The sequence below is a fragment of the Lithobates pipiens genome, unplaced genomic scaffold (assembly GCF_037356315.1).
Source record: "Lithobates pipiens isolate NorthernLeopardFrog02 unplaced genomic scaffold, aLitPip1_a1.2 Scaffold_18, whole genome shotgun sequence".
In the NCBI taxonomy this organism is placed as follows: domain Eukaryota; kingdom Metazoa; phylum Chordata; class Amphibia; order Anura; family Ranidae; genus Lithobates; species Lithobates pipiens.
Genome location: NW_027507758.1, coordinates 329,980,755 through 330,269,112, shown reverse-complemented (window position 1 = coordinate 330,269,112; position 288,358 = coordinate 329,980,755). Strand labels below are relative to the sequence as shown.

Genomic DNA, 288,358 nt, shown 5'->3' with positions numbered 1-288,358 from the left:
AAACACATTTTTACATGCTTTGATGTTTTGCCTTGTAGGTAGCAGTTGGTTTTGTTATTATATCTAATATGCACTAAAGTGCTGATTGGTTACAGGTTGACTGAAGCCCCTGCCTAACATAATCCTAATGGCCCCATAAAATAAGAAATATTTGCAATTACCTTTCTTATTATTTTCTGCTTCCCATTCACATTTTCCTGGCTGACTCACCCTGATGTACTTAATATTGAATGCATTTTATGTAGCTGTTCTGTGGATCATATCTAAGAGGAAAAATCACATTTTCTTTTAGGCCAATGTTATCACTATTTCACAATATAACTTGCTAAAACCTTATGAATTATTCTGATGACTTTTCAAGGCCTTTTTGAGCCTCCAAAGATCAAATTTTGCAGGTTCTGGATAGCAGTATAACTATTTTTGCATGTGTTTCTTCGTGCTAGTTTTTTTTCGTTGTTTAAATAGTTATTGTCACCTTTTCGGAGTGGTAATATTGGGTGTAAAATAACTAGATATTTCATTCCAAACTTAGAATTCTCAACAGAAAAAAAAAACTTTACAAAAAGTATGAATCATATTTTAAGGGCTAGCAAACCTAAAATTTGTTATCTTACAGAAATTTTTTCTCATAGTCATGAGACAAGGTCAGAACCTATTCTCAGACAATTTAATTACAGGACTGGCAGAGATGAAGAAGCTCCCTCAATTAAGCCCTCTATACTTTAGTAAACAAAACAAAAAAACAAAAAAAAGGGATAATTTTGGGTTTATCACATGCCAATTACTTGCAGCTTTCCAAGACTATGGCAGCAAAATGTCATGGTTTTTAGGTTTAGACTGCAAGACTGGTTTATCCAATGGATTTTCCATTGCAGGTATAAGGACTTGTTATAGTCAGTAGGTCAGCATAGCCAGGCATTTTCAGCAGAAGGTCCGCAATAGTAGCCTCAATTTTTATCTCAGAAAGGCATGCTTGTATACTTTAGGGTCCATTTACATCTTTGTGGTGCAATGTAATGTATTGCACAGTAATGTGTGTTGCGTTACGGCAGCCCAATCATTTTAATGGGCCTTCTAACACATCAAAAAAGTGGTACACACTATGTTCACCAACTCAGAATGAATGGCACACAGTGCATCAACATGCATAATGTGTGTTGGCGCACATTACCACAATACGACCATGTTCATTTTGGCCTTTGCACCCTTTTGTAATGACTGAGCAAACCTCGACTTCTCATAAGTTCACATTTTCTGACCATCTAATTATGTAACTAATAATGCTATATTTTTTCCTTCTTGAGGTGCAAAAAACATTAACAATTTGTTTAAAAAAATTAATTTAATTAAACCAGAACAAACACATTTAAAAATTACTATGAGGTAACACTTTTTGACAGGAGAAATTTGTCTCTTCTGCCCAAAACCTCAGAGCTACAGGTTTCTTCATCTGAAGCCTCTGACTCATTGGAGTTCAAAATGTGGGATACAAATATATCTGCTTGTAAATGCATCTATATCTTATGGCATTGTGCTTGCTGTAAAGGTGAGCTTTACTACATTGTTTTGTGAGGAAAGTTGTTGAAATTGAATATTTGATTCATCCCTGTGCCCCCATTCCTGTCATACTCCAATGTAAATGCCTAATACTCTACATGTTAAAGAACAGTTGTCAAGGAGGCGTAGAGATTTCAGAAAGGCTCAGGGCCCAGGTTTCACTTGGTGCATCATTGGAAGCAGTTGAAGTGGCGCTTAGAAGGCAGAGCTCCTTAACAATACTTGTCAACCTAGAAAGTTTGTACAATATTGTATTTCTCATAAAAATTGGTGGTCTACATAAAGCTATAAGGTTGGGCATTTAATTCATGGTGAATCCATTTTATATACTTCACTAGAATAAAACTGCAAAGCTGTTTCCTGCAGTATACTATATTTATGCAGTAGGCTTAGCAACAAAACTGGTTTGGCTACATTTTATAGTTTAAAAATGTCTGTCTTGCCATAGAGGTTTGCTCTTTAAATAAAATTTCTTAGCTTTGATTCATATTGTTTAAAGAGTAATTCTAGGCAACAAGGAAAATTAGTCAGTGAGTTATTAGAGCTGTTATATGTTATCCACTGCAGCCAAATCAAACAAAACTCTTTACATGTTGGATTTGATGAGTCTGCATTCTAAAGCCTATGGATTTTTTTCTCGATAAAATTAAAATACACATTTATCAGTTCTATAAAATGCCCACAGCCCCCCTTAACCACTTCACGCTGGTGGTATGCATATATGTGGCCTCTCATCAGGTGCGCATTAATGGCGAGAAGCCACATATGCTTTCCAGAATGTAAACAGATCTGTGCACACCCTGTGCTCTCCCTGCACAGTTACTGGTGGCTACAGGAAAGCTCCCGATCTCTACTTGTGACCAGGAGCTTTCCAATTGTGTGATCTCTGTGACAGCCAATCACAGCAGTCAGAAACCTCTTATAGGACTGGGAGGCGCCAGCGTTAAGGGGTTAAAGTGGTGGTAAACTCTAGGAATGAAAAAAAACTTCCCCCCTGCAAGGCAATATCATATTTGCAAATATGCACTGCATACTAGCACATTATGAAAGACTTACCTTAAAACTAAGCCCTGCAGAGACTACCATCTTCACCCGGTCTTCCTTACGTGTTTGCAGGCCCCGGCTGTCTGACGTCACTCCTGCACATGAACAAGTAAGTCTCGACCATGGCACACATCTCTGATGGAACGGCACGGATATGCCATTCTTTCAGAGAGCTAATGCGTCGATGACATCACTGGCGCAGGTTGAGGAGATAACCAAAAAAGCAAAGGGTTTACTACCACTTTAACTAGCCTAAACTAACCACTCCTGCAAAAGTTCTTCTAATGGCAGCAACCTCCTGCGTCTTCTACATACCGGTTGGTTAAAATCTAGTGCTAGGCTGACTGCACCTGCACTAACATCCAGTAGACTTGAATGAGACTTTATGAGACATCACATTCAAGTCTATAGAATTTTAGAGTGCAGATATAAAGTAGGATTTTACAAGACGGGATGTAGACAATACAGGAGGAAGCTGAAGAAGGTAAATAAGTACCTGGAGGAGGCTAGTCAGCTTAGGATAATTAAGAAGGCTAGGAAGAGGGGCTGTGGGAGTTTTAAAAGATTAGTCCTATCATCAATGTCCTATCGTCATTTGGAGTCAAACTTCCAAGGCAGGTTTAAATATTTTACCCTTTTAACCTTTTAACCCCTTTATGTGGCATCGGGGTCAATTCACTAATGTTTACAGCATAGATAACATGGTCACATGACTAATTTGCATACATTACTGCATGCAGTAAATAAAGTTCAAATAACAAAGAAAACAATTATGTGGTATTTACCGCAAATGAAAAATGTGCCCGTATATATTGTCAAAAAAACATGCGGTAAGTCCAATTCGCAAACAGAACAGAGAGTAAGAAATATGCAATATTTATCACCAGGGTTTTGCTGATGGTAACACATGCGGTATTCATCGGAAACAGCCAGGGCCCCCCCCCCCATTAGCAGGTTGCTAAGGAACAGGACAGGAAGCCAGTCGCTGAGCCCTGAACAATAGATGATTCATCACAGCGAGTTCCCCGCTGACAGCTGAATGTAAAAAAAATGCCGTCAATTAAAAATTATGAAAAAAAAAACAACAACGTGGGATCCCCCAATGCATACCAGGCCCTTTGGATCTGGTATGGATTTTAAGGGGGACCCCACAAAAAAAAACACGCCATGAGGTCCCCCCAAAATCCATACCAGACTCTTATCTGAGCATGCAGCCCGGCAGGTCAGGAAATGGGGGGAAGAGCGAGCACCCCCCGAACCATACCAGGCCACATGCCCTCAACATGCGGGGGGGTGCAAAGGGCCTTTTCCCCACAACCCTGGGCTATGGTTGTGGGGGTTTGCAGGCAGGGGGCTTATCAGAATTTTTAATAAGGGGGCCCCTAGATCCCGCTCCCCCATGTGAATGACTATGGGGTACATGGTACCCTTACCCATGTACCAAAAAAAGTGTAAAAGTGAATGAAGACAGAACAAAAGTTTTTGACAATTCCTTTATTAAAAAATAAAAAAACTGTCCCCCATGTAGATACATCATCAATCATGATGATGTCACGCTAGAACCGAAAAAAGAAAAAAAAACTCAGCTCACCACAAATGCTCCCATAGTCTTCCAGCCCCACCGTGTGACATTTCTTAACCGGTTCCGGACCAGCCGCCGCAGTTATACTGTGGCATTTTGGCTCTCCTGGGTGAGGCTTCGTAGCTGTACGTCGGGTTCGCGCACTCACCTGCGGTGATCAGATTCACTTCAGAACTGGTCAGTCTCCAGGCCCAGGTTAATGATTTCTGGCCTGGACCTGGTGATTGGTTCTGGCAAATGGGAGACTGTCCCTTGCCTGTAAGTGTAAACACAGGCAAGGAAAGTGATGTCATCTCTCTCTCTCTGGAATTCTTTTCAGTTCCAGAGAGAGGAGAGAGGACATCCAAACGTGAGTTGCACCAACACTACACTGACACAGTACACATAGGCACACTTTTCACCATCCCCCGATCACCCCCCCAGTTAACCCCTTCACTCCCTGTCGCAGTGTCACCAAGTGCAGTTTTCACACCCACGCACGCACCATACACCTCCCTTAGTAGTATAGTGGCTGAACGGATCAATATATTTAATCTGATCAGATCTATACTAGCGTCCTCAGTAGTTTAGGGTCCCAAAAACACAGCGTTAGCAGGATCAGCCCAGACACCTGCTAGCACTTGCGGTTAGCCCCTCCGCCCAGCCCAGCCCACCCAAGTGCAGTATCAATCGATCACTGTCACTTACAAAACACATAACTGCAGCATTCAGTCAGTCAGTCGGGCCTGATCCCTGCAAACGCTTACAGTTTTTTTGGTAGCGGTTGAAGCAGTCGCTGACAATCAGGTGCTCTTCTTTCCTGTGAGTTTCACAAGTTGTACCAGTAAATTTAGAAGCCACAATGTCCAATCAAAAGTTACAGTAGTGATGAGGCCTATGCATTTCTGATCATGACAGATGAGAGTGAAAAGGAAGTCACCCATCTATCAGATTCAGGCTCAGAATACAAACTGGTAGACAGCAGAGGCACCCTGACAGATAGCTCTAACGATGGAGTAGTGGTCCCTGCCAAGGTCAGGCATACCCAAACCCGTTCTTCTTCTGTTGTTGAGGTGCAAGAACTGCAGGGCTCTCGCATGGAGCAGAGAGCCAGTGCTAAGGCCACTCATCCTTCTGGTAAACTGGCAAGCATCAGCGGCCTAGTATATCCTAGTTGTACATCCAGCTCTGCAGTAACACTTGATGAGGTGGCAAGTCCCATAAGTGCAGTTCAAGCTGGTGCGGTGGCTAGCACAAGTAGTGTCCCACATTTTTCGTCACTTGATTTTTATTCGCTGTTTTGCGCGGAAGAGCTCTATAGATCTATTGTGTACCAAAGTAATTTGTATGCTGGTCAATTCATCGCCGCTAATCCCCAGTTGGCCTTTGCCAGAGATTGGGAATCTATTACGGTTTCCGAATTTAAGACCTTCCTGGACCTATCTCTGCTCATGGGCATAACTAAAAAAAGTGAGTTGCGGTCATATTGGTCCACTGACCCAATTCATCATATGCCCGTGTTCTCTGCTTGCATCACCAGTACTCGATACAAGCAGATCTTCTGGTTTATTCACTCCAACGACAATGAACTCTGTCAGCCTCGGGGTGACCCTGGATTTCATCGGCTCTACAAATTTCGGCCCATCATAAACCACTTCAACTAATAGTTTTCAGCCTTATTTATTCCTGATCAAGTTGTCTGCATTGATGATTCCCTGATTACATTTTTTGGCCACTTGTCTATCAAATACTGTAGTAAAGTGCCTTGCAAAAGTATTCACAGACTTGGCATTTATTCGTGTTTTGTTGCCTCACAACCTGGAATTAACATGGATTGTTTGAGGATTTGCATTATTTAATTTGTGAAGCAAACAACAAATAGGACAAAATAACAGAAAAAGCTCCAAGTCTCTTTGGATAAGCCTCTATGAGCTTGTCTCATCTTACCACTGGGATTTTTGCCTATTCCTCCTTGCTAAACTGCTCCAGCTCCTTCAAGTTGTATGGTTTGCGCTTGTGAACAGCAATCTTTATGTCTGACCACAGATTTTCTATTGGATTGAGGTCTGGGCTTTGACTAGGCTATTCCAACACATTTACATATTTCCCCTTAAACCAATCAAGTGTGGCTTTAGCAGTGTGTTTGGGGTCATTGTCCTGCTGGAAGGTGAACCTCCATCCTAGCCTTAAAGGGGTGTTCCAGTGGGAATTTTTATTTTTTTTAAAGTCAGCAGCTAAAAAAAAAGTAGCTGCTGACTTTTAATAAGGACACTTAGCTTTCCAGGGCGCTCGTGATGTCAGCCGCCCGAGGCCAACCCGTCCCTCTGCTCTCGGGTCCTGGTGCCAACATCCTCACTAAGGGAAACAGGCAGTGGTGCCTTGTGGCTTTTCACTGCCCGTTTTCTACTGCGCATGCGTGAGTCGCGTGGCGCTTTGTGAATGGGATGCGCTGTGTTAGGAAACACACAGTTCCCAGAACACAGCGTGCCCCATTACCTAGAAGACAATGCGAGGAGGAGAGAAGACCAAAGATCACCACGGAGTAGGAAGAGGCAGATTATGAAGACTGCCTAGCAACAGGGGTTTCTGGTAAGGTAAAAAAAAAAATTTTTTCAAATGCTTTATTTTTATTTTTTTAAGAATATTAATGCTGTTTTTTTTTTGGTTTGTTTTTTTAGGGTGGCCCTCCAGTTTAAATCACACACAGAGTGGTACAGGTTTTGTTCAAGAATATCCCTGTATTTAGCACCATCAATCTTTCACTCAACTCTGACCAGTTTCCCAGTCCTGACTGCTAAAAACATCCCCACAAGGAAACATGGTGGTGGCAGGATCATGCTGTGGGGATGTTTTTGGGTGTTGGGTGTTCATTGGGTGATGTGATGTGTTGGGTTTGCGCCAGACATAGCCTTTTCTTTGATGGACAAAAAATTCTAATTTAGTCTCATCAGACCACCAGAGCACCTTCCTCTATACATTTTGGGAGTGTTTTTTGCTGAAAGTAATGGCTTTCTGCTGGTCACTCTGCCATAAAGCCCAACTCTATGGAGCGTACGGCTTATTGTCGTCCTATGTACAGATACTCCAGTCTCTGCTGTGGAACTCTGCAGCTCCTCCAGGGTTACCTTAGGTCTCTGTGCTGCCTCTCTGATTAATGCCCTCCTTGCCCGGTCCATGAGTTTTGGTGTGCAGCCATCTCTTGGCAGGTTTGCTGTTGTGTCATGTTCTTTCCATTTGGTTATGATAGATTTGATGGTGCTCCTAGGAATCATCAAAGATTTGGATATTTTTTTTATAACCTAACCCTGACTTGTACTTCTCAACAACATTGTCCCTTACTTGTTTGGAGAGTTCCTTGGTCTTCATGGCAGTGTTTGGTTAGTGGTCCCTCTTGCTTTTGTGTTGCAGCCTCTTGGGCCTTTCAGAAAGGTGTTTATATGTAATGACAGATCATGTGACACTTAGATTGCACACAGGTGGACATCATTTCACTAATTATGTGACTTCTGAAGGTAATTGGTTGCACCAGAGCTTTTTATAGGCTTCATAACAAAGGGGGTGAATACATACGCACATGCCAAGTATCAGTTTTTTATTTCTGAAAAATTGTTTTATGTATATATTTTTAAAATTTTACTTCACCAACTTAGACTATTGTGTTCTGATCTATCACATATAATTCAGATTCAGATTAAAAAAAACATTGACCTAAAGGTTGTAATGTTATAAAATAGGTAAAGAGCCAAAGAGGGTGAATATTTTTGCAAAGTACTGTAACTTACCAGCAAGCATGCCAAATATGGGGTCAAGATATTTAAGCTCTGTGACAAGGCAACAGGCTATACATAATTTTATGGTTTACGAGGGAAGAGATAGTCACGTGGAAAGGGAGAACTGCCCAGACTACATAGGGAGCGCTAATAAGATTCTGTACACACGGTCTGACTTTTCAGAAAATGTGTGATTGGATCTTGTTGTCGGAAAATCCGATCGTGTGTGGGCTCCATCGGGTTTTTTTCCGTCCGATACACAAAGTTTGAGAGCAGAATCTAAAATTTTCCGACAACAAAATCCGATCATTTAAATTCCGATCGTGTGTAGACAATTCCGACGGACAAGGTGCAACGCATGCTCAGAATAAATTACGAGACAAAAGCTATTGACTACTGCCCTCTTTATAGTCCCGTCATACGTGTTGTACGTCACCACATTCTGAACGATCGGATTTTCCAACAACTTTGTGCGACTGTGTGTATGCAAGACAAGTTTGGGCCAAAATCCATCTGAAAAAATCCAATGGATTTTGTTGTCGGAAATTCCAACCGTGTGTATGGGGCATAACAGTTTATAGTTTATATAAAAGTGCAAAAAAAAACACAAAACAGAAGCCAAAAAGAGTTATCGTTTTATTTCTCTTATGTTCTCTCTCTCATGTTCGCTCTCTATTGTCTGCTCTATTGTTCACTCGCTATTATTCTATATCTATTGTTCTCTCTCTCTATTGTTACTGTATTTTAGAACTGTAATGTTTTATTTTTACTGTGTTTTATTTTATTTGCTTTGCAGGTATGGTATGTCTTACTGTTATACTTTAATGTTACTTTGTTTTATTGTTAATCATTATTTTCTTAGCAGGTACGCCATTCAGCTGCAGCACAGATTTGTTTATTCTGACAGCAACAGCGTTTGCTCCCAAGTTACATAAAGCCGTGACTCCAGCACTGTAGGAGGTGATTTCTTCACCACAGTTAAAAAAAAAGAGCATGTATGCCAAAGCACGGGGGCAGGGGTGGAGGGGCGATTTGCTCCTAACATTAGGGGAGAATTGCCCCATGCTTTGAATCAATACATTTCATTTTATTATCACACATAGTGGTACTGTGGATACAAATTAATTGGAAAAGAGCAACTTTTGGACTTTTTAGGCACAATTAGACGTGTGCGTTCTGGGTATCAAAAATATTTATTATAAGGCTGGGTTCACACCGCTGCGGGGGGAGAACCGGATGTGATTCGCACAGCAAATCACATCCGATCTCCGTAGCGCTGCGAGTTCAGCCATACAGATAGTATGGCTGAACTCGCAGCGGTCCCGCAGCAAATTCGCACGGGACCCTTTTTTGGGTCCGCAACGGAATCGGATCGCATGGGGGTTCACACCATGCGATCCGATTCCTGTGCGAGTCGGCAGATCGCACTGCGATATGCCGACGGATCTGGGGGTGTCATTAACATAACATTGACACCCCCAGCCGTCCGCATAGGGCAGTGTGAACTGCCGGCGGGAGTAATGCGATGCGGGAAAACGCCGCGGATTCGCGGCGTTCCCGCATCGCAGCAATGTGAACCTAGCCTAAAGAACATAAACAAAATTCATTACAAATACTTTAAAATTTACAACAATTAATGATAAAGATACAATGAAACAATACCGCTACCATAATCAATCAATAAGAATCAATGGAATTATAGAGATGCGTGATCCATCATTCCGTCGTCTGAGAGAAATCCAAAGCTATTGTTGAAAGGCAGTGACACAATCACATATCAAAATTGATGGCTAAACATGTTGCATGTATATTATCGCTTCTTCAGGAGATTTTTTTATAAAATAAAATTGTGGCTAGCAAAGAAAGTAGAAAAACATTACAAAATTGAACATATACGGTTTAGTTTAGAAAATAAAAAAACATAAAACATTTGTTATGCCCCCATGCTTTGGCATATGTTTTTTAGGCTCAGATTGCGATAAAAAAAGAAGTTGTTTGATTAAGTTGTTTTATTGTTACCATTGTTTGCTTTTCAGTTACGCCATTCAGCTGCAGCGCTGGTTTATTTATCTTGACAGCAACAGTGTCTGCTCTCATGATATGTAAATCAGCGACTCCAGCACCGTAGAAGGTGATTTCACCACCACATTAAAAAAAAAAAATGGTGCATGTATGCACATCATTAGAAGTGGGTGGATGAAGGGCGGTATTCTAATGGTGGGCATAAAAAGAACCTTACAATATATGCCCAACAAGGACCAGCAATGTACTTGTATGTTGCTAGACTTTGAGTGGCTATACCAGAATGATGCCTGTAGGTTTAGGTATCATCTTGTTATCATTATTTTCAGCCAGCTTTCATGTAAAAGCAATCCTAGCAGTTAATTAGCCTCTATACTGCTTTTACAAGCAGTGGGAGAGAACGCCCCCCCCCCTGTCTTCCATGGTTTTCTCAGCCCCCGTACACATGGTTGGAAATTTCCGATGGGAAAAGTCAGATCGGACCATGTTGTCAGAAAATCCAACCGTGTGTGGGCTCCATGAGACTTTTTCCATCGGAATGTCCGACCAACAAAATTTGAGAGCTGGATCTAAAATTTTCCAACAACATGATCCGATCCGTGTCAATTCCGATTGTCTGTAGCCTAGTCCGACAAAGTGCCATGCATGCTCAGAATAAATTCTTAGACGGAAGCGCACGGTCAGGTAAAATTAGTGTTCGTAATGGATATAGTACATTCGTCACACTGCAATGGTAAAAATAGTTTAATGCAGCGCATTCTCTTTTTCTTTATAATGATAGAAGAATGAAGTTGTTTTGCTGCTCATATTCACAGACTTCTCCAGAACGTAATTCTTTATTCTTTTTCCTGATTTCATGAATATAATATTTTTATTCGTCAGATCTCCCAATAATATTTTTTTGTTTAAATTTTGTGGTTGGTTTTTTAATCAAAATCTCCTTTTTTTGACATTTTGCTCATCTTCGTAATTTTTTTGGTGTGTTTTGTTTGTCAATTTACCACAACACCATTATTATCTTTTTATTTTATTGTTTTATTTTTTAATCTCTGAGGCCGCGTACACACGCGCGGACTGTTCGCCCAACTTTGTCCATCCAACAGTTTCAGCAAACAGTCCGCTCAAAATTAGCATGGACGGACATGCCCACACACGACGAACGAACAGTTTGCTGAAACCGTGCGCGATGACGTGAACAGCACGTACGACGGGACGGAAAATACGACGTCCTATACACTGCATTATAGCTTTCGGCGTGAAAATCCTTTCTGAGCATGCGCGCAACTTTGTTTGACGAACAAGCCTACACACGAGCGGGCTGTTCGCTGAAACAAGGTTTCAGCGGACAGTTTTTCGGAATTTCCGAAAAACCTTGTCCGTCCAACTGTCCGCTGAAACTGTCCGCTGAAAGCCCACACACGAGCGGACTGTCCGCCCAAACACTGTTCAGCGGACAAAGTTGGGTGAACAGTCCGCCCGTGTGTACGCGGCCTAAGAGGTTGTTTGGTGTTGGTGCCCCTTGTTAATTTGACTTTGTATTTTTGAAATGTACCTGCCTACTCACAAATAAACTGTCCTTTTTGAAGTAAAACACATAGGCAAGTATTTCTTGAACCAAAAAAAACTTTATTAGGTGTCATAAACAAATAAAGAGGGAGGCAACGCTGGAGAAACTGATCGATTTGGCGAAGCCTTTGGCCCCCAGGGCACACATCAATTATTTAAATGCAAAATTGATGATCTGAGGAGTCCTTATATAAAGAGAGAACAGACTGGTCCAGAAGTCCAAGAGATCAGGAAGAGAAGATGACATTATGTCCCCAGGCTGTGGTCATATAAGAGCCTGCATCTTCTGTCAGACCAGACTGAACCCAGGCCATCACTCTCTGGTCTTCCTTTGGCACTTCCCTCCAGGCTTTCTCCTGTGGCTCTGCTCTTGTAGTTGTGGCAGGAGGTGGAGGAGGAGGAGGGCGATGATCAACCCCCCTGCTGCCACTTGACACAGCCTCCTCCCGGCTGCCACTTGCCACAGCCCCCTCCCAGGTCTTCTTGTGTATGAAAATGGGACATAGTTTTAGTTTTTTGGTCATCAATCACATAATTTTCAGCTCATGAATGTTAATAAATAGAACAGACTATCTGAGCCCCAACATTTTTCATTCTTGTCCCAATCATTTTTGGTCACTACTGTCTATTGATATGTAAACCACTTTGTTAAATCACAACTTACTGATCAATAATAACATCTAGTTAACATCATTAAATGTACGACAATAAATATGTTGAACAATCCCATACCTGTCTCAAGCTGGGCCCCTCCACATGTTGCTGCCTGGAAGGCCCAGGCTGGACATTGGAAGCCTCAGCTGGGGATGAAGGAAGCCTTGAAGAAAGACGGTAGAGTGGTGGCCTGGGATCCCTCGGGTCTGCCAGAAAATAAAGCCTGTCATAGTACAACATCCTAGGAACATAAATGTCATCTGGATCTCCTGATCTCATGGACTCCCGGACCTTCTTGTGCTCCCTCAGATATGTACTCCTCAGGGCACCAATTTTGGCCATCACATAGGTCATGTCTGCCGTGGGGACCATGATCTTCACCAAAGCAAGCAGTTTCTCCAGCGCTGCCTTATGCTCTCTTAGGTCCTTATAAAGGGGGTTGTTAATCTGCCACAGGCAGGGCAGCTCCCTGAGCATATCAATGACTAGTCCAAGAAAATGTGGTTCCTTGAAGGGATCCATATTCTCTGCTAGACACAACACAAGACAAACCCTAATGTCAGGCTAAACTCTCCTAATCTTGTCCCAATATAAGCCTCAATCTAGAAGCAGTATAGGCTAGTTAAAATTGTACCTTCGTCCTTCGTTCTAACAATCAGTGCTTCAGCTCCTTCCTCCGCTCACAGATCCTACGTATGACGCACGCGTGTTGTGTTTTATATACAGTGTGCATGCGTGAAACTCTGCCCACCTCTGGTGTTCTTTCTAGTCTATTCCCCACCCCTTCTCTTTTGGCACAGTGGGGAGAGCACATGGCGGAGACACAGCAGGTGCACAATAAGTATACCAGTAACGAGGAGCAGGAGGACGAGGAAAGCCCGGAGCCAGGACCGTCCCAGTCCCAGAGGAGAAGATTAAAGGCCTCAAAGTCAAGTTGCACTTGACTACATTTGTTCAGGTCTATCTATTTCTAGTCAAAGGACGTGTGTTGCCTAGAGGGCTTTGTAATAGAATGAAATACAAACTTGATTCAGTGTAAAGAAGAGGACACTCAGCAGCTGTTTTACATCTGGACTCAGGAGCACTAGTGTGGGACACCAGAACACCCTTTTTATTAGGGTGTCCCACACATGTGGATACTATAGGGGTGTCTCCATCTGTCAAACTTTCGCAAAACAGCTAAGTATTCCAGCTTTAGAAAGTGTCAAAAATAATGTTTTCAGCTTTGAACTCTGCCAAAAAAACACAATTGTACGACACTTCCAAGCAATGTTTCATATCCCTATTTCTGCCCTCAAAAATCTGTGTGCTAAGTATTCCTTTTTTACATTCTCATAGGGGAGAGAAGACTCTGGACGTCTGAGGACACCAGGGACCCCACACCTCCCAAAGAAGGGGAAATACCAACACTAGAAGCAGAGGAGGAGGAGGAAGGAGAGATTGTAGAAATTGGCACCACAACAGTAGTGTCTGAGACCACAGCTTCATGTAAGGTAATCAATGTATGCCTGCATATTTATAATACACTGTGGGGTTTTTTTTGGTTTATTTTTAGGTGATGTGCATGTTGTGGAAGAAGAATCACATTTTACCAGTGAAAGTACCCAGATCATCATTGGTGAGATAATGGGGTACAATCGCGATTTAGATAATCTCAAGAAAAACATCAATGATGTTCAACAAAAAATGAAGAACATCATTGATGTTTTAGGGAGAATCCGAAACACCCAAAACTAGCAAGCATCCATTTTCAATTTTAAAAAACAGTTTTATATTTTTAGAAAAGCCAAATTTTGAAGATGCACACAGTGTGTCAACATGTGCTATCTCCCATCATGGGGGATGAATGTACGCATTTTGTGGGTGCAACCCCCTTGCCTTGCTACTAAAGTGGCTGAGATGAAGGGGTTGCACCCCCAAAACATGTACATTGATCCCCCATGGTGGGAGATAGCACATGTTGACATTAGGCATGGGATCAGGAGAAAAATGGCCAGTTTGATTCACAATTTGTGTGCATCTTCCAAATTTGGCTTTTACAGGGGTGACACCCCATGTGATGAAGGAAATATCAACACAGTTTGTATATACTCATGTCTGATATTGTTTACACAAAAACGACAAGTTATATTAATGTTACCAAAAATAATTTTATATACACCAAATATGTTGGTTTGTTGTAAAACCCCTTTATAAACGCACATGTGAATGTGCTTTGAGTAAAAAGTTTAATTATGAAAATGTGGGGCTTCCTTTTTCAATGTGCAAAAGCAGTATTTGTAGTAAAGTTGTTGTTTTCTGTGGCAATGGGTGTTATTTACTAAAGGCAACTCCACTTTACACTCCAAGTGCAGTTTCAGGTGCACTTTTGCAGTGCACTTGTAGTGCATAGTGGATTTGCCTTTAGTAAATAACAACCACATTGCTTTTCAATTTTCCCCAATCACGCCATTCTCATAACTCCACACATTTCTGTCATGGTGCTGAAAATGAGCAATGTTTTTGTCAGTAATGCACTACATACATTAACAACAAAAACCAAGGTGTGTGTGTAGCAGACCCACAACATAATAATATTATCTGAACAAGAGACTGTCACCTCATCTCGCACAGAAATTGGGTTTGCACTGTTGAAGAAAAAGGCCCAAAAAAAAAAAAAAAAGCTAGGAGACACCTAAAACAAACCCAAGCAGTAAATGAAAACAAATATTATTGCAGTTTTAAAGAGAAATGTATTAACCCCCTCTAGCGATAATCCCGAGTCTGGCTCGGGTTGGGAATTTATTAGCAGGAGCGGTAACCCCGAGCCAGACTCGGGATCGCTTCGCTGGATGCAGGGGAGGACACAGGGAGACTTACTTACCTTGTCCCCTGGATCCAGTGATGTCCGCCGCGCTGTGTGATCGAGCTGTCCTCCGCTCGATTCACAGTGCCGAGTGCCGCCGAGCTCCGTTCCCTGCGGCGTTACAGCGCACGGGAGAGGAAAACGGCAGCAAATTCAAAAAAGTAAAAAGACACAAAACACACACAGATTACTGTACTGTACTACAAATTTACACACTCCCTTTGTCCCTAGTGGTCTGTGCAGTGCCCTGCATGCACTTTTATATTATAAATACTGTTTTTTCTGCCTGGAATTTGGAGATTGTCCATAGCAACCAAAACGTGTCCCTTTTTCAGTGTTTTAGGATTTAATTACATTATTGAATAATTTTTATTATTCTTTATTATATTATAAACTTTATCATACCAGGGATGTCTGCTAGACTCTGGTTTGAAGAGATTTAAGAGCGTCATTCCTAAGAACTACAGGACTACAAAATAAAACGCCAGATTTCCATGCAAAATAATTGTACCGCTTTCAGCACCTAATTGCAGACTGAATCATACCGCCAGGGAGGTTAAAAAAGTGCCTCTCAGACATCGTCTGGCATATCAATGGCCCCCCTACCCACAAAGTACTCCATATATCTTGTTCTGACCTCGCGGGCACTTTGGGGGGGGGGCAAGCCAGGACGGCCAGCTTCAAGGGCCGTCAAGATGGCATGTTCAGGTAAGTCTGCGTTAGGCGCAACTGAGGCCACATAGTTCGGTGAGTATTTCTTCAAAAAATTGTGCAGAATGCAGCACGAAAGCACAATATGATTGAGTTTATATTCCGCCATGTGGATTGGAGTCAAAAATAGGCAGAACCGGCTGCCCATTATCCCGAAAGTGTTCTCCACTACTCTTATGGCTCTGACCAGCCAGAAATTAAAGACCCCCTGGTCTGGGGTGAGGGTCCTCATCGGGAAAGGCCACATCAGATGGTTTGCCAGCGCAAACACTTCACCCGCAACGAAGACAAAAGGGAGTCCATCCACATTCTCCTCTGGAGGTGGCAAGCCCAGACTGCCACTCTGGAGACGCCAGTAGAACTCCGTCTGCGCGATCACTCCACCATCCAACATCCGGCCATTTTTCCCCACGTCTACATACAGGAAGTCATATGTCGCTGACACCACAGCCAATATCACGATACTATTATACCCCTTGTAATTATAATAGTAGGACCCCAAGTTGGGCGGTGGAATGATGTGGACATGTTTCCCATCAATTGCACCTCCACCATTAGGAAAGACCCAATGGGTGGCAAAGTGGGAGGCCACAGTCTGCCATTCCTGTGGCGTTGAAGGAAACTGTGAAGTCAAACAAGAAAAAAAATTGTCATTTTGCACATCAACATTGCAAGCAGATTAGACACAAACATTTTTGGCCAAGATCAGTATAACATTTTAGGAAATGAGTATTTAAAGACAAAAGTATAAGGTCCCTTTATCAGATTCCTCACCCCATTGATGGCCCATTGCAAGAAATTAGGGGGGGGGGGCGATGTTTTGGACAGGTAACCCTCTCCACTTCATTGAGAACTGAATGCATAAATAATGTGTGATACTTTGGCCAGCCCCTCCTTACTTACACTATTGGCAGCCCACTGGACAGGTAAGAAGTGTCATAATACAGAAAAAATAATAATGAACAAATGGAAGCACATTTTACATTCTGCTATTACCTGTCAAGACAATAATAGGAGAAAAAAACTTAAAACAGTAGCATTTGAAAGTATTGAGGCAGGCCCTTGCACTACATGCTTTGGTGAATTCATCCATAAATCTGACCACAAAAGAGGTATGTATAGTGTGTATTGGGTTTGGAAAAGTCAGCAAATAGAGGATTGCTATCAGCTGACCTAGTAGTTGGGGGAGGGGGTTCCTAATGAGTTTGGCCCACCAAAAAAAAAAAACCTTTGGCACTCTGCATGAATTCAAGGACACACATAACATTTCTACACATTTTAGGGGTGTTTAGGGGAAAGCAATACTATGGAGCTGACAAAATACATTGCTAAGTCACTAGGCTAGAGGTGTATGGGCCCAGAAGAGCATGATGGGGAGGTTAGTGAAGGCAAATATGCATGAAGGACAAAAAAAGGAACTTTAAAATCTTCCAACATGCATGAGGACAAAGGGGCACAGCATATTAATTACAGCATATTCCAATCATGGTAGTTAGGGAATGAGGAAAGAAATACAATACATTAGCAAACATTAAATACATAGAATGTGATGTTAAAGGAGAAATATTACCTTAATATAGTCCTGTCTGCAGGACCTGTATGATGGCAGAACAGGTCTCTTGAATAATGATCCCCAGAGCCTGGAGAGAGATGCCTGTGGAGAACTTGAGGTCCTGCAGGCTTCTCCCTGTCACCAGGTACCGCAACGTGGCAACTAGCCTCTGCTCCAGAGTGATGGCTTGCCGCATTCAGGTATCCTGCCTGCTGATATAAGGGGACAGCAAAGCCAGCAGACGGTGAAAAACAGGGTCCGTCATCCGGAGATAATTTCTGAAATCATCAGGATTATTATCCCGGATCTCACAAACCAAAGGCATGTGCAAGAATTGGTCACGCTGGAGCAACCAATTTTTGCTCCATGAACTCCTCCTCGCCTTGTTCATGGACCGGGCTTGTGTCAAAGCTAAAAGCCCAACACCAAGCCCCTTCACAGCACAAACTCAACGACGAGTATGTACATGAAACATGGCTTTAAATCAGTCGGCTGGTCAGAACGGACTAACAGAAAGCACCGATAAACAGCAAGGCCAGAAAGAACGAACTGAAAACCAGAAACGAGCGGACAATAAGCACTGGATATCAAAGTGTACTATAGAAATATAGGCCACAATGACAAACAAATGCGAACTGACTACACGCACTGATAAGCACAAACCCACAAGCACAAACTGTAGAGCAGTAACGATCTGAAGCACAAATCTGAAAAGCTCAAATCGTCTCTAACCAAACTTCTACTAACACGTAATAAACAAGACATCAGCAGGAGGAGCCCAAAGGGTGCCGCACGTGGTGCTGAGCTTTCCTTTTATAGTCCCGTCGTACACAGCTTACGTCACCGCGTTCTTGATGACCGGAAATTCCAACAACTTTGTCCGACCGTGTGTAGGCAACACCAGTTTCTGACAAAATCCATTGGAAATTATCCGACGGATTTGGTGATCGAAATGTCCAACCGTGTGTACGGGGGCTCAGGCTCTCTTGTCCCACCAGGAAACCCAAGAATGCCAGTGGTTCCGCCAGCTGACCATAGAGCTGATCAGAGACCAGAATGGCTCCAATCATCTCTATGGCCTAAAAAACTGAGACTATGAGTATTTCATGACTTAGTTTTAAACAGCGCCATTGGGAAATATTTAATCACACCAATCTTGGTGTGGTCAGATGCTCTGAGGGCAGAGGAGAGATCAAGGGTCTAATAGACCCCATTTTATTTTTAAAAGAGTACCTGTCACTACCTATTGCTATCATAGGAAATATTTACATTCCCTGATATAACAATAGCAATGATTTAAAAAAATGAACAATTTAAAAATGAAAAAGCAAAATAAATAATAAAAAAAACAAAAAAAAACAAAGCACCCCTGTCCCCCTGTGCTCACGTGCAACTGTCGTTCTCGTGTCATATGTAAACAGCAATTGCACCATACATGTGAGGTATCACTGCGAATGTCAGATAAAGGCCAGTCACTTTAGTAGTAGACCTCTGTAAATATAAAGTGGTAACCTGTAAAGGCTTTTAAAGGCTTTTAAAAATGTATGTAGTCTGTCGCTGCTGTACATATGTGCACAATTTTAAAGCATGTCGTATTTGGCATCCATGAATTCGCCATAAGATCATCTTTTTTACTGCATTACATTTTTTTTTTTTTTTTTTTTTAAATGCAAATACTGTGTGAAAAAAAAAAATGCAACACCCACCATTTTAATCTGTAGGGCCTTTGCTTTAAAAAAATATATGTTTGAAGGTTCAAAGTAATTTTCTATAAAAAAAAGTGTCAAAAAGGGCTTTGTCTTCAAGTGGTTAGAAGAATGGGTGATGTGCAACATAGGCTTGTAATGTGGGGCATAAAATGCCAGGACAGTTCAACCCCCCCAAATTACCCCCTTTTGGAAAGTAGACACCCCAAGCTATTTGCTGGACCATGGAACATTTTATATTTTGCCACAAGAAATTTACAAACATTTTTTTTTTTTGCACAAAGTTGTCACTCAATTATATATTACTCAAACATGCCATGGGCATATGTGAAATTACACCCCAAAATACATTCTGCTGCTTCTCCGGAGTACGGGGATACCACATGTGTGAGACTTTTTGAGAGCCTAGTCTTCAGGCTTTCTAAGGGCCTAAAATGGGGCACTTCCTCACTACCTATCACAGTTTCGGAGGCCATGAAATTTCAAAATAGTACAAAACTCCCCCAAATGAGCCCATTTTGGAAAGTAGTCACTTCAAGCTATTTTCTGAGAGGCATGTTGTGTCCATGGAATATTTTATATTTTGCCACAAGTTTTTGGAAATTTGCAATTTTTTTTTCTTTACACAAAGTTGTACTAAATTATATATTGTTCAAACATGGCATGGTTATTTGTAGAATTACACCCCAAAATACATTCTGCTGTTCTCCTGAGTATGGGGATACCAGATGTGTGAGACTTTTTGGGAGCCTAGCTGTGTACAGGACCCCAAAATCCAATCACCTTCTTCAGGCTTTCTAATGGCGTAAAATGGTGATTTTACTCCTCACTACCTATCACAGTTACGGAGGGCCTGAAATGTCAAGATAGCACAAACCCCCCACAATAGTGTAGCCGTAGTACAGTTGCTAATACAGTGCAGGTGGTGTACACAGTATCTAATACAGTATGTACAGTTTCTACTACACTTCTGGTGGTGTACACAGTACACAATACAGTGCAGCCATAGTACAGTTGCTAATGCAGTGCAGGCAGTGTACACAGTATCTAATACAGTGTGTACAGTTTCTACTACACTTCTGGTTGTGTACACAGTATCTAATACAGTGTACTGTGGTGTTGCAAAACAAAATATACATCATGTCCGGAAGGCCACCAAGGAGAGGCAGACGCTCACAAGCCACTAAAAGAGGGCAAGCAGCCTCCGTGTCTACAGTCAACAGTGTTGGTCGTGGACATGGTGCACCTCTGCAGGTGGCCGGGGGGCTCACTTGTCATTTTTTTTGCTGCTGGCCATGTTATTGTGCCTGAACATGCAGAAGAGTTGGTGGAGTGGATAACAAAGCTGTCCTCGTCCTCTTCATCCTCTGTCACCCAGGCTCAGTGTAGTTTGCCTTCCAACGCAGCTGCCAAAGCAGCCTATTCCACCGGCTCCTTGTCCACAGTCTCTCCTTCCGTAGCTCCGCAATTATGCATGGAGAAGTCCCCAGAATTATTTGACCACAGTGTCAGGTGCATGCTGATGGAGGATGGGCAGGTATTTGAAGGCTAGGATGTTGGTTCCCATGTTGAGGAAGGGAGTAACGTGAGCCAAGGGAAGGGAGTAATATGAGCCATTATCTACATGTTTTTTCTACACTGTAATAAAATTTATACTTTTTATATAATATACGGTGTCATTGCGCTTTAAAAGTCCCTTTTAGAAACCTTATATTTTTTGAGCTGCAGAATGGTGGCCAAGACCATACAGCGGTTTAACAGGACAAGTTCCACTCATAACAGGCCTTACCATGGTCAACCAATGAAGTTGAGTGCATGTGCTCAGCATCATATCCGGAGGTTGTCTTTGTGAAAGATATATGGGTGCTGCCAGCATTGCTGCAGAGGTTGAAGGGGTGGGGGAGTAAGCCTGACAGTGCTTAGACCATAAGCTGCACACTGCATCAAATTGGTCTGCATGGCTGTTGTCCCAGAACGAATCCTCTTCTACAGATGATGCACAAGAAAGCCCTCAAACAATTTGCTGAAGACAAGCAGACTAAGGATTTTGATTACTGGAACCATCTCCTGCGGTCTGATGAGACCAAGATAAACATATTTAGTTCAGATGGTGTCAAGCGTGTGCAGAGGGAACCAGGGGAGGAGTACAAAGACAAATGTGTCTTGCCTACTGTCAAGCAGGGTGGTGGGAGTGTCATGGTCTGGAGCTGCATGAGTGCTGCCGGCACTGGGGAGCTACAGTTCATTGAGGGAACCATGAATGACAACATGTACTGTGACATACTGAAGCAGAGCATAATTCCCTCCCTTAAGAGACTGGGCCGCAGGGCAGTCTTCCAACATGATAACGATCCAAAACACACCTCCAAGACGATCACTGCCTTGCTAAAGAAGCTGAGGGTAAAGGTGATGAACTGGCCAAGCATGTCTCCAGACCTAAACCCTATTGAGCATCTGTGGGCATCTCAAATGGAAGGTGGAGGAGGACAAGGTCTCTAAAATCCACCAGCTCCGTGATGTAGTCACGGAGGAGTGGAAGATGACTCCAGTGGCAACCTGTGAAGCTTTAGTGAACTCCTAGCCCAAGAGGACATTTTCACTTAGAGCTGTACTCACTTTTGTTTCCAGGGGTTTAGACATTAATGACTGTGTGTTAAGTTATTTTGAGGGGACAACAAATTTACACTGTTATACAAGCTGTACACTCATTACATTGTAGCAAAGTGTAATTTCTTCAGAGTTGTCACATGAAAGGATATAAATAAATATTTACAAAAATGTGAGGGGTGTACTCACCTTTGTGAGATACTGTAATATCCAAAGGTTTCTTCCTTAAAACTGTTGCTTTTACTTTCATATTACGTTATTTACCTTATAAGTGGTATAAATATTAATTAAAAAAATTCTCAGCTACCCTTATTTTGCTTCAAAGTTAGTTATTTAAAATGTACGCTTTTTCCCTAAAACGTCCCTCTTAAAATTAAGGTGCATGTTATACGCCTGTGCATGTTATACATCGATAAATATGGTAAATAGCACCCAAAGAAAGCTCTGTCTCAAAACATGATGAACAAAATGTTGTTTGGGTACAGTATTGCATGACTGAGTAATTCTCATTCAAAGTGTTGCAGCGCTGAAATCTCAAAATTGGTCTGGGCAAGAAGTTGGTGAAAGTGTCTGGTATTGAGGTGGTTAAAGGGATCACAACCCAAATAATAGGGATACATATCCTTCATCCAGGACCCATCCCTGTACAAGGGGTCATAAACCTCTCTTACTCTATCCAAAATTGAAAAAAAATAGTCTTTAGTTCTACTATATTTCTACTAACTTATGAGTCTTCTTTGATTCCTGACTAGTAGCTTAAAAGGGAATTACAAGAGGCCACCGTTATACCCCACAGTATTTCCTAATGAAGATCCTTGGCTGTATTTGTACACCATCACCCATTAGTGTGCATGGCATCAATCCTACTTTTATAGAGCGAGATAAAATGGTAGCAGCAGGGCCGTCATTAATATTGATTGGACATTGGGCCAAACTTTTCTTGGGCCCCCCTCATACAGTTTTGCTCTCCACCTGCTCTGAGACATACAATAAATAGCAGCTAGACTCAAAATCAGTTTACTGAATCAGATCAGGCAGCTATCGTGATTGGTTGCCAGAGGTTACAGTATATCATTACCGCTCACTGACTGGTTGCTAGAGGTTACAGCACACATTACGGCTCAATGATTAGTCGCTAGTGGTTACAGCACATGATTTCTGCTTGTTGCTTGGTTGCTAGAGATTACTGTGGATATGACCTCAGGGGGGCATGATATACATATCAATGCCGCCGGCCGCCACTATTTACATATGAATGCTGTTGCTATTTACATATGAATGCTGGTAATTGGCATGTAAACACATGGTCTGCAGGTGAGCTGTACACAACAATAGGGCAGAGCTGGGCAGCATTAGTAGCAGCACTTCACACTGAGATATCAGGACACAGCACAGGACTAAAACCTCAAGGGATGAGGGAATTTAAACCAGGATAGTTGGCAAGTATGAGGCAGCTGCTTTGGGCCCCATAACAATGACAGGGCCCATGGCAGCTGCCCCTTTTGCCCTGCCTTAAAAACGGCCCTGGGTAGCAGGGCCAGTACCACAGCCACTTAACTGAAAAGCTTTTATACTAGCACCCTTAACTTAATATTTTCTTGCAACTGTGAAGACAAGGAAGCCATGTACCTTAGTTGACCATCCAAATGGATTATTGTTGATGAATGGGCCTCTTGGAAATATTAAAAAAATCATGGAACAACTGCTATGTTCTACTAATGCTGCCTGATAAATATTTAAAAAGGCATGTCTGAGAAGCTGCTGGCAACCACATCAAAGGAAGCTAAGATCCACAAGTGACTCCTGACCCATGGGTTAAGAACCACTGTTATACTATTCTACATCTACACTGTTTTATGTAGTTACACATTGCTGTGAAACTGTTTGTTCCATTTACATTGTTATAACCAAAATAATCAGGTATAAAACTATAACGTTCTGTTATTTGTTGGGGCTATCTTGTCATGAACTAATATGCTTTACATATAAGGTGCCTAAAGATGTTTGCCCAGTCTGGCTGTTTATGTTCAAATGGTTTCTCAGCGTTAGACAGGTTGTGCGGCCAGTAGAGGGGAGGATTTTAACATGAAGAGGCCAAGCTCCAGGTTGAGGTGTTGCTTTACATGTTTACACAACCTTGTAAAACTGTGGAAATATCTTTCATCTAATTTTTGCTTGCAGCTTTACCACTGAGGTGTGGTATAAATATGGTAAGTAGCTGTAGACAGGGCAGTATGTAGTGGTGGCAGGTTGCAGCTGGGCAGTATATAGTGGGGGCAGCAGGGAAGTATGTAGTGGTGGCAGTATGCAGCTGGCCAGTATGTAGTAGGGGCAGCAAGGCAGTATGTAGTGGGGGCAATATACAGCTGGGCATTATGCAGTGGGGGCAACAGAGTAGTATTTCATGGGGCAGTATTTAGTGGTGGCAGTATTCAGAAAGGCAGTATACAGTGTGGGCAGCAGGGCAATATGCAGTGGTAGCAGTATGTAGCGGTGGCAGTATGCAGTGATGACAGTATGGCGTGGGGGCAGCAGGGCAGTATGTAGTGGAGGAAGTATGCTGTGGTAGCAGTATACAGTGGTAGCAGCATGAAGTGGGGGAACGGGGCAGTCTGTAGTGGTGACAGTATGCAGCTGGGCAGTATGCAGTGGGGGCAGCAGGGCAGTATGTAGTGGTGGCAGAATGTAGTGGTGGTAGTATGGAGTGGGACAGTATGCAGATGGGGCAGCAGGGCAGTATGCTGCAGCGGGGCAGTATTTAGTAGTGGCAGTATCCAGCAGGCCATTATGCAGTGGTGGCATTATGCAGTGGTGGCAGTATGCAGTGGGGACAGTAGGGCAGTATGCAGTGGTAGCAGTATGTAGTGGGTGCAGTATGTCATGGAGGCAGCAGAGCGGTATGCAGTGGTAGCAGTATGCAGCTCAGCAGTATGCAGTGGGGTAGCAGGGCAGTATGCAGTGGTGGCAGCATGTATTGGGGGCAGTATGCATTTGTGGCAGTATGCAGCTGGGCAGTATGTAGTGGGGGCAATGTGTAGTGGTGTCAGCATGCAGCAGGGCAGTATGCAGTGGTGGCAGTATGTAGTAGGGCAGTATGCAGTGGGGGAAATATGTAGTGATGTTGGTATATAGTGGGGGCAGTATATAATGGTAGCAGTATGTAGTAGGGCAGTATGCAGTGGGTGCAGTATGTAGAGGTGGCAGTATGTAGTGGTGGCAGTATGTAGTGGTGGCAATATGTAATGGTGGCAGTATGCAGTGGGGGCAGTATGTAGTAGTGTAAGTATGTAGTGGTGCAGTATATAGTGGTAGCAGTATGTACTGGTGGCAGTATGTAGTAGGGGCAGTATGCAGTGGGTGAAGTATGTAGTGGTGGCAGTATGCAGAGGTGGCAGTATGTAGTGGTGGCAGTATGCAGTGGGGGCAGTATGTAGAGGTGGCAGTTTGTAGTGGGACAGTATGTAGTGGGACAGTATGTAGTAGTGGCAGTATGCAGTGGGGGCAGTATGCAGTGGGGGCAGTATGTACTGGTGGCTGTATGTAGTGGGGCAGTATATAGTGGTGGCAGCATGCAGTAGGGGCAGTATGCAGTATGTAGTGGGACAGTATGTAGTATTGGCAGTATGTAGTAGGGGCAGTATACAGTGGGGGCAGTATGAAGTGGGGGCCATATGTAGTGGGGGAAGTATGCAGTGGGGGCAGAAGGGCAGTATGTAGTGGCACCACTGGAAGCAGTTCCCTTTCAAGCTGTTTGTGTGCAGTGTACTAAGCAAGGTAGGATACTGAAGCATTACAGATGGAATGGAATTTGTTACAGAGAAAAGTCTGAGTACACTACACACAAACAGCTTGGATGGGAACTGCTTCCAGTGGTGCCACTACGTACTGCCACCACTACATACCGCCACCACTACATCAGTCACTATCCACATGACTGGAGACTTCTAAGCTGCCATCTGTGCTCCTCCAAGTCCTGAGTCCTATCCCATTTTCAGTAGAGCAGCCAGCTGGCTATGTGAGGGGAAGTTGGCCACAACCCCCGCCCACCATCTCAGTTAGCCCATAGAGAAGCTGTGGCCTGAGATAAAGTCTCTATGGACTGCTAACCATAGGAGGCTGATCACCAGGCAAAGCCGTCAGAGGTAGCTCTTGCCAGTCCTCCCAGTGGCCCGATGGAGCCCGATCTGGAAGCAGAAGACTGCCTATAGTCTATACTGGTCACAAAGATGAGGGTGCTAGCAACATTTGAGGGTGCTATAGCACCCATCTGGTGCTGCCCCATAACTGGGTAGAGAGTTTGCATACAAACCCCATACCAACATATAAATATAGCATAACATTTATCACCGGGATTAGCAAAAAAAAAAGATTCAGGTCTGTTGACAATCATCTTTGTCTTTAGATGCCTTCACATATAATGTGTGAAGCCTTATATTTGTTCTTACTGTGTTCTACATTTTAAAAATATATAATTGACTTTAGTAGCCTTTCATAACTGTCTGCAGTGCTTTAACCAAAAATGCACCAATCTTTTACAATGCCCCGAATGCAGATGTTGTTACTTATCTGTTTATGCGTTACATCTGTCCCTTGCAGACTCTTTTTACCTCTGTGGCATTTTTATGAAGAGGAAACTCGATCTAGTTTCCAGTTCTACGTCATGACTGTAAAACAATATTGTTTAAGCTGTTGACACAGAGATCTGATGGGAGTACACATAACAAATGACAGGAAAATGACAATGAGTAGGCAAATGAAAATGATATGGCTGGAAACCTCTAATGAAAGGAAAAGGATCTAAGCTGCTATTTGCTGGTTAAAGCTGGTGTTCTTTGTAGGGCAACTTCTATAAATAGTCATGGATTGTCTCTCCAGATATATCACACTAGTCTGTTTCCTCAAATTCATATGAGGACAGAGGAAAGGTTTCTTATTATCCAAATATGATTCAAATACCTTCTAAAAAAGTAAATCTAAACCCAATAACAAACCTCATATAAACTTTAGGTTGTAAATGCATTTTCAAAATGTGTTTTTTAGAAGAGAATAAAAAAAAATAAGCAATCATACTTACCTAGACAGCTGTAGCACTGATCACAGCTGCAGCTGTCCCCCGCCGGGTCTACAGCAAGAATTGAGCGACCAAAAACCGCTGATCACTCAGTTCTTGGTATTAAAAGAGAAGTTGGGCTTTTTTTTCAAAAATTATACTTACTTAGGTGTATACAGCATCAGTCCGACGCTGCATCTGTCCCCCAGTGGCTCGAAGACTGAGAACCAAGCAATCAAAAACTGCTGAACACTCAGTTCTCAGAGCTCAGTTCTCATAGAGCCCCCATCTCCCACGCTCACTGGAATGCTGGGCTGTGGAGGGGACAGGAACGTCTGGCTCAGGCTCTCAGGGGCTCACTCGACTTTATTGTCACAATCTTGCCCGAGCCTGGACTGGCTCTGTAACGTCAATTGACAGCAGGCTTCAGCCAAGAAGTACAGCCAAAGAAGCTTTAGCTGTACTTCTCATTTAAGTCTGTAGAGAGCTGGAGACTGTCAGTCAGCGTCTCTCTCTGGTCTGCCCCTCTAGTGCTCACTGAATCATCAGGCCATGCAAGGGATGGAAGCGGTTGGCTCAGGTTCCCAATGGCTCCGTAAGATGCTGGACCAGCTGCCAATCCAGAAATCAGGCTACTCTGTTAGATTCTGAGAGCTGCCAGTGATGTTTAGAATGAAGAGTACATAGGAGAAGAACTGCAATTCCTGACCAGTTGTCCTCTATCCTGAACCCGGAAGTATTCATCTCTGAACAGTTCAGGGTCTGGGTTGTCATATTCCTGGCTTGGTTGCTGGATTATCTATCTCTGCATATCCCACCACGCCAAAGTTTTATCCTCATTGATCCTGCAAACTAGTTGGGTGCCAGAGCCCAGGAGTCCCCTATCACTCCACACTGCACTCAAAAGAAAAAGCGGTACACTATCATAGCTTCTAGTGAGCTTTATTGAACAAGCAAGCAGCATACAGCACACATTGAGAAATGAAATTTGAATACAGCACACATTACCAACTTTCTGCCTCCCTTCTAACTTGTTTCACCCATGGCAGGGCTTAATCATCTCTATGATTAAGCCCTGCCATGGATAAAACAAGTTAGATGGGTGGCCTCAGGCAGAGGGTCGGCTGTGTTTGCTGTATGTGGAAGGTCGGCAGTGTGTGCTGTATGCTGCCCGTTTCCTTTGAGTTTGGGGGTTGGATTAGCTGCAGAATATGGCAATGCAGACAGAGGTGGCATCAAAGGTCTAAACGTTCCCTGAAGTCAAAATAAAAAGCACACGTTCTTATTTTTATGTTGTCACACAGACATCATTTCATCCTCCTATCACAGTAATAAAAACAATCAAATATAAAAAATAAATAAATAGAATAATTAAGGAACAAATATATCCCCCATACCCCCACATACAAAAAAATAGGTTATGTTCTTGTCTTTTGTGCTAGCCTGTTGCTGACAAAAACTTGTTGAGAGTAGAGGGGCCAATTCCGTTATCAGCAGATCATCACTGTTTCCAGTGCAGCCTGTCAGAATAAAGGGCATGTGGGGCTGGGAGCTGTCCTGTGACTCATGTACCAAAAATAAAATAAAACATTTCTAGAGCATTTCCACTTCTTCCTGCTGCATTGCCCTTAATATAGAATCCCATGTACCCATAAACACAAAAAGTCAAAAATCAGCTTCCAGGTTTTTTTGTCAAAGCTTTAGGCCTCATGCACACAGTGCATTTTTACAGCTGCTTTTACCAGCATCAGACTTTTTTTTTTTGCAGCTTAAAAACACCTCTCCATGTTATTTTATGGCCTCATGCACACTCATGCTTGTAGGAGCTGTAAGTAGCATATGCATTTTAAAGATGCAAAAAACCCAGGGCCAGTGCGTTCTGAAGGCCAACCATACAGCTGTAAAAATGTGACGCTGCTAAACGCGGCTTAACACTAGATACAGCATTAAGCCGTGTCAAGCAGTTTTTTTTGACATGTCAAAATCAATGGTTCCCTATAAGGCTGAATTCACACCTATGCATTTTTTGTGCTTTTTGCATTTTGAAGATTTGCACTACAGTCCATTTAACATGGTTTCCTATGGAACACGTTCTGTAGTGCAAATCTGCAAAATGCAAAAAGCACTAAAAATGCATAGGTGTGAATCCAGCCTAAGAGCCATCATAAAGTGATTGTAAAGTTTCATTTTTTTTTCTATAAAAACAACAAACATGTTATACTTACCTGCTCTGTTGCAGTAGATTTGCACAGAGCAGTCCGGATACTCCTCTTCTCTGGTCCCTCTTCTGTGCTCCTGGCCCCTCCCTCCTGTTGAGTGCCACCACAGCAAACAGCTTGCTATGCGGGCACCCGACCTGTGTGTCCATTGAGACATGAAGCTGTGGTTCCACCCCATGCGTGGGAGCTGCCGGTAACGACACACTAACTGAAGCAATGGCACAAACGTGCCATTGCTTCAGTGCGCATGTGCCGATGACATTTTGTTTTTAATTTTTCTTTTAATGTACACTTAGCATTAATTAAAAAAAAATAATAATAATTGCTAAATCTAAAGGAGATTGTACAGAGTTTGTGCAATGGAATTGTATGGCTAGTTTTCAAAATGCAGACTGCTGCAGCTAGAAGCCTCTTTTTATTTGAAGTTATAATAAATGTAGCCTTTATGTTTTATGGACTATAGGTTTATCAATATATTGTACAGTACACCAAAAAGTGTCAACATTTTTAGAATAAAGCTTAGGCTATTTTTACTATCAAATACAAAGATTTAATGGATGCACATAATAATGGAGTGTCTTCTTTGCTGTTCTCAGGCATTTAAATGTTCAGCTGCCCTTAGCGTGGGAAGACAAGGCTTTCCTTGATGCTATCTGATGAGACCTTAGGGCCATGTTCTGAATTACATCATTTTCTGGTCAAAGAGGTTAGAGAACATTTTATAATTCCCCGCTGGTTGATGATCTGGAGTCAGGAGATTAGGTGTGTTAAATGAGACAGACTGCATTATCTGTTCAATGAACAATTTGTTCATATATATGGGCCATCCTGTTAAGCTTTTGTGAAAGTGTTAAAATTTGTGTTTCTGCTACAATTCCTGTTCTGTGTTTTTGTTCAGCTTTTTCTCCTCACCCTAATTCATTAGAAACAAAGTGTATCTTTAGGCAAAACTATTTTTAAAAGAGTTAGCTAAGGATTTTAGAGTTACCTTCAAAACAAGAGGTAAGGGGAAACCTTTTAATGAAGACATCTGTTCCAATTTCCAGCGGCGTTATATGTATGACTGTCTGCACAACAGTTTTTATGTGGTTTTCATTTTAAATATTTTGAACAAATTTGGCATACTTCACGATGGGAGTTTTTATGCATTTTCTCCCAATCTATGGCATTGATGGTCTATTATTAACCAATTCCACACAGAGGGTTCCACAAACAAGTCCATCCAGTGTCTATGCAGTTACAGAACTTTTGACTACACAGCATTTGGATCCAGCCGTGGTCATAGCAATCTTCCTGGCACTTTTGAATAAGCGTTTTTGACTCCTGTCATGGGAGTCACTACATTCTGGTGAATAGACTGTGTGACTGATGATGGTGGTGGAAGATTAACCCCTATGATGATCGTTGAATCTTAGGAAGACTTTACCCAGAAGTTATCTAGATCTGTTTATTTGGAACACTTTTTATAATAATTTGATTATTTGTTTATCACTAAACACCTATGTGGTGTTTTCACGATTGGACTTTAATATTTTTTCAGCATTTACAGATTTTTTGCTTTAGCATTTTTCACTACTTCTGTGTTAAGAGATCAATTTTTTTTGCCTTTGCAATTTATAGAGAGCGTAATTTTAATGAATTCATTCATTATTTTTCATTTATTTCTTATACAACATGCTGCTCCTATGTAAATTTCACATATATTATTTTAAGGATTCCATCTGTGCGGGTTGGTGGCATTTACCATCTTTTTCTTCTTTTCACCTGTTCCAGGAACCACTGTCTTAGAAGTGAATTCTTACTTTGGAAGATGTCCTCATGGCTACAGAGTATGGATTTACCCTGCTCTATCCAAAATTTAAAACAAAAGTGGTCTGGTGGATGTGGGGAGTCTGCAGGTGGAAAGCTTTTGTTTATTGAGTCCAGGGTGGCCCTAAGCAGGAACAGAGAAATGATAAACAGCAAATAGTAAGGAGGTTGAAGGACAAGAAAAAAAAATGGGTTGTAGGCCTGGGGTTGTGCATGTAATGTATTGGTTAGAACATGTGTCCTCCATGAGCAAAAAATCCCTCTAAGATGGTGTTTCTTAAATGATCGAGGTGGATAAATATGACATGTAGTTCCGTGAGTTTTGGAAAATGTGCAAAAAATACCACAATTTTTACAACTGTTCATCTTTTTGTTTCAGCGCTGCCGTCAGATGCTCTAACTATGTCAATGATCTCAGGACAGGTCATGAAGAAAAGCAGGTTGCCAGCATAGGCTGTGACTTTATGGTGGGCACTTGCACAATAAAGGCCCTAGTACAAACACATAAATAAGAGGAGATAGGGGCACCCCTGCCTAGAGGTCGACCGATATGGGTTTTTCTCTGGCCGATGCCGATGCCGATATTTAGAAATCATGGCGGCCGATAGCCGATATATGATGCCGATTTTTTTGGGCCGATATGTTAGGCCGATTTTTTTTTTCTTTTTTAATCCCCCTTGATCTCATAAAATCTAACACACCTTTCCCACTGGGACATTTTTCAGGCGCTTTTGGGCTAAAAATAGCGCCTTTAAAGTGCCTGCAAAATGGCTCCCCTGCAGTCTGTGTGAAAGACAGAGTGCTTTCACACTGAGTGCCCGTTCACACAGGGGCGACACGACTTGCAGCGCGACTCACAGACGCGACCTGCACACGACTTCAGCAGCGACTTGCAAAACGACGACTGTATAGAAGTCAATGCAAGTCACCTGAAGTCGTCCCAAAAATAGTACAGGAACCTTTTTCTAAGTCGGAGCGACTTGAGTCGCTCCTATTAGAACGGTTCCATAGTACAGAACGGAGTGCGACTTGTCAGGCGACTAAGTCGCCTGACAAGTCGCGGTAGTGTGAACGGGCACCATGGCAATGCGCTGGCAGGATCTTAAAAAAAGTCCTGCAAGCAGCACGTTTGGAGTGGTGTATACCGCTCCTCCACCACTCCTGCCCATTGATATGAATGGGCACCACTGCCGAAGCGCATGCAATGCGATTTGGCAGCGGTGCTTCACGGGCGCATTTAAGCTCTTGCTCGGCCGCTAGCCGGGTTTTATGTGCCCCACTAGCAGCCAAATAGCGCCGCTAAAATGATGGTAAAGAGCCGCTAAAACTTGCAGCATTTTACCATCAACGCCTGCCCGCTCGGCCTTCATAAGTGATACAGAAAATGTCTTACATTTAAACATTTATTAAACAAAACAAACCTCCAATCAGTTTACTTGTATGTATGATTTAGATTTTAAAAAAAACGGTAGTCAAAACTTTTGGACGAAAAAAAAAATGGGCTAACTTTAATGTTTAAAATTTTTTTTTTTTTTAATAGTGTATCTTTTTCCCAAAAAAATGCATTTGAAAGACCTCTGTGCAAATGCCGTGTGACATAAAATATTGCAACAACCGCTATTTTATTCCCTAGGATCTCTGCTAAAAAAATATATATATAATTTTTGGGGGGTCTAAGTGATTTTCTGGCAGAAAATACAGGACTTTTACTTGTAAGCAACAAGTGTCAGAAAAGATTTAGTCTTTAAATGGTTAAACTGAGAACTTCTACACACAGAGATGATTTCATTCATTCAAGTGTAAACATTGTATCGTTTTGTTCTTTTCTTGGCAGGCTGCCCAGAGAGGAGGAAAGATGTTTCTATGACGACTCAGGCAACTTACACTAACTTCTATTACAGAAGTCTTTCCAAGTCCCGCTGTTCTAAATCTGACTTTTTATCAGCACAATCGGCCGATGCCGATTAATTAAAAAACGGCAAATATCGGCCGATATATCGGTCGACCTCTACCCCTGCCTAGTTCCGTTGCTTAGGGAAAATTCTGTCAAGATTTCTTCATTAGCTCTAACCATGGCTGAGGGGTGGGAGTAAATGTCTTCTAGCCAAGCACAAATATTAGCCCCTATGCTTAAATGCTGGATTATACATTTCTAAAAAGACCAAAATCACTGAAATCAGAAGAGTTGGGATGTCCTTTTATCAATCCAAGTGGATCAGGTTTTACGCCCTGCATATATCTTCCATAGCCTCCCTATTAGGGCTAAAGTCCACCTGATCATTATGAACCAGAGAAGATATGAGCTGCATGAGGCAATTAGCCAAGATCTTTCTAAAATTCCAAAGATCAATATTTAATAAGGAGATGGGAAAGTAATTTGCACAATCCAATCTGTCCTTTCCTCTTTTTGGAATTAATTTAAGCAAACTTTTTTTTTTTTTTTTTTACACTGCACCTGTAAATATTTTATAGCACCTGAATTAACCTCACAAACTTTTTAAAATTTGTGAAGTCATAATGCAATTGTTCATGCTGTAGGTGTTGACCAAAATCTATATATTGAGATTTAATATTTCTCTGATATGATTTGGTAACTGAGAGTTCTTGATCATGAGTGACACTTCAACACAACAGCAGAAATGTATTGGTAAATAGTACAAAGGTCTAAAACTAACAAACAGCCATCTGTCTAGTTTCAGAAAAAGGAACCAATATTAAGAGAGCTATAATATACTATTAAATACAGAGAGTAAGAAAGAAAAGACATAAGACCGTTGAACTGTGCTTGAGGGGCCCCATTCTGGTAACTGGTGTTCCAAAGACTTTGTCTAGCTTCTTTATCTAACCTCTTCCTCTAGTGTGTGTACTGAAATAGGCCTCTCCTCCATTAGTTTCCTTGGAGTGGCTGTGATTAGTGGGTATATCTATTCTCAAACATAAGCTGATAGGGAAGGAAATACCATTTAGCCACAGTAGTTGCTGTAGTACATCATAGTCACTTCACATGCAGGTTTTAAACAATAATAAACCCAAGAACAAAAATGTAACATATTGTAACTTACCAATTATTAAATGTTGTGGCTGCATTTGTTTAATTATTAAGGCTATTTTGCCCTTTTTACCTATTGATTTAGCCAGTAAAGCCAGCCATAGACGGTTCGAATCTTGGCCAGTTCAACAGGAACCAGGCCAAGATTTAAAGCATCTCTCAAAATAAAAGATAAGTACCAGGAAGGCCAAGGTGCTGGGTCAAGCTAGGTGCCAGCACTATAGGTGATACTGTCTCACCTGATATTGGGTGGTGCCTATCCCTTCAACTCCTGAACACAAGAGAACTGTAAAGCAAAATTTGTGAAGGAGCCCATAGGAGTTCAACAAACGAGGATGGGAGTAAGGCACATCGCAGTTACAGCCTATATACAATGGACTTTATTTGTAGCAAATGCTTTTTAAGAGCAAAAATAGAATGAGCAGACAACACAGGATCATAAAAAATAGGGCAACGTTGCCGTTAAAATTACACACACCCGGGTTCTCTCAGGCGTCACATGCAGTCAAGTAGTCATATAGACATAATGATATAGTGACATTGGAATTCAGGTAGTGGTGAAAAGCAGGGAACCTTTGTGGTGTCAGCCATCACCCGGCTATACAGACTCACTTTGGACATCTGCTCACACAATTTACCTGTAATCAAGTAATAGCTGACTATGTATTAGTCACTAAATCATAAAGACATAAGTAAACAGAGCCACTTCCCAACAGATTCCCTGGTTGGAGGGATACTGGGTCCAATGTCCTTATCAATGTGGCGGTCAAAGGCTGAGATGAAGATGAAAAAATCCCTGCAGTGAATGACAAAGGCTGCCTCAAACAGGCAGGGTATAACCAGGAAATCAACACGCAGCCAACGGAGGTAGTAAACATTACTCCAACAGATGAAACTATATCCACAAGTGACACGGAATGTGCAAATAACCCCATCATTAACCTCTCCAACTTCCCTCTCCAGGATAGACACATCAAATTACACAAGAGGGGGCTATCCTTTTCTCCCAATAATGTAATGAACAACTTTGAAGTATATAAAGACATGGTCCACTTAAGACACGACACAGAAGATACTGAAACTACCACCAATGACACCCAGGCTCAAGTCATATTAGACTAGGGTGACCAGACATTCCCGGTTTCCAGGGACAGTCCCCGGATTGAGGACACTGTCCCTGGACCAAGTCTGCCCCCGGTTTTGTCCCTGGATTGGATTTGAACAGGGGCTGGGGCAATTTCAAAGACAGTCAGTGCAGAATAAAAAAAAAAATCAGGATTACACCCCCCCCCCCCCCTCCGCCGCTCCTACTAGCTTAGAGGAGTGTATTTTTTTCCATTATCTGTGCCCCTATCTGATGATCATGTGCTGGTCGGAGCGGAGGGAATAGTTCTTCAGTTTCACCCAGCTCTGCTCGCATGTTCTTCTGCCTTGGCTCAAGTCCCGGCCAGCCGCCTACCTGCTTATCTCCTTGCCTTCCCTGGCAGAGTGATTTTCCTCCGCTCCCCACCCAGTAGTAGCTGGGGCCCCGGAGAGTAAGACTTGACAGGCTGTGAGGCAGGCGGCAGCAGCAATGGGCAGAGAACGCTGATTGCCGCCATTACTAGTAAAAAAAAAATATGTCCCCAGATTTCATTTTAAAAATCTGGTCACCTTATACTAGACACCACTCTGGCTTCACTATGGTGCAGAGAGGATGAAGAACACAACAGTCCATCAACAGCAGCCTCTCAAGATCCCAGAGGAAGAACAGCGGATCAAATTAAATCTACCAAGATGACGGAAAAACAAGTGGCTAGGGGTCTTTCTAGACTTAGTACAAGAGGATCTGCACCATATTAACTGGACTGGCCTGAAAGGTGATACTCTAACTGTCCATCTCCTAATTGTGTCTAATAGTTGGACGGGACACAATGGAGTAAAGGGTATCACCTTTACTGAAGGATCTGTAATGATCTTACTCCTGACATTTATTTGGCATGGCTCATATTGTCAGTCAAACGACAGTCAGTCCTGGCGATTTAAACTTTTCTCTGCTCACTGCAGCATACCCTGGTCTGTATACCTTGGTCCGGTCTTTTTGGTCCCCGGGCACAAGGCACCTGAATTACAGCGGCAGGTTTTTTTTTAAATTTGAGCCACAGGCTCTAATAGGTGTCAAAAAAGGTGGCCTGCGAGTGCTATGCTGGGAGCTCGCAGGTCACTCAGCTGTGTTAGAAAAGAGAATGAATATTCGCTTTCCTAACACTAAACAGCCTCTCCGCCAATCAGGTGCCCGGAACTGTTACCCGTGTTACACTGTGACTGTATGCCTATCAGGCGTCCAATCATAGCAGAGGACGGGAAGAGAGCATTTTATGGTACAGTAGCTGCATTTGATGGGCACAGTGGCTGCGTTTGATGGTACAGAGGCGGCAATTGATGGGTACAGTGGCTGTGTTTGATGGCGCAGTGGCTGTGATTGGTGGTACAGTGAGGTTGCAGTCGATGGGGGTTTTTTCAATTTGTTTGCGCCCCCCCCCCAAAAAATGTGAGCACCAACAGCCACTGTGTTACGCCTATTGACGTAACGCATATAGGGGAGTGGAGCTCTATCTGTTGACGTCATTTCACGGCCATCTAATTTTTACAGGTATTGTCCAAATTAAAATTTTTAAGACAGAGCACTAGATTTTGTATATTTTGTTCCTTTCTATACCCGATACCCCTGAGTGAGATCTGAGGTTCAAGGAGCCAACAGGGAGGAGTTGTAGACAGAGGAGCAGCACGCCAGCAGCACACCAGATAGATCCTTTGATTATCTCCAGTGGGGACCTGCTGATTTTGACCCATTGGTGAGACAGGGGTCAAAATATGAGGTGAGCGGCCAAAGCACACCGGTGCTGGCGAGTGCTTGCACATTTAATTGACCTTTTGACTCATCTTGGTGGAGCAACACGTTTGGATGTCTACATTTTTTTTGATGCATAGGACATTTTTTTTATATATGTACTTTTTTTTGATCACTTTATCGCAAGATTATACATTTAGAAATACATTTTTTCTCTGTTTGTGTTTTGCATGTTTGTGAATATTATCATTATATCATTATGGTGATTTAAGTATTTACTGATAGTGTAGCACTGTTTTTTTTTTTGTTTTTTTTTTCGTTTTAAAAATGAGTCCTATTTATCATAGAATAGAATTCTTGAAATCACTTTAGGTTGATAAGACTGCTTGGAGACTAAATTATTTCCTGCCAACCCATCAATTGTATATTAGCAATACATATTTAGACTTAAGGAATATTTATTTTTTTGGGCATAGCTGAGAATTTGTTATACATAAAGTTATCTATAGGATGTCTTTTATCATCCATTTTGGTTTAATAAAGAGAACAAAATTGCTGCAATAATACCAGAGCAAATAAGTTAATTTGGTACTATTAAGAGCTAAAATGCCATGCTCACTAGTAGAAGTAAAAAAGCAATACAATGTGTGCAGATTGAATTACTTTAATATGGAATCAAACTCAATAGATTACCTCTTAACCAAAGGAGAAAGCAAATATTAACTATGCATATCATCTTCCTACCCAAAAAAATATCTAAAAAGATTAAACTTCACTCCAAATAATTAGTCTTACAGCAGCCAGATGTCAACAACCAAAGCTGATAAAATCAACCAGCTCAAAATGAAACTGCAAAATTTCCCAAGGTATTTTAAAAAAGGGTTTGTCACTTTATAATGGCATTATAGCTGGAAAGTCAGCTCCACAAAAATCATGAGAAGCTATTTTTACATATCCGTGCCAAGTTTTGAACAAAGATTTTATAACAAGTTAAAATTTATAGAGGACTCTGAAAAGGAAATGCAAAATACTCTATGGAGGATAAGAAAGCACAATACTTTTAAGCTACTGGTAATAGTAGTTCTTTGGAGATTTCAGTAAGATGGGTTCATAGAGCATATTAGGTACTTAGCACATTAAAAAAAAATGGTGCCTGCATTTTTCAGCCTTTGTATTGATGGCTACAAAGAAATTAATAAAAATTTATGCTCTGTATGTTTTGGGATAAAATTATTAAACTGTTAACTAAAAAGTCTGGACAAAACAATTTGTACTTCTACATCCATAGATCTTTTAAGAGACAAAATAGAAAGCACTATATCTGCCAAATTGTCAAGTTGATACAATTCACTTGTATAACAGAAAACCAGAGGTTGAGAGAGAATATGTTATTAAATATGTTTTTTAGAGGAATCTGGTAACCTTGGAAAATATTATGGCTTGATCCGTTCACCCATTCATTTTAAATACTACTGAATACATTTACTGTACATGTGCCTAATGCTACCCTTGGCACTATAGGGGATATATTATGACTTGGCCCATTCATAATTTTTAGTGACTGTTTGATAGACCTATTTTTTTTACCCTCAACACCATCTGTTACTAGTGACAATATATTTCCATCAATACACTATTGTTAAACTCTATTTACAGATCTTACTGTTCTATTTCCTTTTAGGTCATTGAGTATTAATTATCTATGTTGACCCCAGCACTTGTCAGCTTCTACATAGATGAAAACGCCCCCATTGATACTTTGTGTGAGAACTTAATCACCATATGAAGTGTAACATCAAAAAGATGTTATCTCTAACCCCTCACATGGAAAATTGTAAGAAAGAAATATTGAAATTGAAAACATTAACAAAAAGAAAGTAAATAAGCAACCAGTACAATACGTTCTTTCCAGTCTATTTCCTCATTAATGATTATTTTGACAGATATCCCATAACTATCGGATATTTATTTCCTTAGGCTACATTTTATATATTTTGTTTGGTCAGTGTGACTATCCTTTGTTAACATTTTAAAGGTTTAGTGGTTTGTTTCTCTTTTTGTATGGGTAAAATGAACAAAAATCAATTTCATACGTTTGCATTTTTTTTCTCCAGTAGCTAAAAAGAGAAACATGTACATATAGCACATACTGTATAGACCAATAAATTAGCTACAGTACGTGAATTAAACAATGAAAGGACAGTTCTTCCTCAAACTACCAGGTTGTAAAAATCTGCAAATTAGCTAAGTAAGAAATGGAGTAAACATGCTGTTATCAATGAAGTTATAAATATGTATATAATATAGGTTTAAAGTGGTTGTAAACCCTTACAAACCACTTTGACCTACAGGTAAGCCTAGATTAAGGCTTACCTGTAGGTCCAAGAAATATCTCCTAAACCTACACGGTTTAGGAGATATTTGCCATAGACAGTGGCGTGCAGGTGCACTGAGCACGCGGCTGTTAACGGCGATATGCCGCGAGTGGCGGCTCCTGTGCGCATGCACGGGAGTGATGTCATCGCAGCTTCGTCGAATGATAGCGGCAGAGCAGCGAGACCCACTGAGAAGATGGATGCTCCAGACTACAGGGGACAGCGGTGACTTCGCTGGCTCCTGTGTCAGGTAAGTGACACATAATGGACTACTATGCTTTACCTTTGCAGGGAATCAAAGAGGAAGTAAACCCATCAGGGTTTACTTCCTCTTTAACTGATGTACAAAATTTCTCATCTCCTAATAGTTCTGATGCTCAGATTTTGACATTTTTAGGCTCGTCCACACTATCTCCATTGAGCTGCATTTACCTGCAAAAGGGCACATATACAACAATTGTTTCTATGTGCCCAGTTCCCACTACAACACTGTGTTGACAAGGGTTGCAGTGTGTTGCTGCAGACATGCTGCATTTTTACACAGTGCAACTCACTGCTTTGCATGCCATCACAACTGCAGTGCTTCACAACATGCTGTGCTGCAATAAAGATTGATGATTTCATAAAAAAAAAAAAAAATTAGCACTGCCTTTACCCAAAGGAGACAATAGCATTCATAAAATGTGCAGTTTTGTTAGAAAAGAATAAAATGAAAAACATTTCCATGTCTTCCTGATACAGTTTCTTTCATGTTGACTACTGAATGAATGTACTTATCTCCCGTTCTATAACATTACTATATTGTAAGGAATTTTGATTACACGTAACATTGCAACTGACCATAACTACTAGCAGATCAGATTAAAAATAGCTGTGGGAAACCAACAACTGAAGACTTACGTTAAAACTTAAAAAGTACATGTAGCTAAAATGACAGTTGTGGTTTTACAAAGGTTATATTATCTTATGTTGCAATGCAAGGTTACATTTAAGTTAAATATGTAAAATGAGTCTTGCTCTCCAAGTTGGTTTCTTATTTGCCTTAAGCATAAATCATATATGATTGAGTTAGAGTCACCATCAGACTTTACGTTTTGCAGGAAATGAACATTCAGAGAATGAAAGTTGAAATTTGATGGTCACATTGGGGTAATATAAAAAAGTTATTACTTTACAGACATGAGGCAAGATATATATCTATTAATTTAGAGGACTACTTATATTTTTAGAATTTTTCTGTTTCAAATTAAAATATTTTGAGCAGCTCAGTCTGTATACATAGTTTAGGACTACAGTATTTAAAGGTAAAAAAAAAAAAAAGTATAATGCACATATGTCTTTTGCTTTTAGATGCACCATTTGGATCTAGTAACAATACCCCTTTAAGTTTGAGGCCAGGAAATTAAGACTTGTGTCAGACTCATCACCCCCTCTAGTCATTAAAATTGGTCTATGGCTTACAAAAAAAAATCTAGCCCCCCCCCCCCTTTAACTAAAGTTTTTAATCTACCTAAAAGCTCAGTTCACTTTCCTAAATCAAAGTCAGGTGATGCAACAATTCTAAAGTCTTCTTGTGAACTTCAGAGTGGGAGATTCTTTTTTGATACCTATGATGCTCCAAGGTGAAGTGGACAATTTTAATAATTTTATGGAAATTTGACTGATAAAGTCTGTGCCGACTGTTCCCTCAAGAAGTCATCCACATATCCACAAATCCCACAAGCAAAGCAGAGCAAGCATGAGATCAAGCACCTTGAAGAGTACGAAAAGACAGGGCAACTTACTGGTAGTGTTGTGCGCCCATAGCAAAACACATACATATACTATTGGGGTCCTGGAAAAATGAAGAAATGCAATAAGGCATACCAGTTTTCTACAGAGGCCAGGAAATCCCCTAGAGGGAGGAAAACACTGCCTGACCTGGAAGATTTCAAATAGAATTGTTACATGTATTTATGGATTAGATCCAAAATGGGGCATATGTCCTTTTTGGCTTTGGGAATCATGAGCTGGATGAAGCTGAAACTATAAAATCTTTCCCTTTTCTGGATTGTGGTAACTATTCTCTGAGAGAGGAGTTGTGCCAGAGTAGCGTTTGCCGCCCCCCCCCCCCCCCCCCGGAAAAAAAAATGGAGCACCAGCCACCACTGGTGACCAGCCTTCAAAACAGGATCAATTCTTCTTAATACACTTGCACACGGTTTTTGAGTTTTTTCAGAAGGTAGGTTGTTCCAAACATCTTGGAGAACTAATCACACATGTTCTGTGGACATAAGCTGCCTCAAATCATTCTGTTTCTTTATGTAATCCCAGACAGACTTAATGATGTTGAGATCAGGGCTCTGTGGGAGTGTCAAGAAGGACGTTCTGACCGCCCGGCTGTTTCCAGAAAATCTACCTGCAGAGTCCTCAGCAGAAGAGCCAACTGGTGCACACAGGTGCGCATTAACGCAAGTGGCCGCACGCTGGTGCATGAGGGCATATACGGACACACACGGGTGCGTGCTAACACCGTCGGGCGCACATGGGCATCTTGATCTTCTTCTGCTTCTTGGAAGTCCGGACCAGCCCTTCATCTGTGACCTGTCAGGCACTCGTGCCCCTTTGCACTCCTGAACCCCTGTCTGCTCTATCGGGGGTTCTTGAGCCAGAGAAATACAAGAAGCCACTCCCTGCATCAGTGGGCTCAACCATCAGGTATGTGACAGGGAGCCATGTAAAACAACAAAAGATTGCCGCACTAGTATCTAATGAATAAAACTGGATAATAAATCCACTTAAGTGTCCTTATTAGTGTCCAAACACTCCTCGTGATTATAGGAATGAAGGATAACAGAGACACCCAAAGTGAACCTAGCAGCTTGAAGTATAAAAGATGTGCCCTTAGATAGATAGACTCCATGTTATAGGAGCCTAACAAAGAATGGATTCACACAGCCCATCAAGGATCCATCCATGGAAGGCAGACGAAGATGGCATTGAAATCAGCCTTGCTGTTTTTTCATTTTCCTTGTTCTCCAATGGCAAAGGAACTGGATCCTCCTCATTCACTCCTGCAAGTCTGCTGTGTTTTTGTCAGTCTCCCTCCTAGACTCGGCTTGCTCCTCTGACCACTGTTCCAGCAGGTGGTCCACCTCATCATACACACTTCCAGGACTCCTTGATCTTCTTTACACTAAAGATAGTTCTTAATGACATTGGCTGCATGTTTGTCCTGCTACAGAATAAACGTGGGACCAATCACACTCCTCCCTGATGGCTTGGCATGATGGATAAGAATCCACCTATAATTCTTAGCATTGAGGACGCCATTGATCCTGACAAAATCTCCAAGTCCATTTGCAGAAATGCAGCCACAAACTTGCAAGGAATCTTAACCATGCTTCACTGTTGGCTGCAGACACTCAGTATTGTGCACCAGACATTCACGAACGAACTGCCTTCTGCTACAGCCAAATATTTAAGATTTTAACTCATCAGTCCAGAGCACCTGCTGCCATTTTTCTGCACCACAGTTCCTAGGTTTTCATGTATAGTGGAATCGCCTAGCCTTCCTCGTATTATTATTTGTGGGGAAAAGAAAAATGTGTCCAAACTGTTTGTTTACTTTTGTGTGCACAAATGCCTGACTAGACATACATATTAGTGATAAAAATGAGAGAAAGTTTATGGAGCTTGATTTTTGACCTTTGATTGACACAGTTATCATGCAACTCTGAATTCAGACAAATGAACATAGTAACCAGACAAGCCATGAAAGGGGATCCTAAAGCAGACACAGAGATGTAAATTCTGGCCATCATATGCTAGACCCACTAGATTCAGTCACTTCTCCAAATATTCCCTAAACACTTGAATCAAATTTCCTCTTTCAGGGTTCCACCAGCCCCACCTAGTTGTCCGTGTGTATGGATCCCTCTGGGGCTTGTCGCTAGTCCTTTTTTGATAAAAGATCCCCTGTGAGGGAAATACCATCCATCTCACAGTAATGATGTGAAGGGTACATCTGATTATTTTACCTACCAGCATGTAGTGGGAAATATTGCTTTTATTTAGCATGTATTGCCACATAATGAATGCCTAGTGAACCAGGGAAAACTTACTAAGGGTCCAGCTTTCATATAGTTTACTACTCTGCAGCTCTCACACACACACACACACACACACACACACAAGGTCTGATAACTTCACTGTACTAATCATACTAGTCAGGGGGCGCTAGATGCCATTGAGTGATCATGTGTGCTGTGTGGCTATCACATTCATAATGACTGAGCAAGTAGAACAACAAATCTGCATCAAATGAGCTTGAACATTTTCTGCAGAAACTATTCGGATGATTCAGAAGGCTTTCAAGGACGATGCAATGAGTGCAGAGCAAAAATAAATAAAAAAATGTGGCACAAACGCTTCAAATATAGTCGAGAATCTGTTGAAAATGATCCATGTTCTGGAAGGCCTACAACAAGAAGAACACTTGAGAATGTTTAACTTGTATGGCCTGCAATCAACAAAGATAAGCAACTGACAGTGCGAGATCTAGAAGCTGATGAAGATTCCAACAAATGATTTTGCAGAGTGTTTTGAACAGTGGAAGAGATGCTGGAGAACTGTATGGGGTCCCAAGGTGCCTACTTTGAAGGGTACTGAGGTGTCATTGACCTTATGTACAATGTACACAATATATATATATATATATATATATATATATATATATATATATATATATATATATACACACACACATATTTATTATGAGTGTTTTTTTTTGCACCATCCTGAGGTGGGCATTACAGTGCTAAAAAATGTGTGCTTTTATAATATTCTGAATAATCCTTTACATATGGGGCCTCTACTAACACCACATCCCTATCTTTTGGGGCTCAAATATTTCCTGCTGTGAACCTAATCATGTATTTATAATAACCGTTGCACTATTATAAAGATGTACAATAATGACATTTGAAGACTGACCCCTCATCGCTGCTTCACATGGCCATATCCTTTAGCTGGAGCCCTACCGGTAAACAGAGCTAACCAGGGCATATTCTATACTATGTAACCACCCAAGGCCACCCAAGCCCACAAAGATCTGCTTGTCTGCCAACATATGCATGGATGTTGGTTTGAGACCAGCTCACCCCATCCCCTGATCCAAGTCCACAACATCCCCCTTATGCCTGGAGCACCTCTCATGTAGTGCCTGAGATTTGCTGTGGTTCAGGTTAGGGCTCTGGAAGTCCAGCCGATCACCCTGGGCCCATGGCATATGGGAGCTTGGGTCACCTGGCGCATGCTCTATGAAGGTGACTCCTTTCCCTACCCACCACCAGCTCCAAGTCTTATCAAGTTTTGCACTATTACTCACAGCTACTCTATTCTTCAGGTTTTTTTTATTAGAAATAAATGTAAAAAAAAGTCCACCACAGTAGGATTAATGTAGTTCCAGAAATATGGTATTAGTACCTTAACAGTCCAGGAATGAATGCTTCGGTAAATTACAGCAAGGTGAAGGAGGTAAAATTGCTGCACGCACAATTCTGTAACATGTCCACACTTAATCCTAAAGTCCCATTGAAAGGTCACAGTCCTCAAATCCTAGCCAGGCTTATCCCCAAATGGGAGAGTACACAGCTCCTTTGCTATATTCTTAACTCTCTGCAGCTTTTATTAGGTATTCCCCTATTACAATAAATTTGCTGTTCCTTCAGAAGGAAGTCATTTACTTGAAGGCATCATTCCTCAAATGAGGGTACACTTGAATTGCCATATCCACTTCAGGGCAATTAACTTTTGTGCTATAAACAATAATCTGCTAACTGATATCAATATCTCAGTGGGCAAAAACTCTTCATCAAAATAGCCCAGTAAGCAAGTCTTAGCCCTTGTACACACGTCAGATAATCCGACTGTGTGTGGCATGCATCGGACTGATTCCGTCCGAATCTCCATCCGACCCAATTTTCCAACATGTTGGAAATATTTCCCGACCAACTGGGCCGGACGGACCTAATCCGATCATGTGTAGAGCATTTTCATCGGACCAAGTGCCACGCATGCTCATATCAAATTCCTACATCAAAGCTATTGGCTACTAGCCTGAATGTAGTCCCATCGTAACGAAATTACGTCATCACGTTCTGAAAGATCGGATTTTTCGCCAACTTAGCCCGACCGTGTGTATGCAACAGTTTCGGACAAGATCCGATGGACAAAATTCGACGGATTTGGTTGTGGAAATCTCCGACCGTGTGTACAGGGGCTAAGGATCCAAATTGGTATGTGGGTAAAAGTCTCATTAATTGTAATTACCACCTCTTGCCAGTAACTAGCCAATTTAGGACATTTCTACATCATATGTATTAAATCACCGTTGGATTTTTGGCATCTTGGACAATTCGGGGAATCACACCCTCCCCACTTATATAATTTTACCGGTGTTCTATATACCTTGTAAATTATGAATAGTTGCGTCAAACATTGTGCCAGTGATAATGAGACTAAAGGTACCCTTCCCAAAATTGTTTGCAATGTATTATCTAAAATATCGCCTAGGTCTACCTCCCACCCTCTTCTACCCGGGCTGACACCATTATCTCAATATGGCCTCATGAGTTGGCAATATAGAGATGAAATGATGCCTTTTTTCTCAGTCGCCACTGCTAATGAGGTTAAAGTGGTTGTAAACCCTCCCCCACAACTTTGACCTATGTAAATCTGCATAAAAAACCATAATGAACACTGCTTGTAGATATCTCCTTAAATGCTTGGTATTGCTGTAATCCTTTTTGTTCTTTAGAATGATGTCACTGAGCATGCTCAGATCTCCCCTGATTTACGGCACACTCTCTATGTGCTTGTCCATCTGTTATCAGGACTTCCTACGGTACAACACTGATATCCCGGGAGACTTCATAATCACCCAGAGCTTCCTCCTACACACCATGTGACCTCACATGCAGTGTAAATCAAGGCATGGGACAGCATTACTGCAGACTTATCAGCTGAAGCTGATAGGACTCACGCAGGCAAACACTAGATAATCAGCACAAGTAAATACTATGAAATAAAACAAGTCAGCTATGAACAGGGAAGCAGGGTTGCCATAGAAATGTTGGATTGAGAACGATGCTTGGTTAACATTACAGGAAGTGCTCAATGTAAGGGTGAAAATACACTCCACTGTGGACTTAGAAAACAATACTTAAGATGGCGCTGCCTAACCCCTGGAAACAAGTTTTCTAAAGTTTCTTTAAACAGTAAGTAATATGCGATTTTGACTGCATAACAGTGGCTATAGTTTGATAATTACTTATTATAATGGACTAAATGAAAAGAAGCATCGGAGTGGGAGAGTTTACTTCCTTTTTTAAGAATGGCATTGGTTTTACCACTATCTTTTTCCCCTCAAATTGACATTGTACCGCATGTCGTAATTGTAAGTATTTAAAAAAATTATGATCATGCAGTTGAAAAGATTTTTTCAAATACTGAAAAGGAACGTAGAACATTCTGTGAATAGAGTTGAGCTATATATTGAAGCCCTTTGGCGCGCCAGTGTTCAAACCCCCCAATATACCTAGTTCTTTATAATGCCTATTCCCCCAAAGTGGTGAATACTCCGAGGCCCTTCATATTTCATTATACTCCTCATTTCCTTCCAAACTCTATTCATAAGTAACAGTGTTGGACCTTTACAGGTATCGGCCAGGGCTACAGATTCCAGCTGAGCCAGAAGACTAGACTAGAACTATTATCTAGCAATAGAGGCTGTATGGGATCCTTCCAATTCACAGCACCCCAACTGGAAAAATGCTGAAGTTGGGAGTGTAAGGGCTTACCTAGGTTGTAGTCCATGATGCAGAGATGTATGCTCACCCTTGAAAATACACACAGTTCACGCTAACAAGGTAAGAAGCTACCTTGGCTGTGAATCTGTGCATGGGGGCTTGACAGGAATTTGCCAAAGGATAGTCGAGGTAAAGCCGTAGTCAGGGATTCCAGAAGTCAGAATAAACAATGAACAGAGCCAGGGTCAGAAGCCGGGTCAGTTTTGGAACACTGGAACACTGGAACACTAGAACACTAGAACACTAGAACACTAGAACACTAGAACACTGGAACCTTTGGCAAAACAAGAGACAATGAACTGACAAAGTCCTCAGAGTGAGGCAGTGTTTTATACCCAGCTGATTGATTGGATAAACTGCCTCAGCTGAACCAGGAGTGACAAGTACAATCAGTGTATTGCCCTCAGTACTTCATGCAGAACTAGGCATAGTTGGAAAGCATGCTGAATAGAGAACTGATGTGTGGCTCAGAGGTAAAGCAACAGGAGCAGCAAACTGAAGGTTTTGGGTTCAATACCACCTTGAGCCACTTGGGGTGCGACCACACCTGGTCATCTGCTAGGCATGGTAGGGACAGGGAGGCTAAGTAAATTCTTGGCTGAGGCACTGCCAGTCCACCTCCATCCTTAGCTCACTGGAGGATTGATAACTTTATCCTGGGATATTTTCCTTTCCATAGTAACCTTCAAAATATTGATTCTATTTTTTTAACCATTTAAGAGGTATTCATATCGGTGAATTGTGAAGAACGTATAATAATTGAGGGGCCCAGATTATTTTTATAAGGTTTGCTCGACCCACCACCGATAACAGCAATTTGGTCCACGCCATGCTCTTAAGGTGGAACCTACACATTGCTTTATTTTATACAAGTAATATATCAGACGAGAAGAAAAGTCAATATCTAGCATTATGTATATATACGGAAAAAAAACGTTTTCCTTTTTTTAATGAGTAATCATATACCCGCTGTTCTCATCTGCATAAGGGACTTAGAGAGGTTGGGGTGGAGACTCCTTGTGTTGAAATGTAGCAGGAAAGGGAGCAAGGTCTTGTGTAGAATGCAGAGACAGAAGTACATTGGGATGGGCAGGACAGAGGGTGTGTCAGTGGTAGGCAGAGAGACAGCAGTACACTGATCTTCCCAGTAAAGAGCTGTGTGGAAGGGCTGACCATGCTAAGATGGATACGTTTCCATGCCTGGAGTGGTCAGTTTGGAATAGGACTGGCGGGATCACCAAGTATGTCACAAGAAGAAAGCAATGCACAGGGAACAGGATACTTTTTCATAACTTGGTAACGCAGACACATATTAGAAATATGAAATGTTGGGGTAACATACGCTTTAGGTTTATTATGTATTAAATACCTTCATTTATTAAATATCAAATGGAGACACAGTGGGTCAGTAACGTAACAAGTCATATATAAAGGGAATATTATTGTATATACAAGTACCAAAAATTTACAAGTGTGGGTAATGGGGTGCTGATCAGGCAAATCCAGCGTAATTAGGCTTTACTCAAACAGGATTGTTAGCACCAGATGCACTGATTACATAATTGACATAAAAATAATATCTACACAACCCTGTCCAGCAACAACTTTAAGATGTTGTCTAAAACTATTATTACAGTATGTGCATGCCAGATTAATCAATAATGGTGATGCTGGATAACAGTCCTTTAACTTAAAATGTTATTCATTTTGAACCTGAACAAACTTAGTTTGTCTTCTGCCCCCTTCCTTATATCACTAATAGACCCTGCTACAGGCAGAGCACTAGCAAAAGCTTTTTTTGTTGTTGTTATAAAGACGGTACAGAAAGTTTAGAACCTCGGGTAGATGTTATGTTTGTATCACTGTGCAGGGTGGACAGATTTACTTCTTGTCCTATCAACAGTAAGTAGGGTCAATTGTTTTCAGCAATACCACAGCGAGCAATAAGTCAGGAAAAATCTCTCAAACACAAACAGCAATGAAGAACAGAGGTTCCATTCATTTTAGATTTTAATCTCAATTTTAGACTTCAAAGCAAACTCACATCCGTAATTTACAAAACTGACACTTACAATGAATAGCATCCATCTCCATGTTTTCTTCCGTTGGGTAGTTAGCCTTCCTATGACAGTGATGTGATCTTTAGGAAGCGGGGGATTCACAAGAGTCAGTAAGCATAGGAGTTAGTCTCTCTCTGAAAGAATAGTCAAGTTTATAGAGGTTAAAAAACAGTACTGCACTGTTTTCTAAGCCAGAGGTTCTCAACCTCAGTCCTCAAGTAATCCCAACAGGCCATTTTTTGGGAGTTTCTCTTAGATAAAATAGCTGTCCAAAATACCAAACCATTGACTCTGATTAAAAACACCTGTGCAAGATAATGGAAACCCTACAAACATGGCCTGTTGAGGACAGAGGTTAAGAACCACTGTTCTAAGCTACCCCAATTGGGGTGGGTGAAAAACTATATGGTGGTACCTTAAAAGGTACTATGATAACAAAAAAACAGCACGTCAATTGTATATTCAGATGGAAAATTTATTAAAGCCCCATATCAGCAAAAGAATGACACCAAGTATGTTGCTGATATGGGACCTCAGTAAATTGTTCATCTGGACTTACAGTTGGCATGCTGGCTTTTTCTTATCATTGGATTCATAGAGGTGCCAGACGTACCTTGAAAGTTTACAGTGCCTTGAAAAAGTATTCATACCTCTTGAAATTTTTTCACATTTTGTCATGTTAAAAGCAAAAACTTAAATATATTTTATTGGGATTTTATGTGATAGACCAATACAAAGTAGCACATAATTGTGAAGTGGAAGGAAAATGATAAATGGTTTTCAAAATGTTTTACAAATAAACATGTGAAAAGTGTGCTGTACATTTGTATGCAGCCCCCCTGAGTCAATACTTTGTAGAACCACCTTTCGCTGAAATTACAGCTGCAAGTCTTTTTTAGTTATATCTCTATCAGATTTGCACATCTATAGAGTGACATTTTTGCCCATTCTTCTTGGCAAATTAGCTCAAGCTCTATCAGATTAGATGGAGAGTGTCTGCGAACAGCAATTTTCAAGTCTTACCACAGATCCTCAATTGAATTTAGGTCTGGACTTTGACTGGGCCATTCTAACACATGAATATGCTTTGATCTAAATCATTCCATTTTAGCTCTGGCTGTATGTTTAGGGTTGTTGTCCTGCTTAAAAGTAAACCTCCACACCAGTCTCAAGTCTTTTGCAGACTCTAACAGGTTTTCTTCTAAGATTGCCCTGTATTTGGCTCCATCCATCTTCCCATCAACTCTGACCAGCCTCCCTGTCCGTGCTGAAGAAAAGCATCCCCACAGCATGATGCTGCCACCACCATGTTTCACTGTGGGGATGGTGTGTTCAGGATGGTGTGTTCAGGATGATGCGCAGTGTTAGTTTTCCGCCACGCATAGAGTTTTGCTTTTAGGCCAAAAAGTTAAATTTTGGTCTCATCTGACCAGAGCACCTTCTTTAACATGTTTGCCATGTCCCCCACATGGCTTCCCGCAAACTGCAAATAAGACTTCTTATGGTTTTCTTTCAACAATGGCTTTCTTCTTGCCACTCTTCCACATTATGAGAGACTTATCTCAAAACGAAGCCCTCCAGTGTTGTGCTGTCACCACTGAGAGGGCTTCCATCTTCAACTGGGTTCGCAGCCTCCGGCTACATTAGTGGCCAGTGGCACGATGATACTTACCACATGGGGCTAAGAAGGTCTGGCATGGTATACTGGACCCTGGAACATCAGAGCGCATGCACCGGTGACGTCACTTGCTGCATGCACTCTGAATATCTCCTAAACAGTGCAAGTTTAGGAGATATTCACAGTACCTATAAGTAAGCCTTATTACAGGCTTACCTATAGGTAAAAGATGAAAACGTGGGTTTACTACCACTTGAAAATAGTTCTAAAGGCTGAAAGTTTTTTTACCTTTATGCATCCCACTCAATACTTAGCCCAATTGTGATCCAGTGATGTGCACGATGTACAGCTGCTCTCCTGGGTCTCTGCCTTCTTTTTGGCGGAAGCCATTGGCTCCTGCTGCTGTCAATCACAACCAGTGAGGAGAGAGCAGGGGGTGGGGCTGGGGCCCATTCTGTATGTCTTATGGATGTACAGGTCGGGTCCCAGGAGCCAGCATGCACGAGTGCCACCATAGCAAGCCTCTTGCTATGGGGGCACTTGGAGAAAAGGAAGAGCCAGGAGTGCCGGCGGAGGACCCGAGAGGAGGATGGGGCTGCTCAGTGCAAAATCACTACACAGAGCAGGTAAATATAAAATTTTTGATATTTCTTTAAAAAAAATATTTGTACCTTTAATATCATTTTAAAGGGTATATATATTACTAGCTGTATTTGGGTATATATTGTGTGTGCATACATTTGTACACACACGCAATTCTGTACAATACAGCTGAATCCCCCAGATTTGTAACACTGAAATTAATTCCTAGGTGTACAGACATATGTCATGATATATATGTCTGTATGGGATTTGTTTTATAAAACAGACAAGTAGAAAAACTGCACTTTGCTCTTAATCAAAGTAAATATTTAATGGATTCAAGGAAAGAAGCCAAGCTCAGCTTATGCATGAGTTGCCAATATATTAAATAACTATATTGATTTACAAGGTTTGGTAGCCTGGAAGTGATATTCCAAGTCTCCCTGACTGAAATTTACTTAACAAGATTATTTTAAGGTTTGACATCAAACACTTAGAGCGATATGAAACCAAATGTCATACATTGCAGCTTACCAATCATTAGATGTGGTGGCACACCTCCTATATTAGAGTGCCCACGCTCTGGATGAAGGAGCAACAGAGAAACTTTTGGACAGCAGCATTCATACTCTGGGGGGGAGGGGAGTGTTGGATGCACTAGCAGATTTACATAGATTAACAAATTAAAACCAAACTCACACATTTTAAGCAGTTACAGCAACAGTTTTCTTTTCTTTTAGGATAAAGGTTTTGCACACATAAAAGTTCATCAATGTAAGCACCCCTATCAGTACTAAGTGGTTTGTCTCAACCCTATATGATACCTGCAGGGCAGATTGTTCTGTTAAAATGTTGAAAAACAACAAAGTTACTGGCTGGATCAATGGGTGAAAATAACATAAAGGAAGCCTAAAAAAGAAAATGAATGCAGCAAATCACATAAGTAAGCTGCACTATAATAAATGTTTGTTTTGGGTTGAATACCACTTTAATTTTTTTCTTGAACAAGTACCAAAAACAAATCAAGAAAGCTTGACTATCTTTAAGATTGTCTTATTATATAATTTAGTACAATCACGGATTCATATTATAGAATGCGTTTTTTTTGTTTTGTTTTTTCAAATTATTTGTTTGCTATTCAAAAACATATGGCAAAAGCAGTGTTTGACCATAAAAGACTGTCTTTGACCTGCTTTGCCTGCAGTTCAAATGCACTTCAATAGGACATGCTACACCTCTTAGGTGTGCGCTGCGCACACCTAAGAGGTGTAGCATGTCCTATTGAAGTGCATTTGAACTTGCATTAGAGTGTGCACCCAAAAACTCAAACACACGTATACATATAAGAGAGAGAGGAGGGTTAGAGTGGGGGGAGGTTAGAGAGGGGTGTGAAAGGGGGATGGGAGAGAGGGGGTGAGAGAGAGAGGGGTGAGAGAGGTGGTGATAGAGAGAGAGAGAGGTGAGAGAAGGGGTGAGAGAGGGGGGTAAGAGAGAGAAAGGGGCGTTAGAGAGGTGGGGTAAGACAGAGAGGGGGGTCAAAGAGAGGGGGTAAGAGAGAGAGGGGGTAAGAGAGAGAGAGGGGTCAGAGAAGGGGTGAGAGAGGGGGGGTAAGAGAGAGAAAGGGGCATGAGAGAGGTGGGGTAAGACAGAGAGGGGGGTCAAAGAGAGGGGGTAAGAGAGAGAGGGAGGCAGTGCAAAGTGGATTTGCCTTTCGTAAATAACCCCCTTTAGCTATTAATGCAGACCATGTAGCAGATCATTAGTAACTTTTCCCAGTTGTCACACAATACCCCAGTCATAATAATCTCATCTATAATAGCAACTCACCCCCCCCCCCCCCCCCCCCAACTACATAGTTACCTCCATTGCACAGTGGTAGCTTTTCTTCAGAACGTAATTTGAGTCCTGGCAATACATAAACCATTCCTCCCAATCCAATTGCCATGGATCCCATGTGACTGTCTCGAAAATTAGGCCAAAATCATAAGCTCCTGGGAATCCATGACATGTCAGCTACCATGTGCTGGAGCAGGTCCAACACCGCACTGTAGATGTTTGATAACAATGTTAGCCTAATGATTGGGGACAAGGGCAGTCATTGCAGGGGGCTGCTCATCTGCGCAAACTCTCATTCCTCCTGCATGAGAGCTTCCACATAACTGACTATGTACAGTGCCTTGAAAATGTATTCACACCCCTTGAAATTTTCCACATTTTGTCATGTTACAACCAAAAACTTAAATGTATTTTATTGGGATTTTATGAGATAGATCAACACAAAATGGCACATAATTGTGAAGTGGAAGGAAAATGATGTCCCTAACAGCTTTGCACATCTAAAGATATTGATATTTTTGCTGATTTTACTTTGCAAAATAGCTCAAGCTCTGTCAGATTGGATAGAGAGTGTCTTTGAACAGCAATTTTTAAGTCTTGCCACAGATTCTCAATTGGATTTAGGTCTGGACCTGGCCCTTTTAACACATGAATATGCTTTGATCTAAATTGTTGCTCTGGCTGTATATTTAGGGTCATTGTCCTGCTGTAAGGTGAATCTACACCCCAGTCTCAAGTCTTTTGCAGACTCTAACAGGTTTTCTTCTAAGATTGCCCTGTATTTGGCTCCATCCATTTTCCCATCAACTTTGACCAGCTTCCCTGTCCCTGCTGAAGAAAAGCACCCCCACAACATGATGCTGCCACCACCATGTTTCACGGTGGGCATGGTGTAGCATTTTGCTTTTAGACCAAAAAGTTCTATTTTGGTCTCATCTGACCAGAGCACCTTTTTTCACATGTTTGCTGTGTCCCCCACATGGCTTGTCGCAAACTGCAAACAGAACTTCTTATGGCTTGCTTTCAACAATAGCTTTCTTGCCACTCTTCCATAAAGGCCAGATTTGTGGGGTGCACAACTAATAGTTGTCCTGTGGACAGATTCCTCCACCTGAGCTGTGGATCTCTGCAGCTCCTCCAGAGTTATCATGGGCCTCTTAGCTGCTATCTCTTTCCATTTGCGAATGATGGATTGAACAGTGCTCTGTGAGATGTTCAAAGCTTTGAATATGTTTCTATAACCTAACCCTGCTTTAAATTTTCCACAACTTTATCCCTGACATGTCTGGTGTGTTCATTGGCTTCCATGATGCTGTTTTTTCACTAAGGTTCTCTAACAAACCTAAAGACTTCACAGAGTTTCAATACTAGAATTCACACAAATAAACAATATTTAGTGTACTATGAATATTGAGGATCTTCAGGCTCTATGAAAAAAAAATAAAAGTTAGCACCTACAAATATTGTAGCTGCTGACTTTGGTAATAGAACACTTACCTGTCCAAGGATTCAGTGCCATCCTCACCTGGGCCAGTTCTTCACCAGTCTTTGGGTCCCCAGCGCCGGCATATTTACAGCTTCCCACTGTGCATTACATACAGAACAAACTGATTTCCTACATCTGTATGGCCACTAGAGGGACTATAAGTCATGCCTGGAAGTCCCTAGATTTTAAAAAATCATCTACAAGGCACACCCATAAAAGAAAGATTAACAGCACTTCTTAAAGCAGAGTTCCAATCACATCATTTTTTTTTTTTAAAGCTATATCTTACTATCACATTATGTAGATTTAGCACTGGTCAGTCTCATTAATACCACCGCATTTCTTGATATTTTATTTAAAACGTTACCTTATATTGAAGTTTCTTGGCCAATCCCATCTTACTTGTGGGCAGGTGAAGCCCACAAGCATAAACTTCCAGGATGCTGCTGTATAACCAGCATGCACGCCCATTCTCGCTCATACGCAGTAAGGACATCTATAGGCACAGGAAACTTCTCAGGTTGCCATCACAACGGGAGGTGGTGGAAGTGCCCACCCCTTTGTGATGGCAACCAAGATGGGGCGTTGTTCCCTTTTTAAAAATGGCACTGTGATTCGCCTTAAATCAGTTCATTTCCTGTCAGGAAATAATGCAATTTTTGCACACAGCCCTGCCCATTGACTCCTGGGAAATGATGACTCACATTTCCCAGCAGCACAGGCTAGGAAGGAAGTGACGCAGAGTGCCGCGGAGCCAGAAGTGGCAGATTAGGAGCCACCACCTAGCAACAGGGCACTTCTGGTAAGTAAAAAACATCTTTTCACTCCAAATGTTTATTATTATTAATCAAGGACTGGGAAAATGTTAAAAAAAAAATTCAGGGTGGAACTCCGCTTTAATGACTCTCATGATAAAGGTTTGTCAGGCTTGGCTATCTGTCACTGTTTATAGGTTTTGGACATTATTAGAGAAGTTGCGCTGATCACTTTATGCTTACATTCATCTAATGCCCCGTACACACGAGCGGACTTTTCGACATCCAAACTCCGACGGACCGAGTCCGTCAGACTATCCGATCGTGTGTGGGCTGCAACGGACTTTTGATTCGCCAAAGTCTGACGGACTTTAGGAATGAAGCATGCTTTAAATTTTCCCGTCGGAACTCCGCCGGACCCGGTCCCCTTCGAAAAATTCGCTCGTGTGTGTGCTACTCCGACGGACTAATACCGACGCTAGGGCAGCTATTGGCTACTGTCTATGAACTTCCTACGTCTAATCCAGTCGTACGTCATCACGTTCGACTCCGTCGGAGTTTGGTGTGATGGTGTGTGGTCAAGTCCGTTCGGTCGAAAAATCCGCCAGAACTCCGTCGGAACTCTGGCGGAACTCCTTTGGAGGTCTGTCAGACTTAATCCCTCTCGTGTGTACGGGGCATAAGTGCACTGTGTAGACTACAGGTCACTTATTTTATATATTTTTTTTCATTTTATTCACTTGGTAGCACGAGGGACCACACTTTTCACATCCTATTACCAACCTTCACAAAGAATGAACACCCCCTTGAGGCTTTAGCTTATCGTTAGAAATGGGTGTCTTTCTCTTCTGTCCCAGGCAACTCCCATTGATCTCACTCTGCAAACTCCTCTCAAGTATAATTTATCTTTAGACCACTCTTAACTGCTTGCCCCCCCCCCCCCCCCCCACACACACATACACCTTATTCTGCTTACTGCATTCCCACCCTACTTATGCCATCCATCAATGATTCAGATCAATGTTCCATTATGATTATAACACCTGTATGCTGAATACTTGTTTCATTTGATTTGACTCCTTTGTATACATGGAACTGTGACATGCTATGGCTTGTTTTATATTTTATGTGAAACTATTTAATTCTGTGTGACAGTCCCTATGTAATACCATATTGTCCTACTGGTTTATTTGTATTCTCAATTAAAAATCTTGTAAAAGAAAAATAACGAACCTGCCATTTAAACTAAACATGCTGAGTCTGATTTACTAAATGGATAGAAAATGTTTTCTTCACCAATAATTCGAAGTGTATATTGTGAAGCTGTGATTACTTTAAATGCCCAATGGGATATGAAAAGACAGTATTTTTGTATTTACTTACATTTTAAAAAAAGTATTGGAAGATAAAAGGTATACCTTATTCATTAAGTTATATGAACATTCGCTTTACAAATTAAAAATGTTCTACTTTTGTTTAGTAAATTTACACCATGTGTTAGGAGTGCTTTATTATTGTTCACTAGCTGAGAAAATGGTATATTGTAGCCTGGCAGAAGGTATGCTTTCTATTTCACTAGCTGCAAATGAGAAAAAAAAAAAAAAAAGTTGTTCCTAAACACACAAATGTGTTATGAACTTTAGAAATCCTGGACAAACACTTATCCACCTAACAACGTCAGATAAGTCTTAAGTCTGCATAAAAAACCTTCTGTTCAGTAATGAAGGCAAACAGATTTTTCGTGACATGAGTCTTGCTATTACTTACAGACATGCCATGCTAGTTTTACTGCAAACATACTGGGCGTTTTCAGCTTAAACACCTAATCTTTGTGCATGGAAACACACAGATGAAACGCTCTGTACAGTCATAGAGAACTAAATGCTAGACTAGTAACTGTAAATTATGAATTAGCAACATTTGTGAAAACATTATATACATATATATATATACATATATATACAGATATATCTGTATATATATATATATATATATATATATATAAAATCTGCAGCCCCATTTATTCAATATCCAATACTCACAGTTTCAGATCCCAGCGGAGCGTACCTAAAGGGTCCTCTTTAAACCAAAACTGTTGAACAGATGAATATTAGATATTGAATAAATGGACGTGTTGCTGCTTTTTCTATATATTTAGAGTTTGGGTTTACTCCAATTCCTGCTGTGTACCGATCAATGTTGATAGTCTATTGAGTGAGTGCTGCTTTAAAACTACAATTGTGATATATATATATATATTTATAGCGGAACCCCTATGTAGCCGCAAGTAAACTTGGATCCCCCAACTTGCACAGCCAGGCACACCAAATTTTCACAGGCACTCTTGAGTCAAAGAACAGTGACTTTATTTGTGTTATTTATTGAGGGTAGTAACTTGGATAGGGATGGAAAGTTATGGGATGCCCACTTGACTTGCAGAACACAGCTGGAACACTGTGAAGATCTGGCAATCACTCAGTCAGAATAAAGCAATGGCCCATTACAGGCAGGAACCTGAGGCCCCTTAGTTGTGTAGCAAAATGTCAGTGTCCAGCTTGCAGCACTCCTGTGGCTACTGATCCCAGCACTACCTATTCAGGCACTGCCAACCCACCTGGCTGCAGCTGCCCCTTTCACTAGCCCTCCAGGCTAAATTCTCCCCACAGTCCTCCAGACAGACACTCACCAGCCCAATCGGCTGAGTCACAGGAGATCTCCCAAATGTCCTGACCTGCTCCCGCTGTCCTTTCTCCTTGTTCCCGAGCCTAAAGGATCAGCTTCCTCCTTTTGGTAGGATCCTTCTCCAAGCTCGAGGTCACCTTTCCCCCCAGACACCTTTCCCCCCCTCTTACCCAACTCCAAGCACCTACCCTTGGTTTCATCCTGTTGACTATTATTTATGATTATGTGCATACACCTCAATCATTGTAGTAGTATGGACATATACATATGTAGAGCTGAGAGATCTTGTACAAAAGAGGTAGTTCAATCAGCAATACACATTTATTTATAGGGTTACATAATATATACAAATTACACACCAGACAGTATTTACATCACAATATACAGTGTAGGTCCCCTGGCTTACATGATATTTACAAATTACTCACAGAACCATATTTACAATACAATATAAGGTGCAAGTTCAGAGTTAGATTACCTGTTAACTTCAGGTCAGCCCATGGTGACTGCTGTGTGCTCCCACACCAGAGTGAGTTGGCTTGCTCACAGAGCATTATATCCCCCCCCTAATTTCTGTAGTGTGGCTAATATAATTCTCCCTAATTGGTCACTGTACCTAGTAAATGTATATTGGGAACAGACTGATTGGATGAGTCAAAGAAAGCTGTTGTTTACTTCCCAGGTGAGATGTTGTCTGGGAAAACAAAAGGCCAAGCTTTGAAGTTGAACTAATTACAGTAACATCAACACAACACTCAATACTTTAAATATATATTTCCCTCTAAGGGAAATATATTTCTAATTACAATATTGTACAGGTATTAATGGAGATTTAACATAAACTCATAAGGCTACAGATGGCCCCTTGTGGCCAGTTGAGAATATGAGACTCGGCCACACATAGAATAATGGTTTATGTGCAATCTTCTTTAATATTTGGAACATTTGGCTCTGCCCTCTGAAATGAAATAAAACTCTTTGAGATGGAAGTAAAACTTTTAAACTCTCCATCTCTACAGTTCACATTTCTGGATCCCAGTATCGGTAGTCCTCACTTGTTCTGAATGTAATAAGTCCATAATAAAAATCATAGGATACAAAACACAATAAAAAAAACAAGAGGGATAAAAAAAAAACATGAGGATCCTTGTTCTCAACCATCCAATAATGATAGTGCGAAAGTCAATAATGTCAATCTGGTCATGTTGCCCTTGCTTCTGGGACAGCCTTCCATGGTATTTCCCGTTGGATACCGCATACAGTAATGGCCTTTGGACCAGCTTTCCCGGCTAAGATTATACTTTGTTAATGTGGACAGAGGTAGAGAAAGAAAACCACAAGTACATTTGAGACACATGCATTCAAATTAATGCTTGTCTGGTAAGTCTGAGCAGTTAGGACCTTTTATTAGAATTACCATAGATATACTGCGACATACTGAGACCCCTTTCTCAGTGACATGTGTAACAATTTGGTTACGCCCTTCAGCCAGGTGTCTGATTTCCATCCCCCATCTTTCTTCCTCCATGGTCATATGCCTGCAAGTAACTCTGCTCTGCCTTCTGCTGAATACCACTGTGTGTCTGTGTATGACCCTTCAAGTGTCCAGGGGGCTCTTGTTGCCATCGCAACTCACCACTAACTCCTTTTACTGAAGCTATGTTCAGTGCTGGTCCCAAACATTGGGCATACAGCTCCATCCTTGGCTACCATGTGTAGCTACTGCACGAGCCCTGCCTTTAGCAGGCTACGGAAGAGGTCATCACTTTAAGAGTTCTCATTGCAGATTAGGCAGTGTCGCCTATGCAGACAAAAATAACTTGATTTCAGAATACAGATAGGTGTGATGTCACCAGTCACCAGTGGCTTCAGGAAAAATCTAACTAAAATACTCTTAAGTACAAATGTACTATACTGCCTGCTATTTGCCAATCACTATGAGTCTCACCAGTCCCAGTATATCTATATGATATTCACGCAATGCTCTTTGAACTTATTATGGCACAAAAAGAAAGAAATGAACATTAAAAAAATAAATAAATGATCAATGACCACATCTGATGACTGCCCAACATTAGAACTGTAGAGAGGATTGTATGTCACATATACACAGAAAATAGTCACATGGTTGTAGCTAAACCCTAATGTTACTATTGGCATGATACTAGCTACAATGACCTAAATTCATATAAAACAATTATCCAATGTCATAAGATAAAAACACAAACTGTTGGAACTCTCCCCATCCCCAAAATGCTAAAGGGAAGCTTTTAATATTCTATATCAACATTTGTAATTGCTTTAAATGTTCTCCATATAATGTTCCCCATACTCCCCTCTTTTTTTTTTTTTTTTTTTTCACCATAGGCAAGCCAAACTGAAGAATCACCAAAAAATAAATACGGTGATATAGGAAAGAAAGAAAAATAGTTTTCCTTAAGAGAAAAAGGAGAAGAAAAAAAAAACTAAACAATAAAAAAAAAAAAAAACTATTCAGATTGATTGCTGCCCCAACCATTAACTTGTTAAAGAGCCTTGAATCTGTAATTTTGTTAAACAAAATGATTGAATCTGCCTTCAAACATTACGCAACACCCTCTCTCGGTGGTGATTAACATATTAATTGACTCTCAGTGCAAAACAATTTGCAAGTCAAGCAGGCCACAAAAATTTGTATTAGAGAGAGCAGGACCTCTGTTTATTGACACAGACCACCCTAAAAACAGTTTTTAGAATTTAGTTAGGCCTGACTGTAATTAATTCCATGCAAGGCTTCTCCTTAAAACCAACATAAAATTATGTTTTAAGGTCCTTATCTGTGTTTCACAATACTTTGCCCCGTCTGGGTCCAATCATCCATCCTTGTTTGGGCAGTTACCCTAAAATACAAAACTTAAAAATCATTAATAACACCTCACTGTACCTCTCTGAGAGGTTCCTAATGGTCTACAATAGTAGTGGATGCTTGGAACAGACTTCCAGCCAAGGTAATGAGTCCATCAACCGTAAGTACAGTCAATAATGTCCAGGACCCACCCTCATATCTGTACTCTGACAGACCAAAAATTATGGAAAAACTTGGAGGGTTTGTAAATACTTAAATTCTAAAATGACAACATGTAGATCTATAACCTTCACACATATTAGCATAACATGAGTTAATTTGGAAGGAAAAACAAAACACAAGACCTACTGAATCCATACGATGCCACAAGGTGCAAAGTAATATATCATGTAGTTTCCGAGTGTCAGAGTGAATGAACCTTCACTCTAAGCCACAGGAAAGGAGAAAAAAAATCAACACAACATCCCTACATTTCCTCATAGTTATAGGGATTGAGATCTCATATTTGTGCACAGGTTATTTATTCGCCAATATATTTAAACTTTTAAAAAAAATTATAAATTTGAACTGGTACCAGTATTGAGCTTGTTTACAATGAAAAAAAGGACATTATAAAAAAATCATAAACAGTACAACGCATGTGCATTATTGTGATCACACTTATTTATGGCCATAAAGCAATGTTGAGTACACCCCAGAAAAAAAAAAATCTTTGTTTACACATGGGCAGTTCATACCCATGCATTCCCTCACTCAAACATACACATTCAGTTCGATTGCATCCCATACATCCTGGATAGCACTTTGGTAATTGCAAATTAATTGTTATGTGTTTCTGCAAACGGGAGAGAGAGAAAAAAAACAACAACCAAGAACACCAACCCAAAACAAAAAATAAAAATAAACTGAAGCAAGAGTAAGTTTCTGTACTAAGCAACACTTGTACCCTATACCTTTGAATATTTATGGCAGTCTTCTGATCCTTTGGGGAAGATAAACACCTATATTACTAATAACCATGTTTGAATACCTAGCCTAATATACATTACCTTAGGTGTATGTATTTATGTATATACATCTATATTGATACACCTGCTTAACAGGTGTAAATACTTTTAAATACTTTTTCTCGTTCAAAATTTTTATTTTATGTTAAAATAAATTACATGTACAGAATATAAGACAAATTATGTGATACCAGAAATAAAAAGTAGACATATTGAAGTACGGATGATACAAAGTAAAGAAGAATTTAAAGATATTCTCGTGGGAATGACAATAAATGGCCTTATATATTTTAGAATTTGAAAACATTCTTGTAGCTGAGTTTTAAACATTTTAATCCCAAGAAAATATAAATATGTCTAAAAGAAAATATATGATTTTAAAGTTTTGACCATAACTTCTAAAGTATGTTTATAGTAAGTATTATATAGTAAGGGAAGAACATAAAAAGGTATATAGGAGGGGAAGGGGAGGGAATAATTCTCCGGAGGAGGTTTTATATATCATCTAATGTTGTAATTCTATAAAAAATCTTAATCACCATAACAATAAAACTCGGTTGTCAATATTATCTGACGTATAATATTTAATCCAGGGTTTCCATATGATATCAAACTTTGTCATCTGGTTTTTATCTATAGCGTCCATTTTAGCATGGATGAAAGATTGATTCATTCTACGTTTGGTTTCTGCAATATTCACCACATCTGTTTTCCATGCATTGGCTATAGTCTGCTTTGCGGCTATCAGGAGTGTAAGAACTAATTTGAATTGTTTCTGATTCAGAAAGGCTGGTTTTAAATTAAGGAGAGCTATAATTGGGTCTGGAAAAATTGGACGATCAAAAAATTTTGTAATTATCAGAAAGATCTTTTTCCAAAATGATTGTACAATTGAGCAATGCCACCAGGTATGTATTTAGGTACCTTTTTCTGGACAGCCACGAAAGCAGAGGCCAGTGTTGTCTGTTGAGAATTTGGCGATTCTCGCAGGAACCAAATACCAGCGTGTGAGAACTTTATATGATGATTCAGACGCCAATATATTTATAGAGGAAGATTTTGTGCAAGACCATATGTTGGACCAAGACCTAGAATCAATCGTACAATCCAAATCTTTTTCCCACTTGGCCACATATTTAGGTATAACAGAATTAGAATTAGATATCAATTGTGTATACAATGCTGTAATACGACCTTTAGCAAGTGGTTCCTTGAGACAAAATCTTTCAAATTGAGAAATATTATGTAAGTTTACATTTAAATTGAGAAGAGGAGTATAAAAATCTTTGATTTGGAGATATCTGAATATTTCTGATTGTGGAAGCTTATATAATTCACATAGATCTGTAAAAGATTTTATTGATGTAGTTGAAGTTAAATTATATAGACAAGTGATACCAGCCTTAGACCAAGCTTTAAAGGTTTTGGGATATTTCCAGGCTGGGTAAAAAGTCGGATTCTTGTGGAAAGATAATATTTTGTGGAGATTGCAGACCATGTGAATTTCTATACCTATCCCATATAGATAGAGAGTGCTTAGAAATGGGGTTATTTATAGACTTACGATCCGCAGGTTGTAACCATAATATATTGTTTATAGGAAGAGGATCACAGTCTACAGCTTCAATGAGGACCCATAAAGGAATCTCTGTAGAAAAGTGATATTTTGTTAATTGAGATAATTGAGCTGCCTTATAATATATGTTAAAGTCTGGGAATCCCAAACCACCCAAAACTTTGGGGAGAACAAGTGTTTTTTTGTGAAGTCTGGGTTTTATTTTCCCCCAAGTAAATTTTGTTACTTTTTGTTGAATCAGCCTAAGAAAATATGCAGGAATATGAATCGGGAGAGTTCTGAATAAATATAAAAATTTCGGAAGAACAGACATTTTTATGATATTGATTTTCCCAAACCATGATATCGGCATTGATGACCAATTAGATAACGACCTTGTAATATTTTTTAATAGAGCTGGGTAATTAGCTGCAAATAAATCGGAGGGGTTAGGAGTAAACTGCACACCCAGATATGGGAGGCTATGATCTACCCACTTAAAGGGTAGTGAATTTTGTAAAGATTGTTTATCTTTTTCGACAAGTGAAATGTTTAATGCTGAAGATTTTTGAATATTGACCTTAAGGCCGGAAATAAATGAGAATTCTTGTAGTACAACCATAAGATTTGGGGCCGAAACATGTGGAGAAGATAGAAAAAGGAGAATATCGTCTGCGAATAAACAGAGCTTATGATGAAAGCCACCCATTTCAATACCTGTTATAGTGGGTTCCATCCTAATTCTTTGTGCTAAAGGTTCAATAAATAAAGCAAATAATAATGGCGAAAGTGGACATCCTTGACGAGTCCCCCTCAGTATATTAAACTCGTCCGATTTGTACCCTGCATATCTGATATAAGCTTTGGGATCTTGATACAAATTAGAGATCCATCGTAAAAAATGAGGGCCGAATCCCCATTTGGAAATGGTATTGTTCATATATGACCAAGATTGTCAAGAAGGTCAGCCCAGCCACCTGTCCGCTACTGAAGGTTCGGGCCGCAAAGCCCCTGTCATGAATGTCTGTCGGCGCACGCGGGTGCGCGTTAACGCAGGTGGGCGCACGCGGGTGCGCGCCAACGCAGGTGGGCGCACGCGGGTGCGCGCCAACATAGGTGGGCGCACGCGGGTGCGCAGATGTCCTGGTGGGCGCACGCGGGTGCGCAGATGTCCTGATGGGCGCACGCGGGTGCGCGTTAATGCTATTGGGCGCACGCGGGTGCGCGCTGGTGTTGCTGGGCGCTCGCGGGTCCGCGGATCCGCGGGAGCGCGCGTGCACGTGCGGGCGTGCGCGTGCACGCGGGAGCGCGCCGTGACGGCCCTTGGCGCCAAAGGGGTTACTTAAGGGGACCTGTTGCCTTGCCTCCTTGCTGTCCGGTCTACAGCGTTCCTGTCGTGACCCCTCTGCTCCTGCTTACTTCTTGCTCGTTCCTGTGACCCGGCTTGTCCTGACAACCCCTTGTTTGCTGCCTGCCTCTGACCCCGGCTTGTCTGACGATTCTTCTGCCTGCTGATTCGGTACCTACCTGCCTGCCTGTTCCTGACCCGGCTTGTTCACCACGTTATCCAGTCTGCTGTCCCTCCACGGTGCCAGTCTTCCGGTATCCTGCCTTACCTGCTTACGGGTCTGTCGTGAGGAGCCGTACTACAGAACACCTTCCCCGCTGCTCCAGCGTGTGCGTCTTCTGCTGATCTCATCGCTTGCTGGTCGCTGTTCCTGCTGCATCTGCTCCTCTCCTGCACCCGGAGCTTTACACCTGTGTCCTGCTTGGCACTTGTGCCCCTTCCGTGCTCTAGAACCTCTGTATCCTCTACCAGGAGTTCCTGAGCCGGAGGAATACGAGTAGCCGCTCCCAGCATCCGTGGGCTCAACCACCAGGTACGTGACAGTCGGGAGCCTCCCCGATGGATGAACTTTGCCGCCACCTTGCCGGTCTCACTCAGGCTGTGAAGAACTTACAAGAAGGGTACAACCGTCTGGAGGGTCAAGTTCAGGCTTTGTCGGCATCTTCACCACCTTCATCAGGTCCAGCTCCCCCTCCGTCCGTGGTAATGATGCCACCCGAACCAAGGGTCCCCACGCCTGAGAGGTTCTCAGGGGATCGAAGCAAATTCAGGGCATTCCGTAATGCCTGCGGTTTATTCTTCGCCTTGCAACCCCGGACTTTCTCTCTTGAAGCCACCAAGGTGGGGTTCGTCATTTCCTTGTTACTAGGGGAACCTCAGTCCTGGGCCCACCGTCTTCTCGAGCAGAAGCATGCCTCTCTTGATAACTTGGACTCCTTCTTTCTGGCAATGTCCCAACTTTATGAGGACCCTCAGTTGACAGCTACCGCAGAAGCGGCCTTGCACTCCTTACAGCAGGGCCGAAGACCTGTAGAGGACTATGTAACTGAGTTCAGGCGGTGGAGTGCCGACACCAACTGGAATGACGCCGCCCTGCGCTTCCAATTTCGTGCAGGTCTCTCTGAAAGCTTAAAGGACGAGCTGGCCCGTGTGGGCATCCCAGAGACTTTAGAAGCTCTCATTAACCTCTCCATACAGATCGACAGGAGATTAAGAGAACGGAGATCAGAACGCTCTGCCGGTCCTTCCCGTCCAGTTTGGATGCTTCCACGAGTCCCCAGTTACCCTCAGCCAGCTTCCTCTGCTCCGGTGTCTTCTTCCTCCGATTCCTCCGAACCTATGCAACTTGGTCTCCTACGGCCCTCTCTCACGCCGGAAGAACGTCTGCGTAGGAGGACTAATAATCTATGCCTGTACTGCGGGGAACCAGGACACTATGTAAGGACCTGCCCAGCCAAGCTCCGTAAGTGCCAAGCCACTACCCCTGTACCTGTACCCACCTTACCTGATTATGCTTCTCATCTGGCTGTTTCCGCTCTCTTACAGCTTCCAGGAAGGAGTATTCGGGCCACCGCAATTATTGATTCTGGAGCCTGCAGTGGCTTCATGGACTTGACCTTTGCCATCAAGAACCACGTTCCCCTGCGTCCACGGGCGAAAGGACTTTCAGTACACTTGGCCGACGGATCTGTTCTTAAGTCCGGGCCAGTTACACAGGAAACAAGACCCCTGTTGACTACCATCTTGGAGAACCATCAAGAACTTTTATGCCTGGACATTATTGATTCTCCCTTATTCCCAATCATCCTTGGCATGCCCTGGCTGAAGGCCCATAACCCTCAAGTGGACTGGTGCACCGGGAAGATTAACTTCTCCTCTCCCTATTGCAACCAGCATTGCTTGATTAAGCCTACCGATACTCCCCCTTCTTTGTTGTGCCTGGAAGCTGACAAGGAGATTCTCCAATCTGTTCCTGAGACCTACCACGAGTTTTTGGACGTTTTCAACAAGAAAGGTGCCGAAACTCTCCCGCCACATAGACCTTACGATTGTCCGATTGAGCTCCTTCCGGGGGCCGAAATCCCTTTCGGAAGGATTTTTCCTCTAACTGAGCTGGAGTTGGGCACCTTGAAGACGTATATTGACGAGAACTTGGAAAGGGGATTCATCCGACCTTCTACCTCCCCCGCGGGAGCCGGAATCTTCTTTGTAGAGAAGAAAGACCACTCTCTGCGCCCCTGTGTTGATTATCGGGAACTGAATAAAATAACTATCAAGAATCGGTATCCTCTACCTCTGGTACCTGAACTATTCCAGAGACTAGGGACGGCGGCGGTATTTACTAAGCTGGATCTCCGCGGGGCCTATAACTTGATTCGTATCCGAAGCGGCGATGAGTGGAAGACTGCCTTTCGCACCCGGTTCGGGCACTTTGAGTACCTGGTCATGCCCTTTGGGCTATGCAATGCACCTGCTACATTCCAGCACTTCGTGAATGACATTTTCAGGGACTATCTTGACTTGTTTGTTATAATTTACCTTGACGACATCTTGATCTTCTCCTCTTCTCTGTCCGAGCACCGTGAGCACGTCAAGAAGGTGTTAATCAGATTACGTTGTCATAGCCTGTACGCAAAACCAGAAAAATGTGTGTTTGAACAGCAGAGTATTCAGTTTCTGGGCTTGATTATCTCTGTGGAAGGCATTCAAATGGACCCACAAAAGGTTTCCGCCATTCTGGATTGGCCTGCTCCCTCTGATAAGAAGGGCGTTCAACGTTTCGTGGGCTTCGCCAACTTTTACCGGAAATTCATCAGGGGGTTCTCTACCATCATCTCCCCCATCACGAAGCTCACGAAGCAGGGCTATCGGTTCCACTGGACACCCGAAGCTCAGGAGGCTTTTGTGGCCCTCAAGAAACTGTTCACCTCGGCATCAATCCTGAAGCACCCTGATCCAGCTCTACCCTACATCTTAGAGGTCGACGCTTCTGAAATTGCGGTTGGGGCTGTTCTTTCACAGAGGCAAGGTTCCAAGGCCCTCCTGCATCCGGTGGCATTTTTCTCCCGCAAGCTTTCGGAAGCTGAAAGGAATTATGATGTGGGAGATCGGGAGCTGTTGGCTATCAAATCGGCACTCGAGGAATGGAGGTACCTTCTGGAAGGAGCAGCACACCCCATCCTCATTTTTACAGATCACAAGAATCTCGAGTACCTGAAGGTCGCGAAGAGGCTAAAACCACGTCAGGCCAGGTGGGCACTCTTTTTTACTCGATTTTCTTTTCATATAACCTACAGACCTGGGTCGAAAAATACCAAGCCAGATGCCCTCTCGAGGATGTTTTGCGGACCTGAAGCCTCTTCTCCCCCGGATACTATCCTATCTTCCGGGAATTTCCTTTTACTTCAGGAAGACCTGTTGGACCAGATTAAACGGGCCTCTCTCCATGCCTCTCCTCCTTCTGGTGTCACTCTGCAGGCAAGAGACAATCTTTTGTGGCATCTGGACAAGATCTTTGTACCCCAGGGGGTACGGGTAGCTGTTCTCAGCGCCTGCCATGACCATAAGTTGGCCGGTCATTTCGGGGTAATCAAATCACTTGAACTCCTGCAGCGGACCTTTTGGTGGCCACAACTGGCAAAGGACTGCAAGAATTATGTGGAATCCTGCACGGTCTGCTCAAGAAACAAGGGCAGCAGATCCAAGGTCTGGGGTCTGCTGAAACCTCTGCCTGTCCCTGAAAGACCATGGAGGATGATCTCCATGGATTTTATTGTTGAACTGCCTCTTTCTGAAGACCATTCTACCATCTTCGTAGTTGTGGACAGGCTCTCAAAGATGGCGCACTTCCTTCCCATGAAAGGTACCCCCTCCGCTGCTGAGACTGCTAAGATATTTGTTAGAGAAATTGTGAGGCTTCATGGGATCCCTGTGGACATTGTCTCTGATCGGGGGGTACAATTTACTTCAAGATTCTGGAGGGCGTTATGTGGTTCCCTGGAGATCAACCTTTCCTTTTCCTCTGCTTATCATCCGCAGACTAATGGCCAGACGGAAAGAACAAATCAAACTTTGGAACAGTACTTACGTTGCTTCTCATCTTTTTCTCAAGACGATTGGGTCTCCCTCTTACCTCTCGCTGAGTTTGCCTACAATAATTCTGTCCACTCCACCACCAAGCAAACCCCTTTCTTTGCAAATTACGGATTTCACCCCCTGTTTCTAACAAATAATCTCCCGGAATGTTCGGTACCTGCCGTTCAGGAAACTTTGACCTTCTTCAGTAACAACAACAAGCTTCTTCGGGAAACAATGTCCAGAACTCAGGAATATTACAAACGGATCTTTGATAAAAAGAGGAGAGGGGAACTTAGCCTGGAGCCTGGGGATCAAGTTTGGCTGTCAACCCTGAACCTAAAGCTGGCATGCCCCTCCAGGAAACTGGGTCCAAAGTTCATTGGTCCTTTTCCGGTTAAAAGGAAGATCAACAGTGTAGCATACGAGTTGCAACTACCAGAGTCTTTCCGGGTCCATCCGGTTTTCCATGTGGCTCTTCTTAAACCCGCTGTCCCGGATCCCTTCGTTGGCAGAGACGTTGGTCCACCTGAACCTGTCCTGGTCGACGGAGAAGTCGAATTCGAATTCGAAGTAGAGTCGATTCTGGACTGCAGGAAGAGACGGGGACAGGCCCAGTAGCTCGTGAAATGGAAAGGATACGGTCCTGAAGATAATTCTTGGGAGCCGGAAAGTAATATTCATGCTGAAAAGCTCATCCGGGCCTTCAAGAGAGCGCACCCAGCTAAGCTGGCCCAGTTGGGCATCCGGGGGCTGCCCCTTGGGGGGGGGCAATGTCAAGAAGGTCAGCCCAGCCACCTGTCCGCTACTGAAGGTTCGGGCCGCAAAGCCCCTGTCATGAATGTCTGTCGGCGCACGCGGGTGCGCGTTAACGCAGGTGGGCGCACGCGGGTGCGCGCCAACGCAGGTGGGCGCACGCGGGTGCGCGCCAACATAGGTGGGCGCACGCGGGTGCGCAGATGTCCTGGTGGGCGCACGCGGGTGCGCAGATGTCCTGATGGGCGCACGCGGGTGCGCGTTAATGCTATTGGGCGCACGCGGGTGCGCGCTGGTGTTGCTGGGCGCTCGCGGGTCCGCGGATCCGCGGGAGCGCGCGTGCACGCGCGGGCGTGCGCGTGCACGCGGGAGCGCGCGCGGGAGCGCGCCGTGACGGCCCTTGGCGCCAAAGGGGTTACTTAAGGGGACCTGTTGCCTTGCCTCCTTGCTGTCCGGTCTACAGCATTCCTGTCGTGACCCCTCTGCTCCTGCTTACTTCTTGCTCGTTCCTGTGACCCGGCTTGTCCTGACGACCCCTTGTTTGCTGCCTGCCTCTGACCCCGGCTTGTCTGACGATTCTTCTGCCTGCTGATTCGGTACCTACCTGCCTGCCTGTTCCTGACCCGGCTTGTTCACCACGTTATCCAGTCTGCTGTCCCTCCACGGTGCCAGTCTTCCGGTATCCTGCCTTACCTGCTTACGGGTCTGTCGTGAGGAGCCGTACTACAGAACACCTTCCCCGCTGCTCCAGCGTGTGCGTCTTCTGCTGATCTCATCGCTTGCTGGTCGCTGTTCCTGCTGCATCTGCTCCTCTCCTGCACCCGGAGCTTTACACCTGTGTCCTGCTTGGCACTTGTGCCCCTTCCGTGCTCTAGAACCTCTGTATCCTCTACCAGGAGTTCCTGAGCCGGAGGAATACGAGTAGCCGCTCCCAGCATCCGTGGGCTCAACCACCAGGTACGTGACAAAGATACTGTGTCAAAAGCTTTCATAATATCTAAAGAAAGAAAACAAGTGGGAATACGTCTTTTTTTAGCGGCATGTTACAGGAGTGTTGCACGTCTAATATTATCTCCTGCTTGACGTAATGGAATGAAGCCCACTTGATCACGATGTATTAGATTGCCTATAATAGTATTTAATCTGTTAGCTAGAATTTTGGCTAAAATTTTTATGTCCAAATTTAATAACGAAATAGGGCGATAATTAGACCATATTGAATCGTCTGTGTGAGCTTTAGGGAGCATACAGATAATTGCAGTTAGGGTTTCTCTTCTAAAAGAATGACCTTCCAAAAGGGAATTAAAAGTGTTTGTCAAGACTGGAGATAGGGTGTCTACAAACGTTTTGTAATACAGCGCAGAAAAACCATCAGGACCTGGCCTTTTATTTCGTTTCAGATTTTTGATAACTTCAGATACCTCTATAATTGACACTGGTTCCTCCATCATTTCCATTTGTGTTTTAGATAGTGTCGGTAGAGATATATGAGAGAAAAAATCATTTGCTCTAGAAGGGTCCAACTCATTATTAGAAGAGTATAAATGTTTTAATTGTGTTTTGAATTTTTGTAATATTTTTAAAGGATTATTTGTGTATACCCCCCTAGAGATTTTCAGACGTATCGGTTTTGTTGGGTTCTGGCAGGATTTTAATGCCCTGGCTAATAGTGTGTGAGGTTTATTCGCATTGATATAGAAATTGTGTTGTGATCTCTTGATGGTTTTATCCGCTGCTTCAGTAAGGAATAGCTCAAATTCCAATTTAGCTTTGTCAAGATTTATTTTAGATAAAGAAGAAGGGTTATTTTGGAATGCTGTGTGACATTTATTGAAATTTGTTTCTAAAGTCTGACAAAGGATTTTCCGCTCTCTGTTGAATATGTTTGCTTGCTGTAGACATATGCCACGGAGAACAGGTTTGTGTGCTTCCCATAATGTAGTCGGAGAGACGTCAGGTGTGGGGTTATATTTTATATAATCTTTGAGCGCAATTTCAATATTATTTTTATGAGCTGGATTTTTGAGTAGGAAATCTCTTAATATCCATGTTGGATCTTTTTTTTTTGGAATTATAGAGGCAACAGTAATGTAGCCTGCACTATGATCGGACCATGGGATGGGAATAATTTTTGTAGATATTATTTCTGGAATTAGCCCTATGGACATAAATATATGGTCTATCCTAGAGAATGAGCGAAGAGGGAACGAGTAATGTGTGTATTGTCTCTTGGTTGGATTCAATTCTCTCCAAGTATCTACTAGGTTATGTTTTGTAATTAGTTTTGATAAGAGTTGTTTGTCTGCTGTATGTGACTGTGGGATTGGTGATTTATCCAAAAATGGGAATATGGTCTGATTAGAATCTCCACATAGAATTGTAGTACCTATTTTGTGGTGTTCTATAGTTTGAAATAAATGAGAAAGAAAAGAAATAGGATTTTTGTTAGGAGCGTAGTATGATGTAATAGTGATAGCGGTATCAAGTAGGTGTCCTTTAAGAATCAAGTAACGACCTTCTGGATCCTTGATTTCCTTCATTAGTGAAAATGGTGTATTGCGATGGAAAGCTATAAGCACGCCTCGTTTTTTAGAGGAGGCCGAAGCTGTGTATACTTGGGGGTAGTCTTTACTGAAAAATTTGGGAGTGGATTGTGACGCAAAATGAGTCTCTTGGAGGCAAACTATATGTGCTTTCTTGGATGAAAATGTGCGGAAGGCTTTAGTGCGTTTGTGTGGAACGTTTAGTCCCTGAGTATTTAATGATATGATGTTTAATGGGGCCATGGAGTTGGGAAAAGTAAATATGTGTTGGTGTTTATGTTAGAACGTATGTCATATAAGAAATTATTTGTCTCCAGAGTATAGGGGTGGAGGGAAAGGAGATAATGACTGAAAAAGAAAATACAATTAATATACAATATTGAAATATATCTTAACATATCTATGTTCTTAATGTGTCCGTTGGGAGGAGAAAATCTCTCCCTCCAAGGGTACATGAGCCACTGTCAACTGCCCGGTGTACACCGAGCTGCTGAGGGTAGCAAGAGAGGGTGCAAGGAACTTCCCTGCAGGACACCAAGAGCCAATCATATAATTTCATTTTTCAAGCAAAAAATAAAAATGTAAGTTTAAGGCAACCTCAGAGACAAAGAAGAGAAGAGAGAGAAAAAAAAGTTATAATAAGGTGCCTAAATTATTAAGAACATTTCTTAAATAAGATTATGATAAAAATATTGATTGGAAGTCAGAGAAAAAACTCGGCAGTAGCCATTCTGTTGAAAAGGCAAGATAGTAGCCTCAGTACAAGTGTTTATCAGTCCATAGTGTCAGCCAGACAGGTGGAGATTGTATGCGACTTCTTTTCTGTGGATTGTAGTCTTCTTCTCTTCTGGAAGCAGAGGAGGGAGTATCAGCATATGAGGATGATTTTTGGCGAGTGTCCGCAGCATCTCTTGATGTGTTTATCATCCCTAGTTTCTGTAAAGTAGTTTGCAGGTCCTTAGCTGTTCGGCACATATATTTGCGACTTTGGAAAGTAAAACGCACTGAGAAAGGAAAGCCCCATTGGTAGATTATGTCATTTCGCTGTAATATTTGCAGTAGTGGTTTCAGGGTTCTTCTTTTGTTGACTGTAATCTGTGAGAGGTCTGTGAATAATTGATATTAATGGCCCTGGAAAATTAGGGGATCTTTATTTCTAGCTGTATTTAGCAGTAGTTCCTTAGTGCGGTAGAAATGCAATTTTGCGATAATGTCACGGGGAGGACCATCTATTTTCTTTGATGCTAGGGCTCTATGAACCCGGTCCATTTCAAGACGCTCTAGTGGGATAGCTGGTTGTAATTCTTGAAAAAGTGCAGTAATAGCACCGTTTAAATCAGTCACAGATTCGGGTATTCCTCTAATACGTATATTGGAGCGTCTTGCACGATTTTCGAAATCCTCCAATTTGGATTGTAATATGTCATTTTCCTCTTTAAGAAAATCAATTTCTGAGGCAATGTTAGATGTATAATTTTCCAGATCGTCTGCTCTAATTTCCAGTGCTGATGTACGCTGACCAAGTATTCTAATTTCTTTGGTAAGGCTTGTGGTGATGATATCTGCAGTGGTTTTTAGTGATTTTTGAAGCAGATTTTCTATTTGTTTCAGCGTTACAGGAGGGGATAAGTCTTTTTGTGTGGAAAGTTCTAAATTCTCCAGAACTGACATATTTTTCTCAGGTATTTGGTTAGAGAGACTATGTGCTTTTAATGAGAGAACACCTTTATGTAAAGCAGCAGAAGGGGCTGTCTGTTTGTTCTCCTCACTGTGTCTCCCCTCAGAGGGGGAGGGTTTCAGTGCCATACTGCTGTGTGTGTGAGGCGGCACTTTCTTGTTAATTTTCTGCCTCATGAGTCTCCTCTGACCCCCCCGAATGTCACCAATGTAAGGTAGGGATATTTATCTACCGTTTGGTATGATATATATGCGGAGGGTCAAGTTACCTCCGCCGTTATATGGCTCCGTTGTCCTGCTGAGAATGGAGCTCTAAGCCAGCATTACCTCTCGGCTAGGCTCCGCCTTCTCCCTCCCGTAAATACTTTTTCATGAGCTCCCTGCACCTGGAAAATATAACTTATACAAAAGTTATTACCCTTTTCCCTTTCTTTGGCACAAAGAAAGCAAACACTACCACATTGTTACATTTACATATTCATATTGGTATATGTTCACTGACATCCACACTTGGATCTGGTGAAAATAAATTACTCAGATCATAGACATCTGAATGACACATTAGATCTGGTATTTCTTTCACTGTTTCTACATTGCTTATGTTTAAGTTTTGTTCCCCGTAAGGGGAAGTCCTAGCAGATAATATAGATAGGTTGGGCCTCCCTCCTGTATTTTCTGTTTGAATGGAATAGACGGTTTTCTGTGGAGTCTTAACAATTTGATCAAAAGATTGTTTTATTTCTTTCAGTTCTTTATTACACTGTACCACATCTGCATGGCATGCTTCATATTTTTCCTTAAGAACATGTTGTGTTGTTTCCATTATTTTATTGGTATTTTCCCAATTATGAATATGTGACTTCAGTAGCTCAATCTCTTTCAAGAGAGGTAATTTTGGTTATTAACGTAAGTTCTTTCAGAACTGATCTCCTGTGCTGTAATCTGAGATCGCTTTCCATGGTATTTACATTCAAAGGCTATTTGCCTTTGACTAGTAACTGTGGAGCCATGCCTATAGATCTTATCTTTGGAGGCATTGTAATTGTAATGATGTCTCTTTCTGTTTGAAAAGGTGGCCAATTCTCCTGTAGTGTGACTTGCTAAACAGGTATTGTTTGTACTCTGGTGATAAATCTTTGATTTCACAGAATTAGACCTTCTGGCTACATGAAAATAATTGTGCATACAATCCATCATACATTGATATGAATCTTTAAGAGGATTTATAAAAAATCCACATTCAATTTTAAATTTTGGATGGGCATTAGATATTAGGAGGGTTTTGTACTCTGGGTCCTCTCTGTGTACATTTCTCCGTTTGCCTACATAGTAAGCTGACCATAGCCTGTTTGCATATAGAAGTGGATTCTCATTATTTTCCTGTTTTGTTCTAAACACTGCTATTAAGCCTAGGTCAAAGGGATATAATATTTTTAGCAGTTCATCTACAGTTTCATTGTAATCTGCTCTTCCTTCTTTAACATGGTCTGGTAAGGAAGACCATGTGTCTAAGTTAACTGTTAATAGTAAAACTTTAACCTGATCTCTGGAGTTGGCAACTCCCTGCAATTTACATCGTTGCAAGACATTATCTGCATGAAATGTTATGTGCACTCCTGGCAATAGTTTGCCAATATTGTTAGCTACAAGTAGCACATTTTCTAAAGACTGTCTGTCCTCCCTATCCATCTTTTGTGCTGTACTCTCAATTCCTGTTACATGCACTTCATCCACTGCAGGAACCATCTTTCAAACCTTTTTTTTTTTTTAATCGACTGAATCTTCATGCATAGAAACATTGGGCAACAGCTCTTTTCATCTCCTTCTAATGTATCTGGACTCTTCATGTACAAATTCTATATTATATTTAGCTTTTAACATAAGTGATGTGTTCCTTAGTATACTAACAGTAGGCTTCCTAATGATTACACACTGTACAACACAGCTATTTTTTATAGCCCATTTCTATATTGAGCACATAGAGCACCCAATGTTACTTTTTAGCCTTCAGATGGAAAACCCTTTCATAGTATGCCTTTTGTAGATATTGCAACCCCTTGAGATATTGCTGAAAGAGACCACCAATTTTTCCTGTCCCTTCGTGGTCGCTATTTGTTGACTATTATTTATGATTATGTGCATACACCTCAATCATTGTAGTAGTATGGGCATATACATATCTAGATCTGAGAGATCTTGTACAAAAGAGGTAGTTCAATCAGCAATACACATTTATTTATAGGGTTACATAACATATACAAATTACACACCAGACAGTATTTACATCACAATATACAGTGTAGGTCCCCTGGCTTACATGATATTTACAAATTACTCACAGAACCATATTTACAATACAATATAAGGTGCAAGTTCAGAGTTAGATTACCTGTTAACTTCAGGTCAGCCCATAGTGACTGCCGTGTGCTCCCACACCAGAGTGAGTTGGCTTGCTCACAAAGCATTATATCCCCCCCTACTTTCTGTAGTGTGGCTAATATAATTCTCCCTAATTGGTCACTGTACCTAGTAAATGTATATTGGGAACAGCCTGATTGGATGAGTCAAAGAAAGCTGTTGTTTACTTCCCAGGTGAGATGTTATCTGGGAAAACAAAAGGCCAAGCTTTGAAGTTGAACTAATTACAGTAACACCAACACCACACTCAATACTTTAAATATATATTTCCCACTAAGGGAAATATATTTCTAATTACAATATTGTACAGGTATTAATGGAGATTTAACATAAACTCATAAGGCTACAACCCCTACCCAACTCCCAGTACAGCCCAGTACAGCCCTGTGACAGACCCTTGGCACGCCACTTGGATGCATCCGCCAAAAAGTGCCTTCTGCCCTCAAAACCCTTCCATACCAGTCCTTTTAACCCAAGAATCATACATGGACAAGATGTTGGGATAAGAACCAAGGAAGGAATGACTGTTTATTGAACAGAAATACAGGTTTTTATACACTTCACAAGTAGGTCAGTCGCCACATGAACAATAAAACCAAATGCTACCCAAAACATCACGGATGGATAATGAGGTAGAGTTGACACAAGATTAACCCTATCATGTAGGAACCTCCAACAGTTAGTCAAATTAGCCAGCAGACAGAAACAATAGGTGACACTATTAACTAAATTAACAATGGGAATGCACACCTAGGAGCCACACAATGGCAGAGACACACTTAATAAACACATAACACTGTAATAAACAGACTATAGCAGTAGTCCTCAGTAACAGGTTGCTTGTGCTGATTATATTAACATTTTTTCTCCTCCACTGTAAACGTGAGGAGAAAAAAAAACGATCACTGAGCTTTTGTTTTGATCATGCTAAAGCTGGACATAAAGGCTCCAAATATGTATCTGGGTCCTCCAGTTCCCAGAGTATGTGTGTTTTGAGGAGACATGGATTTGAATCCAAAGCATGACCCCTCCAAGGATCCCCCAGGCACATACCTGCCAACGAGTAGTGTTTCCTTAAAAGCCAGAGTCCATAGTCAGTATATATATATATGGATCTCACTGAGAAAGCTTTGATACAGCTGATGTTCTGAGCATGTGTTGCCATCAATTTATCAAAGCTTGTACAACAAAGACAAAAACTTTAATAATTTTCTGAATAAACAGAATTTCTAACATTTCATTATAGCCTAATCTATCTAATCTACTCCATTGATGTCACACCTGTAAGCGTATAGATAAATCTGAAAAGTAGGTCTATTATGTCATGCGACTTGTATCTGAAAGGTTCTGTGATTACATTCAGTACAGGAGAGCTTACTGCATGACACAAAGAGCGAGATTTACTAAAACTGGTGCACACAAAATCTGCTGTATAAAGTAATCAGCTGCATCAGCTACTAACTAAAGCTTGTTCAATTAAGCTTTGACAACAAAACCTAAAAGCTGATTATTGTGCACAGCTGCACTAGATTCTGTGTGCATCAGTTTTAGCAAAATTCCTCCAACAGAATTTGACCACCGTCACCCAACAATTTGACCATATTCAGGATAGCAAAGACTGAATCAGAATACTATGGTATTCTTAAAAGTAAAGTAAATTGCCTGGGGGGCATCCCCACAGTGCTTCAGGGGATGTAACATAGGTGGCACCATGCTCCACACATGGTGGACATGACCAAAAGTGCAAAGGTTCTGGATACGGACATATAATTTCATATATTCACTGACTCAAGTAAATCATCTCACTAAGTCACCCCTACAGGCACTGTTGGGACACCCAGTGGAGGGGACATCAAACCATATGAAGAGACTCATTGCCTTCATATCTGTAGCAGCAAGAATATCGATTGCTAAATCTTGAAAATCACCAACGATCCCTTTTCACTTGCTTAAATCTAAACAATCATGGATAATGGTGAATGAACCCCTCTCTGCAATTTGAAACAATCAGATAGCTTTGTTTGAAAAAATATGGGACCTCTGGATTAACTACCTCTCGGCTACATAATGAAATGGGAGTGGCTCGGGAGTACTATTCTCCAGTGCCAGGGTGCACCCCCCTCCACTATCCTCTACTCTTCTTTCTCTCATTCCTTTCCTTTCTCTCTTTTATTTCAACTTTAATTTATCCACTAAGGGCCTATGGACCGATTATGGCCCCTGGGTTCACTTGGAAGTTAACCTAGTAGATTACGCCCAGTAGTAGTGGCACAGGATGAGGTTCCCCATGCTACATGTTGGAGCACGCCTGTGCACCACCTAGAGGAGGTTTTCTTTTGCATTGTTTTGCTTTTATTTTATTTTTTCGGTTTAGGTCTGACCATACTATATGTACCTAAAATAGGGACAATGATACACAAGATCTCACATAAATATAAGATCATTTGCAATGTAACCTACTCAAAACTGATTTGTAAACTGTACCATTGCTTCGTATTACGATAGTAAATAGTGATCTTTTTCTGAATAAAAATATTGGAAAAAAAAAGTAAAGTAAAAAAAGTCAAATTTTGTACACACTAGCCCATAAAGCGAAATTGAACCCTAAAATTTAATGTATTGTAATTGACAATTTACCAATTTTTAACTATAATAGCTGCATTCTTTTTTTTAAATATATATATATATATATATATATATATATATATATATATATATATATATATACCTTTTCCTTTATTTTTTAGCTGGTGATCTGTTTATTTTCAACTTCTTTTATCAGACTAAGCTGTCCAGCAACAGTGTCAGTTAGAGGGTTGAGACAAACCATTTATTACTGTCAGGGTGCTTACAATGGTTCGTTTTTATTCATTTATGTAAAACCTTAAACTTTTGCTGTAACTGCTTAAAAAGTGTTAGCTGGAGTTTGGCTTTAATTTGTTAGTCCAGTCCATCTAAATCAGCTAGTGCATCTAGCACTACCCTCTCCCCAGTGCTACTGTCCAAAAGTTTCCCCGCTTCTCCTCTATCCAGTATGGAGACAGGAAATGTGTTACTGGCCAGATCACCAGATGAAAATAAAGTTAGAAGCTGATTGGCTACCATGCACCAGATTCTGTGTGTTCCAGTTTTAGTAAATCCCCCCCAAGTTTCACTTTTGTCTGCTGCTTTGTTCATCTACTATCGGCATGAATCACTTCTGGTGAGTTTTTCTGACACCAAAAGAAAAAAGATGACAGGGGAGGGAATCTCCAGATGATTGACAGCCCCAGCTCTGTGCCTGTGTGAAGGGGACATGTCCCTTCTTTCCAATCAGCTGTTAGAGCTCTCTTCCCTGAGCTCTGCAATGTTCAATTTCTCTTTTTTCCAACAGCTCAGGCAAGCTGTATAAACTCTGCACTTTGAACAGATATAGAGAAGAGAAGACCGCAGATAAACAGGCACAACGTATTTAGAAGGATTTATTTAATCTCTGTGTATCAGCTAAGGCCAGTCACCAGGTATGTAAAATACCAGGTTTGATTGAAACCAACACTTCTGCTAGTGTCAATGTAATGGATCCCCTCCAGTGCTCATTGAATTTCTTCCTCCGACCTCCATTTAACTACAAGACAGAGCAGTGATGTGGAGAGCAGCAGGTGAAAATAATGTGTTCTGCGGGGGACCAGGAAATTGACACTCCCAGAAGTGTCGGTTTCAGAAGAAGATATTAAGAACGATCCCTCTTGAAAGTGAGTGTTTATTTTGTTCTTTTACCTGTAATAGGGCTTTTACTATATCATTTTTATGACAGTCAGGTTGATCAGAGATAGGCAGTCACATCCCTCTGTGTAATGTCAGCCTATAAACAATGAATAGTACGGAGCAATAAACTGAAATAAATTCAGAACAAGAGTTAACAAGCGAACAGGCTATTATATTCATTTGTGTGTCTCATTTCACAATAGGCTTATGGGAAAGCAGACAACCTACATCACATAGCCATTGATGAACTCAGAGCTTACGTATGTAGCCGACCTGTAATAACCTCCACCAAGCAAACACATCTAGCAAATATCAAGATACCATGCTTGGCCTACTGCTCTGATCCTCGGGACTAGTCTTCAAGTTTAAAGCAGTATTCAACCCAAAAGCAAATATTTATTATATTTCTTAGATATGATGGCTGTACTTGTTTCCGTTTAGACTTTCTTTTATTTTCACCCAGTGATCCTGCCAGTAAGTCTGTTAATTTTCAACAGAACAAACTGTCCTGCAGATGAAATAGTTTGAGGGTTGAGGCAAACCATGTAACACTGACAGGTCGGCTTTTATTTTTATATAAAACCTTCATCCCGAAAGGAAAAAACTGTAACTGCTTAAAAAGTGTTAGCTGGTAGTTTATCTAACACTCCCCCCCCCAACTGTCAATGCTACTGCCCAAAGGTGTTTGTGTTGCTTCTTCGTCCAGAGTGTGGGCACCCTAATACAGGTAGCGTGTTATGCCGGGTACACGCGATCAGACTATCCGGCGGACCAGAGTCCGCCGGACAATCCGCCCATGTGTGGGCTCCGGCTGACTTTTTCTTTCCAAAAGTCCGGTGGACTTAGAAAGAAGTTTTGACTCAAAATTGTCCGCCGGACTCGGCAGTCCGGCGGACAATCTGGCCGTCTGTGTGCTAGTCCGCCGGACTTTTGAAATGAAAGGACCACACACGGAGAAAAGTCAGTTCATTTTGAACGTGGCTCCAGGTAGACGGGACTAGCGAAGGAGGTCAATGTCGCCGCCTCCATTGGCGAGATTGACACCTCGCTGGCCCCGGGGTGCTTTGGGGAAGGGGGGCCCTGTGGCCTTCCCACCCCAAAGCACCTTGTCCCCATGTTGATGAGGACAAGGGCCTCTTCCCAACACCCCTGGCCGTTGGTTGTCGGGGTCTGTGGGCGGGGGGGCTTATCGGAATCCGGGAGCCTCCTTTAATAAGGGGGTCCCCAGATACCGGACCCCCACCCTATGTAAATGAGTATTGGAGTACCGTGTTATTGGATAGTCCGATCGTGTGTACGCGGCATTACTGGCAGGATCACCAGGTAAAAATAAAAGTAAAAAAGCCTAAAAAAAAAAAATACAGCCACCACATCTAGGGATTGATAAACTGCAATATATTCCAATTGTGGTTTTAGGTTTGATACCGCTTTAATTAAGCAATTAACCCTTTAACTACCACCACCGCCTTTTACCGAAAAGTCGAAAGCTCCACAAGATTAGCAATAACAGCTATGATTTTAGAATAAACAACTGTAACACACAGGTATGTTCAGAGGATTTGTGCAATACAGTAGCGCTCTTTAAGAGACGGATTCTTTTTAGTTTGCATTAAAAGCATTAGAGACAATATTAACACTTTTTAAAATAGAGTTTGATAATGAAAAGGTCAAAATACTGGAAATAAAATATTTACAGAAAAAGGGTGTTACAAAGAAATAAAGAGACAATAAAACAACAAAGAAATAAAAGAGTTGAAAAGGAAGAATACTTGCAAATCTTGGTTTCAGCAAAGTCCAGCGAATAAGCAAAAACAGAACAGTGGCTCTCAGAAGTCCTGTTAAGCCCCATACACACACTCAGATGTTCTGCTGATTTTTTCCTTCGGATTTACCAAAACCGTATAATGAGGTCAAACCTTAGAATTTTCAATTTGTATGCAATCAGGCAGGCCCTTACACTACATGGTTTTGTTAAATCTGAAGGCAAAACTCAGCAGAAAATCTGATAGTATGTATGGGGCTTTAGATGTTGCTTGGTTTGATGTTAACGACAGCTGCCAAACTTTCCTGGCATTCCCTTTTTCTCAGGGATCTAAGGGGGTTGACAGAGGTCATCTGACCAATTAAGCATTTTAGGATTGGTTTCTGAGATGTCACTATGGTTATGACTATACCAACTGGGTACAGCCTGCTAACATGCAAATTGTTGTCCAACTTGAATGTAGCTTTGAAATGAATATAGATATGATAGGTTTCAGATGCCCAGTTTTGCCTAGGAGATGAATCGGGCTGGTTCTACCCCCAGTACTCCTAGGGTTGCCATGTTTGGGTTCAAAACACTGATCTGAGAAAGGGGCCAGTCCTGGCCCCTTACCATGTTATCAGCTGTCAGCCAATGACAGCTGATCACATGATCAAAACAAAAGCTCAGTGATCGTTTTTTTTTCTCCTCACGTTTACAGTGGAGGAGAAAAAAAAAAGCCGATCACCGTCTCACCTTAAAGGGACATCGGTCCCGAAACGGAAGAAGCAATTATGCCTCATAATTGCCATCTGAAAGTGCCCACAAGTGCCACCTATCAATGCCCACAAGTCCCACCTATCAATGCCCACCAGTGGTGCCATTCAGTGCCACCTAGAAGTGGTGCCTATCAGTGTAACCGATCAGTGCCCACCACTGCCACCCATCAGTGCCCATCACTGCCACCTATCGGTGGCCATCACTGCCGCTTCATCAGTGTACATCAATGATGGACAAAAATTACCCATTTTAAAATGGGGGGGGGGGGGTTTAAGTGTCCAGTAAGCAAGTGGTTAAAGTGGTAGTAAACTTAACTTTTTTTATTTTTATCTACAGGCAAGCTTATAATAAAACATACCTGTAGGCAAAATGAATATCTTTTAAACGTGCACTGTTATATTCTAGTGAGCAGTGATGTCACCGATGCTTGCACGCTGAAGAAACAGCATACCCGTGCCATTCCTTCAGAACTGGTCATCGTGCCTTGGCCAACTCTAAAACCTGGAAGAAAGACAGGGTGAAGATAACTGCCTCTGCAGCGGTGACACAGCACCGCTGGAGGGCTTTGTTTCCAGGTAAGTCTTTCATAATGTGCTAGTATGCAATGCATACTAGAACATTATGGCTTTACTGTGCAGGAGGAAAATGTTTTTGTTTGTCTAGGTTTACTACGGCTTTAACAAATCTTCAATAATCTTGCCAATATACAATATATATTTTTTTTTAACTGGCTTTCTTATGTTCACTTATTTGTGGTTCCATGTTTTTACTATTTTATTAAATGTGAAGGATATGTCACTAAAGCATTGAATTTACAGTCACTTTGATTTCCTTTTTAACTGATGAAATAGTTAAAAAGGTGTATTGTTTGCAACATGCTGGCTGACAAATAGGCTAGTTTCGTGACAACGAGCAGTAATGTTCAACCATCGCTTAACATTGAAAAGCAGGAAGCAGAGCTTGCATATGTATGCATGAGCAGGTATGGCCACACCATACTATACTGTATATTAGAAAGAAGGATTTTAAGAAATACTGTAACACGTGTTGTTAGATTTACATTTATCTGATCTCTAGCATGTGATTTAAATTAAAAATTATTAAAAAAAGATTAGATATTCCTCTGAACTAAATATGTCTGCAATACATCCAAAGTGAGAACAGAGCAAGAGTTCCATATTAACTGCAATGAGAAAAAAAAAATAAGGAATGTGGCTGGTTGTTTTGGCCAGCAGTCGGTGTTTATTTGTAGGTCCTAAATGTACTCTATAAATGTTAAGAGCATCTTTGTAGTCAATGTGATTCTTCAAGGAAACACATTTGCTCCCCTATGACTGTCCTTAAAAAGGGGGAGCTACGCTTATTTCCCCCCCCCCCCCTCTGCTGCCACATTTGACACCTTTCGGGTGGGGGGAGTGGATACCTGGTCTTGCCAGGTACCTGCTCCCACTTCCGGGTGACTTCACCCCCTACCTCCCCTTCCGACGGATCATTTACAAAGCATAGCGTGCTTTGTGCATACACAGTAGGGGACCGGCTGTGAAGCCACAAGATTTCCTTTACCTGAAATGGCGGCAGCAGCACCCAAGAGCCGACTGAAAAATCGGCTCGGTTTAAGACAGGTAAGTGCTCTAATATTAATTTATTTTTTTCTGACAGAGCCTTGAGCTCCTGTTTAAACTACAACCCCACCACCACCACAATTTAAGGTTTTAAAGGCAGTTTTTTTTAAAATAACAAAAATGTTATACTTTCCTGCTGCTCTGTGTAATGATTTTGCAAAGAGCAGCCCCAATCCTCCTCTTCTGGGGTCCCCTCCCAAACAGCTTGCTACTGGGGCTCCTGAGCTGCTGCTGTGTGTGTTAATTCACACACGACCACCCCCCCCGCCCTCTCCTCATTGGTTTACTGGCCGTGATTGACAGTAGTGGAAGCCAGTGGCTCTTGCTGCTGTCTCAGCTAATGAGGAGGAAGAGACCCAAGAGAGCTGCTACCCCCTGTGCACTTTGCTGGAGATGAGGCTTAGGTAAGTATTGGGGGGCCTGCTGCACACCGAAAGTTTTTTTACCTTCATGCATAGAATTTATGAAGGTAAAAAACCTTCTGACTTTACAACTACTTTAATCTAGGTGTATATGTTACAGTATCATTCTGTACCTACAAAGAATTATCTTTATTGTTAGCGACAAATCTGATGGGGGTCATTAACTTTTCTACCAAACAATGCTTCTATATAGCAACAGACACAGCTAAGCAACAATTACCGTAGGTGTTATAGAATTATGTATCTACTTGTAGTTGGCCTTTAATATCATCACTACTCCATGTTACAATATAAAAATCCTCAGAAAGGAGGAAGGTTGAGTTAGATGTGATGTTCAAAATTGTTCTAAGTACATTCTCTTCCAGCACTCAAAACTGTAATGAACTTTCAAATTTGGATAGTTTGCCTCAGGATTTAATATCCTCATTCTCTTATAATTAAAATACAAATCTATCCTAAGGCTAATTTTTTCAATAGGATGAACATAAATACTGTCATCACCTTATAAGAGCAGTACTCAGACGCCTGTCTAGTGTCTAATATCAGCAAAGTGTGTTTAAATAGAAAAACAGAAGAATTTATAGCTTGAATCATCAGAAATGCAAAACTTAAAAAAAAATCCTCATGCACACCAGGGGTCTTTAAATGCTTTTTTCCTGGCAGGAGAAACGCAGCTGTAAAAACACTCCTAATGCGCAAATTGCATAGAGCAGTGATGGCGAACCTTGGCACCCCCCAGATGTTTTGGAACTACATTTCCCATGATGCTCATGCACTCTGCAGTGTAGTTGAACATCACGGGAAATGTAGTTTCAAAACATCTGGGGTGCCAAAGTTCGCCATCACTGGCCTAGAGGTTGAGTGGTGTTGCCAACATCACTTCCGGGTCTGTGGAATGCACGCATGCCGGTTCTGTGGCTTGCTGGCAGTGGCGTGGTTCCTATTCCCTTTGAACATTGAGCTGTTTATGTTGATGCCTTTCCAGTGGTACTGTATATATTTTTAACTATTGAGGTTGAATAAAACATACTACACTATGTACTTTCCATCTTTTGATTTCTTCTGAATATCTGGTTATGTGAATCATTGGGGATTCTCATAAGAAGATTGTCTGAAAACGTCTGTGAGTTTGGACCCAAATCTGAGTATCTATGGGCTGCAATATTGACCATATTGGTCTGGGGAGTTCAGCCCACAGATACTCAGATTTGGGTCCAAACTCACAGATGTTTTCAGACAATTTTCTTATGAGAATCCCCACAGTGGAGCACAGAGAAAAATTTTTAAATTTTTTATGGACATGGTGATTGGCCATATAAATAGAGTTTATTTTGCACATTACATGTATAATATGTATGTAATATGAATGATTATATGTTTGTGATTTCACCTTCTGTTTCACAAGGCTAGCGCTTACTTCTGTTTTTTTTTATATTAAAAATGATCTTAAGCCACATTTTTTTTAAAGCTTGTTTAGGCACGTTAACACTTGGGCATTTATTAGTTTCATTGGCCAGAACAATAATTTATTCTGCCCATTGAAACTAAAAAATTATTACGTGCTAAAAGCACCTAGTATTAACCCAAGTTTAGGCACGGCAGACGTTTTTTAAGCTCAAAAGCTCCTCTCCTGTACACACAAGTGATTTTTTTTTCTGCATCTAAACTGTACATTTACTAAACCCAAGAAAATATTTGTGCGCTTGCAAAAAAAAAAAACTCCATATCCCCAGATGACGCTGGTTACAGAGAACTACATGTGTTGGGGGGGCCTTACATGTGATGTTATTCTGTAATTTGGCCTGACCGCTTGGACCTACTGGTTGTTTGTAACACATGCTGTGTAATTCCTTCAAAACTGTAAGTATGATTTTATTAAAATTTTGGTGAAAAACGTCACTATGTGGATTTCCTCTGTACTGTAACTTCCTCCATGGCCGTCTATCTTGGCTTAGGAGATCATGCAAACATCATGAAACCTTTGCATAAAAGATCATGGTGTATATGGCTGCTATGCAGCAAGGCAGTGGCCATCAACCCTGTCCTCAGGGCTCACTAACAGGCCAGGTTTGGAAGATAACTGAAAGACATCACAGGTGATATCATTTGGTCCTCAGTGATTGCAGTATTCTAGTCTACATCTCCCCAAGGTAATATATAAAACCTGGCCTGTTAGTGGGCCTTGAGGACAGGAGTTGATGACCACTGCAGCAAGGCATCTGATGGTCTCCTTGTGGGATCAAAACAGCTGGTAAGGAGCTCATTTATTGGCTTGTGTCGATTCCTTTTGGGTGCACTCTTTCTTCAGTGGTGCATGTTGTCATCATTCATTCACAGCAGAGAAATAGGGACTATTGAAGTTTAGAAAATCTGAGCACTTTTTTTGCATTATATATATATATATATATATATTTTAATAATATATTTTTTTGCACATTCCATATGGAGTTTATTTGCACAGCTATGTCAATTTAGGATGAGTTCATCATATGTTTAATGCACTTTTACTGTGTCTCTTATGTGATTTATCAACTTATAGCGCAAGGACAGTACACTTTTTATTGTTTGGTTGAAACTCCTGTAAATGCCTATAGATACATAAGTTAGTTTAGAGGCAGAGGGAAAAAAAAAAAGAAAAAAAACTCAAATGCCTGTAAAAGCAGGGTTTTTGAGCTTAAATGTGTATGAGGCCTAAAAGTTTTAGGAGATTATCGGAACCGAGGATATTTGAGATAAAGGTCTTATGTTGAGCTGAGTTATCTTTCTAAACACAGTTAGCTTCCTGTTAGTAATCCTACTAAAAGACACTACAGGCAGACTGTTTTTATAGTTTCTTGGCCTCGAATAGAATACAGCAGGGAACAATGTGTGCTACTCAGGAATAACATTTAAATGCAATTACACACATCTCTTTAAATAACATAATTCATATTGTAAAGCAAATGGGCATTATTAGTGATATAAACTGCTAAATAAGCAATGAGAACCAAGCAAACAAACTGCATTCAGTTTCCTCAATTTATATTTCAGAAATTGAGGGACATAGAAATGGCCGATGTGTTTCAGGCTTGATTTATAGCAGTAAACAAAAAAAATTACACTAAATGGCAACTCAAGACATATATATATATATATATAAAATGTAATATACTCCGAACAACCATAACTTTATGACCATCAATCTAATGTTGATTAGGTCCCCTTTCTGCCACCAAAACAGTCCTGCCCCACTGAGGCATGGATGCAACTAGACCTCCGAAGGTATGCTGTGGTATCTGGAACAAGCCATTAGTAGCAGATATTTTAAGTCTTGTTAAGTTGTGAAGTGGTGTCACCATGGATCTGATTTGTATTTCCAGCACATCTCACAGATGTTTGATTGGATAGAGATCTGGAGAAGTAATTTGTGTTCCTCAAACCATTCTTGAACTATTTTTGCATTGTGGCAGGGCACATTATCTGGCTGTAAGGTCACTGGCATCAGGGAATACAGTTTCTATGAAGGGGTGTACTTTGTCAGCAACAATGCTTAGGTAGGTGGTACATGTCAGGTAACATTCACATAAATGGGAGGACTTAAGCTTTCCCAGCAGAACATTGCCTAAAGTATCACACTTCCCATACTGTATCCTGGTGCCATCTCTTTAAGCAACGCACACACACACCCATCCACAATGTAAAATAAAATGCGATTCATCAGACTTGGACATCTTCCTTTATTGCTCTGTGGTCCAAATATGATGCTCACATGTTCATGGTAGGTACTTTTGGCTGTGGATGTGGATCAGCAAGGGCACCCTGATTGGTCTGTAGCGATACAGCCCCATACACAACAAACTGCAAAGCCAATTTATCTGCTTTCAACACATAAACTTTAGGGACACATTTACTTGCTGCCAAATATATCCCACGGACTTTCAGATGTCTTCGTAATGAGAAATCAATGTTATTCGCTTAACCTGTCATTGGTCATATAGTTATGGCTGATCAGTGTATATTATAGGTTTTCAAGTTTCAAAACAACTTTTTATATTTAACAGCAGCCTACTGAATTGCGGTAACATATATATTAATAGCTTGTCTTGTACATATTAGTTATGACTACATTGTAACAAGTTACATATGATTATGTAGGTAGGCTTGCTACATTTTATATGACTTCTGTAGATAGATATGCTATATTTGTATTAAACTCCTATGATGCATATATATACAGTATGTCATATGATTCAGAAACAGGTAAACACAGCTAGGAATTACTATTTATCACTGTCTACTATAATATGCCAAATCTGGCTGCAATGCGTGTAGCTATGCGATTGCTTTCACACTGGATTTCTAAGATATATACAACAAAGACTGGATGCAGTTTCTATGTATAAAAATATGTGAAAAAAAATATCTTGCGCTAATTATAAGTGTAGACTGCTGCACTTTTAACACTCCTTGGATCAAAGAGAATGTGAAAAAAAGTGAAAAATATTAAAGATTGTGCTATCTCAAATACAGAAAAAAATATCTGATCAGAAAAGTTATAACAAACACAGTGGGGGTTATTTACAAAAGACAAATTCACTTTTCACAAGTGCAAAGTGCACTTGAAATTGCACTGAAAGTGCACTTCGAAGTTCAGTCGCTGTAAATCTAAGGGGTAGATCTTAAATGAGGGGAAGCTCTGACGATTTTGTCATCCAGTCATGTGCAAGCTAAAATGCTGTTTTTTTTATTTTCCTTGCATGTCCCCTTCGGATCTACAGCGACTGCACTTCCAAGTGCACTTTCAAACCCCCAATGTATCAACTAGCGATTAATGGAAAGTTCAACTACCAGGTGTCCATGTGTATAAGAAATGATTCCATTGGTATTCCACCAAGTGTGCTATCCACGTTCCCGGTGATAATTTGGGTGGCACAGTGGTGTAGTGGTTAGCACTCTCACCTAGCAGTAAGAAGGGTCACTGGTTCAAATCCCAACCACGACACTACCTGCCTGGAGTTTGCATGTTCTCCCTGTGCCTGCGTGGGTTTCCTCCGGGTACTCCGGTTTCCTCCCACAATCCAAAGACATGCAGGTAGGTTAATTGGCTTCTGTCCAAAATTGGCCCTAGTATATGAATGGGGACCTTGGATTGTGGGCGCCTTGAGGGTAAGGACCAATGTGAGTGTGTGATGTACAGGGATGGGGTCTATTGTAGACACTCACTCAGGTTGAACTGGATGGACTGGTGTTTTTATTCAACCTTACTAACTATGAAACTATGAATAAAGATATAAATATATCAATCCAATTGAAAATAAAATTGGCTTCTTACCAGATCCGGATGATCTCTAGATTATAAGAGATCATCTAACGCATGAGGTAAGAAAATGGCTAATGCCTGACCTCATTTTCCAGACGTAGCCCATTAAGGGGAAACACGTTGGAAGGAGACGGGAGCTGTGATATGATGAGCGTCCAGATTTGTTGGTGATCTCCATGCTGGATCATCCTTTCTCTACCTCCCAATACTTTCATTTTTGTTGTAAGTGCATATTTTAGCATTAATAAAATCCCCTATTACATATTATGCGATGCGCTTTCTTTCTGTAATCCCATATCCTGCACACAACATCTGAGTGAACATAGTGATCACCCTGAGTGAGGCAAGCTATGGTGGAGTACACTTTCAGTGTGGAGACGCTGAGCCTGGGGCTGTTTGATTCATCCATCTCAGAGGTCAGGAGACACAGAGGATGTGGCCAGGCATCAGGCATTTTCTTAGCTCATGCGGTTAGATGATCTCTTATAATCTAGAGATCACCGGGATCTGGTAAGAAGCCAATTTTACTTTCAATTGGATTGATATACTTTATTATCACTGGGAACGGTGGATAGCACACTCACTGGAATACCAAAGGAATGATTTCTGATACACATGGACACTTGTTTATTGAACTCTCCATTAATCACTTGTTGATACACTGTGTTTGTTATAACTTTTCTGACAAGAGTTTTTTCTGTATTTATGAGACAGCGCAATCTTTTATATTTTGAAGTTTCTATGTATAGTCAATGATACAGCTGAAATACAGAATTATGGCTAGTCCCAGCATTATGTGCTAATCAGTACGTTTTTATTATAGTGTTTGGTAGGAGATGGTATCTTGTACTCGACAAGTGACGGGAGGTGAAATTGAGGACACTTAATTCCTTTTGCATTTAGGAATCAAGGTTTGCATTTTTATACCTTGTTGCACTAATTTTTTTGGTAACTATTTTTAGCGCCGCTTTATCGTCGTTTTTGGGTTAAAACCACTTACACTAGCGTCCGAAAAGGGTTAAAACCGCTGGCAAAGCACCACTACAGTGGCGCCGCTGCTCCATTGATTTCAATAGGCAGGGGTGCTTTAGGAGCGGCGCTCCTCCAGCGCTGCAAAGATGCTGCTTGCGGGATCTTTTTTTACCGTCCTGCAAGAGCACAGCTCCAGTGTGAAACCACTCAGGCTTTCACACTGGAGAGACAGGAGAGGCTCTTTACAGGCGGTATGTTTAGCACTGTAGCGCCTGTAAAGCGCCTCAGTATGAAAGTAGCCTAATTATCAGCTGATTTCTAATCACGCTTAGCCAAAAGTCCCAAGTGCTCATTCTTAAATGTAGTAACTTATAGCAACTAATCAGACTTGATCTGGTATTGGTCTAACTTCAGAACAGGAAATTCTAATTAGTACTGTATGCAAGTATTTAAGTGACACTGTTGTCCAAAAAATAGGTGTTATACCTGTCTCTCCAGAAGCCAATTTCTCCTACCTTTGCGCTGTTGAAGTGCTACAGCTTTCCATCTAAAATTATCAGCATTCAACACGTCAGGAATGTCAGATGACTGCGTCCCCTCCTACTCCTACATCACCTAAAGATACCTTTTTTTGCAGCGATTTGTTGGTAGATTTTTTTTTTTTTAGGTGAACACATTGTCATTTTAATGTTAATTAGAAGAAATCTTTATTAAAGTTGCTGTACACTTTTGATATGAAAAATGAACAAAGCATATACTTCAATAGTGTTTATTTGCCTCAATCCAAAGCATGGAGTGTTATTTCTGTCTGCTGCCTGCTCTGCTATCTGCATAAGTCCATTCTTATAGCTAATGCCAATGCTAAGGGATGGAGGAGGACAGAGGAGGGGAGCTACAGCACAAAACCTGTGATTGACAACCTCAGCTGTGTATGTCTTCCTAAGAGTTGTGTGGAGAGAAGCGTGCCCCTTCCCTCCACTCAGGTCTCATATTACAGTCAGCTCCCTGCCTGCCTAGGTGCTCTGCAGTGTCTGTCAGATCCTTGCCCCTTGCAGGTCTGAGATGCTGTGTAAAACTGTGTGCTTTTGGAGGCTGTAGAGAAGAGAGTGCTTTGGATAAATAGGTACAATTCACGTAGAAGGATTTGTTTCATCTCTATTTTACCTGAAGTTTCTCACTTCAATGGGTATATATAAAGGTTTACAACCACTTTAAATAAAGCAAAATGAGCAATATAATATTCTTCTCTCACTGAAATCAGGGAATTATTGGCCATTATGCGTTCTTAGACTTTAAACATCATCACTAGGCTTAGAACTGAATTGTAACATTAGACATGAAATTATGTCACCCGCAGAGAATAATAGACTGTCTCTACAGACAGCAGAGGAGCAAAGAGAAAAGCATGTAAACATAGCCATAGATTTAGGCAGGTTGTGGCAGTCAGCTAACATTAAGTTTGTATCGGTGGTCTATAAGAATGAGCAAGAGGCGTAGGGGTGGGCTACGGTGGGGTTAGTGAAAGTACACTTAGTCTAAGGTACAGTGCATCTGGAAAGTATTCTCAGCACTTGAGTTTTTCCACATTTTATTCTGTTAAAGCCTTATTCCAAAATGGATTCAATTCATTATTTCCCTCAAAATTCTACAAATAATACCCCATAATGACAACATGAAAGAAGTTTGTTTGAAATCTTTGCAAATTTATTAAAAACAAAAAAAAGTCATAAGTATTCACAGATGTTGGAGTCCACCTGTGGTAAATTCAGTTGATTGGACATGATTTGGAAAGGCACACCTGTCTATATACAGTCCCACAGTTAACAGTGCAAGTCAGAGCACAAACCAAGCCATGCAATCCAAGGAATTGTCTGTTGACCACCGAGACAGGATTGTATTGAGGCACAGATCTGGGGAAGGGTACAGAAACATTTCTGCAGCATTGAAGGTTCCAATGGGCACAGTGGCCTCCATCATCTGTAAATGGAAGAAGTTTGGAACCCTCAGGACTCTTTCTAGAGAAGGCCGTCTGGCCAAACTGAGCGATCGGAAAGAAGGGTCTTAGTCAGAAAGGTGACCAAGAACTTGATGGTCACTCTGACAGCGCTCTGGCCTTTCTCTGTGGAGAGAGGAGATCCTTCCAGAAGAACAACCATCTCTTCAGAACTCCACCAATCAGGCCTGTATGGTAGAGTGGCCAGACAGAAGCCACTTAAAAGGCTCATGGCAGCCCACCTGAAGTTTGCCAAAAAGCACCTGAAGGACCAGACCATGAGAAAAAAAATTCTCTGGTCTGATAGAACAAAGATTTAACTCTTTGGCCTGAATGGCAAATGACCAATACCATCCCTACAGTGAAGAATGATGGTGGCAGCATCATGCTGTGGGGATGTTTTTCACAATGGCAGGAACTGGGAGACTAGTCAGGATTAAGGGAAATATGAATGCAGCAATGACATCCTTAATGAAAACTTTCTCCAGAGCACTCTGCACCTCAGACTGGGGCGAAGGTTTATCTTTCAACAGGACAACAGCCCTAAGCACACAGCCAAAATAACAAAGGAGTGGCTACGGGACAACTCTGTGAATGTTCTTGAGTGGCCCAAGCCAGAGCCCAGACTTGAACCTGATTAAACATCTCTGGAGATATCTGAAAATGGCTGTGCACTGATGCTCTCTATCCAACCTGATGGAGCTTGAGAGGTCCTGCAAAGAAGAATGTGAGAACTGCCCAAAAATAGGTGTGCCAAGCTTCTAGCATCATACTCAAAAAGACTTGAGAATGAAATTGGTGCCAAAGGTGCTTCAACAAAGTATTGAGCAAAGGCTGTGAATACTTATGTACGATTTATTTTGTTTTTTATTTTTAATAAATTTGCAAAGATTTCAACAAACTTCTTTCACATTGTCATTATGGGGTATTGTTTGTAGAATTTTCAATAAATTCATTCATTTAATTCATTTTGGAATAAGACTGTAACATAACAAAATGTGGAAAAAAAAAAAAAGCGCTGTAAATACTTTACAGAAAGCACTGTATATGCATATGTTTTTATAAAATAACTACACAAAAAAATGAAAATGCTTCCAAACCAGTTTATTTTAAATTCATTATGTTCAAAACAGAAATGTATCAGTTTTCTACACCAAATAGTCTGTTCTGTATTAAACCAAGAATGATATTTAATAAACACATAGGACATTTAAACATCATCTGAAATGTCAGAAAAGCATGTATTCCAGCATATGGTTAACATTATATAGTTGTAACCCTTTGCCTTTTCGGTTTTCACCAATGTTTTTTAAGAATTAAAATGGATAATATGCTTTTGCTGTTGAGGAGACTTTAGTACAAAACTAAGGCTCCTGGGATATCGTTAAAGCACCAAGATGTTCACATTATAATTAATGCTTGTTCCACATTGGAGCTGCTATTGGCCCTTGTTGTGCACGCTCAATAGTTATATATTCCTCTGGGTTATCCATAGCCTGGTAATGTATCAAAAGATCCTGAATTGCACGTTCTTCAATCTAAAGTAAAAAAAAACAAAAAAAAACCTATGAGTTAAAATCTTAAAACATGTAACATTACATGCAATTCATCAAAAAAGAAAAAAAAAAAATTACTAGCACTGTATTATTGCTCAATAAAATTAATTTCTATATGTCCTGATTACCCACTGTCATCAGTACAGATATTGATGGAGTATACAAAACCTTATGGCTGTTACTGAAATTGACAGTTGTCTAAAAAGGGGATTTCGCCACACTTTGGGAAGATTCCACTTTCTTCCCATCATATCTCCAGAACAGGAAGTCAAGTAAGATTTTCCCAAAGAGATACAGACCAATGCTGAAAAATTGAAAAATACAAATGATGTGCTCTAATTAACTTCTCCACCAGTGCATCAGTAGTATAAATAGGTCAGCATGGTAATTAATAAAAATAACCTGTGCAATTACCAAACAAAGTGCTAACATGCTGATACTGTAAGGTGCTTCAAATAACACCACTTTCTAAAAAATAGCTAATAAAATAATAAAGTGCTGGGTGCTTAATTATTAAACCATTAGGTATTAAAGTGCTAATGTGCTGCTGAGTGAACTGTAAAACTGAAACCTAGCAGCAGGGGGAAACTTAAAGAGCATCCACTAGTGCAATTAACAAATAGAGAAAAAGAAAGATGAGCATAAAGCTCGAAAGCTAGGAAAAGGCTCTGGAGGGGATTTTCCTAAACTAATTTTTGTGGGAATAATAGGGACTATTGCGGTATCATATAATAAACCAATGATTAATTAGGACTAAAAATTCAATAACATTTTATTAAAGTTACCTACACAAGGAGAATGAAAAATACATAAGTACATATAGCAAAAACAATTAATATAGTCAATCCAAGAAAATTGGAAACCATAATATACAGAAAAGTTGAAAAACCCCCACAAAAAGAGGGGATTTTTTACATAGATATGGGGTTGACGTATAAATCGACCAGTTTCGCGGCACTGAAAACGCCGCTTCTTCAGGAAACGTCACCTATAAATTTGGTATAGACAAGAAAAAAGGCATGTATACTAGTATAGCAATTCAATAGATACAAAAGTCAACAGATAAGTAAGTACAACCAGAGTTAATATTTATAGTGAAACGTCATGACTCACCTGGAGCCCTTCAGACCCCTTAACCCTGGAGCGACCAAAAACGAGACACCCAACGTTTAGGGTGCCCCCCCTGGGGGCGGACACGGGGGGTGTGTATAAAATATGGGGAGGCGCACTATGCGGTGATCAACTAGAAAGATATGATAACACAGTCCTTGTAAAGATATGTACCAAACAATTTAATAGACCATGAATGGAGGACTTGGAAAGAGATTTAAAAAGATTTAAAATGTAAACATTTAGTAAAGTCAGTCAAGCCAAAGCAAGCACCCGGTGGTTCATGGTCTAAAATATTAAGTGGTCAGGACTAGAAAAAAAGAAGGAATCAAATATATAAACAGAGCCTACCACTGTTTCTATAAAGATGGCAAGGGGATTAAGTCAAGGATAACACACTGCCTTGTAATTTGGAGATCCAAGCAAATCTTCAAAAATTACTCCAAAAGATAACATGGAAGTTTGTTCTAGATAAGGAGTCTGAAAAGTGACAGTGTATAAGTAACAGGACTATATTGATCTAAGGAGTGAAGATGGCAGTGCAGTGGTTAAGTTTACCTTAAAGACAGAATCCAAATGTCTATGTGCGTCTCTCTCCCAAACCGGCGCCGCTCTGAAGAAATCATTCAAACAGCGGCGCCTTAAAACACCCCCAACCCGGAAGTGATGGATCAACTGGCCTTAAAAATTTTCATTGAGACCCTTAATATTAATCACTTTAACTTGCAGTTCACCTATATGACGGATAATACCAACATTTCCTTCTTAGATTTAAATATCTTTAAACACCCCTCTGGTATCCTTATGACCGATTTATATCGCAAACCTACCGCTGGAAACACTATTTTACACGCCTCTAGTGCACATCCCCGTCCTCTAGTTCGCAGTATCCCCTACGCCCAATATTTGAGGCTGCGGCGGAACTGCTCAGAGGACGGGGATTTTCACGTGCAGGCTAATCTTTTAAGAGATCGTCTATTGGCCAGAGGTTATAGCCATACTACTCTCAAAAGGGCTTTTAACAAAGCCTTCTCTCGGAGTCGTCAGTCATTATTATATGGCCCTCCGCGTGAACAACAACCATCTTCTGTTAAAATAATCACTAAATATTCCTCACATCATCAGCAACTTCGGCACATTTTTTCCCAACACTGGCACCTCCTGGCTGAACATCATGTCTTAGGTAGCTATGTTAAATCCACCCCTGAACTAGTCTTTAGAAAAGCAGTTTCCCTCCGTGACAGGCTGACAAGCAGCCATTATAAAGTCTATTCCAAATCCTTGGAAGGACCAAGAGGCACTTATAAATGTGGACACTGTTCTAAGTGCCCATGGATCCAAGAGGGAGGGACGTTAGTTCTGCCCAATGGAGAGACCTTTTCTCCCCCACATCATGCCGACTGTGGCACTAGAGGACTTGTTTACCTGATGGTCTGCGCCTGCCAAGCCTTCTACGTAGGGAAGACCATCAGTGAACTACGTCAGCGTTTAGGTGACCATTTATACTATTCGACCAACGGTAAAATGACCACGGTTGGTCGCCATGTTGGTATATACCACAGATTTAATTTTGAAATGGTAAAATTCCTTGTCCTTGAGGTCATCCCACAGGACCCCAGAGGAGGGGATTGGGATAGGGCTATCCTGCGACGAGAAACGGTATGGATTGAACGGCTAAATGCCCTTATCCCCCCTGGCCTCAACGAGGCCCATTCTTACAAATGCTTCCTTTGAGGTCCTCTCGTATATTTATTGGGTATCTGCCCATAAAGGGCCTTGGGCCTTTCGCCACAGGATAGCCAACTTCTATGCCCCTTTTCTTTAATTATTGTTTAAGTTGATCCTGATGCATTTCTTGTCATTTGTTTACTCCCCCTTTTTCCTCCCTCCTTCCCCCCCCCCCCCCTTTTCCCCTCTCCCCTTTCTCCTCTTTCCTCCATTTTTTCTTTCATTGTGTCTCACCAGGTTTTAGATCCCTTTGGATACACCCAGTATTCTTATTATTGTCAAACTTTTTCCCCAACTTGTAACCCCAGCTTCTACTGAGAGGCTACCAATGTTTGGGATTATAGCCAATTTCTGATGGGTCGGTTCTCTCTCCTAGTTTTTCATTGACTTTAATTTGGTGTTTCCAGCGGCTGGCCCCGGTTACCCCTGTGGGACTGTAATTTTGGACTGTCCCGCTGGGGACCTGTGCCTGCCGCTGTTGTTGTACTGTTTTGCTTTTTACATTTCGTTTTTTGTACACGTCATGGCCCTACCTGGTCCTTCCCCCCACCTGAGACGACTTGAGGAGTTTATTCTCCCCCCCATGGGCGGACATGTGGCTCTCAGGGGAGATGTTCTACTAGTCATATCCCACCTACTCCGCCGTGGACAGTCTGTCCCGATGGGGAGGAAGCAGCGCACATGGAGCTGTGCGCTGTGCTGATTGCCTGACTCGGAAGTTTGTTTCCCCCTTTCAGAACTGTGGGGGCGATGGACGGGAACTGTCTGTTGTCGGAGTTCCCGCCCCGCCACGCCCACTAAGCGTCCTCCTCTCACATCCTAGCTCTCGGCACGAGCGGACGTTGTTCTGCGCATGCGCGGTTTTCGCGCCTGCGCAGTACCAGGTGGGGACACCGATTGGGTGCGCACAACAATGATCCATCACTTCCGGGTTGGGGGTGTTTTAAGGCGCCGCTGTTTGAATGATTTCTTCAGAGCGGCGCCGGTTTGGGAGAGAGACGCACATAGACATTTGGATTCTGTCTTTAAGGTAAACTTAACCACTGCACTGCCATCTTCACTCCTTAGATCAATATAGTCCTGTTACTTATACACTGTCACTTTTCAGACTCCTTATCTAGAACAAACTTCCATGTTATCTTTTGGAGTAATTTTTGAAGATTTGCTTGGATCTCCAAATTACAAGGCAGTGTGTTATCCTTGACTTAATCCCCTTGCCATCTTTATAGAAACAGTGGTAGGCTCTGTTTATATATTTGATTCCTTCTTTTTTTCTAGTCCTGACCACTTAACATTTTAGACCATGAACCACCGGGTGCTTGCTTTGGCTTGACTGACTTTACTAAATGTTTACATTTTAAATCTTTTTAAATCTCTTTCCAAGTCCTCCATTCATGGTCTATTAAATTGTTTGGTACATATCTTTACAAGAACTGTGTTATCATATCTTTCTAGTTGATCACCGCATAGTGCGCCTCCCCATATTTTATACACACCCCCCGTGTCCGCCCCCAGGGGGGGCACCCTAAACGTTGGGTGTCTCGTTTTTGGTCGCTCCAGGGTTAAGGGGTCTGAAGGGCTCCAGGTGAGTCATGACGTTTCACTATAAATATTAACTCTGGTTGTACTTACTTATCTGTTGACTTTTGTATCTATTGAATTGCTATACTAGTATACATGCCTTTTTTCTTGTCTATACCAAATTTATAGGTGACGTTTCCTGAAGAAGCGGCGTTTTCAGTGCCGCGAAACCGGTCGATTTATACGTCAACCCCATATCTATGTAAAAAATCCCCTCTTTTTGTGGGGGTTTTTCAACTTTTCTGTATATTATGGTTTCCAATTTTCTTGGATTGACTATATTAATTGTTTTTGCTATATGTACTTATGTATTTTTCATTCTCCTTGTGTAGGTAACTTTAATAAAATGTTATTGAATTTTTAGTCCTAATTAATCATTGGTTTATTATATGATACCGCAATAGTCCCTATTATTCCCACAAAAATTAGTTTAGGAAAATCCCCTCCAGAGCCTTTTCCTAGCTTTCGAGCTTTATGCTCATCTTTCTTTTTCTCTATATACTAAATGGGATGATGGTATCTTGTTTACTGTGAGGCTTCCCCATTATTCAGTGCAATTAACAAGGTAGTTCCAGTGCTCAGCCCTATCAGCCTACTCACAAAGCGAGTCTTCAAAGACAGGGCAAGCACAGTGGTAATGCCAACATCTGGACCTGGAATACACTCGATGGCTAACTTGTTACCCGAACAAAGTCTAGAAAGCACCTTATGTGGAACCAAGTGTCCAAAGGTCACTTCCATGCTGACTCTGTCCAGTAGGAGGGGGGGTATTGTTGGACAGGCTGAGGAAAGACAGATTCAGATAGCTGCCATATAGAGAGACACAGTGGTGTAGTGAGGAATTCTGATTGAAGAAAAAAGTTCGAAAAATAAGCTCCAATAAGAATCTCCCTCCTCCTGAGAGGCTAGCAAAACTAAGGCATGATGGGTAGAAGAGGTGTTATGCTGGGTTGGGCCTACAACTTTATTATTATTTTTTTGCCAGCATCTGATCCTCATGTAGGCCGCAGTATAACACAGCAATAAATGACTTCCCTTGTCCATCAATGGAAAAAATTCCCTTTACATAAACTTTATACCCATGATTAGATTTGTTTAAAACTATTTTTGCATGCAAACATTTTTCTGGCTGTACTTGTTATGAGATGAGCACATTCATGGATTCAGATCAGTCAAAGCATGGACATACCTAGACACATAATAACAAGCATAAATACATAATGACCAGCATAAATACAAGTGTGAAAATATGTTTGAGGAGCCATAAAACTGCAGTTAATATTGGCATCTTTAGTACCTGAATAAGTGCCAAAGGCTTCTCCCGACTCCTTATAAGAGCAGCTTCCTGTTGCTTTTCCTCCTCAACAATGTCAGTAAAAGTGACAGGGACCACGGATGATTTGTTTTTGCTTAGCGGTGAAAGCCATGGGCTGCAAAGGTGTTAAGAAAGAGGGTCATAACCCTGGCGTCCAATGTTTAAAGGTCCACAGTTTTCATGGTACATAGCTATCACTACCAGAATGCATATATGCCTCCAAGACCATCACATTTCCATAATCATGAGGGCATTATAGGCATCTCTCTTGAAGCCCCCACCCACTTAGACAATCTTGGTACAGCATTAAACACAGCCAGGGGAGGAAGCAACCAAGAGGCAAAGCACACATCTTTTCCTACACAGATCTCAAATGATGCTTGTATCCAAACAGAATTCAATATCCCTTTTATCAACATATCTCAAGTAAAAAATGTAGCGGAACTTTACTTTCTAAATTAACATTAACCATTTTTATTCCTTATTCTGCTAACCTTAGTAAATAGATAGGAAAGTATGTTAAATTTACTTGCTTTAAACTTTTTTTTTTTTATAATTTCGTTAGCTGCCTTCTGGCCTAAGCCAAAATGATGCCATATCCCAGGAGTCTTCATTGTGCATTTTTTTCTTTCATCTGGGAGGTAGGGGTTTTCTCAGCTAAGCACGTCCTCCTGCCTTGCATGCTTGAGCTAAGGGCAGAGGGATTGCAAGAAGAAAATGCTACATAAATCATCTGCCATTACTCAAAATGGCAGCAGCTAGAAATGCCAGGAAGGGGGGTTCAAAGTTATTTCTCAATAAAATAAAGCATGGAAACATGGATGAATGGGGAAGTTTGCTTTGAATATTAAAAATGAATTAAATAGCGTTTTTGGCTTGTGGGGCTCAAATATGGTTAATTTCAGCATTAACTGTGTTTTCCAACTTTCCCTCTCCATTAATGTTCAGTGGCAGGTTCATAGTAGATATAAACACAAAAATACTAAACACATGAGCATTAAATTGTTGATGTAATTTCAAAGGTCAGATTCAGTAATTTAAAATCTGCAGGTTTGCAATTCAAACACCCTGGTAATCCTGCCATGTAGGACCTTGTTCAGGCTCTTTCTTTTTTAGCATGACAACATTCTGCTCCCGATTTAAAACTGTGCTCTTGAGTTATTACCCTGTCATCAGGACATCCAATTAAAGCTGCAAGTTGCTGCTTCAACACACATTTAGCAGGCATGGTCCTTTGTTGTCACCATCAGGAAAACCACCCTGAGTAATGTCATGTAGCCATTGCTGGACTGCATGCATGTAGACAAGTAGTAACTGCAATGAGGCTGCAGGTGATCAGCAGCACTGAGATGCAAGAAAGAATGAAACAAAAGAGAAAGCAATTTATGATGCACAGTAATTTAACAAACAGATTGTCATTCCATTAGGGGTAACATCTAATTGAACCTTGACTATAGGCTGTAGGCTAGCAGAGATAGTTCTTATTTTAAACATATTAATTAACGAGGCCAAAAAAATAAATAAAAAAAGGCATGCAATTCGTGTGTTAAATTATTTTAAGGCTAATGAGTTATTTTACCTATACTGAGTCTAGAACATAGATTGGACAATTGTGTCTGTATGTGCATCACTTATGTTTTACAGTAGAAATGAATTGTAAAATTGAATTACTTTGAACTGTCTTGCTGTGGCACGTCACATTTCAGCTTGGCTTCCTGGGTCACAGGTTCAGGGGGTCTCCTGATGATAGAAAATAATAAAATGCTGGTTTCAATACTGATATTTTACCGGTTTTCAGCATTCTAGCTTGTAGTAAGTGAATTCTTAGAAGCTTACTTAACCCCCAGAACTCACCAATGTTAAAGGGTAGCATTTACCTCTTGTTTTAATGGACACCTGTCATGCGAAAAAGAAGGCTGCCATGTTTTAATCTCTCTGAAAATGCTATTTGCCTGGTTGTCATGCTGATGAGGTCTTCCAGCTTTTCTCTGACTCTTGATCTGTACACTTGCTGTGGGTCAGCGACTCAAAGCATTCGGGTCAGCGACTCGAAGCCAGTGGGTCACAACATCCACACAAGCTGGCTTTATTCAGGAGGAAGTCTATAATCACGGCCCTCAATATTTCTCTAATAAAATATTTATCCCAACTCAAGCCAAAACGTTTTTTTACATTTTGAATAGAGTAGAAGGGTTTAAACCTCAGCTTTAATATCCTGACCATCTCCCCACTGAAGATATTTCACCGCACTTTGCGTTCTGATATCAGTCACTTCAATGGAAGAGAGGGGAAATCATCTTAAAGTGGTTGTAAACTCTCCCCCACAACTTTGTCCCATGTAAATAAGCATAAAAAAACCCTAATGAATACTGCTTGTAGATATCTCCTTACTTGCTTAGTATTGTTGTAATATTTTTTGTTAGTCTGTAGAATGAAGTCACTGAGCATGCCCAGATCTCGCCTGATTTATGGCACACTCTCTCTGTGCTTGTCTATCTGTTATAAGGACTTCCTATGGCACAACACTGATATCCCAGGAGACTGCAGAATCATTCAGAGCTTCCTCCTACACCCCCATGTGACCATGCGACCTCACATGCAGTGTAAACCTGGCAATTACTGCAGTCTTATCAGTTGACGCTGATAAGACTGACAAAGGCAAACATTAGACAATCTGCACAAGTAAATACTATGAAAAAAAACAAGTCAGCTATGAACAGGGAAGCAGGGTTGCCATAGAAACATTGGATTGAGAAGGAGGCTTGGTTAACAGTACAGGACGTGCTCAATGTAAGGGCGGAAGTACACTCCACTGTGGACTGAGAAAACAATACTTAAGATGGCGCTGCATAACCCCTGGAAACAAGTTTTTTAAAGTTTCTTTAAACAGTAATATGCAATTTGGGCTGGATTACAGTGGCTATAGTTTGATAATTACTTATTATAATGGACTAAATGAAAAGAAGCATCAGAGTGGTAGAGTTTACTTCCTCTTTAATGAAGACACAGACAGCAATAAAAATATTATATTGCAGTACGGGTGAAGAGTAAGGATGAGCTCAGGGGTGTTCGCATATGTCACGTGCAGAGCCCGCCCTGAAGTCGGCGCAGCGCTTCGCTAATCCCAGGCAGTAAGACATTTCCCTGATGCACGGCTGCAGAGATCGGACAATGTCTCACTGCCTGCGATTAGCAAAGAGCTGCGCCGACTTTCTGGCAGGCTCTACACGTGGCGTATGCAAACATGCCTGAGCTCATCCTTAGTGAAGAGCATGAGTAGACACAGATGCAATACAAATCTGACAGATCTAAACCCTCCCCACCATACTAGAAATACTGTCTTTTTTTTTATATGTTCACACTGGGGAAAAATGCTCTTATTTTCTGTTTACCCATGCACCATCAAGAAAGCAAAAAGGAAGCAATGAAGAACAGGGCAGGCAAAAAGTTAACGGATTTAAATACTGACCAACCTAAGCTAAACAGCTTCAAGCCCACCATATAGCAGTTTTACTTACATGTAAAATACACGATCCGACACGCCTGGGTAGGGGGCTCACTCCCGCTGCGATTACACACAGCGGAAAGCCGATAGGCGAGTGCAGGGTACTCGATGTTCTCCGGCACTCGCTGATCAGCAGAGATACAGAACTGCAATCTGCCGATGTAAACAAGGCAGATCGTCCTGATAGGAGGGAAGGGGTGGAGTTTGTGTCCCTGCAAAGCAGGAAATAATAATAATAAATAATTTCTTCCCCAATAAAAGCACCTCACACAGTATAGTAAAACACTGGCTAGGCACACAGCTAACCCTTTTATTGTCCCTGATGTTAACATCTTCTCAGCCACTATCGTTAGTACAATTACAGTGCATATTTTTAGCACTGATCACTGTATTAAGCGTCCCCAAAAAGTGTCAGTGTCAGAATGTCCACCACAATATCGCAGTCGCTTTAGAAGTCACTGATCACAGCCATTACTAGTAAAAAAAACGAATGAATAAAAATATCCCATAGTTTGTAGACACTAACTTTTGCACAAACCAATCAATATACCCTTTTTTTTTTATTGGATAGGTTTTATATTTTTTTCAAAACTGTCAGTCATTTTTGTTTGTAGTGCAAAAAAAAAATTAAAACTGCAGAGGTGATAAAATACCACCAAAAGAAAGCTCTATTTGTGGGGAAAAAGGGCACAACATTTATTCGGATACAGTATTGCATGACTGCGCAATTGTCAGTTAAAATAACGCAGTGCCTTATCGCAAAAATGGCCTGGTCATGAAGGGGGGGGGGGGGGAAATATTCTGGAGGTCAAGTGGTTAAAGCAGATGTTCACTCCCCAAAATAAAGTTTCCTCCTCACCAACCCTCCCCCATTCTGTTACATAAATATCTCCCTATTCTCGTTTACATTTTTTTTTTACAGTTAACAGGTTTCGGCCTGCCCACCATGCTCAATTCCCACCTAGGCGAATGATCAGTGCTCTCAATGCCTAGTATGTGACATGGTCTTCCATCCATAAAAGGAGGGAGCAGCCCAAAGTGGTGCATTATCAGGAGGCACTAGGCCTGAATGCAGAAGAGACAGCAGCCTAACAATGTAACAAAAAAAAATGGCAATACGGGAGCCGAGTGGTGGCTGCAGAGAAGTGGATTTCAACACGAGAACGCTGAATCTGATCTGGGTATCTGAATTGTGCACAACCCAGGATCAGGTAAGCAGAGATTAAAAAAGTGTGTTACGGTAAAATAAGTCTCAACACTTGAACACAGATTTGCAACTTTGACAAGTGTTCGTAAAAAACTGTACATATTATCACAACTGCTTTGGGCATACAGGTGAATTATGTTTTGTATACACACCTTTGTTTACCTTTTTCCTCCTTTACTGCAATATTATCTATTACAATATATCCCTTTCTCTATTCAAAAAGAAAAAAAAATACATGGGTGACTATACATTGATTGATCACTTGATAGCTAATCAGAGGCTATATCTAATACAATGATCAGGGGATGCAGCCAACTGGAACAATCTTCAACAGAAGTTGATCATTTGATCACCTTCTGTTTGCTTAAAGGTCACATACCCACTGAAATTTGGTTGGTTCAGCAGGTTTGACATATATGCCACAAGTACCACATATGTGTAAAGGCGGCAGAAAGGGATTAGGCTGGCCATACACTGTTCATTTTTTCTCTCTCAGCCAACAGGAAATAAAAAAATAAATAAAACGATCAACTTCTGTTGAAATGTGGCTGGTTCACCAAATTCAATCAGTGTATGGCCGGCTTTAGTTATAGTAACTCAATATTAAAGCAGAAACTCTGGAATTTTCAAAAAATCCCCTATTAGTACACCCTCCCCAAGGAAGTCAGTTTTGTGATTGAAAAAATGTAGCCTGTATTCTGCCCAAGAGGTGTTAGAACAATTGCATCATATCCTCTTCTCTCTCTCTAACTGTAATCAGCCTACATTTCCTATGAATCCTTGGGATGGGAGTGAATGTGGGAGGTACACTAAGCTTGTACTTGTAAACTCGCCCACTTCAACATAATACAAACCCCTCATTCTGCAGGCAGCAAGCCATTACATAACACACGGTATGATAGGTTACAGCCTTATAAATACAAAGCATATTAATATAATATTAATTTAATGCATTTAATTAAAGCAAACCAGTGCAGCTTATCACTGTCCACCAGTGCCGCTCGTCAGGGACCACCATGTCAGGGATCACCAGTGCCGCTCGTCAGGGACCACCAGTGCCGAGCTGGATCATCAGTAATTACTTGTATATACACAGCGGGGATCTCCCACACTGTCCGGTATTGTTATACGAGAACGCCGAGCACTGATGCGGGACATCAGCTGCTCATATAACAATACCGGACACTGTGGGAGATCCCCACTGGGTAATTTACAAGTAATTACTGATGATAATCCCTGCTCTGTGCAGAGATAGCAGGCGGGCGGCGGCAGTGCGGTCTTTCCACCCAGAACATTTCTGCTGCCCCCTGCTCGGCTTTCTGAGGACTACAAGGGGGCGTGTCAAACAGCTGGCTTTGCTGAGGAGAGGGATAGAAGCCAGCGCTCCTACAAACAGGATGTCAGCAGGCAATACGTTTTTCAGCAAGTTCAGCAGCCTATTACAGATCTCAGAAGAACATGGATGGCAGTGGGTAAAGGTAGGAGATCAACAACAAGGACATGGAAAAAAAAAAAAGCCGGAGTTCTGCTTTAAAGAAAACAATTTTGCTTTGCTGTAGTTGTACTTGAAGCTCAATAGTGCAAACTGGCTCCACAATACTACACATATATTTACACCCAGCAATGCCATTATGACAAGTTCAAACATAAGGAACACTATCAGACCACAGGCTTTGCTCATGCTAACAATAACTGGTCTTTACAAGCCACCTTAAAATATAATATATCAAAAAGAAATGAGCTGTCCTGCAGTTAGAAACTGAGTCATGCTGTATTTCTGGTCAAAGGAAAACATTTACAAGTTCTTCGTAATTCATCTCCTGCAGATTCGGCACTATCTCAATAGGTATATGTACACGGGTATTTTGTCTGTTGAGGAGAGCTCCTTTGCCAATATGAGAGCTCACAAATGTTTTTCTAAAGATGGCCATACACCCTGCTGAATCTGCCAAAAATGTATTTGTGGGTGCCATACCTTCACCACTCTGCTTGACAAACTTCTATCTGAAGACTGAAGGAGCCAAGCAGGAAATTGTTGATAAGTGACTGCAGCAACCAGCTGCAGTCACTGTTCAGCATTCTGACAACCACTGCCCAAGTAGCCTGAAGTACTGACTGCCCAAATACAACAGGGGCTGGGGCAAAATTCAATAGAATAGAATTAAATTAAAAACTCTACACTCCGGTACATAAAGTAATCTTATTTTCATAATTACAAATTTTTAGAAAAGATCATCATACCTACAAGTTGCCAATTTCTTCGGGTTTAAGCGGAGCTCCACCCAAAAGGAGAAGCTGTGCTTATCTGTCTCTCTCCCCCCGCCACATTTGGCACCTTTCAGGGGGGGGGGGGCACATAGCATTCGCACTAGCGAACCAGCTGTGAAGCCGCAAGGCTTCACTGCCAGTTTCCCTTAGCCAAGATGGTATCAAAAATATACGAGAGCCGATTGAAGAATAAGCTCGGGCTGATATACATTCCAAAATTGATTTTTTTCTTGGTCTTATCGGCAGTTCCTTCCCATATTTTATGCATACATCAGCGCAGGATTTTGAAGTTTGTTCTTCTAGACCCAGAATAAACAAGTTCTATACGCCCATAAGATCAACGGTGGTCTCTTGGTTCCCAACTTACAAGCCTACTATATAGCAGCCAATAGATTCGGATTCGATTAAATATTCAGCAGGATCAACATCTCCTCATCTTCCCTTACTTTGTGTCCTCCAGTGTCTGTTATTTCTGCCTGGGTGTGATAATCCGCAACAGTTCTCCTAATGGATCGATAACGGCTTTGTTGACATCCACTCTTTGTTCACCCCAACTAGGATAATTGTGTTTGCTGCCCTACGCTCTCCACATGATATTCCCTTTCGAGAACATTATAGCTACCTACAACTACGGCACTCCAACAGCTCATAAAGTCTTGGCCTACTCCGTATACCTTGACCCCCTTTGAAAGCCTCTGTAGATCATGCAATTTCCTGGCTTAATTTCATTAATCTATTCAGCAATAATTTCCTCAAAAAAGCCACCCTTATCTCCTTACCATCATCAGTGGGAGACGGAGCTGGGGAGGCAGCTGGACCCAGAGGACTCGCAGGTCATAACTTTAGCATTGTCCAAATGCTCCAAAGATGTTCTCATTTTAGAAAATGCTTATAAAATACTCTATAGATGGTTTTACACCCCAGCTCCGCTGGCACGTTTTATTCCAACCTATTCTTCCCTTTGTTTCCGTGGATGTTCTCAAGAAGGTACTGTGGCGCACACTTGGTGGACTTGTGCGAAGGTATTCAGATTATGGATCAGAGTCTACGCTCTTCTTCACAACTTATTTTATACCAACCTAAAGAGAGATCCTTACGAGGCTCTTCTCTGTAAACCAATTGCGGAATTACAGAGCGCCAGTTGGCGTTGCATCTTTTTACTGCATATAAACAAACTACTGCGAGGGTATGGAAGACACCAGTACTCAGCTTTGAGGCGGTTAAAAATTAACGATATCATGGTAAATGAGATATTGACGGCTATACTTTCGAACACTCATGACAAATTTCTTCGAGTTTGGCAACCTTGGGTCGCCCATGTTAAACCCTCTAGATTTGATGCTATGCTCCTCTCGATTTTACTTATTTCTGCCCCCCACCCCGTAGACTCCGCTTCCTTCTTACTGTTCTTCCTCCTCATATTCCTACTGTACAACCTCTCTCTTCCATTTCTCTTCTTTCGTTTCTCTTCCAATCAGCACATTAGGCCCCCTGGCCTAGGCCTGGGTGGGATGGTTACGTGTTATACTTCTAACATTGTTATATGGTTCATTTTTGATTATTTACATATTAGCTCTATGGATTAATAGCAAGCTGCATTCATAACTTGGTGAAGACATTTATAACTACATTTTACGCAGCGGGTTCCAGAACACTGAGATTCCAGATGGCATTATCAATTTACCCAACTATTATGGATGCCCTTCATGGAACCTTCAGGTCTTGAACATATCTACTTACTTTATTTCTCACAGTGTACCATTGTATGTTATTCGAGATGTGACCATCACTGTGATGTGCTGTTATGTTGGAATGAATATTAATAAAACCTTTTGTAAACGAAAGATCAGCTCGGGTGAGGATTCTGCTGGATTCGTGGACAGGTAAGTGTCCTATATTAAAAGTCAGCAGCTGCAGTATTTGTAGCTGCTGACTTAATTTTTTCAGGAGTCTGGAGCTCCGCTTTAACCTGAACACCTAGGAATATTTAAGCTTTCTCTGAGTGCATGTTTCTTTTGGGTCAGTGATTTAATGTACTGAAGTCAGCATGGGGCTAAAGGCTTACACTTGTGTGAGGGCTGTGTTTGCTCGCAAGGGATGTACAGGTGTTTCATGCATTCACACATGGGCAGTACCATTTATGTCAACTGGGATACAGCTGCTGCTCCCAATTTGAAATCTGTGTGGGCGCATTGTCCCGAACGACAGTGTGAGTTTGGAGACACACACCCAAACAGGTGTGAAATTGGAAGCAGTGGCTGTTCCATGAAGCTGCTTTATCCCAAATGACATCAAAAAGACTGCCTGCTTGTGGATGCACAGAACACCAGTGCATCCCAAGCAGGCAAACACAGCCCTTGCACGGGTGTATACTTAAGTATGCCCATGTGAACGAGGCCTAATACCCAGATAACTAGCCTTTTCAGAAGGGCAGCTGTAACTTGGTATTTCACCAATGATAGGTTTATTTTATTTTTTTTACATTTTGCAGCTCCAAGTACTGCCTTGCTGAAACCTCTTTGGGGCTCCCAGCATAGATATGGGGTGTGATATAAAAAAAGATAGGGGGCCCTGCATGCTCCAATCTGCTGTCATTGCCAGTGCACCCTCCAGCACTTCCACCCACACAGTCAAGATGAGGGAAAGGCATGGCAACAATTTGATCTGATTATATGTAATCATGCCCAGATTACAGTGCCCACAAGAACTCATCAGTTGCCAAAAGAGTTTATTTACATTAAATTCTGAATTTGCATGCTAAATGAGACAAATATTAAATCGCCGAGATTCAGAAACAAAAATTATTTTATATTTGTTTCAACTGTACTTTTATACACGACCCTACTGGAGTTTCATTTGTTTAATTTAGAAACTGTTACACAGTCCTTCATTTTACTGTGGAAAAGGCTATATTTGAGGCCAGACAGGCTGTGGTTTGGAAAGAACTGAGCTCAGTTAAAGCTTTAAACTTTTTAGCCGCATCTTATAATTGTCAGAGCTTCCTATGAATGGTTTTATGAGAGAAAGATTTGTGTTATTTATTGAGGAAAGTTCATACTTTTTCTGCAGATAACATTTTTTTTTTTATAATATTTTGTGTACAAAATTCACTGTCAATTCTCTCGGTTTAGAAACCTTATAGGGTCCATTTTTAAAGCAGCGAGTGTGATTTTAACTATTCTCTGGTAGAGAATGTTTGCCGACTGTCAGATTCACTGCTTTATAAATATGCCCCTATACCTTTTCATGCTGTATAATATAAGCTGCAATCAACTTTTGACATACATTTTCAGTGAGGTATTAAAATTTAATGTGCTAACAGAGATCTAGTAGTGCTACTAAAAGGTACCAGTTAGAAACCTTATGCAAGCTACAATACCTTTAAAGTTCAAATATAAAAGATACTGTATATCAAAGCCCAACCTACTTGAAATAGTTTTGGCCAAGCTGGCCCAAACAAACCATTTCCTTACTGTGGCCACTGGCAGTGCTGTATAAGCTGTAAGTAGCAGTAGCGACATACAGTATACAGTGCTGTGTTCCCACAGCAGTACAGGGGACTTTTCTTCCCATTCCCGGAACAAAAAACGAGTCGGGCTGGGCAAGGCTTAGTCATAGAAAGCCTTGTATTTTATCAATGAATAGAAGGCGTCCTCTTGTTGGTTTATTTCCCGGCCTCTCCAAGGTAGCCCTACCCCATAAGATTTCATCTCCTATGACTCCTACCTTTACCTAGTGAATAGGACCTTGTTGCAAGCCCTGGACACTTAAGTCAATTGAGTAGGACCACAATCCCTCTGCACACCAAAGGTGCCCCCCCCCCCATTCCTTGGAGTGAGGGGACGTCTGCTGGCCTTTGTAGTAACATCTATCAGTTCAAAGGGGCACACAATAGAGTTTCTATCTCTACCCCTCCTTTATTTTTGCCTTCCAATTTGTCAGCTCCAGTTTTAATAACTGCCTTGCACCAACTTCAGGCACAAGGGGTGGTTGCACCACTTCATTTATAATAAATTGAAGATTTCTATTCAAACCTATTTACAGTCCTAATAGAGGCATTAGCCCAATGCTGCATCTAAAAACCTCTAAACAGATGTCCTTGTGTACCAAAATTCCAGATGGAATTAACAAGATCTGTCAATGCTTCTCTGCATGAAGGGGGATTTCTGGCATTAGCAGACATACAAGATGCCCATCTACACATTCTTATCTTCCCATTACATCAATGTTTTGCTGTGGGAGACCATTACCATTGGGGCTGATATCTACACCCCGAGTTCACAAAAGGTGCTTGCCCTGCTCTTCTGTGAGCCCGGAACATTAATATCACAGGTTATCTGGATGACCTCCTACTAAAAGGTTCCTTGGCCTCCTTGGCCTCAACCTGGTCTGCCAACATCAAAAGAATGATTCAGTTTCTTTAAAACTTTGGCTTAATAATTAACTTTCTATAGACTGCTCTCCAGCTCTAAACACATAATAAACAATCTTTGTGTGCCACCAAAAAAACAAAATAAAAATACAAATTTTAGAGCTGCAGCATACACCAGTATTCCCACACCAAACCATCAACAACCATGTTGCACTACTCACAAAATATTGGGTGACTTCCAATATGGATATCAATCAAAACCATGAATAACACCATTACCTTTAATCACCTTAAGTAAATGTGTATAGCTTACTACTCATAGAAGCTCATAGAAACACCACAGAACACAGAAACTTCATCAAAAAGTTCATCAATAATTCTCATATTCAGTGCTTCTGAATCCATGCTCCAGCAAAAAGTGTAGTGCTCCTCCACCAGTAAGAATACTTGCACAACTGACCCATGGACCTATATAAATATACAGGTCATATTGTGCTTTGTCCAATTGTCTAGTAATCCCTCTTCATATACTCCACTATGCCCAACAGATGATGACTCTTACCCCAAGGAAGTCACCTGGGCAAATTATGTAATCTGTAGGGCAGAGCCAGGTGACATCACTTTCTGGTCTGGAGCTAAACCAGAAGGGTGTGTTTTTAATGCTGTTAAGGAGCCTGTGACTCGATTTTAATATGCAAGCATGCTATATTGTGGATTTTTATTTTTTAAATTAGTAATAAAAGGTACTGCACTATTGAAGGCCTCTTCTTTCCTCTTTGAGCATTCTATACAGTGGTATGGAAGGATGCTTATAATTTAAAGGAGACCTGACGATGATTGAAAGGGCACCTGTCTAATCATCATCTATTGGAGATATTGGCGTATATGAGGAGGAATTACCAGGCGATTGGACAAAGTGCAAAGTATATTTAAATAGGTTCACTGGTCAAATGAGCGAGCATTCCTACTGGTGGGGGAGCACTTCACTTATTGATGGAGAACACATTCAAAAGCACTGCATATGAGAATTTTTAACAAAAAGTTTTTGGGTGTTTTTATGAACATATATGCATATATATACACATTTATTTAAAGTGATTACAAGTAATGATGTTATTCATGGTTTTGATTGATACCCATATTGAAAGTCACTATATATATATATATATATATATATATATATATATATATATTTGGGTGTAGCGCAGCACTGTTCCTAGTTTATTGCTCTCCAGCTCACACTGGAAAACCTGGGTCTAATCTTGGACACAGCCCAACCCCAAATTTTCCTTCCTCAGAAAAAATTTGCTTTCCTAAGGCCGCGTACACACGGGCGGACTGTATGGCCTACTTAGTCCGTCGAAACACATTTCAGCGGACAGTCCGCTCGTGTGTGGGCTTCAGCGGACTTTTTCAGCGTGCAGTCTGGCGTACTAAGTATTTCGGATTTTTCGAAATTCTGTCCGTCATTCTTTGGTTTCAGCGGACAATCCGCTGGTCAGTAGGCTAGTTCGACAGACTAAGAATGGCGCATGCTCAGAAAGGATTTACACGGCGGAAGGTTGCATTGCTGTGTATTGGACTTCCTATTTCTAGTCCCGTCGTACGTGCTGTACACGTCATCGTGCAAGCTTTCGACGGACTGTTTGTGCATCCGTGTGTGGTCAAGTCCGTTCATTCGAAAGTATGACGGACTGTCCGTCGGATTGTATGACGGACTAAGTAGGCCATACAGTCCGCCCGTGTGTACGCGGCCTAAGGTGCCACACGAGGATCCTTAGGTCAAAATGGCACACCTCAATTTGATTACGCATGAGGGCTCTGGGCTTGATGATATCCTCCTTCCAGGCAGTCCCCCCTTGCCCAGTTTTACTACAGACATCTTCATTACAACACACTCAAGACATGGAACAAGCAAATCCAATTCTCAGATTACCCAATGCTTTTGTCCAGCTAGACAAAGCGCTCCCCAACAAGGTGGATCTCCTGTCCTGCCCTGCAATAGGGAAATGCTTTCCTTCACATGCCTTGGATGGTGGGGATGATGGTGTCAAGCTTACAGGCTGGGGTGGACTTTACAATTTCCTGACTGTCTAGGGGACCTAGTTCCCACAGGAGTCAAAACTTCCCATGAACATTCTGAAATTGAAAACCATCAGTCATTCAGCCAAGACAGTCAGACAATGCCACAGCAGTGGCCTACATAAACCCAAAGGGGGTATCAGAAGTCAAACCGCCCTTTAAAAAAAAAAAAAAAAGTTTGATACTCTTCTTGGCAAAGACTCACATTTCAGTTCTCTTGACCATCCACAACTGGCAGGCAGACTTGCTAAGCCAACGATGCCTAGACCTGGGAGTGTGGTTGTTGCACCCAGAGATCTTTTAAAGTCTCTGTCAAAGGGGGAGGGGGGGGGGGGCAGAAGTGGATATCCAACAAGTTGAACAAATTTGAGGCCAAAACCAAGGATATTCTAATATTCAAAGTAGATGCTCTGTTGATTTCTTGGACTCCATTCAAGCTGATTTATGCCTTCCTTCCAATGGCTTGAACAGCATGACCATTGAAACCCAAGTTCTAAATAGAGGCATTTCTGACATTCCCACTCAAAGCAAGAAAATCTAACTCCTGCAAGATTTACCATCACATTTGGAAGTCTTACTTTGCCTGGTGCAAAGGCAAGATGCCAATTCCCAGAGAATAGTCTCTTGTATTTTACCCTTTCTTCAGTCTGGTATTGACCAGCATCTAGCCCTGCGTGGGGACAAGTTCCAGCCTTATCCATTTTATTCCAGAAATCTTTTTCTTTGCAATGCCTATTCAAGAGTTTTTTTTTTTGTCCAAGGCATTGCTTATATAAATCTCCCAATTGGACCTCCTATGACACTTTGACATCTCATCCTGGTACTATGTTCTTTAGTGACCCACCTTTCAAACCAATTAGAGACACATCCATTGGAAGACCTCTTTTGTAAGGTTGCCTTCATGGAGGCCAGTACATCTGTTAGGTGTCTTTCTGAGTTGGCAGATCTTTTGTGTAAAGAGCCCTTTCTTGTTTTGCACAAGGAAAGAAGTGGTTTTGAGACCACATCCTTTCTTCCTACCTAAAGTGATTTTTTCGTTCCACCTGATAAGGATATGAACCTTCCTTCCCTTTGTCCTGCTCCAAAACACGACGGGGAAATTGATCCTCTCTTTGTTCTGCCTGTGGCCCCCTGTAAAGGGCATTCTGCTTCCTGCTCCACCATTGCCAGGTTTGATCAGACAGCTTATGTCCAAGGACTACACCGTTAGGGACAGAATTCCTTCGTTCCCTATTAGAGCCAGTTTTTCCAAGGCTGTTGGAGTCTCTTGGACTTTTAAAACGTCAAGTATTTGCTTCTCAGGTTTGCAAGGCTGACACCTGGTGCTCTGTTCACATGTTCTCAAATTTCTACCAGGTGGATGTTCAGGCCTCTCATAATGCAAGCTCCAGCTACAAGGTGCTTCAAGCTGTTATCTGAGTGTTTTGTTTGCATTCCTTAACCCTTTCTACGTTGCTGCCCACCCTTTGGGTACATCCCATTGTCTATGAATACAAGTCCTGTGTCCTGTACTGTACAATTAAGATAACAGGAATTTTGACTTACCTGTAAATTCCTCATATTGGAATACAGTACAGTACACAGGCCCACCCCCCTCTGTCTCTCTCAGCATGGTCAGGGTAATACAGGTGCACACTCGGGATGGCCCTAGCAAGTTTTTGGCAGTAGCAGTGCTGATGGGATCTCTGCAATAAACCAGTAGGACATGTGGGATGCCTATAAAACCTTCTTTAGAGCTTGTGATCACAATTTGCAACAAAGACAAAAAATGTATATGAAGAAAGCATTATGTATCGTTTTTTTTTTTTTAAATATGGTACTTTCAGCACTTGCACTGGTTCAATCACATAAAATGTTAATAGTTATACCTGAAATAAAGTAAGCTCTACCAGTTTTACTCAATAGTGATATACTGTTACTGTTTCCAGAAAAACTGGTTTTGTCTGCTATCAATTTCTCAATAAAACCTCTAAGAAAACATACTACATATCCTACTGCTTAGAGCTGTACCTAAACAACTCTCACCAGAACAGTTAGTAAACAAAGATTTGCTATAATCTGTGTGTCAATAGCCAGAAAAGAGGACACTGGATTTGGTATAGTGTGATCAACAATTTGTTCGTATTAAAATGGATTTTTGCCTTTTTAAGCATCAACCAATGCTTACTGAATGCATGGTAAGTTAATAAAAAAAAAAAAGGGGATGATGGAACATATTTTGTCACAAATACAGGGATCAATTTTTTTTTATCATAATGCACATTTATTATAGCAGAACACTAGCAAAATCAACCTCCATACATCTTCTTTTACTCTTATATCTATAAAGTCACCTCCACATAAATAGTAACTGCTACTTATCCATCTGATGGGTGACAATAGGAGAGAAGATTGCTGCTGACATTCTGCTTAATTAGTCACCTCTCCTTCTCCAGCCTGCCGATTGGACAATTAAGTCACAGCAGCACTCTGATGAGGTTATCCCTGTGCTCTGCTCTGTAAGCATGTTTACACGGTTTGACAAAACTGCAAAGCAATAGAACCCTGACAGGCTAATGCCCCATACACACGGTCGGACATTCCAACCACAAAATACATCGGATTTTTTCAGACAGATTTTGGCCGAAACTAGTCTTGCATACACACGGTCTAACAAAGTTGTCGGAAAATCCAATTGTTCGGAACGAGGTGACATTATACACGTGCGGCTGGACTAAGTAGAGGCCAGTAGCCAACAGCTTTCGTCTCCAAATTTGTTCTGAGCATGCATGGCACTTTGTGCGTCAGAATTCTCTACACACGATCGGAAAAAGGCTGATCGATTTTGTTGTCGGAAAATTTTAGATCCAGCTCTCAAACTTTTTCAGTCGGAAACTCCAACAGAAAAAGTCAGATAGAGCCCATACACGATCGTATTTTCCCACAACACAATCCGATTGGACTTTTTCCATCAGAATTTCCAACCATGTGTATGGGCCATAAGAGTTAGTTATCCCAGGGCTCGACAAAACCCGGGCGCCAGGTCGCATTTGAGACTAGAATTAGCGACCTGGCGCCAGGGGCAGCACAGCTGGGGGTATCCTTTCTCCGTGGCCCCCCCCCCCGGCGTGATCGCGTCTGGCCGTTCCGCTGGTGGCCGGTAATTGAGGCCGCGGCTTTGAGGCCTTCTGCGGTCCTATGATTCCTTCTGGAATATGGCGCCCTCTTGTGGTGGCCGTTGGTATGACAACCAGCAATGCTAATGCAGCTTCCTCTGTCTGTTTTTTTATTGTCTGCCCATCTCCTTCCCTTTATTTAGAACCCCCTAAATATTATATATATTTTTTTTATTCTAACACCCTAGAGAATAAAATGGTGGTTGTTGCAATACTGTCTGTCACACCGTATTTGCGCAGCGGACTTACAAGTGCACTTTTTTTGGGAAAAATAATTTATTTAATAAAAAAATAAGACAACAGTAAAGTTAGCCCAATTTTTTTTTATATTGTTAAAGATAATGTTACGCTGAGTAATTTGATACCCAACATGTCACGCTTCAAAATTTCACCCGCTCATGGAATGGCGACAAACTTTTACCCTTTAAAATCTCCATAAGCGACGTTTAAAAAAATTCTACAGGTTGCATGTTTTGAGTTACAGAGGAGGTCTAGGGCTAGAATTATTGCTCTCGCACTACCGATCACAGCGATACCTCCTATCTGTGGTTTGAACACCGCTTTTATATGCGGGCGGGACAGGGCGCGTTTAAAAAAAAAAATTCTCTTTTTTATTTTAATTTTAATGTTCTTTTAAAAAAAATTGTGTCACTTTTATTCTTATTACATTTACACTAAAATGCAATAAAATAAAAAAATTGTCATTTGAAAAAAAGAAATAAATAACATGTCCCGCTAAGAGCTATGGGCAATGACTTGGAGACAGGGGGGGAGGGGGGGAGGCAGCGCTATCTTCCCCTCACTCGTCTTCATGTCAGGCCAGGGACAGGTCCGGATCGCCGCTACCGACCTGGCTCCTAACTTTTTATGCTGGCTCCTAGATTCCAAGCAAATTTGTCAAGCCCTGAGTTATCCCTTTCCCAGTCTGAGTGCTTCTGCATACCTCCAAACCCAAGGAATTGTCCCAGGATTTGACCAAAATCCTGATATCCCACTTCTGGGTGCTGTAACCCAGGGCCGTTTTTAAGGCAGGGCAAAAGGGGCAGCTGCCATGGGCCCTGTCATTGTTGTGGGGCCCAAAGCAGCTGCTTCGTACTTGCCAACTATCCCGGTTTAAATTCCCTCGTCGCTTGAGGTTTTCGTCCCATGCTGTGTCACTATATCTCAGTGTGAAGTACTGGTACTAATGCTGCCCAGTTCTGCCCTATTGTTGTGTAAAGGTGACTCACCTGCAGACCGTGTGTTTACATGTAAATTACCGGCATTCATATGTAAATAGCGGCGGCCGGCGACATTGATATGTATATCATGCCCCTTGAGGTCATAGCCACAGTAATCTCTAGCAACCAATCAACAAGCAGAAATCATGTGCTGTAACCTCTAGTAACTAATCAGTGAGCTGTAATGTGTGCTGTAACCTCTCGCAACCAGTCAGTGAGCAGTAATGATACACTGTAACCTCTGGCAACCAATCACAATAACTGCCTGATCTGATTCAGGAAACTGATTTTGAATCTAGCTACTATTTATTGTATGTCTCAGAGCAGGCGGACGCCCCAAGAAAAGTTCTGCCCAGGGTCCAATCAATATTAAAGACAGCCCTGCTGGAACCCTTGCACCTGGCTGCGAATGCTGAATGGTAAAGTTAGAAAGATGAACAGGGACAAAGGACAGTAATTGCAAGTGTGTGCTCTCTTTCCTCGTGCATTTGAGCTCCTGTACAACTAGCCATGTTTTAAAAATCAAAAGGTGGAGTCAGAAGATCAAAAACGAGGAAAGCAGGACCTGTGGGTTGAAGAGAAAGAAGAGAGATCCTTTAAAATAGCATAAGAGGAACCAGGTCAGGGTTGGACGGCAGAAGTCAGTTGGAGCACATTGTGGATTTAAAGGGAAGACAGTCAGTGGGACTGACCCAAAGCTGCACAGAAAGGAAAAAATATGTGCAGCCAAAAAAAACAAAAAAAAAACAACACACATTACACAGGAGATCACAATAAGTGAAGCAGGTGGAATTAGAAGGAGAGAAAAGTCAGGAGAAGCAGAGCAGACCAGGGAAACATATGAGCTGTTATTCTTCCTCTGTGCTGCACAGTCTACAGCATCAAAAAGGACAATTTTTTCACTTAACAATGATGGGACACTGAAGCATCCCCCCCCCCCCAATCAATGGTGCCAGGTCATTTTTCCCTTCCACTAACCTCCGATACTGGGACATTTTTTTCTCCTACTGACCAGTGACACCAGAGTAGTTTGTTTTACTTCCACTGACTACTAACACCAAGGCATTTTTTCACTTCTACTGAGGCTAGTCGTGCTCTTTTCCCACTGTACAGCTATATAAGGGGCACTATGACACATACTCTTGACTGCTGCACATACACATCCTAACCACTGACTTCTATATGAAATTTTACATCGTGCTAACCACTGTACTCTCTAAGCTCTGCTGTACGTTACAAACTGCTGAGAAATTTGATTATTCTTTCAACATTCACTGATTATGTCGTTTCCATCTGTTTAATGAAGAAAAAGGGTTCGTTCTCGGTCTATAATTTTTTTTTTCTTTAGGTTTATTTGTGTGGCTCTCACTAATAACACAGTAATTATTAAGTATTTTGTAGATGCAAGGACTGTAACAAATGTGTGCACTGTATACTTAGAGTAGTCTCAGATTCTATTTAAATATGCCTCATCAAGCCACACCTAATATTTAGCATGATGTTTCCCCTCACCTAGGTGTAACTCTTTCTTAAGTTCTAGGTTGGATGGTATACTTCTGTACAGGCAATTGTAGAAAAAAAAATTAAACCCCATTCAATCATTTATGGCAACTATATTTAAAATGCATTTAATGACTTTATTATGAATACATCACTGGCTTATATTTTTCTTTAGCTTTGCCTGGAGCTCCACTTTAAGGAGGGGATATTATACTTCAGATTATATCCATTGCCAATCATTTCCTTTAATTTACCCCAAAACAAGCTATAGCGTTTTAGAGCAGCTTCACACCGGGGCGGTTTTCAGGTGCTTTAGCTCTAGAAATCGCCTCTGCTAAGCGCCTGAAAACCGCCTCACATTCATTCCAGTGTGCCTTTTCACACTGGGGCAGTTTGTTTGCAGGATGCTCCGTAAAATCCTGCAAGCAGCATCTTTGGGGCAGGTTGGAAGCTCTGTATTTAGCGCTTCCAAAACGCCTGCCCACTGTAATGAATAGCAGGGCTCAAAAAGAAATTTGAAAGCACCGCAAAACGGGAGTTATTAACCCTTTTTCAGAGTTAAAAGCATCCCCAGTTAGCGGCCGAAAAGTGGCACAAAATCGCTGCTTAAACAGCACTAAAGCACCGGTAATACGAGCAACGCTTTACCGCTAACGGCCAGCGCTTTTAGTGTGAAAGCAGCCTTAATGCATCAGTCTACTCCAAGGATCAATGCTATTATCATATCTAAAAGCCTGGAGATAGTACAGTTAATAGGAAAAAAATAAAAACCTATTTTGTAGGTTAGCGTGTGTGTGTACTCTATCACAAACAGCCCTAGCTAGACTCCAGATTAAGATCACCTGCCGTATGATGTCTTATGCTTATGCAACAGCACTCTCTGGTGATCACATATATTATTTTCCTCAGTAAAATAATGGCACAATTGATCTCTGTATTCTCCCATCTAAGGAAACAATTTGAAGGAAAATATTTGCACCATCATTAATTACCCTCCTGACAATGTTACTCAAAAAAAAAAAAAAGTCAAGAAATAAAAAAAACAGGCCGTAATACATACATACACCTTCTGAGCTTATTAAATCAAATGTCATAGCTGTAATATAATCCTCAAAGAAATGAAAGTGTAGGAAGCGAAGAACAGTTTAAATAATTAACTCAAACTAGGGTACTTTAATGACTCAAAGCATTTCAGAAGGAACAAACTCCAATTAGGGCCTGTGTCTACAGGCTTTGGGTTTGTGTCAAAGGGCAAATGCAGCTTGCTCTCAGATACTGCACTTAAAGTGGAACATTTAACCCCCAAGAAGGGGTTAACAAGTGGGTTAAAAACGCCAAAATTGCAGCGCTTCCAAATCGCTGCCCCTTCATTTCAAAGGGCAGGTGTGATGTAGGAGCGCTGTATACACAAAGATGCTGCTTGTAGGACTGTTTTTACCACCCCACAAACGAACTGCCCAGGTATAAGGCTGCTTTCACACTGAGGCGCTTTACAGGCACTATAGCGCTAAAAATAGCGGCTGCATAGCGCCTGTAAAGAGCCTCTGCTCTCACTCCAGTGTGAAATAGCAGCGCTTTACCGCTGACAACCCCAATGCCCCAGTGTGAAAGTAGTCTAAAAGCACTCAGGCTTTCACACTGGGGAGGCATGAGAGGCAGTTTTCAGGCGCTTTACAGGCACTATTTTTATTGCTAAAAATTCTAAAAACTGCCTCAGTGTGAAAGACCCCATTCACACCTGAGTGTTTTGTCGCTTGAAGCCTGAAGCTACAAAACGCTGGAGGGGAAAAAATCCATTATTCTCAATGGAGATGGTTCACATCTCCACTCCAAGTCGCCTTAAGGCTGCATTCACACCTGAGCGTAGCGTTTTTGAGCGTTTTTACCGGCGTTTTTTTTTCAGCCAATAGGAAAAATATTCATCTCTTTTTTCATCGGCTTCCTTTTCTGCTTCTGCTTTTCATCTGTCATTTCCTTATGTAAATTATGTAAATTATATTTTCTCCTGAGCAGATACAGCGAAAAAACGCCCATAGAAGCGCTAGTTGTCGCTTGAATCGAACGTTTCCATTAGTTTCTATGGGAATAAAAATGCCCAAATCAGCCCGATTCGCGCAACAAAAAAGGGTCCGGAACTTGTTTGAGCTTCAGGCGTAGGGCTTCAGGCGACTTGTAGTGGAGATGTGAACCATCTCTATTGAGAATAATGGATTTTTTCCCCTCCAGCGTTTTGTAGCTTCAGGCGTCAAGCTACAAAACGCTCAGGTGTGAATGGGGTCTAAAGGTAACTGATACAAAATTATGAGCAGGCAGGTCTTTTTGCAGAAGAGACATGCAATGTTAACACTTGCCTGCCAACTTACAGCCTTCTACTGAATACACGCTGAGCTGGGCATTCCTGTGACACTCCAGCTGTGCCTGAACAATGTCCCATGCGCATACACAGGATGATGTCGTTCTGCCACCAGCCAATCAAAAGGCTGAAAACACGGTACCTGGAAGTAGCCATTGAGAAGATTACATCGGCCAGCAAGGGATTTAACTGCTGCATCACAGGCATGAGGTATTTCTTATATGTATTTCTTAGTTCAACGTTAAAATCAGTTTGGGACACTTCTGAGATCATTCAGATTTCACTGACAGATGCAACCGACCTCCTAAACTGTGTCAACCTACTTCTGGGTTTCTATTGACTTGTATGGTGAGAGAAGCAGTTCTGATGGGAAAAATCCATCAACACAGACCTAAGCTCAGTTACAATACAGCAATTATTGCTGGAGAATGAAAGTGGTTTGGCGTGTTGCATAGAGGGTGGGACTTTCAGATCATGGCAACCAATTGAAGTGAATTGTGATCTAGCGTTGGCACAGCAATTTTGAACATTGTTAGATGTGTTTCACATCACTCGCTGGTGGATATTCCCTGTGGTCTCTTCAGTTTGAAGTAGCTGTATTATAGATGTGTCCTGGCCCTTGCACTGAGTAACACAATCTGCAGGAGACTGGGCTGCCTGTATTAAGTTTTACTAACTGAGTCTTGTGTTCAGTTTTGCATTTTTTTAGGGAAAGGTCATTGTGAAAAGACCCCTTCTGCAGACTGGGTGGCATCTGTGTAAATTCCAAATGCTCTTGGACCTTTGGCATTGCTGTACATCTAGAAAGATGAGCAAGCACCAATTCCAGTGCAAAACGCGTCAGTGTTTTTTGTTCTATGTTCTCTTTTGCTGTGGTTCGTGTGATGTAATTTTTACTTGAAAAATAAAGGCACAAGTTACTACAGATTCCATCCGGAGTGCGGCTGTCCAGAGTGTCTTCTCTTCCTATCTATTTGCTTGTGCAATTAGCCAGCACCTGGGATTCCTTCACCTGGAAATCAAACCATTTTTCTGGTGGATTGGCCTGGAGTGGTGGCTTTCTCTTTCTCACATCTAGAAAGATGTCGCTCATCATTAACCCCCCTGGACTAATATAATCCCCCAAAAACATATGCTCACCTACCCACCCCCTAAGCATTTGTATATATAGCACCAAGTTAAAAATGACCAATGCTAAAGGTGAAATACATTCTCTTCCCCAAAAGAAGCTCTTCTACCAAACTTGCACACGCTGATGCTTCTCCATTCAAGACACCCCTAGCTGATGTACCCAACCCCTGACCTTTCCAACTCACATAATAACTTTCAACTTGCCTCATTTTTCTTTTTCCTTTTTTTGCTTCCCAGTTCTCACCCTCAGATATCTGAAATAATGGCATGACACTAGTAACCCTACACTATACACACACACAGTATATACACTCACTCGCTACTTTATTAGCTACACCTGTTCAATTGCTTGGTAACACAAATTGCCAATCACATGGCAGAAACTCAATGCATTTAGGCATCTAGATGTGGCAAAGATGACTTGCTGACGTTTAAACTGAGCGTTAGAATGGGGAAGAAAGGGGATTTAAGTAACTTAGTGACTTTGAACATGGCATGGTTGTTAGTGCCAGCAGGGCTGGTCTGAGTATTTCAAAAACTGCTAATGCACTGGATTTTCATGCACAGCCAGCTCTACAGTTTACAGAGAATGGTCCGAAAAAGAGAAAATATCCAGTGAGCGTCAGTTGTGTGGACAAAAATGCTTTGCTAATGTCAGACGAGAATGGGGAGACTGGTATGAGATGATAGAAAGGCAACAGTAACTAAAAATAACCACTTGTTACAACCAAGGTATGCAGAAATACCATCTCTGAAAGCACACCAAGACCACTCCTGTCAAGAACAGGAAACTGAGGCTACAATTCGCATAGACTCACCAAAATTGGACAATAGAAGATCGGAAAAACACTTCCTGGTCTGATGAGTCTCCATTTCAACTGTGACATTTAGATGGTAGGGTCAGAATTTGGCATAAACAGCATGAAAGCATGAATCCATCCTGTCTTGTAAAAATGGTTCAGGCTGGTGGTGGTGTAATGGTGTGGGGGATATTTTCTTGGCACACTTTGGACCACTTAGTACCAATTGAGCATCATTTAAAAGCCACGGCCTACCGAAGTATTGTTGCTGATCATGTCCATCCCTTCATGACTAAAGTGTACCCATCTTCTAATGGCTACTTCCACCAAGATAATGCATTGTATGTCACAAAGCTCAAATCATCTCACCACCAGTTTCTTGAACATGACAATGAGGTCACTGCACTCCAATGGCCTCCACAGTCAACACATCTGATTCCAATAGAGCAACTTTAGAATGTGGTGGAATGGGAGAATCGCATCATAGATGTGCAGCCAACAAATCTGCAGCAACTGTGTGATGCTATCATGTCAATATGGACCAAAATCTTTGAGGAATGTTTCAACATCTTGTTGAATCTATACCATGAAGAATTAAGGCAGTTCTGAAGGCAAAGGGGGTCCAACCTAAGTGGCCGGTCAGTGTATCTCACACAACTGTTTTAAAATAATGTTATATTTTCCTTCTCAATGTTCACAACCATATATCTTGCCTCTATATCTACCATTCCACAAAACAGCATGCATTTCCTGGTATATTTTTGTACGGTATGACATTAAAATGGCAAAATGTTGTAATAACATTTATTCATGAAATGCATAAGAATAAAGGCAAGAAAACCTCAAGAATGCAAAAGGTATTTGTGGCTGTTGTTGTTGGAATCTTAGACTAGCTTATTTTTCCTTTCTAATTCTATTTTTATTTTTGGTCGCTTTAGAAGGGTTTTTCCTTTTTTTTGTCCTCTTTGAAAGGAAAGTAGTGCATATAATACTTATGAGCATGGGCACAGTAGATTTCAGTGGAAAAGCAAACATGGATATACATTTCAATACAAACAGTGATGGAATTCCCTATACCAGTAAATTATGCTTTTGTACCTATACAAAGTGTGGCTGTGCAATATTTGGAAATGAGTGACCATAACATAGTTTAATTTTGACTGGATGCATTTCTTTTAACCACTTCAGCCCCCGGAAGGTTTTCCCCACTTAATACCAGGCCATTTTTTGGCGATATGGCACTGCGTTACTTCAACTGACAATTGCATGCTCGTGCGACACTGTACCCAAATAAATTGCATGTCCTTTTTTCCCCACAAATAGAGCTTTCTTTTGGAGGTATTTGGAGGTATTTGATCACCTCTACCAAACCCAATATAAAAAAAATTAAAAATCAAATTCCTTCATGAATTTAGGCCAATATGTATTCTACTAAAAAAATCTCAATAAGCGCATAGTGACTGGTTTGTGCAAAAGTTATATAGTGCCTGCAAACTATGGGATATTTTTATGCCATTTTTATTAATTTTTTTACTGGTAATGGCGGTGATCAGTGATTTTTAGCGTGAATGTGACATGGCTGTGGATCAACGGACAACTGACACTTTTTTGGGAACCACTGACATGACCACTGACATTATTGTAGTGCTAAAAATATGCACTGTTACTGTACTAATGACACTGGCAGGGAAGGTGTTAACATCGGGTGCGATCAAAGGGTTAAGGCTATCCCTAGGGGGTGCTTGCTAACCGTGTGGGGGATGGACTGACTGGGTGAACACAGAGATCCGTGTTCCTGCTTGTTTACAAATCGCGATTCTGCCTTTCTGGGGAACGTTCATGGGTGGCCCAGCAGACATTGGCCCACTGATTTGTTCCCCTTCTGTCCAATGGGCGTTCCCCTCCACACCATACTGTGCACACCGACAGTATCTACTTCACAAAATTATGTACAGGTACATGATTTTGCGCAACAGAGCCACCCTGCTGCAGTATATATGCAGTAGACAGTCTGCACAGCTCTAATATTTATTCAAGGAAGTAATTTATCTATATCCTAAATACATATGTCAGCCTTGAAGACAAAGGTCGATAATGGTCATAATACAAATGATGTTTTCAATTGCAATATGTCATTGAGAAATGACACATGCGTGCTGGGTGCTGTAAAAATGCTCAGTCTTAGGTCTCCCCAGCTATTACACTTAAGAGTGTGAACCCAAAAATCACAAGGCAATACTAGTCTCCCTATTATACAGATACAAATCATCCATCTGTCAGAAATTAAAAGAGGCAACCAGAAAAACAAGAACACTAATGTTTCCTTAGTTTGACAGTATACTAGAAGCACTCCCAACTTAATACTTTAAGGTAAGGTCTGTTTAAGCACTATACTCACACCCAGACAGGTTTCACTAGATGTGGAGAGGAAGCTGGCTCAAGAAAAATAATTCTGCTATAAAAGTTTGTGAGCCAAACCAAACTAAATTGCTTCAGTCAATTTTTACCTGTCCAAAATAAATCCTAAGTTACACCGGGGGTCAGTATGGAACCAGATCCTAAAAAAACTCAAACTACAAACAATGCATATTTTTCATACTAGAAAAATTGCACAAATTAAATGAAAGCAAACAAAATACTTTCTGAAACCTTTCTTAGTACACAGGGCTGGAATGTTATGAGAAAAAAAAATATTGACATTTGGCCCATGTGTATGCCACCCTGTCAGACAGAAGCTGGCTGCTTGGCCGACTCCTGTCAGACAGGCATGCTGGAAAACCAACAGCCGACAGACTCCTAATCAGCACTCTCTACCATTGGCTGAGCAGAGGAGATTGCTATACTAACTTTGTAAAGGTAGTACAGCAGCTCCTACCAGAGCTGACAGTTTTTTTTTTTTTTTAGTTCAACCTACAGTACTGGGTTGAATGGAAAAAAAAAAAACCTCATAGTGTGTACCAGGCTTAAGTCTCTTAGTCACAACTTGTTAAAAAAAATAAAATAAATTATGTTTGTTTTTTATGTCACCCATAAATGGTGAAAAAAAAAAAAAACGCTTGGTAACACCAAACTAGTGCAGACACAAGCTTGTGCAATCTTTGTTTTTTCCTTTTTTTTTCTAGAGTCGTCATTTTAAAGGCTATGTTATATAATACTACCTAATTAGCCACTATTTACAAGTGTATATATAAACCCCGAAAAACTGGAAAATTGCTTGTTTGTAAATTATTTTTAAATACCAGAACTACTGAATATTTTAAACAGTAGGAAATGTTTTCTTCTTTTCTTTGCATAAATAGCAATAATTAGTTATACAGTTTAAAAAATAAAAAATAACACCACACAATATTCTTACTTTGCTAATCTGTGAGGGTCCATTTCCTCCTGCTGGAAGTTTTTTTTGCCAGCATTGCCCAGAGAATTTGGAGAGACGACAGATTTTTGCTCTTCGAAAAGGAGGTCACGGAATGATTTGTGTTCTGCTGCAGACTGTACAGATGAGGCCCTGTAAAGATTTAAAAAGTCTCCTTGGTTACACTGCCTTGTGGGGTGGTCCTCATTTACATTGCAGAACTGCTGGTCCTACATTATATGAGATGACACCAGAATGAGACTGTCCCCCAAAAGGCTGAAGAGAAGCGACTTTGGGGGACAGTCATAGTTTAGGCGGAGCCTGCCAAAACGAGAGTTAGCAACCAAAAAAAGATTTAAAAATGGTCAAAGAAATCATGTCTTCCCAAAGAGCTGTTGTCTTGGCAGATGTCTGTTAATATATAAATAATAAGAATTGCGCTAACTGTATTATTTATATATAGTGTTGGTGTTTGTGTTGCACACAAATTGCTGCTTTGATTATAGCTTTTAGGATCTTTTTTTCATAGGGCTTTTAGTGTTATATACTAGCGCCATTTTTCTTTTTCTTAGATGTCTGCTAATGCTGCAGACAAAGCAAAAGCCCTTTAAATGTTATTTTGTGTTAATTGACTATCTAGATCTTAAATAATTTTTATGTGCTTTTTTAAAATGATGCATTCTCCATAATATAAAATTAATAAAAATTCCCCTTCATAACAGCCACAAGCAAGAGGGAATACCCAGGAACTCACCAATAACGTATTTGAGACAGAATATATAAGCAATGAATTGGTTTTATTTAGCGTTCAAGCATCTAGCAAGCATTGAAATATCAGCTTTGTGTAGACAGATTATTTAAGCCATAACCACTTATCAGCAAGCAAAAGACTACGGATCTTTTTTCTGACATTGGTATTTAAAACTAGATTTATATGTCAGCAGCTATTTAGTTTATGTGTAATGTTGTTATAGCCAGGGGGGGCATTGAATTCCATCAGTTTTTGAGTAATGTTGTTATAGCCAGGGGGGGCATTGTATTCCATCAGTTTTTGTGTAATGTTGTTATAGCCAGAGGACCCATAGTATTCCATTTTATTTAACAGCTTTCCTAGTGAATACGATGTGTAAATTTTTGAGAACCAGTACAATTGCACATTATCAGCCTTTCCAGAGAAACTAAAAAAGGTCCCCTGGAATTCACACAGAGATGGAAACTCCAGAATTTCACCTAAAATGACTTATCTCTGCCTAACCAGCCATGGAGGAATTTATTTCTGAACTTAAAGGATGGAAGAAAAACAGTGGTTTCTCCTGGAATGGGAAGTCTGAGGTATTCGGTGTTCTTACTCATCTTAAATAAAAAGCCAGTAAAGTTCCCACCCTTCTGGCACTTAACAGCGCCAGAAATGCTGCTGGATTTCCATAGCAAGTATTTCATTTCAATGGATTTCACAAGTTGCACAGCACTTAAGTTATGAATGGAAATGAGAGCTCCCTGCCAGAATAACCCACTGATTGTTAATGCACACACTAATTCAACCGATTAAACAGGGTCTGCACAGTTAAAGCTCTATTCTGGTTAACCTGTACAAAAAAAGGAATAACAATAGATTTTTTTGTACTAATTGTAAGATTTTTTTTTTTTTTGCAGTCCATTTAGGGACACATGAAGTCTTTCACCTTTGGGTTTTTCTGCTGCCTACAGGGGGATCGGGCACTGGCAGACAAAAAAAAAAGGGTAAGTCCACGATAACAATTCCTACCATTAGCATACCTCAGTTTAGTAGCAAAGCAGTCCTAAAAGCATGATCATAAACACAAAGGGGTGGGAACCTGTGTCCCTCAATGGCCCATAAAAAACATTTTATGGCGAGTACAAAAATCCTATTTTCGTCCTCAATCATTAAAAGAGAAGTATGGCAATGTTTTTTTTGGCCATACTTCTCTTATGGGTAACAGGAGTGCATGACAGCCCACTGTCAGAGTGGCTCAAGGTTCTGGAAGAATCCTGACAATAATGTTGGGATCCACTCAGATGCCTGACCAGCAGCTGGCTCAGCCTCTTAGCACCCCACAGAGAGCCTGAGCCAGCAGCTGCCACCCTCTCCACAACACGATGTTCCAGTGAGTACTGAAGGGACAGAACAAAAAACGGTGACGCAGTCACTGCTCTACATTTAGAGCAGACCGAGGACTAAGTGATTAGCAGTTACATGATTGCTTAGGAGAAAAAAGAAGGAATGGATATGGGACTTTACACGAGGCATGTTTCTGTTAATGATAATTTATGAAATACCTAAATTGATTGTGCCTCACAATCCCCAAAGGGGAGTCCATAAATCCATAATGAATTCAATAATAATTTTGACAAATTAATAAATATGATATATAATGCATAGTCTAAATAATATAATATGCATATGGTAAACGGATAAATGATAATAAATATAAAAATAATATATATTTAATATCAATGATGGATGGACATGATTGGTACAATAAAATGAATATAACAAACACATGAATCAAATACATATAATTAACATGATAAATACACACAATGCATGCTTTAGACAAACAAAATTCATGATTATGGGGAAGCTGGACTTGGGACCCTTGAGTGAAGACTCAATGCGTTTCATGGCATTTACAGCCAATCATCAGGAGTAGGATGCATGAATTGAGCTACAGGGTTTAAATAAATGTGTAAATAGAGTATCAAAAGGTTTACTATGCTATTTAAAGGAAAGAGAGCAAAATCTGGCAGTTTTATACACTACCTATAGGGTGACCATAAGTATGACCCAACAGCTCTCAAAATGAGATTTACCGGTGGCTTAGAGTGAACTATGTCACCCGGGGTTGAGGCAGGAGATGCTTCTCTTAACCCCCCCCCCCCCCCCCGCAAAAAAAAAACCCTGGTAAACTGGGTGGATCAGACAGAGCACTATTGGAACCAGCAGCAAAAGAGCGGGCCGGACATCCACAGCACAACTCCAGGGTTTGAAGTGTATACACATAGGGCATGTGCCCAGTCCTGTGACTGAATAAATAAATGAGTGGGTGAAAATATAAAAAAAAAATATTAAAAATGAAGTAAAAAGGGTGAGAAAATAAAAAGTTAAAAAATATATAAGAAAATGGAAAAATGGTGTGGCTCTGAATAAAACAGCAATGTATTCCCAAAATGAACATGTGTTGGCCTTGGGTGATGTGTGTGTGATTGCACCTAAGATTGCACTTGGGCGCATAATGTATCAGCAACAAGGTGTGTGTAATTAAGGGTGAAAGTGAATATAATTTAATTATATTAATTAATGACCACATCCCATGGGTGGTGGCTCTGGTTATTGGTCTTCCCGCTCTGGGGTTGTGATGCATCCAGTTCTTTCCCCCCGTCCACCTCCTATGGCGATTTGCGCATCGCCGTCCTACAGAATCATATGGGAACAAACATGAAGCGGGACGGTTCCATAAAAGCCCACCTTTCTAAGAGCCAAAAGCTGGTGTAAAACCAGCTGCAGGAAGGATTCATCCCACGGAGTAACTCCTAGGGTGGAAGCCCCAAAACTCACATCAAGTGAAGTATGCCTTCCATGTCCAAAGAGAGATCTTGCAGGAAGAAAACTTCTAGCTTTTAGCATTACAGGAACCATAGCTTCAGAGATGCATCAAACTTGGGCTTTAACAGCCATCGACTGTGAAGCAGAATGACAAATCAGTTCTTCAGACAAAAGATTCTGAAGATCTAGCAGAGCTCATCTGAAGCAATGAGAATCACTGAAATGCCCTCCTGTGAGGCAGACAAGGGAGACGTTTCAGAGGAGGAAAGCCATAGATAAGGGTGGATGATTTCAAAGAGCCACCAGACCATCCACTGCTTCGTCTAAAGGATAGAAGGTCCACATGCATCATTCCCCACCTTCGACACAGATCCTGAACACCTCCAGGTGTAGGAACCACTCCCCCAGGTCCAGGTTCTGTCGGCAAAAAGTGCAGGAATGTTCTGCCCAGGATAAGATCTGATTTACCTCTCTTACCACAGCAAGAATTCTGGTTCCTCCCTGATGACTGATGTATGCCACAGTAGTGATGTTGTCTAACTGAATTTAGATGACCTTCTAGCAGTATCCAGCACTGCAATCAGCCAATTTTCCAATTCTAAAGCTGGATTCCTTAAGCCGGCCATTAATTGTTTGACTCTCGCCCAGTTCAGTAGGAACCTGGCTGAGACTTGAACCGTGTATGAGAAGGCTGAATGTACCCAAACTGATTGATCAACTTGGGTACATCCAACCTGTTGGATTTGACATGCGATTATTGCCAGCGGCTGTCCCAGCAGCGAGAGCTTACCCTGCCTTGAGAACACAATGGTTCCATGGGAGGGATTCCCCATCGACACTGAATCCATTTATGGGGGAATCAAGTGATTTTCTTTCCTGCATCTCATGGTCGCAGGAAAGAAATCACTCTATGGCAGGCCTTAGCCAGCAGACCAGGGACAACCTGGTCCTCTGTGTCAAATAGCTTGATCTGTCCAGGGACTTGACTGACTTGTTTTATGACAACAGCATGTAAAGGAAGGGCTGCAGAGTAACTGGACAAATTGGATTGCCTCAAACTCTAATTTTAAAGTGGAGAGTCAGACAACTCCTAGACTGGAGAACTTAAATCTGAGATCAAAGAGTTTAAAGTTTCTGCACTACTCACTTCCTCTACAGAAGAAACACTCTAGCCTAAAATGTGTCCAGTACTAGACCTAGATACTGCAAACGAGTCAGTTCAGGATCTATTTGAACCAATGTAATGTCTGGACAGTCATTGGAACCAATGTAATGCCTGGTCCCTGTATGGGTCCAGGCTTTAACCATCACAGTGGGTACACCCCTGTAGGGGGTCTTCGGAGCCTGGACTTGTATAGCACCCTACGGCTAACTACAGCCATTACACTAAGTTTTGAGGTGAGCAAGTAAGCAGAATCCAGTACTCAAAGCAAAAAAACAGAATGCCCCCGTACATAGCCTCCAGATACAGTTTCCAAAAAATTACCAAGGTTGAACTGATCCAGATGCACGTTTTCTATTGTTATAGTAGAAGGCAGTGTAGCATTGACTGAAGAATTTAAATTACATAGGAACTAGTTAAGCAGAGTAATTTCCTCATAAGGGTGAAGAGGTCTATTACCTACAGGACACTAGTAAAAGAACTGAGGTCTCACAGAGTGGAGTGGGATTATAGGGGTACACTCAAGGGGAGCATGTCCAAAAGCTTTGCCCTGTATATATATATATTTTTTTTTTAACACAAATTCTGGATTAAATATAAGCAAAGCAAAACTACAAATCGCAATTAATTACATTTAGGCAGCAGGTCTAAAAAAGGAACATTTTATTCACAGGTATACTAACCATGATTTTGGTGAACTCTTGCTATTTGTAAGCGCTGCACTGTTAACTGTACTTTCTGTGCTGCCAATCTCTTTAGAAGACATTGCCATCATTTTCCGCTGCTTCTGAGACAGCTTTGTACCATGGATGGTAGGCTTTTGTACCCTGTAAAATAATCATAAGGTTTTAAATATGAAAACCTTGTTAGTCTTGAGAGTCAGAAAAAAGTAATTTGTATGATGAATACATTCACACACACAAGTTATTTTTGTCTTTTTTCTAAAGCTAAACTCCAGGCAAACAACTAAATGCACAATTAAAATAACACACATTTTACTTGTTAAAAAAAAAAATAATAATAATAAATAGCAACTGTTATTGCTGCCTAAGGATTTAAAATTGTCTAAATTTAATCTTGTGATCCAGGCACCGCACACATTGCTCTCCCCAAATAGTCTGTGATAATAGGCCTAAGTTGAGCAAATTTAGCCTTCCCCAACCAATGACTGGACAAGAGTTCAACTGTCTGCTCTTTACTCTTGTCGATGTTTTGTCTGGAGTCCCAAAGCCGTAGAGTCTATCTGATTGGCACTCAGCCATTCATAGAAAGCAATGTATACTAGCAACGAATACAAAGCTTCCTCTAATTGGCCGAGTCAGAGAGGCAGGCTGATGATGTCCCAACCTTGGACACAGTCAATCAGAGGAAGCTTGGTATTCATTGCTAGTATACATTGTTTTCTATGAATGGCTAAGCACTGATCATATAGACTCTATTGTGTTTTTAGAAATGAGACAGGAAGGTCTCGGCTTGATCCTAGAACACACAGCACATCCAGCGGCTTCACATGTGAGGGATATAGTTTGTTTGAGCCAGCTTGGCCCAAACTGACTATGTAATGTTTAACAAAAGCTGCAGTTTAATTTTAATTCTATAACATGTGTATGACTGTTGGAGGCAGTACGTCCCAATAAACAAAAGTTATTCCCACAGTTTTCTTAAATTGCAAGTAGGATTTGTTGTATTGTCAGGTTTCAAGCAAATAGTATTTGGCAAACTGATTCAAGTCTTCGAGTGTCAGACATTACAATCTGTGGAATGCAGGTATAACATAAAACAAGAAAGATCTGAACCAACCCTGTAGTCAATTTTGGTGTAGCTCCACATTTTTGATTATTTTCTTCTATCTCCATGATTCTTCTGAGATCTACAGCAGGAGGACTGATGGGACTGAAATACAAGAGAAAAATATAAATGATCTATTATAGTGTCCTGTACTGAACGATTTAAGATATGCTTGGTTTTAATGTAAATAAAAATCACAGATGTTTCCCTTTTCAGTGAAAAAAAAATGTGTTGAATATTTTTGGCTGGGATAATATTACAACCTAAAATGCATTTCCGATCAGTATAGCAAGAAACACGCAGTATGAACTTTTTGTGAGTGGCCTTCTATGACTGTATGAAGTGCTCCAGTGTGAGTGCTAAAAGGAGAACAGATGTAAAGTCGAGACAGGGAGAGGGTGCAAGTAACGGGAAAAAAACAAGACAGGGTCAAGACAAAAGACTTGGGGGAATAGAGGGATTAGCAGCTCCACCAGTGGAACCCACACCCCGTCACCAAGATGCATCTGCATTTGCAGGAATTGAGAAGACTATCAGGTCATCATTGTTTGACATGGGTTTGAAGGTGTTTAGAGTGCAGGTAGCTAATCCAGTTGCTCCAAACAGATATACGTATTCAATAAATATGTTTAATGAGTGCAGTGAATTCCTCAAGTCAAGTTTTTCAGTGCCACACGAAAACCTAAGATGTCTTTCTGAACAGTGACTGAGGACCCAGGTATGAAGGCTAGAATGGTAATCTCTGGAGTTATAAGGATGAAACCATGACCTGCTGATAGCTCTGACAGATTGAGGTAACTATTTCTTCATTTTCAGCAGTGGTTGGATATTGTAGGAAATAACCTGTGCATTGTGACATGGCAACTGTACCATCTAGTTAATATTTTGAATTTCTGTTTTTGAACTAAACTGGAGATGCTTGTGAAGTGGGCGAGTTTAAAGGCTTTATCCCAGGCTCTCTCAGGTAGATCGTGTCCTAGGTCTTTCTCCCATGATGATGCCAATATACAGCAAGCCCCCACCCATTTACCACCTACACCCCATAAAATAACTTTTATGGGTAACAGGGGTATAGATGGTACGGGGGGGGGGGGGGACTTGCTGTAGATTTGTATATTTATCCATAATGGGCCTATACCCACTTAACACACTCTGCCTTATGGATTTATCCAATTCTGCCCTTGCAGATCGCCGACAGTAGAACACTATGTAGCCCTTTTTTATATGAGCACAGTTGTTCCCAGGGGTACCAACTTGACTATTTTTTTTTTTTTTGGGATGACTGTAAGATATTGTCCACTGAACCATTCCCACACATTGACAGGAGACAGTGGGTCTTGAAGTCCATTTGTTAATGGAGCTTGCTGCTTTACACTGTTTCTTATTGACTTGCACATTTTATCAACATCTATAACATGTAGTATCATATAATGAATGGAATACATATATATATATATACACATACACATACATATATACACATTGTACACATGTAAAATTGTATATACAGTGAGGGACAAAAGTATGTGATCCCCTGCTGATTTTATACATCTTACTATAATGTTAATGGTAGGTTTATTTTAACAGTAAGAGATAGAACGACAACAAAAATATCCAGAAAAACACATTTCAAAAAAGTTATAAATTGATTTGCATTTTAATAAGTTAAATAAGTATTTAATTCCCTATCAATGAGCAAGATTTCTATCTCCCAGGTGTCTTCTATACAGGTGATAAACTGATATTAGGAGCACTCTCTTAAAGGGAGTGCTCTTAATCTCAGCTTGTTACCTGTATGAAAGACACCTGTCCACGGAAGCAATCAATCAGATTCCAATCTCTTCACTATGGCCAAGACCAAAGAGCTGTTTAGGGATGTCAGGGACAAGATTGTAGACCTACACAAGGCTATAATGGGCTACAAGACCATTGCCAAGCAGCTTGGTAAGAGGGTGACATCAGTTGGTGTGATTATTTGCAAATGGAAGAAACACAAAATAACTGTCAATCTCCCTCAGTCGGGGCTTCATGCAAGATCTCACCTCGTGCAGTTTCAATGATCATGAGAACGGTGAGGAATCAGCCCAGAACTACACGGAAGAATCTTCTCAATGATCTAAAGGCATCTGGGACCATAGTCACCAAGAAACCAATTGGTAACACACTACGCCATGAAGAACTGAAATCCTGCAGCACCCGCAAGGCCCTCCTGCTCAAGAAAGTAAAAGTACAGGCACGCCTGAAGTTTGCTAATGAACATCTGAACGATTCAGAGGAGGACTGGGATAAAGAGTTGTGGTCAGATGAGACCAAAATCGAGCTCTTTGGCATCAACTCAACTCGCTGTGTTTGGATGAAGAGGAGGAATGTTGCCTATGAGCCCAAGGACGCCATCCCCACCGTCAAACATGGAGGTGGAAACTTGGGTGAGACACTCCTTCCCTCAGCCAGGGCACTGAAGATGGGTCGTGGATAGGTATTCCAACATGACAATGATCCAAAACACACAGCCAAGGCAACAAAGGAGTGACTCAAGAAGAAGCACATTAAGGTCCTGGAGTGGCTTAGCCAGTCTCTAGATCTTAATCCCATAGAAAATATGTGGAGGGGGCTGCAAGTTTGCGGGACCAAACGTCAGTCTCGAAAATCCATAATGACTTGGAGAGGATCTGCAATAGAGGAGTGGGACAAAATCCCTCACGAGATGAGTGAAAACCCGGTGGCCAACTACAAGATACTTCTGATCTCTGTAATTGCCAACAAGGGTTTTGCCACCGAGTACTAAATCATGTTTTGCCAAGGGGGCAAATACATATTTCACTGATTTAAATGCAAATCAATTTATAACTTTTTTGAAATGCGTTTTTCTGGATTATTTTGTTGTTATGCTTTCTCTCACTGTTAAAATAAACCTACCATTAAAATTATAGACTGATCATTTCTTCATCAGCGGGCAAACCTACAAAATCGTCAGGGGATCAAAATAAATTTTTCCCTCACTGTAAAGCCTGTTAATGTTTTTTTTTTCATGCTTATACATATTTACAGACATTTAGAAAGCTTTGTTCTTCCAGAGAAAGCAGGCCTATAATACACGTCAAAGAAACGTTCAAGGTATCTACTTTGGAGGTAAATCACTATGAAACTTGGAGTTTATAATTTGTAAGGACAAGTCCTTGTCAAATGTGCAATCTACCTTTCTTGTGGGATTTTAGCAAAATGTTTCTTTGTTGGAATAATAAAAAATACCATACTTTTAACCGCTTCCCGACCGCCTCACGCAGATATACTGTGGCAGAAGGGCACATACAGGCAGATTAACGTACCTCTACATTGACCTTTAAGAGGCGGCTTGCAGGCGCAGGTGCCCGCAGGGAGCTCCGTGACCTCGATTGCAAGTCCCACGGACCCCATGTCAGCAGGCATACCCGCGATCGTCTCGCGGTGAGGAAGAACGGGGAGATGATAATGTAAACAAGCATCTCCCCATTCTGCCTAGTGACACTGTCACTGATCACAGCTCCCTGATTACTAGTAAAATAAAAATAAAAATTATTAATAAAAATGCCATAAAACTATCCCCTATTTTGTAGACACTATAACTTTTGTGCGAACCAATCAATAAATGCTTATTGCAATTTTTTTTTACCAAAAATATGTCGAAGAATACGTATCAGCCCAAACTGAGGGAAAAAAAAATGTTATATATTTTTTGGGGATATTTATTATAGCAAAAAAGAATGCGATCAAATACCACCAAAAGAAAGCTCTATTTGTGGGAAATAAAGGACGTCAATTTTGTTTGGGAGCCACGTCGCACGGCCGTGCAATTGTCTGTTAGAGCGAAGCAGTGCCGAATTGCAAAAGTGCTCTGGTCAGAAAGGGGGTAAAATCTTCTGGGGCTGAAGTGGTTAATCTACCTTTGGTGTGGTACCGTTAAAGAGGCTGCAAACCTCTGGAAAAAAAATCCCCCCCAATAAAAAAAAAAAAAAAAAAACCTGCAAGAGAAAGGCATAATGAGCTAATATGCATCGCATACTAGCTTATTATGAAATACTTACCTTAAATAAAACAAAGCTGTTGCAGCAGTCCCCACACCGCTGTCATGGCCAACATCTTTCCCAAAGCTTTTTCTGGGTTTGTGGGCTCCTCCGGCGCTGCAATTGGTCATAGCCGCGATGACATCACCCCCGTGCATGTGCGCGGGAGCCATCGTTCACAGCGCGGGCTTGAAAGGGGGCCGTTCCTTCAGAGCACATATGCCAATGATGTCATTGGCTGCATGCACTGGAAATATCTCCTAAACTGTACAGGTTTAAGAGATATTTTCAATAACTATAGGAAAGCCTCATTATAGGCTTACCTATAAGTAAAAGTTTGCAGTGGACGTTTACTTCCTCTTTAAAGTCCTACTTAGCCTTTTTTTTTTTTGTTGTTTAGTTTTTTTTTTTCTATATGCAAGGTCAATAAAATGACTCAGTAATGTGGATCTATAGTATAATTCAAGATGGGGTAAGCTTCCAGGTTGTTTTTGCTTCACTTGTACGTCATACTTGAGGCACGCCGAGAAGCATGGCCAGATTAAAATAGGGTACGGAATGTAGATAGATTATGTTTGAAATACAGGAATTGGAGTAAGAGCTCCACCCTAAAGACATTCTGCTGAACCAGTTATGCTTTTGGGTAGACCAGGAAGTTAAACAGTGTTGGGTAGATTGTAGCAAAGTAGGAAAGTTAATCCATGAAGTTTAGCTGGGTCAGCAGGGATATGGACACCCATGTATTTTATGAAGCAGTGTAACCAGCAAAAAGGAGAGGTATTCTCAAGATGGGCTTTCTGGTAAGGTGATATTGAATGCCTGAGATTTGTGGGTAAAATAATATCAGAGTCTTAGCTTGTGTTGAACATTTTGCGTGTTTTGGTCTTCCCAACATGGTCAGGGGGGCGATGGTTTTAATTGTGTTGCAACTGGCTTCTCGTAAAGGTACAAATCCGACTTTTTTGGCATTAATAAGAGAGGGAATATGTGCACTGAGCCTGATAGAGAAGATCTTTGAGTAGATTTGTAGGTCAACATTAATAGGGAATATAGGATGGTAACACTAGGCTGGATCTTTGTTATTTGTGAGAACAAGTGTAATGTGCACTTTTTGGACCTGCAAGGTGAACAAGCAGGTCTCAGAGATAGAGTTGAAAGTGGAACAGAAGATAAGTGACAGGTGGACTTTTAATCATTGCTGCTCAGTTGTAATTTGTAGAGTTGCTGTCTGACTTTAAGTTGTTCCAGTGAAAACGGGTGATTTTCCATAGGACGTGTCAATGGCAAGATTTATAGTCATTTTAATGTCACCCGGCAAAAGTACCTCTCCTTTAGCTTAGTCTTCAAGTTTATGTTTAATGCAGCTTCTTGAAGACATCTTATGATAAAACGCGTTGGCTGAGGCCTCAGTGGTGACATCACAAACTCGCACTTGATCAAGCCACAAGCATGTTCTCTTATCCAAGTTTCTTGGGAGTACATTTTCGACGTAACATGGTTGTAAACCCTCTTATACCCAAGTGAAATTACTGGATTAAGATGACACAGAGATTAAACAAATCCACCTACAAAAGTTTTAGCTGTTTATCTGCAGCAATCATTCTCCATGTCCCTTCAAATGTGCACAATTTTGATAAAAATCCTTCTGCATCCGTCAGGAGCAGAGAGAAGGGGGCGAACAGCTGCAGTTACAGTGAGAGCTGATTGGAGGAAAGGGACACACCCCTCTTCAGACACAGCACAGGACTTAAGGAAGGATAGAGATGTATTGTGAATAGACAAGCTGTATGCTGAGCTCCTTCAACACAAATGTATCATGTGTCAGGAAAACTTCTCAGAAGCGACTGATAACATAGGAACAAAGCACCAGAGAGAAATGGTACTCAGAGCTTTGGAGATAGACAAGTAAACACTACAGATACTTGTGCTTTGTTCAGATTTCCTGACTGAGGTTTACAACCGCTTTAACAAACAGGTGATAATTGGGTGCTCTACTTGCTCCGAGATAAAAAGCTTATGATCGAATGGCAAAGGGACAAGGGTAGTAGGGGAAATTCCAGTATCAATGCCCCATTAAAACCCACTATTATAAGAATGAGGATTAATTGAATGGTGGGCTGCCACAAAGATAGCCAAAGCATAACAGTGATGTCTCCATCAGTATGTGCCATGTTTAGCAGGACTGCGCGCGCGTGTGTGTGTGTGTGTGTGTGTGCGTGTGCGTTATGTGTGTGGTGGAGGCAGGAATGCTAAATGTATTTACCATTCTTGAATCCTGTAATACCCTGTTTCCCCTAAAATAAGACCTAGCATGAGTGTCGGTGATGGCTGCAATATAAGCCCCCTACCCCCCAAATAAACCCCATCCTCTTTCCCCAAAAATAAGCCCTACCCTGAGAATAAGACATAGAAGGACTTTAACTAGGGCTTATTTGGGGGGTAGGGCTTATATTGCAGCCATCGTCGACAATCACGCTAGGTCTTATTTTAGGGGAAACGGTATGCTGACTGCAATATTTCACAATTTTGTTTCAGTAAAACAGATATAACTTGTTCATACATGTACCTGAAAGACACAGTGACCCAATTTGGAGAAGTGGTTGGAGCAGGCTTGCTGTTTGGAATCATCTTAGGAGAGGAAGCTTTGGGTTTTGGCACACTTAATGCAGCTGACCCACTGACTGAAGGTGGTGAGATGCTGGTGATAATATTCTCAACTTTATTTTTTGACTACAGTAGAAAAAAATGTCTAGGTTAAAAGTGCATTACTTTAACATACTACACATTCAATGTAATTATTTTACATTCATAGATATAACATTAAACTGTTTGATTTGTAATGGGTTGCTTTTTCAGTTTGCATTCTTCACAGTAAAAAAAAAAAAAAAAGGTATTTTTGGGCATCACTTGTAAGTACCATGTAAAACACCTGTAGCTTGTTATAGTAATGCTATTAAATGACTATGGTCATATACCAACTTCCATTCAGTGCAATGAAGGATTATGGGATCAGTAGGCCAAATTACTCACAGTGAAAACAATTTTGATGGAGCAATTACCAAGACATATGGCAACAAAGAAGAAAAACCATGATGCTTTTTTACATATTTTGGATTTTTTTTATTGAACTTGTAAAATGTAAAAGATATATACCTCTTTAGTTAAAGCAACATTAAAGCTTTTTATCAAAATAACAAACATGGTATACTTACCTGCTCTGTGCAATGGTTTTTCAACAAGCAACCTTGATCCTCTTCTTCTGGGGTCCCCTGTCAGCGCTATAGGCTCCTCCTCTTCAGCAAAGTGCCCCAATTAAAAGCGGTATTAAATGGGGGCACCCATGCGTGCTTGCTCCCGGGCCACCCTGTCTGCGTCTATTGACACAGAGTGGGAAGTTTACCATGCCCTCTGAGCCAATGGCTCCTGCTGCTATCAACCCACCCAGGGAGGAGGGAGACTGTGGCAAGAGCCGCTGCTCTCATGCACATCGCTGGATTGGATTGGGCTCAGGTAAGAATAAGGGGGCAGGAGGGGGGGGGGGATTTTGCAGCACAGAAGGTTTTTCACCTTAATGCATTAAGGTGAAAAACCTTAAGACTTTAGAACCACTTTATTGGAGAACTGGGACTATTTAATATCCTAATGGGGAGAACCAGATTGAATGATTAGTCTTTCATATGCTTGTAACCCCCTCAATTAAAGCACAACTTCCTTCAACATCAATGGGCAAGCCACACTGGAGGTTGCCATTAGTACAGCTATCCAAAGGAATCAAAGGAGATAAGGTTTGCTTACACGGTATGAAGAGGGGCCAGCCAGGACCACATTGAATGAAATACTAACTACAGGAATGGAAGAAGGTAAGTGTTCTACTATGCTGTATGGATGCATTTATTTATTGCATATAACTTAAAGTGATCAACAGGGGCTTCGCCCTCTCATGCTATGTGCGGTGTTCAGAGCGCTCCAGGGACACTTTGGTACAGAGCAACAGCATGCATGTAAAGGGGACTCCATAAGGCACAGGGGGGACAGCGAATGTGTCAGTGCAGCGGGGAAACACTTTCAAAAGTAAATGCAGACAAGGAATTTATAGGGAAAAAAGCCAAGAGATATGCTATATTAATTATATCAGTTTTATGAAAAAGAAACAGCTGCTACAGGAGCATATCTTCTTTTCTTTCTCATAGTTCCCTAAACCACTAATGTTTCTATCAGTATATTAATACTGGCATAAACGTAATAAAAAAAATGCCTATGGAGTAAAGGAAAACAAGTCATAATTTCAGGGTAAGCAGAAACCTTCACATACCTCCTTTTTCACAGGACTAAATGCGGCAGTCAAGTCAGGTGACTGCAATTCTCTTGGGCTACCTGCAAAGCTTCCTTCAGAATCTGAAGTTAGCAAGTCCTGTAGTGACTCAACAGAATTGTTTTTTTCTGACTTGAGTAGTCCTGTAAAAGAGTAGACCATGAATGTGAAACTCTGTAGAATGCTGTATATCAATGATATCCCATACAGGGACAATATAATTGATTTAATGCAAACTTAAATTTCTTTAAAAAAAAAAAAAAAAACATAATATATAAGTTGTGCAGACTGCCCATTCTCATATAGACCCATTATGGGTAAGGATTAGGAAATTTTAGATGCAATACTTTGCTAATCACACTCTTGTAAAGGGCAAAACTGGTAAACTAGAACATGGTAAAAGTGTTGAATCTTGCTCAAGGTACATATTGATATAGGAGCCCAAATACAATAACCACAGGAAAACACAGGTGATAGCACGGTGTTATTTAGTGAACAGTGCCATTGAAGAAATATTATCCAGATTGCAAGGAAAACATGCCAAAATAATGTGCTTTCTATTACTAAAACATGAACTCTACTGTGTCAAAGGAAAATACACACTTATAGCCAATGAAAAATACAGTACACGACCATGAAGAGACAGAAACCTGACAGTAATGGTATGGGAAAAAGAATCTAATAACTAGGAGTACATTCACGTCCTATAATTAGGAAAAAAGTGTACTTTGGTCAATGTAAAACTCAAATATATGCATTCATTGTATCAGCCTTAAAGTGATTCTAAAGGAAAGAATAGAATATATGCGTGTATGTATGTGTGTATATATATATATATAAAACCTGTTATACTTACCTGCTCTGTGCAGTGGTTTTGCAACAGAGCAGCCCCAATCCTCCTCTTCTCAGGTCCCTCGCTGGTGCTCTGGGCTCCTCCCCCGTGTGCCCCCATAGCAAGCTGCTTGCTGAGGGGGGGGGGGGGGTCTCTTGTGCATGCTTGCTCCCGAGTCCCCTCTGTGTACCTATTAGACACAGGGAGCGCAGCTCGGCCTCACTCTCTCCTCACTGGCTGTGACTGATAGCAGATGAAGCCAATGGCTCCCACTGCTGTGTCTCAACTAATGAGGAGAGAGAGCAAGAGATCCTCGGCTCTCATGCACATCACTGGACTGAGATTGGGCTCAGGTAAGTATAAGGAGGGGTCTGCGGGGGAAGCTGCTGGCACTGTTATAGAATACATGAAGGTAAAAAAACTTTCTGCTTTTAGAACCACTTTAAACCAACAGTGTAGCAGATATATGTGCAAAGCTCTGTGCCACCAAAAACAGAACATAATTACTGTATTATAGCATGCTTATAAATGCTGCATATACATAAAGTAAACCAGTTGCAATCCTGGGCAATTCAAACTGAGCATATCATGAAAATATGCATAAGCAGGGGTTACACGCATGAAAAACCACATTAAAGAAATCAGTAGATTAAGAGCTATAGGCAACTGAAGATATATGTACATTTTTCAGTTGACATTACAAGAAATTTTCCGGTAAAAGATGAGCTTTGCTCTATCTACCAAGGATCTATATTGAACAGCAAGGCTATTAAAATAAAAAGATGGTTAGAGGGCAAGAGGGACGGACTCTTGCAGAAAAAATAAAGGCTTGCATATAGTTTTGAGATGTGGTTTTTATTGGAGTGAATATCTTATGCATTTTTTCCATCATATACTCACTTTGAATTACCAGATAAAGTGTTACTAAACCCAGAACCCTGCATTCATTATATCTGGTCTCCCACAGTACACAGAATATGGAGATGCAATTATTTTACTAAATATAAACTGCTAAATACCTTTTCTCATCAGCAGTATATAACAGCCTTATGACTTCTATGAGTGTCTGGTCTAAGCTTGCAGTAGGAGTCTTGATTCTCCTCTGACTGTCCTATGACAGGACCCCTCCCCTGACCCTCTTTCTGAAAGGAAACGGGCCGGATTGGCCCTGTGCCGATCACATGCACCCTCCCAAAAAAAAAAAAAAAAACACTACTCTAGCAATGTACAACAAACTGAGTGTGTGCAGTGGGCCCCTAAGGCTCTGTACTACCAGGAGCTGGATTGGGGACTGTGGAAGAAGGGGAGGATCAGAGAAGATGGGATCAAACAGTCTTTTTACATAATGCAGAGGATTGACCCCTTAGGTTCCACAGTGAGTATAACAAGCATGCTTTACTGTATATACAGACTGATTTTTACTGTTGTGGTTTTACTAACACTTTAAAAGAGAAGTATAGTTTTTTTTTTCCTGCTTTATACTTACCTAGGTGGATGCTGCAATTCTCCACCGGTGCCTCTACACTGAGAACCAAGTGATTGAACACTGCTGATCACTCGGTTCTGACAGCTTCCCAAGCAGAGAGCTGCTGACTATCAATCAGCATCTCTCCGCTCTGCCCCTTCGCACTCACTGGAGCTCTGGGCTGTGGAGGGGCGGGGAGCGGCCAGCTCAGACTTTCAGCAGTTCACAGAGGCTGAGCAGGGTGGTATCCCGCCTTGCATTTTCGTAATGATGTAGTGCCTCGACTGAAATGTGTGAGGTCAGCAGAGAGCGGACTTCAGCCCACTCTCTGCTGAAAACGGGTCACAGGAGTGCAGCAGTGCAAAAAGAACTGCACTTCTGTGACCCATAGGAGAAGCCCAGCCTAACAAGCTCAGGCTGGACTTCTCCTTTAAAGACAGGTTTACTTTAAGGCCAGCAGATTTGACTGTAGGATCCAAGTGTCAATATTCAGCTATGATCAACAGTGTTTAATATATTTATTTGAGCGACATAGTTAATAAATCTTTAAAGTGTCTCAACCCTTACAATGAATTTCTCTTTTTGCTTTTTTAAATCTGCAATTGAAAGCGTTTTATATCTGTTTGATAATTGCAAAAAAACCTTGATCTTGTCAGAAATTCAGAACAGCACTGGGTCTTGTTTACTGTTCCCGTGTCATCTCAAGAAACCTATTCAGCCTGCCCAGCTATCCTGGACTAAAGAAAAGAGAAGGGGAGGGATTCAGTAGTGTAATAGGACAGCTAGGCAGGACCGACACAATTTATCTTGATTCAATTACGCATTTTTGGCAGATCAGCAAGTATTCTTCTGTACTTGCAGTCTAGAAAGAAATAAAAATGGGGATATATGCATGTATATCAGAGATGCACAAGATAGGTTTTTTTTTTTTACTTTGTGCTGACATACACTTTACTTTGGTCCCTGTTATTAACATATCACTAACTTCATGGTTACGAAAGGTATTTTCAAACTCACGCTCATGCTTAATATGGAGCATTTAACTGGTACAGTGCTTCTTTATTGAGGATATATCTTATGCATTGAAGACATATCTTTGGGAAACATCTGCAGGAATTAATAGAACATACAAAAATGAACCCCTATCCTAATTTGAACTCTGCTTTCAGAAAATGTTATCATTTAGTAGTAATCAAATGATATTCTAAACCTCCAATGTGTATTTCAAGGGGCATGGGGAATGCAAAAATAAAGAGGTCCGGATCAGTAAAAGGGTTTTTAGTTAAAACGACATATTAAAGCATGAAAAGGAAAAGGAATAATACAGATGAATGACGAAACACAGGAAATGGCAAACAGACCTGTTGAAGGTGGGCTTTGAATAATGTCAGAAAGGTTGTATCCACCGGAACTGTCCAAACGCTTCCTTGGCTTCTTTTTGGCTTTAGTTTTAGCTTTTTTGGAAATTGTTTCTCTAAGAACACACAAAATTTTGTTAAAACAGGTTTATAGTCCACCATAATCAGTACTTTTGCCTTCATAAAGGAGGATTATGTTTACAAGACCTCTCGATGGACGTGCCTCCTGCCATAAACTGCACAAGGCCACAAATGACATTTAAACATTTTTATAGCTGACTAAAACTGGGCACTGTAACGTAAAAAAAAAATTACACAACTGTACAAATGAAAGAGCAATAAGAAACAAATGGACATTTGCATGGTAGAAAAAATATCCACAACTGGGTATGTAAGAAGAAAAAAATAAGGTTTTGGCTGAACATAAACTTTAACATTGGTTTTGGTTATAGTGGGGAAGGGTTAAAACCCATGCCAGCTTGCAGTAGATGTGTGCCAACTTAAAGTGAACCAGTGGCCACTGGGTATTCAAGTATTCACATATTCTTAACAAGGAGTAAATTAGGACAGAATAAGAACATTAGGACCTGTGTTCCTTGATATACTCCAAGAAAAGCATTTTACAGTAGGTGACAAATCCTGGTTTTCTAAATCGCACATTAAGGGACACAGAATGATGTATTTCAGGTACTTTGGAACATCCAAAAGCAGTCCAAGCGAAGGATGTGCAAAACAGGGGGGGGAAAAAAAAAGCTAACAGGTCCATGAAAACTCACAGAGATTATAGAACCACTAGAAGAACCTTACAACTGAAAATCCATTTGGTAAAATGTAATAAATGTGTGCAACAAAAACCATCTGACAGCCTTGCAAATTAAACTACACGATAAATGCACATCCTATGCAGGTGAAAAACAAGGTGCTGGAAGGGATGTTTACCACGCCACTAGGTCACCAGCCCAGACACTTACCTTGCCAAGCTGATGGCATGAGGAAGGCAACCTTGTGTGAGGGCACACAGAGAATTATCCTTGCGAGGTTCAAAGGTTAGTTTGTGAAGAACAAACATAACCAGGTTGAGATTCAGGTGGGCCCCCATCCAGTATCCCCCCATCTGTGACAGAGGGTAGGGTAGAATCCTTGTGATCTTCATCTGCCTGTGCAAAAGCAGCTGCAGCCCCAGGGAAAGCCCTAAGACTCTAGAATGGGCATGGAAGTACCCCTGTGGCCCCTGCACTCTGAGTCTGCTGATTTTTCCTAACTTATACACAGTAGCAGAGATCTTCTCTGGAGGAGGGAGTTACCCCTTAAAGGGTTAGAGAAGACGCTAAGGATTGTTACAACTCACACAAGGGACAGATGTCTGGGTTATCAATTTCAGGCCTCTAAGGGAGTACACTGCAAAACCCCATGGCACTATTAGAAGACTGTAGGCTGGCAAGCCCCCCCCCCCCCCCCCCGGGACTGTTGCCCTTGTGCTTATGATTTGCTATACAGCTAAGGATTGGCCACAAGAGCAGGAAGGTCACTGTAGGGCAGCAGGGAGCCCAAGAGAACATCCAAAGCACCAGTAGGGCTCAAAAATGGTGCATGCATCACCAATGAGGGCCCCGGGAGGAGATTTGTGCAGGAGCAGAAGGGCCAAAAAGTCTGCGTAGGTCACAGTAGAGGGCTGATAGAGTATCAAATTCAACCATGACATAGTGCCCTTTTCCACCACAAGCTGAGTGAACAGTGTCACAGTCGGAGCCCTAGAAGGTAGACCCTTACGAAAAACCAGAGCAATGTAAGCACCATCAGGCTACATGTACGCATGCACACAGGCACGCACACATACACAAGCCCACTGCAGCTAAGGTCCTAAGAGTTCCTGTGGTTCCCACAGGGGCAAACTGAAGATAGAGATGCAGGATTCAGGGCACATGTTTTTTCCACTTGATCTAGTGCCCTGAACTGTGGGCACACACCTTAAGACATATTTAAGTATGGGAAGTTGGATGCACAACAGCCCTGGATCTGTAAAATGCTGTATGGATGACTCACATTTTACATATGGGTGTCTAGATGAGCAGACCCTAGTGTTCAAGGACACATTACAGGTAGGCTCTGATTCTTACTCTCATGGGGTATAGGCATGACCTCTGTTGCAATGCCAAGGATCAGTTGCTCCAGAAAGGTGGAAAAACAGCCCTGGCTCTACAGCAGCTAAAAGGTATATGCGAGAGGAAAAAGTGATTAAAAAAAACGTTGCTTTTCGAAGAGGAGAAAGATGCCTGCTCTTGTAGCACACTAGTAAAAAACGAAAGCATGACGGGAGTGGGATGATATATATATATATATATATATATATATATATATATATGAATGCAGTAGCATAACCCAATGCACCTGAATTGCTTCATCCTGTGTCCCTTAATTTACCATTAAGAAATAAGGATATTAATCACAAACAGTCATGAATGAATCAGATATGTATATGTGAAAGTTTACACATCTGTAAGATTAAAAAAGAAACTAAAAAAAAAAAAAAAAAGAAAAAACTGATTAATGAGGAACTAAAGGCAAAACGTATTATTTCATTTTGTATATAGCAAGGGACGGTTATAAATTCATAAGTAAGGTTTATATTTGCTACCTGTGTCCCACTGGATAGATTTCACTTCATTTTCTGTCCAATATAAATCTGACAGGTCTTTTAAATTCTCTTCATTTAGTTATACTTTAAGAGCTACAAACTAGATTTTTTACATCTTCATTAAAAACCTGAATAGAATTTTGGATAACTATGGGAAAATCTGTGAAATGAATGTCCAAAACAATGAAATAGTCTTAAGCAATAAAGGAAATATACATGATATACATGCATATACAGTCTAGCCAGCAGGAGATCCTCCCTTTATAGCATATTAACAGCTGGTCTTTATCAAACTCTCTGCAGGTAACATTGTCTCTGACTGTTACTACTGATTCATGACACACAATAAGATTAAAGCCTTAACTGGAATAAGAAAGATGGTAAGTAAAACTTAAGATAGCCATACACTGCTTTAATGTCAGTCAAATCCTGCTGAATTAGTGAAAATTAGAGCCATAGGTGATCCTGTTGGCACCAACTTCTCAAAGTCAATTTAAAAAAATCAATGCAGCCAAACAGTGAGTGCTTCCTATTGGATACAGTCACTGTTAGGGTATTCAGGCAGCTGTGTGCAGCTGGCACTGCAGATTGATCCATCCATGCTTTATCTAGCGTTACAATTTGATTACATGGTGCAGTATACAGCAACACCAGTTCACCCTTAGGCACATATAAAAACTGGATCAAATGCCATAATAAAATGAAAAGATCGGCTTACGGGGTGGCCTGTTCAGAAAAACTGTCTTCTCTGACGGACATGAAACTTTCACTATCTTCTGCCTCTAAAGTGCTTATGTCAGGACCGTCCAAATATGGTGTAATAAATCTCTTGTCCATGGCAGGAATCTGAAGAATAGAGGAAAACCATAGAATTAAAATGTAGTGATCATACAAAAATAACGAAAAAGAGATCAACAATTTAGGACATAAACAAAAAGCAGAGATGGTGCACATATTTCAGTTAAATCGGTGTCTACAACTCCCCTCCCAAAGCTTTTAAAAAGGCTGATAAGACAAACATTACTATCACACAGCCATTCATAATACTTTTAAATCAACAAAAAAAATATATATCACATCCACCCTACATGCAATGCACACAGAAATGACACAGAACTACACCTTTACTTTCTCCTCACCATTTTTCTATAAGAGTCTGCCAGGTCTTTCAGGACATCATCACTCAAAACATCCAATGACCTAAGAAAACAAAAACCTCATTACCATAACAGCAAAAGCATTTTTCTACTGAAGAACATATTGTTTATATCTTATAGCTGAATTAATTAATGAATGTGATTTGCAGCCATCTGTAAATCATAAACGCACACTTGACTGCTCTTTAAATAGGCAGAGTGGGTTTTCCATTAGCACACACTCATAAGTGAACTGTTCTGTACAGACATACCCTTTTAGAGATCAGGGCTTTCAGGATGCAGAAAAAGCTTTTCCATGAAAAGTGCAGGTCTCCAATAGAAAGCAATTGTAAATAATAGCATTTAGAAAAACAATGAATAAATGATAGCATATGTACCTTGCTTCTAATAAAGCCGCTACATTCAATCCTATGAACTGGAAACAGGAAAGTTTCAGCTGATCAGCATTATATAAAGCAGCAAACTCCAACAACTCCGCTGCATTCTTCAGGGTAACTATAAAAAAAAAAAATTTTCTTACTGTACATCAGACATGTGGGTAAAACTCTTATGTTCATAAATTATCCATCAGAACAATCATCCATTTGAAAAATGAAAAACTCCCTTTAATCAATTAAAGTATTCAACAACATTAAATATAAATTTTTTTTTAACATATACACAGTGTTGGGAAAAAAGTATGTGATCCCCTGCTTATTTTGTACATTTGCTCACTGACAAAGAAATGATCAGTCTATACATTTAATGGTAGGTTTATTTTAACAGTGAGAGACAGAATAACAAAAAAAGAATCCAGAAAAACGCATTACAAAAAAGTTATAAATTGATTTGCATTTTAATAAGTGAAATAAGTATTTGACCCCTTCGCAAAACATGACATAGTACTTGGTGGCAAAACCCTTGTTGGCAATCACAGAGGTCAGACATTTCTTGTAGTTGGCCACCAGGTTTGCACTCATATCAGGAGGGATTTTGTCCCACTCCTCTTTGCAGATCCTCTCCAAGTCATTAAGGTTTCGAAGCTGACATTTGGTAACTCAAACCATCAGCTCCCTCCACATATTTTCTATGTGATAAAGGTCTGAAGACTGGCTAGGCCACTCCAGGGCCTTAATGTGGTGCTTCTTGAGCCACTCCTTTGTTGTCTTGGCTGTGTGTTTTGTGTCATTGTCATGCTGGAAGAACCGTCCACGACCAATTTTCAATGCCCTGGCTGAGGGAAGGTGGTTCTTACCCAAGATTTGACAGTACATGGCCCCATCCATGATGGGGTGAAATTTTGTCCCCTTAGCAGAAAAAACCCCCAAAGCATAATATTTCCACCTTCATGTTTAACTATGGGGATGGCATTCTTGGGTTCATAGGCCACACTCCTCCTCCTCCAAACATGGTGAGTTGATGCCAAAGAGCTTGATTTTGGTCTCCCCTGACCACAATAGTTTCAGCCAGTTCTCCTCTGAATCATTCAGATGTTCATTAGAAAACTTAAGACAGGCTTGTACATGTGCTTTAAGCAAGGGGACCTTGCGGGCACTGCAGGATTTCAGTCCTTCACTGCGTAGCGTGTTACCAATTGTTTTCTTGACGACTATGGTCCCAGCTGCCTTGAGATCATGGACAAGATTCTCCTGTGTAGTTCTGGGCAGATTCGTCATCATTCTCATGATCATTGAAACTCCAGGAGGTGATATCTTGCATAGAGCCCAAAACCAAGGGAGATTGATAGTTATTTTGCGTTTCTTCCATTTGCGAATAATCGCACCAACTGTAGTCACCCTCTCACCAAGCTGCTTGGCGATAGTCTTGTAGCACACATTCCAGCCTTGTGTAGGTCTACAATCTTGTCCCTGACATCCTTGGACAGCTCTTTGATCTTGGCCATGGTGGAGAGATTAGAATCTGATTGCTTCTGTGGACAGGTGTCTTTTATACAGGTAACAAGCTGAGTTTAAGAGCAATCTCTTTAAGAGAGTGCTCCTAATCTCAGCTTCTTACCTGTATAGAAGACACCTGGGAGCCAGAAATCTTGCTGACTGATAGGGGATCAAATATTTTTCTCACTCATTAAAATGCAAATAAATGTATAACTTTTTTGTAATGCGTTTTTCTGGATATTTTTGTTGTTCTGTCTCTCACTGTTAAAATAAACCTACCATTAAAATTATAGACTGATCATTTCTTTGTCAGTGGGCAAATGCACAAAATCAGCAGGGGATCAAATACTTTTTTTCTCCTCACTGTAGTTAGGATAGATACTTGAATTGTCTATTAGCTCTCTGTAATTTCCTGTACAGCAACAGGAGATGGAGGGTCAGTCCTGGCCTAATCAGAAGTCTACTGCATTGAGCAGTGCTGTCAGTCTCACACTGTAAATATCATTAGATTTCTGCTCCTTCATTCTCTAATCAGCAAGCCAAATGGAGCAGGAGAGGTGTGGATGGGTTATAATGTAATGCATGTAACTACCATGTAATGAAGGCATTATGTGGGACATTTATTTAGGATCCTGACATTATCTTTTTTTTTTTTTTACCTGGAGTCTTACTTTAAAGGATAAAATCAAATAAAAATATTATATGCACTTTTTTTTTTTACGTAAAAAAAATGTGCATTTTTTTTTTTACAGTGGTGCCTGTAAAGCATCGTGCCCGTGACCAGGTGATCATGCGTGCAATGCCAGGACTCCCAGTACGCTGTCTGCCTGTACCTCCAATACTGTCAGGCAATTACTGAAGAGCAGGAAGAATCAATGAACTACCAGAACGCTCACCAGCACCCTTGCATTTCAATCTAAGCCGTATTTCAACTAAGCTGTAGTTGTAGTTAATTTATTCACAGTGACATGGCCTTGTGAACGGAGCCCCACATGGCTGTACTGTTTTAAATTGTGACTTTGGGTGAGGTGAGAGGTTCACCCACAGGCAGTCTCAGGGAGAGGGGGATCCGAGGGTGAGGATGCAGGAGTTGGAACATGTTACATATTGCAAAGGTGAACTTAGCCCTTAAATAACCCATCACCAATGGCCATTTGTAATCATCTAAATCTCCACTCTTAAAACTGATTACAGTGCAGCATTACCGTCAGGGTTTTATGGGAATTAAGGGATTTTAGATTATATTCATTCATGTGCAGTATGTCAGAAGAAAGGTGTCAGACTGCAAAGCCATCCTGTCCCCTGCCTGAGCTCAGTACTGATAACAGACGCTCAAAACAGCTCTCATAACAATGGTGCTTCCAGGATTACATGACAAGGAAATACTAAAGACTTTGTTAATAAAAGCTTTGTTAGTGGACAGCTTTATCCTGCTCCTGAAGCTCCTGACTGGTTAGCTTTAATGTTAAAAATGAATGGACGGATATTTCCAAGGTGCACCATATACAGTACTCTTGCTGAGACTGATTTTCTATAGTTAAGGAACTGAACTACTGGTGTATAGGGTACAGTTTACCAAGTATATGCCCAAGTCTAGCCACAGTCTGCAATACAGGCACACTGAGACGAAATCAGGCCATAACACAAATGTCAGAGATGGTTATCTGCCAGTTACATCAGCATTCATTTAGTCTCTGCTCATTCAGTGCTGTAGCAGGTTGGCATTAAAAAAATAAAAAATTAAAATAAAAAGACCCTCACACCTAGAGATATGTTTATAATTCTCTACTATTATACATCAAAATTAAAGGCATAGAGAGCATGGACTCTAAAATGACCCCAGTTAAAATAGTGACGTATCTTAAAATATGTACAGTTTCAATCAGTTAGCCCTGCAAACATCTTTCTTCTTCCCTACTGTAAATGTGACATAGATTACAAACAGAACAATGTTTACATATGAAGCATTTCAGTGACTAAGTGCAATTTGCTAAGCACGGTACAGCAAAAGGACAATGCAAAAGTCATCTTTTATCATGTTTCCACCAAGCTGGCCAGCACACTGTTCTCGGTTAATGAGCTATGCGCACAGTCATTCAGAGGCGTTGCTCTCCATCAATGTACACATTGTGTAACCATTATGAATATTGGAACTCACGAGCTGCTGAAAACCTTTTTTTCGAACACTAATGCTCTTTTACTTACGTCTCTCAGTAAGTGTGACCTCACACATCTCCTTCAGTCTAATGATAAGTAGCTGATCTGCCATTACTAGGACATTACAAATAAATTCCACGTTTGCAGATTCTGTAAAGAAAGTGTATACTATGAATACACAAAGCAGATGAGGGTTCTCAAGAGATATTATAATGAGAATGAATACAACTACAAAAAATGAAAACATCTGGCCTGGAACCTGGGATATACTTCTGTTACAGTAGATCTTTGACAAAAAGAAAGCACAGTCAAGGCCTACGTGTAGGATGTTGTCAGATTCAATTCATAGAATGACTGACTACATTTTGCAAGAACTTTAAATCCACAAAGTTCTGCATTATACATCTAAAACGGGCAAGATTACACATATTACATCTGTGCAACATGAAACAAATACATCTTCTGGTCAACAGAGCTAAGGGTACGAGCAGTGCACTAACAGTCAATGACAAACATAATCATAAACTGCTTCACAGTGAATTCAATACTACAATATTCATGGGTAACTTTTTTTTTTTTTTTTAATTCAGAAGTAATTTTAACCAAAATACTGCAAATCTGGGTTGAGTAGGCCAGGGCTCTGTACTCGTCCTGTATCTTAGGAGACCTGTAGGAAGATCTTCTAAATAACCCAGTGCAATAGTAAGCAGAGTCAGCAGCCCAATTATTTATACTGCATATATTCTTACAAAACGTGGAGCAGCTCTCTCAGGGACATATGAAGATCGGTAAAACCAATGCACTCTAGTGCATGTTCTATACTTATAAAGTTGCAAGAAAACGTTTTGATTTCTGAATAATATACTTTTTAGATCTTTACTGAATACCTTAGAAAGCGGCGTTCCACCCAAAAGTGGAACTTCCGCTTGTTGTCGCCGCCCCCCCCCCCCCCCCGTGCCACATTTGGCACCTTTGGGGGGGGGGGGGGGGTGACAGGATAACTGTCTTCCACAGGTATCCTGTTCCCAGCTGCAGTGCCGACATCACTGGACTCCAGAACAGGCAAGTGTCCGATTATTAAAAGTCAGCAGCTGCAGTATGTGCAGTTGCTGGCTATTAAATTTTGCAGTGGTAAGCGGACCTCCGCATTAAAGATTTAAAGGCTAAGTTCACCTGCATTTATACACTTCCTACAGCTTTCAAACAAAAAACATGTATAGGAGGTACAGGTAGAAAGCTGTACGTAGTGGCATTGCACCCACGATCTGCTGATCACGGGTGCAATGCTCTGCAGGCTCCTGAGAAAAAATAAAAAAGTAAATGCACAATATTTTACCTGCAAAGACATGTATGTATGACATGTGTATGACATGTAGACATGTGTGTATTTAATATTTTTATTAAATGTGAACTTATCCTTTATGGTCCATAATGAAAACAATAATGTCAACCTTAACCATGTCAATGTTAAGAGATAGTCTTCAACAGGGCCGCAACTGGGGGGGGGGGGGGGGGGGGTTGGTGGGGGACACATGCTCCAGGTGACGCATCTGGAGGGGGAGTGCCATCAGGGGTTTCACTCTCACCCGCACTGGGAAGCGATGCTCTAAGGTTGTCACTGCCGCCAGATCAAGTGTAATGGACTGGCAGTGCCCACTGCATAGTTAGCCAAATAACGGAGAATCAAATAGGAGGGAGACTGCACAGGTGCACTAGCACTGAATCACTCTGCTACTCCCACCCATTAGCACTATAGAAAGACATTCCAGAGTTACACTTCAGCATGGGAAAGCCTTCCTGGAACTGGCATTTATTAGGACAAGGAGAGACGTTTGTGTGCAGAAGGCCCTGGACTAGAAATTTGGTGTTGGTATGGCAAAGGATTGGGGGACTCGGGGGGGGGGGGGGGGGGTGCAGAGAAGGCCATGGACAGAGGGGAGGTGAGGAGGAGGCCCTGGGCTGGGGGGGGTGCAGAGGAGGCCCTGTACTAGGGGATGCAGAGGAGACCCTGGACTGGGGGGGGGGCAGTGGGGGCCTTGGGTTGATGTGGGGTGCGGAGGAAACACGGGGGTGCAGAGGAGGCCATGTACTGAGGGGGGTGAAGAGGAGGCCGTGACCTAGGGGTGTGAAGAGGAGGCCATGACCTGGGGGGGTGAAGAGGAGGCCGTGACCTGGGGGGGTGAAGAGGAGGCCGTGACCTGGGGGGGTGAAGAGGAGGCCGTGACCTGGGGGGGTGAAGAGGAGGCCGTGACCTGGAGGGGTGAAGAGGAGGCCGTGACCTGGAGGGGTGAAGAGGAAGCCGTGACCTGGGGGGTGAAGAGGAAGCCGTGACCTGGGGGGGGTGAAGAGGAGACCCTGGACTTGGAGGGTGCAGAAGAGGACTTGGGATGGGTGCGGACGAGGTCCTGGGCTAGGGGGACTGGTGCAGAGGGCCCTGGACTGAGAGGGGTGGGGGTGCAGAGGAGGCCCTTGACTAGAAAAGGGGAGAAGAGGCCTTGGACTAGGGGATGCGGTGGAGGCCCTGGGCTAGGAGGGGAGTACACAGGAGACCTTGGACTTGGGGGGTGCAGAGGGGGCCCTGGACTGGGTGATGCAGAGGGGGCCCTGGACTAGGAGAGGGGGCCCTGGACTAGGAGAGGCCCTGGACTGGGAGGTGTAGAGGCGAGACCCTGGACTTGAAAAGTGGGGTTGGTGTGGCAAAATGACCTGTATTCAGAGGACAGGGTGCAGAAGAGGCTCTAAACTTGTGTGTGTATGGGGGGTGCACTAGATACTGGACAAGTTGAGGGGATGACTGGAGGTTCTAGTTTAGGAGAGGGGTGACTGGAGGTCCTAGGTTAGGAGAGGGGTGTCTGGAAGCCCTGAACCATAAGAGGGGGATAGTGGAGCCCCTCTGGACTAGGAAAGAGGGTAAAGGACCTACCAGCTTCAGGGAGAAATAGCCTGGAACTAAACCCTGGGCTGAGGAAGAGCCTGCTTGGGCCCTGGAGGGCAAGTTCACATCATAAATGGGGACATGTATCAATTGTCGCAAGTATTGCCAAACAGGAGCAGAGAGACAGGTCGTGTCTGTGGATCACAGAAGTGCTGATGCACTCCTGTGACCCATTTTCAGCTGACAGCGGACGATGGGATGACGCCACAAAGGTGGTCCAGGCTTGTGAAAGATCGCAACCATATGGTCTGGATCCGCTCACATGCCTGGACCGGCACTCAGCCTCTCATCAGGCCGCTGAGAGCCTGAGGCAGCCACTCCCACCCCCGCCACAGCCCAGTGTTTCAGTGAGTGCGGGGTACAGTCAACAGCTCACTGCTCAGGAATCCCCAAGAACTGAGTTTTTGATTACTAGGTTTTCAGACTTAGAGCCGGCGGGGGACAGATGCAGCATCCATCTAGGCAAGTATGATTAAAAAAAAAAAAAAAAAATTCTCATACTTCTCTTTTAATTACCCGACATCTCCTCTTCCCTGCTATCTGGCCCACATGACAATAAGGGCTCATTCACATGGAGCATATGCATCTGTGCACAGTGTGATGACCATGTACCACATGGGAATACTTGGTGGTCTGTGTATCCCTATGCAGGCAGTCCAGTCAAAGTCAATTGGGATGCAGCAGCAAAATTTGACATGCAGATACCTCAGTCTCAGTGCCTGTCTAACGAGCCCTTAGGAGAATTTATCAAAATTAGAGTAGACAGAATCTGGAACAGCTGTGCATGGCAACCAATCAGCTTGTAGCTTTCATTTTCAAAGCTGAACAAGCTGAAGATAGAAGCTGATTGGTTGCCATGCGTAGCTGTTCCAGATTATGACTGCACCAGTTTTGATAAATTCCCCTTACTGTGTTTTACATTTCTTACTCCTGGCTACTGCATTCTAAGTGCAGCACATTCTTTGTTAAAGTTTTTGTAAAGGCACAGGTTTTTTACCTTCATGTACTCGATCCAGCGATGTCCAAGAGACCCTTGGCTCTCTGGGGACTTGCACTCCAGATTGGCTCCCACCGCTGTCAATCACAGCCAGTGAGCCAATCAGAAGACGGAGTGGGCGGGAGTGCGCCTGCTTGGATGCCCCCATAGCAAGCTGCTTGCTGTGGGGACACCCGGCAGGAAGGAGGGCCAGGGGTGCCAGCCAGGGGCCTGAAAAGGAGAGAATCCAGGCTTCTCTGTCCAAAACCACTACACAGAGCAGGCAAGTATAACATGTTTGTTATTTAAAAAACACACACGTTATGGTTAGCTGTCTGTAGTAAAGGATATGCAATAGAACAGTTTTTTTTTTTTTTAAATGAGTGTACTGAGGTTTGGCGTGGTGCCGCTATATTGACACGACACATACCATTTTTATTGGGGGGGGGGTGCAAAAAAAAAAAAAATGACCAGCCTGAGGTGCCAGATGTGCTAGATACCTCACAGAACCACAACCTTTTTATTCCTCCCCTGCCATACAGCCATTGGGAGGTAATAATAATGTTCTAAAGTGCTCTATTCAGAGCTTACAGTGGACAGAGGTGTGCCTACCAATCCGCTAAGTAGGTAACTGCTGCTTACAGTAGAATTAGACACTGGCATACGAAAAAAAAACAACTATAGCTGAGCCCAGGGTAATCCTATCATTCTTTTTTGGCAAAGCAGTACCAAGCGTGGGACCTGTGTCCCTCAGTAAACTTCAACTAAACGATTTTATGGAGTTCGCAAAAATCAATTTTTCTTTTTACACTAAGACACAGATGTCATTCACTTTTGGGATGTCCAAAAGAAGTCTAACTGAAGGATGGGCAACAGAACAAATGAATGCTAAGAGGCCCAAGAAAAAGAACAGCAACTGGGCACTGCATGCATCTCAAATAGACACCCAAGAAGCAGTTTCTGACAGAGCGATACGCTCAGCCTCAACCGCATCCAGGGATGGAGGGAGATTTCATTTTGGTGAACGGGAACCAGACAGAGGTCTAGAAGAATGACATTCATGTTGAGGTGAAAGTCAGAAACTACTTTAGGGAAGGAGTCTAAATCCTCACAAATATCTTAAATCAAGGAATGAGAGGCCCCTGTCTCTCAAAATCTAGACTTCCAACAGTCCAACAATCAGTCCTTGAGACAGGAGAGCCAGACAATCTAAAAATTTGATGGAGTTAGAAATCTTACCAGATCAAAGTACTAAATCTGCCTGGGCCAGTCTGGAGCAAACAAAATGTACTCCATCTTGGAGCAGTTTCAGGCCTCATGCACTCCGGACGTTTTACAACTGCTCCTAGGGGAGCCTGGTGGGGTTTTTTTTGGTGCCTCTAAACTCCCCTGCATGTTAGCCTATGTAAAACGCTTGACGCTGCTAAATAGGTCTAAAAGCTAGGCGAGTTTGCACTTAAGCATTTATTTATTTCAATAGCCAGAATAAATGAAAACTCATGCCAATTAAATAAATGCCAAAACACCAGACGTTGCTAAACTGGTATGAAAAAAAAAACAGCTTGAGTTTTTAACACTAATATTCCCTTAGCTTCTGGTGCTAAGCAAATGTCAGCCTCATCAGTAGGCAGCACTGGAGCTGCCAGTGGAGTGTAAGCTAGAGACACCCAGTAGAATGCAACATAGATCAAGTTACAAGGCAAGGCCTCAGATACTCATGAACCCAAGTGCTGGAAGCAGGTGTATGGTCCGATGACTGAAGGCAGGTAGTGGGAAGGTATTGAGGATTAGCATTCAACATGACCCTTGCAAGTGGAAGTAGCAGAGGGAAGGTACCTCCACAATGCTGAATTGCAGGAAAAAGAACATGGACAATCTACCCAGTGAAAGATCATTAGCACTCAATCCTTTAACATTAACCCTCTCCGGGAGGCTGAGGTGGGAGTTTAAGGGAGCTCAGAAAACCAAACTAGAAGTCAGCTTCTGGTGCTAAGCCCCAAAAGCCTACACTCAAAAGGGTATTCAGACAGAAAAAGCAAGCACTTAGGCAATGCCACAGCAATGGACTTGGAAAGTGCTACACAGCTAACTTTTATCAGTACTTGATGTTTTGAAAGCACCACAAGTCTGAAGGTCACTTTCAGGCTAGCCACGCAATGACCGGTCTAGCGGGGTCTGGGTACAGCACTCTATAGCTAGACTGAGGAAAGGCCAGACAGTTGCCATGTAGAGACCAGCTCTAGCAGTGATGTAGCAGGAATCTTGACTAATGGGAAAAAAAATCTAATAAAAAAGGCTAGCAAAACAGGTTTGATTTTGTCAGCCAAGCTGAAGAAAAGACATTCATCCATATAGGACACTACCAAAGAGCTGAGGCATCACGAGAGTAGGAGGGGTTATCCTCCGCTGGCCTACAGTTTTTTGTTTGCCAATGTTCAACTGTAGGTTACAGACATGAAATGATGAAACAGTAAAACTGAAATACATCTAAATTAGATACTTTGTTGTAGCTATACACCGAGCAGTTTAAAAAGTGAAACGACGGATACATGAATCCATGGCAATAACTGGCTTGTAGTGTATAAAGCCACTATATGAAAATGCCAGAGTGAGTAGCAATGTTTGCGGAAATCCTTCAAAACTTTTTTTTTAAATATATGTTGATCCTGGAAAAACTGGACGAGAATCATCAACTAAAGGGCCAGATGTTGCTTTGCAAGTTTAGAAATTGCTGTCTGATGTTTCACCTTATATGATAAGAAATCTGTTCTTGTATGGGCAGCCTCAGAGACATACTGAAGGTAATAAGAACACACTTGCCTTTTACTGTAGGCGCTTCATCAGTGTAGATATAATCAATAATAACCTGTAACACATCTGAGTGCACAGGCATTTCTAGAGCTGAACAGCATGATGCCTGTTAAAGAGAGAAAAAAGTCATAATTAAAAGATCAACTGCAAACTATTATTATTATACAGGATTTATATAGCACCAACAGTTTGCTCAGCACTTTAAGAAATGAAGGCAGTTACAATACAATTTGGTACAAGAGGAATCAGAGAGCCCTGCTCACTAGACCTTACAATCTAACAGTGTTGCTAACCGTCCGTAGATTTACGGGCAACCCGTAAAAACAGGGCACTTTTTCGGTGCCCGTAAATGTCCGTAGGAGCCGAACGGTGCCAGTAAAAATGGCTACGACAGGCTCAGGTGAGAACTGCACATGCAGAAATTCGAAATAATCCGTTCATGAACCCGTCCCATCTGGTTCGCCCCCGTGCCTGCTTATGTCATACCGCAAGCCAACACCGGCCTAAAATGCCAGGAGCCGAGCCAGATGGAGTGGACACAGACAGTGCAATGGAGGCGGAGGCACCAGCAGCACCACGAGATGTGAGATGGAAAGTGCAGGGAGCGCTGTGGACCTGGCTGGGCCAACCCCCTGGATGGACACATAAGGCTCCCTGACAGTGTCACTGGCCAGCACTGAGAGCCACACCCTGCCCTAGCTGCAGCTCCCTGGTGAGTGTGTGGTGTGCAGCTGTGCATGCATAGTTACAAGCTAACTTATCTTGAACTGAGTCCCACCACTGGACGCCTGGCCTGGCTGCAACATCCCTCCATTGCTTGACTGGCTGCCACAGATAGGCACAGGCAGCAGTTTCCAGACAAAAATGGCAGTGGTGAGATTGTGCAAAATCATTGTATGCAATCTCTGTCTGCTGTCTCTCTGCCATCTCCTGTATCCTTTCCGCATGACTGTATCCTGTCTGCATGACCATCTGCTGTATCCTGTCCACAGCCTCTAACCATCTCCTGTAACCTGCCCACAGCCTCAAACCATCTCCTGTATCCTGTCCATATATTCAGACCACCTGTGCCATGTCCAGATCATCTGACCATCTGTGCCCTGTGCATGTCCTGTGCCATGTCTGCAGTCCCTGACCATCTCCTGTACCATGTCTGCAGTCTCTGACCATCTCCTGCACCATATCTACAATCTCTGACCATCTCCTGTACCATGTCTGCAATCTCTGACCATCTCATCTTTTATCATGTCTGCAGTCTCTGAGGGGGAGCCCGGAGAGGAGGCAGGTAATCTCTGGTCACCGGAGTCCACCACCCCCCCCCCCCCCACATTATTAGCGTTCCCAATGTTCCCTTTTACGTCAGAGTCTGCAGGATTTCCTCTTATAGTGCAGGGGAGAACTCTGCAGACCCTGATGTAAAGGACAATGCTGCAGACCCCATTGTATGTGGGGCTTTGACCCCTTTGATCATGATCTTTGTCATTGTCCTTTACTTCAATGTCTGCAAAGTTCTCCCTTGTACTTTAAGGGGGAACCCTGTGCTGGTTGGCAACAATCTAAGTAAAAAAGGCTTTTTATTTCTTAACGGTAGTTCTGCCTATCGTAGCCCACAGCACTAAATATGCCACTCCATAAACTCTGCTTGCTTGCTGTACAACACCTGTTCTATCTGACTCGGTGACCTTTCAACGATACTGTAAATAGACTCAATTTCTCCATTTCTCTCAAAAAATAACTGCAAAATTCCTCATACCTCAATCCAAGAGTTGCCAAGCATGGAGTGAAAGTATTCTATGAGAATGAAAGCAAAGGATTACAATCAAATTCATTGGATAATGTAAATAAAAATAATATCACTCTGCAAACAAGTATAAACACATACCAAGCCTTGCACATAGAACACATTTATGGCAGTTGAATTCTTTCCCATCTTCTGATCTCATTGTTACATCACACAACGAGGTGCTGCAAAAAAACAAAATAACTGTTCACGTTTTTGGATTTTCATCTATTCCTATTTCTCTTCCACTTCTGCAGCACTGTCATTTGAGTGAGCACAGTATGCCAACGTATACGTAAAGGCAAATTTTTTTTTTCTATTATTTTGGATAGAGAAAAGAAGGATTGAACATCTGTCGGGTTTTTACTGCTGTCCCTACTGCTAAACTGTCCCTATTAGCCCGTTTACCATTATTACCAAAAGTGAAAGTAAAATAAAATTCTGAATTTTGGGTTGTCCCACAACAGGAATAGTGGAAACATCTTCCAATGGGGACACTGGTTCTGGTAACCCTGGTGTCAAAGTATTCCCTCATTTTACAGGGGGTTTCTTCCAGTTTTGGCTATGGGAAAGGGAGTAAAGGTACCAAAAAATGAACCATACAGACCATGTTATAACCCTCCCAAATAAAAAAAAGTTTTGCCTTTTGTTCTAATATAAATTTTCATGTCTGCAGACAATGCTACTCTATCCAGCTTAACTGATATCTTTATTATTTTCCTAAAACTTGATCATTACAGTTAAAGTGGTTGTAAACACTTACAGACCACTTTTCACTACAGGTAGGCCTATAATTGGATATCTCCCAAAACCTGCACAGTTTAGGAGATGTATCACTGTATCAGCATGTCCCAACATTATCGGCATATGCGCACTGAAGCAACGGCTCGTTCGTGCCATTGCTTCAGCTGATGTGTCGTTACCGGCAGCTCCCGTGCTTGCATGACATCGGCGCAGCTCCAGCCAATCACAGCGCCGGAGCCCAGAAATAAATCCGGGAGACATGCAGAGCAGTGTGCTGGGACTGCTGCACGGGCTTCGATCTAAGGTGAGTATTTCATTCATAATGAGCTAGTATGCTACGCAAATGGTGGCTGTGCCGAGAGGCAGACCTCCTTTGTTCAGAATGCAGCAGAGCACCCACTCAGCACAGGACCTAGAAGCAAGTAGAGATCGCTGGAGTAGCGGTGTCCACTTTAGGGAGAAATGCAAGGTATGGTATAAAATCTCGATACACAGAATTCTTCTTTAAGGCCTCATGCACAAAGGCACCTGGAGATATATGGCAACAAATTCCGGTGTATTTCCATCAATTTTAAAATGACTTAATTTTTTCTTAAAATGGTACATTTTCTCAAGGTAGGATAGGTTTTCTATTTTCTCACGTGAATAAAATATGTTTTTTTTTGAGATTTGCAAATGGCTGCATTCTGTTTTCGTGTAGATTTTCCACAGCGTACCAACCTTTTTGCAATTGAGGTAAAATGTATATATATATATATATATATATATATATATATATATATATATATATATATACATACATATACACACATACATACATACATATACACACATACATACATACATATACACACACACATACAAACACACACAGTATCTCACAAAAGTGAGTACACCCCTCACATTTTTGGAAATATTTTATTATATCTTTTCATATGACAACACTGAAGAAATTACACTTTGCTACAATGTAAAGTAGTGAGTGTACAGCTTGTATAACAGTGTAAATTTGCTGTCCACTCAAAACAACAACACATAGCCATTAATGTGTAAACCACTGCCAACAAAAGTGAGTACACCCCTTAGTGAAAATGTCCAAATTGGGCCCAATTAGCCCTTTTCCATCCCAGTGTCATGTGACTCGTGTTACAAGGTCTCGGGTGTGAATGGGGAGCAGGTGTAGTAAATTGGGTGTAATCGCTCTCACTCTCTCATACTTGTCACTGAAAGTTCAACATGGCATCTCATGGCAAAGAACTCTCTGAGGATCTGAAAAAAAGAATTGTTGCTCTACAGAAAAGATGGCCTAGGCTATAAGAAGTTTGGCAAGACCCTAAAATGGAGCTGCAGCACAGTGGCCAAGACCATACAGCGGTTTAACAGGAAAGGTTCCACTCAAAACAGGCCTCACCACGATAGATCAAAGAAGTTGAGTGCACGTGCTTGAAGTCATATCCAGAGGTTGTCTTTGGGAAATGGACATGTGAGTGCTGCCAGCATTGCTGCAGAGGTTAAAGGTGTGGGGGGTCAGCCTGTCAGTGCTCAGATCATAAGCCACACACTGCATCAAATTGGTCTGCGTGGCTGTCATCCCAGAAGGAAGTATCTTCTAAAGATGATTCACAAGAAAGCCTGCAAACAGTTTGCTGAAGACAAGCAAACTAAGGGCATGGACTAATGGAACCATGCCCTGTGGTCTGACGAGACCAAGATGAACTTCTTTGGTTCAGATGGTGACAAGTGTGTGTGTGGCGGCAACCAGGTGAGGAGTACAAAGGCAAGTGTGTCTTGCCTACAGTCAAGAATGGTGGTGGGAGTGTCATGGTCTGGGGCTGCATGAGTGCTGCAGGCACTGGGGAGAGCTACAGTTCATTGAGGGAACCATGCGTGCCAACATGTACTGTGACATACTGAAGCAAAGCATGATCCCTTCCCTTTAGAGACTGGGCCGCATGATAATGACCCCAAACACACCTCCAAGACGACCACTGCCTTGCTAAAGGAGCTGAGGGTAAAGGTGATGGACTGACCAAGCATGTCTCCGGACCTAAACCCCTATTGAGCATCTGTGGGGCATCCTCAAACAGAAGGTGGAGGAGCGCAAGGTCTCTAACACCCACCAGCTCCGTGATGTCGTCATGGAGGAGTGGAAGAGGACTCCAGTGGCCACCTGTGAACTCAATGCCCAAGAGGATTAAGGCAGTGCTGGAAAATAATGGTGGCCACACAAAATTTTGACACTTTGGCCACAATTTGGACATTTTCAATTAGGGGTGTACTCACTTTTTTGCCAGCGGTTTAGACATTAATGGCTGTGTTGAGTTATCTTGAGGGGACATAAAATTTACACTGTTATATAATCTATACACTCACTACTTTACATTGCAGCAAAGTGTAATTTCTTCAGTGTTGTCACATGAAAAGATATAATAAAAGATTTACAAAAATGTGAGGGGTGCACTGACTTTTGTAATATGTATATATATTTTTTTATTTATATTTTTCCTTTTGCTGTTTTTTGTTTTGCTGGACTTGCCCCCGCGGGCGGCTAAATATTTTAACTTGGGACAAATCTGCACATGTAAGAGGGGACTGAAATGTGTAAGGCAGGGAGTTAGCAATTGTTCACACTGGCGTATTAGAATGTACGCTCATGCGAGGGGCGCATTTGCCTGTACAGGTGAACCGTGCATCCCTGTGTAGATAGTCCCATACCTGTCAATTGGGATGCAGCAGCTGCACAGAAATAGCCGCTGCTCCCAATCTGACAGCACAACCCCAAATGCTCAAGGTCACTAAATAAATACGCTATATTACGCCCAAGTAATCGAGGCCTTCAGTTCATATACAATTGAGATGTCAGAAGTTGTTAATTGGGCTTATGCAATTTCCAATGTACAAGAAGTAGTAGATGGATTCTCATTACTTGCTTCAAGTACTTCACTCTGCACTTTACCACCTGCACCATTTTATTGAAAAGACCTGCATTAGTATCATAGGCGTGCCTGGGCATACCCTAATCACCCCGTGCTGTCTCTCCGAGATCTGCTCTGAAACGTCAATTATCATTAGTTTGTAGTTTATTTTAACTTGCATTCATATTTATTTTTAAAGATTAAGGGGTTTTACTTTTATCCTGTTCTCATTTCGGGTTGCAATTGGAATCGTTCCGTGTATGGGATGAGCGGAGGTAATGGTAATTGGGAGAGCCTATTGTGGAATGAGCAATATGCAGTGGGATCCTCCGACATTCGGCTATGTGCAGACACCGCTTTTGTCCGCACACATGCACGGAATAATGCCATTGCATGCCGTAAATGGGAGGGAGGAGTTGAGCTCAGACAGACAGTCTCAGAGATTCATCCCGGCAGTTAGGATGGGGATAGGTAACATCCACGCAGTGACTGAACGTACACGGATGTGTGCAGTGTTTATTGCTCAGTGAGTAATCTGTGACACGATATGGCTGACGGCCAATCGGTGCAGGGGAGTAACGTAATGATTTTCTCCCAGGAAGGGTTAACCCAGGACTCCAGGTGGCATAAAAGAGAGTGAGTGCCGTATGGCTCCACCCTCAGATGATGTCGGAATGATGAAACGCGTCAGTGTGGAGCCATACGACAAGTAGAGAAACAGCAGTGATCGGGAGAAGTTAGTCTGAGCTGCGAGCGAGCAGAGAGACACAGCCCACGGCTATGGGAGAGAGCGGTAGGACAATCCTCATGTACCTGAACACCAGGCTGTGTATCAATGAACCAATGCCTCATACTTGATGTTGTTTGCGAGTGTAAAAATTGATGGTCTTAAACTTTATTAAAAGCTTATATTTTATGGAATTACACTAAGTCTATTCTCTCCATACACTTTTTTCCGAGATATTCTCAATATCTCAAATGAGCTGTATGTGATGTGGATGGAGGAGTGATCTGACAGTTCACAGGAATTTTTGATATGCCTATTTGACCAGCTGGTTCTGGTAAGAGCACTACCAAAGGGGAGTCTTATCTATCACACATCCCCCTGTGTGTGCTTCTTCTGCACGTGTGGAGGTGATTTGTATTGATGGGCTGTGGTGCAACACATCTCACAAAACGAGAGGACTTGCCGTTCAATATATAATTGATGGACAAACATTGACATTTGATGTGGACTTTTTAAATTGTGATTCCTTATATACACTTGATGGAAATTATTATTATATACAAGGAACATAAGAGTTTTTATTAATGGATAAGCGCTGCTAGATCTGCATATCATTATTTATAGATCTTTTCAGATGACAATTGTGTTTTATTCATGTTTGAATAAATTTACAGCAGCCGCTAGACTGTATTGAAATGACACAGCCCCCAACAGATACACACTTTTTTGAGTGTGAGAGTGCTTGTGTTTATACATAGAACTGGGCGGTGGTTTTTGTTATAAACTATTAAGATATATATATACATATATGTATGTGTTTGAGCTTTGGTGTGCACACCCTAATGCAATAGGCTGGGCACGCTTATGATTACTATATTGTAATAATCTAGACCAGTCAAATCTACACAATGATAAATACGTTTTAGAGAATGATTAGGGTTATCACTAACTACATACAATTTCTTTTGGTTGAATCTTTGCTTGTTCCCACTTTTCTTGTTTACAACATTAATTGCTCCATTTTCATATCGAACGCCATCCAGCCTAGAAAACAAAATATAACATTACAAAACTAGCTATTCAGTGATCTGACAGCAGAATTCCTGATAAAAAACTAGGTCACTAGTTTGAAATATTTGTTATGATATACACCAGAATTAGTTTAATTTCATTTTCAAAGTTTACTCTCATGAGGTCTATGTCACTTTAACCACTTCAGCTCCGGAAGGTTTTACTCCCTTCCTGACCAGGCACCTTTATGCGATACGGCACTGCGTTATTTTAGCCGACAATTGCGCGGTCGTGTGACATTGCACCCAAACAAAATGTCCTTTTTTCCCCACAAATAGAGCTTTCTTTTGGTTGTAATTGCTCACCTCTGCAGTTTTTATTTTTTGCAACATAAACAAAAATTTTTTTTACTTTTGGCTTTAAAAACACACTGAATAGAGTTTTTACTAGTAATGGCAGAAATCTTTTTAGTGGGACTGCGACACTGCGGCGGATAAATCTGGCACTAAGTGACACTTTTTGTGGACCAGTGACACCAATACAGTGATCAGTGCTAAAAAATAAAATAAAATAAAAAATGCACTGTTACTGCATACATTACACTGGCAGGTAAGGGGTTAACATCAAGGGCAATCAAAGGGTTAAGTGTGCTGCTAGGGAGTGCTTTCTAACTGTGGGGGAAATTCTGTCACTGGAGGAAAACAGAGATTCATGTTTCTGCTTAGCAGAAACAAAAGATCTCAGTTTTCCTCCCTCACAGAACAGCGGCCTGCCTTGTTTACATAGGAAAACATCCGTTCTGTCTCTCCTCTGAACTCTAACACCAGAGCACCCAGCATTGTAGTGCCTCCCAATCATCCCTGCAATCAGGGAAATCCACTCCTACTAGGAGCCCATTTTAATCCAAACCCAGAATGCCACAGGAGACCAACACAGAACAGAGAAATGACAAAGACGTGAGCACACCCAGTGATTCTATGGATGACACGAAAATTTAAATATCCCATTACAGCCTTTCCTACTACTAATCATCCCATTTTGGACACCACCATGAAAGATATGCTTGTATCTTTGCGTTTATCCCCGCACTCAGATATGATGTCATGTTTGCATCAATTTAAAGTGGAAAGTGTAGGAGCTTGCAGATCAGGTTGAGTATATTGAATAAAAAAATGGGATGGTTTGCCTCACCCTTCAAAACGTTGGTAGATGCACAAAATGAAAAAGGAGGACCTGTCTTGGCTAAAGTCTTAAATGACAGACTTGGAACACAGGTCTCACCATAACAGCCTTAAGATTTCTGGCATCTCTGAATCTGTACAGCCAGCACAGCTACATAAATATCTTCATGATCTTCTGCACTGTGTTCTATCTTCTATCACAGAAACGGAATTGGTGAGATAGATTACACCACGTTCCCAAGCCGCCTCATTTACCATATAATGTTCCATGTGATGTGCTTCCACACATTCATTTTTATCATGTGAAAGAAAAAAACGCTAGAAGCTTTGCAGAGATCTGAACAGATCCTGAAAAACTGACAGGTAGACCTGATCGGAATGTGAGAAAAGGGTCTTAAAAATGCAATTTCCATTATGTTGGATTCACTTTTAGACCCTGATGGCAGATTTATTATTCCTCTGTGGGAGATTGAGTCAAAGCCCTATGCTATGATAGATCTTTATGCTCCCAACTCACACCAACCTCAGTTGTTTTGTAAAATTACCTCTGTTAAGCAGGGTTCTCTTACAGTATGTGGGGACTTTAAAATGGAAGTCTACACTATTCCGAACTAAGCTCAAACTTGCTCCCACTCCTAGTCTAAATCTTATTCCAACTACCTTGTGAAAGGCAGATGCCTATACTTACCTATTCTAAAGGTGCTCTGGTCTGGGCACATGATCAGCTACTATCAGCGGCTACAAGGATGAGACAGGTCAACAGGTGACCTCACCACACAGGCATTGCAGCCGTTGTGCTCGCCCCTTAACCTGGCCTCTGGGGAGATCATGTGACTGGACCAGAGTGCTCTGAGAGTATGAAAGTATAAATGTGAAGGACAGCAGCAGGAGCCAATGGCTCCATGCTGCTGTATTTCAGTCAATTAGGAGAGAGAGACCCGGGAGAGCCCTGGGTCTCATGCACATCGCTGGATCGAGATCAGGCTTGGGGAAGTATTAGGGGGGCTGAGGGGAGAGCTACATACTGGAGGTTTTTTACCTTCATGCATAGAATTAGCATGAAGGTAAAAAACCTTCAGCCTTTACAACTACTTTAAGCTTAGGAATAGTGTGGACTTCCATTTTAATCTTACTACCACTGCCAAATGGGCTCTACAGCTCTTCATAAGTGACCTTTACCCTTACTCCAATATCTTTTTCACATGGAGGCGGTACACCATCCATGTCTGGAGATGCCAACATGCTACAGTATATATCTGAGCCTTTGGTTCCCTGGAAAGGAGGCGGTACACCATCCATGTCTGGAGATGCCAACATGCTACAGTATATATCTGAGCCTTTGGTTCTCTGGAAAGGAGGCGGTACACCATCCATGTCTGGAGATGCCAACATGCTACAGTATATATCTGAGCCTTTGGTTCCCTGGAAAATAGATAAGGTGGTTATAAGTGGTATAATTCTATAATTGTGTACACAGTTTAATAGGCAAAAAAAATCAGGGCACTGACAATCTCCTTTCTGAATTTAATGCTTAAAAGAAAAACAGAACAAGGAGTCGCCTGACCAGGCAATATCACCTATCTTGACTAAACTTAGGCCTGAATTACAAAGCTTGTGTGAGCAGTAAGATAAGTACTCCAGAAACCTGAGACTTAAAAGCGGTTCTTTAGCCTAGAAGTAAAAAATTTAAAGTCAGCAGCTACAAATACTGCTGACTTTTAATAATAGGACCCTTGCCTGTCCAGGAACCCAGTGTGGTCCTCATCTGAAGCCAGCTCCTCAACCGTCTTTGGGTCCAAGCGCCAGTATGTTTATGTTGGGAAGCCGACAGACTGCTTACGACTTCACAGCCGCCTTCCCACTGTGAATGCGCAAGCAGTATGGCTTTGTGAATGGTCCCGCAGCTTTCTGGGACCTGTGGCGTTTCCCAGAAGGCTTGGGGTAAGAAGGGGGGCTGAACTTCTGCTTGGAAATTGGCCTCTTAAATTTTAAATATTTTAAGTATTTGCAGATAGCACATTACCTACTAAAATATCTGGATAGAACAGTGCTTATTTGTAGGAAGGCGTGGCAATATTACACTTTCACCAAACAGGAGAGGCATATCTCTACTTTAGAATCTCTTACATGGTAAGGTGCTTTTTGACAAAACACCATTTATGAAATGGGAGCTTGATTTAACCACTACTTACTGTAAACTTTGTAACACAACCAGTTATGTTAAAATAGTTCTAAAGCCTAAACATGTTTTACCTTAAGGTTACGGCTAGGTTTGCATTAACCTCCAGAAGATTTATGCCCCTTCCTGAACAGGCTATGTTACTTTAACTGACAACTGCGTGTGTGTGACATTGTACCCAAATACAATGTCCTTTTCTTCCCACAAATAGAGCTTTCTTTTGGTGGTATTTGATCACCACTGCGTTATTTTTTTGCGCTATAAACAAAAGAACGACTGTCAATTTAAAAAAAATAAAATGTTTTGACTTTTTGCTCTAAAACATATCCAATAACATAAAAAGAAAAAAAATCAATCAATTTAGGCCAATATGTATTCCGCTACATATTTTAAGTAAAGAAATCCCAATAAGCGTATATTGATTGGTTTGCACAAAAGTTATAGCATCTACAAACCATGGGTTATTTTTTTTTATTAACAATGGTGGCGATCAGCAGCTTATAATCGAGACTGCGCTATTGCGGCGGAAGTCAAACACCTATCTGACACTTTTTTGGGGATCAATGGACATTACAGTGATCAGTGCTAAAAATATGCGCCGACACTGTACTAATGGCACTGGCAGGGAAGGGAATAACATTGGGGGCAATCAAAGGGTTAACCGTGAGCCTAGCTAATGTTTCAGTGTAGTGGGGAGGTGCTTTTACTAATAGAAGGCATGGATTGGCGTTTCTGCTTTACAGAAACACAGGATCCATGCCTTCTGTACTGACAGAATGGCAATCAGCCTTATTTACATAGGCAGACTACCATTCTGTCAGTGTACCGAACGATCAGTGTACCGAACGATCAGTGTACCGAACTCAGACATCGGGTCTGCAGGACCCGTTGATCAGCTCACACTGTGTAAAATCACAGCAGGAGCAAGCCACCGCCCTAAGCACACTCGAGCCTGATACCCAGAAGTGCAGGATCATGTGTATATACGTGATCCTGCGCAGCGCGGCCACCCTGTGGCAGTAAATCTCCTATGGGGCGTTCGGGAAGTGGTTAAGGTAAAAAATGTTTAGGTAACAGTATGCCCCCCTTACACTTACAAGAGCCCTCACTCGATCCACCGCTGTGCGCATCTGCTGTTCTTCTCCCACTTTTCCCAGCTCTCACAGGCTTGGCTAAAAGCTATGGGAGTCACTGGCTTCAGTTTCTGTCAGTCAAATCCTGTGATGAGGGAGCAGGGGGTAGGGTCAAGACGCACTGTCTATGTCTATAGATGCAGACAGCATGATCCCACAGGTTTGCCACAGTAGGAAGTGGATTCCTATGGTGGCACATCAAGAGGAAGAGGAGCCAGAATCGCCGGCGGGGGACTCGAGAAGCGGAGGATCGGGGACACTGTGCAATAGAATTGCTGTTTGTTTTTTAAATAAGACAAAAGTGTTTACAATCACTTTAATCATTGGGAAGTAACCCCAAAAAAGTACACTGAGACAGTATTCTAACCCCATTTTGACTGGCCAATTATCTTCTCAGGGTCTCCTCTTTGTTGGAAAGGATGTGGGTCATTTAATGCACATTTTATGAAAACGTAAAATCCTCAACCATTTCTGGCAAAAAATGTTTCAAATATATCAGAGGATACAGGAATATTTTCCCCCCATCACCATCATTGGTTATTTTAAATATATGATAAATATAGTGTTACCTATTGTAGAATAATTATTCATACTTTTAGTTGCTAAAATAATAATAACCAGGCATTGGAAGCAACAGCTAGGACCTAATCAATCTGAAATCTGTTGATTTGATCAAAACTTAAGCCCCGTACACACGATCGGAAATCCCGCCAGCAAAAAGTCCGATGAGAGCTTTTAGTCCGAAATTCCAACCGTGTGTATGCTTCATCTGACTTTTGCTGGCGGAATTTCCACAAGCAAAGGATTGAGAGCAGGTTCTCTATTTTTCCTATGGAAAAAGTCCCGATCAGAAATTTCCAATCGTCTGTAGCAATTCCGACGCGCAAAATTCCTACGCATGCTCGGAAACATTAAACTTCATTTTCTCAGCTCGTCATAGTGTTGTACGTCACCGCATTCTTGACAGTCAAAAAGTTCAGAGAACTTTTGTGTGACCGTGTGTATGCAAGCCAAGCTTGAGTGGAATTCTGTTGGAAAACTCTGATCTCATGTACATGGCATTACTATATGAAAGGCTGAAAGGTAGACGAGACAACTTTCTTTCATTTGAAACCTTGGATTCTGTGGACTGTTTTACATTTTGTAGACCCTGTGCTACTGAGATCATTATTGTCCATGTCTTTTGAATGTTTGTTGTAAACTCTACTCTGCCCCATGTCAGTTGCAGACGCCTACGAGAGAAGCTGCTACTAGAGCTCTTTTTCAAACCCGAAGGGTTCTGCTTAGACACTGGAAGTCCCCTGACCCCCCCCCCCCCCTTCCCATAAGGAATGGCTGCACTGTATGGGAGAATCTCTGGTAGACCCCATAAATTTGATAACTTGTGGGGTCTGTGGCTGGAGACACCAGGTTTAAGCCAATTGGAATTGGTTTTGGACAGACAACTAATAGGCCGAGGATAATTCATTTGTTTCATACCTTTGAATACAGGACAGATACTGTCTACATTGAACTATGTGTATTTTGGTCACTAACAATATTGACAGCAGAGGAATTGCTCCCCTTAGTTTTTTATGCATATATCATTGTCTTTAAAGTGTTTAACCCAAAAAAATAAAAACAGATCCTGTTCTCTTAGAGCATGTTATACAGCACAGTGCTTGTGCGGTGTCATTTGGCCCCCTGTGACACCTAAAAAACCTGAATCGTCCTGCCGGTTTCTACAATCCCCTCTCTGCGCTGACTCGGATGCATCACGCTGCTGAGCTCTGACACCGGAGCCATCAGTACTGTGCCTCTGTCATTCGCAGCCTGCTCCGTGTCTCCTGTGTGCTCTCCCTTACCCCTCTCTGACAGCACCCCGATCCTCTCCTGCTCTTAAAGAAAAACAAACAAAAAACAGACCTTTTCTTCTATAATTTCCTCTGTTATAGAACACTAAGAATGTTTTGTTTTTAAATGTGCTGTATAATAGCTTACTTCAGAGCGCCGTCTGGCGCTCATGTGACTGCCCGCCCGTCTCCTCCTTGTCTCGGCTGATGTCAATGGGGGTTTCCCAGCACCTTCCCTTGCAGCTATCACATCGGCACAGGAGACCAGCGGGCAGTCAGCTGAGTGCCAGATGGCGCTCTAAAGTAAGCTATTATACAGCATATTTTTATAAATGACATCTACTGGGGAGCTTACTGTTATATATCAGTGGGAACTGTAGAATTTTTTTTTTTTCACATTAACACTTTAAGGTACATGACCTATATGATGTAATTTGTCAATATCTATGGAAGTTATAGATGCCATCTTGGAAAAACTTTCTGTACCATACTGTTATGTTTTTGTTTCTTTTTCTTAATAAAATCTTTTTTTTTTTTTTTTTCAATCAGAAAATACTCTGCCTTCTAAAGCATTTACTTATTTTGTAAAACCTAATAAAAAAACTATTAAAAGAATATACAAATGTTATTAGCCCTTTTTGCAATCACAAAACATATTTCTATCTCTACTAACCAATCTTTAGCTTATCTAAATGTTATTCTAATAATTACCCAAAACATTTCTTTGCAAAGAGTTTTTACACATCCCAACTGCCAAGATTTCCCATATTTTCCTATCTCTTTGACACCCATACATCAAACATGAAATGAGAGCCAGCAATAAAAAAAACTGAAAAAGTTATCCCCCCCCCTCACCTAAAGAAAAAACAGTTGTCTATAATAATAATAATTCAATTCTTGATCCGTTTACTTTTATAAGGAAAGCTTATTTAAATATTCAACAAAAAGGATAAAGCCAAACCTTGAACTCAAATTGCTGAGGCCAAACCTCTTGGCTAGATTTTGCAGCATTTTAACAGGGCTATTTTCTTCATTAACATATTTGCTCTTTTTGGGCGGCTTTGTTTTGCCTTTTTTCTTGTCACTGTCCGTGCAGATCTGGCTGTTCTTGTACACCTCAAAGGCAGACTTTCCTTTAACATCCTCATGAAAACAAATCTTCTGGAAATCTGAAATGATGGTATCCTGATGTTGCTCTATATTTTCTTTGGGGATAAATCTGGATTTGTGACCATGGACCAACATATCACATGTGTCAGTGTAGACAAACTGCAGGATGTAGGTGAAGAGCACTGGGGGGACTTTCTCCAGGACAAACTGATCACACCCTGCTGAATCCTCTCCATTATGGTAGAGCTCTGGAAAGTCAGCTAGATTGCTGTCCCCAGAACAAAACAGCTTACGGAAGTAGTCACATTTCATGGCCAATATGTACTTGTGTGCAGAAAAAGTCTGGGAACCCAGCAAGAAAGTCACATCGTGAATGTTGTCCATCTCATCTACCTCTATAAGCAGTTTATCGAAATCTTCTGTAAAAATTGAGGAAGACACCATAGGGACTTCGAAAAGGCTAAAATGCAAAATAAAACATCAGCTTTAACTTTTGTGTATTTAATGGAAAGTTCATACAAAAATTCCCTAGCATACTTTTCAAAGTTTTTCTTGTATACATTTGCAAATACATGTATAGCTGTTTTAAGGCAGCAATATATATAATACATGTGTAAAGAAAATAACTGCGCTGTATCCTATAAATCCCTAAAAAGAAGGGCTGCAGCCCTATTGTGAAATATACACAAAAAATAAAACAATGAAATGTGGGAGCTGCGCTCTTAAAAAAACAAATAAAGTGACAATATGAGCTGTAGCATGATTGACAAATAATATACAGTGCGTGAATCATCCTTTTTCCTACTTGTGATTCTGTTTTTGAATTTGTAATTTTTTCTGACATGTTGGTGTTATATCTTTCACTAGGATGTTAAATGAGTAAATACAGCTGGATAAAACAAAAACTGTCATCTTCATTTCAGGCTGCAAAGCAACAAAATGTGATTATTTTAAAGGGGGTGATTATTTTCTATACCCACTCTATGTCCCAACTAAATATATATTAACTCAGACTATAAAAGGTTAATTTACAAAAAAAAACAAAAAATCAGATGTAATATTTAACTTCTGTGCAGTGATTTTGCACAAAGCAGCCCTGATCCTCCTCTTTTCTGGTCCCCCTTTGGCGCTCCTGGCTCCTCCTCTTTAGCCACTTTCTCTGGGGGCACTGGTGCGTCCTCTGGGCCAAGCCCCGCAGCTTGGCTCGGCTCCCACGCTCTCTTCTTTAGCTCACTGGATGTGATTGACAGTAGCAGTAGCCAATGGCTCCAGCTGCTGTCTCAGCCAATGAGGAAAGACAGACCCAGGAGAAGCTCAGCTTTCGCTAGATCGAGAGGGAGCTCAGGCGCATGAAGGTTAAAAAAAAAAACTTGAGCCTTTAAATCCACTTTAAATAGTATGGCAAGCATGTTCTATGACAACATGTAGAGTCTTATGAAAATATATACAAAAGGTAGGCACATAGAAAAGTAAATCTGTAATCCATGCACAATCAGGAATGTTTTATCATGCACTGTGTATGCAGAAACAAGATTAAATAATAATAACTCCATCTTTCTGTAACTGCCCTCTCATCATAACTTAAAAATCCAGCATACATACAGTATCTTAAACTGACAAACATGATCATTCCTCCTCTTCTCCAGTGTCAGCGTTCAATGATGCACTTTAGCGTGTACACCATTCTATGCTGCAAATAGGTGATATGTCCAATCTGCACATATACTTCTCACCTGAAGAATTTGGGGTGTGCGGACAGGGGTACATAACTAAAGCGAAGGCCAGTATTTTAGAAATCATGAGTACCCTGCGAGCACCTGTGTATTGTGAGCACCCTGCGAGTACCTGTGAGGACCCGTGTATTGCGAGTACCGGTATTGCAAAGTACTCATGTGCTGTGAGGGCCCGAGTGCTGTGAGTGTACTAGGAATAGGGTAGGTTACAAATAGGGGCAGCACAGTGGTGTAGTGGTTAGCACTCTCACCTAGCAGGGGTAAAGGACCACGCTATATCAAGATGCAAGTCAATCCCAATAGTTAGTCTACTCAATTTCCCCATTTGAGTAGAATAACTATTAGAAGGTAAAATGTCCAACAGTATTGGTGATGCCACTCAGTGCACGCCCTGTACCATTGTATGCGTCCCTTGATGAACCAATCAAGGACGCATACTGCTGTGCGAGATGTCAGCGAGTTGTTTCTCTGGAAGCCCAGATCCTGGTTCTGGAGAATCAAGTAGCAACACTGAGAAGCATTAGCAACCTGGAAAGGAGCTTGGACATTACCCAGCAGGTGATGGCTGGGGCCAGCCTAGAGGAGGATGGTGAGATGGAAGCACAGGAACCAGAAGTAGGTAGCTGGGTGACAGAAAGCAGGAGGGCTAGAGGGAAGAGCGTCAGGGAGGCCAGTCCTGAGTTGGTACACCCCAACAAATATGCCATGATGATATAACTCAGGGGTGGCAGTGCTGGAGCAGGCGTCCTCCCCTAGCTGCCAGGGGAGTGATGGTTCCAATAAGGAGGGAAGCGGTGATACAGGTAAGGCCAGACACGCGCTGGTAGTGGGAGACTCAATTATTAGGACGACAGAGAGGGCAATCTGTCAGAAAGACCTGGGTTGCCGAACAGTGCGTTTACCGGATTTGGTACATCAGGTGGACAGATTAGGAGGAGCTGAGGAGGACCCAGCAGGCATGATACACGTTGGTACCAATGACCTAGTGAGAGGAAGGTGGAGAGTCCTAAAAAAATATTTCAGGAACTTAGGGAATAGATTGAGGAAAAGGACCTCCAAGGTAGTTTTCTCTGAAATACTATCTGTACCTCAAGCAACACCAGAGAAGCAGCAGGAGCTCAGGGAACTGAAAAAGTGGCTGAGGAACTGGTGCAGGAAAGATGGGTTTGGGTTCATGGATAACTGGGATGAATTCTCAGTTACCGTCTCTTTAATAAGGACGGGCTGCACCTTAATGGGGATGGTACAGCTCTATTGGCAAGTAAATGGGGGTAAAGGGGGCTTTTAAACTAGGTGTTGGGGGGACCAGAGAAAGCTATTGCAGACAGGGAGCAGGTGACAGAGGGTGATAGGAGAGTCCGCAGTAGTTATAGCAGTGAAAATATAACCATAACAACTAATCCTGGGGTAAGCGAGCGAGCAATTCAAATAAAAAAACAAAGCCAGGAGAAACAAAGGGGGAAAACAATATGCACTCATACAACACTAAGAGGAGTATAAACAAATTCTAGGAGTCTAGCTAACAAATAATGGATCTGGAGCTGCTATTACAAGAGGAGAACTAAAGCCCTGTACACACGATCGGAAATTCTGATGGAAAAGGTCCTATCGGATTATATTGTCAGAAAATCCGATCGTGTGTGGGGCGTTGGAAATTCCGACAGATAAAATTTGAGAGCAGGATCTAAAATTTTCTGACAAAAAAATCCAATCTGACTTTTTATGATCGTTTGTAGAGAATTCCGATGGACAAAGTGCCACCCATGCTCATATTAAATTACGAGACCAAAGCTATTGGTTACTAGCCTCTATGTAGTCCCGTCGTACGCATTGAACGTCACCTCATTCCGAACGATCGGATTTTCCAACAACTTTGTCCGACCATATGTATGCAACACCAGTTTCGGCCAAAATTCGTCAGAAAAAATCCGATGGATTTTGTTGTCGGAATGTTCGACCGTGTGTACAAGGCATTAGATTTTGTGGGAATAATTGAAACTTGTTTTGACAGCTCACACAATTGACTGCCCAATATCCAGGGGTATTCCCTGTATCAAAAGGGCAGGGAAGGTAGGAGTGTGGTGTGTCTATATATCAAAAGTGACGCAAGGGTGGTAGAGAGGAGTGACATTATGTATGAGACTAGGAGGGAGGTAGAATCAGTATGGGTATAACTTCAAATAGAGGAAGTGGGAAATTAATAGTGGGGGGTATGCTATGGCCACCCAACATGAAGAAGAAGGAGGAGCTGGAATTACTCTCTCAGTTACAAATGGCAGGGAAACAAGAAAATGGAATCATAATGGGGGACTTCAATTATCATGATATCGACTGGGCAGAGGGAACAGCTCATTCACTAAAGGCCCCTAATATCATGAATGTTTTACAGGACAACTTCACGTCCCAATTGGGGATTCCCCAACTAGAAAGAATGCCCTGTTAGATCTATTAATTATGAACGATCCAAGTCTGATCTCAGGTGTGGAGATACACGACAACTTGGGATCTAGTGATCATAGGATGATCATGTTTAGCATAAATCACAGGAAATGGATATAGGTAGTACAAAATAAACACAAAATTTCAAAATGAGCCAATTTTCCTGAACTACGGTCATTGCTACATGAATTCTGGAATCATTGAACACAGAAGAGAAATGGGAATGCTTTAGGAACATTTTAAACAAATGTATCAAACAGTGCATTCAAATGGGCAATAAATATAGAAGAGCGGAAATTAAACCTGGGTGGTTAAACTGTAATGTGAGTAGGCTCATCAAGGAGAAAAGAATGACCTTTAAAAAATATAAAGGGAATAGGTCACCATTAGCATTCAAGCACTATACGGAATGCAATACAAATTGTAAAATTGCAATTAGGACAGCTAAAAAGGATTATGAGACACACACACAGTGGTAGAGTGTAAAAATAATACCTTTTTCTTTACAGATAAAAATAACAGTAAAAAGACAAAATCGGTGCACACTGCACATTTAAAAGAAGAGGCCGGGAGGATGGTTACAGATGACACAGAGAAGGCAACTGTACTAAATGCCTTAGTCTCCACAGTTTTTACGCAAGAAAATTAACGGTTTATCATCAGTGTCTGTAGTGTTAGTGACACAACAGGTGACATATCCATGTGGTTAACAGAGGCAGGAGTCAATGAAAGACTTAACACAATTAAATCACCAGGACCAGATGGCTTACACCCGAGTCCTCAGAGAACTAAGTCAAGTTATAGACAAACAATTATGCCTCATCTTTGTGGACAGCATAATGACAGGATTGGTAGCAGCTGATTGGAGAAAAGCCAATGTGATAGTCAAAAAAGGACAGAGACATATTCCTGGGAATTATAGGCCAGTCAGCCTAACAGCAATAGTGGGTAAATTATTGGAGGGGATGATTAGGGATTATATTCAAAGTTTTACTGAGTAGAATAAGATCATTAGTGGTAATCAGCATGGGTTTATAAGAGGACATTCTTGCCAGACCAATCTGCTAACATTCTACAAGGAAATGAGCAGCCATCTAGATGGGAGGGGGGCTGTGGATGTGGTGTATCTGGACTTTGCAAAAGCATTTGATACATTCCCCCCATAAACGCTTAATTTACAAGCTGGGGTCTGCAGGCTTAGACCATAGGGTTTGTGCTTGGGTAAAAAATTGGTTACTGGGACGGGTCCAAAGGGTAGTTATAAATAACATGTACTCAGACTGGTCTGGAGTAGTGAGTGGGGTACCCCAAGGTTCTGTTTTGGGACCAATTCTATTCAACACGATAATAAATGATATAGTGTATGGGATAACTAGTTTAGTCTCAGTTTTTGCAGATGACACAAAGAGTAATAAACTTGCACCAGGACATAGAAATTTTGCAGAAAGACCTGAATATAATAAATGAGTGGGCAGACAAATGGCAAATGAGGTTTAATGTGGAGAAATGTAAAGTAATGCACTTGGGGTCAAAAAACATAAATTTAAAATATTCACTAGGTGTAGAACAGCTGGGAGAATCAAGGATGGAGAAGGATCTAGGGGTGCCAATAGATGACAAATTGAGCAACAGCATGCATTGCCAAGCTGCGGCTACCAAAGCAGGCAGAATATTAGCATGCAAAAAAAAGGGATATACTCCAGGGACAACACTATAATCCTGCCACTTTATAAAACTCTGGTTAGGGCTTATCTGGAGTTTTTCGGTCCAGTTCTGGTCACCAGTCCTCTGAAGGAATGTGCTGGAGCTGGAAAGAGTTCAAAGAAGGGCAACTAAACTAAAAAGAGGACTGGAGGACCTCAATTATGAGCAATGGCTGCAAACACTAAATATATTCTTGCTGGAGATGCTTGAGAGGGGACATGATAGCAAACTACAAAGCTCTCAATTGGGGTTCTCAGCATAGGAAATAAACTATTCAGTCTTAGGGAGTGTAAAAGGACACGGGGGCACACAATGAGAATGGAGGAGAAGCGGTTTAACCTTAAACTGTGCAGGGGGTTCTTTACCAATAGGGCAATAAAGATGTGGAACTCTCTCCCACAACTGGTGGTGGCTGCAGGGAGTATGGATATTTTTTAAAAGACTCTAAAGCCCCATACACACCAGCAGATTTTCTCCTTCAGATTTACCAAAACCATATAATACGAGGTCAAACCTTAGGAGTTTCAATTTGTATGCAATCAGGCAGGCCCTTGCACTACATGGTTTTGGTAAATCTGAAGACAAAAATCAGCAGAAAATCTGATAGTGTGTATGGGGCTTAATGTCACGTACACACGACCGGACTTTTCAATGGTCTTCCTGACAGACTTGCAGAGGAGGTCCGATGGACTTTCTGAACGAATGGACTTGGCCACACACGAACGGACTAAGTCCATTCGAAAGTCCATTTGTTTTGAACGTGATGACGTAAACGGGACTAAACACGGAAGTTCAGTAGCCAATAGCTGCCCTAGCGTCGTATTTGGTCTGTCGGACTAGCACACAGATGAACGGTTTTCCACGAATTTTAGTCCGTCGGACAGATTTGAAACATGTTCTATTTCTAGGTCCGTCGCATTTTTTTATAAAAACAGTCGGACTAGCCCACACACGATCGGATTGTCCGACGGACTGATCTCGTCGGACCTAGTCTGACGGAAAGTCCGGTCGTGTGTACGCGGCATTAGATGTACATCTTAAAGGACACAACATACAGGGATATGGGGATACACATGCACCTACACAGGTTGAATTAAATGGACTATTGTTTTCTTACGGCCTTAACGACTATGTAACTATCTAGGTGTCAAAGGACATCTATATCAAGCTATACCTTGACAAAGAAGTCCCTGAGAGCTTAAAGAGGTTGTAGTCAGAAGTGTTTTTTAATATTTTATAAAAAAGACTTGTGTGTGCAGCAGCCCCCCTCATCCCCCTAATAATTACCGCAGCCCCATCTCTGTCCAGGGATGTCCACGAGTGTCTTGGCCATCTGGGACTCTCCCTCCTGATTGGCTGAGACACATCAGTGGCACCACTAGCTCCCGTTGCTGTCAAAGTCAGTTTGCCAATCAGGAAAGGGAGCGGGTGGGGCCGAACTGCAGCTCCAGGTCTGAATGGACACATGGAGCTGCAGCTCGGCTTGGGTTCCCCCACAGCAAGCTGCTTGCTGTGGCGGCACTCAACAGCAGGGAGGGGCCAGGAGAACCGAAGAGGGACCCTAGAGCAGGTAAGTATAAAATGTTTTTTTTTTTTATATATAGCAAAAAAAAACTAGACTTTAAAATGCTACATCAGTGATTTCTATATTATAGTAAAAGAGCAAAATTACAGACTGCTGTCTTTTTCTTCTACCATATTCTATGCAGCATTCTCTTATGAGACCAGGCTAACAGTGTTTGTAGTGTATATGAAACTTACAGTACATGAGTTAATCTAATCATCTATACTGAGTCCTCAAAGCTTTAAAAGTGAGGACATAAACTTTAATATCCACATAAATCATTTATATACTTTAAAAAAAAAAAACATGAGTAACGTTACAACTCTCTATCAAAACACAAAAGGACTAAAATGAACTAAAATGAGCAAGTATTTCCCAGAGGAATCATTTGTTCTGTTTATTTTTATAACAGCAGTAAAGCTGAAACCTCCAATGGGTAGCATTTTTTTTCCTTCTCAGTTTAATGTTAGCCACTATGTGTGGTCTTTCCTATCCATCTTTTTCAAGCTTCCACAGTAGCCATCCTCAGGTTTAACTGCTTATCAACCTCTGTACATTTGATACATTCCCTACCATTTATGAGTAATTAAAGAGGTTCTAAAGCCAAAAACATTTTTTATCTTAATGTATTCCCTGCATTAAGATAAAAAAAAAAAAAAAAAAACATGTTTTCACTTTCTGTGCCCACAACCCCTGCCCATCAAAACTTACCCGAGTCCCTTATCAATCCAGTGCTGTGTCCATCTACAGTTCTTCTTCCCTGTCTCTCTCTTCTTACAGGAAGATCAGGCAGCAGTGGGAGCATCCTGTTGCTGTCAGTAAATTCCTGTGATCAGAGTGGGCTGTCCCCATAGCAAATGGGGTTAGACATGGAAGAGGAGGAGCCAAGATCACCAGTGGGGGACCCCAGAAAAGGAGGTTTGAAGCCTCTTTGTGCAATACCATTACATAGAGCAGGAAAGTATATTAGGCTTTATTATTTTAATTTAAAAAAAAATGCCTTTCAGAAACACTTTAATCTACCACTGACTGTCCCATGTATATGAAAAGACATACTGTAGTTCTGCTTTGATTGTCTCAACAATACAAATGGAGTTGAGTTATGCCACAATTGGATCTTACATGTTTTGGCCAAATTATTTACGTGTTCTAACTGCCAGATACATGGGATCAAATGTCAAACTTACTTCAATATACTTTAGCATTTCTTCTAAAAATGAGCAATTAAATGAACACGCATGGGACATTACCTTGTTTTTGGATCAGACTGTAACACGGCAAAGTTACATCCATTAGGATCTGATGTGACACTAACAGCCCTGTGAACAAAGGGAAGCTTTTGAAGAGAAATTCGCTCATAAACACTGTTGGAATCACTGTGAATGGGATCTGTTATAGAGGGATCTGAAAGAAAAAGGGGTAATAAGGTAAGGCAATATGGACAACAAACACAGGCTAAAGCAGACAAGGCAAAAACAATGTTTGTTTTTACCCAAAATATAATAAGTAGTGCATTAAACAAGAGACTAGATAATATACTGGGGACAGTTATCAATTCTGTCACACAGCCTGGCAATGCTAGGAAGCAGAAATAAGATAGACTTGCGCTAATTAGGCAGCCTCATTCATTAAATGTCTTCCTCTGCTGCTCTCATGTAGCACTGTGATTCTATAAAACCTATCCCTGGCCACTTCTTAATTGAGCATCTGTTTTTAGAAATAATCTGTCTCAAATCTGTGGCAGCATCCTGCCCAGGATTACAGGTGCTGGGGTCGCAAATACGCATAAAAACTGTCACATTAGGGCTGATTTACTAAAACAGGAAAAGACAAAATCTGGTGCAGCTGTAAATAGAAACCAATCAACTTCCAGTATTTTTTTTTTGTCACAGCTTAATGGAACAAGCTGAAATTAGAAGCCGATTGGCTACCACGCACAGCTGCACCAGATTTTACATGCTCCAGTTTTAGTAAATCATCCCAATAGACTCTGCTAACTGACAGGTAGTCTGATTTGCATCTACATTTATTGCTACTTTGCTTGATAAGTCTCTCATTGTGCTATAGACACTCATAATAATCAGAATTTACACCCTTGAATTGTTTTTTTTTCTCTCCTTTTCAGAACAGAAACATCAGGCTGAGTATCTTGCTGATGGGTTGTTGCATTACTCTTGCCTGAGCTCAAGGTATTACATATAACAGACACTTTCAAAACACTATATAATAAAGGTGCTGTCATTATTGAATGAACAAAGCCAAAAGCTTTGTTAAATGATAGTTCTCCTTCCTCCAGCAGTCCATAGAGTGTCAATTATCAGCCCTGACAGTTCAATCACTATCACTAACCGCTGGCATTTCTGTTCTAACATTTCTGTTCTAACAAGGAGGAAATAACGACCATGAATGATGGCATATATACCTATTTCTGAAAGACACGTTTGCACTATTCGACTTAAAAGACAAGATTCAAATTCCTGCTAATGTATTTTCCTGACTGGTTCTAGTTATATAGTTTGGCTTCACCTAAGAGTTTAACACTTGCGTTCAGAGTTACCAACATGAACTTGGACTTAATAATGCATTTGTGTTTAAAGGATTTATTACAATAATATTTTAGTTATAGGTAGAGTCTGGTAGGTTTAGTCACCTACTGGTTTCTTTGATCTTTTAAAGCTCAGCCCTCCAGCTGTTTCGAAACTACAAGTCCCAATGGACATTGCAAGACCCTGACAATCACAGGCATGACGGGATTTGTAGTTTCACCACAGCTGGAGAGCCAAGGTTGCCTAATCCTGTTTTAAAGGACACCAAAAGTTAGACCTCCCAACAGGGAGCAGATGACCTGGGAATTCAAGTAAAGAAATTTCCAAGAGACATATGAACCCGTCAGGGGGTTTAACATTTCAGAATCTAAAAAACACTGATATCTGTTCTGGGTAGACTGACCCTTTAATTGCCATTCTGTTCCATTACTTGCCACAATAATTTTTTGAAGCACGTTACTTGACATTTTTTTTCCCATTTCCAAAAAATTACCTTTTTTATCCGTGTAGTTTTTCTTCTCACACATCCACTTTCCAGTAAACCCTTCACCTTCCTGAGTGACAAACAGCATTTCATTCTTATTAAGGGCAAAATCAGACATAAACACCTGGCGGCCATAAATCCAACGGCATTGCTTCAGCGAACTGCTGGAAGACTTCCAGCAAAAAACCTACAAACAAATTGAGAAACTTATAGTACAGCAGAACATCCTGACAAAAATGTAGTAACACCTAAATCGCCTAACGTTGATTTATTTATTTTGGCATAATGAATATAAAAACTAAGCATGTGGTACAGAACATATTCACTACCAGTAAGATCGGTGTTAAAGTGGTTGTAAACCCTCACATATATCCAGTGAAGTGACTGGCCTCGGGTGATACATAGAGATTAAACAGATCCTTCTACATAAGAAATGTGACGAGGCAGTTGTCAAAAGTGTACAGTATGTATTTCTTAAACTGTTATTATTTGTTTTGTAACAGTAGAGAAGGGTTGAAATCCAACAGTTTCTTTTTTGTAATCTGGAAAAAAAATGCAAGTAAAAAGTAACAAAGTAAAGAGCTTTTCCCTCAGATTGTGGTAATTGGAAAATGTATCAACATTAGATGACTTTTGTTGTATCCCTGTTCCAGTGACAAATCAAAATGTTGGATATTTATAACTTTCAGTCTTGACCACAGTTGTCACCAATGCAAATGAAGACTGAAATTTCCACAGTGGAGACAAAGGCAACAATGCAAACAGTCTCAAACTTATCACTCCGTTATCCAAAATGTAAAAATATTTTTTTTTGGCTTTAGATACATTATAAAATGACAGTTTTGGGATGAGGTTAAAGCTGAGCTTCAGCTTTTGCTACACTTTTACATGGTGGCCCAAACAAACTATGTTCTTCACTAACATGTGAGGCCGCTGGATGTGCTGTATAAACTGTATGTAGCTGAGGCTATAGCATACCACACTGTGTTCCAGGCTCCAGCTGAGACCTTCCCGCCTCATACCTGGAACACACTAGAGTCTGATTGGCGCTCAGCCATTCATAGAAAGTGATGTATTCTAGCAATGAATGCAAAGCTTCCTCTGATTGGCTAAGTCAGAGAGGTAGGCTGATGATGGCACAATCTCTGACTCAGCCAATCAGAGGAAGCTTTGCATTCGCTTTGTCTGAATGGCTGAGTGCCGATTAGATAGACTCTACTGTGTTCTGGGAATGACATGAAGTCTCGGCTCGAATGCAGAACACAGTGCGGTATGCTGTAGCCTCATCTACATACAGTTTATACAGCACATAAAGCGGCCTCAAATGTTCTTGAGAGAAATAGTTTGGGCCAGCTAGGCTCAAACAAACTATGTAAAGTGTAGCAAAAGCTGGAGTTCAGCTTTAACCACTTGGGTACCGCGCTATTGCAAAATGACGGCAACAGCGCGGACCCACATTTCCGGGACTACGTCTATTGACGTCGTCCCGGATACGAGCGGCTCTACGCGCCCCCTGAGGGGCGCGCGCGGCGCGCTCTGTGATCGGCGAGTCCGTGATAAAACGTCATGTGATAAAACGGAGCCGGTAATCGGCTAGTATTCCTCCTCGCGCTGACAGCGCGAGGAGAAAAAAAAAAAGCCGATCGCCGGCGGCCGTGTTCGGGACATCAGTCCCGATCACGGCCAGCAATTTAAGCGGACACCTGCCCCCTGCCAGTGCCCACCTGCCACCCGCAGTGCCATCCTGAAATAAAGTAAGTGCCCCCCTGTCAGTGCCACCCAGCAGTGCCCATAGTGCCCACAGTGCCACCCAGCAGTGCCCACAGTGCCACCCAGCAGTGCCCACAGTGCCACCCACAGTGCCACCCAGCAGTGCCACCCACAGTGCCACCCAAAATCTGCCTCAAAGGTGCTGCACCCCAGTGCCGCCCATCAGTGCCCAGCAGTGCCGCCCATCAGTGCCCAGCAGTGCCGCCCATCAGTGCCCAGCAGTGCCACCTATCAGAGCCACCTATCAGTGCCACCTATCAGTGCCCATCAGTCCCATCTATCTGTGGTACCTATCAGTGCCCATCCGTGCCACCCATCCGTGCCACTTATCCGTGCCACCCATCCGTGCCATCTTATCTGTGCCCATCAGTGCCGCCTTATCTGTGCCCATCGGTGCCGCCTTATCTGTGCCTATTAGTGCCGCCTTAACTATGCCTATCAGTGCCCACCAGTGCAGCCTATCAGTGCCCACCAATGCAGCCCATCAGTGCCCACCAATGCAGCCCATCAGTGCCCACCAATGCAGCCCATCAGTGCCCACCAATGCAGCCTATCAGTGCCGCCTAATCAGCGCACTTCAATGAAGGAGAAAAATGACCCGTTTGCAAAATTTTATAACAAACTATTAAAACATGATTTTTTTTTTTTTTGCATCTTTTTTTGTTTGTTTAGCAAAAAATAAAACTCCGAGCTGTAACTAAATACCACCAAAAGAAAGCTCTATTTGTGGGAAAAAAATGATAAAAATTTCATTTGGGTACAGTGTTGTATGACCGCGCAATTGTCATTCAAAGTGCATCAGCGCTGAAAGCTGAAAATTGGTCTGGGACTGAGGGGGGTTTAAGTGCCCAGTAAGCAAGTGGTTAAACGTCAAAAGTCAATCTGTGCCTTGCCCTCGCCAATGCAGATCTCCGCAGTCATATAGGCATATCTTTTTGCTTCCCTACTGTTCTATGCATCCGCACTTATTCACCTGGACTTTAAACAGAGGTATGGACTCCCTGTTTGCCAACCCCCTGATGGGCTCAGTGTAGTGAGCCCTACGTACCCTAAAGTACCATGCATTTCCTTTGGTTCCCAGCACTGAACAGGGCAGTAGAGGCATGATTAAAAGGTAAGTATATGCGGCTTAGTATGATAAGATTAAAGCAAACCTGGAGAGTGAGGTTTAGTTTAGGCAGTAGTTTTGGGCAGATTGCTGGGGAAGTTTAAATGACAGCTTATGGCTAGATGTGTTGGATTTTTCCACGAGTTCATGGAGGTACTACACCCCCATAAATGTAGTCATTGTCAAAAAAGTTGAAATAATATTCCAAATGTACTAGAACTTTTTGAAAATATCAAGCAATACTTTAGTGGTTTGAAAAAATAAAGTCCACTATGGCACACATTTCTTGTTTCAAGGTCTAAGGGAAAACATACTCTTCCAGCTTGATCCAAGGCAAGAAAACTAACAGACTGGCCACCATTTTCTTTGAGATGCTGTGTATCTGCTTTCTGATCCAAATACCCTCCGGAAACAAGGACCTTTTTTAGGTTAAGTTGCCTAAAAGAGAAAAAAAACTGTTCATATAGCAGTACTGACAAAATATGCCACAGATGTGTAAGAGGTATACAGAAATGTCTCACTTTGAAGCTAGTTTCTTGCACTGGTACTCTGTAAGAAGGTATATATCTCCTCTTTCAGTAACACAGACTGTAGCTCCATCACTAGCAGCCACAAGAGAGATGTTAATGTCTTTATGATGAAGAGCAGAAACTTGTCGAGGACAGCTGACAAGCTTTTCTCCATTGGGGTCCACCAGGTATCCTAGAAGAACCAAGCCATTAGTTTTTCAAGACAGAGTTCAAAGGGAAAGCTGTTGTGATAAAAAAAAAAAAAAATATGAGGACTGCAGCTGCTGCCCTTATTCGGAAAACACAAGCTCCCTGGCTTATATGTCAACATCTGGCTTCAATACACCTAGCCATTGACCAGGAATAAATCAGAGAAGTAATTGCATTCCTTAATTGCATACATTTTTCCAATTGGTCAGGAACACACAAAGTGGTAAAAAGCAAGAGGGCAAAAATGACAGCCAGACAACCAACATTTTCAGAAGTCAGCAAGTGTGGCTTCCATGCTTCTCTCATGCCAGGATTCATTTAAAAGGGAAATGCAATAAAAAGCATTTTCACTGGGATCGACAGGAAAAAAATTCCGTATGATTACGTACCTAATTGACCTCCATTTAGTCCCATTGTATACACTGCATCTTTAGTCCACAGGACAGTGTGAAACCTTCCAGCTGTAACCCCTAAGACTGATTTGCCTTTCAAGGTTTTGGCTTGAACCTGTAGAAACAAAGTATATTGATAAAAAAAAAAAATACTTAAATATGACCTGATTTTTTTTCCTCTGTGGTTAATCACAGAAGCCAGGTCACTTTCCTGTCCTAATCTGTGACCGGGCAGTCAAGAGGAAGCAAAAGACCAATGTTTTTTCTGCACCATCTGTCAATATTGGTCTTGTTAGTACATGTAAAAACAGTACACCTGATTGACTACCAGGGCTCTCCCTCCCTCTTCCAGTTGGAGTGCTATATGGGATAAGAGGAGACTAAAGTCAAATATAACTTTGGAATTCACACTGGCTGCACTTAAAGTATTTAATGCATACACAGCTGCACTCTTTGTGCTCAGCTTTAAAGAGTATTTAAACCATAACATAACCATAACAAATATATGAACCACATGTGAATTGCATAGGAACTGCACAGCCTCCCTGTTCAATTCATATGCGAATTCAATTACATGCGGTCCAGGGAAATGCACACAGGTCGTGGGGTTTCCTGCACCACGCTTGTGTGACCCTAGGAATAGTCTATTAAATATACAATTATAACGGGTCCAGATAGGAGGTATGCTATGGTTGTATTGGAAATACATACCTGCCATATAGCACTAGTGAATGTATATATCCTACCTCCTTCCAGTGAGCTTTTATATATAATGTTAGACAAACTGGCTGCATTGGCTCTAGTGAAAATCCTACTGGCTGGAGACTTCAATAATATCCTGGATTACACAATAGATACCTCAAACCCACAGCGTGCACAGAATCTGGAGCTGGTCCATTGGGCCGCTTCTGTGGGGCTTACAGAATTATGGAGGTGGAAGCATTCAAGCCTCAGAGGCTACTCTCATCTGTCTCTGGGACATGCTTCCTCCTCCTGAATTGACCTGGCATTTGCCTCATCCAACCTACTGCCGTTGGTATTGGAGACCTCATATTTACCAGGGGGTCTGTCTGGCCATTCTCCACTCCAGTTTATGTTACACTTGACAGGTCCTCGGGCCTCAGGTGCTTGGAGGCTTTCGCCAGAGTGGGTGTGTTTGCGGATGGGGCCATTCAGACATTGTTACAGTCTTCTTGGCAGATTAATGAGGGCTCCTCGACCGCACAGTTAACTTGGGATGCATTTAAAGTGACTATTAGAGGGGAGTACTTTTGGGCATTAAGGTCGCTAGAACCCAATATAGACATAATACCGAGTTATTGCAGAAGAAGGAGCAGGTATGTTCCCAGATATATGCTGACTATCCCTCATCTGCCTCTCTGGCAGACCTGCACCAAGCCAGAAGGGGGCTACATCTGCACTATAAGGATATGACAAAAAAAGGACAGCAAGAGGAAATTTGAATGGGGGGACAAGAATGGACGCTTGCTGGCCATGCTGGTGGCTGATAGCCATGCATCCACTGTTGTCCCTTGTGTGTATTCACCTTCTGGATCACTAGTGTCTTCTAGGGAGGACATTTTTGATGCTTTCCTTTCTTTTTATGCAACACTATACTCCTCTATCCCATCCTACCCCAAAGAGGACCTGGCTGCATTTTTGGAACCAGTGCACCTTCCCACTTTTCCTTCAGACATATCCGAGCTCCTTGATTCATCTTTTAGGCCGGGAGAACTTGATGTAGCAGTAGCATCCTTCCCTAACCATAAGGCACCAGGCCCAGATAGCCTGCCTGCTGAGTGGTATAGGCAACAAAAGGAAATTATCTCACTGCGTTTGTTGGCCCTTTATCAGGAATGCTTAAAAAATGGGCCAGCTGCCTCTCTCAATGTATGAAGCACATATTGTACTTATAGCCAAGCCAGACAAGGACCCCCCTCCACTGCGCCTCATATAAGCCGAACTCATTAATGAATATGGATTTTAAAATCCTTACAACAATGCTGGCCAACAGGCTTATGTCAGTTATATCCCAGTTAGTGTTTGAAGACCAAATGGGGTTCATGCCTGGAAAGGCCACTGATATATACCTGAGAAGGGTATATACCCATATACAGCTAAGCCCTGAAATTACCAAAGGAGGAATATTAGTCTTTTTAGATTTAGAAAAGGCTTTTGACTCAGTGGATCGGAGCTATATGCAAGACGTGCTGTGGCTGTTCAGGTTTGGCCCTATATTTCATCAATGGATTGGGCTACTATATCATTCCCCAGTTGTGGCGGTCAGACTTAATGAGATGGTGTCGGAGTTCTTTCCGGTAGCCAGGGCTGCCCATTTCGCTGGGCCTATTTGCCTTGTTTATTGAGCCTTTGGCTGCAGCCCTGCGTGAGTCTTCTGGGATGCAGGGAATGCGGGTGGGTGTATTGGAGGAAAAAAAAATGCGATATACGCTCATGATATGGTGCTTGCCCTGGGGGATTCATGTCTGCTCGTTGGGCACTGCCCTATCTACCCTAGACACCTTCTCCCAGTTCTCTTAAGGTAAATTGGGGTAAGTTGCAAATTCTGCTATTGCAAGTTCCATCCCCAACCCTTAGGGCCCCGACAGGCTGCCCACTCCAGTGTGTGGATAAGGTGAAATATCTGGAACTGCATATTACCCAGTCGGTATCTAACTTTATCCCCCTTAATGTTGCTCCGATCGTTCAGATGCTTAAGCTGCGCACACAGGCCTGGCGTAACCTACCATTGTCCCTGATTAGGAAAATAAACTTGCTAAAAATGAAATTTCTCCCCCTATTCCTTTACATCTTTAGGAATTCCCTGGTTTGGATACCTCAGACTATTTTTCAGTCCATTGATATAGTGATTACAGACTTCCTCTGGGATGGGGGGACTCCATGCATTAGATTGCAAGTGCTACAGCAGCCCTGGAAAGAAGGGGGGTTGGCGATACCCAACTTTTTAGGTATTTTTTAGCGGGGCAGTTGGTTTTTGCACATAGATGGCTGACTCACCAGAGGATGATGCTGCAGCGACTTTGGAGGCCACAGTGGTTGGCTCATATGAGGCACTATCTGACCTACTATACAAGGGAAGAGGGCCCCCCCTCCTATCCCATGACGGGGTCAATGCGCTCAGTTATCAGAGCATGGGAACTGACTAGAAGGGCAGTACTTCAGGACGGGGTAGTGTCTCACTATAATCCTCTGTGGTGCAATCCAAGCTTATCCCATTGTTTTGCCTATCCAGATCCAATAGTCTAGACCAGATATGGGATTAAAACAGTGGGTGCGGTGGTTGGAAATGAGGTGTTATTGACGTACGATGTGCTTAGAAGTAAGCACCAGCTCCCTACCTTGCACCTGTTCCGTTTTCTGCTATTCAGGCATACTTTTATCAGCTATATATAAGGAACTGGTCACTGACACTACAAAGCTTCTCACATCCTATCATGCTGCCTTGATGCTGGATTTTCCGCAGGTTGACAACGATGACTGGGATGATGTCTGGAGCACCACATTTGCCAGACTGGTGTCAGCCCATGATCACCTGATACAGTTCAAGTTTCTTCATAGGATATACTACACCCCCGCAAAATTAGGAAGGATTTTTCCTGCGCACCCTTCGAACTGCTGGAGGTGTGATGCACCTGGAGCATGTTTTTTGGCTCTGCCCGCAAATCTGGCAGTTCTGGGTGGGTGTGATAGACAGTGTTAGTTTGGTAAACTACAATTGCTATTGCACCATCTATTAAAATTTGTTTTTTGGGCTTGGTGGACACATTAGCAAACAAAAACTGGAGTTAGTACTTACCGGTAACTCCTTTTCCGGTGGTCTTCCAGGACAGCCCTTGAGAGATGGAGCTCCTCCCATCGACACAGGAAACACATTGCCACAGTTCAAAAGGCGGTCCCTCAGGTCCCTGGTCAGTCATTCACCAAGAACCGAAGGATGGAACTGAAAAACATATAAACCATAACAGGTAATAACATTAGTACATCACTACAATCAAATAAAGGGTGGGATCGTGCTGTCCTGGAAGACCACCGGAAAAGGAGTTACCGGTAAGTACTAACTCCAGTTTTCCCAAGTGTTCTTCCAGGACAGCCCTTGAGAGGATCCCCAAGTACTTACCAGATTAGGGGGGGACCACGGCCTGGAGGACTTTCCTCCCAAAGGCCTGATCCTGACTAGACATTAAGTCCAGTCGGTAATGCCTTGTAAAGGTGGAAAAGCTTGACCATGTGGCTGCTTTACATACCTGCTCCGGGGTGGCACCAGCTCTTTCTGCCCAGGATGCAGACAACGCTCTTGTTGAGTGAGCTTTAACACCCTCAGGAGGATCTCTATTCAAGGCCTTATACCCCTCTGCTATAGCTAGCCTAATCCATCTAGCTATGGTTACTTTTGAAGCTTTCTGTCCCCTACGCTGTCCGGAAAAAAGGACAAAAAGGGAGTCTGAGATTCTGAATGGATTTGTTATTTTAAGATATTCTAGAATACACCTCCTCACATCCAATAAATGAAAACGTTCCTCTTTCTCATTTGCTGCATTTTGACAAAATGAAGGGAGGACAATATCTTGGGATCTATGGAAACTAGATGCTACCTTTGGTAAGAACCCAGGGTCTGTCTTTAGAATGACTCTGTCTTCTAGGATCTGTAGGAATGGTTCCCTGATGGAAAGTGCTTGGATTTCACTGACCCTACGGGCTGAAGTGATTGCCACCAGGAGAACTGTCTTAAAGGTAATAAGCCTTAGGGAGGCCTCTGAGATAGGCTCAAAGGGTGACCCCAAGAAAGCTTTTAGCACAACTGCTAAATCCCAGGATGGGACTTTTGTGATTCTGACTGGCTTGCGTCTAGCGACTGCCTTACAGAATCTAGCGACAAAAGGATTTTCCTGTAAGCGTTCATCTAGGTATACACTTAAGGCAGCTATCTGTACTTTAATAGTACTTAGGGTTAAACCCTTGTTTACACCTTCCTGTAAAAACTGTAGAATATTAGCCGTATTTATGTCCCGGCCATTCAGCCAGCTATTGAATTTTTTCCAGACTTTTTTGTAAATAGCTCTCGTGACTGGTTTGCGACTCTGTAGTAAGGTCGCAATTACCTCGTCTGACAGGCCCTTACTCCTTAAGATTTCCTCCTCAGTAACCACGCTGACAGCTTCAGTGTGGCGACCTGCGGATGGTAAAGAGGTCCCTGCGACAGGAGGTCCTGTCTGTAGGGAAGTCTTAGAGGCGGACAGTCTGTCAATTGTAGCAACGTTGTGAACCACGGTCTCCTGGGCCAAAAAGGTGCTACTAGAATCAAACAGGTTTTTTCCTTGAGGAATCTTGCTAGGACCCTCGGAATGAGATGAAGAGGGGGAAATGCATACGCCAGACTGAAAGTCCATGGAGTTTGCAAGGCATCTACCGCCAGGGGTTGATCTCCTGGGTTTAGCGAGAAAAAATTGGGAACCTTTGCATTTTTCCTGCTCGCAAAAAGGTCTACCTCTGGTTCTCCCCAGTGAGCTGTTATGAGATTGAATGCCTCTGGGTGTAAGGACCATTCTTGGTTCGAAATCCTCTGTCGACTCAAGAAGTCCGCCTTGTTGTTCAGCTCCCCTTTCAGGTGAACTGCAGAAATGGATTCCAGATTGGCTTCTGCCCACTGGAGAATGCGTCTGGCTACCAACATCAAACGAGGACTTCTGGTTCCTCCTTGTTTGTTTATGTATGCTACAGCCGTCGTATTGTCTGAACGGACTTGTAGATGGTGACCCTGTATTGCGGGGTGGAAAGCTAGAACAGCTCTCAGGATTGCTGTTAGTTCTTTCCAATTGGAAGAGAAACATTTCTCCTCCGGGGTCCACTTGTCCTGGACCCAGCTTGAGCCTAGGTGGGCTCCCCAGCCCCAACTGCTCGCATCCGTTGTTAGTGTTGAAGTGATAGGAAGGACCCAATGAACCCCTTTGTTTAGGTTCTCCCTGTCCTTCCACCACCAGAGGGAGCGTTTTACCCTTGAGGGGATCGATACCTCCTCCTCCAGATCTCTGCCTTTTAATTGTTCTAACAGAAAACCCTGAAGTTCTCTTTGATGGAACCTGGCCCATTGTACGGCTGGAATGGCTGCCGTCATAAGACCTAAGACCGACATTACTTCCCTCACCGTACACTTGGGGCTGCATTGAAGAAAAGATATTCTCTGCCACAGATTCAAAATCTTTTCTTCCGGCAGTATAATTTTCTGATCTACAGACTTGATCCAGTACCCCAGATACAGGATCTCCTGTGTTGGGGTTGTCTTGGATTTCTCCTGACTGACAATCCACCCTAATCGACTCAGACTGAGTTGAGTCAATTCTAGGTCCTGAGAAAGACGACTCTCTGAGTGGGCTGTTAGGAGCAGATCGTCTAGGTAGGGGATAATTGAGACTGATTGAAGCCTCAGAGGAACTAAAGCCTCTCCGAGAACCTTGGTAAAGATTCTCGGAGAGGATGATAGACCGAAGGGAAGTGCTCTGCACTGAAAGTGGTAAACCTTTGTGTCTATCTGCACTGCCATCCGAAGGAATTTCTGGCATTCCTCCCTTATTGGAATGTGCAGATAAGCATCCCTTAGGTCCAGGGTTGCCATAAATGTCTCTTTCTGCAGGAGATTCTTTATGGAATAAATGGACTCCATCCGAAATCTCTTGTAACGGATGGAGCGATTCAGTGGACGGAGGTTCATAATTAGTCTGAATCTCCCTGACGGTTTTCTTACCACAAAGATGTGCGAGTAAAAACCGTCCCCTTGTTCCTGAATAGGGACTGGTGTCAATACTTCTTGATCTACCATTTCCCCTATTAGTAAAGGTAAGGCCCTGGCCTTTTCTGAGTGACTTGGAAGCTTTGTCACCAGAAACTTGGAAGGAGGGTTGCTGTGAAATTCCAGCGCATGACCCCTTTTTATTATGTTTAAGACAAACTCGTTCGAGGTTGTCTCTTCCCATTGAGGAAGAAATTTGCTTAATCTTCCTCCCACAGGAACCCTGACGTCACTGGGGTTTGGGATCCTGATTGGGGCGGCTAAACAGTATGCCCCCTTTTCCTTTCCCTTTATGTCCCGACCAATGTTTTTTGGGGATTGAACTCTTCTCTGATTTAGAGGGTTCCTTAAAGGGACGAAAATTTTTTCTTTGAAAATTTTTCTTTTTTGCAGGAAAGGTTTTCTTTTTGTCCGCCGTCCTTTCTAAGGCGGAGTCTAATTCAGGCCCGAAGACTAAGTCTCCTGTAAAAGGGACGCTGCACAGGCGGGTTTTAGACGCCGTGTCTCCCCCCCAGGTTTTCATCCATACTGACCTCCTTGCTGCCACTGAAAGTGCTGCAGATTTAGCCGTAAATTTAACGGAGTCCGTGGAGGCGTCAGAGATGAAACTGGTGGCCTTAAAAAGCATAGGGAAAGATTTCAAAAGCTCCCCCCTAGGAGTGCCTGCCTTTAAGTGTTCTTGTAGTTGCGATAACCAGAACTCCAGGTTTCTAGCTACACAGGAAGTGGCTAGAGCTGGTTTTAAGCCTGCCATAGAGGCATCCCAGGCCCTCTTTAAGACAATGTCTGTTCTCCTGTCCATGGGATCTTTCAGGTGGCCCATATCCTCAAAGGCCAGATCAGCCTGCTTTGAGATTTTGGACAGAGGGGCGTCTAGTTTTGGATTTTTATTCCAGACCGCCTCTGGGCTCTCATCAAAAGGGAACCTTCTCTTAAGGGATTTAGGAAAGAAAACCTTCTTGTCTGGTTCAGACCACTCCTTAAGGACAAGGTCAGAAAGCACCTTATGTATAGGAAAAACCCTTGCTTTCTTTTTCCCCAGAGCCTCATACATTTGATCATGTCTGGATAACTGAGTTTCTTCCTCCTCAATTTCCAGCGTATCATAGATAGCCCCCATTAGCTCATCTACTTCCTCGAGAGATAATCTATATTTTGAGGCTTTAGATGCTGCTTGATCCTCTTCCTGACCCGAGTCAGTGTCAGAGGATTCGGGGCTAATCAACGTGGGGCTAGGCTCCCTGACCATACGGGGCTCCCCTGAGCTGGGTGTTGTAAGGCATGGTGAGGATGAGATTATAGTTGTTTTACTCGTGGAGGCAGCTGCAGCTGATCCCACGTCAGTGATTAACTCCCGGAGGGACTTAAAGGTCGACGCCATTTCCTCTTTAAAGGAGCCCAAAAACTTTGCTAAAGGGGAATCTGCCTCAGATTTAAGCAAGCTTGCAATGCATTGCTTGCATAGGGCTTTGTTAGAGCCAGAGGACAACCTATTCCCACAATTAGGACACTTTTTGCGGCCTGTCTTGTCTTCCCTTGGCATCTCTTTAGCCTGAAAATAAGAAGACAAAGGATTTCTTAGCGTCAGCACCATGTCCCTCTTAGAATCACCACTAACAAACAACCTCACTGTGAGTAAACCGCCACCGTGGGGTACTACAGGGCCCAGCCTACAAACACCACCACTCCACCAGAGTAATAGCATGCCCAGCAGCCTACCTGGGTTTGGCTGGTGCCTGTCTCCGCCGGAGTATCCTGGGGAATAGCCTCCATGGTCCCCCTCTGACGCTCCGAATCCCGCCGCTAATCCGGTATAGCTGGACGCTGGTCGGGCTTTACAGGCACAGCGCTGGCTCTCCCTCTCCTCCTTGTACCCTTAGAGACCCGGAACCGGAAGTCTCGGCACGCAGTGATGACGCGGTTCCGCCGGAAGTGAACGCTCGGCGTCTCCGACCCCCTGCAACGAGGAGGGAAGATGGAAGGTTCCACTCACCACTCCTGGGGGAAACCGGCGTCATTCTGCCCCTGGCCACCTCGGCACTGGAAGGAGGAGGGTAACGGGTCTGCTCCGGTTCAGCTGGACGGTACCCGAGCCAAAGAAAAAAAGGTATGGACCCAAACTGCAGCCATAAACCAGGACCCGGTCCCTTAGGCTTGCAGGTTCTCAGGCAGCCCCTGAGAGGGGCCTCCAGGTTCCTGGCAACATGTTCCTCCGACGGAGGAAACACAAATGACTGACCAGGGACCTGAGGGACCGCCTTTTGAACTGTGGCAATGTGTTTCCTGTGTCGATGGGAGGAGCTCCATCTCTCAAGGGCTGTCCTGGAAGAACACTTGGGAAAATGTGATCCGTACTCTACTCACAATGCTCCTGTACTATGCTCGCAACATGATTATCTTATTGTGGAAGAAACCGCTGGCTCCTACCCTCATGACCTGGAAGGCATTGATTAACAAGGCCCTACCACTGTATGATACTACATATCTCAGTAGAGGAATACCAGATAAGTTTACAAAGGTGTGGGGTGGCTGGATAGATCACAATTCAACTGCAACAGATTAATTGCCTTCTGGTGAATAGATGAACTATGTGTCGGGTAGTGAGGCTTGTGTAAGCCTACATGGGAACCTATAACCTCTTTTACTACTGCTATTTGGGGATATCATACTGCATATAATGGTTGTACATTGTATATGTCCTCCCCCTTCCCCTTACTAGGGTTTACTATGGAAGGATTTCTGGTGTCTGTTATTTGGTATGGGACACTGGTGCTGGGAATTGTAATGCTGAATGTTTATTATGTTCACTGTTTGCATGTATCTTTTTCTATGTTTAAAAAACCTTTAATAAAAAGAATTTACTATTATATATATATATATATATATATATATATATATATATATATATATATATACACACACACACATATACATACATATACACACACAATTATAAGTGTTATGTTATATTTGTTTGATAAGTGCAAAAATATCTGCTGATCCTCACAAAAATCGAGTAACCAAGGTTTCCCATCATGGTACAACCCAATTCCCATTTGTGTTATATACACCATTACTCTATAGCACACCACACAGTAAGCAATATAATTAAACCATAGGCTCAGAAGGACATTTTATATCAAATGTGCACATCAATGTCACCAAATTACTTTTTTTTTTTTTTTTTTAAAGAAATACTCATACCTGTCTGGGTAAATTACAACTGGAAGGGGGAGGTAATATGCCTAGTTGATGAAAAGTGTTTAGGCCAAATGTGTACACATATCCATCCTCTGTCAATACTACTGTATGGTCCTTGGCAGCAGCCACCTGATTGCAAGGGTGACCAGTAAGACCTTCCACCAATCTTGGTACCTTGAAAGAAAAAAAGAAAAAAAAAAAAACACAAAATACGTACAAGAGATATACTAAATATATACACACACACACACACACACACACCACAAATAAAAACTGTGACATTCCACTTTGAACTGAAACTGGACTCTTGCTAATTAAATGAACACTGCCTTTATAAGTTAGAGTGAAAGAATTTTAGTTGCTTTAGTAGGCCAAGATTACATTTTTGAAAGTAAATAGTTGTAAGGAGCCACTGAAAGAAAGTGTGATCTTGCACAATAAAACTTAAGGTTTACTGAAGAAATTAAAAACAAACATACTCAGGGAAAATCAGTAAAGTAGGGCACATGGTGCACAGCCAGATGATGAAATAACAAAAACAAGTGTAAGGCCTCATGCACACAGAACCTATTTGCAGCTGCTCCTAGGAGCATCTAACATTTTTTTTCTTGCCTCTCAACTCCCCTTCATGTTATTCTGTGTCCATGCACACATTTTGGCAGTGTTTAGTGGCAGTAGCCCATTATGTGTCAATTACCTGACACAGGAGCCAGCAATGTCACCGATATCCCCTTTTCTACAGAGCGTCCATCTTCTTTCTGGGTATCGTGGCTCCAGAGCCGCAATGACGTCACTCCCGTGCATGTGCATATTGCCATTAGCAGCGGCATGCTCAGTGCGCCTGCGCGCACCGCTGTCTACGGTGCATGCGCCGTAGACAGTGGTTCCCCGTCTTTTTGTAAATATCTCCTAAACCGTGTAGGTTTCTGAGATATTTCTTGGACCTACAGGTAAGCCTTAATCTAGGCTTAACTGCAGGTCAAAGTGGTCTGTAAGGGTTTACAACCACTTTAAGCAGAAAAACGCTTGATGATACTAAAAGCTGCTAAATGCACCTAAACGCTAGGTGCGTTTAGTGCTTGAGCATTAATTAATTTCAATAGTCAGAATAAATTATTTATTCTGGCTAATGAAATGAATTGACACTCAAGAGCACGATGCCTGTAAAAGCTCCTAGAAGCTTGCAAAAGCGCCACTGGCTTCTAAGAGAGTTTTATAAATGTCCTGTGTGTATGAGACCCAAGGGTCGGCGCACTGCTGCAGAAAAGTGAGGGCTTTCTCCTTTTCCTCTTAACAGGCTTACAGACTGGGCGGCAGGGGTGAGGAAAAAAAAAAAAAAAAAAAGGTCCCTATACAGCATTCCACTACAGGTTTTTACCAACTATAGAAAAGCACTGGTGTGGAGAGCTAGGGCAGCTGCAGATCACGAGGTCCACTGCAAGCTGCTGTCAGCTGCCACTGCTGTACTACCATTGCTATAATCTTGCCAACTTAACCCTTATCCCAACCGCACTAGCATCCCTTTTAAAAATTCTTAACACCACCCACATGAACACTAACTGTGTCACAGTGGTCACATGATCTGGAGCCCATCCTGTCAGCTACTAATCATTTGTCACATATGTACAGTGCGTGGGCATTAAAGCTCACATGTGTTAGATGGTCATAAGGGGGTTAACGTTATCTAAACTCCAGGGTGAGCATAACCAAACATGGACAGGAAGTGATTACAGGATCAAGGAAATAATTCTATATACAGTGATATAAAAACTATACACACCCCTGTTAAAATGTGGGGCTTTTGTGGTGCAAAAAAAAAAAATGAGACAAAGATAAATCATTTCAGAACTTTTTCCACCTTTAATTTGACCTATAAACTGTACAAAAGACTGAAATCTATTAGGTGGAGGGAAGTAAAGATAAAAAAAAAAAAAATAATAATATTGTTGCATAAGTGTGCACACCCTTACACTAATACTTTGTTGAAGCATCTTTTGATTATTATTACAGCACTCAGTCTTTTGGGTATGAGTCTATCAGCATGGCACATCTTGACTTGGCAATATTTGTCCACTATTCTTTGCAAAAACACTCCAAATCTGTCAGATTGCGAGGGCATCTCCTGTGCACAGCCCTCTTCAGATCACCCCACAGATTTTCAATCGGATTTAGGTCTGGGCTCTGGCTGGGCCATTCCAAAACGTTAATCTTCTTCTGGTGAAGCCATTACTTTGCTGATCTATGCTTTGGGTCGTTGTCATGCTGAAAGATGAAGTTCCTCTTCATGTTCAGCTTTCTAGCAGAAGCCTGAAGGTTTTTGTGCCAATATTGACTGGTATTTGGAACTGTTCATAATCCCCTCTGCCTTGACTAAGGCTTCTGTTCCAGCTGAAGAAAAACTGCCCCAAAGCATGATGCTGCCACCACCATGCTTCACTGTGGGTGTGGTGTTCTGTTGGTGATGTGCAGTGTTGTTTTTGCACAAAACATATCTTTTGGAATTATGGCCAAAAAGTTCAACCTTGGTCTCGTCAGATCATAACACATTTTACCACATGCTTTTGGAAGGGTTCATATGTTTTTTAGCCAGGCTTGGATTTTTTTTCTTCATGAGAAAAGGCTTCCATCTTGCTCCTCTACCCCACAGCCCAGACATATGAAGAACACGGGAGATTGTTGTCACATGTACCTCACAGCCAGTACTTGCGAGATATTCCTGCAGCTCATTTAATTTTGCTGTAGGCCTCTTGGCAGCCTCCCTGACCAGTTTTCTTCTCGTCTTTTCATCAATTTTGGAGGGAAGTCCAGTTCTTGGTAATGTCACTGCTGTGCCATATTTTTTCCACTTGATGAGAACTAGCTTCACTGTGTTCCATAGTATATCTAATGCCCTGGAAATTCTTTTGTACCCTTCTCCTGACTGATACCTTTTAACAATGAGATCCATCTGATGCTTTGGAAGCTCTCTGCGGACCATGTTTTGCTGTAGGGTGCAACTAAAAAAATGTCAGGAAAGACCTACTAGAACAGCTGAACTTTATTTGGGGTTAATCAGTGGCACCTTAAAATGATGGCAGGTGTGTACTGACTCCTACTTAACATGAGTTTGAATGCAATTGCTTAATTCTGAACACAGCTACATCTCCAGTTATAAGAGGGGGTGCACACTTATGCAACCCCATTATTTTAGTTTTTCAGTTTTACTTCCCCCCACTAAAAGATTTCAGTTTGTTTTTCAACGGAGTTGTACAGTTTTATAGGTCACATTAAAGGTGGAAAAAGTTCTGAAATGATTTATCTTTGTCTCATTATTTTACATCACAGAAACCTGACATTTTAACAATGGTGTGTAGAGTTTTTACATGGGTAAACACAGAGATCCCGGTTCTTGGAGGGGAGAAGAGACTGATCATGTGTTCATACAACGTATGAACACCGATCTAGCTCTTCCACTAGCAAGTCCGATCCCCCCTTCAGTTAGAACACGTAGCAGGGAACACAGTTAACCCCTTGATCGCCCCCAGTGTTAACCTCTTCACTGCCAGTGACATTTTTAGTAATTAATGCATTTTTATAGCACTGATCGCTTTATAAATGCCAATGGTCCCAAAAATGTGTCAAAATTGTCCAAGATTAGCTTTTTTTTAAACAAACCAAAAAATATGGGGATATTTATTATAGCAAAAAGTACAAAACAGTGTTTTTTTTTTTCAAAATTGTCGTACTTTTTTGTTTATAGCGCAAAGAAATAGAAACGCAGAGATCATCAAATACCACCAAAAGAAAGCTCTATGAGCGAAGTTAGCCCTAGGGAGAGTGAAACCCCCCCTTCCGGACCTACCGGCTAGTTATATCTTGAATTGTGTTGATGACAATTGGTTATTCTACTACAATGTGATAATGGAAATGGTTACGCTATCTCACTAGTGTACAAAAACTATATTATGATCATTGGACTGGGTCTGATGCTGGGAGAAGTTGGTTAACCACTTAAGCCCCGGACCAATTTGCAGCCAAAGAACCAAGCCCCTATTTGCGATTCGGCACTGCTTTGCTTTAACTGACAATTGCACGGCCGTGCGACGTGGCTCCCAAACAAAATTGGCGTCCTTTTTTTCCCACAAATAGAGCTTTCTTTTGGTGGTATTTGATCACCTCTGTGGTTTTGATTTTTTGCGCTATAAACAAAAATAGAGCGACAATTTTGAAAAAAATGCAATATTTTTTACTTTTTGTTATAATAAATATCCCCCAAAAAATATATAAAAACACATTTTTTTTCCCTCAGTTTAGGCCGATACGTATTCTTCTACATATTTTTAATAAAAAAATGAAAAAATCACAATTAGCGATTATTGATTGGTTTGCGCAAAAGTTATAGCATTTACAAAATAGGGGATAGTTTTATAGCATTTTTATTTAGATTTTTTTTTTTACTATGGCGGCAATCAGCAATTTTTATTGTGACTGCAACATTATGGTGGACACATCGGACATTTTTGACACATATGAGGACCATTGTCATTTATATAGCAATCAGTGCTATTTAAATGCACTGATTCCTGTGTAAATGACTCTGGCAGTGAAGGAGTTAACCACTAGGGGGCAGTGTAGATGATATGTATGATGTTTTGTGTTTTTATTGTAGGGGGCGTGGCCTGGCATGTGACGTCACTGATCGTCCTTCCCTATAAAAGGGAACAGACAATCGGTGACAGCCACACTAGGAAGCACGGGGAGAGGTTTGTTTACACAGACCTCTCCTCGTTCGTCAGCTCTGTGACCCGATCGCGGGACACCAGCGGCGATCGGGTCCGCTGGTCCCGTGGCCACGGAGCTCAGGACTGGGTCGACGCACTCCCGACCCATGGCTGGGCACTTAAAAACAACGTACCGGTACGTGTTTGTGCCCAGCCGTGCCATTCTGCCGACGTATATGTGCAGGAGGCGCTCCTTAAGGGGTTAATATGTTGGTTATTTGTCTTTTTGTATATCCTGCAATCCTTAAATAAAAAGAAAAGAGAAAGCTCTATTTGTGGGGAAAAAGGGACGTCAATTTTGTTTGGGTACAACGTCGCACGACCGTACAATTTTCAGTTAAAGCAACGCAGTGTCGAATCTCAAAAAAAGGCCTGGTCATTCAGCAGCTAAATCTTCCGGGGCTCAAGTGGTTAAAGTGGTAATAAACCCAAAACCAAAAATCTGATACACTGCAGCTTAGCAATCATTAGATGTGGTGGCTGCATTAATTTTCTTTTTTTTAATGCCTTTTTCCCCTGCTTTCACCCAGTGATATTGCCAGTAACACACCTCCTGTATCTGCATGCCTCCACCCTGGATGAAGGCAAACAGGGGGCACCTTTGGACAGCAGCATTTTCAATCTGGGGGGAGGGGAGTGTTAGATGTACTAGCAGATTTCGATAGATTAACAAATTGAAGCCAAACTCCAGCTCCCACTGAAGTTACAGCAACTTTTTTTTTTTGGGGATAATGATTTTACAGGGAAGCTTGTTCTGTTGAATGGCAACAGAATTACTCGCTGAATCACCAAGTGAAAATAAGAAAAAAAAAAGCCTAATAAAAGAAAACAAATGATCTCACAGTTTCAGAATATTCTACAAGACAAAATATCCTTCACCAAATCTAAACGCTTTCAAAAATGGGGCAAGGATCTCTCCACCTCCTACTTAGCCTTGCAGCGGTGCACAGCCCTCAAAGTAATTTATAGCAGTACACACTGGGGGTTTATTTACTAAAGATGGAAAATCAGGCTCACTTCTGCATTGAAACCAATCAGCTTTTAACCTCAGCTTGTTCAGCTTTGGCAATAAAACCTGGACGCTGATTGGTTTCCATCCAGAAGTGAGCCTGATTTTGCACTCTCCAGCTTTAGTAAATAATACCCACTGTGTACAACACTGGGAATTGGCACAGAAGATTGCCCTCCATTGGTATCTCACCCCTTGTCCAGCCCTATTTTGCCACAACCTCACCAACATAGGGGACTATGTTGGCGAGGTTGCGGCAAATTAGGAAACAATTTACAAATCTTTAAACTAGCCTTTGGATGAAAATATTTCAATTGATCTCTGAAGTGACAGGAGTTCTCCTCTCATCCAATCCAGCTCTGGCCATCCTGAATTTGGACATAGACAAGGTCCCCACCCAGTTTCACACTATAACCACCCATATTTTACTTGCAGCCAGGCTCATGATCGCCAGACATTGGAAATACCAATCCACTCCCAACTCTGCATTATTCCAATGAGCGTACACTCCCCTTATGGAATGATAGGGTAACAACTTTTGACTTGATTTCGAAGCCTTGGTCCAGTTGGATTAATAAACAAGTAACTGTACCACAACTGTACCTATACATGGTTTATGTCTACCTGGTCTTTATATGTAGTGTATATCTGTTTCCCTGCTAATGCCATATTACTGGTTTGTCGGTAAGTAGTATGTTCACAACTTTGCTTTCCTACTTCAAAGTGACCTGTGATATCCTTGTACTTTCTTATTTCCGCCACTGACGGTGTCTATGTACTATTGTTTCTTTCAATAAAAATTTGACATAAAAAAGAAGGAAATAAATGCAGCCGCCACATCAAAGAATTGGTATATTACAATATAATAAATATTTGTTTTTGGGTTTAATACCACTTTAAAAATTAAAGGGATTGTAAAACAACAACGTGAGCTTTTCCCAATTGTTTATTTCACCATTTGAGCCTATCAAATACTGTGCCTGCTACCTGCTAAAATTAATGAAAACAAGACTAATATATATTGGGAAAATATTTATATTGCTATTCTGTATTAATACGTAGCAATTTCCTCCCCAGTGAATTTTCCTGTTAGTTGTACTTTTGAAAGGAAGTAAGGCATTATAAGACGGACAAGAATAAAAGCTATAATATGGTCTATCCGTTTTAAACAAAAACAGCTGGAACAAGCTTTCAGTAAAATAATAGGTAGTTGTGTTTTAACTTGAGTCTACACGCCAGAACATATAGAATAAAAAGAATATGAGACTGGCTGAAGTGGCATACAAATGATGTCTTGTACGATTCTAGCTTATGTTTTAAATTGTAATTCATTTTTTTCCACAGCTCTACACTTTAAATTTCATGCATACGTGGCGATTTGCCAAGGCTTTACAAACTGGAACACAATGTTCTCTTCTTCTGTCTCTTTTTTCAAAGACTGAAAAGCTCAGTATAATCCCCAAGGAAAACATCTTTCATCCTTCTATATGATCAATCATCTTTACAGCTTTTCATATTACAACTGTTACCAGGTCCTGATGGAGTTACATATACACACATACCAGACATGTGAGTTCATCGCCGTGACCAAGACGACCTCCCTGACCATGGCCACAAGTGTAAACCTGCCCTTTCTGAGACAGGAACACTGAGTGAAACTTGCAAAGTACCATCTGGAGAGAAAAGAAAACACCTTTAGTTTGGAGTCATCCTAACCTGTATTACAATACACTGTAAAGTGTAAAAAGTGAAATTAAACTGGGAAAGCCAGTAGCAAGAGAGGCACATCTTTACTATGGTTTTTAGGAAAAAGGCAGACACAAAAATAAGAAAATAAGGAATAATAGGATTTTTATAACAGCTTACCTGTAAAATACTTTTCTTGGAGTACATAATGGGACACAGAGCCTTAAGTAATTACGTAATGGGTTATAGGACACCTTCAGGTGTCGACACTGGTATACCCAATTAAGGAAGTTCACTCCCTATGTAACCCCTCCTCCTTCCAGGAGCACATGAGTTTTTGTAGCAAAGCAATATACTTAAATCCCAAAAGAGGGGAGGGACCTTTGTGTCTAAAAGATCTACTCCAAGAAAAGGATTTTACAGGTAAGCCATTATAAAAATTGTATTTTCTTTATCGTACATCAAGGGACACAAACCCTTAAGTAATTACTTAATGGGATGTCCCATAGAAATGCTACTTGAGGGGAGGGAGACACAACCTAGAGGGTACCCCCAGACTTCAAAAATAGCATAAAATGGGACTTTACGTTTGCCAAAATAGGGTCCAAAATCACAATACCAATAAAATCCAAGCTCTTTATTAAAAAGAAAAAAAACAATAATAAAATCTATGCAATACATCACATTGCAAGCCATATTAACATCTGTTACAAATTGTATCAGTGCAAGCCATATAAACATTTATGACAAACTAACAAAGGCATGCTGGATCGACACGTTCCGCTCATTATGCGTCTTCAGGATCCACGGCCATTTAATTAAAATTATATGGCTGTATGAATTTAATCATAAACATTGTAAGAAATTCATATCGTACAAAAAACGGACTACATAATATCATCACCACAATGTTTATGATTACATTCATACAGCCCTATCATTTTCCTAAATCGGCGTAAATCCTGAAGAAGCATAATGAGCAGAACAGATCGAACCAGCATGCCCTCATTACACAGTTTATGTGATAAATGTTGATATGGCTTGCAATGATCCAGTGGGCATCAATTACAGTTTGTGTGACAGATGTATATATGGCTTGCAACGCGATGTACTGCATAGATGTCGTTATTGTTTTTTAATCTTTATAATGAAGAGCTTGGATTTTATTGGTATTATGATTTTGGCTCCTATTTTGGCACAATTAAAGTTCCATTGTATGCAATTCCTTCCCCATGTAGGGGTTCACAATGAAAAGAATTTTCTTGATTTCAATAGGAATGGTGCCTTTATAGGTGTATTTTCTAACTTCATCCACATAATAGAATTGCAGACACAAAAATACCAATTTGAAACCTTAAAAATTGAGAATTTGATAGACTTGGGTAGGTAGGAGATTCTGTGCACCAATGCTCACTTTTACCAATAGTATCAATTATGAATGTAGTTAACCTTAAGGTGCTACTAAACCCACAACAGTAAAATCAGTCTGTATATGCAGTAAAGCATGCTTGTTATACTCACTGTGGAACCTAAGGGGTTAATCCTCTGCATTGTATAAAAAGACTGTTTGATCCTTTCTTCTCTGATCCTCCCCTTCTTTTACTGTCCCCAATCCATCTGCTGATAGTACAGAGCCTTGAAGGCAGCTTGGTGTATATTGCTAGAAAGCTTTTTTTATTATTATTATTATTATTAGGGTGCATGTGATCAGCACAGGGCCAATCAGCACTGTCCAGACAGAGGGTCAGAGGTCATGCAGCCTCATAGGACAGTCATAGGAGAATGAAAACATCTACTATAAGCTTTAACAGTGCTTGGCCGGACACTGATAGAAGTTAAAAGACTGCTATATACTGCTGATAAGAAAAGGTATTCAGCAGTTTATATTTACCAAAATAATTAAATTTCTGTGTTCTGTGCACTGTGGGAGACCAGATATAGTGAATGCAGGGTCCTGGGTTGAGTAACACTTTAAAACATGCCATATAACCACATCCCTAGTGCATCCTTTCCAAACGTCACAAGATAGTATTACCAACTAGTATTAAATACTGTTGTATGAGTTTTTTGTCTGTCAGCAGTGGTGGTTAAAAAAAATACAGATCAATAAAGAAAATAGTTTGAAAAAGAATGTATTTCAGGTTGATAATCAATGATACCTGTTTGATATATATGCCCGAGCGAGGAAACATGTCCACCTGTTCAGGATGATGTTTACTTTGTTGGCTTCCATGCCCCAAAGTGAAATTAATATTATTTCCCCAAGTGTAAACTTCAGTAGGATCTAAAAAGACATATTTGCATTAGGTATAGCAAAATTAACATTAACCATTTTCTCCTTGGACATCACTGAACGGGTATGTCTGTATAATAGATATATATACACATACACACACACACACACACACACACACACACACACACGTACACACATACACTGAGCAAAATTATAAAACCCAACACTTTTGTGTTTGCTTCTATTCATCTTGAGCTGAATTCAAAGATTTACAACTTTTTCTATGTACACAAAAGGCCTATTTCTCTCAAATATTGTTTTAAAATCTGTGTTAGTGAGCATTTCTCCTTTGCTGAGATAATCCATCTACCTCACAGGTGGGGCATTTCAAGATGTTGATTAGACAGCATGATTATTGCACAGGTGAGTCTTAGGCTGGCCACAATAAAAGGACACTCTAAAATGTGCACTTTTACTGTATTTTGGGGGGGGGGGGGAGGGAGTCCAAAAACCAGTCAGTATCTGGTGTGACCACCATTTCCCTCACGCAGTGCAGCACATCTCCTTCACATAGAGTTAATCAGGGTGTTGATTGTGACCTGTGGAATGTTGGTCCATTCCTCTTCAATGGCTGTGCGAAGTTGCTGGATATTGGCAGGAACTGGAACACGCTGTCATATACGCCGTTCCAGAGCATCCCAAACATACTCAATGGGTGACATGACCGATGAGTATGCTGGCCATGCAAGAACTGGGATGTTTTCAGCTTCCAGGAATTGTGTACTGATCCTTGCAACATGGGGCCATACATTATCATGCTGTAATATGAGGTGATGGTCGTGGATGAAAGGCACAACAATGGACCTCAGGATCTCCTCACGGCATCAATAAAATGTGTTCGTTGTCCATAACATACACCTGCCCATACCATAACCCCACCGCCACCATGAGCCACTCGATCCACAACGCTGACATCAGCAAACCACTCACCCACACAATGCCATACACACTGTCTGCCATCTGCCCTGTACAGTGAAAACCAGGATTCATCCGTAAACAGAACACCTCTCCAAAGTGCCAGACACCCGCAAATGTGAGCATTTGCCCACTCAAGTCGGTTATGACGACGAACTGCAGTCAGGCTGAAACTCCAAAGAGGACGACGAGCATGCAGATGTGCATCTCTGAGATGGTTTCTGACAGTTTGTGCAGAAATTCTTTGGTTATGCAAACCGATTGTTGCAGAAGCTGTCCAGGTGGCTGGTCTCAGACAATCTTGAATGTGAAGATGCTGGATGTGGAGGTCCTGGGATGGTTTAGTTGCATGTGGTTTGCGATTTTGAGGCCAGTTGGATGTACTGCCAAATTCTCTGAAATGCCTTTTGGAGGCAGCTTATGGTAGAGAAATGAGCATTCAATTCAAGGACAACAGCTCTGGTGGACATTCCTGCAGTCAGCATTCCAACTGCATGCTCGCTCAAAACATTAGCGGCATTGTGCTGTGTGATAAAACGACACATTTTAAAATGGCCTTTTATTGTGGCCAGCCTAAGGGACACCTGTGCAATAATCACACTGTCTAATCAGTATCTTGATATGCCAAACCTGTGAGGTGGATGGATTACCTCTGCAAAGAGGTAGTGCTCACCAACGCCCCTTTCACACGGGACAGATCCGTGATGATTCGCCCCATGAACATCCGCTTGCTCAACGGGGATCACTCCGTTGATTCCTGCTGAGCCGGCAGATGACAGGGCGGTCCCTGCACATTGTGCAGGGACCACCTTGTCAGATCTCCACTCTCCTCTATGGGGAAACCGGATGAGCACGGACCGTCTGTCCGTGTTCATCCGATCCGCTCTGCAGGCGGATAGAAAAATAGGATTTTCCTCCGTCTGCAGAATCGGACCAGAACAGAGACAGCCGCTATCCCATAGGGATGCATGTATGTCCGTATTTCATCTGAAAACGGATGGATGAAATACGGACATACGGTCCGCACGTGTGAAAGGGGCCTAACACAGATTTAGACAGATTAGTGAATATTTAAGAGAAATAGGCCTTTTGTGTACATAGAAAAAGTCATAGATCCTTGAGTTCAGCTCATTATAAATAGGGACAAACACAAAAGTGTTGTGTTAATAATTTTGCTCAGTGTATATACATACACACACAGCCAAGTGAACCTTTCATTTTTCCTTTACTAACAGGTGCACTCTGTCAGTGCAGTATAACCTGAATGTATCATCAGCTACTTACAGTATACAGCAGTGGGATGGAGAGACTTCCGTCCCCACTCCCGAAATAAGAAAGCAATTGAGTCAGGCTGAGCATTTCTCGGCCATTCAGAGGAAGTTTTGTATTTTCTGAATCTGAGGTGGAGGAGGAGCAGCCAAATCAGAGAAAGACTTGTATTCATTCCAAAAATTACAAAATTCTCTCTAAATTGCTGAGCTGTCCTCAGCCTGACTCAGTTTTGGATGGGAAGTCTACATCCCGTAGTAACTGAACAGCGCAGTATACTGTTCAATTTATAAAACGCTGACAGCAAGTGCACCTGTTCCTGTGCAAGAAATAGTTAAAACTAAAGTGCAATCTAACCTGGAGTTAGGCTTTAACACATTTTTACAGTCATTACAATTATATTTGTTTTCAAAAAGAAAACTTTCATTAGAGAAATATGGCAGCTGCCATTGCTGGCCTCCTGGAAAGCTTTATTAAGAAAGTCATGGGGATTGCATTCTGCAATTGATTGTTGTCTCACGTTCCTATTGACTTTCTTGCTTCAAAACTCTGAGGAAGGCTAGATTCACATGGCTGCAATCAGATTTTGATCCAACTTTCATTAGGATTGCGTGTTGTTGCTTGGATGTGGTTTGTATATTCTAGGGGGCAGAATCATGTTGGAATCGCACCAAAGTACCACAGGACCCTTTTCCAAAAATTGCACTTCATTGATGTGAACAGGCACCGTTGAAAACAATGTGATTTCCATTGTCATAATATTCTGTGTGACTCAAGTTTGCATTTGAAATCACACTAGTGTGAATGATTGAAGCAAGTTAGTGAGCATAACAGACAGGCAAGCAGTATTTCCTTTACATGCTACCCTAGTACCCAGCCTCCTCCTGTCATTTCCAATGCAAAAAGCACTCAGTCTGTAAGAAAGAGTGAGTACTGGGAGCCAGTCAGATTTTTCTATCTGCATATGTACCATGAACATGCTAAATGGAAAGAAAAGCAGAATGACCAGAAGGATGACTTTAATGGTGTGATGCTGTTCTTTCTCTCTCTAATCAGCAGGCAGTGGAGGTGTATTTTGACAAAGCTGTGCTGCTGCAAACATCTGAAGGTGGTTATTTTGTTGACAATGGGTGGGTAGATGATCGTCTTTTTTGAATTGTGACAGCAGACGCAGAGAGAAGATTCCCGGTGCATTCATGACATTTTACACCATATGCAACATGTTACGAAAAGGTAAATGTATCCTTTAAGCCCCGTACACTCATACCAAATATCAAGCAAAATCAGCTGGTGCAGTAGAAACTGGTTGACATTTGGCCTGTGTGTACAATTGCGGTAGGTCCTCTTGTCAGAAAACAAAAGCAAAAGCAAAATTTCCTGTTTCTGGGCTGTTTCAGCCCCCAGTTCTGGGTTTAAAAAAAAAAACAAACAAAAAAACTTAACAGGCATCAAAGGGGTTGTAAAGATAAATATTTTTTCACCTTAATGCATTCTATGCATTAAGGTGAAAAAACATCTGACAGTGCCAGCCCCCCCAGCGCCCCCATTTTACTTACCCGACCCCTCGAAAGTCCCGCGCTCGCCCCCGACGTCCTCTTCAACGCTCAGCCTGGCCACTGATTGGCTAGAGTGGATGGATTGGAAGCAGCGCAGCCATTGGTTCGCGTGGCTGTCAATCACATCCAATGATGCGGCGCGCCTGGGGCGGGGCCGAGTGATACAGCGAACAGCTATAGCCTCCGGCTGTATCACGGGGGCGCGCCTGCAAGTGCTTCTCAGCATGCGAGGTAGCTCGCATGAATGTGAGAAGTACTTGCAGGTGGAAGCCGAGCCAGCCGCCGAGGGACTCCAGAAGACCAGGTTCGGGGCCACTCTGTGCAAAATGAGCTGCACAGTGGAAGTATAACATGTTTGTTATTTAAAAAAAAAAAGAAAAAAATTTACTTTACAACCCCTTTAAGCAGAGCATATGTACTGTGGGTTGGGAAGTAAAGAAACAAAGACAAATACAGAAAACAGAGTAGATATATGTATAGTTTTGATACTTTCTTTCCAACGTGTGATATATAACACCTGACACTATCATGCACATTATACAGTAAGAGAACTTAAGTTACCATAACACTGACAAGAGAAATAAATGAGATTGCTGACAAGTCTCGGAGGAAGAAAAAAATGATACCCTTACCGCTGTTCTGAAAAATGACAAAGGAAGGACGGTCTTTCATTACAAGATCCAAGGCAGAAAATCCATCTTTATCCTGGACGTGCGGATTACTGCCATGCTGGAAGTACACAAAACAACAGATGAAGTGACAATTCACAGCATGTTATTTACCAAAGTACACTAAAACCTGTTAGCCCCACATGTTACCTGGATGAAATAAGGCTCCAATCCAGAGCAGTTAGAAGTCACTGACCAAATCTCATGGAAAAAAAGCAGCACTTCTCCCTGGATTAGAGGACAACAGCCTCCAATGCTGTACTGGAGCATCAACTGATCCAAGTTTGAAAAGTTTGGAGTTAGGCTTTGTTCACATAGAGCGTTTCGATCCGTACCCTGTGCAGGGTCATGTTTTACCAGCATGGGGATGCACAGGTGTTCTATGCATTCCCATAGCTGTCTATTGGGACACAGCAACTGTACAGATACAGTCACTGTTTCCAATATGTCATCTGTGCGGATGCACGGCCCTGAATGCATCAATGGTGGGTTCGGGAAGATGCACCCAAGCCAACATGAAAATCATATTGGGAGCAGCAGCTGTGTCTATGCAGTCACTGTGTCCCAACAGACATGAATTGGACTGCCTGCATGGGGATGAATGAACACCTCTGTATGAGGTATGTATCGAATTGCCCCTTGAATGAGGTAATAGATCAAGTTTCCTAAAAATATAATAGGCCCCAAGTAAGAGAGTGTCTAAAACACATGTTATCTGTGATAGCCATATCCTTTAAAGGCCCGTAGACACGATCAGAAAATCGGACGTAAAATTTCGTCCGATTAACGATTTGCCAATTTTCTGATCGTTAGTATGGTGTTTTCGTCAGCCGATTACGAAATTTCGGATGACAAAAACTGGATGTGCAGGCTCTACATTTTTTGTCGGATGTGAACACAACGTCCGATTTTCGTTTAATTAGTACAGTTTTCGGTCGAAAAAAAATTGTAAGAGCAAGACTTTGCATGCTCAGAAACGAAAGAACACATAAAAAATAATTCAACACATTAAATCACTTCTGACGTTTAATTCTGTTGTACGAGAATTTTTGTATGGTTAGTAACCACTTTACTTCGGCTATGAGACAAAAAAATGGACGAAAATTTGTCCGATAATCTGACCGTGTCTACCCGGCTTTACACTACTCAATTCCTGTTTCTGGAGAATCTGACTGAATGCTAGCAATGCCTAAAGGTCTTCATTTAGTCAATTTCTTACATGAGGGCCAACCTAATAACACAAACAGTAATGTTGAAAGGCAATTACGGTATATATCATTATAAATATGTGTACTTGTAAAATAACTAACACCATGTAAACAGTATTGGGTACACAGTCAAAAATGCAAAACCTAATTGAAAGTCTATAGGATCGCTGCTAAAAACGCACGAAAATTGTAGATACCCCCACGCTGCAGCCAAACTGCAGTATGTCAGTGTGAACCCGGCCAGGAACTAACATACTCTAAAGGAACATTTATTATGGGAGCCTCCTTAACCACTTACAGACCGGACCATTTTGCTGGCTTAAGACCAGACCACTTTTAGCGATTCGGCACTGCGTCGCTTTAACTGACAATTGCGCGGTTGTGCGACGTGGCTTCCAAACAAAATTGACGTCCTTTTTTTCCACAAATAGAGATTCTTTTGGTGGTATTCGATCACCCCTGCGGTTTTTATTTTTTTGCGCTATAAACAAAAATAGAGCGACAATTTTGAAAAAAAAAAACTCATTTTTTACTTTTTGTTATAATAAATATCCCCCAAAAATATATAAAAAAAACAATTTTTTTCCTCTGTTTAGGCCGATACGTATTCTTCTACAAAAATCAAAAACAAAATCAAAAAAAAAAATCGCAATAAGCGTTTGATTGGTTTGCACAAAAGTTATAGCGCTTACAAAATAGGGGATAGTTTTATGGCATTTTTATAAATAATTTTTTTTTTTTACTAGTAATGGCGGCGATCAGCGATGTTTATTGTGACTGCGACATTATGGCGGACACATCAGACATTTTTGACACATTTTTGGGACCATTGTCATTTATACAGCAATCACTGCTATACAAATGCAGTGATTCCTGTGTAAATGACGCTGGCAGTGAAGGGGTTAACCGATGGGTGGCAGTGTAGGGGTTATGTTTTCTTAGGGGCGTGTTACTAACTGTTGGGGGCTGGGCTTTCTTTTAGTGAACACTGATCTCTGCTCCAATCACATGGAGCAGAGATCAGCGTCACTTGTTGCTAGGCAGAACGGGGAGATGCTGTTTACGACGACATCTCCCAGTTCAGCCGCCCCGTGAGACGTTCGCGGGTATGCCCGTGGCATTCTAGTCTGCGGGACCCGCGACCGGACTCACGGGGATGGCAGGGCAGCATTTAAGATTGGACGTACCTGTACGCCAATATGCCTGCCCGTGCCATTCTGCCGACGTACATCGGCGGGCGCCAGTTGGGAAGTGGTTAATCTCTCATGACAGGGTACCCTTGAACACATGGCTGCTTCCTTTACTTATGCAGAAACACTTTCAGCTCTACCCTATATACAAAGAGTTCAGTATACTTGTGTAGCCTCACCTGTAGAGCAGTTTGGCCACTACAAGCAAGAGTTCTCACCCTGCAGTAAACGTTGTCAGCTCATGAACAAATACAGTCTACTGTATGTAGTCATGTTATGACACAGTTCCCCATAACCATTTACTGTACAAAATAAGGTCCGTTGGCATGGACCATAGGGTGAGTACATGGATTGAAAACTGGCTACAATGGCGAGTTCAGAGGGTGGTGATAAATGGGGAGTACTTGGAATGGTCAGGGGTAGAAAGTGGGGTCCCCCAGGGTTCTGTGCTGGGACCAATCCTATTTGATTTGTTCATAAACGACCTGGAGGATGGGGTAAACAGTTTAATCTCTGTATTTGAGGACAATACTAACTTAAGCAGGGCAATAACTTCTCTGTAGGATGTGTAAACCTTGCAAAAAGATCTGAACAAATTAATGGGGTGGGCAACTACATGGCAAATGGGGTTTAATGTAGAATACTTTAAAATAATGCATTTGGGTGGCAAAAATATGAATGCAATCTATACACTGGGGAGAGAACCTCTGGGAGAATCTAGGATGGAAAAGGACCTGGGGGGTCCTAGTAGATGATATGCAATGCCCAGCTGCTGCTAACAAAGCAAACAGAATATTGGCATGCATTAAAAAGGGGATCGACTCCCCCAGAGATAAAACAATTCTCCCACTTTACAAGACTCTGGTCCGGCCGCACCTAGAGTATGCTGTCCAGTTCTGGGCACCAGTCCTCAGGAAGGATGTACTAGAAATGGAGCGAGTACAAAGAAGGGCAACAAAGCTAATAAAGGGTCTGGAGGATATTAGTTATGAGGAAAGGTTGCGAGCACTGAACTTATTCTCTCTGGAGAAGAGACGCTTGAGAGGGGATATGATTTCAATATACAGATACCATACTGGAGACCCCACAATAGAGATAAAACTTTTTCGCGGAAGGGAGTTTACCAAGACTCTTGGCCACTCATTAAAATTAGAAAAAAAAAGAGATTTAACCTTAAACTATGTAGAGGGTTCTTTACTGTAAGAACAGCAAGGATGTGGAATTCCCTTCCCTTCCACAGGCAGTGGTCTCAGCAGGGGGGCATCGATAGTTTCAAAAAACAATTAGATAAGCACCTGAACGACCACAACATACAGGGATATACAATGTAATACTGACATATAATCACACACACAGGTTGGACTTGATGGACTTGTGTCTTTTTTCAACCTCACCTACTATGTAACTATGTATGATTTACAGCAGTGGTCTCCAAACTGGGCCCCTTTGCTTGTCCTTATCCGGCCCTGAGGCATTCCTGCCACTGACACCAACATTGGGTCATAATTCCTGACACTAACAATGGGGCACTATTCCTCCTACTGACACCAATGATGGGGCACTATTTCTTCCACTGACACCAATGATGGGGCACTATTTCTTCCACTGACACCAATGATGGGGCACTATTTCTTCCACTGACGCCAATGATGGGGCATAATTTCTGCCTCAGACACCAAAAATGGGGCACTATTTCTTTCACTGACACCAATGATGGGGCACTATTTCTTCCACTGGATCTAATGATGGGGCATAATTCCTGCCACAGACACCTACAATGGGGCAACACTTCTTCCACTGACACCAATGATGGGGCAACACTTCTTCCACTGACACCAATGATGGGGCATAATTCCTGCCACTGACAATAAAAAAGGGGTACTTTTTCTCCCACTGACACCAAATATTTCTACCCAAATACCAAAAGATCAGGCATTGTTTACTCCCACTGGGCATAGTCTGGCACCCTAAAGTCTAAAGGACAGTAAACTGGCCCTTTCTTTAAAATGTTTGGAGACCTCTGCTTTATCGTATTAATAATTACATACTGTATTTAATACTGAATTTACAAATGTCCTTCAAATAAAAAGCAAGAGACGATGGCCAATAATCTTTAGATCACTTATTTAAAGTTTTTTTTTAAAAATACATTACCTTTAAGAGGGACAATGCACAATCGATGTGCCCATAAAAGATACTTCTGTGCAATGCTGTCCACCCAGATTCTTTGTCTTTGACCGACAAGTCTACCCCTTTTGACACCAACCAATCCACTGCTTCTTTCTTTCCACATGATGCGGCAATGTGAAGAGCGTTGCGCCCATATTCATCCCTTAACGTAGTGGCATTGCAGCAGTAAAAGCAAAGGAAAGCCTTAATTTGTTTCCCACTTCCTCGGGTCACTACCGAGATCACGTCCAAAGCATGCTGCAGAGAGCGGCACCGTGTCGTACATTCTGGCCATGCCAACTCCATTTTTGGGGGGAAAAAATGTCAAAATAAAAACTACTGAAAATAATTGCTAATTTGCAAATTCCAAAAGTACACATCAGCCACACAACAAAAAAACAAAACTTCTTCATTTGCGAGTGTCAAAATAAAACACCATTTCCTTCATTCGAGAGCATCATAACTCCTTTGGCACTATATTATATATAATAAATATTTATACAAATGTAAACCAGCCAATGCTGTTTAACAACTATACAAAAATATATTTGTGCTCTATATTTTTCTGTTTTTAAGTTCCTGCCATGAGTCCAATACAAAAGAGAGGCAGTTGGGCCAGAGGGAGGGGAGTTCCCCCCCGCTCTGAAGACGTTTCTTCTTCTTAAAATTCCATGATTGCAAAGGGGCCCTAAAAGAGACAAAATAATATAGATTAATAATAAACAAAAACAATGAAAAATGTTAAGCAGCTTTAATAATGTACTGAAGGAAAAAGCAGGTAAAAACAAAATCCTTTTTTTTCTTCCAATTTACAACACCCATAAACAAACAAAAAAAATTGAAAATTTTGGGGGAAAAAAAAATCACGTTTAACCACTTGACCACTGGGCACTTAAACCTTCCTAACCAGACCAATTTTCAGCTTTCAGTGCTCTCACACTTTGACTGACAATAACTATACACTGTACCTATATGAAATTGTATGAAATTGTTGTCTTTTTTTCACACAAATAGAGCTTTCTTTTGGTGGAATTTAATCACCGCTGGACTTTTTATTTTTTGCGCTATCAAAAAGACTAATAATTTAGTTTAAAAAAAAAAATTATTTGTTTCTGTTAAAATTTATTGCAGAGTATTGGTGAGTATTGCAGTGTTGCAGAGTATTGCACAGAGTAGCGCTGTGGGCACCACAATCCAGCCCACAGCGCTGCTGCCATCTCTCCCCCTCTCCCTGTACCGATCGATACAGAGAGGGTAGGGAGGAACCGGCGTTATGACATGATGGCGGTTTGTTTACAAGTGATCGCATTTGATGAAGCGATCACATGGTAAACGGCTGCTACCAGGTCTTTCGGACCCGGCGGTCACAGATGTTTGCGGGAGCGTGCCCGGGGGGGGGGGGGGGGGCACGCGAGAGCAAGATTCTGGGAGGATGTCCATGGACGCCCACCCAGAAAAACACGACCGTGCTGTAGCCGTCTTTCGGCTATGGCCCGGTCGGCAAGTGGTTAATAGTTTGTTATAAAATTTTGTAAACAGGTAATTTTTCTTCTTCATTGATATGTGCTGATGAGGCGGCACTGGTGGGCACTGATAGGCACAGATAAGGCAGTACTGATTGGCACAGATAAGGCGGCACTGGTGGCCACTGATAAGATGGCACTTATGTGCAGCACTGTTGTTGAGGCACTGACAGGTGGCACTGTTGCCTATTGCTAAGTGGCACTGGCAGGGGGCACTGAGGATTTGGCAGCAGCTCGCTGTGATCGGGACCGATGTCCCTCTCACAGCCACCGGTGATCTGCTTTTTTTTTTTCTCCTCGCGCTGACAGTCAATTACCGGCTCTGTTGACATCACATGATCAGCTGTCATTGGCTGACAGTTGATCACGTGGTAAGGGGTCGGGATAGACCCCTTACTCCGATCTGTGATCCAGCGAGTCTAATAGACTCACTGATCACAGGGAGCGCAGGCCGCTCGGGCACAGGAGGACATCAATAGACATACTCCTAGCAAAGCAGGTCCGCGTTGTAGCCATCATTCAGCTATAGCGTGGATCTGAAGCAGTTAATCAAATTAAAACTGTACTTTAAAACCAAGGAACCTGACAGTTTTGTTCACTTCAATCAGCCAATGATCTGCTAAGAACACCACTTACTTGAATTTCCTTCACAGTATTTAAAGGGATTACAGGTTCACCTTAGTTGCTAATTCAGTCATTTAGTATATCAAGAGTTAATTGGGAGAGATGTAGGTGTGGTGCTGTTCATATAAGATCTGTGCCTTGCAATGTGATTTAGAATAAACTTGGATGTATTATAAGGACTGGAGTGATCTAAGGTGACTGATGTTAACAACTGACATCATAAATAGAGAATAAATGATATACAAAGCTAAAAATGATTACCAAATATCTGAAGTAATGAGTGTTTGTTTTTCTTGTGTGCTGCAACTTTTAAATAAAACCTTAAAGTGACAGATGCTTCAAATACTATGTGTTAAAACACCTGCATTAGATATACATCAATCAAAATAGTGCAGTACATCTATGTAGTTGCAGTCCTTTAAACAGTATATTAGAAAGTTTGTTGCAAAAAAAAAAAAATATATGATAATATATATATATTAAATATATATTCCCAAATAAAGTGACTGGTGCTCTTCAAAATAATGACTTTTCAAGTACTCTTCCGTCTATAGTGCTGGTGCTCTTCATGGTGCCCCTTTTGGAATTGCACTCACAGAATTTCCTCACCCCATATAGGGGTATTGCACGTTCACAGTACATGCCACTGTGCAGCACTCTATGGATTCTCAATGTAGTTAATTCTGATAAGATCATTTGTTCCTCAGCCCTACGCATTTCATAATTGATGACGTCTTCAATGACGACACGTGTAGGACGAAGTTACTGAGTGTCTTTGAGTCACTTCCGGTCAGGGATGTGTATCATGTATCATCCCAGCTATTGTATATTTGAACTTGCTTGTCACACACAGTGTAAATGTGAGTATATCTCCACTGTTTCTTTTGATACAATAACGTTTTTTAAAGCGGTATTATGCTATGGGCCCATTCTTCTTCCATATTTGAGAAACACAGAAGATCATATCAGAATTGAGGATCCATAGAGTGCTACACAGTGGAATATACTGTAAACGTGCAATAACCATGTGTGGGGGTGAGGAGATTTGGGGAGTGTAATTCCAAAAGGGGCACCATAAAGAGCACCAGCACTATAGATGGAAGAGCACATGAAAAGTCAATATTTTGAAAAGCACCACTTTAGCTTATTCAGGTTCACAATTGTGAACCTATACTGAATGAGGTCAGTTTAACCACTTGAAGTCTAAACCTTTTTCTGACACTTGTTGCTTACAAGTTATATTCTGCTAGAAAACTACTTAGGACCCGCAAACATTATATATTTTTTTTAGTAGAGACCCAGAAAATAAAATTGGGGTTGTTGAAATATTTTATCTCACACTGTATTTGCGCAGTTGTCTTTCAAACGCAATTTTTGGGGAAAAAATACACTTCAATTAATTTTTTTTGTAAAACAGTAAAGTTAGCACAATTTTTTGGTATAATGTGAAAGAGGATGCAACGCTGCGAGAATTGTGATCTTCAATCTAAGCAAAAAAAATTGTGATTCTTATTTTAGCTAGAATCATGCAGCTCTAGTAAGATAAAAACCTACTGCCTTTACAACCCCTTTAAGCTTTGAAAATGAAAGCTAGAAGCAGATTGGCTGTTGTGCACAACTGTTCCAGATGCTGTCATTTACTTTTGGCCTTTTTGGATCTCGGGCAGAAATGCTGCGATTCTGCCCGCAATATGAAATTGTACAATGCATGTTTGGGTGGCATTCATTTTCAATTGCACCTAAAACGCGGTGTGTTTTTGGCACGATAAATCACACAGCACAATGCAATGCTTGAAGCTTATCGCCCCAAAAAGGCCAAGAGCTTCTTTTGGATGACAATCCTTGCGCATTGTGGTTTACCACAATAATAACAGCAAAACTGCACAGTGTTTAGGTGTCATTGAAACATAATGGCACCCAAACAAGCATTTTGCAATTGCAGTGCGATCTGAGATTGTGGGCAGAATCAATGCAATTGTGCTTGAGATCCCAATATACCAATGAGAATGGAGCCTTAGTAAATTCCCCTCTGAGTGATCAAATAAAGCATACCACACACTACCACCTCCTTTATAATGGCCATACATGCTTTGATAAATGATTGAATTCTATTCTGATCGACCTCTTCCAAAAGGAACACATTATAGTCTGCATCTCTTTTAAAGTAGATGTAAACCCACTGTTATTCATTATAAACCAATGGCATACTATTAGTTTATAAGTATATACGTGCCTCCTGCGTGTGTCCCCACCTTTGAAATGTCACCCCCTTCTGCAGTTGGAGCCCTGCAAAACTCCGGAATCGATGGGTAGGTCTATTTTCCGGTGCTCCGGTGGAGTCGTGACGTCACTAGACTCCCCTCCCACCTCTACACTCCCCTTGGCCAGGTGAAAGGACAAACCTCGTGCCTGGGAAGAGAAGCAGAGCGCGCTCCTGTCGGTAAATGTCTCAGAAGTAACGTGCATTCGCACAGTGATTGTCGGATGCAATATCTTATTGCAAGCGCTGTAGAGTGCGGTAGGCATTATTCAATAGAACACAGGCATAGCGTTTGAGCAGAGCTCTGCGCTCTGTCATAGGTGGAGGGAAGGGAGTCTGGGCGGTCTGTATCTAAATCGTGGAGACTCGTTCTCTCCCATGCTTGTGCATGAGATAAGGAAATTAAATGCCAGTCACAGCAGTGGGAAAAGTGGCTACACACATTTATCTGTGTGTTGGTTTTTATCTTACTGAAAAAAATATGAGAATAAATTGCTCAGAGCTGGATTAACTCTTTGTAACAAGACTGGGCACAGATGACTAGACATCCTCTACTGTACCAGGTAGAAGTCTTCATTATAAAAAAAAAACATTTGGGTTTACATCCACTTTAACCACCTGCTATAACCCTGGTATTTTTAAAAAAAGCAGGCGGTCTGCTTTCAAATAAAAGTGGTCTCTGCAGTGGATCCACCGCCGATCAAACGTCACTTCTCGGGCTTAAAAGGGGAAAAAAAAAATGTAAGTGTAAATGTGAGATCTGAGGCCTTTCTGACCCCAAATCTCACATTAAAGAGGTCCTGTCATGCTTGTTTTCTATTACAAGGGATGTTTACATTCCTTGCAATAGGAATAAACGTGATCCAAATTTTTTTTTTTGAAAGGGACAATGTAAAAATAAAAAGTAAAATAAATAAGAAAAAGTATACATTAAGCGCCCTATCCTGCCGTGCTCATGCACAGAAGCAAGCGCCTATGTAAATGGTATTTAAACCACATGTGAGGTATCGCCGCGATCGTTAGAGCGAGAGCAATCATTTTAGCAAAAGACCTCCTCCGTAACTCAAAACCGTAAACTGTAACCTGTAGAAATTTTTAAACTTCGCCTATGGAGATTTTTAAGTGTCAAAGTTTGTCGCCATTCCACGAGTGGGTACAAATTTGAAGCGTGACATGTTGGGTATCAATTTACTCGGCGTAACATTAGCTTTCATGATATAAAAAACACCCTTGACCTTGTTTTCTCACACCTATGCACTCCATGCAACCTCTCCAACTATCCTAACTCTCTCTGACTACCACCTTATTAGTTTCTCTCTCCCTCCAACTGCCTAACAGTTATCTGTAGAAACTTTCACCTCCTCAACCCTTCTCTTTTCTACTCTGCTACTGATCACTTCTATGACAAAATCTCACTTCTGTCCTGCCCCAACTTAGCCACTTCTGTCTACAGCGCTTCATTTTTTGCCTCCTTGGACACACTAGCCCCCCTCACTACACATAGAATCGGGCCACGTCCCCTACAACCTTGGCAAACAGATGCCACTAGAAGTCTAAAAAAACATAGCCCCGCACTTGAGTGCCTGTGGCATAAGACTAAGTCTCAGAAAGATTTCAACCACTATAAATCTGCTCTCGTCCTCCACTGCCTCCACCCACTAACTCACTGCCCAGGAGATCGCCAATCACTTCTAACATAAGATTGATGCAATTTGCGAGGAGGTCTCCACTGTTCAGCCTTCTCCACCTAACACCCCATGTAAACAGGTACAATCATTACTTCCCTCATTCAACTCCGCCACTATAGACGATGTTGCTAAACTTTTCTCTAACATCCTTACCACCTGCCCCCTGGACCCTGTTCCCTCACAATTGCTACCTTCACCCTCTGGCTCTATTCTACACTCCCTAACTCACATCTTCAATCTCTCCCTCTCTTCAGGGAGCTTCCCAAACTCTCTAAAACATGCATTTGTCACCCCCATTCTTAAAAAGCCCTCACTAGTCCCCACCAATCTTAACAACCTACGCCCCATCTCCTTGTTCCCCTTTTTTTATCCAAACTCCTTGAATGTCTGGTCTACAACCAACTGAGTGATCCCCTGGCCAAGAATAACCTTTTTGATGCCTTTCAGTCTGGATTCCGCCCTCAACACTCCGCGGAAAACTGCTCTCCTTAAAGCGGGGTTCCACCCTAAAGTGGAACCTCCGCTGATCAGAACCCTCCGGTGTCACAATTGGCACCTTTCAGGGGGGAGGGGGGTGGAGATACCTGTCAAAGACAGGTATTTACACCCACTTCCGGGCATAGACTGCCGTGGGAGTCTACGCCATTTCCTGTCCTGCCGCGCTGTTTGCTGGGACACACACGGGTCTCAGAGACAGCGTGGAGAATTCCTATTGCGCTGCGCGGCTCGTGCATGCGCAGTAGGGAACCGGGAAGTGAAGCTGATTCGCTTCACTTCCTGATTCCCTCACCTAGAATGGTGGCGGCAGCAGCCGAGGGCCAAGCGATCGATCGGCCTCGGCATCGCTGGACCCCGGGACAGGTGAGTGTCCATTTATTAAAAGTCAGCAGCTGTAGTATTTATAGCTGCTGGCTTTTAATATTTTTTTTTTTTGGTGGAATCCCACCTTTAAACTTACAAACAATCCGCTAACAGCTAAATCCAATGGACTCTATTCCATACTCCTACTCTTAGGCCTCTCTGCTGCCTTTGACACAGTGGACCACCCCCTCCTCTTAAAAAAAAAAAAACTCCACGCCTTTGGTCTCCATGACTGTACTCTTTGCTGGTTCTCATCCTATTTATCTAACCGCACCTTTAGTGTCACAACTCTACTGCCTCCTCTCCCTTTCCCTGTTGGGGTCCCCCAAGGTTCTGTTCTTGGACCTCTCCTATTCTCCATCTACACCTCCTCCCCGGGTCAGATAATAGCCTCCCATGGCTTCCAATACCATCTCTATGCTGACGACACCCAAATCTATCTCTCTACCCCTAAGCTCACTCCTTCATTCTCCTTACATATCATCAATTTACTATCAGATATATCAGTCTGGATGTTGCACCACTTCCTCAACTCAATCTATCCAAAACTGAGCTCATGATTTCCCCCCCACGTGCCTCTGCCCCTGATCCTTCTGTCAAAATCAATAGCACTACTATCAGCCCATCCCCTCATGCCAAGGTTATAGGTGTAACCCTGGACTCTGAGCTATCCTTTAGGCCCCACATCAAACACTGTCCAAATCTTCCGGTCTCAACCTCCACAACATATCCAAAATAAGCCCCTTCCTAACCAATGACATTACAAAGCTCCTAGTTCACTCCCTGGTCATCTCCCGCCTCAACTACTGCAGCTCTCTTCTCACCGGATTACCTTTACATAGGCTATCCCCCCTTCAGTCCATCATGAATGCTGCTGCCAGGCTCATCCACCTTACCAACCGCTCCATGTCTGCTACCCCTCTCCGTCAATCTCTCATCTGGCTTCCACTCACCCAACTAATTAAATTCAAAATTCTAATAACAACTTACAAAGCTATACACAACTCGGCCCCCAGCTACATCACCTAGTCTCAAAACACCAACCTACTCGTTCCCTTCCTTTCTCCCAAGACCTCCTGCTCTCTAGTTCCCTCATCACCTCCTCTCATACTCGCCTTTTCCAGAGCCTCTCCCATCCTCTACAACTCCCTACCCCAAACTGTCCAACTATCTCCTACTCTGCTTGCATTTAGATGATATCTGAAAACCCTTCTCTTCAGAAAAGCCTATACGGCCCCCACCTAACAACTGTAATTTAATTTTGTCCATCAGATCACCCCCCACAGTTATTACCTTGTGTATCTCTTGACCCTCCCTGCTAGATTGTAAGCTCTAATCAGCAGGGCAGTCTGATTCCTCCTGTATTGAATTGTATTGTAACTGTACTGTCTGCCCTCATATTGTAAACGCTGTGCAAACTGTTGGCGCTATATAAATCCTGTATAATAATAATAATCACATAGATCTGATATAAAAAATTATATATATTATACACACACATATAGCCACTTTTAGGTCTACCAACCACTATGTATAACAAGGGCCCTGCTTGATTACATATGGATTGAATATGATTGTTTAAAGACACAGTAGTCTGATTGCATCATGTATGGTGATCCTTGTACAAGAGATAAGCTGATCTTCGTGGCCCTTGTCCTCCCTTCCTATGCCTGTGCAGTGACAGCAGTCATCATACACCTCCTACGGGGAAATATGAGGGCTCCAGCACAGCCCTATCCGCCCTGTGATGTGACAGCTGTCAGTATACGTGTACTAATAATGGCCGGGCTGTGTATTGGAGAAGGTAGACGGGCTCTCACCGGTCGCTAGTTGAAGACAGAAGAGCTGGGGACACACAGGGACACTACACACATTACAATCTTCATGACAACGACCCACCACCAGCTGGCTGCCTCGGCATGGACAACTCACTGGGAATAACACACAACCCTATTGGTGGGAGAAGTTCACCGAGCCGGAGCGTGCAATACAAAAAGTCCCCCACCAATAGTAGAGCCGAGGAATGACAAACCCCTTCCTATTGGCTAAAGAACGTCACAGCCCTCTTTTATGATTGGTAAGAAGCGACGTCAAACTTGAGCTTTTTGCTTCCTGCAATCGCTGGCTACTTTCCAAGCGTAAGAACGCACAGCACGCCTTCCTGGTGGGTGACGTGGAGGAGAGGCGGGGCTTTACTTGGTCGTACTGTATCATAAGCGAACTTCTCTATCAAAGGTTGCGCGCGTGTTTCCATGTCCTATAGGTGGCGCTCGTATACCAGAATTCTGAATTACTGTAGAACGGAATTAGAATGTTAGTGTTGTCAGTAATATCGAGACGCCATCTAGCGGCGAACCGTGATTACAGCAGCATAGGTAGTAAGTAAAGTGTACAATAAACTGTATATAGATTTCTTTCACCTACAACTAGACCCTGTTCATTTCTACTGATACTTTGTAAACCTAAAAACACAATTCACATTAAAGAGGAACTGCATTCTGCTCACATCATTTGTAATAAAAACATCTTTGCCATTCTCAAGCTTCCCTCCAACCACTTTATATATTATTTTATATATGCTGTGGTTCTGTACTTGCCAAATATGCTGCAGAAATCTCCCTCCACTGAGTTTGGCTGCATCCATTTAACTGTGGGCAGCTGAAGCTGCTGCCTGTTCACTTCCTGGATTTACACAGACACACAGAGGCACGCATCCAGCTCTGCAGCTCTCGTTGGCCCTCTTATGACTCATCCCCCCTTCCCTTCCTGGCAAACTCCCAGGAGAGTGAGAGAGAGGGTTTTTAAACTTAAAGTATAAATAAAAGCAAAACATTTTCTTTCATTTTGGATAGAGCTGAGAGGGATTAGCTTGACAGTTTTTATTGATTTCTGCGTCCCCGTTAAGGAGTTTCAGCCTATTTGTCCTGCTTACCATTATTGTTGAAAGTGAAATAAATTCCTAAATTTTGGGTTCTAGAAAAGTAATAGAAGGAAAATATTCCAATTGGAACACAAGTTCTGGTGACCTGGGAGGCCCCAAGAGATTCTCTTAATTTGCATAGATTTTCTCTCCCTTCCTGTTTTGGCCATGGGGCAGGAAGTGAAGGGAAATCTCAATGGTTTTTCCAACGGAATTCCGCTCAAGCTTGGCTTGCATACACACGGTCAGAACTTTCGACCACCATGAACGCAGTGACATATAACACTACAACGAGCCGAGAAAATGAAGTTCAATGCTTCCGACCATGCGTCGAATTGTTACCAAGCATGCGTAGGAATTCTCTACGTTGGAATTTGTACAGACAATCAGAGTTTCCGATCGGAACAATTTCCAAACGAAAAATAGAGAACCTGCTCTCAATCTTTTGCTGGCTGGAATTCCACCAGGAAAGTTCAGATGGAGCATACACACGGTCGGAATTTCTGACCAAAAGCTCACTTTTTGATTTTTGCTGGCAGAATTTCTGATCGTGTGTATGGGGCTTGACTCTATCCAATATAAAAAAATAAAATAAAATCTTTGCCTATAGTTCTACTTTAACTAGTTGTCGACCAGCCACCATTGTTATACGACTTCAGGTTGGCTCTCCTGTACGAATCGCCATAGCTGTACGGTGGACTCTTTAAGAGCTATGGGGAGCGCGCCTGCAGTGTGGCGCCGGAGCCGATGCACACTCCTCAGAAAGCCAGAACGGGGACCTGTCAATGTAAACAGACAGATCCTCAGTCTGTCAAGGAAGTAGAGAGAGATCTGCCGTTCCTAGTAATCAGGAACAGCGATCTCTCAGTGTACTCCCAGTTAGTACACTCCCCCCACATTTGGAAACACCTCCCTAGGGAACACATTTAACCCCTTGATCACCCCTAATGTTTCCCCCTTCCCTACCAGTGACATTTATACAGTGATCAGAGGCTATTTTTATCTCTGATCGCTGTATAAATGTGACTGATCCCAAAAAAGTAACAAAAGTGCCCAATCTGTCCGTTGCAATGTCGCAGTCCTGATAAAAATCATGGATCACCGCCATTACTAGTAAAAAAATAAATAATAATAATAATAATAGAAATGCCATAAATCTATCCCACAGTTTGTAGACGCTATAACTTTTGCGTAAACCAAGCAATATACGCTCATTGTGATTTTTTTTACCAAAAAATATGTAATAGAATATATATTGGCCTAAACTGATGAAGACTTTTTTTTGGGGGGGGATATTTATTATAGCAAAAAGTAAAAAATATTGTGTTTTTTTCAACATTGTCTGTCTTTTTTTTCTTTGAAGTGCAAAAAATTAAAACCACAGAGGTGATCAAATACCACCAAAAAAAGCTCTATTTGTGGGAAAACAAGTACCTCAACTTTTTATGGGTATACCGTTGCACGACCGCGCAATTGTCAGTTAAAGTAATGCAGTGCCATATCGCAGAAATAATGGCCTGGTCATTAAAGGGGAAAATCTTCCAGTCCTTAAGTGGTTAACGTGGTTGCAAACTATTTTATTTTTTATTTTTTACCTACAGTTAAGCTTCTAATAAAGCTGCACCATTTAGAAGATATTCTAGCGAGCAGCAGCTTGTGACATCACTGGCGTGCTGTTCCTTCAGAGCTGAGTGCTGCGACCGAGACTTCCGTGTGCATGTGTCATCTGGCTTGGCCATTCAAGCTGCTGCAGCCCGTGAACCTGGAAAGTAAACAGGGTCAGTGTTGCCAACAGAGTTTCCATCTTTTCTTCAAGTCAAACCCAAACCTTTAGTGGCGCACAGCAATCTTTTTTTTTATAGTATGAACTATACATATATTTTGCAATTAAATAATATTTCTAATCAAATTAAGTTAATCACAAGAGTCCCCCTTTACATCAGAATCCACAGAGTTCCCCTTTTACATCTGAACTCAGAGTTCCCTTTCACTGTAAGGGCGGGCTTTGCAGACTCTGTGAGGGAGAACTCTGGGGACTTTAACATAAGGGATGCTCTGGGAACCCTGATTTAAGGGGGAACACTGAGAATTCTGATGTACGCAGAGGACTCTCATGTAAAGGGGTATACTGTGGCCTCTAGTGTAAAGGGGAACTCTGATGTAAGGGGTGCTCTGGGAACCCTGATTGTACTCACTCAGAGGCAGGAGAGAGAAGGGGAGAGACTTCAGTCACAGACAGGGATGGATGGTAAGCTCACTCACCCCTTGGCAGTCAGTATCCCTTATCCAGATGTTGCTGAGGCTACTGGAGTGTGGGCAGACACAGAGTTGTGGGGTCGGAGGAAAAGGAGCAGATCAAGCCCTTTCTCCTCTCCCATCTGTGTGGAGGGGTAATTGTTAGTGCTGGCTTTGGGTAGTGTGAAAGAGAGTATAACAGACACTCTCGGCTTACACAACGGCAGCCAGCAACCCTGCTGGGAAGCCATAGTCTGGTCTGAATAATGTATCCGGGTTTTATGTTATCTGAAACCCGAACGCATTATTCCAAACCTAAACCCTAGTTGCCAACCATCTGTATTTTTACAGTAAGGAGGCAGTAAAGAGAAAAGCCTGCCAGTAAAAATACATGCTCTCAACCAGTGACGCTCTTACATCAGAACTGCGCATGCCCAGTTCCCGGCCGAAACCGGCCGAGTTGAGGCCAAGAGTCTCAGATGATCTTTCTGACTCTAAAGCCTCATACACATGATCGGATTTTCGGCAGACAAAGCATCAGATTTTTGTCCGAAGGGCGTGTTCATGGATTTTGTCTTGCATACTAACAGCACACAATTGTCTGCCAACAAACACAAACATAGTGACGTGCTATTGAATTTCAGGACTTGAGTGCCACCCTTTGGGCACCTTCTGCTAATGCCATGTTTGGTGAGCATTGATTCCGAGCATGCGTGTTTGTACTTTGGACTTTTGTGTGATGGACTTGTGTACAGACGATAGGAAAATCTGACAACAGACTGTTGCCCACCGAAAATTTACTAGCCCGCCATCCAACATTTGTTGGCGGAAAGTTGGGCAACAATTGTCTGATGGAACGTACTAACGATCGGATTTTAGGCAAACAGTCTGTCATCTCACAATTCCCTGCTGAAAATCCCATCGTGTGTACGAGGCTTAAGACCCCATACACACTATCCAACTTTTGTTGTCTGATTTCTTTCAGATTTACCAAAACCATGTAGTGAAGGGGCCTGCCTGATTGCATACAAATTGAAACTCTTATGTCACGTACACACAATTGGAATTTCCAAAGGAAAATGTTCGCTGTGAGCTTGTAGTCGGAAAGTCTGACTGTGTGTATGCTCCATGGAACATTTGCTGTTGGAATTTCCGCCAACAAATGTTTGAGAGCAGGTCCTCAAATTTTCAAGTTTTGTTGTTGGAAAGTCCGATCGTGTGTACACGAGTCCGTCGCACAAAAGTTCACGCATGCTCTGAATCATGCAGAAGGCTATTGAACTTCTGTTTCCTTGCCTCATTGTACGTGTTGCATGTCACCACGTTCTTGACCTTCGTAATTTCCGACAGCATTTGTGTGACCGCATGTATGCAAGACAAATCCACAGTTTTGTTGTCAGAAAATCTGATCGTGTGTACAGGACATCAAGGTTTGACCTCATATTATATGGTTTTGGTAAATCTGAAGGAAAAAAATCTATAGAAAATTGTATAGTGTGTATCCAGCTTAAGTGCTGCTATTTGTACCCTTCCCCAGCACGCCTTATTTGACTTTGTCACAGGAGATGCCAGGAGGAGGAGGAGTGGACACAGCCTGCAGTGGAGGACAGACTTCAGCCTAGCAGAAGGTAAGACTAATGCCACGAACACATGATCAGACTTTCCGATGGGAAATGCTGGATGTGAGCTTGTTGGCTGAAAGTCCAACCATGTGTATGCTCCATCGAACATTTGTTGTCAGACTTTCCACCAACAAATGTTGGTTAGCAGGTTCTGAAATTTTCCACCAACAAAACTTTGTTGTTGGACTTTCCGATCGTGTGTACACAAGTCCACATGCACAAACATGCATGTTCGGAAGCAAGGACGATTCGGAAGCGCTTGTAAAACTAGCGTTCGTAAAAGAGATATCACATGACTATTGAAATTCCTTTTTATTGGCTTGCCGTACATCTTGTACGTCACTACATTCGTAATTGTTGGCCAACATTTGTGTGACTGTGTGTATGCAAAACAATTTAGAGCCAACAACCTTCAAACAAAATTCCACGTTTTTGTCTTGTCCGATCGTGTGTACGTGTGTACGGGGCATAAGCTGGTATGGTGTGACCAACATATAGTCATGTCGGTGGCTTGTCTTAGTGGGCAGGAGGAGGGGTGGCTCCTGTCTCATGTTGTTAGATTGTTTTTTGTGTGTGAGAACTACTCTGCTTCTGAAGGAAGTTTTCTGAGATCTCCCCCAATCCGGCTGATTTAAAGATGAAAAGTGCTATTGTATAGTGTGTATTTGTACAGTGTGTCTGTATACTGTATGATCATTATTTATTTGATTATGTATTTTGCTTGATGGTCTTAAAGCAGAGTTTCACCCAAAAGTGGTGAGAGAGGGCCCACACTGGCAGAAAAAGGCCTTAAGCCTGTTGGTGGTACCCTCCTAGAAGCTGAATATGCTACAATGAAATGTGTGCACCCATTCCCACTTTATTTAAACCACTAGTCTCTATGCATCATCCAGCCATCACATACATGGTACCAGGGGCATTACTAGGTCTGTAAGAGATCTGGGGCTAGAACCCATAGCAGCAGTCACCAACCTTTTTAAAGGCCCGAGGGGGAGGGCACGTGGGTGGTAAGCAATTTTTTGCAGGCAATGGCTGGTGTTGGCGCTTCAATCATCTTGGCACCATGGTTGATATGGTGTCAGGGTGACTGAAGTGCATTATTTCTATTGTTACAATGTAATATATAATGAAATGGTTCAACTCACCATAATGCAGAACCAGCAGGAGCCTTTGGCGTGTCACTTGCCACATCTCCTGCCACCAGGTGCAGCTTGTCACTTGCCACCGTCGCCTGGCACCAAATGTGGAGTCACTTGCCATTGTCAGCTGCCACTAGATGTGGATTGTCACATACCACTGTTGCCTGGCACCAGATGTGGATTGTCACTTTCCACCATCGCCTGCCACCTGATGTGAATTGTCACTTGCCATGTCACCTGCCACCATTTGCGGATTGTCACCTGTCACATCGCCTGGCACCAGATGCGTATCGTCACTTGCCACGTCGCCTTCCACCAGATGTGCATGATCACTTGCCGTGTCACCTGCCACTATTTACGGATTGTCACTTGCCATGCCAGCCAGTGCCACCAAATGTGCATTGTCACTGCATTGCTGGCAGGTTGTCAGCACTGGCCCCTGTAGCACAGAGGCAGGTGCAGCTGTCGGTTCTGAGTTAAGTCAGCAGGGCAGTGATGCGGAGCGGGCAGTGAGAGATGATGTCATCTCACTGTTCCCCGCCACACCTCCAACATGGAAGAGGCCTGGCTGTTAGGGTGGAAGAGCGTTGATGCAGGGCAGGATGTCTTCTCTGCTCGTCTGCGTGCGTCACCCCCTAGCAATGCCACTGCATGGTACATTCATGTGGTCAGCAGATCCATTCACCTACAGTAAAACTTGACTAGAAAACCATGAAAAGTTATGGAAAAGCTAGGAATGATTTGTTCACCACTGTGGAGATTGTGTGTCTGGTCTGTGCAAACAGACTTCCAAAATATTTGCTGAATATTTAAAATATGAATATATAGCCATAAAACACAGATTCAAAGCATAGCTGATGTCTAACAAAAAGCCAGCATCTTAATCGCCGTGGCTTACAAGATCACTGGAGCATGACAATGCTCTTGTTTCTTTTTTTATGTTTTTTTTTTTGTGACAATAATTAATCAACATCTAGTATTCTCCATCATTATAATGTTGTTGCAACAATACAAATGTATATGTGACCAGTGCTACATTATAACACAGCTACTTTTTTTAATTCTATAGCAGTTTTTGATTTTTTATAATCTACTTGTGTTACTTACAGTTTTGTGGTCCTTTGCTTATATATTCATTATTGTCAGCCACTGTTACATTTACCAGTACACAAAAGTTCCAGACAGTACTGATGGGTGACCATTTTATTCAAGCATCACAGCCATGAAGTACAATTTCTCAGGCATGGAGTGACATTTCTGAAGTGTTACTAGCAGTACCCTGGGACCTTTTTGCATGTTTGTTTTTAGAATAATTGCACCAATTGACCTGCAGGCACTTGTCGAGCAGCACTTCAACCTAATTAAAATCAAATACAGTATGTTTCAGATTAATTTGTTTTTAAACACCATGTTCTAACACCAGTGGCTTGCCAATTCCCTGGCAATGGCAAACATAGTAGACACCCTCTTTAAATATTGGCAAGCAACAGGTATGCAGAGCCAACCCTCCAAGTATTACATTGCCATCCCCAGAAAAAAACAAGACATTAATTCAACATTGCTTGAATAAACTTTTAATTGTTTTCCATTTATAGTATTTTTCCTTGAAAACTGGAAAACCCATTTCCCATTTATACCCATGTAGATCAAGCATTTGGACAGTGGCGCTGGTGCTCAATATTTGGGGGGCGGTAAACAAACCTGCAGGGCTGCTGCTCCTCACTCCAACTTGCTGAGGGAAGAGCCAAGGCAGTTGCTTCTTCTCCCAGCAAAACAGGAAGTAGGTCCTGAGACCTGATTGGCCAGGAGTCCTAAGACTCCCTGGCCAATCAGATTTCAGGACCCGCTTCCTGATTGGCCGGGAGGAGAATCAGGAAGACAAAAGTGAATATTAATTATAATATCGTGCCCGCCTCATTCAGTGTACAGTCACTCCTCCTCTCTGATCTGACACACCACGCCCCAACAGGGCACTGCCCAGTCTCCACTCCTGTCATTAAAACTCCACCGGTACTACAGCTGGCAGAGACACACACAGAGACAACTGACTGGCCCTGGCAGCAAATCCGTCCGTCCTTTGAGCCGAAATCTTGTGCAAGGGTGCAGCTAGCAACTCAGCAGGATCAATAAACAAGAAAAAACTGCTATTGATAAACCCTACTAGTGATGGCCGAACGGTTCGCCCGGCGGTCGTTTCGCGGCGAATTTCCGACTTTCGCCGTCCGCGGGTTCGAACGCCTTTTTCCGTCGTTCGCCCCGGCGGACTTACGTGTTTAATGTATACAAGAACTTTAACCTTTCGTGACACGTTTATCATGTGTTACAGGACAACCAATTGAGACATGACAGCTCATGGACACTTGGACATTCCCCCTAACCTATAAATACACCCGATCCGGTGGCCATTTTACATTCTTTCTTCTGTCACTGTAGGGAAAGGATCCTGTGTGGAGTAGGGACAGAGAAAACGCTAGCTATTTGGTACACAAAAGTTCTTTTCAGGACTGGTATAGGTGTTAGGTCAGCAGCCTGAGTTTCTTTTGTCAGTTTAGATAAAGGGACAGAGCGCTGTATGCTGCTATTTTAGGGACAGCTCAGCCAGATTAGTCTTTCTTCATCATCATCATCATCATCATCATTAGCTGTTACTATCAGGTCCACAAAAGAGCTGTTCCAGCTAATCGTTCCAGCCTACTCTTTTTTGCCAATTTGTATAGGGACAGGCAGGAAGCAGTGTGTCAGGCAGTGAGGATAATTTTAAAGACTTGCTGTTACTATTAGTTCCACAAAGGTTCTTTTCAGGACTGGTATCAGTGGTACGGTAATAGGCTTGTACACGTATAATATTCTTTCTTCCAAATATAGAAAGAATATTATACTTGACTGCTGCCCTTCTGCTGCAGTCTGCTAATCATTCACAACTCACTTGTTCCACAAAGCTCTTTATCAGGACTGGTAACTTGGTCTGTCTAGGGTGCTACGGTACATAGGCTTGGGTGCGGTACAGTCTGCTGTTCTGTAAGGACCGCTATCGGTCCACAATACATAGGGTTGCCGTGCACTACTGCTGACCGCTGCCCTATACTGCAGCAGTCCTTCATTGGTATAGGGACTGACGTACAGTCTGCTAATCACTAACACACAACCTGCTTGGTCCACAAAAGTTCTTATAAGGACTGGTAACTTGGTATAGGGTGCTACGGTACATAGGCCTGAGTGCGTTACAGTCTGCTGTTCTGTAAGGACCGCTATCGGTCCACAATACATAGGGTTGCCGTGCACTACTGCTGACCGCTGCCCTATACTGCAGCAGTCCTTCAGCGGTATAGGGACTGACGCACAGTCTGCTAAACACTAACACACAACCTGCTTGGTCCACAAAAGTTTTTATAAGGACTGGTAACTTGGTATAGGGTGCTACGGTACATAGGCCTGAGTGCAGTACAGTCTGCTGTTCTGTAAGGACCGCTATCGGTCCACAATACATAGGGTTGCCGTGCACTACTGCTGACCGCTGCCCTATACTGCAGCAGTCCTTCATTGGTATAGGGACTGACGTACAGTCTGCTAATCACTAACACACAACCTGCTTGGTCCACAAAAGTTCTTATAAGGACTGGTAACTTGGTATAGGGTGCTACGGTACATAGGCCTGAGTGCGTTACAGTCTGCTGTTCTGTAAGGACCGCTATCGGTCCACAATACATAGGGTTGACGTGCACCACTGCTGACCGCTGCCCTATACTGCAGCAGTCCTTCAGCGGTATAGGGACTGACGTACAGTCTGCTAAACACTAATACACAACCTGCTTGGTCCACAAAAGTTCTTATAAGGACTGGTAACTTGGTATAGGGTGCTACGGTACATAGGCTTGAGTGCGGTACAGTCTGCTGTTCTGTAAGGACCGCTATCGGTCCACAATAGATAGGGTTGACGTGCACCACTGCTGACCGCTGCCCTATACTGCAGCAGTCCTTCAGCGGTATAGGGACTGACGCACAGTCTGCTAAACACTAACACACAACCTGCTTGGTCCACAAAAGTTTTTATAAGGACTGGTAACTTGGTATAGGGTGCTACGGTACATAGGCCTGAGTGCGTTACAGTCTGCTGTTCTGTAAGGACCGCTATCGGTCCACAATACATAGGGTTGCCGTGCACTACTGCTGACCGCTGCCCTATACTGCAGCAGTCCTTCATTGGTATAGGGACTGACGTACAGTCTGCTAATCACTAACACACAACCTGCTTGGTCCACAAAAGTTCTTATAAGGACTGGTAACTTGGTATAGGGTGCTACGGTACATAGGCCTGAGTGCGTTACAGTCTGCTGTTCTGTAAGGACCGCTATCGGTCCACAATACATAGGGTTGCCGTGCACTACTGCTGACCGCTGCCCTATACTGCAGCAGTCCTTCAGCGGTATAGGGACTGACGCACAGTCTGCTAAACACTAACACACAACCTGCTTGGTCCACAAAAGTTCTTATAAGGACTGGTAACTTGGTATAGGGTGCTACGGTACATAGGCCTGAGTGCAGTACAGTCTGCTGTTCTGTAAGGACCGCTATCGGTCCACAATACATAGGGTTGCCGTGCACTACTGCTGACCGCTGCCCTATACTGCAGCAGTCCTTCATTGGTATAGGGACTGACGTACAGTCTGCTAATCACTAACACACAACCTGCTTGTTCCACAAAAGTTCTTATAAGGACTGGTAACTTGGTATAGGGTGCTACGGTACATAGGCTTGAGTGCGGTACAGTCTGCTGTTCTGTAAGGACCGCTATCGGTCCACAATAGATAGGGTTGACGTGCACCACTGCTGACCGCTGCCCTATACTGCAGCAGTCCTTCAGCGGTATAGGGACTGACGTACAGTCTGCTAAACACTAATACACAACCTGCTTGGTCCACAAAAGTTCTTATAAGGACTGGTAACTTGGTATAGGGTGCTACGGTACATAGGCTTGAGTGCGGTACAGTCTGCTGTTCTGTAAGGACCGCTATCGGTCCACAATAGATAGGGTTGACGTGCACCACTGCTGACCGCTGCCCTATACTGCAGCAGTCCTTCAGCGGTATAGGGACTGACGTACAGTCTGCTAAACACTAATACACAACCTGCTTGGTCCACAAAAGTTCTTATAAGGACTGGTAACTTGGTATAGGGTGCTACGGTACATAGGCTTGAGTGCGGTACAGTCTGCTGTTCTGTAAGGACCGCTATAGGTCCACAATAGATAGGGTTGACGTGCACCACTGCTGACCGCTCACCTATACTGCAGCAGTCCTTCAGCGGTATAGGGACTAAGAGTTTTGTCACAGGGTCATTTAAAAAATGACATGCAGAGGAAGAGGCAGGCCCTTCCGCAGGGGTGGTAGGGGTAGGGCAGGAGCAACAGGCTTGAGCCAAAGTGGGAAGTTGCAGAAGGTGCGTTCAATTACTTTAAAGGATGCACCAGACTTGGTTGAGTGGCTCGCTCAGCCTTACTCTTCTGCACCCTCCTCATCCTCTCGATCTGCACCCTCTTCTTCACTCTCTGCTATGTGCACCCCCAAAGACACTACCACCAACAACACGACCACCACCACCACCACCACATACCTTCCGCTTGAGTCACTGGAATTATTTTCCGATCCATATCAAGAGGACATTTCTGATGCGCAGCCACTCTTGGTATTGGATCAGGAAGAGGAGGTAGCAACAAGCGCTACTCAGCAGTCTGACGCCAGTACCCAGATCAGCCCAAGGAGGAGGTTGGTCCCCGGTGTTGCTGCCTACTCTACTTATAGCGGTGGGGAAGGTGACGTTGATGATGACGTGTCTAGTGATGTCACGTGGGTGCCCACAAGAGAGGAAGAGGAGGGGAGTTCAGAGGGAGATATGGACCAGCAGATAGGGAGGAGAAGCAGCAATGACTTACATTGCACAGCAGGGACAAAGCAGACTGCAAATGTATCAGGAGCGAGTCATCGACCATGTACGGTCACATCTGGCGCTCCCAGGACACCGGCACATGGCTCCGCAGTGTGGGCTTTTTTTAACGTGTCCGCTGCTGACAATAGCGTTGCCATCTGCAATCTTTGCAGTCAACGCGTTAGTCGCGGTAAGCCCAATACTCACCTAGGGACGACCGCCTTAAGAAGGCACATGAGCAGCCATCACCGAGCCCAGTGGGAGCAACGGAACACACAAAGCCACACTGCAGGCTCTCACCGTCCAGCCTCGTCTTCTACTTCTCCTTCTCCTCTCTCCTCACAATTGTCCTCCACTCCACCTTCCATCACGCCAAGCTCACATTTTTCTGCAAAAAGGCAGGCTTCCGTGGGCCTAATGTTTGAGCGTAAAAAAATGATGACGCCGGATAACCCTCTTGCCCAACGGTTGGCGGCTGGCTTGTCAGAACTCATAGCCCGCCAACTACTGCCATATAAACTGGTGGACTCGGAGGCCTTTCGCAAATTTGTGGCCATTGGAACACCACAATGGAAGGTCCCAGGAAGGAAGTATTTCTCAGAGAAGGGCATCCCAGAGCTATATGGCCATGTTCAGCGGCAAGTGAATGTATCTCTGGCACACAGTGTCGGTGCCAAGATACATCTGACCACAGACACGTGGTCTAGCAAACACGGGCAGGGAAGGTATATCAGTTTTACTGCCCACTGGGTGAACCTTCTGACGGCCGTCAAGCATGTAACCCGTGGCACCCGTGTAGATTTGGTTTTACCGCCACGGATTGCATGCAGGCCTGACTCTTCTTCTCCTCCTCCTACTCCATCCTCCTCCCTCTCCTCCTCAGCTGCCTCCTCCTTTTCCGCTGCTAGCGTCTCTTCCACTGCACCGCCCAAGCTCCCCAGAACCTATTCCACATGCCAGGTGAGACGTTGCCATGCCGTGCTGCGTCTGTTGTGCCTGGAAGCAAAGAGCCACACTGGCCCGGCACTCCTTTCAGCTTTGCGTTCACAGGCAGATGAGTGGCTAACACCGCTCAATTTGACAGTTGGTAAAGTGGTGTGTGACAACGGTGCCAATCTGCTTAGCGCATTGAAACAGGGCAAAATCACGCACGTGCCGTGCATGGCACACGTCTTAAACTTGGTCGTGCAGCGATTCCTTGTCAAATACCCTGGGGTCCAGGACATCTTGCGGCAGGCAAGGAAAATCTCGGCCCATTTCAGAAGATCTTACACGGCCATGGCTCGCCTTGCTGACATTCAGCGGCGACACCATCTGCCGGTCAGACGTCTTATTTGCGATTGCCCGACGCGATGGAACTCAACCTTCTATATGCTTGATAGGCTGCTCCAGCAGAAACGTGCAGTTAACGTCTACCTGTATGAACTCTGCGAAAGAAACGGTTCTGGGGAGCTGGGTTTTTTTTCACCGCGCCAGTGGCTGCTCATGCGCGACACATGCAGACTTCTGCGGCCATTTGAGGAGATCACCAAACTGGTCAGTCGCAGCCATGGCGCCATCAGTGACATGGTACCTTATGCCTTCTTTCTGGAGCGTGCATTGCGTCGTGTCATTGATCAGGCTGTGGAGGAGCAGGAGCGGGAAGATGAGGAAGTCGCAATGCTGGATGAATTCCCAGGGGGGGCTACTCTATCTGAGACAAGTCAACAACAGGAGTCTGATGAGGAGTCAGAGGAGGATGGTGCCGGGGCGGATGAGCAGGAGCAAGAAGAGCATGCTTTAAACCTTTCTGGGATCCCTGTTGTGCGAGGATGGGGAGAGGAGAATGAAGAGGACGACATTATCCTGGATGATGAGCAGGAGCCAGGCCACCACACCGCTTCCACTTTAGTGCAAATGGGGGCCTTCATGCTCCAGTGTTTTAATAGGGACCCCCGTATAAAAAGCATGAGGGTCAAGGACCAGTACTGGGTGGCAACGTACTTAGACCCCCGGTACAAACACAAAATGGCGGAAATGTTACCGCCGTCGCAGAGGGCTGTCAGAATGCAGCACTTCCAGGCCTTGCTTCGAGAAATGCTGCATTCTGCTTTTGCGTGCGCTGGCAGAGGAGCAATTCCCACTCCCAGAGAAGGATTTGCGGGTACCAATCCAACAGCGCCTGCAAGAAGAGGCCGGTTTGAAGATGTGTTGGTGACTTCGGATATGAGGTCATTCTTTCAGCCGACCCATCGACAGGTGTCATCCGGATCCAGCATCAGGGAACGCCTAGACCGTCAGGTGTCCGACTACATTGGGTTAACGGCCGATGTGGACGCTCTGAGGAGTGATGAACCCCTAGACTACTGGGTGGGCAGGCTTGACCTCTGGCCAGAGCTTGCCCAATTTGCAATCGAACTGTTGGCTTGCCCCTCATCCAGTGTCCTGTCCGAAAGGACGTTCAGCGCAGCAGGGGGGATTGTGACCGATAAGCGTACTCGCCTAGCTCACCACAGTGTTAACTACCTCACATTTCTAAAAATGAATGAGGCATGGATCTCGGAGGAATTCAACACATGTGATCAGTAGACCATGTATATGTCTATAAACAATTTTTGGAATCAAGCACACAGACCTTCTTAATTCATTTGGCTCACTTCCCTGACCCAAAAAAGCACACCGTACTATATGCCCCTACCCTCCTCTTTGAAGAGGTTGAGCGGTGTCATATTTCTACTGGGGCTGCTTATTATGAGGGGTTCCCACCATCCCTGTGCTGTGCTGACTTCCTCCTGGGTGTTCTTATTATGAGGGGCTCCCACCATCCCTGTGCTGTGCTGACTTCCTCCTGGGGGTTCTTATTATGAGGGGATCACACCATCCCTGTGCTGTGCTGACTTCCTCCTGGGGCTGCTTACGGTGCTGCTGTCAGCGCTGTATGTCACGGAGCTGCTGTCAGCGCTGTATGTCACGGAGCTGCTGTCAGCGCTGTATGTCACGGAGCTGCTGTCAGCGCTGTATGTCACGGAGCTGCTGTCAGCGCTGTATGTCACGGAGCTGCTGTCAGCGCTGTATGTCACGGAGCTGCTGTCAGCGCTGTATGTCACGGAGCTGCTGTCAGCGCTGTATGTCACGGAGCTGCTGTCAGCGCTGTATGTCACGGAGCTGCTGTCAGCGCTGTATGTCACGGAGCTGCTGTCAGCGCTGTATGTCACGGAGCTGCTGTCAGCGCTGTATGTCACGGAGCTGCTGTCAGCGCTGTATGTCACGGAGGTGCTGTCAGCGCTGTATGTCACGGAGCTGCTGTCAGCGCTGTATGTCACGGTGCTGCTGTCAGCGCTGTATGTCACGGAGCTGCTGTCAGCGCTGTATGTCACGGAGCTGCTGTCAGTGCTGTATGTCACGGAGCTGCTGTCAGCGCTGTATGTCACGGAGCTGCTGTCAGCGCTGTATGTCACGGAGCTGCTGTCAGCGCTGTATGTCACGGTGCTGCTGTCAGCGCTGTATGTCACGGAGCTGCTGTCAGCGCTGTATGTCACGGAGCTGCTGTCAGCGCTGTATGTCACGGAGCTGCTGTCAGCGCTGTATGTCACGGAGCTGCTGTCAGCGCTGTATGTCACGGAGCTGCTGTCAGCGCTGTATGTCACGGTGCTGATGTCAGCGCTGTATGTCACGGAGCTGCTGTCAGCGCTGTATGTCACGGAGCTGCTGTCAGCGCTGTATGTCACGGAGCTGCTGTCAGCGCTGTATGTCACGGAGCTGCTGTCAGCGCTGTATGTCACGGAGCTGCTGTCAGCGCTGTATGTCACGGAGCTGCTGTCAGCGCTGTATGTCACGGAGCTGCTGTCAGCGCTGTATGTCACGGAGCTGCTGTCAGCGCTGTATGTCACGGAGCTGCTGTCAGCGCTGTATGTCACGGAGCTGCTGTCAGCGCTGTATGTCACGGAGCTGCTGTCAGCGCTGTATGTCACGGAGCTGCTGTCAGCGCTGTATGTCACGGTGCTGCTGTCAGCGCTGTATGTCACGGAGCTGCTGTCAGCGCTGTATGTCACGGAGCTGCTGTCAGTGCTGTATGTCACGGAGCTGCTGTCAGCGCTGTATGTCACGGAGCTGCTGTCAGCGCTGTATGTCACGGAGCTGCTGTCAGCGCTGTATGTCACGGTGCTGCTGTCAGCGCTGTATGTCACGGAGCTGCTGTCAGCGCTGTATGTCACGGAGCTGCTGTCAGCGCTGTATGTCACGGAGCTGCTGTCAGCGCTGTATGTCACGGAGCTGCTGTCAGCGCTGTATGTCACGGAGCTGCTGTCAGCGCTGTATGTCACGGTGCTGATGTCAGCGCTGTATGTCACGGAGCTGCTGTCAGCGCTGTATGTCACGGAGCTGCTGTCAGCGCTGTATGTCACGGAGCTGCTGTCAGCGCTGTATGTCACGGAGCTGCTGTCAGCGCTGTATGTCACGGAGCTGCTGTCAGCGCTGTATGTCACGGAGCTGCTGTCAGCGCTGTATGTCACGGAGCTGCTGTCAGCGCTGTATGTCACGGTGCTGCTGTCAGCGCTGTATGTCACGGAGCTGCTGTCAGCGCTGTATGTCACGGAGCTGCTGTCAGCGCTGTATGTCACGGAGCTGCTGTCAGCGCTGTATGTCACGGAGCTGCTGTCAGCGCTGTATGTCACGGAGCTGCTGTCAGCGCTGTATGTCACGGAGCTGCTGTCAGCGCTGTATGTCACGGAGCTGCTGTCAGCGCTGTATGTCACGGTGCTGCTGTCAGCGCTGTATGTCACGGAGCTGCTGTCAGCGCTGTATGTCACGGAGCTGCTGTCAGTGCTGTATGTCACGGAGCTGCTGTCAGCGCTGTATGTCACGGAGCTGCTGTCAGCGCTGTATGTCACGGAGCTGCTGTCAGCGCTGTATGTCACGGTGCTGCTGTCAGCGCTGTATGTCACGGAGCTGCTGTCAGCGCTGTATGTCACGGAGCTGCTGTCAGCGCTGTATGTCACGGAGCTGCTGTCAGCGCTGTATGTCACGGAGCTGCTGTCAGCGCTGTATGTCACGGAGCTGCTGTCAGCGCTGTATGTCACGGTGCTGCTGTCAGCGCTGTATGTCACGGAGCTGCTGTCAGCGCTGTATGTCACGGAGCTGCTGTCAGTGCTGTATGTCACGGAGCTGCTGTCAGCGCTGTATGTCACGGAGCTGCTGTCAGCGCTGTATGTCACGGAGCTGCTGTCAGCGCTGTATGTCACGGTGCTGCTGTCAGCGCTGTATGTCACGGAGCTGCTGTCAGCGCTGTATGTCACGGAGCTGCTGTCAGCGCTGTATGTCACGGAGCTGCTGTCAGCGCTGTATGTCACGGAGCTGCTGTCAGCGCTGTATGTCACGGAGCTGCTGTCAGCGCTGTATGTCACGGTGCTGATGTCAGTGCTCTGTATTACGGTGCTGCTGTCAGTGCTCTGTATCTCCTGCACCCTCTTGTTTGCCTACCCTGGTCCCTGACCTTCCCTCTCCTCCATTGCCTTCATTAGCTCCATAGTCCTGAATTGTCAGAACAATTTCCCAAATAAAAAAAAAATGCTTGTAGTTATCGATCCCAAATTCACCTCATACATGTATTATGCTATTGTCCAGGTGGTGGGACTACGTGCTACCCCCTAATAATTACCCCGTGGCCGCAAATTCGACCTAAAGGTTTGCGAAATTCGCCTCCCATTGAAGTCAATGGAGCCCGCGGCGAACGGTCGTTTTCGCGAACGTTTGTGTCCGTTCGCGTTTCGCGTTCGCGAAACGTCCCGTCGGAAGTTCGTCCATCACTAAACCCTACCCCTAAGCAGCAGCGCAAACCGTTATACAACGCCTCACAGAATATCTATATACAAAAAAGCCGCGTTAATACGTGTAAATAAATGATTTAAAATACTGACTCAAATTAATCAAAATCACCCACACCTTAATAGTGTTAAAAATAAATAATTAATAAGTAAAAACCCAAATTTCATACAGTGTGATATGAAAATATATGTTAATTTCTGCAAATTAATACCCAATATCATAAACCATAATCCATAGTGATAGAAAAATTAAATCAACATAAAAAACATCATGTTCATAAATTGCTTGTAAATAATTGAATAAATAAATTTGTGAAAGAGTATTGTGAATTTTTTTTTTAATATATTCTGAACAAGTCTGACCGACTTATAATTCATATAAAGTGTCCAACCTGAGAAGTGTCAGCAGAGTCTCTGTGGTAAATTTAACATACACCCTTTCGGAAACAGTGCTGTGAAATGTAGCAAGTACCACCACCAATCCACTCTTGGCCGCTTACCAGAACTCTAGGTCCCTATTATATGGGACCCAGAAGCGCGATAATCATTGCCCAAGTTGTCACACAAAATGGCAGAAAATACGATCACTCCACTTGCCGCCGTGGGCTATCAGGCAACAGTAAGCCCTTATGAAATATATAAAAGAAAAAGGAATGCTTCGCATAGCATAAAAACCTTTTATAGTTTTATTAAAAAAGCATACACTCTCATTATCCGGATTTCACAATGGCCATAAAATATACAAGAGCCGTCCGGCCCACAACTACCGCCCGTAGCTTCCGGGACTGGCGTAGCATGCGGTGACGTCAGAACATCGCTCCTCCCTACGCGTTTTGTCACTCTAAAGACATAGTCACTAGAACTACAGATGGCAGAGACACACAGAGACAACTGCCCAGCCCTGCCAACAAATCTCATCCATCCTTTGAGCCAAAATCTTGTGCAAGGGTGCAGCTAGCACCTCAGTAGGATCTCTCCTTCTAGGACGGGGCTTCAATGGTGGAGGCGGAGTGAATTCCAGTTTGTTGTCTGTGTGCAGCCAAATGACTGCTGAGCTGAGGATGCGCTGGCTGAGCTGTAAGAGACAGAGCCTTGCTATGTGTGTTACATGGGCTTGGGGGGGTGCATGTGACTGGGGGGTACATGTGACCGGGGGTGTGCATGTGACTGGATTGGTGTGCATGTGACTGAGGGGTGTACGCATGTGACTGGATGGGTACATGTAACTGGGGGGGTGCATGTGACTGGGGGGTGTGCATGTGACTGGGGGAATGTGCATGTGACTGGGTGGAGGTACATGTGATTTGGGGGATGTGCATCTGACTGGGTGGGGGTACATGTGACTGGGGGGTGTGAATGTAACTGGGGGGGTGTACATGTGACTGGGGGTACATATGACTGGGGGGTTTGTGCATGTGACTGTGTGGGGGTACATGTGACTCGGGGGTGTGCATCTGACTGGGCGGGGGTACATGTGACAGGATTAACCCCTTAGATTCCACAGTGAGTATAACAAGCATTCTTTACTGCAGGGGTGGCCAACCAGTGGCCCGGGGGCCACATGTGGCCCGCGGAGCCCTTTGATGTGGCCCGCGACCTCCTGCTCTGGAATGGTGGGTTAGCAAGCCCAGATCGCAGGCTGCCGACCCGTCATACCACAGCATCGGTGTTGTAAATGAAGCTGGTGGTAGAGGAAGAAAATGGCTGCAGAGCAGAGCCCCATAACCCGATGCTTCCTGTACAGCGCCGGCTTTTGCCACAGGCAGAGTCTATGGCAAAGTTCAGTTAACCCACAGCACTACCCTGCACCCGCAGTGTGGGTAATCATCAGTGTGAAAGCAGTTTAGGCACTTATCACAAGATTGGCCCCACCCAATCGGACCCTCAATTCACCTCTACCGACTCCGTTTACTCCCGTCTGCCTCCAATCCGGTCCTAAAAATCTGATAAAAAAATGGAAGGGAGTTCGCCCCCTTCCATCTGGGTGGATCAGATCGGAGGGCCTATACCCCCTGTACACACAGTCAGAGATTTCGACAACCAAATCCGTCGGATTTTGTCCGAAACTGTTGCATACACAAGGTCGGACTAGGTTGTCGAAAAATCCGATCATTCAGAACGTGATGACGTAATTTCGTTACGATGGGACTACATTCAGGCTAGTAGCCAATAGCTTTGATGTAGGAATTTGATCTGAGCATGCGTGGCATTTGGTCCGATCAAAATTCTCTACATATGATCGGAGTATGTCCGATCGAACCAGTTGGTCGGGAAATATTTCCAACATGTTGGAAAATTGGGTCCGACGGATATTCCGACGGAATCAGTCCGATGCATACCACACACAGTCGGATTATCCGACGACACGGTCTGATAGGACACATTCCGACGGATTCTCCGACCGTGTGTACAAGGGCATAGAGTAGCCGTGACCTGTCATCCGCCCGCTCCACTCATTGTAGCCCGTGACTGGTTACCAAGTTGCTTAAGTGGCCCTCGTTCTTAAAAAGGTTGGGCACCCCTGCTTTACTGCATACACAGTCTGATTTTACTGTTGTGGGTTTAGTAACACTTTAACCTAAATATGTCCACTGAGGTCTAATGATGTGTTGGTGCTTTTATATCACAGCGAATAACTTTGCCTGCAGCAGAAGAGTGAGTGGAATCCATAATTAAAGTTCATAATCATGATGAAACCAGGATGAGTGAACAGAAATGGTTTTCAACAAGATTTGCATACCTTTCAGCAAAGTCACACAATTTTCTAATAGGATTCAGTTTGGAAAATGTGGGAATCTTGGGTAAAAGTTGTGTGAATTTTGGATGAAAATGTTTGATCTAGACCGCTTTGTATTATTTTACATACAGGCCAGAAGTCCAATTTTATTTATTTTTTTAGTACTTGAAAACTCAATTTGCATTCAAAGCTTTTACAGTTACAAACAGAGCATACATCATTCTGTCAGCTTTACTGGAGTTACTCTTTGTACAGGCATTTGTGAAACATAACAATAAGCAGATGCCATATTAAATATTCTCATAAAGTCCTTCTGTTAAATTCTAGAACCGCTAACCATGTATCAATAACATGTTCAGCTTTATGATTCGTTTTCTTTTCCTTTGTGATATAGGATTTCTTTTTGGCTATAATAAATAGATTGCTATAAACTTTTAAGCACTTAGCTAGAGAATTTCATGAAAGCAATTTAAAGCAAGTAACCTGTTTGTGACATGCACAAATTAATATTCAATTGTATCAACCTCACCAGTCAGACATATCACTGAAAGGTGCTATAATTCAGAAGCTTACACAGGTCATTTTGAAATTACCCCAAAGTAGCCTAAACCTAACTCCAAGGGTGTCCATTCTCACTGCAGACATTTTACACCCACGTTGAACAAGTAAAAATAGAGAAATCTCCTCTTTTGATCTTTGTTTGCAAATGTATTGCATTTGTTGGCTGGATTTCTTGCCATCTGCACCATTTATAATCAATAGGTAGATCTAAGGAAAGTTTGCTTTATAAATCAAGTAAGCCTGTGATAGGAGAATGGGTTGCCTGATGTAGCACCCTGGAGTTTAGGCAGGGTTGCTCCCCAAAATGTACTTGCCAGGAATAATCATCTTGGTTAATTGTTAGAGATCAATTGATTTCTCCCCGAGTCTGACCTTGTTGCACTTTTCTACCACTAGGTGGTCGGGTACTTGGTGGTACTAGATATGAGAAGGACATGCAGGGTTAGATTACGGGTATGTGCGGTGTCTCAGCCAATAGGCAGGGTTTTTCTTGGATCCCTTGGCCTGCCGGGTGGAGTCAGGTGATCTGTGTTCTATGCCACCTGGATGGCTGTCTGGGTGGACGTGTGCTGTACTGTCCGGGCTGCTAGGCCAGAGATTGGGCCTATTTCAGGCACTTCTGGCTGCTAGGCTGTCTGAAGGCCTATCCAGAAGCAATAAAGCAGGGCAAAGTTGGGATTGCAGCTTGCAATACAACCAGAAGTGATGGTACTGCCTGTTGTGGTTAGAGGTAGAGAGGAAGCTGTCCCCCTTAAGGGACCAATCACCTTATTACCAGGGACCACAGTGAGTAGCTGAAGCAAGTACCGGAACAGTATTATCACCAACCGGGGTATCAAGCCAGGGGCCTGGCCAGCAGAGGTGACACTTGCAGAGCAGCCTTGTGTGTCAAGCCAGGGACCAAGCAGGCCAGTGGCGTAAAGCTTGAGAAGTATCTTCAGTGCCAAGCTAGGGACCCAGTAGAGAAGCGGGGGTGATGCGCGAGGTAGATACTACCATGAGGATTGAAGGAGCTCAGTGCGCTGAAGAACTACAAGAAGTGATTGTAGTGGAAGTGAAAGAACTGTTAAGCTTTGTGTTAGGAACTGTTAAAGACTATTACTAAAGGAGACAGCATTCCTACACATGCAGATGTGGTGTCTTGCTGGATGCCTTTCCCTGAATGGCTCTCCTCCTGTTGAAGTCTCGGAGTCTGTCAATTAATCATGCAACTACCTAAGGGCGTCCTGGCCCTAACCATCTCTCCCAAAAGTTCGCCCAAAAGAGAAATAAAATCTCTTTTGCATTTAAAAAGTGTCTGGCACCCAATAACATTAACTACCCTGCACCCATTATGCCTCACAACCCACCATATTCAGAAAGATGTCAGCTATCTCTGGCCCTGGAGGTTCTCATTAGATGGAAGGAGGCCTGGGACCTTGCTACACTAGCACCACCCATTGTTGGATGACCCAGTCCAAAGCTTAGTTAAAGATTGGGCTGTATACAGTCAAGTAATTGGCAGACCATTGTTCCTAATTTTTACTGACAGTCTACTGACTGAAATGGTACCAGCTGATTGGAGAAAAGCCAATGTAGCACCAATATTTAAAAAAGGGCCAAAATACATCCCTGGGAATTACAGACCAGTTAAACGGTATCATTGGTAGTAATCCGCATGGATTCATGAAACCAATCTATTAACTGTCAATGAGCAGGTGAGCTGCCATCTAGATGAAGGGAGGCCCATAGACGTGATGTATTTGGATTTTGCAAAAGCATTTGATACAGTTCCCTATAAACGTTTACTGTACAAAGTAAGGTCCATTGGCACGTTAATCTGCCTGTAAGTGCACTTCTGCCACAATATATCTGCGTGAGACGGTCGGGAAGCGGTTATTTGTAATAAAATTTGAAAAGCATTTATCATTTTTCTTCTACTTCAAAAATTATGTGCCACGTTGTGTTGGTTTATCACATAAAATCACAAAAAATACATTTACGTTTTTAGTTGTAATATGGCAAAATGTGGAAAATTTCAAGGGGTATGAATACTTTTTCAAGGCACTGTAGGTGTGCTTCCCTCTCCCTTTTCTGTTGTTTCTTACAGAGTCTTGGCTGCCATCTAAAATCACTTTTAAATGTATGACTTTTCTCTTGGATATGGAACTTACCAACCTTTTATGAGGACTATATACACACACACACACATTTTTCCTGCTACTGCGGTGCAATTGTCCATGTGTTGTGCACCGGTTTGTTTTTACTTTGTAAGAACTCCAACCTGCATACCTTGCCCTAGGTCAGTGTTGTCATGAACTTATAGCTAAACTCCTGTGAAAAGATAAAGTCTTCAGTGATAACTTATCAGCTTAAAATGACCCCCCCCCCCCCCCCCCGCCACCTTATAAACCAGTACCATTTAATGATTCAGTATCGGTAAAATTTAGTATCAGGCTTGGAGACCAGTAGCTATAGTAGTAGAGAGGCTTCCACTGACCAGCTGGATAAGTACTGAAGTAGGTCATCTTGGCGGATGACACGGGATCATCCGAAATGCAGAGTCTAACCACTAACCGGTGTTCCCCAGACCAGAACTACTTATGGTGGAGATGGGTTTTTCTGCATGTTAGTAGCAGGTCACGGTCCTCAGGATTGCCCCATCAGGAGGAGCAAGCTGGGAGGCCAGAAGCAGGTATAACAGATAGGATCAAGCAGACACGTAGTCAGTAAATAAGCCAAAGGTCGGTAACAAGTGGTTGTAGGTTAGGATCAAGCAGATCCGTAGGCGAGGAACAAGCTAGAGGTCAGTAAAGAGTGGTAGCGAAGATATGGATCGCAGCAGGTGTGACAACAGCGAGATATTGGCTGGAGAGTGTACCATAATCTGGCAAACAGGAAATGTAAAGGCATGGCTAAAATAGTAAATATAAAGAGGAGCAAAGTGTTCAAGGTTCAAGAGAAACCAAGTTCAGGGCAAGATTATTCAAGGAATTATCCTGGGAGCTGTACAGCACCCATGTGACGAAACACCGCCAAGCACAGAAAAGGTTGCAGGTTCAGACCTGGGCCCTGACATTTTACAAGGTCCTCTGGCGCCCAAGGCAAAAATGCTAACAAATCATTCTCCCAGTGTAAACAGCAGAGTTCTGCTGTCAGTTTGACAGCTGCTCACTACCCCTGTGTAATCTGTGCTGCCCATGAGGCCAATATAGGTGGCCACCTCAGGCTGCACTCAGTATGGGGGGGGTCACAACTGATTGGCTCCTTGTGCAGCTTCTCTCTCATCCAGCCTAAGCTCAACTGTACATGGGCTGCAAGGGGCTGATAATAAACCAAGTTCAGGAACTTCTAATACTTCCATTTTGAAAAATGACATCAATTTGACCTAAGGTTCAGATCCTTTCTAAAACCATTCAACATTGATAGGTGCATTTGAGCTCATTATGGTATGTGTTTGACCTGCTTTGAGAAGGTTTTGCATTTCCTTAGACATGTATATGAATGTAAGGTAACACTGAATATTTCAATTAATTTTTACCTATTAAATAAAGAGTCCCCTCCCTTTCCTGACCTGCCAGGCTGCATGCTTTGGGGGGGGGGGGGGCCCACACCATTTAAAAAAAAATGATGTGAGGGGTCGCTCCCCTCCAAATCCATACAAGACACAAAAGGCCTGGTATAGACCTGGGGGGGACTCCACACCGTTTTTTCCCATTTTTTTTGTTTTGCTGACAATTTTGTTTTACAGTTAGCCATCAGCGGGGAACCCTCGGCTGACAGCTATTGAGTCATCAGTTGTTGACTGTAGTGCATTTCTGAAAACTGCATAATACACTGAAAAAATGCATAGGTGTGAACCTGGGGTAAGGGTATAATAAGCTGGCCTGGGGTCCCCCTTTAGCAGTAGTAATATTTATAGCATCTAATAGCCTTCTTTAGAAATGCATTCATTTATTACTGGTTACTGTGTATATTGATATCATTTCGCTGTTTGGAGAACTATTTCAAGTCTTGGCTGTTTATCCAGGACTTGGCTGACTAATACCTTTTCAAGTCTCTTCTTTTGATTAAGTAAATCTGAGAGCTAAAGCATTCTGCATTGTGTGAGTGTGTTATTTAAAGGTATACACATGTCTGAACCTAGAGTGTCAGGAGGGCCGGAAAGTTCACAGGGTCAAGGCTGCACAGAAGAGCATGTAATTACAAGCAACCCCAAAGGGGGCAGTGCTACATAAACACGTGCACTGTATTGATAATCTCAAGTTCCAAAACTCCAAGATTATATCCCCAAAAGAATATAAATGTCATTGTCATCAACCAAGGAGTTAAAGGTATTTGGACAATAATCAAACAACTATTCACATTTGTATACCACTTAGCCTCCAGTTAGTCTTCTTCTGTACTGGTATGCAAATTCTAAATCTCAGAATTGTATTTGGAATTATTTTCAGATATCTAAAATACTAAACTGGGTTTTGAATAGCTCTAAAATTTTGCTCTGGTAAACTCAGCCCTGTGGTCTTAAAAGACAGCTTTGTGGAATATACACTTCAATCAGGGCCATCTTTAAGGCAGGGCAAAAGGGGCAGCTGCCCTGGGCCCTGTCATTGTTGTGGGGCCCAAAGCAGCTGCCTCTTACTTGCCAACTATCCCAATGTAAATTCCCTTGTCCCTTGACGTTTTAGTCCTGTACTGTGTCCTGATATCTCAGTGCAAAGTGATGGTACTAATGCTGCCCAGATCTGCCTTATTGTTGTGTACAGATGACTCACCTGCAGACCCTGTGTTTACATGTAAATAACCGGCATTCATATGTAAATATTGGCAGCATTACTAAGTAAATAGATGCAGCTGGAAGCATTGATATGTAAATAAAGCATTCATATGTGTATCATGCTCCTCTGCAGTGAGGAGATGATGTGCTGTAACCTCTAGAAACCAATCAGTGAGCAGTATTACTTAACAGTAATCTCTAGCAACCAACTAACAAGCAGAAATCATTTGCTGTAACCTCTAGCAACTAATCAGTGAGTCATAATGTGTGCTGTAACCTCTAGCAACCAGTCATCAAGCAGTAATGATATGCTGTAACCACTGGCAACCAATCGCAATTGCTGCCTGATCTGATACAGTAAGCTGATTTTAAGTCTAGCTGCTATTTACTGTATGTCTCAGAGCAGGTGGAGAGCAAAATTGCATGTGGGGGGCCCCAAGAAAATTTTTGCCCAGGGTCCAATCAATATTAAAGACGGCCCTGACTTCAATGGATGGTTACATGCATTTCAAAGAACTTGCACCTCTCTCCCCTGTCTGCTATCCCACACTGCCTAAAAGTAAAAATGACACTGCTCTCTCACACTGGTAAATACACGCAATACCCTGGATGTTCACATACTATTTAAGATTGAACAAATTTCACTGTTGTTCACAGCGCAACCAATTTCCTCAACTGATGACATACTCTCCTGTTTTTTGTCCCTTTGAGCAGCTACATCTGACACATAATTATTGAACATATATAATGAATAATTCATAATTCCCATCCTAAAGCCACTTGGAATTTTAGACCCATATGGTGTGCAGAGGAGTACATGCACACAGAAATGTATGAGTAATCTGTGAGAAATAAAACACCAACCTTGTCCAGATCATGGTATAGAACACAGAGGGAAAAATAAATCCCTTATATAATCAGCCCACTTCAAAGAGTCATGAAAAAGAATTGAAGTATCTACTACACAACAACTACTCACTATAATGCAAGGTTAACAATGAAAAAGGCAGCTGTCGTAGCTCATCTCACTAAATTCTGTGACCTAACATGCTTCACTGAACCATGGCTAGATGAAAATGTGGAACCCATCCTAGAAGCAGCAGTACTACTTAGTATTTTACTAACCAGGACAAGATTGCAAGGATGTTACTCATCTGCCAACCACCAGATGATGAAAAAAAAGGCTAACCTCTGAACTGTGTCCTAAAGAGATTCTGTCCTCCCTGAAGCAGGACCCAGACCTCCTAGTCTAATTATACAAAAAAAATGTCACTCCTGTCAAGAACAAGCCTCTTTCTTGGTATGATAAGACTCTGAGGCAAATGAAATACAAGGGAAGTAAGCTAGAAAGGGAGTGGAGAAAAACACAAACTGAACAGGCCGAAAATTCCCTGAATCGTCATTTTAGGTATTATCAGATTAATATTGTGGAAATTAAAAAAAAAATTAACCTCCCTATCCCAAAATATTGCAAGATCAAGTAACAACCCGGATTGCCTGAAGCCGAGTATGAGTTTCTTAGAGGGAAGATATGAGGAGTTTTTCAATATTTTGCCAACAAAGTCATCTCAGAGATGGAATTAGCAGACCTTCCAGAGCCCAGTAGTACCGACACCACATCGACACAGTATGCCTTTAAACAATATTTGATAGTATTGAAGCTGAGGAAAGATATGAGTTTATCATTACTTTGCCAACAAAGTCTCATCAATATGCCTTTGAACAACATTTGATAGTATTGAAGAAAGTGTCAAAGAACTGTGTTAGTCATCAAAGAGCTCCATCCAATTACGTGCAACCTTGGCCCAGGTCCAACAGGCACACTATTAGCCCTTGTACACACGGTCGGACATTCCGACAACAAAATCTGTCTCTTTATTTTGTCTGAAACTTGTGTTGCATACAGACGGTCGGACAAAGTTGTCGGAAAATCCGATTGTACGTAACGTGACAATGTTATTTCGTTACGATGGGACTACATTCAGGCTAGTAGCCAATAGCTTTGGACTAGGAATTTGATCTGAGCATGCGTGGCACTTTGTCCGATCGGAATTCTATACACACAATCGGACAAAGTCCGATCGGATCATGTTGTTGGAAAGTTTTATAGCCCAGCTCTAGAAACAGTCCGATGGAGCCCACACACAGTCGGATTATCTGGCAACACGGTCCGATCGGACATTTTCCGTCAGAATGTCCAACCGTGTGTACAAGGGCTAAGCATGCATTAGCACCTTAATCCTAGCAGTCCAAAAAAATTGCAGTGCTCTCTCGATCCAGGGATCTTTTCACAGCAACTTCTGGAAGCCATAATCAGGCTATTGCTAAAAAAAAAAAGCCCTCCTTGGTTCCAGAAAGCCAACTATAGATTAGCGTCAAACCTCCCCTTTTTACAAAAGGTGATTAAAAGGCAGTCACTAACAGGTTGGAAGCCTTGCTGTCAAATAATATGGTCTTTGACAAATTTTATTCTGGTTCTCAGACAAACAAAATTGCAATACAAAAACACAGCTGGTCCACCTACTGGATGGCTTAGAGACAATGGGGAAGGCTCCATCCTTATTCTCCTTGATTCTTCTACCCCCATTTGACACTGTGGACCATAACATCTTCCTGAATCAGTTAAAGCTGCTCTCTTGTCTAGGGGGCACAGTGGTTATCTGGTTCAAATCCTTCTTGTTAGGGAAGTCACAAAGGTTGACAGCAGGAATACACTCTTCCTTCTTTTTTCCATTACATTATGGGGTGGCACAGGGCTCCATACAGTCACCAATGTTATCTGCCATATACATGATCCCAGTGGGAAATATCATCCAACACAATGGTTTAAGCTTTCATGGCTTTGCAAATGACACACAACTCTACCTGTCTTTCAAACCAGACACTGGTGAGCTTGTGACAAAGGTCAACAGTTGTTTTATCAATATACAAGAGTGGATGAACTGTAACTGATTGAAATGGAACCCAGACAAGACAGAAATGTTTGTAATTAGAGGGCAGACGCTAACATCAAAGTGGCAGCAAACACATCCATCTGGTTTAAACATTGGGAATAAAAAACCTTATGTTTTTAAACCTTGTGTACAGCCTGTGATTGATCCTGCACATGGACCTATCAGTTACCAACAGGTATCAGGTGCCATCAGGTCTTCCTTCCACTGTCTCAGAAATATTACAGGAATTAAATATCTAACTGAAGTAAAAATTGCCCAAATGGCTCAGCAATATTGAAAATAATCACTGATATAGTTAAATATAAATAACTTGTAGCACCTTCTTAGATAGGTGCTATGAATAGTTAGATTTAGTGCTGGTTGACTGTGTTTACGGGAGCTGCATTTTTGTTTGTTAGGTAAATTTAGCTTGTCTCACTGTAACCAGAGTGTCGTTGTAATTGTTGTGTTAGGTACATTTAGTTGTGCTCACTGTATGCAGTGCAGTTGGATGTGATTATCTAGATCTTTTCAGTGTTTTAGCTGCTGCAGGTTTGCCTGCTTCCTCTGCTTTCCAGGAAACAGTAAAATTCTTTGGTACAGGTGGCGAGCTATGCAAACAGCAGTATGAATATTTATGCAGCTCTGGCCAATCCCAGGGAAGTTGGCCCTGAAAGCTCCTAGGAGCCTGTATCAATACACTAAGACACAGAGCTGCTGGGTCTTTTTCCTTCAGGAGAGGAACACAGCCTGGAAGGCTTGCTGCCCTCCAGGGTAGGGCTGCTATGTGCTCACTGTTTGTGAGGCCTCGGGTGGGTAACCTGAGGGCCTGGATTCTGAAGCTACAGACGGGTGACTGAGGGGCTGTCTTCTAAAGATCTAGTCTGGTATCACAGGAGAAAGGTATCGCATGGATGTTGAAAGGAAGTAGCCACCTTTTCCTGGACATTTGTGTGTACAGACTGCTGTGAGAGATCTAAGAGACTTTTGGGCTGCTGCCACCCCTCTTGTGCTAGAGAATCATCTGTGTTTAACCAAAGGGGACATCAGCTGGTGCCCTGAAGAGCTTAGTCTATCTAATTCCTTGGGAAGGGACTCTGCTCTTATTGCTCTAAAGGAAGAGGCTTGTGTGCTTTAACTGTTTCCACCACAGAAGAAATCAGTCTATCTAGTTCTTTGTGAATGGACTCTGCTCTTGTTGCTCTAAAGAAAGAAGCCAGCTTTTAACTGCTTCTAATACAAGCCAAGTCCATGGTTTGTTATTCTACTTCTGATTTTCAGACAGGGTTTTACTGTCCTCAACCTGTAATATAGTTGTGATTTTTGGGGTATCCCACTCAATTCCCTCAACACTTTCCCAGTTACTCCAAAAAAAATCCAACAATAAAATAACACCCCTAGACTGGCTATCAAGGAAAAGAGTGACTGTGAATGTGTGCCTGGCAGCGGGGCAATCAAATGAGAAATAAACCCAGGCAATTTCCAGCGGATCCTTCCGGGGTAGCGCTACAAACCATTAATGTATGTGCATATACAGTATATTAGTCTCTGAGGTATAGTTCAATATCAAATTCATGAATTACTAGCTCTAAATCAGGTTCAGATGCTGACAACTTTAGAAAAGCAGGAGGTGCACATGTTAAAAAAAAAAAAATGAAGAAAGTAGTGCAAAAAGATTCTGATAGTGCAGCATGTTGAAACATTTTGTAGCTACAAAAACATTAAAAACATGTATAAGAATCACACTCACAAACAAGGTTGAGAGGGTTTCAGCAAGTGGACTCACAATGAAATAGCCCAGGTTGGAGTACACTCTTTCATTGTAAGCCCAGTTTCTGCAACCCTCTCGACCCCATCTGTGAGTGTGATTCTTAGATTATTTTTTAATGTTTTTGGATCTAATAAATATTTAATATTCAATTTGATTATTTCAATATGCTACACTATCAATTCATTTCTTTATATTTGTATCAAATATCTACAGTAATTGCAGCAGAGAATGTAACTAAATGAATTAATGTGTTTGTATACTCCAAACTGGATTACTGTCTGCAACGCCCACTACTATGGTCTCCCTGAGAAAGAACTGCATAAATTACAGTCGGTACAGAATGCAGCAGTCTGGCTTCTCATCCTATTTCTTTGCTTCTTACAAACTGGCTCCAAAATAAATGAAGGATATCCTTTACAATTGGCCTACTTAAATTGGTCCCACAGAACTTTTGGTTGCCCATACTTCTTAGAAAATGGTAAATTAAATGAGCTTTCCGTCAACTTAAAATCCTTTGGATCTCATGCCGCAACCATAATATGGAATGGTCATCCATTATCTGGGAAGCACCCTCTGTGGATGTTTTTAAATGAATACAGAAGACACATCTATTTATCTAGGTGTAGTGGTACTCCCAGGGGAGCCCCTTGAATGTCTGTGCCTGGGTCTCCCTCTGATAAATCAACAGCCAGTTACAGTGTATTTTTACACAGCCAGGTGCTCACACTCTTTTGCTCGTTTTCTCTAATAACCAGTCTAGTGGATGTGTTTTTTGTATTTTATTTTGAGAACTTGTAGAAAAGTGCATATAGTGCAGTGCTAAAAATCACCAAATCATGCATAGATATTGTATTGTGACATAAACCAACAAAACATATATAAAGTAATGCTAATATCACATTTGAGCTACACACATTGTGAAATATGAAAAAAAGGATATATGCTATAGAAACACTCACATATATCGAATAAACTATATAAAAGTTATTATAAACCTAATATAAAAGTCTATGAATATCAGTGAGAAAAAAAGTCCACCACAGTGATCAAAAACATGCTAATCTTCCAATCCACCAAATATTAGGACATGTTCTTACAGTCACCCATGTGACAACACCACCACCGGTGAAAATGTGATCTTACTGGAAGATTTGGACTCAAAAAGAACGTATGTTCTATGAATTAATAGGGCTTTATGATGTGCACTGGCAGCTGGAGTGTAACCTGTCGGGATCGCGTATGGATGGCCCATCAAGATCTTGTCCCAAAACTTGTGAACACTGCTTCTCCGCCAGCGGGTAATTATTATCAATTGATTCTCAAAAGATAGGAGGAATAAAAAGAGAGCCACATAGCGTAATTCCGTAAATGTAGCAAAATATTTATTAAAAAGTAGTGCACTTACATTTAAGTACCATCAAGCGCTTTCTAAAAACAGTGGCAGCAATGGAGTCCACCCAACTCGTTTTGTCTCATTAAACTTCATCTGGGGTAAGTCTAGTGAAATGAAAGTCTAGTGCTAAATTTTATAACAGAAACTAAAAGAACATGTTTTTTTTTTCCTAAAATTTGTTTTGATTTTTGGTTTGTTTAGCAAAAAATTAAAAACCCAGTAGTGATTAAATACTGTCAAAAGAAAACTCTATTTCTGTGAAAAAAATTATAAGAATTTCATATAGGTACAGTGCTGCATGACTGCGTAATTGTAATTTAAAAGTGTGACTGCACTCAAAGCTTAAAATTGGCCTGCGCAGGAAGGGCGTGAAAGTGCCCAGTAGGCAAGTGGTTAATGTAATCATGTACTGATGCCCCAATACCTAGCATAAATGTCTCTAATGTCTATAATAAATATAATATATTATATTATATTAATATAATTTAAAAAAAAGTGTCAAAACTCACTGAAATAAGCTATAGTTCCATTTTAAAATAATTGAGCGTTCCAATTCTGTAGGAATTTATATTTGTGTAGTTGTTAATTTGAATCACGTATTGATGCCATGTCAGCAAACACTATGTTTTCTTTGAAAAAAACCTTGAAACTTACATTGACAGATTATTAATTAAAGCAGTGATACACAATTCTTTGTGAACTCCAAAGTGAATGTGCAATATAAGATTGCCGTCACAGTACCTGAGTTGTGTTATATGATCTGCTGGAGTGCTTTGTTATTCAAGGTTTGTGCTTACAGAGGACCTTTTAACATTGTTTGTTTTGCAGGGGGGTTACTTGATATTTTCTGCTGGCTACTGACTGAACATTTATAGAAATGATTTGTTTGAATAGCAGGTTTTGTATAAAGAAGCGTGATCCATGATTATTGTTGAGGAGGTTAATTAACTGACAAATAACTTACTGTCCTACCTTGACCTTGGATATATAAGTAAATTAAAGGAGACGTCGGCTGAGAAAACCACAGCGGCTTCTATTGCAGGCCCCTCCTTTTTAAAATATTAATTTGAAATGTCAAAAGCAGTAGATACAGTCATGGTGATGTACATGCCTTGGAACTTTTGTAAAGTAATTTTTTTGGGAATAGTGTAGGAGGGGTTTAAACAATTCAGAGTCCAGAGTAAAATACATGACCAAACATAGTACTGCTTTTTTATATGCTAGAACAGACTTCCCCTACTTAAAGTGTTAGGCCAAAATTAAAAATGGGCAAACAGCCAGGAATTTTAATGTAGAAGAAACATGCTTTGTCTCTTCTGCATTAAAGTTACCTACTTGCCTGTCCACCCTTGTAGAGTGAGTTGCCAAATGCCAAATCTGACCTTCCATGTAGAGTTGGGCCAAACACCTTCTGGTTCAGTTCACGCCAGAACTCTCGAACATTGCAAAAGTTTGAAGCCAAACTCAGAACTCCATTGAAGTCTATGAAACTCAAACTTGAAAAATCATAAGGGCCCATTTTAAAGGCTTATACGTAAGATATTAGCGATAACAGTGGTATGGGGGCCCAGGTACTGTCCTAGGGAACATGTAGCAATGCAAAAAAGAGAAAGAAAAATCCAGATGACAATTAGTTAAACCATTATGCTTTGTGAGAAGACTCTCCCTGTAGCCAAATCTAAAAGTTACAACCTCCCAGAGCATGCATAACATATTTAATAGCCTCGTCTCTCCAGGCAAAATCCAGTGCCTTCAAAGTCAGGTTGGCAGATTGTTGCAGCAGCTTGTTGGTTAAGATGTTCCCCAGTGTACAAATGATAATTGGGGCCATGCTTTTGCCATTCTAATTTTTCCCATAATGCTGAGGATTTCAATTGCAGCACTGGAAGATCTTAAACCTATAACTTTTATTTAGAATATGGTCAAAATAGGTAGCTTTACTAAATTATTCTAATATATATATATATAATTTTATGCATATTGTCCAACTGGAAGCTGTGTAGACTTGAATGCTTATTGGATTTAAGCATATCAGGTGATGTTTGTGTAATGAGGGAGGTTGTGGCCTAAGAAGATCAACATACTAGATCAAGGTGTGCATAATTATTAGGCAGCTTCTTTTCCTCAGGCAAAATGGGCCAAAAAAGATTTAACGGTCTCTGGAAAATCACAAATTTAAAAAAATCTTTCAGAGGGGTGCAGCACTCTTGAAATTGGTTAGATATTGGGGCGTAATCACAGAACCATCAAACGTTTATTGCAAATAGTCAATAGGGTCGCATTAAACGTGTTGAGAAAAAAAAGACGCAAATTAATTGGAGAAGAAAAGCTACCAAGAACCCATTATCCTCCAGTGCTGTCATATTCCAGAACTGCAACCTATGGAGTCAATATGAGAGACAATATGACAAATGTGAAACATTTTGAAAAAAATGTGAAGCAACTGATATATTTTAAAAAGTGCTGCTACTTTTATAAGCCTGAATACATGACCAATCTGTAAATAAATTTAAAAAAATAAGTGTGTAACCTGATTATCACTTCTTCACAAGTGACATATATACCAAATCATATCCGTGGTAAATCTTTGAATAAATTCAATCATAATATATATATATACTAAAATGAATCCAGTCCACAGTGAAATAGTTAAATTATCTGTGTTTAATCTGTGAAAAGTGATGCATAAACAAAAGTGCTTCAGCAGCTGTTCTCCCCAAATCAATACTTCTTACCAGAAGAGTTGGATCTTATAGAAATCATATTCGCTCTCACTCATATATCAACCAACAAAAAGTGTTCCACTCCTTAGTTATATTTGGGACATTCCTTCCTTATAAAGTTGGGATTCCACCTGTTGTTTATATTCCGTGTAGTTGTTGGATCCATGCAACACACCTGCCATAGGCACTCTCATGTAAGGAGGGCAACGAAAGAAAAAGACTTCATGGTGTAGTACATAAAACCAAAATTTATTTAAAAAATCCACTGCACTTACATGAAAATAAATTTAGGAAACAAAGCAAATGTTCCACCTACCTGGAGTGCACAGAAGTACAAGGTGTTCAGTGCTCAGAGACATGGCCCAGGTAAGGAAGGCTGAAACCCGACCACCACTGAACAAGACATATACGTTGAAACATCAAGGCTGGCCAAGAAATATGTGAAGATATATTTTTCAAAGGTTTTATGGACTGATGATATGAGAGTGACTCTTGACAGACCAGAGGGATGGGACTGTGGTTGGATCAGTATCGAGCACAGAGCTCCACTTTGACTCAAGACGCCATTAAGATGAAGGTGGGGTACTAGTATGGGCTGGTATTATTAAAGATGAGCTTGTTGGACTTTTTTAAGTTGAATATGAACTCAAAATCAGCTCCCAAACCTACTGGCAGTTTTTAGAAGACACTTTCTTCAAGTAGTGGTACAGGAAAAAGTCCTGCATCTTTCAAAAAGACCATGACATTTATGCAGGCCAATGTTCCATTGCATGCATAATAGTGCTCGTGGCTAGCCAGTAAAGACTTTAACCACTTGCTTACTGGGCACTTAAACCCCCCTCAGTCCCAGACCAATTTTCAGCTTTCAGCGCTGATGCACTTTGAATGACAATTGCGCGGGCATACAACACTGTACCCAAATGAAATTTTTATCATTTTTTTCCCACAAATAGAGCTTTCTTTTGGTGGTATTTAATTACAGCTCGGAGTTTTATTTTTTGCTAAACAAACAAAAAAAGATGCAAAAAAAAATCATGTTTTAATAGTTTGTTATAAAATTTTGCAAACGGGTCATTTTTCTCCTTCATTGAAGTGCGCTGATTAGGCGGCACTGATAGGCTGCATTGGTGGGCACTGATGGGCTGCATTGGTGGGCACTGATAGGCTGCATTGGTGGGTACTGATAGGCTGCACTGGTGGGCACTGATAGGTATAGTCAAGGCGGCACTAATAGGCACAGATAAGGCGGCACCGATGGGCACAGATAAGGCGGCACTGATGGGCAAAGATGGGCACAGATAAGATGGCACGGATGGGTGGCACGGATGGGCACTGAGGTACCACTGATAGATGGGACTGATGGGCACTGATAGGTGGCACTGATAGGTGGCTCTGATAGGTGGCACTGCTGGGCACTGATGGGCGGCACTGCAGGGCACTGATGGGCGGCACTGCTGGGCACTGATGGGCGGCACTGGGGTGCAGCACCTTTGAGGCAGATTGTGGGCACTGTGGGTGGCACTGTGGGTGGCACTGTGGGTGGCACTGTGGGCACTGCTGAGTGGCACTATGGGCACTGCTGGGTGGCATTGACGGGGGGCACTAACTTTTTATTAGGGTGGCACTGCAGGGGGCAGGTGGGCGCTTGCATTGCTGGCCGTGATCGGGACTGATGTCCCGATCACGGCCGCCGGTGTTCGGCTTTTTTTTTTTCTCCTCGCGCTGTCAGCGCGAGGAGGAATACTAGCCGGTTGCCGGCTCCGTTATGTCACCTGATCAGTTGTCATTGGCTGACAGCTGATCACGTGATAAGGGGTCGGGATCGACCCCTTGCACGGATCGGTGATCAGGCGAGTCTCATGGACTTGCCGATCACAGAGTGCGGCGCGCCCCCCTCAGGGCGCACGCAGGCCGCTCGTACACGGGACGACGTCAATAGACGTAGTCCCAGAAAAGGAGATCCGCGCTGTAGCCGTCAATTGACTATAGCGCGGATCTCAAGTGGTTAAAGGTGAAAGAATAATGACATGGTCCCCTTCCTCACCTGACCTAAAGGCTATTGTGAACTTCTGTGCCCTTCTTACACAGGAGATTTACAGTGAAGGAAAACGGTACACCTCTTTGAACAGTGCCTGGGAGGCTGTGGTTGCTGCTGCACAAAAAGTTGATCGTTAACCACTTTCAGACCGGACCATTTTGCTGGTAAATGACCAGAGGTCTTTTTACAATTTGGCACTGCGCTGATTTAACTGGTAATTGCGCGGTCATGCAATGTTGTACCCAAACAAAATTTGCGTCCTTTTCTTCCCACAAATAGAGCTTTCTTTTGATGGTATTTGATTGCCTCTGCGATTTTTATTTTTTGCGATATAAATGGAAAAAGACCGCAAATTTTGAAAAAAAATGATATTTTCTACTTTTTGTTATTAGAAAAATCCAATAAACTCAATTTTAGTCATACATTTAGGCCAAAATGTATTCAGCCACATGTCTTTGGTAAAAAAAAAGTCAATAACTGTATATTTATTGGTTTGCGCAAAAGTTGTCACATCTACAAACTGAGGTACGTTTTCTGGAATTTACGCAGCTTTTAGTTTATGACTGCCTATCTCATTTCTTGAGGTGCTAAAATGGCAGGGCAGTACAAAACCCCCCCAAATGACCCCATTTTGGAAAGTAGACCCCTTAAGGAAATTGATAAGTGGCATGTTGAGCCCATTGAATATTTTATTTTTTTGCCTCAAGCGATTGAATAATGACAAAAAAAATTTTTTTATTTTTTTTTTACACAAAGTTGTCACTAATTGATATATTGCTCACACATGCTATGGGCATATGTGAAATGACACCCCAAAATAAATTCTTCTGCTTCTCCTGAGTACGGGGATACCACATGTGTGGGATTTTTGGGAGCCTAGCCGCGTACGGGGCCCCGAAAGCCAAGAACCGCCTTCAGGTTTTCTAAGGGCGTAAATATTTGACTTCACTCCTCACTACCTATTACAGTTTTGAAGGCCATAAAATGCCAAGATGGCACAAAACCCCCACAAATGACCCCATTTTAGAAAGTAGACACCCCAAGCTATTTGCTGAGAGGCATGTTGAGTCCATGGAGTTTTATATTTTGCCACAAGTTGCGGGAAAATTACAAACTTTAATTTTTTTTTATTTTTTTTTCACAAAGTTGTCACTAAATGATATATTGCTCACACATGGCATGGGCATATGTGAAATGACACCCCAAAATAAATTCTGCTGCTTCTCCTGAGTATGGGGATACCACATGTGTGGGATTTTTTGGGAGCCTAGCCGCGTACGGTGCCCCGAAAGCCAAGAACCGCCTTAAGGTTTTCTAAGGGCGTAAATATTTGACTTCACTCCTCAATACCTATTACAGTTTTGAAGGCCATAAAATGCCAAGATGGCACAAAACCCCCACAAATGACCCCATTTTAGAAAGTAGACATGACACCCCAAGCTATTTGCTGAGAGGCATGTTGAGTCCATGGAATATTTTATATTTTGCCACAAGTTGCGGGAAAATTACAAACTTTTTTTTTTATTTTTATTTTTCACAAAGTTGTCACTAAATGATATATTGCTCACGCATGCCATGGGCATATGTGAAATGACACCCCAAAATAAATTCTGCTGCTTCTCCTGAGTACGGGGATACCACATATGTGGGACTTTTTGGGAGCCTAGCCGCGTACGGGGCCCCGAAAACCAAGCACCGCCTTCAGGCTTTCTAAGGGCGTTACAGTTTTGAAGGCCATAAAATGCCAAGATGGCACAAACGCCCCCCAAATGACCCCATTTTGGAAAGTAGACACCCCTAAATTTAGGGGTACACTAGTGAGACTAGGTAATAAATGGCGGGTGCCCTGAAACTATAAAAAAATAACTAACCAACCAGCGTCACCTGTAACCGTTATATGGTGATCACTGGTGAAAGGGTTAACTAGGGGGCAATCAGGGGGCTTTATGCGGTAGTATATGGGGGTCCCTGGCGCTATAAAAAGCTGCGGCGAACCTAAATACCTACCTGCCTAACTAGCGTCACCTGTGACACTAATACAGCGATCAGAAAAACGATCGCTTATTAGGCTGGGTTCACACTGGAGCGATGCAGGAACGCCACGAATCCGCGGCGGGTTCCCGCATCGCATGCCTCCCGGCGGCGGTTCACACTGCCCTATGCGAACTGCTGGGAGTGTCAGTGAAATGTTAATGACACCCCCAGATCAGTTCGCATATCGCAGTGCGATCTGCAAACTCGGATCGCATGGTGTGAACACCCATGCGATCCGATTCTGCTGCGGACCAAAAAAAGGGTCCCGTGCGAGTTTGCGGCGGGTGCGGCGGGTGCGACACGAATTCAGCCATACTATCTGTATGGCTGAACTCGAATCGCACAGAGATCGGATGTGATTTGCACTGCAGTGCGGTGCGAATCACATCCGTTCTCAAACCGCTGCAATGTGAACCCAGCCTTAGTGACACTGGCGACGGGGGGTGATCACGGGGTTAAACCTTTATTGGGGGGGTTAGGGGGGTACCTTAGAACTAAAGGGGGCTAACCCTAACTGCCCTAACAGTTATTACAGTCACAAATGACACCCGCCGGGTGATCAGAGGGTTAAACCTTTATTAGGTAATAAATGGCGGGTGCCCTGAAACTATAAAAAAATAACTAACCAACCAGCGTCACCTGTAACAGTTATATGGTGATCACTGGTGAAAGGGTTAACTAGGGGGCAATCAGGGGGCTTTATGCGGTAGTATATGGGGGTCCCTGGCGCTATAAAAAGCTGCGGCGAACCTAAATACCTACCTGCCTAACTAGCGTCACCTGTGACACTAATACAGCGATCAGAAAAATGATCGCTTATTAGGCTGGGTTCACACTGGAGCGATGCGGGAACGCCACGAATCCGCGGCGGGTTCCCGCATCGCATGCCTCCCGGCGGCAGTTCACACTGCCCTATGCGAACTGCTGGGAGTGTCAGTGAAATGTTAATGACACCCCCAGATCAGTTCGCATATCGCAGTGCGATCTGCAAACTCGGATCGCATGGTGTGAACACCCATGCGATCCGATTCTGCTGCGGACCAAAAAAAGGGTCCCGTGCGAATTTGCGGCGGGTGCGGCGCGAATTCAGCCATACTATCTGTATGGCTGAACTCGAATCGCACAGAGATCGGATGTGATTTGCACTGCAGTGCGGTGCAAATCACATTCGTTCTCATAAACCGCTGCAATGTGAACCCAGCCTTAGTGACACTGGCGACGGGGGGTGATCACAGGGTTAAACCTTTATTGGGGGGGTTAGGGGGGCACATTAGAACTAAAGGGGGCTAACCCTAACTGCCCTAACAGTTATTACAGTCACAAATGACACCAATGCAAAAAAAAAAAAATGCAATTGGTGTCACTGTGACTGGGGGGGGCAGGGGTAATTGGGGGGGTGATCGGGGGGTAAAGGGGGGGTGTGAGTGTGCCTGGCATCATGTTCTACTGTACGTGTGGTGTGTTGGTGCAACTCACCGATCCTCTCTCCTCGGTGCCGGAACGAAAAATACCGACACGGAGGAGAGATCACTTCCTCTCCTGTGAGGAGAGGAAGTGATGTCACGGAGCATTTCTATTCGTCGGGAGCGATCACGAGGGGGTGACCATGAATGAATGGCCGCCCCCTCATCCCGGATCGCTCCCGAACGAATGCCGACCGCCGCAGGCACCGGGGGGGGGCCCGATCGGGCCCCCCACCCGCGGGAAGGCAGGGACTTATATATACGCCCATATGCCTGCCCGTGCCATTCTGCCGACGTATATCGTCGTGCGGCGGTCGGCAAGTGGTTAACAGATCAAGAAACTGAAAGACTCCTTGAATGGAAGGCATATGACTGTTATTGAAAAGAAGGGTGGCTATATTGGTCACTGATTTTTTTCTTTGAAATGTCAGAAATGTTTATTTGTAAATGTTGTGTTGTTTTTTTACTATTCTCACTTTAATAGATAAAAATAAACAAGTGAGATGGGAAAAATTTAGTTTTTAATTTAGTTGCATAATAATTGTGCACAATAATATTTGCCCAATAATTGTGCACACATAGGTATTCTGTCTTAGGTATTCTCCTAAGACAACCAAAGCCTCCCTTTTACTTTCTTAAATATTCAGGTTTTCAGGTTTGAGGTTTATTAACATTTTGGATTGACCGAGAGCACTGTAGCTGTTCAATAATGAAATTAATCCTACAACTTGCCTAATAATTGTGCACACAGTATATATATATATATATATATATATATATATATATATATATATATAAAGAAAGCCTTAAAGTGGTTTTAAAGCATCCTTGAAAAAAATAAATACACATGTTATACTTACCTGCTCTGTGCTATGGTTTTGCACAAAGCGGCTTTTCTTCTGGGGTCGCTTGAAAGCTGATTGCTATGGGAGCACTCACGTGGGCTTGATATCAAGCCAGGTTGTCTGTAGAGATGGGCTGAACACCCCCCCCCCCGTTTGGTTCACACCAGAACTCCCGAACATGTAAAAAGTGTGGACCCAAATCCTATTAAAGTCTATGGGACCCGAACTTGAAGAATCAAAAGTGCCCATTTTGAAGCTTTATATGCATATAATATAGGCCATAAAAAGGTTATGGGGGCCCGGGTACTACCCTAGGGGACATGTATCAATGCAAATATTTTTTTATTTTATTTTTTTAATAATTTTTGAAGGAGCAGTGATTTTAATAATGCTTACAGGGAAACAATAAACAAATTTAACCACTTCAGCCCCAGAAGATTTTACCCCCTTCCTGACCAGAGCACTTTTTAAAATTTAGCACTGTGTCCCTTTAACTGGTAATTGCGTGGTCATGCGATGCTGTACCTAAATTAAATTTGCACCCTTTTTTTCCCATAAATAGAGCTTTTTTTTGGTGGTATTTGATCACCTCTGTGTTTTTTATTTTTTGCGATATAAACAAAAAAACTGTGACAATTTTGAAAAAAATAAACCTTTTTTTACTTTTTGCTATAATAAATATCCCCAAAAAATGTTTTTAAAAAACAAATTTCTTCATCAGTTTAGGCCAATATATATTCTTCTACATATTCTTGGTTAAAAAAAAAACAAAAAAACGCAATAAGCCTATATTGATTGGTTTGCGCAAAAGTTATAGCGTCTGCAAATTATGGGAAAGATTTATGCCATTTTTATGGCATTTTTATTATTATTATTTTTTTTTACCAGTAATCGTGGCAATCTGTGATTCTTATCGGGATGCAGCAGACAGATCAGACTCTTTTGACACATTTTTGGGACCATTGACATTTATACAGCGATCAGTGCTATAAAAATGCACTTTTTACTGTTTTGATTACTGTGTAAATGGCAATCAAGGGGTGAAATGCGTTCCTTCAGTGTGTGTTCTAACTGTATGGGCATAAGACTGAGTAAGAGAGGAGAAATATCGTTGTTTCTATTTACTAGGAGCAAATGGCATTTATCCTCTCCCCTGACAGCACAGGGATTTGTGTGTCTTTTTGTTGCCCTTCTTTGGACTTTCTCCAGTTCCAGTACATCCTTCCTGTGGACTGGTGCCCAGAACTTGACAGTATACTCCAGGTGCAGCCGGACCAGAATCTTGTAGAGTTGGAGAATTATTTTTTTATCTCTAGAGTTAATCCCCTCAATATTCAGTTTGCTTTGCTTGCAGCAGCTTGGCATTGCATGCCATTGCTGAGCCTGTCATCTACTAGGACCCCCAGGTCCTTTTCCATCCTAGATTCCCTCAGAGGATCTTTCCCTAGTGAGTAGATTGCATTCATATTTTTTGCCAACCAAATGCATTATTTTTCTACATTAAACCTCATTTGCCATGTAGTTGCCCACCCCATGAATTTGTTCAGATCTTCTTACAAAGTTTCTACATTCTGTGGAGAAGTTATTGCCCTGCTTAGCTTAGTGCAATCTGCAAATACAGAGATTGAGCTGTTTATCCCATCCTCCAGGTCGTTTATGAATAAATTAGACATGTGCAGAGTAAAATATTTCGTTTCGGAATTTCGTTTTCGTCTGAAAACTTAATTTATTTAGTTACTCCCGAAATTCGTTTTTATTTATTTCATTTTTCGTTCAAAAATTGCATTCGTCCGAAAATCCACATGAATCACGGTCGAATCTGTCTTTGAAGGCTTATGGTGTCTGTCGAATGTATAAAGAAGATTCGACGGAGCTAGTATATAGCATACTTTAGAACCCTATTAAAGTCTATGGGACTCCAACGTTCAAAATCTAAAGTGCTCATTTTAAAGGCTAATTTGCAAGTTACTGTGCTAAAAAGTGTTTGGGGACCCGGGTCCTGCCCCAGGGGACATGGATCAATGCAAAAAAAAGTTTTAAAAACGGCCGTTTTTTCGGGAGCAGTGATTTTAATAATGATTAAAGTGAAACAATAAAAGTGTAATATTCCTTTAAATTTCGTAGGGGGGGGTTGTCTATAGTATGCCTGTGAAGGGGCGCATGTTTCTGGTGCTTAGAATTGTCCCTGCACAAAGTGTCATTTATGCAGGAAAAAAAGTCCTTTAAAATCACTCGCAGCTATAATGAATTGTCGGCTCCCGTAATACAGAGAACACTCATTGAAAGTCATTGATAAAAAAATAAATAAATAAATAAAAAAAAAAGCGTGGGGGTCCCCCAAATTCAATTACCAGGCCCTTCAGGTCTGGTATGGATATTAAGGGGAACCCTGCCTCAAATTTAAGAAAAAATTTGACGTGGGGTTCCCCCTAAATATCCATAACCAGACCCTTCAGGTCTGGTATGGATATTAAGGGGAACCCCGCGTCAAATTTAAAAAAAAATTGACGTGGGGTTCCCCCTAAAAATCCATACCAGACCCTTTATCCGAGCACGCAACCTGGCAGGCCGCAGGAAAAGAGGGGGGGACGAGAGAGCGGCCCCCCCTCCCTCCTGAACCGTACCAGGCCACATGCCCTCAACATTGGGAGGATGCTTTGGGGGTCTGTGACCCCTCAAAGCACCTTGTCCCCATGTTGATGAGGACAAGGGCCTCATCCCCACAACCCTGGCCGGTGGTTGTGGAGGTCTGCGGGCGGGGGGCTTATCAGAATCTGGAAGCCCCCTTTAACAAGGGGACCCCCAGATCCCGGCCCCCCCCCCTGTTTGAAATGGTAAGGGGGTACAAAAGTACCCCTACCATTTCACAAAGAAAGTGTAAAAAATGTTTAAATAAAACAAACACACTTTTGAAAAATTCCTTTATTAAAAATAAAAAAATAAAAAAAAGATTCCAGCGGCGGTAATCCACTCTTGCTATCCATCGACGGACGGTCATATCTCCAGCGATGTCTCATGTCATCCAGCGCAGCGCAGCATCCTTCTTCTGTCTCCGTGGAGGAGACACTACAGACATTCCGGCGGCTGACGTTTGTTATATACGGAGGGCGGGGCCACCCGTCACCTGACCCCGCCCCCCTCTGACGCAAGGGGAAACCCGGGGTTCCCCGTGACGTAGGGGTGACCCCGCCCCCCTCTGATGTAACGGAAACCTGCCTGTGTTACATCAGAGGGGTGCGGGTCACCCCTACGTCACAGGGAACCCCGGGTTTCCCCTTGCGTCAGAGGGGGGCGGGGTCAGGTGACGGGTGGCCCCGCCCTCCGTATATAACAAACGTCAGCCGCCGGAATGCCTGTAGTGTCTCCTCCACGGAGACAGAAGAAGGATGCTGCGCTGCGCTGGATGATATTAGACATCGCTGGAGATATGACCGTCCGTCGATGGATAGCAAGAGTGGATTACCGCCGCTGGAATCTTTTTTTTATTTTTTTATTTTTAATAAAGGAATTTTTCAAAAGTGTGTTTGTTTTATTTAAACATTTTTTACACTTTCTTTGTGAAATGGTAGGGGTACTTTTGTACCCCCTTACCATTTCAAACAGGGGGGGGGCTGGGATCTGGGGGTCCCCTTATTAAAGGGGGCTTCCAGATTCTGATAAGCCCCCCGCCCGCAGACCTCCACAACCACCGGCCAGGGTTGTGGGGATGAGGCCCTTGTCCTCATCAACATGGGGACAAGGTGCTTTGAGGGGTCACAGACCCCCAAAGCATCCTCCCAATGTTGAGGGCATGTGGCCTGGTACGGTTCAGGAGGGAGGGGGGGCCGCTCTCTCGTCCCCCCCTCTTTTCCTGCGGCCTGCCAGGTTGCGTGCTCGGATAAAGGGTCTGGTATGGATTTTTAGGGGGAACCCCACGTCAATTTTTTTTTAAATTTGACGCGGGGTTCCCCTTAATATCCATACCAGACCTGAAGGGTCTGGTTATGGATATTTAGGGGGAACCCCACGTCAAATTTTTTCTTAAATTTGAGGCAGGGTTCCCCTTAATATCCATACCAGACCTGAAGGGCCTGGTAATTGAATTTGGGGGACCCCCACGCTTTTTTTTTATTTATTTATTTATTTATTTTTTTATCAATGACTTTCAATGAGTGTTCTCTGTATTACGGAGCCGACAATTCATAATAGCTGCGAGTGATTTTAAAGGACTTTTTTTCCTGCATAAATGACACTTTGTGCAGGGACAATTCTAAGCACGGGAAACATGCGCCCCTTCACAGGCATACTATAGACAACCCCCCCCTACGAAATTTAAAGGAATATTACACTTTTATTGTTTCACTTTAATCATTATTAAAATCACTGCTCCCGAAAAAACGGCCGTTTTTAAAACTTTTTTTTGCATTGATACATGTCCCCTGGGGCAGGACCCGGGTCCCCAAACACTTTTTAGGACAGTATCTTGCAGAATCTTTTCTCTCTGTCAAATCTTTTTTCTCTGTCGAATATTTTCTCTATATAATCTTGGACTAATAGAGGTAAGGTTAGGCACATTCGAACACAGGTTCTATAGACACAGATTGTTGTCAGAGTCATGTCGAATCTCCTATTCTATATCGAACTGTTGTAACAATGAAAACGAAAATAAAGCATTTATTTATGTCGGATCTTTCGTTTTTCGGATTTTGTGCTTTCGTTATCGTTTGTCAAAACGAAAACGAAAATAGCTGAAATTCGGACGAAAATGCATTCGGACGAAAACGAATGCACATGTCTAGAATAAATTAAATAGGATTGGTCCCAGGACAGAACCCTGGGGGACCTCACTTTCCACTGCGGACCATTCTGAGTACTCCCCATTTATCACCACCCTCTGAACTAGCCCCTGTAGCCAGTTTTCAATCCATGTACTCACCCTATGGTCAATGCCAACAGACCTTACTTTGTACAGTAAAAGTTTATGAGGAACTGTATCAAAAGCATTTGCAAAATCTAGATACCCCATGTCTACGGGCCTTCCTTTATCTAGATGGGAGCTCACCTCCTCATAGAAGGTTAATAGATTGGCATGGCAAGAATGATTCTTCATGAATCCATGCTGATTACTGCTAATGATACAGTTGTCATTACTAAAATCTTGTATATAGTCCCTTGTTATCCCCTCCAAGAGCTTGCATACTATTGATGTTAGGCTAACTGGTCTGTAACATTAGCATTCATCAGCCAAGAAGCTGCGCATGGCACGTACTTGGACATTCCAACATGACAATGATCTAAAACACAAGGCCAAGTCATTCTGTCTTTGGCTACAGCAGAATAAAGTGAAGGTTCTGGAGTGGCCATCTCAGTCTCCTGACCTCAATATTATTGAGCCACTCTGGGGAGATCTCAAACGTGCAGTTCGTGCAAGACAGCCCAAGAATTTACAGGAACTGGGGGCTATTGCCAAGAGGAATGGGCAGCTTTACCATCTGAGAAGATAAAGAGCCTCATCCACAAATACCACAAAAGACTTTGAACTGGCATTGATGTTAAAGGGGGCAATACATGATATTAAGAACTTGGGTATGTAAACTTTTGATCAGGGTCATTTGGGTAGTTTCAATTGCCACTATGATTTAAAAAGAGTAAACACAGTTGATTGATAATAAAGGGCTTCAGCCAAACTATAACCATGAGTGAAAGAAAAGTTTTTGTGTTATTCATATTTTCAAAAAAATGGCCAAGAAATCATAAATTGTGCCAAGGTATGTAAACTTATGAGCGCAACTGTACCCAGGTACTCAGAATACACCCAACACTCAGGTACTAACAATACAGACACACTACTCAGATACTCACAATACACAGGTACTTACAATACACACACAATGCTCAGGTACTCACAATACATACACAATACTCAGGTTCTCACAATACACAGAATACTCAGGTACGCACATGTAGCACTGGCCCCCTTTGGAGCGGCTGGTTTTGTTGGGCTTACCGTTACGTTCTTGACCTCGTATGCGTCTAGGGGTTTCCCGAGGGAGATGGCCCAAAGAATTGCAGAAACTGACACTGGATCTGCTTTTAGGATTTTTATTTGCAAAAAAGGGTAGACAAAACACAGTCTCTTAATGAAGGATAGAGGGTTTAGGTAGAAAGCTCAGGTACTCTTGGAACTGCTCAAGATAGGAAGTCTCTCACTATAGAAACCCAGAGAATTGCCACTCACAACTGGATTCTCACAGCTACCGGATAGACCTCCCCTCACTAGGGCTAGCAGCCAATAGTGTTCGAATAAAGCAAAGCCTCTGCCACAGACTTGCATGTAGGACACTTGAACAAAGTCTCTGCCACAGACTTGTTGTAGAACACTGGTGAATAAAGTCTCTGCCACAGACTTGTTGTAGAACACTTGTAGTAACTGAAGGATGTAGACAAATTTAGAGAGCCCTCATACTTTACCAGTATCTTGCAGCCGGTCCGGCGACACCGTACGAGTGTAGATTCACTTGGTGTCTTTCAACTAAGCCTCCAGGCTCTTTCTGAGAAGCCAGCCTTATGTGTGGCCTTCTCCCGAACAGTGCTCCCCTCGTTGCTTCCTCAGTTGCTGGGCCTCTCCACAGATGAGACGGCACTGGACCACCTTTGAATCCTCCTTCCAGTTATTTTGCCTTGGGCTAGCCAGCCCTGAGACTTGGAATTGGATGGATCCGCACCCCAGGCCATGAGGGCCACGGGGGCTGGTCAGGAGGACCAGGACCAAACAGACAGAAAGATCTTCTGGACCGGAGCCCAGAAACACGTGATGTCAGTACCTTAAGTACCCAGAATGCACAGCAGGATGACACTCCCACTGGGCTGGTCCCGAGAAAGAAATGGCACTCAATGCGCCTAGCTAAACTGCGTTCTCACACTTGCCAGAAGTGACAGCAACACCAGTGGCCAAGCAGAACCCAGTGCAATCCAGCTAGACTGGTACTGAAACCATAATTTGGTATAATTAAGCCCAAAACCAAACTGTGGTTTTAGGAATTTTAAATAGAAAAACACATAGCAAATGCTCTTCAGGAGTCGGCAGGCACTACACACAATACTCAGGTACTCACAATACACACACAATACTCAGGTACTCACAATATTCCCAATACTCAGGTACTCACGATACACACACACACACACACAATACTCATACTCACAATACACACACAATACACAGGTACTCCCAATACTCAGGTACTCACAATACTCAGGTCCTCAGAATACACTGTCAGTCAAGTTTTGTAGTTTGTGTCTCTGTCACTCTGTACAGCCACTCCTTGTAATCTGACACTAGCAGTTAGTCACCTTTAGTCCCGCTTCTCCAATCAGTCTCTCACACTGTCTCCTGTGATTCTGTCTCTCTGCAATTCACTTACCCACAACCTTTCCCTGTCAGCCTTCCACCTCCCAGTCCTGGTGGATGTCCTCCCGCCACCTCTGTCCGTGTCTGTGGGTTGATCCTGTCCCTAGTACTCCCGCTCCACCACCATGGTGTCCCGCTTTGCCGCCGTTGTAGGTTCCCAAATCACCCACTGCCGCTCACGGTCATGGGGCGGGGGGTCTCTGTTCTCTGCCCTCTCACACCACGCTGTCTCAGCACTGACTTCTGCTCCAACAAAGTTCTGCAACAGCTCCACCTAGCTGCCTACATGCTGCCTGTGTGATCTACCTGTTACGCTTTAAATATAGCACCTTGGGGGCCCCCTTAATCTGCGCATCCCTAAAGTGGCGCATCTGTGCCACGTATAGAACCTGCTGCAGCAAAACTGACATACATAAAGAAAAAACTGACATTTAAATTGATTTTCCCTGCGAGTGTTCTTTTTTGTAAAACAACTTGGGGAGCCAATCTGTGTATGATGAGGCCACAATTTATTGCACTCTAAACAGGATTCAAGATTTTTTGGGATAAATTCTGGTCTCTTTGGCAAACTTTGGATGGAAATAACAAATCTTTGCACCACAGTGAATCTAATGTGAAAAAGCCAAATTATAGTACACTCAGTCCAAGATTAACTTTTTTTTTCAGATAAAGTCAGTTACCTCATCATCATCATCACCTACATCCTCAAAACCAACTTGGCAATGTGCTGTCGCTGGGGAAACATTACTGCCAATTTGTTGTTTATCTGTGTTCTCCCCTTTCTGTACAGTGCCTTAAAAAAGTATTCATACCCCTTGAAATTTTCCACATTTTGTCATGTTACAACCAAAAACATAAATGTATTTTATTGGGATTTTATGTGATAGACCAACACAAAGTGGTATATACTTGGAAAGTGGAAGGAAAGTGATAATCAGTTTTTCAATTTTTTACAGATAACTATAGAGTTAAAGTGCATTTGTATTCAGCCCCCTGTGAGTTAATACTTTGTAGAACCACCTTTCTCTGCAATTACAGCTGCAAGTCTTTTTTGGGTATGTCTCTACCAGCTTTGCACATCTAGAGCAGGCCCGGATTGGCCATAGGGCAAACCGGGCACTTGCCCGGTGGGCCGCGGCCGCCAGGCTGCAAGACCTTCGGGGCTCAAGGCTTAAGCTTGCGCCGCTCATCCAGCCTCTCCTCGGCCGCCTGGCCACTTCGCCATCGGTGCCGGGGGAAGGAGCTAGATGAGACACCTTCGGCCACTGCGCGGCTGCACGGCCGCCTGTATAGGTCAGCCGTCGTTGCCGGGAGGAGGTGCCAGAGCAGACACCTTGGAGCCGGTGTAGTAAAATTTTCTGCGGCGTGCCGGAAAAGAAAATGTGAATTTGTAAACTGCATAGAAGAAGAGGAGGGGGCGGCTGCATATAGAAGAATAATTATCTCCATCTTCCTCCTGCAGTAGCGGAATGCCTGCGAGAGGTAAAGGAGAAGCATTCCGAGACTGCAGGAGGAGGATGGAGAGAATTATTCTTCTATATGCAGCCGTCCCACCCCTCCTCCTATCCTGCTTCTCTCTGCTGCTCCCCCCTGGGCTCTCCACCGCACCCATACTCTCTGCCACCCCCCATGCTCTCTGCCATTCCCCATTCTCTCCACCTCCTCCCCATGCTCTCTGCCATCCCCCATACTCTCCACCTCCCCCCCATTCTCTATGCCACCCCCCATACTCTCCACCAACCCCCATACTCTCCACCTCCCCCCACGCTCTCCACCTCCCCCCCATGCTCTTTGCCATCCCCCATACTCTCCACCTCCCCCCATGCTCTCTGCCACCCCCCCCATGCTCTCCACCTCCCCCATGCTTTCTGCCATCCCCCCATGCTTTCTGCCATCCCCCATGCTTTCTGCCATCCCCCCATGCTCTCCGCCACCCCCCCCATGCTCTCCGCCATCCTCCCATGCTCTCCGCCATCCCCCCATACTCTTCACCTCCCCCCCATGCTCTCTGCCATCCCCCCATACTCTCCACCTCCCCCCCATGCTCTCCACCTCCCCCCCATGCTCTCTGCCACCCCATGCTCTCTGCCGCCCCCATGCTCTCTGCCGCCCCCATGCTCTCCGCCACCCTCCTCCTGCTCTCCACCTCCCCCATGCTCTCCGCCGCCCTCCCTGTGCTCTCCACCACCCCCGTGCTCTCCGCCACCCCCCCCCGTGCTCTCCGTCACCCCCCCGTCCTCTCCGTCACCCCCGTGCTCTCCACCGCCCTCCCTGTGCTCTGCGCTGCCCTCCCTGTGCTCTCCACCTCCCCACATGCTCTACGCTGCCCCCTGTGCTCTTCTCTTCCTCCCTGTGTTCTCTGCCTCTCCCCTGTGCTCTCGTCCCACCCCATGTTCTCAAGGTTCTTCCCTGTGCTCTCCAACCCCCCATGCTCTTTCCTGGTCCCACCTCACCCCCTCTCAGGGGATCTGTCAGGGAGGAGAGTGGGGAAGGGGCCGGTTAACATCTCATGGGCTGCTCAATGCAAAATGCCTGGGCCTATTTTTTGTCCCGGGCCTGATCTAGAGAGTGACATTTTTGCCCATTCTTCGTTGTAAAATAGCTCAAGCATAGTCAGATTGGATGGGGAGCACCTGTGAACAGAAATTTTCAAGTCTTGCCACAGATTCGCAATTGGATTTAGGGCTGGACTTTGACTGGACCATTCTAACACATGAATATGCTTTAATCTAAATCATTCCATTGTAGCTCTGGCTGTATGTTTAGGGTCATTGTCCTGCTGGAAGGTGAACTTCCACCCCAGTCTCTTGCAGACTAACAGGTTTTTGTCTAAGATTTCCCTGTATTTGGCTCCATCCATCTTCCCATCAACTTGGACCAGCTTCCCTGTCCCTGCTGAAGAAAAGCATTCCCACAACATGATGCTGCCACCACCATGTTTCACGGTGGGGATGGTGTATTCAAGGTGATGTGCAGTGTTAGTTTTCCACCACACATGATGCTTTGCTATTAGGCCAGAATTTTCGGTCTCATCTGATCAGAGCACCTTCTTCCACATGTTTGCTGTGCTCCCCACATGGCTTCTCGCAAACTGCAAACTGAACTTCTTATGGCTTTCTTTCAACAATGGCTTTCTTCTTTCCACTCTTCCATAAAGGCCAGATTTGTGGAGTGCACAACTAATAGCTGTCCTGTGGACAGATTCTCCCAAATGAGCTTTGGATCTCTGCAGCTCCTCCAAAGTTACCCTGGGCCTCTTTGCTGTTTCTTTTTAATTAATGCTCTCCTTGCTCGGCCTGTCAGTTTAAGTGGACGGCCATGTCTTGGTAGGTTTGCGGTTGTGCCATTCTCTTTCCATTTTTGAACGATGGATTGATTGAACAGTGCTCAGTGAGATGTTCAAAGCTTGGGATGTTTTTTTTTTATAACCTAACCCTGCTTTAAACTTTCTCACTTTATCCCTGACCTGTTTGGTGTGTTCCTTGGCCTTCATGATGCTGTTTGTTCACTAAGGTTCTCTAACAAACCTCTGAGGGCTTCACAGAACAGCTGTATTTATACTGAGATTAAATTACACATAGTTGGACTCTATTTACTAATTAGATGACTTCTGAAGGCAATTGGTTAAACTAGATTATAGTTAGGGGTATCAGAGTAAAGGGGGCTGAATACAAATGCACGCCACACTTTTCACATATTTATTTTGAAAAAAAAAATTGAAAACCATTTATTGTTTTCCTTCCACTTCACAATTATGTGCCACTTTGTGTCGCTCTAGCATATAAAATCCCGATAATATACATTTACGTTTTTGGGTGTAACATGACAAAATGTGGAAAATGTCAAGGGGTATGAATACTTTTTCAAGGCATTGTAGGCCCATGTTACTTCCTTCCTCAACCTCAGAACCAGCATCAGAATCGAGTAATACCTGTTCATCGTCAAGGAGCAAGTGGCTGACGCTGTGTTCAAATAATTTAGCTGACTTCTCCATGCATGATGCTGGGGCTATGGCAGGAGTAGCTGTGGACAAGGAGACAGAATAAGCTACTCTGGCAGCTGCAGTGGACTGCACACTAGTCTCAGCTTGGGTTAGGGAGGATGAGGAGGATGGGGATGGTTTAGCAAGCCAGTCCACCACCTTCTCTGCATGCTGTCGCTGGATAGCACAGGCAACATAAGTAAACAGTGATAAATGTGCCCTGCCTGAAGACAGACCACGTTCACCTTTGCCTCTGGACACAGACACTGCTGGCCCCCTCACAGTGGCATTGGATCGTCTGCCTTTCCTTGTTGGCCTTCCAGACATGATGGCGGGGGGGGCGGATATTACCCAAATTTAATAGAAACTGGGAAATGTGTGATTGGATGCACTTTACTGAATGAAAAGTAGTGTTTGGTGCACTTTAAATCAAGGACTGATGCTGACAGAAATGTAAAATATAAATCTGTGCAGTACGATGCAGTGCATTATGGGGCACTCGTGGGATGATTGCAAATTGGAGTGTTTGCCCAATGAGCAAACAGGTCGATGTTCGGCCCCAACTGTTCACCCAACACTACACCCATGCATGCACGGGAATGAAGTCACACCCCCCACCCCCCAACAAATCAAGCTGCTCGGTAATTGAGACCCGGTAGCTGTCCACACGAAGATGTCAAACGCTTGGCAGGGGACTTGGGGATGCTGCATCACTGGAGTCGCAGTGAGTATAATTCCGCTTCAAAATAATATGTATATATAAGCCAAAAATAAGCAGTATAAAAAAAAGCAATACAGTAGATCTATGCATTGCTAATGATGAGTATCAGCCATGAGCAACAGCGCGGCAATTTTCTTCTTTTCAAAGTACTCACTCCTTATTTATAGCCTGGCCCCTGGACCCTTTTAGCTGCCCTGCAGAATGTTCTTCCTTTTTAAAGCTTGTTACTTCCTACCTGTGATTGGTGGACAGTGCTGAAGGAAGAACGTGTTCTCAGTACAGGAGGAGCCCTGGTCATGTTGGGAGAGACTGAAGCCAGGCATAGAGGGTTCATTTTTTTCATTCAGCCAGAAGACTGAACATAAAAACTAACAGATTCCTTCATTCATACAAGCAAGGTGGATGGAGAAATACCCCCACTGGGAGATTGTATTCTGACAGAAACTCCCACTGATGCCAGAATACACTTATTAGCATCTGCAGCCACTGATCGACAAAAGTTTTCAGGGTGTCTGTTTGGTTACAGTTGATCTAACAATCAACTTCTGTTGAACAGGGAGAGCCCCATACAGATCAAAATTTTGCAGGCGTCTGCTGAACTTGCTGAATTTTGATCCATCTATGCCCAGCTTAAAGTGGTAGTAAAGTCTTTTTTAGAAGTTTAACCTACAGGTAAGCCTATAAAAAGGCTTACCTGTAGGTAAAAAAAAAGCTCCTAAACCTGTATGGTTTAGGAGATATTCCCTTCGCAATGCGTCGCTGACTGCAGCGGCGCATGTGCACAGGGGTTTCTCGGCTGAAAGTCCGGCTGACGCCGGACCTGCCAGAAAGATCCCCCGTGCGCATACGCGGGAGTGATGATATCGCGGCTCCGGCCACTCACATCGCCGGGGCCGCAATACCCCGTAAGACACGCTGAGGGAACATGTCAGCTCCCTCGGCGTGGTTCAGGTGAGATGTCGGGGCCTCGTTCTAAGGTAAGTATTTCATAATGAGCTAGTATGCGGTACATACTAGCTCATTATGACTTTTCCCTTGCAGGTCAGAAAAAAAAAAAGCATCAGCGGGTTTACTCCCGCTTTAAGGCTGAAGGAGAACTGCAGTTAGATGCATCAGTCGTTGGACTGTGAAAGCATCTTTGGTAGCAAAGAGGACTGGATTTCTACTGGATTTAGCCACTGCCTATGACTTGGCCCAGCCTCTAGATGGAAAAAAATGTGTGAATAACCGCAAAGAAAAAGCATCAGAGGGCCAGATGAGGATGAGGCTGGATTGCTGAGACTCTTTCTTTAAGTAGGCCAAAGAAACAAGCTTGTTGAGCAGCTGTACTTTAACAGGAAGAACAATCTGATCAGGTTAGCCAAGAGTCACTGCATCGAGAGACCTGTGTGCAGAAAGGGTAACCAAATAGGTGCGCATGAAACTGTTGTACAGTGCCCACCATAGACCAAGTTGCTGTGAGGGAAGAGACTGATGTTGCTGTTAGCGAGAGACTGATGTTGCTGTTAGCGAGAGACTGATCTGTTAAGGGTTCTGTGCAGAGCTGCAGCAAAGGACCCAGAGAGAGAGAGACAGCAAGTGCTGTCCAGAGACCAAAATGTAGATATCTTCAGGGGCAGAGAAACACAGAGCAGAGCTACAAAAAAAAAGAAAAAAAAAAGAAAATGTCATATTGTAAAGTGCTGTCCCGTGTAATTTCACACACTTCTCTCCTGTATATTGCATTTTGGAGTAACATTGCTGAGCCCGTGCCCTCTCCACCAGTCGAGCATACTTCTCAATCCACCTCAATCTTAATGGCAGAATGGGGTCCAGCCGTGCACCTAGCATGGACCTCATGCATGCACTTTTGTAATTCTCTCCACTCTCCTGTGGAAGCCAGATCACTGACTACCAAAGGACCCTCCACCATGCAAGGTACCATGCTTTATGATTGGCTGCAATGTACCTTGCACAAGTTCCTGGTTACCTCTAGCAACTGCAGGTCACCTCCTTGACTTGCCGAGTAGACCTTTCGTAGTGGCTTTGCTTCATACCCTACATGTGCTTCACTGACCCTGTTCTTTCATATCCCAGAAACCATCATGCACCTTTTAAAATGACTTCAGACCAGGATTAAAACAGTTTATGCAACTTTACTGAATATTAATGTACATTTGTGGTAAAGTCCAACATTAACACTCCAGAGCGACATAATCCTAACCATACCTTAACAAGGTGAGAGTCCATAACTGGTATCTTCCACGGTATGGCAGTTCTCCAACCTTTCCCTACCTTTCTGACGGATTACTTTTTGCAGTATCAGAGAGCAGGGGAGCCCTGGAACCTGGCCTTCCCTATCTATTTATATCACAGGGTGGACAGGTAGGGCCCAACAAGCCTGGGAACTAAGCTACTAGCAGTTAACCCCTCCCCCAGCCTGGGCAAGCCAACTACCGAACTAATATACTGTAGGCAACCTGCCTACACAGGCAATACAGTAGCCAGTACCACCTACCAGTACAAAACAGGCAAATAGCTCAGCTCTTCAAAAAAATAAATAAAACATCTTCTTGCCAATGAGTCTGGCTCTAAATAAACTTACCAACACCTCATCGTCACTAACAGATTTGCCACTATGTCTCTCGTTATTTGTAACAAACTGCAATGCACTCACAGATGATCTGTGTAGTATTTAATCCCAGCAGGCTCCAGCACCCGTTCTGCCTTTTAGCCAAAAAGTCCATGTTCCCCACTCATTTCTCTATTCATGCTCTTTAATCATCATCTGGCCAGCACCTACACATTCTGGACCCCTCCTACCCTCTCCGTGGTATTGAATCACAGCACAGGGGACTTGACTCAAAGAAATGATGTCACTCATGCAATTCTTTCTTTACATCTCCAGAATATGAATTCCAGAGAATATAATGATTTTGGTATTGACTTGCCAGCCAGACTATAATTTACACATTGCCAGGTTAATTCCAGTATGTTCCCAGGTATGTATCTGTGGCAATACAAGAAGCTTTCCATCATGGAGTTTAATGGTTCACAGCAGTCTGCCACCTATGGTTTCAGTTGCTTATGGAGATTAAAACAGAAATAAAGGCAAGAATACTCACCTATGCTCCACTGGTCAGATGCTTGTGAGGTCCCTTGCCAGTGCTGGCATCTTCTCCCTGGCATCTTCTCCCTGGCTTATCTCGGGTTTTGGTCTTCAACCTTCCAGCCAGCCCAGAGAAGGAAGGGCTAAGCCAGCCCTGACAGGCAACTGGTCAAAGCACCATGTCGCACCCTTCAGTGGTACCCTTGACTGAGCTTGTTCTATGTGGGTCCATAGTTTGGTTTTACCGTGTCTATTCCAGTCTATGATTCTAACAAGGTGAACTGCGAAGTGATAATTCCTTCTGGGAGGGTGAGACCTGTGGTTAGTGCCTCTGTAGACCCTAGTATGCCAATTGCTATCTGCCAGAAGTGTCGGCGGGGGGGGGGCAACATCATAGCAGGTCCAGGCTCACTCAAAATGATCTGGTGGAATCACCAGTCAGCCCCACTGGGGAGAAGAATTAAAAAATCACCCCCCCCCCCCCCCATTATAAAACCTTTGTTTTTTTTATATGTCTTCGATATTCCAAAAGTCAGATCCTTGTCACAATTTTCAACTTTACCTCCATTCACCTGGGCATTATGAGTGTTCCCTCTCACCTTTGTTTGATCCAGCACCTGCTACTGCGTTCACTACAATATGAAATAAATAAATCCAGCAGGGAGAGTGGGAGTCTCATAATAGCTATAACAGGTGTGCAAACTAGAAACACAGGAGCAGAGATGTGACAAATACATGTATATCATACACACACACAGCATGGAAACTGAGCAGGTCTGATGGCATTCCTTGCAAATTCAGTCCAGCAAAGGCACTAGGTTGTTGGGCCAAAACAGTAAATTAGGAGTTAAGAGCATGTCTTCTAAATGGAAAATTCTGTCAAATAAGCAATAAATTGAAAGGTTAATGTGTTTCTCACCCGTTAAAAATGTAACTGTTTGCTCTGCGCATATGTGACAAAATAGACCAAAAACTGATTCATTTATGTCCATTGAACGATTTATCAAACAAAATTCGGTCATTACATGATGGCACCATTGCTTGCTCTCACGGCCAAGTGTCCATTATTCAAAAACAAGTTTGAAGGATTCTTCGCATAGTGTGTGGTCAGCATTAAAAGGACATCAAACTCTGGTTTAAAAAAATTCTACAGAGCTCTGTATTCTTTAAAGAGAAGCATGGCTTTCTGTAAAAAAATAAAAATGATATAGGTGGATGCAGCATTGATTCGAAGCAGCATCTGTTCCCTGCTGGCTCTGCAGTGATTGCTCAGTACGTCCGCTCTGAGCAGAGAGACAGAATTTCTGCTCCCCCCCCCCCCCCAGCGCTCACTGGAGTGCTGGGCTGTGGAGGGGGTAGGCGGGCCTGGCTCAGGCTCTTGGCGGATCACTGAGAGGCCGTGTCAGCTGTAGGTCCAGGCTTTTGGATGGATCCCGACCATATGGTCGGAATCTTTTAAGAGCCAGGCCAACTCTGTGACATCAGCCAACAGCAGACTTCAGCCCGCTGTTGGCTGAAAATGGGTCATAGGAATGCAGAACTAACTGCTCTCCTGTGATTCATAGAAGTATAGCCAAAAAAGCTTTGGCTATACTTATCCTTTATTAAGTCAAGAAAGTACCTTCTGTTGTGCCCAGCTTCCTCCATCTTGTTTGCTGCTGAGATGGATTACAAACTGGGGACTATGAACTATAGGATTTGTAGCATACCTAAATGCACTTTACCGCAACTAACTTGCACAGCTCATACCAAACTGAGAAATTCAGGAGTTCACAGGAGATGTTACGAGGAGGCAGAAAACTTAGTAAAAAAACTATTTCATGAACAATAGATTACAGGGCCATTAAGCAATGAATGTGTATGGATTTTAATGGGAGAATGAGGAAATTGTTTCATGCAATTTAGAGATATGAGAAATGCACATGCATTGCAGAGATATACTGCATATATACAGTATATATTTGTACTTTGTACTAACATACATGTAACGCCCTGGGGTTTAGTAGGGGAGCTCCTCGCCAAATTCCTTGTCAGGAGTAGCTATTGTATTGATAGTTGTTAGAGATCCATTGATTTCTCCCCAAGTTTGGCCTTGTTGTACTTCTCTCTTCTGCCACTAGATGGCTGGGCACTTGGTGGCATTAGATGTGAGAGGGACATGTCAAAGTCGAGTTATGGGTATATGGGATATCTCAGCCAATGTGCAGGGGTTTTCTTGAATCCCTTAGCCTGGGAGAACCTATATATTCGGGTGGAGTCAGGTGATCTATGTTCTGTGCCACCCAGGCTGCTGTCTGGGTGGACATGTGTCAAAAGGCCCGGGCTGCTAGGCCGGAGATTGGGCCTAACCTGGGGGCATCTGGCTGCCAGGCTGTGTGAGGGCCTATCCAGGAGTACGAGGGTAGCGCAGGGTTGGGACTGCAGCTTGCAGTCCAACCAACAGTGACGGTTCTGCCACCCAGAGAATCTGTTGTGGTCACAGGTAGAAGGGAAGCTGTCACCATTAAGGGACCAACCACCTTTACCAGGGACCACAGTGAGTAACTGAAGCAAGTACCGGAGCTGTATTCTCACCGAATGGGCATGGTGGAGAATCTGGAAACTTCAGGTGGTGATCAAGTTGGGGACCCAACCAGCAGAGGTGATGCTTGCAGAGCAGTCTTCTGTGTCAAGCCAGGGACCGAGCCGGTCAGCAGGGGTGAAGCTTGAAAGGTATCTGGAGTGCCAAGCTAGGGACCCAGCAGGGAAGCGTGGGTGACGCTTGAGGGAGATACCACCGCAAAAGCCTTGAGGGGCTCATGGGATTCAAAGTCGGTGAATTATAGAGTCCAGTGAGAGACTAGGAGCTCAAGGGGCTGAAGAACTACAAGTGGACATTGTAGTGAAGCTGAGAGAACTGTTGAACTTTGTGATAGGAACTTTTAGATATTGTTGCCATAGGAGACAGCAAACCTGCACGTGCAAAGGTGGCACCCTGTTAGGGCCTTTCTCTGTACTTCCTTGTGAAGTCTTGGTGTCTGCCAATTGAAATTGCAATTACTTAAGGGTGTCCTGGCCCTAACCCTCTTTCCACTGCAAAAATATAAAAAGGACTGTTAAAAGAAATAAAACCTCTTTTGCATCCAAGAAGTGTCTGGTGCCCAATGACTTTCACCATCTTTGCACCCATTATGCCTCAAAACCCACTACATATTAAAGGAAGTCAGCTGTCTTTGGCCTTGAAGGTTCTCAGACTGGGAAAGGTAAAAGACTGCTACATACACTTCAAAATATACACATAATTTAGTAGGCTGCCAACACAGGAGCGAGATCCAAGCACTAAAAATGACTTTGTAAATTATTATTTTCACACTTGAGCATGAATATTATTGCACTGGAGCACAAAAAAGCAGAAAACCCCAGACAAAAACTATTACTCAAACAATCCAACCATTATAACTGATTATTATTCCAAGAATGATCTGGTATTTTCAGATGTAATGATTACTGCCCAATCCAACCAGTTGGTTGATGATCGTCTCACCTCTATGTCACCCATAACCAATACAGTATATCTCCCTGGGGAATGCTTCTTTCTACCCTTGTAGAAGAGTGAAAATGTTCTTTTAATTGACAAATTATTCAGTTAGCTGCAGTAACAAGGAAGGTATTTCAAAGTGTCAGCAGCATGTTAAGTCCTCATGTTGTAAGGTTGTAGGCAGGTGCAGTCTACTTTCTCCACTGTAGGTGGCACTCGTCTGCAGCAGCATTGCAGTTGGAAAGGAAGTCAAGAGGAACAGGGTTCCCCTGTGGTTTCCTGGGTCACCGGGGAAGCTCTCTCACTGGATGCTGCTGCTCCCAAGTAACTCTAGCTGCCATGTTGACTCAGGCAGAGTGTACTTAACCACTTAAGGACCAGGCCTATTTTTTACACTTGGTGTTTACAAGTTAAAATCTGTTTTGTTTTGTTTTGCTAGAAAATTACTTATAACCCCCAAACATTATATATATTTTTTCAGACACCCTAGAGAATAAAATGGCAGTCACGACAATACTTTATGTTACACCGTATTTGCGCAGTGGTCTTACAAACGCAATTTGTTTGGAAAAAATACACTTTTTAATAAAAAAATAAGAAAACAGTAAAGTTAGTCCAATTTTTTATTATATTGTGAAAGATAATGTTAATTTATTAGTAAATTGATACATAACATGTCATGCTTCAAAATTGTGCCCGCTTGTGGAATGGCGACAAACGTTGACACTTAAAAATCTCCATAGGTGACGTTTAAAAATTTCTACAGGTCATCAGTTTTGAGTTACAGAGGAGGTCTAGTGCTAGAATTGTATACGTGATGGCATTGCACTGTGTGTAATATACAAATATGTGTAAAAAAACGAAGGTGTATATAAAATTACCATGTGATAATTAGCAAACCTAACTAAAGCCAAATATATAAATAAGATCTATGTAAAAAAATGTGACATAAAGCAAATAAGTGAACAAATGAATAAAACAGTATGATAAAGTCCAATGTGCAAAACTGGGTGTGCAGTAAAAACCAAACTGAAAAAACAATGATGACCCAGTAATAAAAATGATAAAGTAAAATATCAAATTCCACTATAACAGTCTAAACCAGGGGTCTCCAAACTTTTCAAACAAAGGGCCAGTTTATAGTCCTTCAGACATTAGGAGGGACAAATTGTGGCCAGCCTGGGCAGAAAATGTCTTAGGCCTGGCATCAGTGAGAATAAATATGGCCTCAGGTTCGGTGGTCAATAGGAGTATGCGTAGTGCCCCTACTAGTAGGAGGAATAGTATCCAATCATAGTTATCTGTGGAAGAAATGGTGCCCCACTTTTGGTGTTAGTGGGAGGATTAGTGCCTCATATCAGTGAGAGGAATAGTGCCCCAAGGGCCGGATAAAGGCTAGCAAAGGGCCACATCTGGCCGTAGGGCCGCAGTTTGGGGACCCCTGGTCTAAACGATGTTCCACACAGATAATGAATCCCTCCACCGTGAGCAACAAATCAACCGGTGCCTAGCCAATCTTCTAAAAGTGGCACCTTTGTGTGCACAAACCTCTCACCTTACTGCCGTAATGTTTACAGCATAAAAGGAATTACAGATGATAATCTTCAAACGTCCCTTTGGTCAGATTGAATAACCTTTACGATCGTAGTCTCAGTGAGTAGGAATTAGATATAAAAGAAAAAACAGCCCATTGCATGATCCCATATAGGAGGGTTGATTGTGCCAAACTTATTATATATAATGACTGGCCACAATCCACGAGTGCCGAGCTTGTATCCTTCTGTCCAGACTTTAATGATGTTGTCTGGTGTTCAAATCCCTCCACTAGCCTCCTCGATGTCGGGGGGGGGGGGGTTAAGGCACAGAAAAGAAAGATGCCCATAGTGTAATCCCATTGGGAATGATTTATTATCACAAGCAGAGTAAAAAATAAACACTCACGTTTTTTAACAGCAGCAAACAGCGGCATTCCATGAGCGCCGAGCTCGTATGTAACAGTCAGTTCCTGGTAAACCTATTGCTCCAATCCCGCCACGTATTGTCACATTGAGTGACTTCATCAGGGGATAACAATAGGTACTAATTCCTCTCTTTAAATAGTGTGTCTAATTGAA

General features: G+C 42.5%; 1 protein-coding gene across 2 annotated transcripts; it reads right to left on the bottom strand.

Annotated features, from left to right (window-relative positions):
- Positions 1 to 93,681: 93,681 nt before the first annotated feature.
- Positions 93,682 to 226,639, bottom strand: IBTK (inhibitor of Bruton tyrosine kinase). 2 transcript variants are annotated; one of them, XM_077487330.1, is made up of 29 exons: positions 226,474 to 226,639; positions 217,683 to 218,385; positions 213,095 to 213,191; positions 208,586 to 208,710; positions 206,303 to 206,413; positions 198,975 to 199,145; positions 188,963 to 189,080; positions 188,376 to 188,556; positions 188,169 to 188,292; positions 184,986 to 185,163; positions 183,197 to 183,350; positions 174,358 to 174,966; positions 167,018 to 167,104; positions 161,777 to 161,859; positions 161,648 to 161,685; positions 159,904 to 160,000; positions 153,221 to 153,322; positions 149,519 to 149,636; positions 149,124 to 149,184; positions 148,703 to 148,830; positions 145,353 to 145,465; positions 141,695 to 141,837; positions 139,949 to 140,112; positions 133,355 to 133,447; positions 132,238 to 132,381; positions 126,831 to 126,980; positions 101,554 to 101,622; positions 99,865 to 99,997; positions 93,682 to 94,130 (listed from the first exon to the last, which is right to left on the bottom strand). In XM_077487330.1, the coding sequence occupies exons 2-29, from the start codon at positions 218,001 to 218,003 to the stop codon at positions 94,005 to 94,007; spliced, it is 4,038 nt and encodes a 1,345-aa protein (XP_077343456.1). In that variant the 5' UTR covers positions 218,004 to 218,385; positions 226,474 to 226,639; the 3' UTR covers positions 93,682 to 94,004. The 2 variants fall into 2 exon arrangements, with proteins under 2 accessions (XP_077343456.1, XP_077343457.1); XM_077487331.1 differs by having other exon boundaries at positions 226,553 to 226,570.
- Positions 226,640 to 288,358: the final 61,719 nt, after the last annotated feature.

Coding starts and splice junctions, on each gene's coding strand:
- IBTK (XM_077487330.1), bottom strand. CDS start 218,003: ATGGAGTTGGCATGGCCAGAATGTACGACACGGTGCCGCTCTCTGCAG. Junction 213,192..217,682: donor GTGCATTGTCCCTCTTAAAG/GTAATGTATTTT, acceptor GTGTACTTCCAG/CATGGCAGTAATCCGCACGT. Junction 149,185..149,518: donor GCGGCTTTATTAGAAGCAAG/GTACATATGCTA, acceptor TTGTTTTCTTAG/GTCATTGGATGTTTTGAGTG.